The 288,358-nt window shown below is 38.2% G+C and overlaps 2 protein-coding genes and 1 pseudogene across 4 annotated transcripts; 1 reads left to right on the forward strand and 2 right to left on the reverse strand.

Annotated features, from left to right (window-relative positions):
* Positions 1 to 9,002: 9,002 nt before the first annotated feature.
* LOC307057332 (induced myeloid leukemia cell differentiation protein Mcl-1 homolog) lies at positions 9,003 to 10,989 on the reverse strand (annotated as a pseudogene). The gene is made up of 2 exons: positions 10,902 to 10,989; positions 9,003 to 10,110 (listed from the first exon to the last, which is right to left on the reverse strand). The product of its transcript is annotated as an induced myeloid leukemia cell differentiation protein Mcl-1 homolog (transcript).
* Positions 10,990 to 13,617: 2,628 nt separating this feature from the next.
* On the forward strand, positions 13,618 to 187,391 carry WDFY3 (WD repeat and FYVE domain containing 3; the record flags this gene model as incomplete). 2 transcript variants are annotated; one of them, XM_079701144.1, is made up of 65 exons in its annotated part: positions 13,618 to 13,812; positions 25,165 to 25,288; positions 36,153 to 36,262; positions 40,070 to 40,231; positions 44,723 to 44,915; positions 46,236 to 46,422; positions 48,144 to 48,310; positions 56,686 to 57,153; positions 58,056 to 58,157; positions 61,355 to 61,548; positions 65,007 to 65,464; positions 67,316 to 67,399; positions 71,874 to 72,051; positions 72,857 to 73,071; positions 75,140 to 75,252; positions 77,543 to 77,774; positions 79,197 to 79,297; positions 79,446 to 79,664; positions 83,302 to 83,483; positions 85,337 to 85,568; positions 87,235 to 87,395; positions 89,318 to 89,429; positions 91,701 to 91,891; positions 92,981 to 93,133; positions 97,200 to 97,273; positions 97,357 to 97,518; positions 98,887 to 98,981; positions 101,945 to 102,065; positions 102,279 to 102,496; positions 106,262 to 106,497; positions 107,899 to 108,033; positions 110,268 to 110,447; positions 111,886 to 112,119; positions 120,117 to 120,216; positions 121,809 to 121,969; positions 122,991 to 123,220; positions 124,324 to 124,433; positions 125,819 to 126,001; positions 126,893 to 127,050; positions 128,382 to 128,459; positions 130,194 to 130,421; positions 136,473 to 136,526; positions 138,766 to 138,934; positions 141,326 to 141,489; positions 144,021 to 144,169; positions 145,670 to 145,790; positions 146,311 to 146,396; positions 147,916 to 147,996; positions 155,922 to 155,976; positions 156,235 to 156,354; positions 158,206 to 158,323; positions 159,378 to 159,484; positions 161,019 to 161,172; positions 166,627 to 166,718; positions 166,943 to 167,155; positions 169,561 to 169,708; positions 171,421 to 171,575; positions 172,504 to 172,662; positions 175,199 to 175,378; positions 178,176 to 178,358; positions 179,527 to 179,623; positions 181,887 to 182,210; positions 182,826 to 182,937; positions 183,389 to 183,586; positions 187,268 to 187,391. In XM_079701144.1, 65 exons carry the CDS (start codon positions 13,633 to 13,635, stop codon positions 187,389 to 187,391), a joined length of 10,584 nt encoding a protein of 3,527 aa, XP_079557270.1. The 2 variants fall into 2 exon arrangements, with proteins under 2 accessions (XP_079557270.1, XP_079557271.1); XM_079701145.1 differs by lacking the exon at positions 136,473 to 136,526 and having other exon boundaries at positions 13,633 to 13,812.
* A 19,223-nt stretch (positions 187,392 to 206,614) lies between these two features.
* Positions 206,615 to 275,822, reverse strand: CDS1 (CDP-diacylglycerol synthase 1; the record flags this gene model as incomplete). The annotated part of the gene is made up of 13 exons (XM_079714981.1): positions 206,615 to 206,861; positions 214,164 to 214,267; positions 216,327 to 216,446; positions 218,026 to 218,178; positions 220,950 to 221,018; positions 223,633 to 223,720; positions 225,726 to 225,808; positions 227,528 to 227,586; positions 237,338 to 237,477; positions 240,145 to 240,242; positions 245,445 to 245,541; positions 250,886 to 251,013; positions 275,706 to 275,822. The coding sequence occupies 13 exons, from the start codon at positions 275,820 to 275,822 to the stop codon at positions 206,732 to 206,734; spliced, it is 1,386 nt and encodes a 461-aa protein (XP_079571107.1). The 3' UTR covers positions 206,615 to 206,731.
* Positions 275,823 to 288,358: the final 12,536 nt, after the last annotated feature.

Below are 288,358 nucleotides of genomic sequence, written 5' to 3' on the forward strand. Positions count from 1 at the left end.
CTAGTTGCGGCGAGTGGGGGTTACTCTTCATTGCGGTGCGCGGGCTTCTCATTGCGGTGGCTTCTCTTGTCGCGGAGCATGGGCTTTAGGCATGCGGGCTTCAGTAGTTGTGGCTCATGGGTTCTAGAGCGCAGGCTCAGTAGTTGTGGCGCATGGGCTTAGTTGCTCCACTGCATGTGGGATCTTCCCGGGCCAGGGATGGAACCCGTGTACCCTGCATTGGCAGGCAGAATCTTAACCACTATGCCACCAGGGAAGTCCCTGTGATCTGTCTTGGTGAATGTTCCATGTGAGTTTGAGAAGAATGTGAGTTCTGCTGTTGTTGGATGGAGTGTTCTGAAAATATCAACTATAGTTCTAGTTGGTTGATAGTACTGTTCAGTAAACTGTATTGATTTCCTGCATGCTTGATCTATCCATTATTGTATGAGGGCTGTTGAAGTCCCCAACTCCGAAGTGGATTTTTTTTTTTCTTCCTTCAGTTCTATCAGTGCTTGCCACATGTGGGATTTTCATGTTAGGCTTATACATGTTAAGGATTGTTAAGTCTTCTTAGAGAATTGACCCTTTTGTCAGTATGTAATACCTCTAACTATCCCTGATAGTTTTCCTTGTTGTAAAGACTGTTGTCTAAAACTAATATAGTTACTCCAGCTTTCTTTTGACTGGAGTTAGCATGGTTTACCTTTCTCCATCTCTTTACTTTCAGTCTACCTGATTATTTATATTTAAAGCGGCTTTCTTATAGACACCATATAGTTGAGATGTGATTTTTAATTCACTTTGACCTTCTGTCTTTTTTGTGTGTGTGTGTGGTACGCGGGCCTCTCACTGTTGTGACCTCTCCTGTTGTGGAGCACAGGCTCTGGATGCGCAGGCTCAGCGGCCATGGCTCATGGGCCCAGCCGCTCCACGGCATGTGGGAGCCTCCCAGACCATGGCACGAACCTGTGTCCCCTGCATCGACAGGCGGACTCTCAACCACTGCACCACCAGGGAAGCCCTGACCTTCTGTCTTTTAATTGGTGCATTTAGTCCAGTCACATTTAAAGTGAGTTTTGATATAGTTGGATTAATATCTGTCTTGTTTAAAACTTTCGTATTTGTTGCATTTGTTTTTTGGTTCCCCCTACTCCCCTTTTGTGTTCTCTGGTTTTAACTGAGCATTTTACATGTTTTCCGTTTATCTCCTCTCTCTGTGTATCAGTTAAACTTTTAAAAACAAATTTTAGTGGTTGCCCTAAAGTGAACATTCTTTTTTGCAAGACCTTCTAAGCTCTAGTTTTATTTTATTTATTTATTTATTTTTACATCTTTATTGGAGTATAATTGCTTTACAATGGTGTGTTAGTTTCTGCTTTATAACAAAGTGAATCAGCTATACATATACATATGTTCCCATGTCTCTTCCCTCTTGTGTCTCCCTCCCTCCCACCCTCCCTATCCCACCCCTCCAGGTGGTCACAAAGCGCCCAGCTGATCTCCCTGTGCTATGCGTCTGCTTCCCACTAGCTATCTACCTTACGTTTGGTAGTGTATATATGTCTATGCCTCTCTCTCGCTTTGTCACAGCTTACCCTTCCCCCTCCCCATATCCTCAAGTCCATTCTCTAGTGGGTCTGTGTCTTTATTCATGTCTTACTGCTAGGTTCTTCATGACATTTTTTTCCTTAAATTCCATATATATGTGTTAGCATACGATATTTGTCTTTCTGACTAACTTCACTCTGTATGACTCTAGGTCTATCCACCTCATTACAAATAGCTCAATTTCGTTTCTTTTTACGGCTGAATAATATTCCATTGTATATATGGGCCACATCTTCTTTATCCATTCATCCGATGATGGACACTTAGGTTGTTTCCATCTCCGGGCTATTGTAAATAGAGCTGCAATGAACATTTTGGTACATGACTCTTTTTGAATTATGGTTTTCTCAGGGTATATGCCCAGTAGTGGGATTGCTGGGTCATATGGTAGTTCTATTTGTAGTTTTTTAAGGAACCTCCATACTGTTCTCCATAGTGGCTGTACCAATTCACATTCCCACCAGCAGTGCAAGAGTGTTCCCTTTTCTCCACACCCTCTCCAGCATTTATTGTTTCTAGATTTCTTGATGATGGCCATTCTGACTGGTGTGAGATGATATCTCATTGTAGTTCTGATTTGCATTTCTCTAATGATTAATGATGTTGAGCATTCTTTCATGTGTTTGTTGGCAGTCTGTGTATCTTCTTTGGAGAAATGTCTATTTGGGTCTTCTGCCCATTTTTGGATTGGGTTGTTTGGTTTTTTGTTATTGAGCTGCATGAGCTGCTTGTAAATTTTGGAGATTAATCCTTTGTCAGTTACTTCATTTGCAAATATCTTCTCCCATTCTGAGGGTTGTCTTTTGGTCTTGTTTATGGTTTCCTTTGCTGTGCAAAAGCTTTTAAGTTTCATTAGGTCCCATGTGTTTATTTTTGTTTTTATTTCCATTTCTCTAGGAGGTGGGTCAAAAAGGATCTTGCTGTGATTTATGTCATAGAGTGTTCTGCCTATGTTTTCCTCTAAGAGTTTGATAGTTTCTGGCCTTACATTTCGGTCTTTAATCCGTTTTGAGCTTATTTTTGTGTATGGTGTTAGGGAGTGTGCTAATCTCATACTTTTACATGTCCCTGTCCAGTTCTCCCAGCACCACTTATTGAAGAGGCTGTCCTTTCTCCACTGTACATTCCTGCCTCCTTTATCAAAGATAAGGTGACCATATGTGCATGGGTTTATCTCTGGGCTTTCTGTCCTGTTCCATTGATCTATCTTTCTGTTTTTGTGCCAGTACCATACTGTCTTGATTACTGTAGCTTTGTAGTATAGTCTGAAGTCAGGGAGCCTGATTCCTCCAGCTCCGTTTTTCGTTCTCAAGATTGCTTTGGCTATTCGGGGTCTTTTGTGTTTCCATACAAATTGTGAAATTTTTTGTAGAGTGAACATTTGTTTTACTAATATTCATCTACCTTCAAATAACACTTTATTACTGAGGTATAGTATGGGTATCTTATAAAAGTATTCCCAGTTCCTTATGACATTGCTGTTATTCATCTTCCTAATTCAGAAACTTTAAGCACACAATCAATGGATTATCACTATTATTACTTAAAAAACAATCTTTTAGATCAGTTAGGGATAATAAAACAATTTTATTTTACCTTCATTTATTCCTTCTTTGACACCCTTCTCTTTATTATGTAAATAGAGACATACCCTGGAGATATTCCAGACCACCTCAGTAAAGCAAGTCCCACTAATTTTTTGGTTCCCCAATGCATATAATAGTTATGTTTACACTATACTGTAATCTATTGAGTGTGCGATAACATTATGTCTAAAAAAGTATATATACCTTAATTTAAAAATACTTTACTCCTAAAAGACCATCATCTGACAACACAGGGTTGCCACAAACCTTCAATTGGTAAAAACAAAACAAAACAAAGAAAAAACAAACCTCAATTTGTGAAGCGTAATAAAACACGGTATGCCTGTACAATTTTCTGACCTATATCATTTTTTCTCCCCAAACAGCTATTAATATTTCTGGTATGGCATGTCACCTCACAATACTTCCACATTTTTTGAGTGTCTGAGAAACTCTTCATTCTTTCTTCACCTTTTTTTTTTTTTTTTAAGATTTATGTATTATTTATTTATTTATTTAAGGCTGCATCAAGTCTTAGTTGTGGCACGTGGGATCTTTGTTGTGGCACGTGGGATCTTTGTTGTGGCACGCGGGGTCTTTGTTGAGGCATGCGGGATCTTTCGTTGCGGCACACAGCCTTCTCTCTAGTTGTGGCACACAGGCTCCAGGGCATGTGGGCTCACTAGTGGAGGTGTGTGAGCTCAGCAGTTGTGGCGTGCAGGCTGAGGTTGCCCCGTGGCACGTGGGATCCCAGTTCCCCAACAAGGGATCAAACCAGCATCCCCTACATTGTAAGGCATATGTTTTTTTACCACTGGACCACCAGGGAGGTCCCTCTTCCTTCACTTTTGAAGGATAATTTCATTGGATATAGAATTCTAGGCTGGCAGATATTTCTTCCAACATTTTAAATATTCAATATTTCCTTTCATTCTCTTCTTGCTTGAACGTTTTGGATGAGAAGTCCACTATAATATTGGTCCTCGTCCTTTTATAGGTAAGGTTTTCCTCCTCCTCCCACCCCCTCACCCCACTCCCTTTCAAGAGTCTCTCTTTATCTTTGACCTTCTATAGTCTGAATATGATATGCCTAAATGTAGTCCTTTAGGTATTTAATCTTGATATTCTCTGAGCTTTCTGTATCAGTGGTTTGGTATCTGTCATTAATTTTGCAGAGTACTTAGACATTATTACTTCAAATATGCCACTCCTCCCTTTTCTCTTCTCCTTCTGGAAGCTTCTACTGATTTATCTTCAGGCTCACTGATTCTTTCCTTGGCCATATCCAGTCTACTACTGAGCTCATCAAAGCATTCTTCATAATTGTTACAGTGTTTTTGATTTCTTGCATTTCCTTTTGATTGTTTCTTAGAGCACAGTTGGTGGTTGTAAAGTGTGGAAGAGGGGAACTGTTTTATAATCCTGTGATTAAATCTCATGGTTTTAGTGGGCCTGTAACTCTTGGACTGTGACCTTCACAAGTATTTCTCCAGGGCTGTTTCTTCCCTCAGCCCCTGTAGGTGAGACTGGAAGGTTGGTGGGGGAGGGGGGGAGGAAGAGGTGGGGTGAGAGAGATGCCCTTCCCTCAGGTGAGACAAGGCTAAGATAGTCTTTTACCCTGGAAAGTTGGCCTTTGTTATAGAGTATCCTCTGGGAACATTTCAAAGTGATTGTGCTTCCCTTTCCTCTTGCCAGAGCCAGGAGGAGGGGGTCTTTCCCACATCTCTGTGAGAAAGAATCTGGTGGGGTTCCTAGAAGTGCAACCCAGGAAAGTTGTGGTGAGAGCCTGAAGACTGTGGCCCCCAGGAGTTTCTCCCTCTCATGCTAGCCCACTGTTAACCTCTAGCAGTTCTTCATACTCATCATTTAAGTGTTCCCACCAGTTAATGGCTCCAGGGATTTCTGTTCTAGATAAGCATATTTCATCTGAATTTCTGGATTTGCTTGTCTCTCCAGATTTCAGGGATTAGTTTGCCCTGCAACCTCAGTTCTCTGAGGGTTCCAGAAAAATCCTTGGTTTCCAGTTTATTCAGCTGTTTTTTGTGTAAGTACAGGAGTGATGACTTCTAAGCTCCTTACATTTTGGTGCTGAAATCCTGATTTTTAAAAAATTAACTTCTTTTTTCCTCCTAACTTTTTAGAATTGTACTATTCCATAATGCAGGTGTACCATGAGTTGCCTATTCATCTATTAAAGGACTAGGCTATTTCTGATTTTTTGTTATTATAAACAATTATAATAACATATAATGCAGTAAACTGTCTTGTATTGTGAGTATTGCTCTAGGACAGCTTCCTGGAAGAGGTATCACTAGATGAAAGAGTAGGTATGTTGATACTATGAGATTGCCCTAAAAAAGGCTGCTAATTCAACAAGGTGTGTACATTTCAATTTTTTCTATTCTTACTATGTATATATTTTGTAAATCCTATCAATGTTTTGCCAAACTGAGCAAATAGTTGTACTAGTTTTTATTTGCACTTCTCTGATTATTAGAGATTTTTAAGTGCCTTTTTATAATATGTGCATTGTGTTGCATTTCATATGTATAGTATTTTTACGGGGGATAGTCTCTTTCTGTTCAATTCTTATTTTGTTATCGTGTTGTTGATTTTAAGAGTTCCATGGATAATCTCGTTATTAATGCTTTGTTGTAAGGTTTCTATTATTTTTGTGTTTTTTTGTTGCTTGTCTTTTAACTTTGTGGTATTTTTAGCTACAAATCTGTCTTTTTTTCCTTTTAAGGAGAATTTACCCTAAATTATAAGTATTTCCTTTTATATTTGCTTCCAATGTTTTACTGTTTGTTTACATTTAGATCTTAATCCATTTGGAATTATTAGTTTTTATGAAAATAATAATTTTAGAAAAATCAAAATTTATGTTGTAAGCAGTCTGCAGAATTGTAGAATTTTCTCCACAGTATCCACCAACCCAAAATTAGACATGGAGAAATTGTGTGGTTGAATTCATCCAGGCATGGGTACTAGTTGGAAATCTGTATAGGCAGGAGTACAGGAGAACTGAAGGTACAGTTGTTAATGTCTTGAAGAGATTGAACATCATCTGAGGAGTAGAACTAGGAAAAGTTAAGAGGAATAAGCGATTTCAGTGAAGACCACAGATTTAGGGAGTGGGAGAGGCAGGTGGATTGAAAGTTAAGATCTCAGAGTAAGATTTCAAAACTTGAAATTTCAGAAATAGAGAAATTCCTAGTGCTGATAGGTCTAGGATATGGCCCTGAAAGTTCTAGGCCTACTTATATGCACTTCACTCCTGAGGTTAGTCTCCCTGCTCTGTGCCATCCATCCACTGGGGATACTGATACATTCACAGAGCTGAATGACTTGAGCTAGAGGTTAGTGGAGATACTGGTATAATGCAAAATGTGTCAGTAGTAAGCAGTCACAACTTACAGAAGCATCGTGCTACAAAAATTCTTTTACAGGTCTTTCATACAAAATTTTGAACACGTTTTCTTATAAAGATACACTTTCAGAGAATGCTGGAGAATCTCTGGTCAGCCTACAAAAGTTTATCCCATAATATAATTTAATTGTACTATTTTAATCATATCAAATAACTGTCATGTAACTATTGGGGTAAATGTGCCTTTGGGGCTCCCAAAACAGCAGCAAGGGCCCTAGAAGGAGGGGTTTGAGAAAGGTGTCAGGGAGATGTCAGTAGTGGCTACTCATGCTTGGAAATCATATCTAAATGAAGTGTCCTTAAATGGAAGCAAGTTGCTTTTGGATTTGGAATATCCTTTCATCTGTGAGGAGAGAAAATTAAGCACACTGAAAAAGATGTTTTGAGAAATTGTCCAGTTCAGTATATGTGTAGGATGATGAGTTCACCGATGGGGTCAGAAGGGTGAAGGATGTTGGGAATAGGTCTTAAGTAATTGTATTTTGCCATAGAAATGAGATGGCTGATTTTGTCATATCTCATAGGTGGGGCTAAAGTCTGATAGGACTGTTCTTGAAAGGCAAAAACAATGTTTCAGCAGGTAGAAATTTTAAATTCTAATTCAGGACTGTATTAGTAGTTCTTTTTCAATGTATGGGTTAGATTGCTGGGTTATATACACAGTTTTTTGGGAGCCTCTCAGAGTTCTGCCATCATTCTTCAAAAGTGTAAAGTTTTGCCTTTGCTCTTCACAATGTAAGAAAATAAATAGGATCTTTTTCCTAAGAAAAAATTAAAAACCTGAGGAATTACTTATAATTATTTGATGAAACTATAAGATTTTCCTTAAGTCCTGTGAGCTATTTATTTCTCTTCGTGGAATTAAGGAGTTACTTAGAAAAGCTATTTTAAGTTTTTTTTTTTTGAAATAAGTATTCGTTTTATTAACTCACTAGGCTTAGACCTGTGTTTAACAAGCAAGCCTAGTAATAGCACCATGGTTAGACTATAGCCTGCTTTTCCAAGCCATCATTGTACAATTTATTAAGCAAACAAGGGATCAAATGTCTCTCATCCACCCAATGTGATCTTTTTATACATACTCCTAATAAGTCCCATTTGGAACAGCTGAAAATCTTTTAGCAAAAGTTTTGAAGATGAGCTCATGAACTCAGTTAAAATTTCACCAGTTAAATTAAGACAAATGGAAGGAACCCAAATGAGTAGTTGCCCAATCAGAGCCGGTTATTTCTAAGTCATCAGCCCATGTGCCCCGCCCTCCCAATAAATCCTTAAAACCTTGACTTAATTATTGAAAACCCATATGTAACAAAGTGAAAGGATTAATTTCCATTCCTCAATTTCTCAGCCCCAGGTTTAAAAAAAACAAAAAACAAAACCCAAACAGGTATTTAAGAAATACTTACCAAAATCAGATAGGAAAATTAAAGCCTGCATAGTTATGAATAAGAATTGTTGTACTACAACCAGGTTGCATACAATTACATCAGTTAGTTCTGTATACAATCTAGAACTGACTAGCACAAAATTTAGAATAGAAAAAGCTATAAGAAACAGGTTTCTAACTACAGAAGTTGTAAATTTCAAAAGGGTATGAAAAAACTAATGTAATTTCAGACTTTTCTCCCTTTACATTTCAAACAGATGTTCTGTAAAAATATATACAATTTTTACAGACGATTACAAGTTTTTGTCTTAAAAACAGAATATTCCAGATTTGTAATTGAGCCTTAAGTCAAGTATTCTTGGCCATGACACTAGGCTAATAAACTAGGAATCACTCAAACCAGGCCAAAGGAGAACAGGTATAAACATCCTGAGCATTGGACTTTCTATTCAAGAAGCACATCTAGGAAAGCTAATTATAGAGGATAAAGCTTCCCTTCACACTCTGTTGTACAGTGTTGAGGCTTCTAGTCATAGGTTCTATTACTTGTAGCTTAAAATCCATTTTACACATAACGCTGGCGTTGTTAGTGCTTCTATTTTAACACTATAGAAGTTAATGGATTCAGTGGGCATATTTAATGAACTCTATGACTAGCCTGGCTACTGGCCACTTTCCTGTTCTAGGCAAGGTAATTAAAGTCTCTCCACGCTACCGTCTTCACTAAATCTAAAAGTCCTCCTCCGTGGCCTCCCAAAGTTTGCCTGTTGCTGAAACTGAATTCCACTTCTTTCAGACTCTTCAAGAGGGATTACTTTTCCCATGTATTTATTCCTGTTAGCCATAAGCCCCCTGCCGCTTGCTTTTCTACGTTGCTAGAGTAGAAATCCTGGAGGTTATGGCCTGCACAGCTTGAAGTCCAACTTCATAAATACATCCGATTTCACAGCAGGCGTATGTGGTTTTGGTGGCTGGAGTTGGTTAAGAGTCAATTATTGCACTTAAAAGGCTATCTTATTAGGTACGCCAAACAAGCTCCTACTCCGGCAACACCTGCAAAAGCCAAGAGCACATTTCTGATGCCACCTTCTAGGTCCTCTACATGGAAGAAGTCCACAAACCCATCCCAGCCTCTTTGTTTGACTAGCCAGTCTCGTTTTGTCCTTACGAGAACATCTGTGATGCTTTCTGCTAATGGTTCGATGCAACTTTCTTGGTTTATACTCTTCAAGTGTTTGGCCACAAAGGCACCAAAAGAAATGAGAGTCACAATCCTGCCCCAGTTTGTTACTCCGTCACTGAAAACATGGACCATCACTCGAGACAAAGATTTGATATCGTCTTCGTTTTTGATGTCCAGTTTCCGAAGCATGCCTTGGAAGGCCGTCTCGTGGTTCCGTTGCACACCGTCCCCGACCCGTCGCAGGGTCTCTAACGCCTTCCGGCTGGCGGCCCCAGACCCACCCAGTGGCTTCGCGTCCTTGGTGCCGGTTGCCTGCTCCCGGAGGTATCGAGAGATAATCTCCAGGGACTGCCGGTACAACTCGTCCTCCTCCTCCTCTGCTGGGGGCGGCGTCGAGGGGAGTGAGCCGTCCTTGCCCGAGCTGTTACTGGCCTCGCCGACCAACTCCAGCAAAGGCAGGACGGCCGGCCGCTTCCCTAGAGGCTCCGGCTCGCACCCGTCCAGCTCCTCTTCGGGCGACATGATGGCGTCGGTGGCCGAGGATTCCATCTCTTCGGGCAGCGAGGCGCGGCGGGTGGGCGCGAAGAACAGCAGCCTGGCGGGGGTCGCGGTGACGTCGGGGCCCTTGGCGCCAATGGGCGAGGGCCGCGCGACCCTCCGGGCGTCGGGCGCGAGAGTGGCCGGGGGGCCCGGGCCGGCGCTTCCACCAATCACCTCGCCGGCTTCCCCTCCCCCTACCTCTCGCCCGGCGTGGCCTCCTTTCCCGCAGCCAAAAGCCGCCTCCCCGGAGCGGAGGCGCCGCTGCCGCTACCTGGTCCGAATCCGGTCCCCCCACAGTAGAGGTTGAGTCCGATTACTGCGTTTCTCTTGAGGCCGAACGTCTCAAACCGCCGCCGCCGCCGCCTACTGAGAAAAATGGGGGAGGCCCCAACTCCTATCTTGAAGAGATAGGAAGTAACGAGTCTATTTTAAGTTTTTAGCTGAGCTACTCAAAGGCCATTAGTTACTTGGCAAATATATTTTTACAAATTTAGGCTATTTCCTTGTTCTATAATTTAAATAATGGCAGACTGTTTAAAGGACTTAAACAGTTTTTCAAGCATTTCCAGAGGATTTCTAAGCTTTAACACAAGAGATTAGAATAAGAACTACTGTCTGGGCTCATTGCAATAATTATCTCATTGCTATTTAAATAACCCCCTGTTGGCAGTACAAACACTTTCCTCTTGTGAAACAAAAGAGAGTTTGCATTAGAAAACTAGTTTTTATGCACAATAATCTTTGTAAATATTTTGAAAATCCCTGATAACATTCCCCCCCAAAATAATCCTTCTATGATTTGTCCTCAGTATTATTAAATTTTGCCTATCTCTTCTGTATTGCTTTAGAAACCTCTTATTGAGCATCTAACTAAGAAATAAATTTTCCCTTAATTTTTTATTTATCATTTTGTAAGTCTTTAAAACATAGTACTGTAAGGACCCACACTCATTCCTTTGCCTTACTTGCTTAAATAACGAAAAATGTAAATGAAAAGAAATTGAATGTTTCATGATCAAGCTGAAGGAAGAAATTTAAAAACTGTTGAACATAATTAATGTGTTTGGCACTTTATAGAAATGATGTTATTTTATGTATGCATTACAAAAAGCCTATGAGGAAAAATTTTACGGGTGAGAAAAACCCAAGATTCAAGGGAATTAAGAGCCTTTCACCTGAAGTTACCTATCTTATATGGACGTGTTGGTACAGATTTCACCAAGAAGTACCCATTCTTTTCTGCTCTTTCACTGCTGAAGGGTACTTTAAACATGATAGTTCTTGGTCTGAATTATACTTTAAGTTACAAACATTGAAGTGCAGACAAAGCAATGAGTCAGCAATCTGATATGCTTAAGTGTTTCTTGGTAAATTAGGAGAAAAGGAGGAATCTGAATTTTTTTCCCCATTACTGAGATTATCTGAGTAATTGAGAAATACCAGTAAATCCGTTTAGTTGATTGATATATTGGGTTGGCCAAAAAGTTCGTTCAGGTTTTTCCATACCGTCTTACGGAAAAACCCGAACGAACTTTTTGGCGAACCCAATATATCCCTTTGTGTCTGACAAATATAAAATAATGGTGGTACGATAGCTTGATTTACATCTAGCGAATGTCTTTGTGTGATTATGTGTGTGTGTTTACTGATAATTGATTAGTGTATCTTCAGAAAAGTCAAACAGATTTCTTTTGCATTCTAACTGCAACTTGATGCTAGATAAATGTTCTAGAGTCACAGGTGCCAAAAATTTTGTAATTTAAAATAGGCACATGAACATAAGTAAGTAGGAAGGGCTGAACCAGGAGGGTGGGAGTCCTCGATTCTCATTCAGTTCTTTTTCATTATGAGATTTTGAGCAAATTGTTCTTGTCTTGAGGCCTCAAAAAGGTAGAATTAATCCCCTCCTCAGTCCCATTGCTTAAGTTGGAATGAGGACCAAAGGAAATGGTCTGAAAGTGCTTTGACGTTCTATAAATAAGGATTGATGCTTGGCTTTTTAATGACAATAGACCCCTTTGAAAGCTGGAGATCTCTTTAAAATGTTTTTTGAAGTGTTAGAGGATCATGAATCCTGTAAATCCTATCCACACGCTTTAGATTATGAACTGAAGCTATGGGTTAAGGAAAAAGAGCAGATCTATGTATAATCTAGAGTGTTAGCTAATTTATGCAAGTTTTTTAGTTAACTTCAAATTTTATATTTGTCCTGGGGATTTCCAGGACGAAAAATACCAGCATATAGTAGGCTGTTTGAATGTATTTGTTGAAATCTTTATAATTTATACTTGGAGAACTTACACATTTTTCCGAGAATGAAATATGTTGAACAAGTTTGAACCGGACTGACTTTCACTTGTCATTTTGTAGTTCAGAGGGTCTCCTCAGCCCTGTGCCTGTGGTCTGAGCACTCTTCCCCACTACTGGACACCTTAGCAGTATTGAGTGCTCCTTGCACAGAGGTCCCTTGGCGCAGACCAGCCTTCGGCAGGGTGTTTTCCTGCTTCTCACCTGTGACTCATCACAGGTGGCCTCCTGTTGCAGTCAAGCTAGAATGCATAAACATGCGCCCGCAGGCAATCACGGAATCCACTCAAAATTCTCAAGGACAAGCATATTTAAGATGCTAGTTCTTCTTAATGGTTTTAAAAAATCAATAGATGTTTAGTAAATAAACCTCTAACTTTGCAGTGGTCTCTCATTTCTTAAGAAATGCCATGCTGGCTTATGTGGCAAAATTAAAAATTAATCTTCAGATTATTCCTGCTTTTCTACAGATTAGAAAGCAAAATTGCCTTTTACTCAAGTTCAGTATATCCATAGTGTCCTCCCAGCCTTCCTGGTTCTTTTTGTAAGATATCCTGTTTTTGTGTCTGAAATTAGCTAATTGCTGGCAGGCACAGTTCATGGTGGTTGAAAAGGGCTGATGATGCTTTCTGAAAGCTTAGCGTTATTGATTCTGGTGTATGGTCTAACCCAGTGATTGGTTTACTTATTTCTTAACTGCAGTTCTAGCCAGGGATACATACATTTTACATTGTGATTCAATACACATGAATACACCCTTACCTAAAATAAGTTTCATGAAATAATAATTACCCTTACTACATGTATTCCAATATCTTCTATTTCATTAAAAATATTTTTATTGAGGTATAGTTGATTTACAATATTATATTTTACTTCTTTTTTTTTAATTGCTTGTCATGATCTATTAAATGAATTAACATGACCTACCAAAGGGTTTCAAACTACAGTTTGAAAAAATAGTCTTAAGTTATATGACAATTTTCACTTTTTTTCTTATGATTTATAATATATTTGAGGGTATCATTTCATTTAATTTGCATGTTTCAAACTACAAGTCTTCAGTGAGGACTATCCCAAGTGTAATCCTTCATCTGCAAAAAAAGTTAAATAATTAAAAACAGAACACTTTGTGGGGATTTTTGTTGTTTTTTTCAGTTGTTTGGATGTTTTGAAGTGAGGATGAATTTTCTGTTCTTTTATTCTTTTTCCATATAGTCAACTATTAAACAACATATTAATTATAAGATTTATGATCCCTTTATTTGTTGAACTTGTTATGACTAACTTGGAAATGTTTGTTGCTCGTCCAGCAACAATTAATGTTTTACATTTAATGTTTTACATTTTATACAAATTGTGGTAAAGCCGGTAAGGAACACTGAATGGCATAATTCATAACTTGTCATTTAGGGAGATTTATCAAAATTAGCTTTGCCTCTCTACCTTTTCTGTTCAAAAAAGTAGAAAAAATATTTTAGGCAGAATTTTTTTGTTTTTCTGGCTTTTAATGAGCTCCGTGCGTGCTTGACCTGGTCAAGACGATGACATTTTGACTGTATGAACATCTTCCTACAGAATTAGAAGTGTTTATCACCAACCAGCCAAGATGAATATGGTGAAGAGGATCATGGGGCGGCCGAGGCAGGAGGAGTGCAGCCCGCAAGACAACGCCTTAGGACTGATGCACCTCCGCCGACTCTTCACGGAGTTGTGCCATCCTCCCCGGCACATGACTCAGAAGGAACAAGAAGAGAAACTGTACATGATGCTGCCAGTGTTTAACAGGGTGAGTCCAGGTTGCCAAGCACATGCCTTCTGTGATGGGGTGGTACTGCAGGAATCTTGAGGTTATAATAAGTCACAGACTGGAAAAAAAAAAAAAGATAGAATGAAGGAATTTTTAAGAAGCTGATTCCTTCCTTTCAATTTGCTATAAGGTGATTTGATGTGAGATCTGGTCAGAATGAACTCCTCTTAGTTCTAGCAGATAAAAGGAAGATTGCGAGCATTTTGTAAAATGTTCCTCTAGCAGTTGATACTTGGAAGAGGGATAGGTTGTAGATTACCACTTATGTTATTTCCATTATCTTTTGAAGTGATGATTTATGGCATCAAATGGAGTAGTCACCCAAGTGCTTTTTACACTTTGAACAATCATCTCAGTTTATGTTGTTGTTTGGTGGATTTTCTATAAAAGAACTTGCAAGAGGATAGTTATAGGCTCTAGAGAGTCAAAATAGAGCTAATGTTTTAATGCATTTTGTCAAGTTGATCACATGTAGCAATCTTAGTGGGGATTTTTAAAATAATTTAAACATATTTATCACAGATGTATATGTACATAGTTTAAAAAGTCAAGTACTTCCACAGGCTCATAGGGCCCTGCTGCTCTCCACTGCTAATTGTTGCTGCCACTTTTAGCTCTTTCAGCTTTTACATAACATACAATACTTTTACTGCTGTCGTGATGATTCAGTTTTAATTGACTTCTTACTGAGAAATAGGAGAATTAGCTTTTTTTTTAAACTCCCCATCCCTCCAAAGCATGCACACTCATACATGCTACCCTCCTCTTATCCTTTCCATACAATAATGCCATTTGTTTAAATAAGATTCAGTGCTTACAGTCTCCTGACCCTGCTGTAAATATTATTCATAGATGAACCTCATAGCAAACCACCACTATTTTGCCACTCTTATAGAACTTGTTTTCCCCAGACTTTGTAACATAACTGTCTCAATTTCTGTCTTTCGTCATGTCTCTTTCTTTTTCTCCCCCATCTCTCTTTTTCTCTCCTTAGACCTATCTCTGTGCTTCCCCTATCTTTCTCTCCTTCCCTTCCTGTTTCTGTCTCTTTCTCCCCATCTCTGCCTGTCACTCCCTGTGTCTCTCTTCCCCATCTCTCTCTCCTCTCTCTCTCTGTTCCCCTCTCTTGGTCGCTGTCTCTCCCCACCCCCACCCCCGCCCAGTTCTCTTTCCTTGTTTCTCCCCTCCCATGTCTTTCTCTTTCCCCTGCATCTGTGACTCATTGTCTCCCTCCCAAAGTCTCACTTGATCTCTTTATTGTTTGTTCTCTGTGTCTGTTAGTCTTTCTGTCTGAAATTTCCTAGGTTCTTTTTCTCATTATTTTGAAATTTTATTAAGGCTTCATGATGAACCTTCTTAATCTGCAAACTTGTACTTTTCAATTCTGGGAAAATATTTCTTTGTTAATATTCTTCCCTTTGTTTTCTATGTTCCCTTTTTCTGCAGCTCTATCAATCAAATATTAACTCTTCTGGATTAACCTTATGCTATCATATTTTTAACGTCCTTGAATTCTTCTTTATTAATTTAAAATTCTGCAATATCTCCTCATCCCTCTGAAAATATTAAAGCTTTTTCAAATTTTCTTACGCTTCTTTCATTGTTATTTGCTCCAAATTACTGTTTTTTCTCTGTTTATATAATTTTCTTTCATATTAGTCTCCAGATGTCTGGTGATAATTGTCTATACACTGATATTTAGGAATGAGGTATTGAAACACTAATTGGAAAGTACGTGTGCAGGGGTTAGACTTTTCCAGTGGTAAGATGACCTGGCTGGATAAAATGCCGAGATTCGTTAACGTAGGATATGTTGATATTCCAGGAAGGGGTGTTTTCCAGTCTCCTGCCTGGAGCATATATACTTGCTAGTGTTTTCTTAAAGCTAAGCTGAGGAAGAAGACTGATGTTTCATATTCAGTAGATAGACTTTCACTTAATCTCCAATTTACACCTATCAGTGTTCCTGGTTGTTCCTCTCTAGGGGTTAGACCTCCAGGTGTGTACTGCACTTGGGAGGAGCAGTCACCTTCAGTTTCTGGGCTGTTAAATAAGAATATCTACTTGTGGGGTTGGTATGAAGATTAAGTAAGATAATGTACTTAAAGCACTTAACAAATGCTTGTCCTAGGGAACTTGTGTCTATTATTATTACTGTTGTTATGGCATTAAAAATAAAGACATTACAAGGTGAAGCAAAGATTATAAACTATTTATGCTGAAATAATTTCATATTGAATATATGCTGAAATACATCTAGTTTATGTATTACTCACACCAAGCCAAAGGCTAATTTGACAACAGAGAGGAAGGATAGACTCTACATATTCTATGTTTATTTGTTTGCTTGTCTCTTCATTTATTCTGTTATTGTGTATTACTGATTTCATTCAGTAAATATGTGTCAAACAAATAGACATTGTGCTATACATTGGAGTTCTGAGATAAGATACAGTCCAGTTTTATAAATCAGAAGTGTCACAAGGAAGATAAACATGTATTTCTGTTGGAGAAGAGATAAACACATAAACAGATAATGGAATAACAAAGAAATGTAATATTAGAGACACAGCAGAGTATCACGGCACCCCTGAGAAGAAAGTTATCGGAAAGTCTGTGGGGATCAGGGAAGGGGAGTCTCCCTTGAGAATGTGATGTGATTCTTGAGTTCTTAAAAGATATGCATTAGCCAGCTTGGAACTAACTGGGCTAAATTAACCAAGAAGGTAATTAGAGTAAGAAGTTAAACCATGAATCAAGGTAAAGGCTACAAACATTTTGATGTGTGCTAGCATCTATAAGTGGTCCAAGAAGTTGACATTATGTCAAGGAAGGGTAAAAAAATGAAAGACTGTCAAGTTTGATAGGCACATCATGACAGGTTTTATATCATATTAAGTGCTAATACTTTTTCTCCGAGGTGTGCAGAGCCAATGAAGTATTCTAAGCAATAGAATAAGAAAGGAGAAGGGACCAAAGCAAGGCTGTCTCTTAGGTTTCTAATTTGGGAAGCTGGGTGGATATTTTTCCTAGTAGCTGAGAAGGAGAGGTATAGGGGACAGATTCAGTTTGGGACATTGAGTCCAAACTGTTGATATTTGTGAACTTCCCAAGTGGAGGTATTCAGTAGGCAATTAGAAGCTCAGGTGAGGGACTGTGGGGACTACTGCAGAGATGTGGTAGTTGGAACCCTGGAAGGGGATAAGACATTACTCGTGCCTCCTACTGCCCCATGGGTAGTATGCTAAGGATGAACCGTGGAGAATATGAATGTTTAGTGAAAGAAGGGGAACCCATAAAGGATACAGAACAGGAATGGGTCAGTAGCAGTACAAAAAGAATCAGGAGAGGCTGGTTATGGAACTCAAGAGATAAAAGTTGCAAGAAGGAGGAGAGCAGTCAACACCGTCCTATACGTTAGAGAGACCCAGAAAGATGGAGACTGAAAAATGTGCATGAGATTTGCCAGTTTGAAAGTTACTAGAATGGCAGCACGAGAAAGCAGTGAGTTGAGCAGTGAATGGGAGATGAGAAGAGACAGTATGGACTCAGCTTGTAGAAATATGAAAGAAGAGAGGACAAAAGAGATTGATGGAGGTGAATTTGGCAATAGGGGGTTTGTGTTTGTATATTTCTGGTGTTTTGCTTTGTTTTTAAAAATGGGAGAGATCCAGGCATGCTCATGAAGAGAAGGAAAGAAACCAGCAGAGGGGGAAATTGGGAATTTTTAAGACTGAAATTGAACATAGAGTCAAATTACAGGTGGGTGAGTGAGCCTTGAACAAGAGACACCACACGCTTCAGGAGAGCATGTCTTGTTGGGTGTGAGCACAGATTTGTAGTGAAGGTAGTGGAAAGTTGAATAAGATCTTGCTTGATGACCTCAGTTTCTTATAGTTATCAACAGAAGATGTGGTCTGTTAAGAGTCTGGAGTAAGTAGGTGGAGTAGGAGACTTTAGGGAATGGTGATGGTTTGGAATATTAATGAAAGGGAATCAAGAAGGATAGTTGAAAGGGACAATAAAAGACTTAAAGAGTATTGAGGGCTCAGTGAAGGTTGGAGATAGTAAATTTGTACTGGATCTTATCCATGCAGGCGTGTGATTTTTCTCATTCAGTTACAAAGCAGCGTGTGTGTAGAAGTAGAAAAGACGGATAGATGCGATATATTGGGACTGAGGTTTTGCCGGGCTGGTAAAGCAAGAAGGGCAGGAGTAGAGGGACAGAGCATAGTTAGAGAGACTAATTCACATATCACTCGTGGAATTGGGTGGGATACCATAGGAACAGAGCAGAGGATGTTCATTTTTTAATCTATGAGATAAAAGGCTGAGAGTGAGGGAGGGGAGGGGATGATAGAGTACGAATATGAGGAGAGGTAGGGAAAGGTTTAAGACAGCTGTTTTGAAATTGGGAGAGAACTGATTATGGACAAGCTATTTTTTCAAGCCCTGTTGAGGTGACAGTCATTAATTTTTGTTACAACCAGTCCTAGGAAATTTTTTTTTTTTCTTTTTAATTTTAATGTTTTTGTTTTACTTCAATGTCACAATGTACTATTGGCTATTAAGTAGTTTGAGATAATTTCCTTCTCTCAGATTCATGAACACTGACAAGGTGATGATAATGTTAAGAGTCGTTAGGACAATTGTTATTCTCAGCTATTAATATAGATTAATAATTAATATCCTGCATATGTATCCCATGTATTTCATCAGTTAAGCTTCCACAGTCAATTCAAGTGAGTCTTAGACTAGAAGAATCAAACAAATACTTGAGGTTTTTGGGGTTTTTTTTTGTTTAGAAGATTTGAGTTGCTTTAGTGATTATTCTCTATTGCTTAGACTGTTTGCCTTAGTTCTGTTGTGTTCTGTGTTGCCATGAGTCTCTATTCTTTCAAGTCAGAAGTTTTTAGTTGGCTGATTAAAAGCATATACATATGCATTGCCTTAAACCTCTAATACAATGAGTGATTTAAATATCATAAAGGTTCATTCAACTTTTTTTTTTCTGTTTTATTGTGCTTCACTTTATTGCAGTTTTTACAAATTAAAGGTTTGTGGCAACCCTGCATTGTCAGATGATGGTTAGAGGTTTTTTTAAATTAATTAATTTTTTTATTGAAGTATAGTTGATTTACAATGTTGTGTTAGTTTCAGGTGTACAGCAAAGTGATTCAGTTATATATATATTCTTTTTATACATATATACATATATATATTCTTTTTCAGGTTCTTTTCCTTTATCAACTTTTAACTAATGAAAAGAAAGTTATTTCTGTACTATTGTGACCAATTTAAAAAATATATAAATTATATTCATTGGCCTATCATTAACAAACTAAAATTGTCCTTAGATAGGACATCACATCCATTAAGTTTTGAAATAGATAACCATATTTATTTAATGTTTGACAATTTATACTTGAACATTCTCCACTAGTAAGAAATAGCTTGGATGAATGAATAGCTCAGTATGGCTCCAGACTTCCTGCCACGATTGCCAAAAATGAACTGTACTGTTGATTTTTGAGACTTTGTTTGATTCATGCCAAATGGCAAATAAACCATATTACAGTTAGACATGGATATCCATCTACAGAATCGTTTTTAAAGTGTGCTTCATACTGTTATTTCAGTGTGTGATTTTGGCCTTTAAGAGACACGAGGTTGAGAAATGGCATGTGTTGAGCCCCTTTTCTGGGCCAGGACTCATGCTGGGTTCTTCAGCTGCCTCCTGTGCTCTTCATCACAGTCCTACAAGGGCACTGCTGGTATCCTCCTTCTCACCAATTCTCTCAAACTGAAAGATTATGGTGAGGTCTGAGAATAGCTGGATAATATTTAATCAGCATTCTTAAAAATAATTAACCTTTAGTCCCAAGAACAAAAGCTTACAGAAAAATATACTTCATTTAAACGTATTAAAAAATGAATAACATTTTAGTCATCTAAAAGTTAACTGCCATTGTTAATTACCTTGGTATATGTTATCATACTAAATTGTGTATGTTAAAATATAATCTTTACTAACTGGATCTTCTTTTAGAGACTCCTCTTGTTTTTGAATTTGCTTCTAATTTACATTCAAGAAACATCTAAGTTGAATCCAATGTCTCTCTCTTTTTTTTTTTTTCTTGCGGCACGCGGGCCTCTCAGTGTTGTGGCCTCTCCTGTTGCGGAGCACAGGCTCCGGACGTGCAGGCTCAGCGGCCATGGCTCACAGGCCCAGCTGCTCCGCGGCATGTGGGATCTTCCCAGACCGGGGCACGAACCCATGTCCCCTGCATCGGCAGGTGGACTCTCAACCACTGTGCCACCAGGGAAGCTCCCAATGTCTCTTCTTTTATCCCTCACAAGTAACCTTTACTTTTTAAATTGTTGGCTTTAGAGGAAGGATACTCAAGTTCAGAACCAAATGCGAGATAGATCAAGAGTCAGACAGATGAACTATTTGCATATATGAGGCTTATGTTTACAAATATACAGCTTTGTTACTTATTGCATAGTACCAATATTGGAGAATGGAGCTTAGGTCTGTGCAACAAAGGACTTCCTAGTTTCACCCTTGATATGGTTAAGCTTACTTTCCCAGTCATTGGCAAAAGTGGGCAAGCCACACTCAGAGCAGATGAGAGTACATGTTCTCTTGAGGCAGGCGTACCCTAGAAGGAGAGAGAGGGACTGAGATACACCTTCTCATTTTCTTCTCCTGCAAGTTCGTGGTCCTTAGGAACAAGAAGACTGTAAGTGTTAATGTAATGATTTTTATTAATTGGTAAATGCAATTACATCTTCACTGTCAATTTTCAAAATCTGTTAGATGTATCAAATTATTCATATACTCTGTAACTTAATTTTAGATATTACGTATATTTAGGGGATAAAAGACACCATTTTAGAAAACTTTGTAAAAATTCCTACCTCTCTTTTACTAATATTTACTAAAATTTTACTGAATAGCTTCGTTCGGTAACAAATATATATTGAGCCGCTGCTTCCTGCATGCCATTATACAACACCATTCATTTGTTCCCCCTGAGTATACCAAAAATATTTTAGTTGAGGAGCAGCCAGGAAATTTTCTGAAATTTATTTAGGTGGATATTTAAAATGACCCTTCTAAAAACAAGTCGAGGGCTTCCCTGGTGGCGCAGTGGTTGAGAGTCCGCCTGCCGATGCAGGGGACGCCGGTTCGTGCCCCGGTCTGGGAGGATCCCGCGTGCCGCGGAGCGGCTGGGCCCGTGAGCCGTGGCCGCTGGGCCTGCGCGTCCGGAGCCTGTGCTCCGCAACGGGAGAGGCCGCAGCGGTGAGAGGCCCGCGTACCGCAAAAAAAAAAAAAAAAAAAAAAAAAAAACAAACAAACAAAAAAAAAAACAAGTCGAGCTGTGCTAATTCCCTGGCAAGGTGAACACTGTACAAAGGTATAGTGATAGGGTTCCTGCACAGTTTAATTCAGACAGTATATTACTGGGTGACTAAGAGCACAGCTTGGAATCAGACAGACCTAGTTTTGAATTCTGTCTCCACCACCTCCTGGGATCTACTTTCTCTAACCCTTAATTTCTTTTTCTGTAAAATGGGAGTAATGAGCAGGATTTCATGAGATTTGAATGACATTACATGTCAAGTATTTGAATAGTGCTAGGCACACTGCAAAGGCTCATGATATGATAATTATTGTTATTTTTATTAAGTTTGCTAAAAGGCTTTTTGTTCCTCAGCACTGTTTTTTTCACGTGGGTAATGAATGTCACATGTCTATCATAGAATCATCCCTCTGAGTTGAGTGTATTACCGACCAGTTCTCTTGCTCAGCTCTCCCCTTTAACAGATGAGGGAACTAAGAACCAGAAAATTTTGACCAGAGTCCCTGTGGGTGGGAAGGTGAATCCCAGCTCTGTGCTCCATCCTCTGTGGTCCACATTTACATGCATGATTGAAGCACTGTCTATTTCCCACTATTTGTGGAAGGTGGTGAATACATACCTAATATTTTTAGATTTAATTGTTGAAGTCAGTCACCAAAAAATCTCTTTTCTTTACTGCCTTACACATTCAGTATTATCTAAAATGCCAGATACATGTTTTAGTCCCTGTACTTCTCCAGCCTTTTCTTGCCGCATTTCCCCTCTCATTGGAAACACTCCAGCTTCACCCCCGCCTTTTGCTCTCTCAAGCTCCCAATCTCTTGCCCACGGTCTTAGCACAGTTCTTCTCACTGCCCGGAACCCTCGTTCCTTGGCTCTTTGAATTGTGACCTTTTTTCATTATTCAGTATCATCCTTCCGGGTCAGTGTCATCTCAGAGAGCGTTTCTGATAACCTTTTCTCACTCCAGGCATTCCCTTTCTTTATAACACATCCCTATCCAACATAATTTTCATTTTTAAAATAGTTTAACTTTTGTCTCCTGTGCTAAAATGTACATTCTGTGAAAACTGGAATCATATTTGCTTTATTTGCCTTTGTATTCACAATTCTTCATTTACTTTTGTATTCAAGGTTCCAAATATTGCCTGGCATATATAGTAGACCAGTAAATATTTATGAGTGAATAAATGAAAGAGTGAATCAATCAGTAGTGTTGGATCACTAGATTAAAGATTGTTTATGTTAAAGAAGCAGTAGTTGTTCATTTCAGATTAGCAAGTAGGACATGGTTCTTTTTCTGTAACATTGGGCTTGGTCAATTCAAGCAACACAGCTTTTGAAAAAAATTTCCTTATGAAAATAAAGCTGTAAATATCAGGATTTGTATGAAAAGTTAGTCGTATTTTTAACAGTGTATTATCCACCCAGCGTGAAGACTGCTTGAATAACCATATGTTTATGCTAAGAAAAGAGCTATTTATTTTATGAAGTTGTCTTACTCTTAGGAATAACATAGTGCTTAATAATTCTTAGGAGCAAAATATACATCAGCATATTCTAAATAATAGGAATACTTATCTACTTTAAATCAGTTGTCAAAAGGCTTAATAATTGCCTGAGCAAAATATACAGTTGCTTTGTAAACACCTTCATTAGGCAGTTACATACGCATCTCTGGGTGGAAGTAGAATGGCTATTCAAGCATGTGTCGTTCCTCACTGGAAACCAAATGGTGTAGATATTTTATTTGGTAAAGATAATTGATAGTTTATTTTAAAAGATGCACTTTGAGTTGCAATGTGTTATTTTTATATGGGCCAAAAAAGAAAAAAAGGAGGAAAGAAAGGAATGAATAAACTTTGTCGTAATCAACTGTGAACTTCAAGCCAGGTTGATTTTAGTAACCAAATTGCTTTGATTTGATATTAATGTAGTCTTACAGGGCTGTGCTTACTGGGCATACTTTTTAAGTCTGTGAGATAATTTTGGTTCAATAAATTGGCCATTCTTTTTATTTTTCTAAGACACAGAAATGTATTTAATAAAAGCTTCAAGAGAGACGGGTAGAATCTCTCCTCCTCGAAAGTATGCTCAAATTTAAAATAGAGGCTTCTCAATTTCTAATCTATCTCCAATTTGTTTGTTAAAGACTATGGGTATTTAGCAGGTGACATAGGTTAACTGTAAGCACATAACATTTATCAAAATCTCAGCAGAAAAACAATTTATTGAGGAGTTCCTGAAAAGAACAGTTTGTTTGTTCTTTGAGATAATTTAAAATTGTGTGTCAAGTTAAAGAGCAGACTACCTGGCTAAAAGTATAACCTGTAGAACTGATTTATCATTTGTTTGGTACTTTCAGCTCAATTTGAGGGTGATTGTAAGAAACATGGTATCTATTGTAAGAATGTAAGAAACATTCCTATTACGAGGATATTATAAGTTGTATCCTTTTAATAGGATCCTTGGAAGAAAATCTTTACATTATGGTATGAAGAATAGAGGTACTTCGCTAAATATATGTTTTCCTTACCTAAGGACATTGTGAACCATGTAATTCATGAGGTTTTCTCTCCTGTATGTTTGAGCCAAAATTCGTGACTAAAATATGGCAAATATAGACTTTTTTTTTCCCAGTCTACCTCCCTAGCCTTGGTTTTATTATTTGATTGGTTTTGGGTTTTTTCTTACTTTTTGTTTATATTCTCATATTATAATTTGTGTCCTTGCATGCTACCTAAACATTTTCTAGAATTTGGTTGTGGGGGCAGGCAGCATACAAACAAACAGCCATATTCAGGGAACATCCCTGTAAAAGGCAGGGTGCTAGCTTGGCAAGGAACACAATGACGGGTAGGATACATTTCCTCCCTTTGCAGTGACATTTGAACAGATAATAAGAGTACAAAATATTGTTTAGTTAATATTACAATAGAGGGCTATCATAATAGTTTTAGGAGACACAGAATTCTCTTCTAGCTATAAAGAACATTTAAAAAATTTATTTATTTGGTTGCGCTGGGTCTTAGTTGCAGCAGTTGGGGTCCTTAGTTGCAGCTCGCCGGCTCCTTAGTTGTGGCAGGCAGACTCCTTAAGTGCAGCTTGCTGGCTCCTTAGTTGCCCCATGTGAACTGTTAGTTGCGGCATGTATGTGGGATCTAGTTCCCTGACCAGGGATCGAGCCCAGGCCACCTGCATTGTAAACATGGAGTCTTATCCACTGTGCCACCAGGGATGTCCCACTATAAAAAACATTTTTTAAAACAATATTCCAGGATGCATCCAGTTATATAGCTATTATACTATTTCTTTTCCTATGACAGTCTGTCCAGGTTTTATTTTTTTCATTCTCTTTGCTGAACCTATGCCAGTTTAAGAATGATTTTGATTTATTCTAAAGTTCATCTAGTGTAGAGTTTTGGAAAGACAAGTGTATGTATGACCCTCTCATTCATTTTTATTCTAGTCTTTTCGTTAACAGTCTTGTTTTGGGAATTATTATGGTTAGAATTCAGAAATTCTGAGGTATAAGATGAGTTTAGTAAATTCTGTATTCAGCCCAGGACTTAACATTAGATAAGTCCCTGCTTTTACCATCTGATATGTCTTTTCGCCATCAAAGGAACTTACCACTTTTCTCTAAATTATTAATTGATTTCTTCAGAGGAACATTATATTTTCTAAAGTTTATTAGTAAGATTGATTTAAATTTTATAGATAACTGGTCTTTGGCTTTTAGATTTTGTTTATTTAATCATTCATTCAACCAATTATTTTACATGTATAAGAAAATGTGGGATATATTGAAAGAGTTGTGTTTTAAACTTATTCAGATCGAAGTAACTATGCAAGCATACTTTCTTTTATTTGATTTTCAAGTCATACCACACTTTGAAAAGCACATAATAAAAGAAAAAAGTTGACAATGCTGTATTAAAATTGTTTTTCTCATCCACAGGTTTTTGGAAATGCTCCGCCAAATACAATGACAGAAAAATTTTCTGATCTTCTGCAGTTCACAACACAAGTCTCACGACTGATGGTGACAGAAATTCGAAGGAGAGCATCAAACAAATCCACAGGTATTTTTACAGAAACCAGCAAAAACTAATTTATTTGAATGGACAGTTTGGTAAAAGTGTTGTCGAAATCTAACAGAAAATTGACCTGATTTTAAGCACATGGATTTCAGTACCAGTCCCCATTCCCATTCTTACTGTCATATTCTTACTGTCAGCACCTTTTACTCTCAAGTGGAGTAGTTCTACCCAAGGCTACTTTCCTTGGACCACTACCACCCCTGCCCTAACCCTTTTAACAGCACTCTGTTTCCTTCTGAACAAAATCCAAATTCCTAGCATGACATTCAACACAAACTCAGGACCTGGAAATACATATATATACCCACCATTTTTGCATACCCTTTTTTTATTTGTTGTTTCCTTTTTCTATATTTCAACCAAATCACGAGTTACTTATAGTCCCAAACATTTCTGTGCTCTTTTTTCTATCCTTGTGATGCTTCATTCAGGAAGGAACATCTCCCCTCATCATCTTAGTACATATAAATCTTCTCAGCTTGGATTAAGTCACATTTCCTAGATAGAATGTTTCTTGATTCCCTTAATCAAAGGAAAAGTTTTCTCTTCTTAACTACTCAGCTTCACAAGTGGTGTTTATGTATGTATCTTTATCTTTCTATTAGACCATGAACTATTTACGAGTCTTTATATAACCTACAGTCTTTACCATAGTGCTTTACACAGTAGGCCTTTTAAAAATGCTGCCTGAATAACTATTCTTATTCATAATTAGGTAATTTTAAACTTCCTAAAGTATCATCCCATTTAATCAAGATTAAAATAAGACTTTTTGATTTTAATTACCATTACTCATTTTCTAAATTAGCAATATGTTTGAAGGATTTTATCTTAATTTTTATCTTGTTACTTTGGTTTTTAGTGGTTGTTTGAGTGATAGCTTTCCTACTGAAGCATTAGACCAAGAAATCAATAATTTAAGTTTTGTTTCTATTGTCTCTTTGAAAAATCACTTATCATTTTCCCCATTGAATTATTATCTTTCCAATTGTAACAGTAATGCCTTTGTTATATAATCCTTTTTTTTTTTTTTTGCACGGTACGCGGGCCTCTCACTGTTGTGGCCTCTCCCATCACGGAGCACAGGCCTAGCCGCCCCACGGCATGTGGGATCTTCCCGGACCGGGGCACGAACCCATGTCTCCTGCATCGGCAGGCGGACTCTCAACCACTGCGCCACCAGGGAAGCCCTATAATCCTATTTTTTAATTTAGTTTTTACTTTTAGTTTTAAAAGTATATAGGTGCATGGTTTTAAGGGTCAAATAGTTTATAGGTTTATTAAAAACAGTATCTCCCTTCCATCATCCTGGTTCATCCTCATTTTGCACTCCTAAGATACACTGAGTTTTTACGTCTCTTAACTTTTTTTGATATTTACCTCTGTGTCTCTAACTAATGTGCTTATACTGTGTGCCTTGATTTTTCATATTTAGATACCATCTCCAGGCTTACCACAAGAGAAGTAAGACTTTTAAGCTCACCATTATCCCACAGATTCTTACTTCTGTATCCGCATATCATTCTATCATAATTTGATTAGATCAGTATTCATTATATTATTGTGACTGAAAACATTATACAAAGATGAGCCATATGGTATACTCTGATTACTGTTCCTTTCTTGAAAACTTCTCCACCTCTATCAGAGTTAATAATTGCCTTTTTTTAAAAAACTAGTTTTCTACATTTTCATTATGCATTCTTCCCCTACTCCTCTGTTTTTCTGAATTTCCCCCCAATATCATTGAAGACATCAGATATTCTGTCAGTTTCATCTTCTTGCAAATACCTCTTCCAGAACCTTCTGGTCTGGTTTAATCTGTAGTAGTTGCTCTCTAGGCCAGCTGGACAGCTGTCACTTTTTCATCTTCACCCACTTCATCCTGGGATGTTTTTCCACTTCTTTGGGATAGAGCCTCTGTTTCCAGAATCTCACGTCATCTCTTTTCTCAAATTAACTTCCTCATTTTTGGTAAAATATTTTTTCCAGCAGCCTCCTGAAAAAGGATGCAGGGCAGTTATTATTTTGGTTTTTGTTTTTAGAAATCTGTGAGTGAAAATTCTTTTGACTCTTGCTATATAAAATGAGTTCCTGAGCTTCCCTGGTGGCGCAGTGGTTGAGAGTCCGCCTGCCGATGCAGGGGACACGGGTTCGTGCCCCAGTCCGGGAAAATCCCACATGCCACGGAGCGGATAGGCCCGTGAGCCATGGCCGCTGAGCCTGCGGGTCCAGAGCCTGTGCTCCGCAGCGGGAGAGGCCACAACAGTGAGAGGCCCGCGCACCGCAAAAAAAAAAAAAAAAAAAAAAAAACGAGTTCCCTCCCCTTAACCAAGGAAGGTGACAAGCTTTCAGGTACAGGGCTTAGAACAAACTTTATCACATCGTACAAGATGGCTTTATTGCAGAAAGGGGAACTTGTAGAACCAGGCTTCAACAAGAGAATAGAAGGCACAGATCTATCACCCTCATTATCTCACAGAAGTGTGCTTGGGATATTCCCCACCCAGAGCATGAATGCAATCTTAATGGTGAAGAAACACCATTTGTGATCTAAGCTGTTTGAGTACTGAATCTGAGTTCTTATTGGATGTTTCTAGGAGTTGTTTGAGAATGCTAGCTGTTTAGTTCCAGGAGACTTGGGGGTCCAGGGGAAGCTACAGGCCCTCCCATAGGGAGTGGAAGCTACGAGTGTCATAGAAAATTGAGCTTGGGTGCAGCATCTCTGGGAACATGGTCAGTGGGTCCTTCTCCAGGCAGCCTAGGTTGAACTCTCAAGGTTATTTTGGAAACTCTCGCAGCTCGCATTACATTTATCCTCCTTTTGGTGGATATAAGGTTCTAGATTGGAAATCATTTTATCTCAGAATATAAAAATAATTTCTCCATCATATTTTAGATTCCTGTACTCCTAGTGAGAAATCTGAAGCTACCTGAATTCTCCATTCTTTCTCTGTGGCATGTATTTTGTGTGTGTGTGTGTGTGTGTGTGTGTGTGTGTGTGTGTGTGTGTGTGTGTGTGTTTTATAAAAGCATTTAGAATCCTCTCGTTGGCCCTCCTCTTCTAAAATTTCATGATAACATGCCTTGGAGTGGACCTATTTTTATACATTATGCTGAGTACTCACTGGACCCGTTTAGTCTGGAAATTCATATCCTTTAATTTTGAGAAAGGTTTGTGAATTGTTTATATAATAATATCCTCCCCTCTGTTTTCTCTTTCTTATCACGTGTACCCCTAAGACTGTCCCTCTCATTTTCTTATCTTTCCTCTCTTATTTTCTGTCTTTGCTTTTTTACTCTCTTTGCTAGGAGAGCTTTTCGGGGATCTGGGGGTCTAGCTGCTCTTACACAGACTTCACCAGTCCTTCTGTGTACAGTCCCACATTTACTTCTGCTTCTAAAGGTGGGGGTCTAGCTGCTCTTACACAGACTTCACCAGTCCTTCTGTGTACAGTCCCACATTTACTTCTGCTTCTAAAGGTACTTAGTGCCACCAATTCCTGAGCCTCTTGGAGGTTGTGTTGAGGTTAGCTGCTTTTGTATTTTCCTTGTACTTGCTTTAAGTTAAGATTCTAGAGTCTGCTAAATCAGTTCCCACTAATTTCTCCTCTGTTTTAGTATCCAAAACGTTGTTGTTTTCACCTTTCCTATTTTCTTTGTTCTTATGGGTTTATGCTTTTTTAAAAAATCCTTAAACAACAATTTTAGTGGGCATATTAGTCTGCTTGGACTGCCATAACAAAATATCATAGACCAGTATAAAACAGGAATTTTTTTTCACAATTCTAGAGTCTGAAAGTCTAGGAGCATGGTGCCAGCATGATTGGTTTCTGGTGAGATCTCTCTTCCTGGCTTGCAGATGACACCTTCTCAATGTGGCCTCACCTCCAGGAGAGAGAGCTCTCTGGTGTCTCTTCTTTTAAGGGCATTAATCCCATCATGAGGGCCACACCCTCATGACCTCATCTAAACCCCATTACCTCCCAAAGGCTCCATCTCCAAATACCATCACATTAGGAACTAAGCCTTCAAATATGAATTCTGGGGGGGCACAATTCCGTTTATAGCAGTGAGGTTTCAGGACAGAGAAGAGATACATGCATGTGCTCAACCTTCCATCTTTAACGGGGGGCCCATTATGGAGTCTTTGGAGCAACAGCCATTAAAGTATTTTTAGATTGAGGACAAAATCTCTTAATCAGAAGCTGTACATTATATGAATTGATGTATGGATTTTAAAGTGAGGCAGTTTTAATTATATTTGTAGTCCTTGAAGCAAGTCTGGTGAGAGGTGGTCAAGATAGTTTAAGGTAAACTTCCTGTCTTTTCCCTTCTCCACCAGAATGGGATTGCATCCTTTTTTTATCTTTATTGATTTCAGTTGTTCCTATACAAGTGAAAAGTTTGTCTTAAATACAAGATTTCTGTGTTTTATGCCTTTTAAGCTATTTTAAATAGGTAGTATGAAGGGAAATTTCTTTGTCACATGTTGACTCCTGTCATTGCATTTTCTTTTTTGAGTGACATCCCTAGATTAGAAAAAAAAAATCCAAAGTTTATTTATATTCTGTTTGCTGTTGCTGTCTTTATGAATACCTAATCTGCATGTTTGTAGAAAAACATTTTTCTACATTGGAGATTTGTTTTCCTAAATCTCTTTACAGTTTTATGTCCGTAGGGAAATAATGAAGAGTATCTTAAATGGAGGAGATGTCTCATTGTTAATTACAGTAATAGTTACATAAGTGTTTTTTATTTTTTTTTTTGGCCGTACATGGGCCTCTCACTGTTGTGACCTCTCCCGTTGAGGAGCACAGGCCCCGGACGCGCAGGCCCAGCGGCCATGGCTCATGGGCCCAGCCACTCCGCAGCATGTGGGATCTTCCTGGACCGGGGCACGAACCCGTGTTCCCTGCATCGGCAGGCAGACTCTCAACCACTGCGCCACCAGTGAAGCCCCGAGTTATTATTTTTTTTAATTTTCTATTTTGAAATAATTATGGACTCACAGGAAGTTACAAACATAGAGCCCCTTGTACCCTTCCTTTCTCTGTTGGTGATATATTGTTTGCCAGATATTTTAAGATACATTTTTTCATATCATGTAATTCCATGTAAGTTTTAGTTTTAAACTTTTGAAATTCGTTAACTTCAGAATCCAGTGAAATTCAATTCAATTTTGTGTAAGTTTTACCTCCACAAGAGAAACTTTTCCAAATCACCCTATCTCATATAGATCTTTTATCCTCTATCTCCACACCAGTGAGTACTTATTCAGTCACCTTAAATACTTCCTTTAGAGGTTTGGTGTCATCTGAAAGTACCTTGTTTATTTACTTATTTAATGTTATTGTCTCTTGTGTTCACCCCTGTATCGCCTAAAAGAATGCTTGTCACAGATTAGGTGCTCAAAAAATTTTTACTGATTTTGACATAGGATTTCTCTGTGCTCCCCCCGACCCCATTATGCTTTAAGAGTTAGAAGAGTGTTAGAAAAGCCAGCTTACTGATGTTTAAGAGAGAAAAGCATAGTTTTGGAGTGTCTCGTCTGTCAGCCTTGAAGGACTCTGGCTTTTGGAATCCTTGTTCTCTTCTTTCATTTTTAGTTTTGAACATTGGAAGTTTCTTTTGATCACTGCTGTTATCAAAAGTACTTTCATGGAGATTTTTTGATAATTTGATTTTTCTAGTAAAAAATTCTAGATTTTGAGGATCTAGGTACATCCTGAATCATTTTTCTTCTTGCATATCCCATTCTGGTTTTCTGATTGATCAATTGATTTCTGTTGTGGTAAAAACACTAACATGAGACTGCCCTCTTAACAAACTTTTACATGTACAGTACAGTAAATTGTAAGTACAATGTTGTACAGCAGATCTCTAGAACTTTTTCATATTACACAACTGTAACTTTATACACATTTATCAACAACTTTCCATTTCTTCCTCCTCTCAGCCTTTGGCAACCACCCTTCCACTTTCTGCTTCTATGAGTTTGGCTGTTTTCAATACCTCACATAACCTTTTATTTTATAGGAAGTTATCATTGAAAGTAATTTTTGTTATGATTTACATGCACATAATTTTTCTCCAAAAAGAAGCAGATGGAATGAGTTCTCTATTATTCTTTTGAAAATTGGCTCTATCTGTTGTGCATCAGAGAAAGATTATTTTCCCAGGACTCCTCTGAATTTGGTGTGAAATACTTGTTATTTTGTTTGTTACGTAATCGCCATTCACATATCAAGTCTTTTCACCAGATCACTCTAACATTCATTGTAGATATCTCAGTAGGAACCATGCTTATTGGCAATTCTGTTGTTTAAATCTATCCATCAGAAGTTAGTAAAAAATGGAAAATTTTAGGTAAGTCAATGTGCAAAGTGGGTACATGGGCTGATTTGTAATACAGTAGTTCTCTTCTCTCTGTCTCTCTTAATCCTCTTGGTTATAGCCTCCCTGTGGTTTTGTTAAAAATATATAGTGACTTTCAACTAATTTGAAAAAATATATAATTTTGTAGCCATATTGTGTACAGGACATGGCTTAAGACTTTTCCCTATCTCTTCTAGTTATTTGTTAAGTTCAGCCATGCAGTCTGCTTAATTCTAAGGTCAGTCACGTGGTCGATTTTACATCATTGAAAGAGAAACTTCCCACCTGTGTAAAAATAGTATCTTCAGTTTATTGTTAATGACTTTGCTGCATGCTAGGTGCCACTGTTAAGCCCAGTGCTGTAATCCCCACTGGGCAGCAGCCCAGTGATAGAGAAGCCAAATGATGCCGACCACGGTTGGCATCTGGTGCAGCATCTTGTGGTGGAATTAGTATAATGTAGTGAATCCCCAATTAGACAACCCAGCCTTTTTTTTTAAACAGAAAAACACTGTGCCCCGCTGTCCTCCAAGGATTTCAAAGCCACAACACCTTCAGGTAATTTCATTCCCAAGGTGTGATGATGTATTATCAAATTGAAAGAAGCATGGAAGCTATGAGTCCTAATACTACTTTTCTCACTAACGTGGAAGTGGTTTTCTTTGGAAGGGAGGGGTGGGAATGGGCGTTTAGGGCTTGGTTTCTTCATTAATGACAAAAGTGTAATAGTACTATTGATGTGTCTCACATTATCATCCTGAAGCATAAGTTTGAAAATGACTATGCTTTAAATGGACTTTGCAAAAGGAAAAATTATTGTATTACACTTATTATTAACACGTTTTGTGTTCTGGTTGTTCTGAGTGCAGTCTAATTGAATTTACTTATACTGTCTCAGTGTAGACTGGGGACTTAACATTTCCTTTAAAACTGTCTACATTCTATTCTTATTTAATCTAATAATGAGCTCTACTAACTTCATTTCTGTATTTTTTTGGCCTAACTATGTGTACTGAAATGCAGCATGAAAGCTAAAGCTTAAATCAAAATGATTGGCAACTCTCAAGATGGGCTGATATTAATATGTTCTTTTCATTATAATCTTAAGGTAAATCAGTGTTTAAATTTGTATTTGTTAAAAATTAGTGAAAATAAAAGATCATAACGCAATATTTTTTGACTAGGAGCGTTTTTCAAAGTTTTAAGAAATTCTGTGGTTTATGGAGGTTTAATATGTTGTCTATATAATTTTTTAAAGATAGCACTAAATGTTACATACTTTTACAATGAGCTTCTTGATTTATTTAAAATGAAAACTCGGAGATCCCATCAAGTTGTTTTGCATGGCAACCTACTGAAATTAGTAGGAGAAAGTAAGATAGTTCTTCTGAATATGTTTGTTATGTAAAGATAGTCTGTTTTATCAATGAGAGTTTCCAGTCTCACCCGTATCATTCAGCCACAACTATTGTCAAGACTTCTTTGTATGCACCTGTAATTCAAAGCCAGATAATGTAATTATACATTATTGCTGATGTAACTGAAGTCTCTATCTTCTTCTCAAAAAGAGCAGTTGTTATTATTAAGCTGGTAAAATTGTTAAAGGGACGCCATTAATAATTATACTGTCTTGATCCTTTTCAAGGTTTATTTTCATAAGTATTATCTCATTTAATCTGCTCAGCAATCTACTGAACTGTTGTAATGTTTAATAACAAATAGGACACTTTTGAAAATACCTTGTCTTTTCTTATCTTGAGGAATATCTTAATGTTCATTGTCAACCAAAACGAAAGAAACCACACACTTTTTTGTAAATGCCATTGATCAGATAGATATATGGAACTGTTTCAAACCAAGAGTACATTTTTGGTGTTTTGGTTCTCAAAATAACCATTGGCATTCATTGTTCATAATTGGCAACTTGTTGAATAGCAGTGAAAAAACATATTTGTCCAAACTTCTTTTAATGTTAATAGTGTTAAGTACTATGGGTGGAATCTGGAGTCACTCAAAATGTGTCTCATCTGTAGGTTTCTAGATTCTGTACCAGGGAGATAAATTTGTTTATCTTTTAAAGTAGGCTTAGTTCTTCAAAATATTTTTTTCCCTCTGTGAGAGACATAGGTGGTATTGATCAGTTGATTTACCAATCAATGTTTATTTTTTTAATGAAATAGAATTTTATTACATTGGTTTAATTGTAAAATAAGCAATTTGAAGACTGCAGGTATTTTTTTTTTTTTAAGATGTTGAGTTACGAAATTGGAAATGCACAATTTAAAACCAAAGTCGCCTGGGTTACGAAGAAGCCTAGGAAATGAAAGCATAGCATGTCAGCCTTTGATTAAGAATTTTAGGGAACTGGTAAGGAGCTGTTTTCCTTACATGAGCATTTAATTCCTATCAAGGAAAGACTGCTCGTGTTATATAACAAATGGCTGGGGTCCATTGTAGGCTTGCAGGAAAAGTTTGCAGGTTAGTTTTTACCAATGATCTTAAACCATGATTGCTAAAGATGGTTTCTCAATGGTATTCTTTTATCTGTTTTCTTCTTTCTCTATTTAATCAGCCTTGAACATTGCTTTCTTTGTATTACTCCCCTTTCAAACCTTTCAGGAATCTCTGTTACCCGTAATAAATGCAAACCTCCTGATGTTCTTGAGAAGTTGAATTCAATGTGTCCTTCTTTGATCTCCCTGGGTTGATTTATTCACTCATTTAACAGGTGTTTATTGAGTGCCCACTTAGTGCCAGTGATGTGCTCCATACTGGGGATCAGCTCTGAACAAGGCTGACAAAGTCTGCTCCCATGGTGTTTGTTTTCTAGAGAGGGGCAAGAGACTATAAAATCAGTGAGCATGAATACAGTAATTTCAACATTTACCAGATACTGAATACCAGAAGTAAGCCAGGGTTCTGTTGACTTCTCTTTTCCAGTAAAATTTTTTTATCACTATCTTTATCTTTTAAAGGCTAAGCAGCCTGGATTTGAATATAAGTTCTGTCCCTGACTCCAGGCAAATTACTTATCCTCTCCCATTTCTCAATTTATAATAAGAGGTCTAAGAATAGAAAATAACTTACAGGGTTCTACATAAAGATTAAATGAGTTGAATCTGCAAGCACTTAAAACAGTGCTTGTTGGGCTTCCCTGGTGGCGCAGTGGTTGAGAGTCCGCCTGCCGATGCAGGGGACACGGGTTCGTGCCCCGGTCCGGGAAGATCCCACATGCCGCGGAGCGGCTGGGCCCGTGAGCCATGGACGCTGAGCCTGTGCATCTGGAGCCTGTGCTCCGCAACAGGGGAGGCCACAACAGTGAGAGGCCCGCGTACAGCAAAAACAAAACAAACAAAAAAAAGCAGTGCTTGTTGTACAGTTAAGACTCAGTAAAAATAAGGTATCTTAAAAAATTTTCCTTTAACATGTTCTTTCAAATGGAAGTATATAAAGATGAAATATGCCCAGCACAGTATCATGTGTAAGTTTTGTATCATTCAGTTATTGAATAAAACACTTTTATCTTGATTGTCTTAAATGTCTTAAAGGAAAGAATACCTCTAAGGTAATCTAAATTCTATTCTACATCCTGTATCTTTATGACATGTGGTAAGTATACGTTAGTAACCTAATATGTTGGTTTACAGTGAACAGATTGGACTTATTTTCTGACTTTAATTCATCTCCTATTCCAATGTAAAAATTGATGAACTCTGTGCTGATAAAATTAAATGCATGGTTAAGGATTTATCCATTTTCTCTTATCCTTAAAAACATAATCAACTAAGTTGACTTTCAAAGATTCTTCCAACACTACAGTTCTATGAATGACTCCCTCACTGTTTATCTCTTCCTAATGTCAGCTGTTCAGGTCACCCCCTGTGTGTGTCACTGAGCCAACCTCCTAATTTGTTTCCCCCATCAATCTCTTTGCCCTTGCAGTTTGTCATACACATCACTCTAAATTAATAGTCTTAAAATAATCCTTTAATCATCTAATTTGCTCAAGAAACTACATTTGCTCTTTCTTGCCCAAAGAGTCAAATACAGACAGCCCTTAGCTTACCTTCCCTCGTAAGTAGGCATTTTCTGTCACTACTATTGATATTAGACTCTAATTCTCAACATATGCTCTTCTAGAATGTGAATCCTATGTTATTACAGTTGTTCCTCTTGATCATTCCTCTAGCCACACTTTTGTTTTAATACAGTGTGCCTAATCTGTTTCCATCCCTCCCTCCCAGTTTCTAGAGAGACTTGTTTTCCAGGCAGGTTTAACTCAGATTTCCCCTATTCCATGACTCCTTTTGACTAGTTTGTGACGCACCTTTTCCTAAAATATATAGGTTGACTTTTACATTTCTGTATTGATATGATGACATCTACATATGCCATTAAAACATTGCTCTCTTTAACATATTTTGTATGTGATTTCTCTCCACCTAATGACTTTCCTTTGGTTTTATAGAGGCTGCAAGTCGGGCCATAGTCCAATTCTTGGAAATCAATCAGAGTGAAGAAGCCAGTAGAGGTTGGATGCTTCTGACAACAATTAATTTGTTAGCATCCTCTGGTCAGGTAAGTTCTTGGCTTTCGTGTTTGAAACATCTTTTTATCCTCTTGGGATTTTGTGAAATTAAATCATCATATCCAAATAAGATTTTATGATAATCTGTGTATTCTTCTAATTCTTCTTAACACATTATTTCATGCTTCTCACAACATCTCTATAAAGAGGTTAATGTTTCCATTTTACACATGAGGAAATGCTTAAATTAGAACAGTGTTTTCCATCTTTGTCACATCATAGCACACATAGAGCATGGTACCATTTGTACAGCACACTGGGCAAAAAGATGGGCTACCTGTGGCTGGAGGGAAGTAGCCCAGGAACTGCATTTCTGTAACCCATCTTAGGGAAACTTTGACTTGGAAGAGTCATCTAAGATTCATCTAAGGTCACTTAGCTAATAAGGAATAAGTGACATGGAAAATACTTTAAAATTTTTCTAACTTTTATGCAAAATAAGGAAATATTGTCATTTTCAGGATAATACATATATCCTTCCTACTTGATTTTCTTCTGGAGATTGCTTTTTTTCCCTTTAAATCAACTTTAAGCATCTGTCATGATACATATGGCATGTAGTCATTTATGTGCTGTTTGAATACCCGATTTGTGACCTGTGATGTTTTGGGGATGAAGGAAGTTTATTCAGCCTTCTAAAATCCAGAGTATAGTTACCTTCAAAGTCCACACCAATCTTGAGAATGACTATTGTCTAAATTACAATGGGCTTTCAAATACCTCATGGAATTTACAAAAGTAAATGTGACACCGATCATACTACCGTGACAGGCCAGAGGAGAAACAGTGCACATTTCTTAGTAACCATATCCTGAAACCAGTTACTAGCCTAAAGTAAGCAGCACTTGAATTTTTTTTCTTTGGAATGGCCTGTTTCCTTTTTCATTTGCTGGGTTTTTGTTTTGTTTTTTATTTATTTTATTATTTTATTTTATTTAAAATTTTTATTTTATATTGGAGTATAGTTGATTTACAATATTGTGTTATGTTTTGTTTTTTAAATCAGAAAACGAATAAGACCAACTTGTACTGATTTACCTGGGACTATCTGAGTTTTGGCATAGAAGGCCCACATCCCAGGAAACCCCTCCGTCCTGGGCAAATGGAGATGTTTATTCACCCTAAGTACTAAGTAACCTTCAGATAGTCCTAAAGTAGACCATTGTTTTCATGTATCTATGGCCATATCAAGTGACTATCAAAATACCAATTCTACTTGCTATCGATGGTAACTATAAATGCCTCTATGTTGCTGTACCAAAGTTTGGTTTGGCTTAGAATAATACATAAAATAATAGTGTTTAATTGGAATATTTCTAAGTTTTATTCATATTTTCTGTAGATGCACTGTTTTTCTCTCTCTCTTGTGAGCATAGACTGTGTCATACCATAACACCTAGAACATGGTAGAAAATCAGTAAATGTGTATTAACTTAAATGTGCACAAATGGATAGACCAATTTAAAAGCGTAAGAAAAGAATCAGGAGAAAAGAATCACTTAAAAAAATTACAAATGTTGCCGATTACCAGTTTGTATACCCAGTTGTACTTTTATCTATCCGTTATAAGATGAAAATGAAAAGTCATATCATTTTGCTTAATATGAAGGGATAGCTAGTAATAATCTAACTGGAAAAAGACATTTTAAAAAGAAAATTCAGTGTTATGTTTTGAGCTGACTTTCTTGTTTGCATGCTATCTTCTGTTGGCAGCAGTGAGATACAGATGGCAAAAACATGGTCCTGAATCAACATGTAGATGACAGAGATGAACTGGATGAAGATAATACCATAAAATGCAGTAATGGGCTATATGTAGTACTATGAACATAGAAATGGAGTTGTAAATTTTGTAGGTGAGGGTAGGAAGAAAGATGAGGAATTAAAGAAAGTTTCAGGCATGAACAGACGTTTAAATTGAGAGTCAGGTGGAGACATGGGGTGTCTAGAAACAATAAATGGTAGATGAGAACTGCAGAGAGCTTTTGAGTATTAGAGGAGGGAAATGATAGTGGATATGTAGAAAGGGGCCGGATCTTGTAAAGGATTGTTCCTTAGGCTCTGTCTCCTCCCCGTCACCTGGCTACTGCATTAGTTCAGGCCCGGCCGTTCTTAACGGTTTTCGGTACTAGTTTCCTAATTGCTCTCGCCTTCCTGCTCTTTAATCTATGGTCTATACTATCACCAGCTAATTTTCTAAAATCTGATTCTATAACTCCTTTGGAACACTTCATTGGGTCTCCAATCCCAGCAAATTAAAAGTAAAACTAAAATGGGAGACCACACGCATAGGTCATTGAGCATGTACAAACCGTGGGCCACTTAACCCGCTCTCTAACCCCAGACAGGGTATATAAGTGATGAGCCTCAATTGCTCCCTTTGTAAAGTAAGGAGCATATAGTAATAAAATCTACCTTATCTACCTTGTAGGGATGACTTGAGAAATAGGTGAGAGCATGTATTTAAAGTGCTTAGCTTTATGCCTGTTATATAATAAACACTCATTAAAGATTAGACATTATTATTGTGGCTTTTCAGGAGTCAGCAGTTTTGGACTCAGGTTCCTGAAACATTCTGTACCATATGGCCTAAGCTCCTGTGTATCTTCCAGGTGATCTTTCCCCTCTTGTTTTAATTCCGACACTTTTCCATTCTACTCCTGCCAGTGGTGATCATTCCCTTTTATATTAGCCTGAATGTACTACCACTGTTACACATAAGAGATTAAATCATAGTTATTAACAAACCTGCTTCTGCTCTAGACTACAGTCTTCTGAAGGGCAGGGATCCTTCATCATTGCATACTGAGCTCCCAACACACTGACTGACATACCCTAGGCATTCAGGAAATGTGTAATGTCAAAATTAATAAACAGATCAACAGATGATGCTAACCTGTTGATCTCCAGCATGGAAAAACTTTCTATTCCAAACTGTACCATGGAAAGTTTTTTATAATTATTATAGCATATTTCTTAACAGTGCTGAAATATTCACCATAAGAATGTCTATAATTTCTTCCTTTAGTAATCTTTGAAAATAATGGAGAAATTTTTTTTGCGTCAGTGATGGCTATATCCTCCAAGTGCCCTTCCAACCCTAAGAATCTACAATAAAAATAAAAGTGATAGTAAAGCAAGTTTAGTACTCAATGTATCTTTGCATTTGTTATATAACCCTCATATTAACCCTAAGCGATATGTACTATTATATCCATTTTATAGGAGAGAAAGGTGAGGTCTAACAAAATTAGTTTGCCTAATAAGTTCATGGTTAAAATCTTTTCTAAATCCTAAAGTTTATGTTCTTTGAAACATGCTGCCTCTTAATAGTCAACCTAATAAATACCTTACTAAATAACAAACTTCTCAATATTTGGTTACAGCAAATTTGTCCAAATAGGAAATATGTATTTGTCAGCGTGGAGTCATTTTAATTTTTTTTCAGGCATTTAAAAAGTTATTTTGATATAGGGCTTCCCTGGTGGCGCAGTGGTTGAGAGTCTGCCTGCCGATGCAGGGGACACGGGTTCGTGCCCTGGTCTGGGAAGATCCCACATGCCGCGGAGCGGCTGGGCCCGTGAGCCATGGCCGCTGAGCCTGCACGTCCAGAGCCTGTGCTCCGCAACGGGAGAGGCCACAACAGTGAGAGGCCTGCGTACCGCAAAAAAAAAAAAAAAAAGTTATTTTGATATATAATTTTCTGGCTTAAAATTTGAGCTTACTTAGCTATACCAAGTACAGTTATGTCTATCTGTCTATCTGTCTATTCACTTATTTATCGGTTTGTTTTCCAGAAAACCGTGGACTGCATGACAACGATGTCAGTGCCTTCCACCCTGGTTAAATGTTTATATCTGTTTTTTGACCTTCCACATGTGCCTGAGGCAGTTGGAGGTGCACAGAATGAGCTACCTCTAGCAGAACGTCGTGGACTACTCCAGAAAGTTTTTGTACAGGTATGGAAGGTGCTATTTGCCTGGCCATCTATACCACTCTATTTAAAGTGTAACAGGTACACTCCTTAAATAGATGTCCTGCCTATTCCATTTTCTATGGTATTTCATCCTGTTTATTATAAGTTCACTTTATCTCATCTGTCACATTTCTTGAATCTGCACATTTCTTTTGAAAAATATTGGATGAGGGATTAACAAGTTTGTTTCTCTGAACAGAGGTTACCTTTGATATAGCAAAAACATCTCTAAAATGAACTAAACAACTTTTATTGACAATATAATTAAGTTTTGCATAATATTTCTTCTTATGTCAAGAAATTCTGTTTTGTTGCTGTCTATATATAGGAAGTCCTTATCCTATAAATATTTAGCTTAGAAAAGACAGTTTATTTTAGTGGCTGCTGCCACCTCCTCTGCTCCCTGCCTATAAAGCCCTTCTTTCCCACTGTTGCCACTCTTCTTTTTTTTTTTTTTTTTTTTGCCGTACAGGGGCCTCTCACTGTCGTGGCCTCTCCCGTTGCGGAGCACAGGCTCCGGATGCGCAGGCTCAGCGCCCATGGCTCACGGGCCCAGCCGCTCCACGGCATGTGGGATCCTGCCGGATGGGGGCACGAACCCGCGTCCCCCACATCGGCAGGCGGACTCTCAACCACTGTGCCACCAGGGAAGCCCCGCCACTCTTCTTTTAATAGCATTAGCAGATTAAGTATACCTTTGTTAGCTAGCCTGGAAATATTGTCATCATTTTGATATCCTTTCTTGCGAGAAAATTTTCAAAACAAGCAAACTACAAACATTTAGAATATAATCTGTCCATGTAAAAATACATGTTTGACACAAGACGATAAATACTGCATGGTTCCATTTATAAGTAAAGTGGTCAAACTTTTAAAAGTAGAGTGTTGGTTACCAGGGGCTGGGAGGTGGGGAAAAGAAAGTTGTTGGTCAGTGTTACAGAGATTCAGTTTTGCAAGAGGAAAATGTTCTGGAGATTTGTTGCACAACCATGTGCATGTAGTTAACACTACTGTACCCTATATTTGCATATGATTTAAGATGGTTAAATTTTGTTATGTGTTTTTATGCCTCAATTTAAAATACCAACACCTGTTTGAGTCCCGTTTTCTGAAATAAGATGCCAAGGATTTGGGGAAAGATTAAATGAATAATAACCAAAGCTATGGTTCTCTGCTTCAGACATAGTAGACATGAAATAAAAATATTTATTTTTTAATAAATAATTGTGATTCCTGCTGTTGCCACCACCGGCTCCATAATCTGTGAGAGTAGGAAGAGAGAACAGAGAGGACAGTGGATCTGCAGTAGGTGCAGTAGAGTTGGGGACCCATGTTGATGACACCTGTTGTAACAGGGGTCGTTGCTCCAGGAATGCTCCAGGCTTTGTTGAGGTCTAGCAATGAAGATTGGGAAGAGGGAGACCAAGACGGTTTAGAAAGGAGAAGACAAGATTATCAATAAAATACTAATTCAAAAAATATTTATTAGAACCTAGGGGTAAAACGGGAATAAAGACACAGACCTACTTGAGAATGGACTTGAGGATATGGGGAAGGGGAAGGGTAAGCTGTGACAAAGGGAAAGAGAGGCATGGACATATATACACTACCAAACGTAAGGTAGATAGATAGTGGGAAGCAGCCGCAGAGCACAGGGAGATCAGCTGGGTGCTTTGTGACCGCCTGGAGGGGTGGGATGGGGAGGGTGGGAGGGAGGGAGATGCATGAGGGAGGGGATGTGGGAACAGATGTATATGTATGACTGATTCACTTTGTTATAAAGCAGAAACTAATAAAAAAATAAATAAATAAAAAATAAAAAAATAAAAATAAAAAAATAAAAAATAAAAATATTTATTGAACACTTGATTTATTAGATACTTTTGTGCTGGTGTTTAGCATCCCTTATCTCGTGTTAATTTACAAGACAATCCATGACTTCAGAGCTTCTGTTTTTCTCAAAAATGATGATGTGAGTGAATGGCAGAAATGGGGTTAGACCTAAGGTTTATCTAACCCCTCAATTAGATTGGATAAGAAGAGCAGTGGGAATAAATAAGAGAGTAAATCACATAGGAATTAAAGCTATTTTAAGACATTGATGAATGGAGTGGGTTAGTCTTTGCTAATCAGACTAGAGCCCTGTTTCAATAAAGCCCTTCTGTAGAACTAATTAATACCTTAGGCAATCAATGGAAGCTGAATTTTTGTTTTCTTCCACTTTTATTGAACTATAATTGATTTACACTTTATTGAACTATAATTACTTACTGTTGAAGTTTAAGGTGTGCAGCATGGTGATTAGACTTACGTACATCATGAAATAAGGACCACAGTGTTTAGTGAACATCCATCATCTCACTTAGACACAACATGAGGAAGCTGAATTTTATATATTTAACACTAAATAAGTAGCAGAGATTTTTTTCCCTAAAACTTAATTTTTTCTATATCTGAAAACACTGGGTGCTGACTTTGAACTAAATGTGAGATTCATTTTAGCATATTGGAATCATTGAATGTTAAAGGCCAAAAGGAACTCAAAAGAAAATTTAAATGAAATGCTTCATTTACAGTTATGGAAACCGATCCACAGCAGGTGCATGGCAGTGATTACAGCCCAGCTCTCCCACCACCTAGTCTGGTACTCCTTTAGTGCCTCACTTACCTTTTTTAGTTCCTCATTGCAGGCTGGACATTGTTTTCATCATTTTGTCTAGAAAAACAGTGGACACAACTTATTAAATGTTTTCAGAACACATAGTGTTTATGATAGATGAAATCCCTATGTTTATACTTTGTGACAGATGGTTTCCTGGGACCTTAGCAGTTGGTACTGCTTCATGTAGGGTTTTTTTTTTTTTTGCATTTGCATTTGCATTTGCATTGATGTGGCCAATTACTGCTGTGCCACAGTTGGCTGGACTTTATAACAGAGTCCCTACAAATAGAAGTGGTTAGTGTAGGGGCCAAAAAGGAATGAGTAGACTCTTCAGTTTTCTCTTCTGTAAACTGAAAGGATTATACTAGATTATTTTAAGAATCCTTTTGCCTTTGAAGATTAAGAACTAGTTATCTTAAGAGTCAACATCAAGGAATTAAATCTAGCTTATTTTTGAGAACAAAGATTTGATTTGGAAAAAAGTATTTTATTTTCAGGTTTGTTTTTATGTTACAGATTAGAGAAATGACATCTGTCCCTCTAATCACATAAGGATAATGTGAAAACCAACAAAAAGTATAATCAACAATACACTCTTCTGAGCTTTTTTTTTTTTTTTGCTGCAATTGATTATCTTTTTTTCATATATCTTTTTTGTTGCATTTAACACATATGGAAAAAGATACACGTTACATGTATGAATGGAAATTTGGTATCCAACTGTGTCTCCAAACATTTTTTTGGTGGGGGGGATTGCCTATACTTACAGATTTTATAAATATTTTGTTGTTTCTCTGAATTCTTAATTTTTTCCCCTGATATTTGGCAGCTATGAATTAGAAATTCTTGTATTTAAGTAAAATTTTGCATTGAAGGAAATAGGAGAAGGAAGACCTAGCTTTCTCGGACAAAACATGATACTTCAAATACTTTTTTCTGTTTAATAGTTTCCCCACAAATATTAAAATACTCCAATTTTATTTTATTTATTTTATAAAGTTTAAAAAATATTTAGATGAGAAACTTTAGCACAGAGAAGGAAAATTAACTTTTTCTGACACCAAATCAAGATTAGAAGAAAAAGGTCCATTGAGGGCAGAAACCATAGCTGCATTCCCCAAGTAGCAGGCCCTTAGGGCTGTAAACACTTGTGCAGTGTGTATTTTGCAAACCATAGGTAAGGAATAAGTTCTCATTCCAGGGTTTAATAAGTGTTGAATCATGCTTTAGAAGATTTTTGGCTACTAGACGTAACTGATACTTCTGAATTAAGATGATTTTTTAGTTCTAATATCCCCTTCTACTTGTATAGAAGTTGGAACTATTTGAGAATACTTTTACTTTTAAAAAACCTATTTTTACTTTCTTGTCTCCCTAAAACTGTTCCTTTTAGAGAAGAAAATTACATTTCACCTATGACAAACTAAGAATTAAGGAACCAAATTATCAATAGAAAACTAGCATGCTGATCTTGAAAGTTAACCTTTGATTAATTCCGTTTCATGATAGGGTGAAACAATGCAAAAAAAAAATACCATGGTAAAGAGAGGATGGTAAACATAGAACATTTTTTTTTAAATAAGCTGATAAAAGTAGAGGTGATTAACTGTCTTACCATAACACACTTCTAAATTGTAGGTGTCTTTTTTAATGTTGCCTAAGTTAGAGCACTCACCATTGTGGCTTTAATGATATCACTCAGTATTAACCCTGAACTTTCAGAGTTTTTAATAATCAGATCTAGTCCTTTTCTAGCTCCTCCCTTTCGCCAAGCATTCATTTATTTATGTACATATTTTGTTTGTTCTTTAGATCTTAGTGAAACTCTGCAGTTTTGTTTCTCCGGCCGAGGAGCTGGCTCAAAAAGACGATCTCCAGCTTTTATTCAGTGCAATAACCTCTTGGTGCCCTCCCTATAACCTGCCTTGGAGGAAGAGTGCCGGAGAAGTCCTTATGACCATATCCCGTCATGGTCTCAGTGTCAATGTGGTGAAGTATATTCACGGTGAATATCTCGTAATGTATTCATTTTAGGTGCTCTGAATTTCCTCCACTTTTCTCTCCTCATATGATGGGAAATTTGTTTTTATCTCTCAATTCTCCGAAGATTCTATTTTAAATTAAAAGTATGTCAGGAGAAAAAAATTTATTTTTTATTTGTGAGGCATTTCAAATATAAGAAATTCTCATGTTCCAAATGATGGATATCTACAAGAGTTAAAATAACTGCTTTGTTATGTAAATGGTCGATTGTAATATAATGTAAGTTCTATGTCATAGCCTGTTCTTCCCTCCTTTTTTGCTGAATAAAAAGAGTTTTTTTGAGAAGCTATAGTTAAAGTCTTTCTGAAGATATTTCATAAGTAGACAATCTGTCCAATGCAGCATAAATAAAATTAGGTAGATTCTTTATCAGCACTGAGGAGAAATTGTCCATTCTGTTTAACTCATATATAAATATGTGTCAACTATCCCTTAAAATGTCTAATTAGGAGAAATAGGAGACAGTTGTAGCATCTCAAATAGTCCATTTACGTATATATATATATAGATGTGTATATATATCTATATATAGATAGATAGATACAGATATAGATACACATAAACTGAAAAATCTTTCAACATAATTTTTAGTACAACTATTCACTTACCTGAGGTCAGTGAGTCATTCAGTGTTTCTTGCCTGCGTTCTTATGTTAAATCTTGTTAGTTTTTGTTACGTGACACTGGGTCTCTTAAGGCAAATAAATTTCATTAAAGGTAAGAGAGAGAATGTCTTCTTTGAAACACCTCCAATCCCAAAAGTCATTATGGGGTATAACTGTGTTTTAAACTAGTAAATATATACTACAAACATAACTTTTAAAACTTTATTTCCTTAAGTATTTCTGTATGTCAGTAGTCTATATTCACTCTCATTTGAACTTTTAACTAATTAGTAGATTTTTCTTCTTAAACTTACAAGATAGTTTTTTTATTTTTTCCACTTTTTACTATATTCATGAAGATCAAAAGTATCATATGGCAGCAGGCAGTCATTTTGTTGAATAGTAAAACATCTAAATATGATGTAAAAACTGTAATAAATGTAACTAATTTTTAACACCTCCTGTATTACCCTTTGTTTACTACTTAGAGGCAGAGCTTCCTCAATCAATTTGAATCTTACATTTGCTTTTAGAATGTGTAACATTTATCTTACAATATTTTATAGATACACTAAAATTTAATGTTTTATTAAACACCAGTTAAGAATGGAGAAAATTTTCTTAAGCAGTTGACAAATTATACATATATATACTTATTCAGTTCTTTATTTTTACAGAAAAAGAATGTTTATCTACGTGTGTTCAGAATATGCAGCAATCAGATGACCTGTCTCCCCTAGAAATTGTTGAAATGTTTGCTGGGCTTTCTTGTTTCCTCAAAGATTCCAGTGATGTTTCCCAAACTCTTTTGGATGATTTTCGGATATGGCAAGGATACAGTTTCCTTTGTGATCTCTTGCTTAGGTAAAACCCCATAATTTAAGAATATATTTTAAATTTCTACTCAGTCTTTTCATCGAAGGAAACAATGTAGTTTGGTCTTATAGGGAAGAAGAAATAAACCAATCACTTATTTAATGTATACTTTATCCTCTTATCTTTAATCACTTCTTTTTATTCCTGTTCTGTCAAGAGAGTTCAAAGTATGAATTTAGAGTTAATTTGGAAAATGTAGGCTGCAAACGTGGAGTCAGTGGTCAGATGTGAAGAAGAAATCTGCTCTTCTTTAGTAGCTGAGGGAGAAGAGTTTGAATGAACTAATTAACATCTTCCTGAAGTGTAAACTCTTCTTGCTTAATTATATTTTTGATTTTCCTTATCAGTAACTCCAGTGTTATTATTAATGTAGTTAATAATGAGTAATTTTGTAGATTGAATGAGACATTACAAATGTATATATAAAACAAATGTCAGTCTAAAAATGTTTCACTAGCCTTCTTTTTCATCCCAAATGTTCCATGTATATACTGGGAAAATGGCTGGTTACAAGTTTATTAGGAAGAAGATACTCCTGTCTTGCTAGTTGTTCCTGGGCCATTAATTATTTTTAAATCATTTGATTTACTGTAAACCAGCACTATTTTGTAAACTTTTTATTTCTAACACCAGTTTGACCTCATTGCCATTACTTAATACTAGGCAACCCCCAAGAATATAATCTTGCATATATATCCTAATTTCCAAACGAGGACATATGAAAGTTTATGAAATAACTAATTCACATTACTAATTGATGCAGTCCTTTGAGAATTCAAGAGCCTTAAAAATGTTGACACTCTGTGACAAAATAATTTCACTTATGTTTATTGATCCTAAAGATATAATTCTAAGGCACACAAAGTTTTTTGCATGTTAGCGCTCCTGAATTCTGGTATCTACTAGCTGTCCCACCCTCCACTCCCCAAATCTGTGGTTGGCTCTCTATAGCCATTAACAGCATATCTATTGCGAGTTTATAGTAACACGGAGAGGCATGTGCATAACACTAGTTAATGAAAAAAACAGGTTACAACATTCTGTGTATGGTATGAAAATATTATTAAAACAAAACTTTTCACATTAAAAAAACAACTTTAAAGGAAATAAGACTTTTCAGAAATTGTTAGAGACTCAGAAGTTTATTTAAATGTACTCTAATGTGAGTATTTTAATTAATTAGTGAAATACAGATAAAGTCTTACAAATCTTCCCAAGGAATTCACTTTTTAAAATTAACAGAGAAAAGCAATTATACTCCAGTAAAGATGTTAAAAAAAAAATTAACAGAGAAAATTTCTTAGGAAAGAAATGGTTGATAAGGTTTTTGGTTACAAACAGTGAAACTTTTATAACCTTAGAGCCTTAAGGAACGTAAGAGATATTTAATCTAATCCTTTTATATTATAGAGACTTTCTATACCAAAGATTAGTGATTTACCTAAAATAATACTGTTAGTGGCAAAATCAGCATTTATCAGGTGTCCTGACTACTGGTATAATTTCTTTCAAATGCAACATCATATCTTATAATAAAATTTGTAGATTTATAAAAATAGTATGTTTTCATATAGGAAAAAATGTAAAGAAACTTCTTGTAGTACTCTATACATTTATGTATTGCATATAAAATTGAAATTTTCTTTCTGTATTAAATTTGAAAATACAACACAAGAGAAAACATATTTGCTAAATCATACTTTTCCTAGATTGGAACAAGCAAAAGAGGCAGAATCCAAAGATGCCTTGAAAGATCTGGTTAATCTGATAACTTCCCTAACAACATATGGTGTCAGTGAACTAAAACCAGCTGGTATTACCACAGGGGCACCCTTTTTATTGCCTGGATTTGCAGTACCTCAGCCTGCAGGCAAAGGTGAGTCTTTTTTTTTCCCCCCCATTCTGAGCCACTTAAAGAAATAGAGAAAGAATGAATTAGTCAGATTTTGATTGCTCTTCATTTTTGTTATTTATAGAAAGGTAATATGCTGTTTTTCATTAAAGTTGGTGCTTTCTATGGTATAATTTCTTGAGTGACAGTCTTTAGCAGATCAAATACTTGAAAATAATATGAAAATATTTTAAAAAGCAGTAAGATTTATATTTTAGTATTTCATTTTAATGTTCAAACAGTTTAATAATCCAAACATGCCTCTGTCGAATGTTGACACTCCACACATTTCCAATTTATGTGGATGGAACTTGATTCACACTCTGATCTCTATATCTGTCTCTATATAGGAGGTATATAGAAAACACAGGTGTACATGCTTATATTTTATTTAAGCAAACCTAGGTACAGAGAAGTTACATTACATATTTTCGGATCAGAGAATAAATTTTATAGTTCAGATTTCCTAACTTTGGTTCTTCATCTAGTGATCTTTTACTAAGAAAATGTATTGTATAATTAATAACATTTAATTATGTAAGAGTGCAAGCTAGGTTTATTATTTATTTTCATTTTTTAAATGCATAATAACCATTCTGAAAGAATCTGAGCCCACAGGCCTCTAATAGTTCCTTTCACATTATTGTTACATACTAAGTATTCAATACAATTATGATATTTGCATGTAAAATTTAACTAGCCAAAAAATATCAGTATGTCTGGTTATTTAAATTTCACAGTACATTATCTATGTATTTTATGACATAGAAGCTAGCAGTTATAAATTTTTAAGTCAGTGAGAATAAATAGATATACTAGAATATCCTAAATTTAATTTACTGGAGAAAATTATATTGAAAAGTCACAACTTAGATTGAAGTTGTCAAACTTACTTCCATAAGATGTACCCTCAGTGTATAGGTTATACAGAACTTTTTAAATAAGCAAAATCTAGGAATATCTTACTGAGCAGTTCAAGGCTTCATTTTATTTAATATTAAGGAACAATATCAAATTAACTCTTCTAATTCATAGACTCTAGTTTGAGTATTCTACAATTAACTCTTTCTATGAGTTCAAACTAAAAATAGCTCAGCAATATACATCCTATTTTAGATTTCATTGTTTCATTTGGTTACTCAATCTGCTTGTAACACTGACATAATATTTAGTTACAGAAGTATAATTTTGTAATTACACTACTATAATGAGCTAATTAATGCATCTAAATTAACCTTCCTCATATGTCTGCCTGATTTTGTCTCATCCGTGACAGGGATGATACGTACATAACCTAGCACCTCTGGGGGTTATTTTGAGAATTCAGTGACATGTTTATAAAAACAAGGTTAGCTAGAAAGGACGTTGCCCTAAGAGTCAGAATTCAGGTAACCATGAGTGACCTAACCTTTCTAGATATCAGTTTCTTCTTCAGAAACATTGATGTAATATTCTATAAAATGAATGGGTCAAGCTAGATCATTTTGAGTTTCATTTATAACTTAAAATTATCTCTTTCCCATGACCTACTTTGTAGAGTTATTATACAGGCTAAAGTAGATAGTTCTATTCCACATAAAGGGAATATGGAATCTGTTTTATTTTTTGTCAGCAGTATTGAGGTATAATTTGTATATGTTAAAATGTATCCATTTTAAGTGTTGAGTTTGATGAGTTTCGGTAAATACATGTGGTTGTGCTGTCACCACCATAATCATGATATGGAATATTCCCATCCTTCTAAAAGTTTCCTTGTTCCTTTTTGTATTCAGTGTCCCCCTCATTATCCCCTTCCCCGATATGCTTTGGTTTTGCCCTTTCTAGAATTTCATAAACTAGACTCATAAATTATGTAGTTTCTTGTATCTGGCTTTGTTCATTTACAACATTTATCCATGTTATTGCATATTTCTGAAGTTCCATTTTAATTCTGGATAGTATTTCATTGTTTAGATATCTTGCAATTTGTTTATCCATTCAGCAGTTGATGGTGTTTATTTAACTGTCATGAATAAATGTACCAGAAAGTTTCGTATAAAACATGTCTTTGTGTTTTATGTTTTCATTTCTTTGGGGTGATACCAAGCAGTGGAATTACTGATTCATATGGTAGATCTATGTTTAACTTTATGAGAAACTGCCAAACTATTTTCTAAAGTGGCTGTCCCGTTTTGCATTCACATCAGCTATGTATGAAAGTTTGCTTTACATCCTCAGAAACACTTGGTGTTATTAGTCTTAATTTTAGATATTCAAGTATGTAATAGTATCTTTTTTTTTATAATTTACCTTTTTCTAAAATATTTCAAGCATCTTTTCATGTTCTTATTTGCTGTCTGTGTCTCTACTTTGGTTCAGATCTCTGTGTCTAATGTTTGATAGGATTGTTTCTTTCATTGGAATTTTAAGAGTTCTTCAGATATTCTGGATAAGTCCTTTATAAGATACATACATTTTGTAAGTATGTTCTCTTAGTCTTGATGTGCCTTTTCTTGGTAGTATCTTTGAAGATCACAAGTTTTTATTTTTTTTATTTTTTTATATTTTTTTGTGGTACACGGGCCTCTCACTGTTGTGGCCTCTCCATTGCAGAGCACAGGCTCTGGACGCGCAGGCTCAGCGGCCATGGCTCATGGGCCCAGCCGCTCTGCATCATGTGGGATCCTCCCGGACTGGGGCACGAACCCATGTCCCCTGCATTGGCAGGCGGACTCTCAACCACTGCTCCACCAGGGAAGCCCACAAGTTTTTAATTTTGATGAAGTCTAGTTTATCACTTTTAAAATATTTTGTGGGTTTTGCCTCATACTGAAGAAATCTTAACCCAAATTCACTACGATCTCCTGATTTCTTCTAGGAGTTTCGTATTTTAACTCTTACACTAAGGTCTATGATACCTTTCAAGTTAATTTTTGTATATGGTAGGAAGTAAGTTTTGTTTGTTTTCCCGATATGGATACGCACATGTGCTAGGACTCTATTGAAAAAGATTATATAATGGTACATTTGGAACTCTTTCTCAGTTCTGCTCCATTGATGTGTCTGTCCTTAAGCCAATACTATATGGCCTTGATTGCTATATCTTTAAAGTCTTGAAATAGAGTCATTTAAGTTGTCCAATTTTGTTCTTCCTTTTCCAAATTATTCTGGCTATTTTAGGTCCTTTGAACTTCCATATGAATTTAATAATTTGTTAATTATTGAAAAAAAAAGCCTGCTGAGATATTCATTGGGAGTACATTGAATCTGTAGATCAGTTTGGAGAGACTTGACAACTTAACAGTATTGAGTCCTTCAATTCATGAGTGTACAACTATCCCTTATTTGGGCACTAGTATTTTCTCTCAGCAATGTTTTATAGTGTCCATTGTATAGAACTTTCAATTCTTTTGTTAAATTTATTCTTAAATATTTTATTCTTTTTTATACTGTTGTGAATAAAATTGTTTTTGTAATTTCATTTTGGATGCTTGTTGTAGTTTATAGGAGAGATAATGGACTATTGCACAGGAATGGAGATGAGGAAATCCAGCTGTGATGAGGCCATGTTTATTAAACATTGATAGAATGAGGCAGTGATAGTCCTTTACAGATTTTAACTCTTTGGTCTGGATTATTTATAAGTTGGAACTGTGTATATTCTGATATATTTGACACTATCATACTTTTTGTCAGTTATTTCTTAGGGGTACTTCGGGGAATACTTTCTTTGACTTCACTGGTTTCCCTTTCATTATCTATGAAAAGAAAATTCCTGTTACCAAGGAATTTTTACCCATTCATTGATAATTACATTTAAATGAGAAAACATGAATATATCTGCCTTATATTGCTCTATACATAGATACAGTTTACCTACCTTATTTTTACTGCTGATTTTAGGTCAAGTGAAACAGTGTAGAAATATAAAATTTAAAAGAAAAAGTAGACTGAGTTATTAGTGAAGCTGGTAAATGTATTTGTGTGTGTATGTTAAAGCTTGAAAATGACTCCTGTTTCTATATTATATAGCAAATGCTTTCTATAAAACTTTGTATCTTCACCAGCAGATAGATTTTTCGAAAGAAGGAAATTAAAGAAAAATGTAGCAGTTCTTCTGTTTAATAACAACTCCATGGTGGTTTTTTACCTTAACTATGCTAGAAACATCTTTACAAGGTTGTACTCTGTAATTCATAGCTCTCCATAGCTTCCAAATTTGTTCCCTAAACACAGCGAGTGCTTTTAATACATGTTTAATAGAGAATATATCTCTTCATAAAAAAAGACCATAACTGTCTTTTTCAGAACTCTTCTGTGGCTTCACCTTTACAAGCATTGTCTTGTAACACATTAATTCTCATAACACATTAACCAATATAAAAGGATAATGTATTTTTTCCTTTCTCGTATTTTTGTTCACGCTAGTAACCAAAGTGCCTTGCATTATTCATCATGGGTTTACTTTTGAGAGCTTTTTATCTATTCTGGTTCACTTTATATTGGATGCAAATGTGGCCAGGGCTCATGTTCAGCTGGCTTGCGGGAGTATAACCCTGAGGATTGTCTATAGCCAGCTGTCTGTCATTCTGATTGGTCACTCACATGTGTAATTCATTCGTTACTTTCTGTCTTATACTTCCTAAACATTTATTAATTTCCTCCCTTCTGGTAACAGCCCTACTGCCACTACCTTAGTTGAGGCTGTGCAGATCACTCACCTGGATTTCCATAGGTGTCTTTGTAACTGTTCACCTTTCTATTCATCTCTACTCCTCAGAGCAGTCCTCTGTGGTGTTGCATGGAATCTAACTCCGGTGACTTGGAATCTGCAAAATAATATTCAGTGTCTGTTTTCTGAATGAACACTTGCATTTCTTTATTTAGACCTTTATTCTTACTTCATTTTACATTTTGCTTATGCTTGTGTCATATAGGCTCTTTTTTCAATCGTTCACTTTTACATTAGATTCTGAAATAGGAAAGCTCTATTCTTTGTTGTATATACACTTGTTCTTCTAAACCTTAGAATAATGAGTTTCTTTTGTTTCTGCTTATATAGACTTGAGAGTAATGAGATGGTGATTGTCATCTGTTAGAATGATTTCCTTACTTTACTCTTATTTTAGTTATTTGTGTGCTAAACAGATTTTAGTCAGTTAATGCAAATTTTGAAACTTATACAGGATACATCTGTTTAGTTAAAATAGTAGAGCATTTATGTGTCAATATTTAGGAGATATTCCTGTCTCATATAGAGCAATCTTTTAATTTTCTTTTAGATTTAATTATGCTCCCTTCCCAATTAAATATTGTAGGAATTTAATGGCTATGACAGTCCTGAATAATTACTCCTGATACCATCAACACTTCAAATGTGTATGCCACTGATTTTGGAATTAGAGTTCTGACATTCCTTTAGATCGTTTTTCCTGATAGAAAGCCAAATTATTAGATTCTGTTTAGTTTCATTGTATATAAGGTGTACTAAATTTGGAAATAATATTACAAAATCTTTTTCTGGATTAGTCACAGGAATGATTGAATTTTACATGTTAGTATAAGACTGATTGGTTATTCCATTGGTTAAAATGCTCTGCTCTTGAATCTGGTCTTGGAGACCAGTTAGTCTTGATGTTCCTTGGTCATTTACTCTGATCAACCTACTTTAACGACTTGCTAATGGCCCCTAGATGAATTGGATAACAAGGGGGATTAAGGAGTAAGTAATGAATCAGAGCAGATTCATTACTGTAAGTAAAAAGAAATTACAAAGAGCCAAAATTCCTCTGGTCACTGCATTTCTACTGTTATCTTTATATGCGAGGATTACCACATTTTACATTTGAGTTTTTTTTTTTTTTTTTTTTTTTGCCATATGCGGGCCTCCCACTGCTGTGGCCTCTCCCATTGCGGAGCACAGGCTCCGGACGCACAGGCCCAACGGCCATGGCTCACGGGCCCAGCCACTCCGCGGCATGCGGGATCCTCCCGGACCGGGGCACGAACCCATGTCCCCTGCATCGGCAGGCGGACTCTCAACCACTGCGCCACCAGGGAAGCCCCTACATTTGACTTTTAATTGTGTGTATTTTTACACATTATGTCCAGTTCAGCTCTTTGGGGTTGGTGGTTAATATGCCTTATCTTTTGTCAGTGACATCACTTAAAACCAGATCATGAAAATTAAACTCGGAAAAATCTAAATTTTGCCACATTACCCTAAGTTCAGCTCTTTCTAACTCCTTTCTTTATGGTGAGAATTGATATTGTCATATAGCCCAACGATGCAAAATATTGATTAGAGTTATTCTTTAACCTTATTAGTCACATGTAGTCAGACTTGTACATTTGTATGTTCATCAGTCTATCAGAGCTTGGTTTTTGACTACCTGCAGGTAATAAAAAGTAAAGATGTACTCAAAAAGAGCAAGTATCACATTAGTGAGGAACTAGAAGGAAGGATTTGACATTTGGCACACATGGAATAAGTTTGTATGTTATAAACAAATAGAAAGTTAAAGTCACATATAGACTGAAGATTTTTTTTAAATCTTTGCATTTTTCAGATAATGTCCAAACCAGAATTTCTGAGCAGTCTTTCTAACCCATTTTATATTTTTCCTCATTCTGTGTTTATCCTCTTTCTAAAATGCAGCTGATTCTGTAAGGCTCTGTGTTAACTGTTTGGTCACTCTTGCAAATGCTCTATATTCCTAATGGTTGTGAACCTGGGGACAGTTTTTATAGACAAACGCTTGTTTTCATTTGCCTCACATATTTCCTATGTTAATTTCTTTATAATGATTGTCACTAATTTGCCTCACAAGAGCTATTATATACAGATTTTTGTTTTTTCCAGTTGGTGTGTTTGAAAATCAGATATTTATAAATATAGCTAGTAGCTGGCCATAAATTGCTTTAACAAATGTGTATGTAAACAAATTGCACTTCCAGCTTGAAAACAAAATAAATTTCCAAATTAAAATTTCATGAAAGTTCTAATGTTGTAATTAAAAATGTAAAACTGGAACTTAGAGAATTTTTTTCCCCTCCTGTTTTCCTGCTGCCATTTTTGCTGTTCTCATGCCTGTTACCTCTTCAGCCTGAAAGTCTTTTCACATTGAGAGGTAACTGTTCTTATAGTCAAGGTCAATCTTACAGATAATAAAAAGACACTCCTGCACATTTCCAAACTCTGAAGCCTAGACCTGTATAATTTGCTTTATTTTTTCTAAAATAGTCTGATGTTTCAATATATACTATTCTGGAATCAGAATATTCATAATGCTGCATTAAAAAATTAATTAGTGTTTTTTGGGTTTTTTGGGGGTTTTTTTGTTGTTTTTTTTGCGGTACGCGGGCCTCTCACTGTTGTGGCCTCTCCCGTTGCGGAGCACAGGCTCCGGATGCGCAGGCTCAGCGGCCATGGCTCACGGGGCCCAGCCGCTCCGCGGCATGTAGGATCTTCCTGGACCAGGGCACGAACCCGTGTCCCCCTGCATCGGCAGGCAGACTCTCAACCACTGTGCCACCAGGGAAGCCCAGTGTTAATTTATTTTTAATTAAATGACTGAAGCTGTTGAAGACAAAGAAGACCTTTGGTGAAAACAGGATGTATTCTTAGTAAATACTTGATAGATGTTACAATTCATAATCTGTTTAAATAGACTTGTTTTGGGACTTTCCTAGTGGCACAGTGAGTGGTTAAGAATCTGCCTGCCAGGGAGATCAGCTCCTTGCTTTGTGACCACCTAGAGCAGTGGGATAGGGAGGGTAGGAGGGAGGGAGATGCAAGAGGGAAGAGATATGGGGACATATGTATATGTATAACTGATTCACGTTGTTGTAAAACAGAAACTAACACACCATTGTAAAGCTATTATACTCCAATAAAGATGTTAAAAAATTAAATTAAAAAAAATAAAGATATTATTTTGCTTACCAAAAAAAAAAAAAAAGAATCTCCTGCCAATGCAGGGGACAGGGGTTCAAGCCCTGGTCCAGGAAGATCCCACATGCCACAGAGCAACTAAGCCCATGCACCACAACTACTGAGCCTGCGCTCTAGAGCCCCCGAGCCACAACTGCTGAGCCCGTGTGCCACAGCTACTGAAGCCTGTGTGCCTAGAGCCCATGCTCCACAACAAGAGAAGCCACCGCAATGAGAAGCCAGCACACCACAATGAAGAGTAGCCCCCAATCGCCGCAGTTAGAGAAAGCCTGCATGTAGCAACAAAGACCCAACGCAGCCAAAAATAAATAAATAAAAATAAATAAATTTATTAAATTCCATATTTTAAAAATAAATAAATAAATAGACTTGTTTGCCACGATGAAAATATCACATCTGAGTTTTATGTTCTTGTTTTCTATTTTAGGTCACAGTGTGAGAAACGTCCAGGCCTTTGCAGTTCTTCAGAATGCATTTTTAAAAGCAAAAACCAACTTCCTTGCCCACATCATTCTTGATGCCATCACAAATATTTACATGGCTGACAATGCCAATTATTTCATCCTAGAGTCACAGCACACACTGTCACAGTTTGCAGAAAAGATTTCTAAACTCCCAGAAGTACAAAACAAATACTTCGAGATGCTGGAGTTTGTCGTTTTTAGCTTAAATTATATCCCTTGTAAAGAACTTATTAGTGTTAGCATCCTCTTAAAATCTAGCTCTTCTTACCACTGTAGCATTATTGCAATGAAAACACTTCTTAAGTTTACACGACACGACTACATATTTAAAGACGTGTTCAGGGAGGTGGGCCTTCTGGAGGTCATGGTAAACCTTTTGCACAAATATGCTGCCCTCTTGAAGGATCCAACTCAGGCACTAAATGAACAAGGTAAAGCACTTTCCATAATTTTATTTTTATTTGACAAAGGGCTTTGAGCAGGGTGTTTTGTTCATGTTTTGCCTGTCATTTTGTTATTGATTTGAATTACTTAATAATGTGCATTATTATGAGATCCTTGTGAATGTTTCCCACAAGTTAACTTGTTCATTCAGCCTCTGTTAGGGAATTGGGGAAAGGCAGGGGGTTGGGGGGTACAGAAGTATGTCGTGGTAGAAGAGAATTTAAGGTAAAAACTGAGAACATTTATGATCCATGTGACCAATGTCTACTACTTTGTTTCTAAGAGGGAATAAAAAAAGCTTCTAGGAACAGTTGGGATGTTTAGGTGCCTTGAAATGTTTTTATTAATTATAGAGAGCAAATAAATATATCTTTTTAGTGATATTATGTATACACATATGTATTATAATTAGGTACCTTAAATTTGATGGTTTTCGTCCTTTCTGATAAATCTGTTTAAAGCATAGTAGTATCTGGCACTTAGTATTAAGTGTGTTGAATGAATTAATGCAAGTTGAATAGACAGCGCTATTCATAAACCCTTCATTCTCTTTGGTGCATTAAAATCTAGCATTCTTCTGTTGACCTCCTTGATTAGGAAAGCACCTGTGAGAAGGATACATTTTACTTTGATTGGCATTTTCCTTTTTAATATTTGTTAGGTAGCTGTAGCTTTCTAGCCACACCAAAATGAAATCTGTGAACATTGATTGTGACTTCACTTTTGGTAGCTGGTAGACATGTGTATCATTTTTAAAGGCTGTATTATGTAAGTTATGTTGATGGTAAAAGTGCTAGGAATTATTTTTTAAATTATTTAAAAAATCCTAAATCCAGATAAAAAAAGGTTATAACTTCTGTGATTTGGACCTTTAATTCTTTTTTCCTAGGGGACTCAAGAAATAATAGTTCATTTGAAGACCAAAAACACCTGGCTTTGTTGGTCATGGAGACCTTGACAGTGCTTCTTCAAGGATCAAACACAAATGCAGGTAATTAGAAAATTTTCTAGCAAATGCTTTGGGGGAGGATATTACCTCTGGTTTGTCTTCTGTAATGATTCTTGCTTCTGAAATGCTCCTGTCACTTAGAGGAAAAACTATTGATTCAGTGAGGGCACCATCATATCTCTAGAAATGCAATACTTTTGACCTTCCTAAGTTTATGAATGACAAAATATATAACATTATTATTACTTCAAAATATATTCTTATATTTTATTGTATGCCTTGTGTTTGAAGTATTCTTTTTCTGTTTTTTTACTTATATAGTGCAGACTCTTCATCAAATAACTTTGCTTATTTAAATATTTTCCAAAACATGGTGATTCTCTTAATTATTTAGTAATTCAAGTCAGAGTATTATAATGTTACCACCTTAGGGAAATACTGAAAAGAATAAAACTTGCCTCTCCCAGGTAAAAATGGATTCAGTAAATCTTTTGTTTATCTTTAATCTCAACTTTTCTTCAGTCTTTTTCTACCTGTCATTAATAAACAGTCCAACTGTATTTATAAAATATCACACTTGCTTTTGAAAAAGTTTACTTAAAATTTTAGCCGATGTCAAAAACCTCCCAGGCACCAATGTCAATACAACTTGAAAGGAATAAGTGATGAGGAGGTGAGTTCAGATGAGTAGGCTGAGCCCAGATCATGTAGAGCTTTTTTAGGCCATGCTGAGGAACTTGAATTGTATTTTAAGTGTTATGGTAAGCTAGAAATGAATGAGTTAATGAACAAATAAATGAACTAGCAAACACACAAATGCATGCCTATTTGCCTGAATGCGGAGGAGCCCAATATGCAACATATTTAAAATATATCATGTGTCCTAGACACCATACTAGGCGTTCAAAATGCAGAGATAATTCTTGGACTTACCTGGTGGTACAGTGGTTAAGAATCCGCCTGCCAATGCAGGGGACACGGGTTCGATCCCTGGTCCGGGAAGATCCCACATGCCACGGAGCAACTAAGCCTGCGCGCCACAACTACTGAGCCTGTGTTCTAGAGCCTGCACACTGCAACTACTGAGCCCACCCACCACAACTACTGAAGCCTGTGCGCTCTAGGGCCTGCATTCTGCAACTACTGAAGCCCATGCACCTAGAGCCCATGTTCCATAACAAGATAAGCCACTGCAATGAGAAGCCCACGCACCACAACGAAGAGTAGCCCCCACTCACCGCAACTAGAGAAAGCCTGCGCACAGCAACGAAGACCCAACGCAGCCCCCCAAAAAAGGATAATTCTTGCCTCAAAGGAATTACAACCTGATGAAGAAAGATGTAAACATAATTGTATAAGTAATTATTTAAGTACAGTTTTGGTAAATGCCAGTGCAGAGTTGAATGAATTTAGAAGGTAATACAAACAATAAGTATGATAAAATTTAATGGGTATGATACTAACATTTTGTCTGTGGTATCATAATCTCCTTATTTCCACTAACTAAATTTAGTTAGCTGAAATAGAAATGTAACGAGGATGTACTAACAATTTATTTCGCAAATTAGCTTTCTATGACATGATCTAGAGTTACATAAGAAGAGACTGAACAATTCCACTGAAGAGTTGACCCTATAAGACCAAATGTCACTTAATCCATCTCCCAGCGTGCCAGATATTTTCACAAAGTTCTTTTCTTATTGACTGTCTTTTCCTTGTTAAGAAAGATGTTATTAGCTGTGTGATCTCAGGCACTTAAAATAGTATTTTACTCATAGTAAGTATTCAAAAAATTATTAGCCATTATGATTGTCTAATGGGCACTACCTGACAGCCAGGAAGTAAGTAAACCTGGCCTTCCATGTGCTAAATCTCAGGCACTTGACTTAAACTCACTTTAAGGTTATAGAATTCTTATGAAGTTAGCAAATAGAAAGTCACTAAATAGAGAGAACAGTGGCCACTTCCACAAAATATACTTGACATTTATTCCTTCAGGAAACATTTTTTGAAACACAGGCCAGAAGGAAATCAAATTCTAATAGGGGACCAAATATATAAGCAAATAATACTAAGACGGTTTGATACAAACTATTACAATAGTGGCATATACAAGGTACTCTGAAAGCATAAAGAATAGAACAGTTACTTTGGAGGAAATACTAATTGATGATTTAGATCACTTGGTCCATTTTTTTTAATGTACTCAAAAAATGGTATTTGACATAAGAATAGTATCATTCATGGTCAAAAGCACAGGCTATAGAACGCGCCTATATAGGCATAAATCCTGCTGGTTGCTTGCTAGCTGTATGGCTGACCTTGGCCACTCAACTTCTGAGTGTCTCATATGTTCGTCTGTGTAGTAGGGGGTGAGGATTAAATAAATCTACATAAATCCTTTGGGACAGTGCAGTGCCTAATGCTTTCTGTTGTAGCGTTTGTCTTCTTTTTGTTTGTGTGCTCTACTAACTAAAAAAGTTTGGTTCCTTGTAATTTTTCTCATTGCAGAATAACTTATTCCATTGTTTTCTTGCTACTGTTTTAGAAGCCTTCTTCAGTTTAAACCTTATTTATTTGGGATATTGTTCCTCTAAAAGCCTTTTACTAAACTGATTTCAAGTATTGTTCAGTAAAGCCTCTACATAAAAATATTGGCCTCTTTGGTATCTACCTTTGAAATTTCCGAATAGTCTAGATTTGGAGAAGTTGGACATGTTGACCATACCAGGACGTGCTTTTTTTCTTTTTTTCCTTTTTTTACAGTTGCTCCCTCTCCTTTCTTTTTTTTCAAATTTATTTATTTTATTTATTGCTGCATTGGGTCTTCGTTGCTGCGCTCTGGCTTTTCTCTGGTTGCAGTGAGCGGGGGCTACTCTTCGTTGAGGTGTGTGGGCTTCTCTTGTTGCAGAGCACAGGCTCTAGGCACACGGGCGCATGGGCTTAGTTGCAGATTCTTAACCACTGCGCTACCAGGGAAGCCCCAGGGCATTCTTGCATAAAGGAAATCTACAGAAAATTTGTATATGCCTTTGCTGACAACCCACAGTTTTGTATTGTATTGTAATTGTAAATTTAAAAGGAGATTTTTTTATTGTAATTTAAAAAGTGAAATAGCTGGGTGGGTTTTATGTGCATTCTTTTGAGTTATTCTTTCTACAAAAACATCAGGTTTTAATTCATTTGGCTTAGAATGTTTTAAGTTAGCCCATATTGTTCTTTTTTCTCCTTCCTCCAAGGAATTTTTCGAGAATTTGGAGGCGCAAGATGTGCGCATAATATAGTAAGGTACCCACAATGTCGGCAGCATGCCCTGATGATGATCCAGCAGTTGGTGCTTTCTCCAAATGGGGATGATGACATGGGCACGCTCCTGGGATTGATGCACTCAGCCCCACCAACAGAACTGCAGCTGAAGACTGACATCCTAAGAGTAAGTTTGATAAGTGTGTTGCTATGATTTTTACTACTAAAATCTGTGGCTGTTTTTAAATGACTTAAAACTATTATGAACTATTCTTGCAATTTTTCGTCAAGTCTAAAATTATGTGAAAATAATAACTGAAGAAAAACCAGTGTCTCTAACCTGACCTCCAAGGCCCCTGGGGATGACAGCTGTCTCTTTTCCCTCTGACTTCCTCTCCTGGGACCCTCACCCTGTTCCTGGCACAGACATGACAGGAAGTATAGCTCCCTTCTAGAATCATGTATTTCTTTTATTAAACTTTTGCTTTATTCAGTTAATTTCTCATCAATAATGAGAAATTTGTGTGGTTTTCTTTATGCTGTTGTATGTTTCATCCTGTTTTGAGCATAATGCCAATTTTTTTTTTTTTTTTTTTTTTTGGCCTGGCTGCATGGCTTGTGGAATCTTAGTTCCCCAACCAGGGATTGAACCCAGGCCCTGGCAGTGAAAGCACAGAGTCCTAACCACTGGACCCCCAGGGAATTCCCATAATGACAATTTTGAGTGTGCATTTTAACTTAAAAGCAAGAATAATCTGACCACAATTTATCTCTTAGACAAGGAAGACATCTACATGCATATCAATATTGAGGAACATTTGTATATTTGAGGGGATTGTTGGGGTAAAAACAAGTGCCTTCAAAAGTCGTTAAGGTTGCCAACTTTTTAAACATACATTTTCCTCCTTTCTTGGTACCTTTGTAATTGGATTTGTAAAATATTGGTAGATAAAGCCAACAAGAGGCAATTAACTGACCCGTAATTTTAAAACGGTGTTGTTCTGGTAAATGGTGATAACTGACTGAGACAGGAGGAAGACAGGAGGGGATCCTGATATTGCTGCATTTACTGATTTCCATGGTGTCAGTACTCCCACTGTGACCTGTTTTCAGGCAACTAATGTGTTACTGAATGTGGCTTGGGAAGAGGTGTACAGTAGCACCCCATTGTATAATATCTCAAGGGCACAAATAATAATAAAATATAGAAAATAACTAAGAAGTACAGAGTTTTGAGTATTTACTACTTTTGTTTTTGCAATAATTAATTTAGTTTTAAATTTATAGGACTTAATTTTTAATTATGGTTATGTTTTTAACAACTGGTATGCAGAATTCCAAAAATAAAACTTGGCTCTCCTGACCTGTATGAGCTGGCTCCAGCATTCCACTGCTTTGAGGGCATGAAGTAGTGTTGGAAGGCAGCGAGGAGGATTTGGGATTCCAGTTTCAGTTTCCATTTTTGCTTCATTCAGAATTGCTTCTCACTGTCTCCATTCAATTGAGACAACCGCAGACCTATGTAGTTTAATTTGTAATAGGTAGTATTTTATAATTCTGCCAATGTACAAATTTGAATTGTAAGCATTAGATTTATGCAAATGGAGTGAATATGTAGCTGATGATTTTGCCTAATTAACCACCTCGCATCTACATCTCCTTGTAACTTTGACATTTGTTACATTATCATTAATTATTGATTTAAGCAGGATATTAAGTTATTCATGGTATTTGAAATTTTCAGATACTGAGATTATGCTGTGATAATGTCACAGTGCCAACAGAGTAACCAGTTTTGAGGCAGTAGGAGGTGAACCTATCCAGAAGCACACAACATAGAGTACTTTTGGACTAAGGATTAATAAGCACTGTTTTTCTGACCCCTATTATAATTCTGACCAGCGATACGATTTTGTACATATTACTTTGACTCTTAACTCGTGCTTCCTCATATATAAAATAATACAAGTCCAGTTTTTCCCCAGTGTGTTTTTGAAGATGATGATGGTTATGGGTTTTTATGCCAGGCACTTTGCTAAGGGTTTTACATGTATTTCCTGTAAAGTAAGTTCTTATTATTGTCTAGATTTTACATAAGAGGAAACTCTGGCACAGAAAGGTTAAGTAACTAACCGTAGTGAAATGCTTTTTAATGTTGGGGTCAAAATTTCCACCCAAGCGTTCTAACTCTAGCCCTTGCATTTAACCTTCAGGCTAGGTTATAAGATGCTTAAAAATAACAAAAAGTTATGAAGTCTTGTTGTAAATAGGAGTTGATATTACAAGTACAGTTTATTAAATTTGAGAAGATACGGAAACAAAATGGAAACTAACTGCTTGGAGAATAATGGAAGAAATACACTGTATTTCTAAATTTTATTTACATATACAGATTGTACATTTTCTGTCTTTTAAAATAATAAGGTATAGGTATGTACAGTGGAATCTCATAATTTCTAAAGTATCAATAGTATATTTGTAAAAGGTAATTACATATATTATTTAGCTTTTCCCTTTTGCAAATACTATTAGAAATGTATGAGATATTTTAATAAAATGGCCTTTTCAAATGTAATGACTGGGAAGATTGTAAATTGTGTCTTAAGCAAAATTAGGTTCTCATGGTGTTTCAGTTGCTGAAACAGGGAAAAGGAGCCTGTGTATCTGCAAACAGATTTCGAATTGCTCTTTGGGGCAGTATAGCTTCATGGTTAAGTGCATGAGTAGGGGAATCAGACTGCCTGGGTTTAAATCCTATCTTTGACATTGTATAAGCCTTTGGCAAATTATTTAACCACGTGGGGCCTCAATTTTTCATCTCTAAAGTGCGGATAGTAATAGTTCCGCTGCATAGGATTATTGAGAGAATTAAATAAGCTAAATGTATTAAAGTACTTAAAGAAGTACCTAATACATAGTAAGTGCCCCATAAAATGTTAAGTAATTTTATAATGTGTTATTTTTAATAATAAACTGTGTTAAAAGTATGATAGTTCAGAAAATAACTGATAGTTATAAAAGATTGTTTTACCTGTTTGGCCTTAACAGCTATTCTGGGAAAGAGCATGCTTTCAGCCCTCAGGTCGCAGTTCACTTTGCAAGAGAGAATGTCTAATAACTCCTCTGAAGTGACTGCTCTTTCCAAAGCATCGGGATATGGTCATTTTATATGAATCGGAATACTTCAGCTCTTGGCTTCCCTGATCATCTCTCTAATCCTTTCTAGAATAAATCATTTTGTATACACACAGTCATAAGTTTTCATGATTGTGTAAAATTATACTCGAATATGTATTTTACTTGTTTAATAAAATTACTTTGTAAAAATCACTGAATTCATTGATGTCATTATTCATCAAATATATAGGAAAGGCTTTTCAGCCAGGATTTGGATATATTCATTATTCTGTCAAAAGCAATAGACTATAGTGTTTTCTAAAACGATCTTCTGCTTTTAATATGGCACTTTTTAGTTAGCAAAATATTTGGCATGCTTCATAAGACTGCTTAGTCAGTAAATGACAAAAATACTCATATCAGATGTTCACAGAATGGCATTCCCCTTTGACATTCATGTACAGTTATTTTTCTTTAATTTGAATTATAAGTTTGTTTTTGTTTGTATTGTTTCTTTGTCCCCTGTAGGCCCTCCTGTCAGTCCTTCGAGAAAGCCATCGTTCAAGAACAGTTTTTAGGAAAGTTGGAGGATTTGTGTACATTACGTCCTTGCTTGTTGCTATGGAAAGATCTTTGAGCTCACCACCCAAGAATGGCTGGGAGAAAGTGAACCAGAATCAAGTGTTTGAACTTCTCCACACTGTGTTCTGCACATTGACTGCAGCAATGCGCTATGAGCCGGCCAACTCTCATTTCTTCAAAACAGAGATTCAGTATGAGAAGTTGGCAGATGCCGTTCGATTTCTTGGCTGTTTCTCAGACTTAAGAAAAATAAGCCCCATGAATGTCTTCCCCTCAAATACACAGCCATTTCAAAGACTTTTAGAGGAAGACGTAATCTTGATGGATTCAGTGTCACCCACTCTACGGCACTGCAGTAAACTCTTTATTTATCTCTACAAAGTAGCCACAGATTCTTTTGACAGGTATGGCTCTGCTCTGTGCTCTGAATTAAAGGGTATACTATGTATGACTTCAACATTAAGGCTTAAGTTATAATTTAACCTGAAAGAAAATGAAAACAAATGAATCTTCTCTCTCATTTACTTATCACTTTATCTGTGAATATTACTATTGCTCTGATGTTAAGCTTTTCAGCATGGACATCTGTGTATTATTTGTAAAACCAGGTAAGAGTTAAGCTCTCAATGCACTTAGCAGAGCATTTTCAATGAAGGTTACTTTTTTTTTTTCCCCCATGTTGGGTCTCAGTTGCTACGTGTGGGCTTTCTCTAGTTGCGGCGAGCAGGGGCTACTCTTGGTTGCGGTGTGTGGGCTTCTCATTGTGGTGGCTTCTCTTCTTGTGAAGCACCGGCTCTAGGCACACAGGCTTCAGTAGTTGCAGCACGCAGGCTCAGTAGTTGGGGCACGCGGGCTCTAGGATGCGCGGGCTTCGTAGTTGTGGCGCGTGGGCTCTAGAGCACAGGCTCACTAGTTGTGGCGCATGGGCTTAGTTGTTCCACAGCGTATGGGATCTTCCCAGACCAGGGCTCAAACCCATGTCCCCTGCATTGGCAGGCAGATTCTTAACCACTGTGCCACCAGGGAAGTCCCTGAAGTTTACTTTTTATGGTGGTGTTTCCTATGTTTTCTTTTTCCTCTTTATTCTCAAGAACGTTAGGTACATCCAGACTTATTGATATTAGTTATCAATAGAACATAGTTATGATTACATGTATTTTCAGACAGATGACATAGTCTCAACGTTCATAATCATTCCTAACATTTTATAATCCTCAAAAAATGATATATCTCCCTGGGAGACATTGATAGTTCAGGAGTCCATCAGATTAATTTACTCATTCCTTCGTTAAACAAGTACTTAGCAAACACCTATCGCATCCCAAGTCATCGTGCTAGGCATTAAGGGTGCAACTCAGCACAAGGCTACTTTGGTTATATCCATCCTTTACCTTAAATCCAAACACATAAATAAACGATAACATATTGTGATAAAATCTATGATGTGGAAAATCCAGGGTTCTAAGATCGTAAGTCTGCTTTACCTAAATCACTTATTTTCAGTTCTTAAAGTGTGTTTTCAATTAAGCTCTCACTTTGAAAATAATGTGAGAGTGATCATGCTGATCATGCTGCTAATTTGCCCCAAACATTATCACTTTTAACCATTACCATAGTTTTACTTCATAAAACAAGTGAATTGTTTCTATAATGGCCCCATAAATAAAGCAAGTAACTCTATTGGGTAGAGCTAAAAGCTTTTATATCCTTAACTGTAAAATTATCTACTTTGAAATACCTACTGAGATGTTTCTTGTTTCTTAATATTTCTTTGGCCTTAGTATTTAGATAGAAAACACAGGTAATGTAAAAAAGGTTTTCAAATTTTCCCTGCCTTGAAAATAAAAATGCATATATATTGTTAACTTATAGAAACCATGGGAGAGTGTAGTGTTGAGGGAATAAGGTGTTTTTTAAAATTAAAATTTGTGTATTTAGATTCAACCTCTTTTCCCTTGTTTTCTAACTTATCCTAGTTAGTATACCTTATTTTTAGTTTGCTTCCTCAAAAAACAAGGCCTATAGTACTCTGTTTAACAGATATGTTACATGTTAACATTAATGAATAAGCATCTGCCTAAAGCATGCTTTTCTGTTTCCCTCAGTGCATGTGTTGTAGTCTTGTTCCTTGTTCCCGCTGAGTATGGAGGATGTTCACTATTAAACTTTTACTGGTATTTCTTGTGAAACTAACCAACTGCCAACCTGGTGTCCTGTTCTAACCTTTCTAAACCACCCTGTTTTGTTGTCTGTAGTCGTGCAGAACAGATCCCTCCTTGCCTGACAAGTGAGTCTTCTCTCCCCTCTCCTTGGGGTACACCAGCTTTGTCCAGGAAAAGGTACTGATCTAATAACAGAAGTCAGTCTTTACTTGTATGGGTTTTTTTCTTCTGTGCTCAGTTATATATTAATGTGGATTTTGTGCTTTGTAACTTTAATTATTTTCTTTCTATTTGATACCCTTGTTTTTGTTTTTAAAACTGTCAGCTTCTGCTGAGTATATTTATGAGAGTAAAATGTGTTGATGCTATGAAGATATGAAGGACATGTAGCATTTTGTCATCCAACTCTATTATTTGGACTAAAATATGCATTTTAGAGCCAGCATGTATTTTATTAAAATTAATTTAGAAATGAGGATGTAATGCCTCTACTCTTTAACTAGAATATTTTTCCCCTTTTTCTTTTCACTTTAAATGTGCTTGGGATCATTCTTTGGTTTTTAGTATTACTTCAAAATGAACATCCCAGCACTGGCTGAGGAAATGTGTATTTTCTCAATCGGGTTCAACCAGTTGAAATGTGATGCTGTTAGGAAGACTCAGCAGGCTAACCTTTGAAAAAGTGAATTAAAAAAACTCCCCTAGCTCCTGTTTTCATCAGTTGTGTGTAAATCTCTTTCTAAACTGATGTAGTCTACCTCATATATAAAGCTTATGACTATAAAGAACCAGCAGTTGATTGACAAGAATACAATTAAGATCCATTTGAGATTCCATTTGTGACCTTTACTTAAAATGATCATAGTCTGTGCACTTGGCACCAAATACTCTTCCTGCCTCTGTTTTCCTCATAAGCAAGTGCTTAAGGACTTCTTAAGTCTTGTATTAATTCTCTTCCACTGTGGCTTTTTAAAAATGAATCCTGAGGTTCTGCTCTGTTGTTGTTTAATTTTATTTCTGTTGTTCAGATTTTGAAACTTGAACACAGTTGTGGTTAATTTAGTACTAAATTTGAAGTATTTGTTATAAATTTGGTATTTCAGTATATTTTAAGAGTAATATTCATTAGGTATATGGGCTTATATTTTCCTTTTTCTTTTAAATTTACACTGGGGCTTACAGCTCATTTTCTTCTAGTAAATCATGGCATAGTTAAATGAATTTAGTATTGTTCAATGTATTTGTATTTAAAAACTACTACCTCCTTTTTGTGTTTGTAAGAGCAGTTCTTGATTCAAGATATTATGAAATCAATTTGAGTTGACCTAGTGTATTTTTCTGTTGCTAAAATGAATAAGGTAAAAGGTATACTTTGTGTTGCAAGATTCATGTGTGCTTACTATCCCAGAGAACTACTGGATGTTAGAAAAATAGTTTCAATTACTAAATAGTTTTAATCATTAAAATAAATCGTATTTTTGATTCTGTCATACATGGTAAAGGCTTAAAAATTGCTGTGTTTAAATTCATTAAGTATTAACCAAAAATTACAGAATACTTTCAATAGGGATTCACAGATTAAGGGGACAAATATTTAAAAATCTATTAGAACCTACTATTTATTTAAATAGTAGTTTGACAAAGGGAAAACAGCATTTTATTCCATATCATAGTTATTCAAGGCCTTCAATCAAAAACATTTTTTCATCTTTTGCAACACAGCTACGTATAAGGATGTCCTGTCTTTGACCTAAGGGGAAACTGTCACTGAATCAGCAGTTGTAGTTGAGCGTATTTTATCCATGGGAATTCTAATTAGGCTTACAAGTTATGTTACCCCAAGGAAGCTCCCAGTGCTGTTCTTGCTAATAATAAGGTCAGTGTAGCTTGCCATTCTGGTCAGGTTACATACATTTTGCTCAGTGATAAGAATCATAAGCTAATAAAACTTTTTTACTTCACAGTATAGTAATTTTTGAAGTTAGAATATCTCCAGAACATCTCAAATTACATCAGCTTATGGGCATCTTTTTTCTTGTGGCAAAACATGTTTTGTTTTGTTTGCAAAAGGAAAAACCAACATTGTGTTAGTTTTATGGCTTGTGGAGATTAAGGTACTAAGGAAATTTCAACTTGTGATACTTGTCTGGCAAGTAAAATCTTGGAGATTCTTCTCTATTTGAAGAATTGGAGGAAAACGAACTAGGAAACCTTATTTTGGAAAACTAAAACTCGTAATTTTTTTTTCATTATTCAGAAGAAATAATGGAACAGAATTATGCTGAACAATATTCAATCACAGAGGAGGTGAAAACAAAATACAAAATAGTAATCAAGACTCTCAGAATATATCTGCAATCGCAAAAACAGTGGCGAGTACTAGTTATCGTTTGAACACGGTGTCCATTACTTAGTGCCTATACACACTTGATAATTAAGGCAAAACAAATTCAGAATTTAAATATTTAAGCATATATTCCCAAAAGAGGTAGATAAGTCTTAAGTATATATGAGAATTTAGATTGAAATATTAAGTAGCAATTTATTTAAGCTTTAAAATTAACTGCAACATAAAAATTAACTAAATTTTGCAATGTCATTTTATCCTATCTTTGCAAATGGTTAGGTCTTGGTTGGTATTTACCAATGTAATAAGCTTACCACAGTCTCTAAATGTAAAAAATGGTAATACCTGTGGCAATACCTAAGTGACTTAGTAAGAATTAATGTTATATAATGGCTGTTAAAATAGACCTAATTTTACTTAATAAATACCATGTTTTAGATTTCTATGATGTTTGCAGTATTTTTCTAGTTTGAGAAGAATAATGTAATTCCTACATTAGATATTTTTCTATATAAGTTTTAAAAGTTTACTACTATAATAGTTACATATTAGTAGAGTTCAGTTTCCAAAGACATAAAGGACTTCTTCCTAGCTATACGTATCAATAATTTAAGTTCAAATTTATATTAAATCAGGCAACTAAGAAATAATTTTGGAAGGCCTGTAACTAGAATATACAATTAGAATTGATGTTTTTTCTCAAAATTGTGTTAGTTTTTATGTGTAATGAAAACAATTTTTATGAAATTTCTTAATGGTTTGGAGTTCCTATTACACAATAGAGGAATTAGGAATCTTTTTTTTTCTAGTTAGGTCAAAATATTTTAAAGAATAAAGGGAGAAACATGGGAGGAGGATACCTGTTGTTAATAAACATTTAGAAGACTATTCTAGTAAGTTTAGAAATTAAATTTCTGAACAAAAACAAAAAAAACAGGGAGTGAAAAAAATGAGTAGGTGGAGGATATGCTGACTTTAAACAGTAGCACACATGTGTTTTTTTCTTTTTTTTAAGTGAAGCTGAATACTTTCCTAGAATCTCTGTTAAAAAGAGAATGTACTTAAAAAAAAAAAAAAAAAAAAAAGGCAGTGCCAATTCTTTGCTACTAAATCAGTGACTTAAAGCATCTGTTTCCCAAGCTGCGCTTGTGCCAGAGAGCTGAAACTGCACTGCTCTCAGTGACAGAGCTCAGCATTAGACAAATTATGCTGAAACCAATTCATTGGAACAAAGAGCTCCCATAGGCTGAAGCCACAAGCATCTGTTTCCTTGTGCCAAGATGCAAAATGTGCAAAACTCATGAATTGCAGAAGAAGAGTATGAAATAGACGGTGGAGATCATTGATGAGAAGAAATGTTGTGCATTCAGGGCATGGCTAGGCTTTCTAACTCACGGAAGCTTGTTACGTAAAATATCCCAAGTTTTTAAAAATTGCGAATATTCTCAGTGGTAGGGAGGATAATGCAAAAGAGCGTGAATGTAGTTCCAAATAAGCTAAAGGAGAACTCCCTTGATTCTTAATATGACATGTGGCCAGGATTCTGAGCCAACTCTGACTCAGTTGAACCAGTTATAGAGTAGGCCACTTTGATCTTGTTTGTTCTTGATTATATTACCCATGGTTTAAGGAAAGGTTAAAAACACATAGGAAATTTCAAAGAAAACACTCACTGAGGCACTTAATATAACTTATACTCTCATCACAAATTATCAGAACTATCATCTTTCTTAGAGCTTTGACTCACTGTAATTTCACCTATTCTTTATATCTTCTGTCATGTATGTTATTCTTTTTGTTTTTCTTTTTTTCAGTTTTACTGAGGTATAATTGATATACTGCACTGTATAACGTTTAAGGTGTACATCGTAATGACTTGTCTTACATGTGTTGCAAAATGATTACCACAGTAGGTTTAGTTAACATTCATCATCTTACATAGATTCAAGGAAAAAATGGTTTTTTCCTTGTGATGAGAACTTTTAGGATCTACTCTTAGCAACTTTCAAATACACCATAGAGTAATGTTAACTAGTCATCATATGCCATTCTTTAATAAAACAATCCAAATAGTAAGTGGTAAAAACATATAAGAGCCTAAAAGACTTAATAAGTTGTCTATATGTGACTCAAGAATTGAAAATATATTGTTTTTTAATTTCCCAACGTTAAGGTGTTTTGTAACCCAACCCTTAATTATAAGGCTTTTTTTTACTCAGTGGAGAAAGGTAGTAGAAGATGAAGAAAATGAACAGAGAATGTGATTGAAATTAAATACCCAATTACCCTTCTTTCTTTTCATAGGCATGCATATCATTCTGTTTCAACTCCCCCTGTCTACCCTCCTAAAAATGTTGCTGACCTGAAAGTACATGTGGCAACTTCATCTCTCCAGAGTTCTGATGCTGTCATCATCCATCCTGGAGCCATGCTTTCTATGCTGGACCTCCTGGCCTCTGTTGGGTCAGTGACACAGCCAGAAGTAAGCTTGGATAGATTGGTTCCTTCCCGTCTTTAATGAGTGGAAGGTGTGACTGCATGAGCAAGGGAGTGGGACCAAGAAGGTGACATGGAACCTTTCTGTGTCACGTACTGAAGTAGGTAAAGGAAAAAAACAGGATTTTCGTGTTTGAGTCTTAACTTTCCTAATGAGTAGTAGATACGTATGTTTTAGAATACAACTCATTTGTTAAAATGCAGTTACTTCTGGTACTAAAATAATTCTCTTTCTCCTTGTAAATCCTGATCAGCAGTGGAAATTGTTAATAAATAATACAGGAAGAAAAATGACTGAAGGTACCATTTTGAGGCTATTTATGTATTTTCATTTGTAACACTCAAGAGTTTGGGTGAACTGGAGTTTGGATGACTAGTTTTGTTTAAAATGTATGGTTTCAAAGGCCTAAAGTGTCACAAATGTTAACAATAGGTCATTCTTTAAACTGGTTATTTACTTACCATGAAAAATATTTACTTTATACCCACTATTTCTATAAAAATAAAACTATTATTAGTTACATATAGTCATGTAATACGAAAGACTTGAAAGAAAATGGAGTCAAGCTAGGTATGCTTCTAGCAGAATGAAGACCAGAAATATTTCCCTAGCCCTGTCCTGGAGTTGCTGTGTCCCTCTAAGTCAGCTACTTAATTCATCTGAATGTAATTTGAAGCATGTAGAGACCTCATATTAAAATAAAAGGTGTACTTCAACTCTTAAAAGGAGAGAACTATCACCTATCTTATTAAGAATGCCCTGGTGGCATGAATTTCTTTGTTAACTTCAGCATGCCTTGGACCTTCAACTTGCCGTGGCAAATATTTTACAATCACTGGTGCACACAGAAAGAAACCAGCAAGTCATGTGTGAAGCTGGTCTCCATGCGCGACTGCTGCAGCGGTGCAGTGCTGCACTGGCTGATGAGGACCACTCACTGCACCCGCCCCTCCAGCGGATGTTTGAACGATTAGCCTCTCAGGCTCTGGAGCCCATGGTGCTGAGGTCAGTATGTTCTCTTCTTCACATTCAAATAAGCCACCATTAGTAATGGCCGTTTCTAGAGTCTTTATAGTCAAGAGTCTTGCTTTAATAAATATATATTCAGTTATCTGTGGGCAAAACCAAAACACCACAAAAATGGGCAAAATGCCCAAAATATCGTGCTTAGAAACAGATCAATCTAGTTACTAGTAAACAGGATGTTTTTGTCCGTTGGTCATTTCTTTTGCTTGAATCCAGCAAACTCTTACTTCCCTTTAAAAATGAAGTCATGTTATATTTGTATGACTTGCATCTACTTTATAGATAAGAACATTTTACGTGGACGAACTCTTTTAAGAAACACTTTTTAAATTTTAAAATAAGATTCAGAGGAAGTTGTAAAGGTAGATCAGAGAGATTCTGTGTCCCCATCATCCAGTTTCCCCCAGTGGTTACATCTTATGTAACTACAGGACAGTATCAAGGCCAAGAAATGGACATTGGTACAATGTATCCACGTATGCTACAGTTCCCCTGTTATTTATCACTTGTGTCAGATTGATGTAACCATCTCACAATTAAGATGTCACAAAGATCTCCCCAGTGCTCCCTCTTTCTTATCATAGCCACTTCCCTAACCCCCACCATCTCTAACCCCTAGAAACAACTCTGTTCTCCATCTCCGTAATTTTGTCACTTTGAAAATGTTATGTAAATTGAATCATACAGTATATGACCTTTTGTGATTAGCTTTTTTTAGTTGTTGTAGTGCCTTTGAGATGCATCTAGATTGTTATGTATCAAGAGTTTGTTTCTTTCTATTGCTGAGTTGTATTCCATGGTGTGGATATACCTTGCACAGTTTAACCATTCGAGAAATAGGTATATTTGAATAACCTTTTTTAATATAAGAGAAACAGTGCTCTGTGTTTTAGGGATAAAACAACATTAAAAAAAAAATACTTTCCTTGAAATAACCTAGCCAAACAGATTTAATGTTTAAATCATCCTGTCCCTCCTTAAAAAAATACTCTCATATATCTTGTCACTTTCAGCCACAACTAAGGAGCCTGCCTACTGCAACTAAGGCCCAGTGTAAATAAATAAATACATATATTTTTTAATATATTTTTATAAATAAAATAATTCTTTTCTGCTGTTAAAGTACTCCTTTTTCATAAAACTTTTGGAACTTTCTTAAAAATGGTTGGACTCTATTTGTAATTTATATTTTTTAACTGACTCCAAGCTAAGAAAAACCTCTGTGGTTAACATTTGTTAAACAGTACTGTACAGGGCAGTGTGCCAGGCCTTAGTAATACCAAGATGAATGACACAATCTCTACTCACTTTGTCACGTTATGAATATATTCAGAGACCTAAAGTTTTGAAAACAGCATGGAGATTTTCCCATGATCCTTTTTGATGATCTGCTACTTTAAAAGTAGAGAGACTGAATGAGAAAAAGAGACTATCTCATACCTAATACTTGTATTTTACTAAATAACTTGTACCGCCTACTTAGATAAACAGAGGAAGCAATGGAAACCAACCATTTGGACATGCTCAGTTTTCACAGTGAATGAATTAGGTGAATGCAAAGGTCACATGATGGTACAGGCACCTAGCTGCTTACAAGCCATAGATTATGAGCTAATTGTGTATCACACTCTATGTGAAAAACTGGCAAAGGGTACCTGACCTTTAAATATTTGTTTTTTCTGCTGTAGGGAATTGAAAATTTAGAGTATTCTTTTTTTAAATTTTTTTCCTTTTACATGATGCTGTAAATGACTGGATATAAAGGGCTTCTATTTTTGTAACCCCTTGACAATTCACTATATTTCTGCCCATCACATTCCAGGAGAACATGCTCCTCAGGCCTCCTTTGTAACTTTTCACAATACTTGGTGCTCTTTTCACTGCTTGGTGAATTAAAACATAAAATTAGCATTGTATATTATAGTAACTGTTCAGATTGCTTTAGTATTTTTAATTAGTCTGTTATAATTCATTAAGTCACATTTTTTGTGTGTGAATTATATAATGTTCCCAATCAAGGAATAACTTCGCTTTGTCTCTTCTTTAGGGAGTTTTTACGTTTGGCAAGTCCATTAAATTGTGGTGCCTGGGACAAAAAACTGCTAAAACAATATAGGGTCCACAAACCAAGTTCACTGAGTTATGAGCCAGAGATGAGAAGTAAGTTGACCTTCGAAGTTCCCTTTTTTGGTTTATCTTATAAATGAAAATCATGTAGGGGAAGAAAATTATTTCAAGAAGTTCGACTGTAAAAGAAAAGAAAGGGAAGGGTTTGTTGTTGTTTTTCATTTGTTATTTAAATAGAAAAACATAAGATCTCATTGTTTGACTGGAGAAGCGGGCAGATGGGGGTGGCAAAGGAATCAGTGATACAAGCAAGATCCAGAGGAGGTGAGAACTATGTGCAGAATAACCCTTGGCTTGGAAGGGGGAATACCTCTTTCTCAGAAGATCCTTAATTTCTTTACCGTTCTCACTGTAGCCTTTGCTGCCTGAACTAGAGTGGTTGACTGGACTCTTCACAGGCTGTGGCTTTGCAGGACAGCTGGTGCAGGAGGACATGGAGGACAGGAAATTTAAAATACTAATAAAAGTAGTCAAAGAGAAACACCAAGGAGTATAGGATAGATAGGGGAAGAAGTAAAGTCAAGCAGCTAGTGATAGGCTGGGAGAAAAGGGGTAGATCACTGGGCTGGAGAAGAATGGCTAGGCTACAAAGCAAATGTAGTGAGAGAAAAAGAATGGGTGAACTGGAGGAATGAGGTAGGTAATGACAATCAAAATTGGAGTGGTGAGACAAGCAAAGAAAAGGACTGTGCCCAAAATGTGGCTCTGGAGTAAAGTAGAGGTAAAGCTCATTGGGGGAAAGGTGATCATAGAAGGGAGGTGTTAGATAGGTTGTTCATGTGGACCTTGAGATCCCCCAGTGCACTGGCAAGAATTATTACAGGGAAGAGGTGAGAATGAAATGCCAGCAATAGTAGGTGGCAGTTTCATAGAGAGGTGTGTGATAGGATGGCTGATGCAGAACCTCCAAGGAAGAGAAGTTTTTGCATTAGGCTGATGCAAGGATGATGGAGAGGGGGGTGTTAGAATGTAGGCACTGCCTACCCATCCGGCATAGACCATGGAGGAGCGCCAGATTCCATCCACTCAAGAGCTGTGGGGAAAGAGTACTCTCAATAGAGAGCTCAGATGCCCTGGATTTCCTCCCAGTGTTAATTCTATAGTTTGGTGGGTTTTAACTTTACAATTTATTTTGTCTTGTTGTTAGCCATAGTTAAGGCATTTGTGTTAATGGATTGAAATAACCATTACTAGCGAAGCAGGAAAGAATGGAACCTAGAAAAGTAGAATGCCTGTTCTTCAAGCATATACTAATCATTTAGTTCAGCCCTTTTTTTTTTCAGGTGAGAATCAGAGATTAAACAACCTTCAACCATTATTTCAACCTTAATATTTCCTCCTACAATTTATTATCAGTGATTAGTGAATACTGTGTTTTGGAAACCCTAAGACCCTTTTGAGTTCCAATGCAGTTTTATTGGAAAACAGTATTTCAATTTTTCTTATCAATAATATACATCCCCTGCATGTATATATTTTTGTTGTTGTTGTTTTTGTACTTTACACAGTTCCTTAGAATTGACAAAAAATAGTTCCTTTCTCTAAGAAGATTGAAATGTTTTTATGGTTGCCTGACTGCTTAGTACACTTAAGAGGGAAATAATTAAATTCATGTGGTTTATCTTGAGAGGGAATATTTTCTCCATTACATTTATAATGTATTCCTGAAAGAATAGAACAGCTTGTTTAAATTTTATTTTTTTGTTCTTAAAATTGTTACCATTTGCATGCATATAGGAATTTTAAAATTCAAGTGTTTTTGTGATCACGTGTCTAATTTTCATAGCTATAAGGGAAGAATTAAAAATGGGGAGAAAATGGGAGAAGCAAGTTTCTGCTATTTATCTCCTATTTTTTTTTAATAAGAAAGATGACCTGTTTCTTTCCATTATAATACTTCTCAAATATTTTGTTTTCTTCTCAAAGAGAAATAATAAATTACTTTGTGAAATAAAAGTATGATCTGGTTTTTATAAACATCATTAAGTGTAGCTTATAATTAAATTTTACTGTAGCAGTGGCTTGGATAGTGGTCATTGGTGATTTTCTTTTTCTATCTGATCTTTACTTGTACTCTGTAGTTTCCAACATTTCTGCAATGTGCTTATTACTTTAGTAGTAAATATAAGTAAAAACATGCTATTTAAGTTTTCAAGTGAACATAAATTACATTAAAACTGGATAATAGCTTTGGAGTTCAAAAATAAAATTATTGTATATATTGAAACTGAAGAGTAGTATTTAAAATTAATCAGCCTTGTTAAAGTCACTATTTTAGAAATCTATATGATATTTTTCTCAAGAGATTTTCTTTGGCTTATAGGTAGTATGATCACATCTATGGAAGGTCTGGGTTCTGATAGTGTCTTCAGCTTACATGAAGATAACCATTACCGCATAAGCAAGAGCCTAGTGAAATCTGCAGAAGGAAGTACTGTACCCCTGACCAGGGTGAAGTGCCTGGTCTCCATGACAACTCCACATGACATCAGACTTCATGGGTCATCAGTTACTCCGACTTTTGTTGAATTTGACACATCCCTTGAAGGGTTTGGGTAAGAAATTTGCCAGGTAGCCAAGCTATTATATTTCATGCCTCAGTCTTGCCTTTGAGAAATAGATTTTTGGTTTTAAATCTACTTGATTAAAATTTAGTATATGCTATATATTTTCAAATGATTGAGTTCCTTGAGCATGTTAAGATTTTTGGATTTAATTGTTCTTAATTATTTTGCTAAATAAGTTGATATGGTATAGGAGTCAGCAGTCTAAGGTGCACGGTCCAAATCTGTTTTTGTAAATTCTCTTTTTTTCTTTTTTTGTAAATAAAGTTTCATGGTAACACAGCCACATTCATTTATGTATATGTATTATCTATGGCTGCTTTCATGCTAGACTGCAAAGTCATGATGGAGGCTATCTGGTCTGCAAACCATAAAATATTTATGCTCTGGCCTGCCCTGGAAAATGTTTGTCAACCTCTGATTTAGTACAATAAAGTTACAGATAATATGCAAATTAAAATTAGATTAAAAGCTCTTTGGCTAGGTTTTGTCCTTTTTTCTCTCAAACTACCTAACTTAGTATGTTATACATTATAAGTATTAGTATTTTATACATTATAAGTATTCAGTTACTATCACATTAAATGAATAAATACTTTGAAGTGGCAGAAAACAGTTTAATAGCAGAAGTAACAAATAAAGAATCTGGGCAGTTCCCTAGTGGCCTAGTGGTTAAGATTCCGGGCTTTCACTGCCTTCGCCCGGGTTCAATCCGTGGTTGGGGAACTGAGATCCCATAAGCCTCATGGCGAAAAACAAAAAGAGAGAGAGATTCTCCTCTGCTTATAAAAAATAAGTTAAAAAAAGTTCTATAATAAAGTGTATTAATCATTTAAAAAAAAGAATCTATAGCAAATCTAGAAGAGTATATTTATAAAGTCTGTCAGCCTCGAAATGGACATAAACGCTAAGAGAAAAGACCTATGTCTGTACTGGTTGTTTGTGGGATTCTTCTACATTGATCTAAAACTATAAGTTGTATTTTAAGAACATTGTCGTGGGTTAGTATCGAACAATGAATTAAAACATATTTGGGACTGGGCAAAACTAATCAGGACAGTGTAACAGAGGAGAGTGACTCACTAGAAAGGGGCACAGGGGAATTTTTCTGTGGTGATGAAAAATTTCCAATGTCTTGAACAGGTTGTACTTTGGTGCATTTTACCATCTGCAAATTATACTATGATTTTTTTTAATTTAAATTTTTAAAAATGGAGATTTTTTAAATATATCTTTTGGTACTCACATAATTGAAAGAAGGGAAGGACTTTGTTAGGCATCCAGACGTATTCCATGATCTCTTATCTCTGGTTACCCTTAAATAATGGTAGTTTATTCCACTGTACTAAGTACATAGTAATAAGAGAAGAAAACAGTTGCTCTCTAATATGTACGTTTTCTTTTCTTTCACAGCTGCCTGTTCCTGCCCAGTTTGGCCCCTCATAATGCCCCTACAAACAATGCCGTCACAACAGGTCTTACCGATGGGGCCGTGGTCAGTGGCATTGGTTCCGGTAAATATTACTTTCTCTGCTTATGAGATTTTTTTTTTCCAGTAGATTATATTTTATTTAGAGATTTTGCTTTTCTTGGCATCTTTTTAAAATATAAATATGAGTCAACACAAACTCTTTCATTGTTATTTTTCTATTTTCACTTTAGGTGAAAGATTCTTCCCTCCTCCATCTGGCTTAAGCTACTCCAGCTGGTTTTGCATTGAACATTTCAGTTCTCCTCCAAATAACCACCCTGTCAGACTTCTTACTATTGTTCGCCGAGCGAATTCTTCTGAGCAGCATTATGTGTGCCTTGCCATAGTTCTATCAGCAAAAGACCGATCGCTGATTGTCTCCACCAAAGAGGAACTACTCCAAAACTATGGTCAGAATCTATCTTTTTCTTTTTGCTTCTTGTGACTGTTAAAAGTAGCAAACTTCATTTTAATGGTCGGTTTTAAGGTCCAGCTGGTAATTCTTTTCTAATTTAAATTATTACAGAATAGAACAGGTTATATAAAATCTTGAATATTGTTTACCAGTGAAATTTTAAGGCACCTTCACTTTCAAAAGAGACTTAGATAGAAAACAGTGGAGAGAGTTCCTAAAATAAGGATTCATCTCTACTTGCCAAGAAATCACAGCTTTTGCTAGGAGTGCAGGATGCTTGTTTAATATATTTTAGTAGGGATTTTCATTGGCTGTGAGTTCTGCTTAACTAATGAATATTCATTGAGCACCTGCCTACCATATGTGCCACTCTGTGCTAGACACAATAACATTTTAATTACTTTATTCATCACTTACCTTCAAGACTTAATACAGTCCATTTAATAATCCTAATTCGCTAATTCCCTCCAATATGCCATAATGTTACGTTACTGTGCAATAGAACTTCAAACTCAAGGCATTCATGAATATCTTCCTAAATGATATGCGTAACATAAAATAGAAATCTCAGTTCACTGAATTTTCTTTGCTCTGAATATAAGCATTTGTGTATGTATATTTATATGTACCTCTTTTTTATCATCTGATTTTGTCTTTTAACTGACTAAATAAAATAATAGCACATATTGCTTCCCCTGTGTTTGGTAGTCACATGTTAATTGAATATGAATGTTAGCTCCTCAGTTTGATTGTAAGGCTTTTTGTCTTATTAAGATTCTTCATCATGATCAGCACAGAGTTAGGCATCAATACAGTAAGTGCTTTAAAATCCTAGTGGATACTTTATTTGCCCCTTTTGTTGCATTTGATCCTATTGATGTTTTCTTCCTAATTAAAACTATCTGCAGTCTTCAATTTGAGATACCCATTCCTTGTTCTTTCACTATTTCTCTGACCTCTCTTGCAATTTCTTTCAACAGCTTTATCTTCCATCTTCCCATCTTCCCCTTAAAATTAGTATTCTTCAAGCTCTTATGTTTAGTCTTTGTACTCAACCTGTTCTTCATGAGAAAACATCAATTTCTTTTAGCATTAGGTCTTTTTACCCTCAGGGGCTCTGAAGTTAAAAAATTTTAATATGTCTGTGTCCCAGGCTTTGTCCTCATATTTTCAACTGCATATTAGATATCTTAATATGACTAGTCCTCCTGAAAAACTTCAAACTGTAATATTTGTTCTTAAAATCTGTATCTCCTTCTATTTTCCTGTCTTGGTAAATGACACCCTCACTAGCAGTTATCCCATCTAGAAACCTCAAGTCATCCTTGAAAATGCCACCCCTTCTACTAAGTCTTACTATATTATGCATCCTTAACATTTCTTGAATCTTCCTTTCCTCCCTATGTCCACTGTCATAGCCTTTGTTTAATATTCTTTATCACTTATCTGGATTTCATAGATTTTAATTCTTTGTTTTGTTTTTGTCTGTCTACCTTACTAGAACTCTCAAGTTCCCACACACAATGTTATTATCTTTGTAATCTAGGCCCTGCCACCGAAAATAGTGCCTAGCATATATTAGGCCCACAAATATTATATAAAAGAATAAATGAATGAATGAGAAGAAGGAAAAATAAAGGAAGAAAAACACAGATGACTTGAAAGGGAAATACTGAGAAAAGTGAATAATAATGGAGAATTTGGAAAGAAGATAGAATTTAATGGAAAAGTTAGGATTAGATCTAGGGATATGTCAATAAAAAATGTTTTCTAACTATATCATTTTCACTAAATGTACTTTTCAAGACTACGATGGTCTATATATAACTAGAAATTATAGTAACATATACCTTAGTAACACAAACGATGCTACTATTACAAGCATCCGTCCTCTGAACAGCTATAGTCCATTAAGATGCCTAGGTAACTAAAAGCTGTCAGAAACCAGTTGGCTTACCAAATATCCTGACACACCACTGAACGCTGGGTATATCTTAGTTTAAGCTTGAGTCAGAATGTGAAGCTCTCAGAAAAACTTTATGAGTAATATCTTCTACAGTTCTCAAGAAGATTAAGTCTAATAACCAGGGAAGGGAGAGGGAACAGTTCTTGGTTTCACCCATAACCTTTTATCTTTTCATTCTCATCCCTTGGTCCATAACACTAGACCTTTCAAAGCTATTTGACCCTGCTTTTTGCCTAGTTTATTCAAGTCTCTTCCTACTTAGGTCACCTATGGATAAGATGCTGTCTTTGTAGTGGTCTTAACTCATCATTAGATGTATCTTCTGAATTGTCATTTAAAAATATAATCTTGGGGGACTTCCCTGGTGGCACAGTGGTTAAGAATCCACCTGCCAGTTCAGGGGACATGGGTTCGATCCCTGATCCAGGAAGATCCCACATGCCGCGGAGCAACTAAGCCCATGCGCCACAACTACTGAGCCTGTGCTCTAGAGCCCATGAGCCACAACTACTGAGCCCGTGTGCCACAACTACTGAAGCCCACGCGCCTAGAGCCCATGCTTTGCAACAAGAGAAGCCACTGCAATGAGAAGCCCACGCACTGCAACCAAGAGTAGCCCCCACTCACCACTACTAGAGGAAGCCCGAGCACAGCAACGAAGACCCAATGCAGCCAAAAATTAATTAATTAATTAATTAAAAAATAATAATAATCTTGACATTTTAGTATATGCAAATATTTTAAGATTCCAGAAGTAAAATATTTTATTTGTGATTCTTTCTTCAAATAATTTAAACTTTTAATTTTCAGTATATTATATGTGTTTGTACTGAAAACCGGTGGGTCTGCTTTAAGATACATGGTTAAGATTAGCTCTTTTTAGAAAGTTTTTCTTGGGGTGGGGGAAGGAATGAATTTTTAACATCTGGATTTCTGCTGCTGTCCCACCCTCTCTTGAATTCTTATTAAAGATAAATTAATTTTTAACTATCTTAACATTAAGTTAATACTTAACCCATTATTTCCTGGCATGATTTGGCAACATACAGGGTAGCAGAGACAAGCCAGATTAGAGTCAAGAGTGATTGCAAATGTTAGCAAATCACCAGAGTTGTCAGGTAAAGCAGGAAACTTGCACCAAAAAAATACCTTTCCACTCCATAAATCGCCTCCTTACTACCAGCTGTTGTTAGACAAGGGTCAGGGTGGTACAACCACAAACTAAAAACAGATAGTTGCCCCCTTGTATCATTGAGAGCATAAAGCAAGAATAAAATTTTTAATTTTCTTGGTTGTTTGTCTAACCAGTGCTATAATCAAATGCATCTCAAACTAGGATTTTAAAAGACCTTTTATAACAGACCATGACAGGTAATAATCAACTAATCTCTTGTTGTTGTTGTCTATTGTAACTTTATTTGACTGTCTATTTTATTTATTTTTTATTTCCTTAGTTATTAAACTTTATTTGATTATAACTGTATGTATCTTGAACAGAACAAAGCACAATATATCCCAGGTTTTAGGTAAAGTTATTGAATGAATGGGGTATTTTCATTTACATCATCATCATATTACTTTAACATAGAGTCAAAGTCTAGATGTGAATAATTGTTAGAATGAGGATGATGTTAAGTTTTTAATTTCTTTCCCCTCTTCATTTTAGTTGATGATTTTAGTGAAGAATCCTCTTTTTATGAGATTCTGCCATGCTGCGCTCGCTTCCGCTGTGGAGAACTGATCATTGAGGGACAGTGGCATCATCTGGTTCTGGTGATGAGCAAAGGGATGCTGAAGAACAGCACTGCAGCCCTCTACATTGATGGACAGCTTGTCAGCACCGTGAAGGTGAGCGTACTTGTGCTTATAAATCTCAACCTGCTTTTATAAGATAGTTTAGGGGTGGGTGTGTTTGCCTGTATGTGTGTTTGCAGGGGTATTGTTTTAAATTGCTGTCTTAATTTTAACTTGACCTTCAGTACCCATTTAAACAATAGGTGAGAGTCATGTGGCTGGTTAATTCAAGTCACTTGATTAGAAAAGACTCGAAAGGAGGGGTTACAGGGTACTAAAGATGTTAGTGAATATGTCAGTGCTTGAGCCAGATTGTTAAGTGCTTTTTCACCAGAGAGAAACCAGTTGGATGGTTGGAAACCAGATGGATGCCTAAATTAAATAAATGATGAACACAGTATTTTGTCACTTCTTTGTTACTACTGTATGCAGTCCAGTAGATTCTGTGCTCCTTTAGAGCTGGAACTGTTTTTATTCATCCTTGTTTTCAGATCACCCAGATTAGTCCCTGATAATAATAGTAATAAGGTGTTCCCTTATTGTTTGTTGAATAAATGAATGTATAAATATTACTCTAGATAGCTGTACTACAGTATTCAGAGGAGATGCAAGAGAATTAAAGCAACCAGTAAAGAATCAGAAGTTCCTTTTGTGAATCAGGATGAATGCTACTCGTTACTTTCTACCGAATTGAGCTAGCAAGCTCTTAAAATTCTTTAACTTCTAAAAGATGGTATCCATTTTTATAGTGATATCACTTAAAAGAAGCAGCAAAGGTCTACCTTTTGTGTGAATTGAAGTTTAAAAAGCAGTGAAATGGGCAGCCTTTTTGAATACATTTCCTTCCTTAATGATATTTTATTGTGACATCGTGTTTCAGTATGATAAACCCTAAAATGAACTCTGGGAATAGTCATTTATTTTCTCTGTATACAGGATTGCGTTTGAAATGGGCTTGTAGATTCTTTAGTAGGTTGCTCCTTCATTATTTTTAGTATCATTGAAAATAAAAATGTCCTCAACTTCCAGAATTGAGAGGTAGGAGATTTATTATTAATGTATTTACATCATCACCATTACTGTGCCTGTGAGAAGTCACAGTCCTGTGAAACCAACTTTAGGTTGAATGTTGGTCTTCATACTCATACTATTAACATCACAAGGAGTTGTTCTTTAATATATGGAATCATAGATATGATCTGAAGCTAGGACAGTGTTATGACAAAACAGTCTATGGGAATGTTACTCATTCTGTCAAGTGATGAAGGCTGCCTGTATCACAAGAAGCAACTTGATTTCCTAACCTCTTACACTCTAATTATATATTTATTGTAATGAATTGAATGATAATTTAAGCATCTTGTCAGTGTCATTTCAAATCTGAGAATATATTTTTCACTGAGATTAAACCGTGTATGTATAAATTATAACATAAGACTATTTTTCTAATACTTTTATAGCCCTTTACCCATTATAAAACACTTTGCATGAATAATTTTATTTAACAGACTCATACTGAAGGTATCATAACTAATTTCAAGACTGCCTGAATATCATAGTTGGAAAGCAGTTTTTATATCAACCTGAAAATTTCATAGCAGCATCGTTAATTTGGTATGCAAACCAACCAGATAGTAACAGAATCCCTATATTTGACTGTTGCCCTTTCTAGCGTTAGATAGTTTATCTGTATTAATCTGTATTACAGAGTTGGATTACAAATTTCCAACTTGCTGATCAGGTTCTAGAATCCTGGCCTGCCCTTATGTTTCTCTGCTCAACAGCTTTTGTACATTCATAAAGTTGTATGGCCTTGGGATAATGAAAATATACACAAAAAGTGGTTATTTTCCCGGTGAAAGTGTTTTGGGTTGAATTTCACACATTTGCTTTCATTTTCTTTACAGCTGCATTATGTTCACAGTACTCCCGGGGGCTCAGGCTCTGCCAATCCACCGGTGGTTAGCACAGTCTATGCATACATTGGTACTCCGCCCGCCCAACGCCAAATCGCTTCGTTGGTTTGGCGCTTGGGACCCACGCACTTTCTAGAAGAAGTTTTACCTCCTTCAAATGTTACTACCATTTATGAACTAGGACCAAATTATGTTGGAAGCTTTCAGGCCGTATGTATGCCATGTGAGTAACATATTCTTTGTTCATATAGTTGTATAAAACTTACCTCCTGTGGTATAGATGCATGAATAAGTGCATATGTGTAGATTAGGTTATACATTACATTTATGCGAAAAAAGGGGCCTTCTCCTCCACTTTTCTCCAGCATGATACTATTGACCACTCACTCCTATTCAAAATGCTCTCCTCCACTGGTCATCCTATGCTTTCTTGTTTCTTGTCTTCATGCCTAGTCACTAGTTTTCCAGTTTCTCTTGTTGGCTCCAAGATGTGGGTATACACTTCCTAACATTATAACGCCAGGCTTCTTCTCTCTGTCATTTCTCCTATTACATGAAGCAGTTTAAAGTATATCTACTCTGGTTAAAGGAAAGAAAGATGGGTCTAGAAGACACACACATGTATTCTTTAGGTTAGACCAGTTAACATCAATTTTCCTCGTCTCTTTATTCCTGCAGTCCACTCCTGTTATCCGTTCTCCCAAAAGGAATTTAGAATCAGAGAGTTGATGTTAAGCTGCAGTTCCTTTGTAGTACTCTTTCCAAATGATGTCTTCCATTCCCTTGTTCTCATTCTGCCAAAGTTCTCAGAAGAGTTGGGACAAATATGTTGTAAATGGTAATAATCTTATGGCTAAGTAATTTCTCTTTCACTCAGGTTCTTGATTCAGATAGTGTCTGATAATAGCTAACACTGACTGAGCACTTAATGTGTGCTGAATAAGTTAATATGCATGAAGGACATAGCTACTCTGAGCCCTTCACAAGTATTTTTGTTTTTTAATTATTTATTTATTTATGGCTGTGTTGGGTCTTTGTTTCTGTGCGAGGGCTTTCTCTAGTTGTGGCAAGCGGGGGCCACTCTTCATTGCGGTGCGCGGGCCTCTCACTATTGCGGCCTCTCTTGTTGCGGAGCACAGGCTCCAGACGCGCAGGCTCAGTAATTGTGGCTCACGGGCCTAGTTGCTCCGCGGCATGTGGGATCTTCCCAGACCAGGGCTCGAACCCGTGTCCCCTGAATTGGCAGGCAGATTCTTAACCACTGCGCCACCAGGGAAGCCCCCTTCACAAGTATTTATTCATCACCTCAAAACACTGGGACGTAGGGGCCGTTGTTTTCATCTCCATTTTACAGATGAGGAAACTGAGGTGCAGCGATGTACAGGTCACACAGCTTTTAAGCAATAAAGCAGAGGTTCAAACTTAAACCATCTTGCTTTAAAACTACTTTGCCATGTTGTCTGGAAGAATAAAGAGAGGCATATGTGAGGGCTCTCACTGGGAAGGAGACCTAGTGCTACAAAGCTCATAGACATTCCACTCATTTTCATTCCCTTGTTCCTTGGAACCAAGGGGAAGTGTTTTGTGATTTGTTTGGTAACAGTTAAAACTCTTCCTCTTCCTTTACATTATGCTGTATATTAAGTATATTTTAAGAGTAAAACTTAGGATGTAAAGCTTTATGACTGGATGCTTTTCCTTATTTTCTAATTAAAGAAATAAATAAAGAGCTGGAAATTAAATAAAACAGTTTTTAAATTTAGCTCCCTTGTTCCACTTCAAAAGATTTTCAAGGCTACCCATTTAAAAATGATAATAAGAATTAAAAAGTTGTGTTAGGGTCAGGAGAATAACTGACGATTTTGAAAAGGATTATTCTTCTTTTGAAGGTAAAGATGCAAAATCCGAAGGTGTGGTCCCATCTCCTGTGTCGTTAGTACCGGAGGAAAAGGTGTCATTTGGCCTTTATGCACTGTCTGTGTCCGCCCTAACAGTGGCAAGAATCCGGAAAGTGTACAACAAGTTGGACAGCAAAGCCATCGCTAAACAGGTAAGCAGATTGATTCCCCAGTGGGCTGCCGCTGGTTCTCACTGGAAAGATGTTCCAGAGCTTCCTTCTGGGCACCACACAAGTATGAGTGGTTGCTAAAAACAGTGCCTTTCATACATTGTTTTGGTTTATTTACCTTTGAATTTAAGCCAAAACATAATTAGATATATAGTTTAATTTGGAAGAGTGAGAATTCAAGTGCATAGTTTATATTAATTCTTATATTTTTATTGGCAATTAAGAAATCGAACTTTAGGCAACTAAAGGAAGCAATTGCTATTTTTAAGGCTGTAGTTATTTTCTGGATAACCTACTAAATGCCGGGCACCATTTTGTTCATGACATAGCAGTAGATACAGAGAAAATCCCTGCCTTTATTAAGGTTCTTACATTCCAGTGGAAGAGGCATACAATAATAACTAAAGAAATAACCTGATCATAGAGTATGTTAGAAGATGAAGAGTGCTATGTGGAAACATAAAGCAGGAAACGTGAGAGAAAGAAGCTTATAGTTTTAAGTAGGATGGTCAGAGGAGGCCTCACTGAGAAGGTGAAATTGGAGCAGCCTTTTGAAACAGATGAGGCAGCAAAGCATGAGAATATGGAGAATAAGATGCATGTATAGGCAGGTGGGGTTTGCATTCCAGAAATACAAGTGCTAAGGCCCTGAGGAAAGTGCATGCCTGCCACAGAGGCAGGTGTGGCTAAACAAAACCAGAGAAGGCCTGCGGGGTAGGTGAGGCAAAAGTAGAGTCACTTTTTCTGATATGGAGAAAACTATAAGAAGAGTAGTTGGGGGGTGGGGGAGGGACTGAGAATTAAGTTTTGCAAAAGTTTGAGAAACATATTAGACATCTTAGGGGGGGACATCATTGGAAATATGAATCTGAGTTCAGGGGAGAGGTTCGAATGCCACGGGTGTTCATAGGTGGTGTTAAGGCCACAAGACTAGGTACACTTACCAAAGAGGAGATGGAGATGGAGATGAGGAAAGGTTTACAGATGGAGACCAGGGACATTCCAGTGTGACAGCGTTGGGAAGATGATGAAGAATGAGCAGAAAAGACTACGGAGCCAGCAAGAATGGAGAAAAGCTAGGAGAATCTGGTGTTGTAGAAGTCTTATTCACTGTGGCAGATGTGTTAGAGCAGTCAGAAAGATGAAGGCTGGCCATCGGGTTTAGGAAGGTGGAAGTCATCAGTGAGCTTGACAAGACGTTTTGGCTGATTAGAGGAGGCAAAGCTAAGGGGAAGGAAATCGAGGCTGGAAGGGAAAGGATTTGGGAACAGTAAGTATTGACAAGCTCTTGTGCAGAGGTTTGCCTGTGAATATATATATATATATATATATATATATATATATATATATATATATATATAAAATCTTCTAAGGAATATTAACTACATAAATTTATTCTACCGGTAACAACAGAATTAAGTCTATGCCTTATATTTGCTTTAAAAGCACATTGTGTACGTATGTGCAAAATTTAACATTTATTTTGTGTATAGGGCATGTTTTATCCATAAACTTTTGGATAATCTATGTGACATTTACTTGGCTATGGAGTAAAGCAAGTATTATATTCACTAATCAGAAATACTGTGTGGCAGCGAGTGACAAGAACCTTTAAACCACAACAGAGTCTCATTCAGAAGGACCCCTGAGGCTGTTTCCCAAGACCCCCTCACCGTCTTTCTCTCAGCAGACTGTATTTAACTGAGTCTACTCAGGTACCTCTGAGTTTCCACACCTTTGGAAGTATTTGCACATTTAAAAAAAAAAATGAATACTCATGTTTTTAGTATTCTGTTATGGAGAGAGAGAAAAGATATGTTCCTCATCATGTTCTTTTTTCTTTTCCAGTCAAAATGTTCAGACTGTTCCTGTTTAGTTACATTTTTCCCTTTCCTATTCTTCAGTTAGGCATTTCCTCCCATGAGAATGCCACTCCTGTGAAGTTGATACACAACTCAGCAGGGCATCTTAATGGACCAGCACGGACAGTTGGGGCTACTCTGATTGGATACTTGGGTGAGTCAAATTGCCTTTGTCTTTCAGACTTCTTTATTTGCCTTCAAATCCGCGTTCACTTTCTTCACTGAGTGTGGTGTTTAAGTTCATATTCGATAGTGCTGACCTGTAATGTTCTTACAATATTTAGAGATTAATGTCAATCCCAAACTCCAGTCAGCTTTAAAAATTATAATCTTTTATAAAATTCCATTAACTTTTCCCCTCTTTTGTCAACACTGATGAGCACTGACTGTATACTTCTACATAATTTCAAGGTAAAGGTCACACTACATTCAGTAAAGACTTGGAAATACTGATGATTGCTATTGTTACATGGTTTGGTGCTGCAGTGGTGACACTCATGGTGCTTTTTATTTGGAAATGAGCTAGAAATAAGAGCTTCAGAGTATGAGCACTGTGGATCCAACTATAATAAAAGTTAGAGCTGCAGAGCCTCTTACCCAATGTCTACTTAGAAAGAATTGATTGTTTTGGTTAGATAGAATTTTGAGATATAACCCAGTCAGGCCATCTAAAATTCAGAACTGGCAATTATGTATTTCAATGTGCAAATCAGTACAGAATATTGGTTCCTTTTAAAATAAAAAGTGTTGTGCTGGTCAGCGTCCTACATGTTTATCAGGCGATTATTATTGTCCCCGCAATGTGCACATCTCTTTGTTTTTCTTTTTTGGCTATAGTGCACTGATAAAAGTTTCCTTTATGCTAAGGCACATGGTAATTTTTCTTTTTTCGATTCAACAAATATTTACTGAGCACTGCTCTATGTCCTTTGCAAAAATACAGCAGCACTGTGGTATAGTAGAAAGAGCAGTGAATGAAGAGTTCAGAGATTTAGGTTCTCACCCCTGTTCTGTCACTGTGTGGATTTAAGCCAGACATTGAGCTCCATGGATGTCAATTTTCTTATCTACAAACTAGTAATACTGGCCCTAATTACCTTAGAAGCTAGCTTTCAAAATCCAGTGCCATAATGTATGAAAGTATTGTGGATACTACAGAGCACACAGAAATATAAAATGCATATTAGCTTTATTTTTTAAAAACTCAATCTTGATTGGTAGGCAAATGACATTTAAACAACGTCTTTTTTAAAAAACAAGGTTAGGGGGGCTTCCCTGGTGGCTCAGTGGTTGGGAGTCTGCCTGCCGATGCAGGGGACACGGGTTCATGCCCCGGTCCGGGAGGATTCCACATGCCCCGGAGCGGCTGGGCCCGTGAGCCATGGCTGCTGAGCCTGCGCTTCCGGAGCCTGTGCTCCGTAATGGGAGAGGCCACAACAGTGAGGGGCCCGTGTACCCAAAAAAAAAACACAAAAAACCAAGGTTAGGAATGTAGATGTGAATTTTTTTTTTTTTTTAATTGACAAAGTTAGTTCCAGTACTGTGTTTCCACATACTTACGCTCTTCAGGGTCACTGATGTACTGTTACTCAGATTACATAACTAAGAGAAGCTTTGAGCAGTGGTCAGGAATGTGCTCTGTTTGGCTTTTCTGTAGGGAATACTTCATCCTTGCCAGGGTGGCTTCTCCATCCCATTCCCCAATTCACAGAGATGAAGTGCTTTTGCTCTCCCCAAGTTTATTCTTCAGCAGTACCTAGTAAGGCATTCTCCCTTACTTCAGAAATATATTCCCAAGGCCTCTGTACTTCTGAGTCTTTACATTGCCCGAAACTATAGAGTAGAAACACTTGTGCTTCCTCTCAAACCTGCTCTTCTCTACTCCCTCCTTTACTCCCAACTCTTCTCTGAAAGTATATCAGCATTTATTGCCTTCTCCCAAATTCTACCTTGAATTTTTTTTTTTTAGAATATTTTTTTTGATGTTGGGGGTAGGAGTTTATTAATTAATTTATTTATTTGGCTGTGTTGGGTCTTTGTTTCTGTGCAAGGGCTTTCTCTAGTTGTGGCAGGCGGGGGCCACTCTTCATCACGGTGCACGGGCCTCTCACTGTCGCGACCTCTCTTGTTGCAGAGCACAGGCTCCAGACGTGCAGGCTCAGTAGTTCTGGCTCACGGGCCTAGTTGCTCCACGGCATGTGGGATCCTCCCAGACCAGGGCTCGAACCCGTGTCCCCTGCATTAGCAGGCAGACTCTCAACCACTGCGCCACCAGGGAAGCCCTAGAATTTTTATTTTAGGATAGAAGGGTTTTTTGTTTTTAGGCATAATTTATAATTAATTAAATATTTCTTAAGATGATTTATTCAGTTCTTGTTTACAGTGGGGAATTTATTTTAATTATTTTTCACTGTCTTTTAATCAGGAGTAAGAACATTTGTTCCTAAGCCTGTTGCCACTACTTTGCAGTACATTGGTGGAGCTGCAGCCATCCTGGGCCTGGTGGCCATGGCTTCTGATGTGGAAGGGCTATATGCAGCAGTCAAGGCCCTGGTTTGTGTGGTCAAGAGTAACCCACTAGCCAGCAAAGAGATGGAAAGAATCAAGGGCTACCAGGTTTGTAACCATAAAGCTTGGTCTTCACTTTACTTTGCACTAAAAATCTTCTAATTTTCATTGTAGTTCATGTAGTTTCAAACTCTGGAAGAATAGTATTGTCCAAGTAAACTTTAGAAGTTGGTAGCTTTTATTAAAACTAACATATTTTGAGTGAGAATATAAGTTGTTAGTTTGGGGTTATTTTTTTCTGTGGAAACAGGAATTAAATGAAATAGGGTCATATTACCACCTGCTCTAGAGACTGCCAAGTTGGTAATAGATCCAGAGTTCTCCTCATTAACCTCGTCTCTCCCCTCCACACCCAGTCATCTTGTACTCCCCCGCCCCCTTACTTACCTAGGGCATGTGAGAGCCACTGTGTGCCATTACTAGTCCTGAAAATGCATGTGGGATTAAAAAATATGTTGTGTTCATGTATTTACAATCTCTACTAGGTTTAGGCAGAAAGTTACTTACGAGAAGAGGAACAAGTATTTGGAGCAAGATTAAGTTCCTCTAATGTAGATGAAGTACAAATGCCTTCTTCTCTAACTTTAGCCAATATTCACTGGTAGTAGATAAGCTGTTTACTGTAGTGTTTTCTGTAGATTTAATTATCTAATTTTATGTTCTGTTTTGCAAAACTTTCAAAATGATAATTGCAGCATTGTTTATCATGAAAAAATAGGAATAATCTAAAGGTTCCAGTAGTATCAGAATGACTAATAATACTATAACCATCTCACATATCATTCAACCTTTTAAAATTATAATTATGGAAACTAGGTTGCAAAAGAAAAAAAATCCTTTGGATAAAATGTTATGTAGAGAACAGGAGTAGAAAATTGTATACACATGATGGCAACAATTTAAATATTTCTGTGTGAATAGAGTTTATGTAAAAGTGGATATTTTAATAAGAGGATGATGGGATTACCCTGCTTTTCAGATTTTCTCTGATGTTGCATTGTCATAGTAAAAATTTAGAAACCAGCATAGAAGTCTCAGGAATTGCTCTACTTAGTGTTCTCCAGTGTGTTTGTGTGTGTATGTGTGTGTACATATATTATGATTGACCAACAGGCATTTGGTATTGATTTCTTTTAGTTGCTGGCAATGCTGCTTAAGAAGAAACGTTCCCTTCTTAACAGCCACATTCTCCATCTAACTTTTTCCTTGGTGGGAACTGTTGACAGTGGACACGAGACCTCCATTATTCCAAATTCAACTGCTTTCCAGGATCTACTTTGTGATTTTGAAGTATGTATATAAACACTAACTGGTAATATATAATCAAGGAACTGATTTCTTATTCTGTATATTGATAGAGTTAACTAATGAACAGTTTTGTCTCTAAGGTGTGTTTATGTTCTAAAATTTTATGATGCTCATGTTAATGTCATTAGTAAAATATACAGAATAAGGTAGTGATTGGGTTCCTTCTTCCCAAAGATATTGCATTTTACAAGTAGTATAGAAATGAAATGGTGCAATGCATGTGCCTAACGATAGCCAGTTTGCTGTTGCCACTGGCATTACAAGAGGCAAACATTTTCATCAAAAATTTTTGATAGTAACTTTTCCTCAGTAAGTAGGAGCTAGACCTGAAATTTGGGTTACTAGTAGCTGTATAGGAAAATATTCTTTTCACCAAAATAGCAAAATTTTTATTTCTACTGTCTTATTACCATAACAGCTTCCACTCTGTCCTCTCAAGGCACCACTTAATCTTGCATATCCTTTCTCCATTTCATTTCTTGTTCACAGCACTTTGCATACTCATCACTGTATAAAATCTCCCCCTGTGAGGCTGAAGGTTTTATGAATGCAGAGATCATGTCTATCTTCATTTTTGTATCCCTACCACCCAGAATGGTGCCTAGCACTTGGTGTTTGCTGTGATGTCTGGCCTTCACTCTTCTTCTTTGTAACTCTAATAAGCTCAGTCTTGTCAGTTATTTTAAATCCCCAACAAACAGACTGTGTGCCCAAATTGCTTTTCTGAAACTTTATTTGAAAGCTTATTAACAGCCCTCTTCTAAATAAAAATCCATGGCTTCTACTCAGTTCTTGGTACCCCTAGCTCTCAGCAGCATCTGATGCAGTCCATTTCCCTCTTCTTGCATCTCCTAGTTCTTTTACTAGCTTTTAGGCATCACTCTCCTGGTTCATATATCTTGCTCACTACTTTCCCCATAATTTTCTGGTTATAGAATTTTCATTACTTTGTATAAACGTGTCCACCTTTACTTCTTTATCCTTTCCTTTATTTGTTGTTTTCTTTCCTTTAGATTCTCACCCAGTCCCACAGCCTCATTTCTGCAGAGGTGACTCACAAACCTAAATCTTTAGCTTGATATCTGAACTCCAGGCTTATTTCTAACTTCTTCCTCAACATTTCCATTTTTATATCCCAGCAACACCTACGCTGAACTTAACATCCTTCCCCAAGTTAGAGCTTCCTTTTAACTTCTGTTTCTATTAATAGCACCACCATTCCCCCATTCACTGAGGCTTGAAATTGAAAAATCAGCTTCCTCCTTCCTCACTGTTTATAAACAACCCATATTAAGTCATATAGATTCTGCTTCCACATTTCATGTAGTCTGTGTTTTCTCTTTCTCCTGCTACATCCTAATCCAAGCCCTAATCAATTCTATTCTTACTAAAATAATGATCAGTTCTTTCTCCCTTTCCTCAATCTATCCTATATATTTTTTAATCTCATTCTTTCTAAGATATAATCATATAACTTATTAAAAAACTTTCAGTGCTTTTTCTTTCCTACACAATAAAATACACATTTCTCAGCCTGATATACAAAGTTCTGATACAGAGACCTCTCATTCTGTTAGAAAATAATTATTGAATATGTTTGAGCCAAGCACTGTATTAGGTGCTAAGGATGTGAAAATAAAAGATAGAGTCCATGCCTCAAGGCATTTAGTGCATTAGAAGAGAAAAGCAAATAGACAATAAAAATTTTGTGAAAGCACAGAGGTAAAGGTATGCAGAGAGGATTATGAGAGTACTAAGGAGACCTAGCTTTGTATACATCTGGTAATTGACACATTATCTTTAGTTTCAGATTTCTGACTGAAATTCAGTATATAAACATCAGAAATTTAGTTGCTTGACAAATTTTGGCTTCATTTTATAGGACTCTGCTCCCTTTGTGGCTTCACATGGCATTCCTAATAACCCCAAACGGCAGTGGTCAATAAATACTTAATTTACCCTATTTTTAGAACAGCTATTTGACAATATAAGCAAAATAATTATAATAGCATCCAAGCATTTTCTTTTTTAATGGTTGTTCTAGAATTTGCAATATACATGTGTAACAGTTCAGTCTGTCTTCAAAGTACATTGTACCACTTCACCTATAGTGTAAAAACCTTGTGATGGTGCCCTTCCATTTCTCCCTTCCTGTCCTTTGTGCCGTTGTTGTCATACATTTTACTTCTGTATGTTTATAATCCCCACAATATTTGTATTATTTTTGCTTTAAATAGTCGATTATCTTTCAAAGGCATTAAAAAATTTTTATAGTCACCCACATAGTATATGCAGCAAATAGTATTTATGGCATTCTTTATTCCTTTGTGTAGATCCAGATTTCTATCTTGTAGTGGAATGATATGTCTGCCTGAAGAACTTGCTGTAACATTTCTTGTAGTGCAGGTTTACTGGTGATAAATTGTCCCATCTGAATAAGTATTTTTCCTTCTTTTTTGAAGGATATTTTTGCATAGAATAGAATTCTAGTTGATGATTTTTATTCTTTTCATACTTTAAAATTGTCAGTTATTCCCTTGTCTTTATGTTTCTTCTGCTTGGGGTTTGTTGACTTTTTTAAGTTGGTGAGTTTGTCATTTTTATCAAATGGGAAATTTTTTAGCCATCATTTCTTCAGCTGTTTTCCCTGGTCAACACCTGCACCCCTCCAGCGCCACCACTCACACACACTTTTTTTGGACTGCAGTTACCCGTATCTTAGGTTCCTGGCTGTTGTCCCACAAGTCACTAATACTCTGTCTAGTCATTTATTTTCAGTATTTTTTTCTCATGCTTCATTTTGAATAGTTTCTGTTGTTATGTCTTTAAGTTTACCGAACATTTTTCCTGCAGTGTCTAATCCTCTATTATTCCCATCCAGTATGTTTTTCTTTTTTTTTTTTTTTTTTTTTTGGTGGTACGTGGACCTCTCACTGTTGTGGCCTCTCCCATTGCGGAGCACAGGCTCCGGACACGCAGGCTCAGTGGCCATGGCTCACGGGCCCAGCCGCTCTGCTGCATGTGGGATCTTCCCGGACCGGGGAATGAACCCGTGTCCCCTGCATCGGCAGGCAGACTCTCAACCACTGCGCCACCAGGGAAGCCCCTGGTTTTCATTTTGAATATTTTATTTCTCATCTGTAGAAGTTCATTTTGGATCTTGGTTATCTTCTATTTCTCTCCTCATCATTTTCATATTTTTTGTTACATTCTTTATCTTATGGAGCATATTTAATAGCTTTTTAAAGGTCTCAATAACTCTATCATCTCTGTCATTTCTGGGCCTATTTATAATGATTGGGTTTTTTCTCCTACTCATGGCTCATATTTTCCCTTTTTTTTTTTTTTTGTATTCTTGGGAACTTGATTGGATGCTAAATTTTACATTGTTGAATGATAAATTTTGTTTTATTCTTTTAAAGAGTATTAAACTTTGCTCTAGTATTGCAGTTATCTTGATTCTTTTGAGGCATGCTTTTAAGCTTTGTTAGGGTGGACTTGGATTAATCTTTAGTGGTAATTTAGGCCCCCCCTACTAAGGTATTACACTTCTGAGACCTCTACCCAACCTCCCCATGTATTATGAAGTCTCTATACTGGTTGGTGGGAGTGCAAAGTAGTTTCAGCCCTTTGTGAGTTTTAGGCATTGTTTGCTGTGCCAGTTTGCAGTGGTTATTTCTAGTTTTGGACCCACACAAGATTCCTGTCATTCAGTTTTTGTATTCCGTATTCATTCTATTCAGTATATTGTATGCAGTATTCACTAATAGTATTCAGTCATTGATTCCAGAGAAATTTTCTATAGATCTTGCCTTTCTAGTTGTTTACTCTAGGAGGGTAATTTCCACAGCAATTATCTCTTTATGAACAGAACCAGAAGTCCTGTATACAGACAGTTTTAAAGGGCTACCATAAATAAAAACTAATAAGGTGGTTATATTCAATTAATTAAGTGAAATAAGTTATATGTGCTGCATTTGCGCTTATTGGATTGGGTCTTGGGGTATTTTTAACCCTAAATGTACCACTGCTCTTTATTTTATTATAGGTCTGGCTCCATGCACCATATGAACTTCATCTTTCCTTATTTGAACACTTCATTGAATTGCTCACAGAGTCCAGGTATTAGTTGATACCTAAATTGTTAGCTGTTCAGTTATAGAAGAGATACTAGTACAGTGTATAAAATCTTCTTTCTCTTATAGTGAAGCTTCAAAGAATGCTAAGTTAATGAGGGAATTCCAGCTAATCCCAAAGCTACTCCTGACTCTTCGAGATATGTCTTTATCCCAGCCTACCATTGCTGCTATTAGTAATGTGCTGAGCTTCTTACTGCAAGGTTTTCCCAACAGCAATGATCTGCTCAGGTAGTGAAAACTTCTGTATTTGTTTGTTTGTTTGTTAACTAAAAGTACCAACGAGGTTAAGACGATTGAGATGAACGTAATTGGTTCCTATGCCTAGGTAACACCTGTAAAATTAATACTATTCTAGATATTTGTAAGGCATGGAAAACATGAATGTATCTTGCAAAGCCAGTTGTTGCCACTAGCGAATCGTAGAATTCTGGTGAGAAAAGTTGTTAAAATTAGCCCAGTGAGGCTGATTGTCCTGGACATAAAAATGTTCAGTGTAGGAATTCTTGGTCCACAGCCCTCTTCCCCAAGCCTTGCTACTTCTCCAGTGTACGTGCAGAAGCACATATGCACACGCACGTACACCCAAAGCGGACATGCCATGTCTTTTGTATTTGTTCTCTATCACCCAAACTGATGGTGGTATTTTATTGTTGTATATTCAGACCTTTTATATGAGTATTATTTTGCTGCCAATGTGAAATATGGCTTAAGACATATTTATGGAGTGTATGTAGAACTGTTCTAATAGGCCCATGATAATTCTCATCTTGACTGAAAATGGAAGGAAAAAAACTACCTAAGATATTTTCCAAGTAGAGAACTGCTTAAATTAGACTTAATCACTGCTTGTCATGTAATTGCTCAGGTATTACAGGTGAAATCACACATTATTGCTAGAGTATTCCCACTAAACTAATCTCTAATTGGTGTAGCACATAAATCACTCATTTTATACACAGTTATCTTGAAAGCATTTTTTTTTAACTTGGTGACAAATTTAAAACTGGAGTTTAAAAATTATTTTGGAGCTCGTCATTATTATTAACAATGTTTATTTAGGTCTTATCCTGGTGTTATGATGATCACTTTGCTGAAATTATCACTGAACCCTATCAAGGCTTTTATTTTTCTCTACATTACAAATTAAGAAATTAAAGCCCAGAGAGGTTAAGCTACTTGCCCCAAGTAACATGATTAAAAACTGATAGAGCTAGGATTTTAATCTTACCTGTGTTTCCAAAACCCAGGTACTTAACTACTAGGCTACAGTAGATCCATATAGATAATGTTAGGACATTTTAATCTGGATCATACCTTTTGGTTTTTGAAATTTAGATTAGTGCATTAAAGGACTCATATTTCTGATGAAGTATATTTTTCCCTATAGTATTTTAAAACATTATAGCATATATAATGTTAATTGCAATAGTTTGAGGGGAAGCAAATGAAATACAATCATGTGAGGTCTGTAAAAGATTAGTTAAAATAAGAAGTACTATTTTGGTTTCCATTTCTTTGCTTTTTGTTTCTTAGTGTTGTTTGTTTCGGAGAGAGGAAAAAATAAAATCTATAACCTCTTTTTTCTTGTATTTAAAGGTTTGGCCAGTTTATTTCTTCTACTTTACCAACCTTTGCAGTTTGTGAGAAATTTGTAGTTATGGAAATAAACCATGAAGAGAAGCCTGACACTGGTGAGTCAATTCTGGAGCTTGGAACCTAATTACTATACCCTGTTTTCTTCTGACACAAGTTAGACCTAAATTATATGTGACGCTGTTGTATTACTTTTCTCCTTACATTACTTTCTTTGGTCTTTCACAGACGTATTTGTCTTAGACCAAGCCTCTACGATATGCAGAAGTACAGAATAACCTACAAATTGAATAGGGTGTGAATTTACTTTAAAAATAAAATCTTTCTTATTTTTACAGGATTTATAGCAATGTTCCTTTAAATAATAAACTCTTCCAGTTAATTTTTGAACATTATTTTTTTTAGTTTATGTAAAACTCTTCAGAAACATCGATTCTTGCTAAAGTGAATTGTATCTATATTGCGGTTATTTTTATTTCCCTGTTAAATATTTAATAGTCATTGAGGGAAAGAACGTTTTACTAGAATCACTCTATGTAAGTGTAGAATAAAATTTTCTTAAGTTGTAGTTCCTGGGCCCATGACAACCATTTTTTTTTTAAAAAAAAAACTTTCCTCCCTTGAAGCATATTTTTCTCTTGTTAGAATGTATTTTTCCAGTTGTGTATTCTAGAGCAGGAGATTTGCTTGGAAAACATCAAAAGGACCTTTAGATTAACCTGTAATTAAATTCACAATATTTTATATTTGTTCAGCATTATTTACATTATTATCCTGTTACATTATTCCCAAATTATGTCACATAAATGATTTCCTTTAAAACTCTTATGACCCTATCCATCTGGGAGTTCTCTTCCATGTTGGCTGTATCAGTCAGAGCACAGCCTCTCTGGTGCTTCATGAATAAGAAGAGAAAGTGGTGTAATTATGTTTTTCAAAGGTGAAACTGAGAGATTTGAGAGGCTGACTTCTACAAATCACAGAGCAGAATATAAGGCCAGTAACCACTTACTTCCTACCATTTGGAAGAATGTTGATATTTCTTTGGTGAAGCAAATTAGCAGTGGGTGAGAAGCATATAGATCAAATCAATGGATAACACTTATTTAGTGCTTAATATTTGCCAGGCACTGTTAAGTGCTCTATATAATCTTATAACAGTCCTATGAAATTGGTCCTGTTGTTATCACAGTTTTACAAAAAGTGAGGACACTGAGGCCCAGAAAGTTTAAGAGAAACTTACCTGAGATCATACCACTGCATTTGAACTCAGGTAGTCCAAACCAGCATTCTAAGCTTTTAACCACCGCACTATTCTACCATATACAAAGATTATTTCTAAGTTCTGAATTAATATAAGCCAAGTAAATAGGAATTAAAAAGGGAAGTCCTGGGACTTCCCTAGCAGTCCAGTGGTTAAGACTCCACACTTCCACTGCAGGGGGATCGAGTTCGATCCCCGGTCGGGGAACTAAGATCCTACATGCCGTGCCATGCGGCCAAAAAAAAAAAGGAAAGTCTTTAAAATCTTTGGAACTGTATAACATGTTTATTTCAAGTATAAAAAAAAAGATATGGGAAAAATATTTCTCTAGTCTCCATATTTCTTGCTGGCCATTGAATTCAATAACTACAACTAGTGCTGTAAACTTTTTTTGACAAGAGCAGAGTAGCAGGGATGTATAAATTTGGAAAATTTTCTCTTGATCTGCCAAGTTGATTAGAGTAGTCTTCTCCTCATCAATTTATTGCCATTTGAAAGAATAGAGAAAATCAGAAGCATATTGCTGTTCTTGTTAGTATATGACCTTGATTGTTTAATTGTGTGGACTGGACTGTCTTAAGTATAACAGGATGTTCCAAAAAATTAAAACCATAGTTTTTTCTTTCATGTAGCTTACATAGTATTCAGGATACACCTGCCCAAAAAATGGCTGAACGGTGATATAATAATTAATGCAAAATAAAATAAATTGCATGAAAGGACAGTGCAATGTGGAGTAAAGCATCAGTTCGAATGGAAAGAAGTTAACCTGGAAATTTCTTTCAGAGTTAATTGTTTTAAACTGTATTTGAAAATTAGCGGGACATAACTGTCAGTGAAAAAAATAGGCATAAAAACTAAGGAGAATTCTTAGTTTCTATGTGGATTGTCATTTTATAGAAAGGAAGTAATTGGTTTGTCAATTTAGGTTGTCCATTCCATTTGTCAACAAGGCAATTTGTAAATTACCAGTGCTTTGCCTATTAGCCGGGAGGGAATCTTGAGTTCCCCTTGGTAAGCTTAAAGCACCCTTCCCAATGATTAAGGCACTAAGTTAGCATTTTAAAAGATACTATTTAAAAGTAAAAATAGTCCCTTGCCCAAACAAGTAAAAGCATATAGCCATGGTCATTAAACTTTAGCCTGAGCTTCAATTATAGAATAAAGGAAAGAAAGCATGTGGACTGTGACTTATTAACCCCGAGCTCTTAGTGGCAGAGCTGGGCCTGCAACACTAGGCCATTGATCCCAGTCCCTTGTTCTTCCAGTACTGTCCATTGAGAACCGTAAGCTTTCTGTCTTCCTTCCTTTCTTCCCCAAGTTCTCCTGTGCATTTGTGTGCCTTTCCCTCTTGTCTTTGCTATTTATTTCTCACGTTACTTTATGTATTATAATTATTGAATAATTTATGCTTCCCCTTTTCATTTTTAAATCTGGAAATTTTAACCATTTAAGTCCTTCAAAAAGACTAGAAATCAAGGGTTTGCATTGTTATTTTTGTTCGTGTGATCCTCGTTTGATTACTTTACCCCTGTTGGTAGGAGAAGGGAATATTAATATAAAAAAGGGTTACAGTCTTTATTATCACTTGTTTAGATAATGTCTTAAGTAAATGAACAGTTTTCAGGATTCTAAAGAGAAATGTTGGACCCTTTTTCTTGTTCACTTGAGTGGAAAGTACTCCTAGAGAAAATGTTTTCTGACAGATGTGTTTCAGTGAGATTTCCTAGAACAGTGTTGGATATTTTATCCTAGTTTATCAGCTAGGGCAATTTAATGTATTTATTTTCATTGTAGGAACTGAAGAAGAGTTTGGAGGTCTTGTGTCTGCCAACCTTATACTTTTGAGGAACAGACTTCTAGATATCTTACTAAAACTGGTTTACACATCTAAAGAAAAGACAAGCATTAATTTGCAGTAAGTAATCTTTTGAGCATTGATGGTAATAGTTGCTACTACTAGTTAATTCATGGTAGACAAAAGAAAGATTTGCCGCTGAATTTTAGTAGATTTTTTTTAAACCCTGAAATTTATCGTATCTCAAGAATGAAACTAGTCTTTTTTTTTAATTTGAAATCATAATCCTTTAAATTAACGTTTGTTTTGTTTAATCCATCTATCTTTGAATAGAGCTTGCGAAGAGCTGGTCAGGACGCTGGGTTTTGACTGGATTATGATGTTTATGGAAGAACACTTGCATTCCACCACAGTTACGGCAGCCATGAGGATTCTTGTCGTCCTACTGAGTAATCAGTCTATTCTCATCAAGTTCAAGGAAGGACTCAGTGGTGGAGGGTGGCTGGAACAGACAGATTCCGTCTTAACCAATAAGATCGGGACTGTATTAGGTATGGGACTTTTACAGTCGGCTGCTTTGAAATAAGCTGTTGTGTTTTGTTTTTAAATCTTATGTAAGCTTATACTCTTCAGTTTGTCTAACAACCACTGAGTCATGAATTTTAATTAATGATAGAGCAAAAAGCATAAAAAGTTTAAAATTTGGCTTTTTTAATTGCAAATCAAACTGAAGTCAGAGACAGGATATTAAGATGTGAAAACTCAAGTAAATTTCTTATGATTTCTTTTTGTTGTATAGTCCCCTTTCTGATGTATAAACAATTTGCAAATTATCAGAACTGAATTAATAATAATATTTTGAGCGTTAATTCTGTACCAGTTACAAACACTTTTCAGTTTCACAATAACTTATTTCATTTTCACAGTAACACTATGATATATAAATACCCATTTTACAGATGAGAAAGTCAAGGCATAGGGGTGAAGTCACTTGTCAGGTAAGAAGTGTCAAAATCTGAATCCAGGTCACTCAATCCAAAACCCATGCTTTTAATAGTTATGTTATATTGCCACACAAAGATTTAAGCTCATTGAAGTTTCAGCCAAAACTCCTTATTCTCTGCTCACTGGTTCTATGCTGTTTTCAACACGGAACTGAGCATTTAAACAATATTAGAAAATTACAGTTTCCTATGTTAGATTTATTTGAACTGGTATATATTTTCTGTTCATATTAATGATCTTATTTTGGAAAATATATATTTAAGATAATGTTTTTATTGAAAATTATAGTCATTCAGTTCTTAAAGTATTTAAAAAATATATTTGTCTTTATAACATTACAGTTTAAAATCATATAATTGTATTCTGCAATAAGCATTAAGAATAGCTATTTACCCTGTCAGGTGGAAAAATTAGGGATCAGAATTTAATATGTAATTTATCTGTTAAAAAAAATGTTCAAGTATCAATACCTAGGTGCAACCTGCACTACTTTGTCAAATGTTAAAGCAAATGGTAGGAAGATAGAGCTTACACCATAGGATTATTTTATTGTTATTTCACATGTGAAAAACGTCTCAAGGAACTTTGTGATGAAGAAAGAAATTCACTGTGAAATGATTTCTCAAGAAAATTGTCTGCTTTAAAATATGCATTTAAAATTATTATCATTATAGAGACTTTTATGATCTGAAAAATAGATTGCTGTTTTGCATTGACTCTGGGAGAAAGATATAGCCAACAAGTGTCATAAACAGTTTCGTAGCAAGAAATTTAGCTTTTTGACCTTAATAGTAGCTAGTAGCTACTAAGAGAATAAACAGTGAAAGGCACAATTCAGTGTGAGTTCGGAGAATGTAAGAGTTTTAAATGCTAACTGACAGCACCGCTTCTCACTGAAGGCCAAAATAACACCTGAGTTTCACGGAGGACTTTGCAGTTTGCAAAATTATTTAACAGATGTCATCTCACTTGCCTTCAGGATTCCAGACACGGGTGTATGTATTTTATGGTATATAAGTTATATATTATAGGAAATAAACCTAATGAGTATACATTAAGAATTAATTTCTCTCTAATTAGGAAAATAATACTGTTAAATACATAAGGTTCCTGCGTCAGACAGTAATATGTCTGAGTATCTGTCTTCTGACGGTCAGTTCTGTCCTTTTTTCTGTCCTACATCACTCGGTAATATCAGGAAAAGGTGCTTTTAATTTATCTGACCTACTTGACTTCATGTCTTAGAATTTATTTGTGCTTCATTGATACCTGCTTGTACATTGCATATGCTGCTTTAGTTCTAAGAGAGAAATCTAGGTATTTAAGTTTAATTTAAATTTGATTCAATTTAATGTAATTTTTCCTGAATATCTATCTGATACATACATACTTGTGTATATATACGGATGTATATCTATATCTACATATATATAGATATATCATCTCATTTGATTCTGTTTCTCTTTGATCTGATGAACAACCTAAAGTTTTTGAATGTTTTATTCATATTTCTTAGTTTTTTGTCAGATTTTTCTTTATAAAAATACCTTCCATGTAGCTGTAACTTGAATCTAAATTAATGCTTAATTGCTAATAACATATTAGATATTCCTTAAGATCAATTATGGGGTGGAAATAGAGTGTGAAAATTTGGAAAGGAAAATAAATGCTAGTATTGGTTTTCATTTAGGACATATAATTTGATCAAAATTTCTTTTCCTACTTAATGTATAAAATACCACTTTATGTTTTTTGATTTCTTAAGTCTCAGACTTTTTTATATTCATGATTTCATTTAGAATTTACTACAAACAGAAATCACCCAGCATCCTAATGCAGCCAGTTTTTCAGAAATGTGGCAATGTCACTGAGAAAGCCAGTGGAGACAGTATAGCTTTACAGGCTCCAAGTCCTGGTGCCACCACTCATTAACTTTATGACTTTGAACAAATCGCATATTTTCTACATTATAAAAAGGATAATAACAGTTTCTTACATGCCCATTGTCTAAGAAATGAGATGATACATGAAAGAGGTTGGTAATTTGCTGTCCAATTTTTTGTTAATTAGAAGAGCACGCTTTAGAAGATTAATTCATATCACACTGAGCAATTGATTTGGATGAACTATTTAAAAAGCCACCTAGATACAAATTTCTCTTTCATTATTTTAAGTAGTAACAAGTATGTGCTTACTTCATCTTAGAAAAAAGAACTTGGAAAAAAATGTGAATATTCATTTGAAATAAAAATTGTTTCAGAGTAAAAGTCAATCTTTCATCTTGCTGTTTGCAGAAGTTTTCCATTGAATCTCTAGCCAACATTTCTTCTGTACTGAGCACTGTACTAGGTTTGGGGTGGCAAAAGAACTAGATGTTTGAGGGCTTCCCTGGTGGCGCAGTGGTTGAGAGTCCGCCTGCCGATGCAGGGGACACGGGTTCGTGCCCCGGTCTGGGAAGATCCCACATGCCGCGGAGCGGCTGGGCCCGTGAGCCATGGCCGCTGAGCCTGCGCGTCCGGAGCCTGTGCTCCGCAATGGGAGAGGCCACAACAGTGAGAGGCCCGCGTACCGCAAAAAAAAAAAAAAAAAAAAAAAGAACTAGATGTTTGAGTTGTTTCCCAAAGTTAGTTATATAACAGAGGAAACAGGATTGATAGAAAGGCTGGTGCTGTAAGCCACATTAATAAGCAGCGATCAACTCCTGGTAGAGCTGTGGTTCTAGAACGGACTTTGGATGTTCAGATAATCACAGTGACCGTGGGTTCAGACTTGCTATCCCACTGCCAGACAGCTTTCCAGCAGAGTTACAGATCCTGTTGTGAGGAAAGATTATTTTGCATATTCATTTTGTCTTGTCTCTTGATTCATAGATCATTTAAGGTAATTAGTTTATCATGATTTTAGGACAAATGAAATATATTAACTATATTTTGGTGCATTTTTAAGTTACCTTTTTTTGTAGCATCCTAAATTCTGGCTGTTTTGAGTATTACTTTCTTCTTAGGGAAATGTTAGAGCTCTTTGGAGGTCTTTCTTTTAATGAGTAGAATTTATACTACGTCTAGTATCTGACTGCCTCAGCTATGTTTTGAGACCTATATCCTAATAGACAGGCTTACCAAAGTCAAAGAGATAGTAAAGTAAAACTTTTGACTGAAGGATTAATTCGACAGTTGAGTAATTAATTACTTATATTAATGTGAATGTTCTGGATGGAAATGTCACATATGCTGAACTACTCCTTTCTGTGTTAATGTAGCATGGTAATCGATTATTAATTTTGTCCTCATCGTTATTTCCTCTTCTCTTAGGATTCAACGTGGGCAGGAGTGCTGGTGGGAGATCGACTGTCAGGGAGATTAACCGGGATGCTTGTCATTTTCCTGGTTTTCCAGTTCTTCAGTCATTCCTTCCTAAACACACTAATGTCCCTGCCCTCTATTTTCTCCTCATGGCATTGTTTCTGCAGCAGCCAGTTAGTGAGCTGCCTGAGAACCTGCAGGTCAGTGTGCCTGTCATCAGCAGCCGATGTAAGCAGGGTTGCCAGGTAGGAATTATCTAGTAGGGTGTAAGTGTAATTACATTTGTCAGAAAGTCACCGCAGGGTGATGGGTTAATCACACTAAAATCAACTGGTTCCATCCCTTTCTCACGTTTGGGATTTGATTTGGAATATAAAAATCGGAAAGTACCATAGAAAATTTTCCCAAAAAGAAGTCCTTTGTACCTATTTGGCCTTTTTCTCTTTATGGTTACTCTATATGATTATATATGTGTGAAGACTTTGGATGATATTTTAATGGTGATCAAAAGAATTCTTTTGAGTAACATGATTTTATCTAGAAATATAATTTCTGTAGAATTAAAAATGGAGTAGTGGGCTTCCCTGGTGTCGCAGTGGTTGGGAGTCCGCTTGCCAATGCAGGGGACACGGGTTCGTGCCCCGGTCCGGGAAGATCCCACATGCTGCGGAGCGGCTGGGCCCGTGAGCCATGGCCGCTGAGCCTGCGCATCCAGAGCCTGTGCTCCGCAATGGGAGAGGCCACAATAGTGAGAGGCCCGCGTACTGGGGGAAAAAAAAAAATGGAGTAGTGTACATACCATAAATTGGGTGGGTATGAAAGGATTCTTAGTACAAGTCTGATTAGAAAAATGTTTTTAAGTTCTTAATGACAGATAATGTCCACGTTAGGAAAACAGTAAGGCTTTACCTAATTTCTAATCTGAGACTATCATGGATATCTTTATGTAGTTCATGTTTGTGGCACTGCAAAGACATAGGAATTTAGTTTTAAACTCAGTTATACTTCCATAATAATGCCAAAATGCTATTCACATCAACTCTAGTCATTGACAAAACCTTTTAAATGAAAACGCTGAGTCTGTACCCTTACATTAAGTCACAGTACAGATTCATGCTTAGCAGTTTGGTTGGTTATGTAATTTTCAAAATAAGCATGACACCATAGTCATAAAGTGTTATATAAAACTACTATGAATAAATCTCCTCAAACTGATTTTTATTTCATCAAACCTTCATCTGTATGTAACCTAAAAGTGAATTAGAACATTGCTGAGAGTGGGGGAAAGAGTAAGTTCAATGTGCTTTTTAAAAAGATCCTGCTTAAAACCATCAGTTCTTTAATTTCATTGCCTAGCTAATTAGCAAGTGTTTTATTTTTGTTTGTTTTCCTTAGGAAAAAAAAAGAAAATGATGTTTTTAACATAGATACTTAAGGCAGGATGATACATAATATTCACTTTGTCTTGTAAATGTAAAAATGAGTTTTAAAATATAGGAGGGAGGAGTGCTAGGTCTCTATCTCTTTGTCATTGCTCACTTTGGAAAAAACTAATTTCAAAGAACTTTTAGAATATTAGAACTTTTGAGGGTCTCTACTGAAAAAAATTGGCAATGGCTAATCTTTATTCACTTTCACCTCTGCAGTTTGATTTAGATTCCATCTGGACATTTATCTTTGGAGTGCCTGCCTCCAGTGGAACTGTGGTCTCTTCTATCCATAACGTATACACAGAAGCTGCTTTTTTATTATTGGGGATGCTCCGCAGCATGCTGAATTCAGTAAGTTCCCTGAGATACTGATACCTGTTGGTAGTTCCTCCTGCCTGTAATATTTTTTAAAATTGAAGAATCCTTTGCTGTCATAACTCTTTATTTACTACGTGGTCTTTGGAACCTCAGCCTCTGTGTTTTGTTATCTTTAGTGTAAGGAAAGACCATGCAGTTGTTAAGATCCTGAGCTCGGGAGCTGGGTTCAAAATCCCAACTCTGGTACTTCAGACATACTAACTGCATGTGCATCAGTTTCCTTATGTATAAAATGCTGGTGATAATAGAATTTATCTCTTAGGACTGTTGTGAGGATGTATGAGTTAGTATATACACAAAGCACTTACAAGAGTGCCTGGTGTAGAGTAAGCACTTCATAAGTGTTAACTGATGCTGTTAGCGCTATAAAATACATATTTCAATGTATAAGTGTATATAACAAATATATATTGTACTGTATGTCATTGCGATATGTTGTTTGAACTTTTAAAATCACTCTCATTTAGAGATTTAAAATGTTATCAGTGCAAGTTTTATTTTGTATTTGTTTTTATGTTTTCTATTCTAATTATTTCTAACTTAGATATGAAAAATAGAAAGAGTAAATGACAAAATGTATGTTCCTACCTTTCTTACAGGAATACCGTGAATAATGATTTAATTTGTTTACACGATTTAGGACCACATTGTAAGAGGAATTATTAACTAGACTCTTTGGATTACAAGTACCTGATAAATCTGATTTTAGTCAAAATTATTCTTATGCCATCTAAGAAAAGAATGTTACTATTAACTGTGTTAATTTAGACTGCTTTGGGGTTCTTGTTTTGGTTTTTATTCATAAACAATTATAAAAATCTAAGCTGAAAAAGAAGCTACTCTCTGGGCAAGTATCAGAAGATAAGCATTGTTGAAATGTATTCTTTTTTTGTTACTCTTTTATCATCATCATCATCACTGTTATTGTTGTAAGGCTTTTAAGGAAAAACAACTCCTGTGTGTCTACTTTATTCAGTATTCTACTACAACGCTACTTTACGTCTGACACTTCTGGTCACCAAGTATGTGGAAGGTTTCACCACACTAGCTGGGTGTTCGACAGTTCAATTCAGGTCTGACACTATCTACTGGGAGGTAGCATTGGGTACCACAGGTTAAGGGCTCAGTCTCACAAGATACCCCTCCCCTGCACCAACCCTGCCCCACTTCAAATGCCAGTCACAAGTCCAGGTTGTTACCTGTGTTTCTGACTCACCAGTTATAAATTGCAGGTTCCCGTGACTGAGGAAAACACTTTACCTCCTAGATTACCAGTTTATTATAAAAGGACGTATCTCAGGAACAACCAGATGGAAGAGGTGCATAGGGCAAGGTGGGAAGGGACACGGAGCTTCCACGCCCTCTCCGTCCTGCTACTCTCCCAGCACCTCCACATGTTCATCAGTCCAGAAGCTTTCTGAACCCTGTGTTTTTTATTTTTATGGCACCTTCATTACACAGGCATGATTAATTAAATCATTGGTCACTGGTGATTGAACCTGGTCTCCAGCCCCTCTTCGTCCCTGGAGACTGTGGGAACAGGTTCGGTTAACTTCCAGCCCTCTAGTGCCATCCATGGTTGGTTCCCCTGGCAAGACAGCCCATCAACATAAACTCAAGTGTGGTGGAAAGCAGCTTGTTATGATTAACAAAAAAAGACACATTTATGGCTCTTTTATCACTTAGGAAATGCCAAGGGTTTTAGGATCTCTGTGCCTGAAATGGGACAAAGACTAAATATATATTTCTTATTATGAATCACAATATCACAGTTGCATAATGGTTAAGAGCACTGTTCTCATTTTTTATATGACAGTAGGAGGCTCAGAAAGGTCAAGTAACTTCCCCATTTTTATCTTAATCCTAACTCTCTGGTGTGATGGAGGATGGGGCACCTTTGATGGGAAGGAATAGAGCCACTACTGGCTCCAGCCATACTCATGTTGATAACGATGAATAATCAAAACCATTGACCCCAGTTACTGAGCTGTGAGTCCTCAAATGAATAGAAAAACATCCTGTCAGTTTCTAGGGGTATCACCTTTGTTTTAGCTTATTTCTAGATTTGTCGGCCTGTGTGTTTGCTTCTGTGTGTGGTTTACAAGAGTTCTGGACCATCAATTTATCCGGTTTTAGAAGAGTAGTGAGTAACTTTTAGTAGTGTCAGTTTTTCTAACATGTTATTTCCTCTCTTGTCCCCATGACAGCCTTGGCAGTCAGAAGAAGAGGGATCTTGGCTCCGGGAATATCCTGTGACCCTGATGCAGTTCTTTAGATACTTGTATCACAACGTCCCAGACCTGGCCTCCATGTGGATGAGCCCTGACTTCCTGTGTGCATTAGCAGCCACGGTCTTCCCCTTCAACATTCGCCCTTACTCAGAGATGGTAGGAAAGGGGGAGGAAAATATCAAAACTGGAATTAGTCTGCTCCAATGGTTAGCAGATTTTTTTGGCCAATCTTTTAAGCTTCTCACCAAGTTACAGTTTCATAACTTTCTGCTTCATCTCTTACATCATTATCTGGTATCTGGCTCCCCACATGCTCCTTCTGCTTTCCCCTGAAATAACAGTGAATTCTACTTCCTGTTTTCATTTACCATATCCTTGTAAGTCCCTCATTAGTGAATTCCCTCTTCGTGTAGTTGTTGATCCATTTCTTCTTATATTTAATGATAGCTGTATAGTTGTGAAATCAGGTTACAGAACTCTAGTCAGACCAAATTTATTTCCACTTCATTTATCTCAGGAATTAGGCATCTCCTGTATTTAGTCTTTACAAATTAATTACAGGATTGATTGTCTTTATAAGAAATGACATGTCTTTACAAATTAATTACAGGATTGATTGTCTGTAAGAAATGACATGTATGTTTGTCCTTTCTATTCAACTTTTTCTATTTTGTTCAACGGTTATTTTTCATATTTTACATTAACTTAAGAGAAAGTTATTAGACTGTAATCATATGTAGTATAAATACTTCTTTTGTCCCAAACGAACCCAAAAGACAGCTATTCTTCCATTGAACTTCAGAATTTCATGATGTTTTGTCTTCTACCACTTACTTGAGAGCCTAGAATAGGGTATCTTCTTCATACTAATTTTTCTTCACGTATAATGGTGAAATACTCGTTCTAAAATTATGGCAATTTTTAGGAGAAAGGCAAGTATAGCACGTGACCTTAACACCATGGCTTGTTTATAATTTTAGAATCCACATTTCTGGTAAAAAAAAAGGATTATAGTCATATTTCGATGTTTTTTCCTTGTTGGCATCTTGTAATCTGTCTTCTAATCCTTCTTTCTTTTTCTGTTGGCTCAAACTTGGTACTAGTTTTGTTGTTGTTTTGTATTATTTACTTATTTGGGTTTTGTTTTGTTTTGTTTTTTACCTACAAAAATGGGTCAGCCCTTGGGTGCAATCATTATGCCAGATCTTTATCTGAAAGTCTATAACACTTGACTTCTCAGTAGGTATGTTTTAAATAAGCAAATATGGTCGTTCTCATTTTATTATTTCATTCATTTCAAGTTCAGTTATCCACAATAGAGATAAAATTCAACATAAAGCAGTTATATGGTTAGTGGCCAGTGAGTAGTTTAATATTAGAAAGAGCATGTGTTGAGTAATCCTGACATATGGTGCCTGATTACCACCCTGAAAAGAGAAAATAAGTAAAGCAAAGTGAACATTGTAATGCACTGAATAGCTTAATAGGAGGTAAACACTGAACAAAAATACTGTTGCTTCTACAATTTGGTGGAAGTAAAAATATCAAATGAAATCAAATGTGACTAGGATATATTTCCACTTGATTTTATTAGGTGACTGATCTTGATGATGAAGTTGGATCTCCAGCGGAAGAGTTTAAAGCCTTTGCAGCAGACACAGGGATGAACAGAAGCCAATCAGAGTACTGCAACGTGGGCGTCAAGACCTACCTGACCAATCACCCAGCTAAAAAGTTCGTTTTTGACTTCATGCGGGTCTTAATAATAGACAACCTCTGTCTTACCCCTGCCAGCAAGCAGACTCCACTAATTGATCTTTTGTTGGAGGTAAAGACAAAGAAATGCATTTACATCTCTTTCAAATTGTTTTTATAATGAGAGCGTTAATAACCAAGCAAGTTTTATGCCACATACCTTTCAGATTTCTAATTCTTTTGGGTTGTAAAGGCAGAACATATGGGCTATGGGAATTTTTTATCACAAATGTGCTAATATACACCCTATCGATTTGTTTCTCTTCTTTCTTTTCCTCTTGGCATGTCCTTAATTTAGTCCTTTATCACCCTTCCCCTGGATAGACCAGGAATTGACTAACTTTTTCTGTAAAGGGCCAAATAGTAAATATTTTCAGCTTTGTGGGCTGTACAGTCTCTCACAACTACTACACTCTGCCGTTGCAATGAGAAAGCAGCCACAGACAATACATCAACGAGTGAGTGTGGCCGTGTTCCAGTACAACTTTATGTACAGTAACAACTATAGGCTGAATTTGGCCCATGGACCTTAGTGTTCCAGCTCCTTCCCTAGTCATTTACAGTAGCATTGTCTCCTTAGCTTATAACTCCCTACTTCAGTCCCTCTTATTTATCACTTCTGGTATTATTGCTTTTAGTGTCCTGTGGGGCTTAAGGCATGGTGCATTGCACATAATAGGTGCTCAATATGCACTTACTGAATTTTCCCCAAGGCAGCAAACTTGTAGGTTGCTTGGTATCTGAGCTCAGGCTCCTATAACAAAATACCATAGACTGGGTGGCCTCAGTAGCAGACAGTCATTTCTCACAGTTCTGGAGACTGAGAAGCCTGACATCAGGATGCCAGCTTGGTCAGGTTGTGATGAGGGCCCTCTTCCTGGCTTGCAGATGGCTGCCTTGCTCTCACATGGCAGAGAAAGAGCTCAGGTGGTTATTCCTCTTCTTATAAGGGCAGGAATCCCCTCATGTGGACTCCCCATGACCTCATCTAAACCTAATTACCTCCAGAAAGCTCCACCTCTCTAATATCATCACATTGAGGCTTAGGGCTTAATTTATTAATTTTGCGGGGGGACACAAACATTTAGACCATTGCACTTGCTAATTCTCCTGATAAGTGATAAGAACTAGCTGATGCATCAGAAAACAAACCCTAAAGTGGTCACACTGCTGGCTCTAGAAATTGACCATCCCTGAAAACCAAATGTTCACCTAGAAAAATCTCAAGAAAAAATGGGGCTTCCCTGGTGGCGCAGTGGTTGAGAGTCCGGCTGCCGATGCAGGGGACACCGGTTCGTGCCCCGGTCCGGGAAGATCCCACGTGCCGCGGAGCGGCTGGGCCCGTGAGCCATGGCCACTGAGCCTGCGCGTCTGGAGCCTGTGCTCCGCAATGGTAGAGGCCACAACAGTGAGGCCCGCGTACCGCAAAAAAAATAATAATAATAAAAAATAAAAGATCATTAAAGGGGATCTAAAATATAATTAGTTGCCTATACATTCAGTCTTTTGGCCAATTCATATAAATAGGGTCAAGCAGTACATGCCAGAGCTCTGAAAATAATGTTTTATGAAAGATTCAGTCAGTGTAAAAGACTAACTGCTTCTCTCTGTGAGGAGCTTCCCACATGCCACCCTCAGCAGTTTGACAACTGAACCTGCACTTTCTCTGCTCCCTCTAGTGGCAAAAACATTTAACTTTTTATTTGAAACCTTAAAATCCCAGCAAATGTTTTATCTTATTCATGTGAAAATATCTCACTTTGGTCAATTAAAAGAAATCAGTGTAATTTAGGTACCAGTCATGCTAAGCATTTCAAAGCATTTTTTAATTTATTTATTATTTATTTATATATTTTTGGCTGTGTTGGGTCTTCGTTGCTGCACGCAGGCTTTCTCTAGTTGCAGCGAGCGGGAGCTACTCTTCGTTGTGGTGAGCGGGCTTCTCGTTGCGGTGGCTTCTCTTGCTGCAGAGCACGGGCTCTAGGCGCATGGGCTTCAGTAGTTGTAGCACTCAGGCTCAGTAGTTGTGGCTCACGGGCTCTAGCGCGCAGGCTCAGTAGTTGTGGCGCACAGGCTTAGCTGCTCCACGGCATGTGGGATCTTCCCGGACCAGGGCTCGAACCTGTGTCCCCTGCATCGGCAGGCGGATTCTTAACCACTGCGCCACCAGGGAAGTCCTATGCAAAGCATGTTAACCGGGACCACAGTGTTCAGTATTGGCAGAAAAATAATTGATTTCATCAAGAATTCATCTGGTAGAATTTAAAAGCCTACGTGGTGGAGCTTGTCCTCTTTGGAAACTTTAAGAAGAGAGATGGCTAGTATTTTAGTGCATGGGGTAAGAATTTGAAGCATTCTATGCAAAATAAAATGGTTTCCAGAAAATAACAGGATAAAGTTAAGAATATGTGTGTGAGAAAGCATAACTGAGCCAAAAAATAAAATACACATATGTAGAGGAAATGGAGTGGGTGTATGTATTCAGTAATAACAGTCTTGTAGGAATCCTAATAGCTAATTAACTAGCAATGGGTAAGTTGTATAATTGTCTTTTATTTTGGTTTTCTGTATTTTTCAGTAAGGAAAGTTTGATATGACATGTATTAACCTTGAGATAACGTTCTCATTATTGTGGACACTAATTTGCCCTGAAGTGGAATTGTATCTGATTGCATGAGGGAGTCAGGGGTGGTGGTATTTTAGGAATAACCAGGGAGTGTCAAGATTGAATTTCCCTAATAGATTATCAACTCTTTAAAGTTAGGGACCAACTTTCATGTGTCCTTTTGTCTCTCACAAAGTTAGCTCAGTGCCTTGGTGTGTTCTTTAAGTTTTTTTTTGAATTATTTAACTATAAGTACATGCCTGGAAGTTCCCAAACAGGAAGATATGATACCATCTAATAAGAGAGAGATAAATTTGCTTTTAAAAATCAGTGCTTTGATTTTTCAAATCTAATACACAAACACAGAATACACATACAAAAAATATCTAGTGGAAATTCTGTTGCATTCCATGTCTTCCCATGGTGTAAAATAATAAATTACAAGCATATCATTCTGAATGTTACAATTATGAAGTCTATCTCTGAAGAAAGTCAACAAAAGAACTATCCTATATATCTACCATTTACCTACGTGAAGGAAGGTGTTTGAACCAACTGATTTTCGGGCTGATATGCTCAAGCCAGGCCATTTTCAGTCTTATGATTGTTGGGATGTCATCGTAAGAGTGTCTACTTACTTGATTGTATCTATAAAAGAATGTGGGAAGTTATCTTTATTAGCAGTCTATAAAAATAAAAGCTTCCCATTCATATAGACTGGCTTGAGTGTAAGTCAGGCCAAATACAAGGGAAGCAGTGTGGTGTCATAGAAGGACCTGCTTTGAATTCTGGCCCTGTGGTTTATTATGTAAACATTTTAATCTCACTGAACTAAATTCATCCTCTAGAGAATGATATTATATACTATCTCCCCTGCATGATTGTTGTGAGAGTTATATATATATAAATCACCCAGCAAAACTATTTTGAGAAATTAAACATGTGCTGCTTATAGCTGTGTAGCCTTGGCCCAGCTCAGTTCTCTTCACCCCTTACAGTTTGCCCATCTTTAAGATAGCATAAAAATAGAACCTGTCTCTGAGAACTGTTGTGAGAATTAAGTAAGATAATACATATAAGATTCATAACACAGTGCCTGGCACGTAAGACCTGCTCAAAAATCAAGTGGCCTGTGGTGGCTTATACAATCACCAGCGTCCTCTGCTGTCACCACCAGGCATCTCATGAAAGGCCAAATGAATTTGCTGCACGTGGCCACAGAAGGAAAGTACCTGAGAACAGATCAAAAAGTACTCGTATGTACCTGAAGGAAAGAAATATGATGAAACGAAGGGGGCTGATTTGGAGTGTGTGCCTGTCTGATACCATTTTTCTGTAGTCTGAGGAGTTCGCTGCTTTCTGCTCCCGCCGTCTTCTAAAAGACCTCCCCATTCCCATCAGAGTGCAGCGCCCCCTGCAGAGCAATAAACAAACCCAAAAAAGTGGCAAAAGTGGGCAAAGAGAGTGCTATGAAATAACTGAGAGAGGAGAAGCCAGTCAGGAGGAATACTGCAGTCAGAAGGACAGAGCGCAAACCCCTCTTCCTTGAAGGCTTTGCCTGTTACGGAGCACTAAAGGCCTCCCCCGCAAAGCCAGAGTGCTCTCAGCCACGGGCAGCACACGCGCCCACGATGACTCTGCATGGTGTTCCCAGGCCTCGAAAAGGACGCTTTGAGTCTATGAAGACTCGTGTTGTTGACTGGCTTCACTGTCTTCTCTGGGAAGACAGATCTCACAGGCAGAGCAGAGCATAGGGCTCACCCTCTCTTCCTTCGGCCCTGAACTCATCCTGGTTGTCTGGTGGGCCAACCAGGTTTATCTAAAAAAATGATGGGGAGATTGTGGCTGAATTGCTCTTGCTGTGCATTTGTTAACTTCAGTATGGAGATTTTTAGTAGGGCTGGAAGAGTATGGAATGGCAGGTGAAGTGCTGAACTTTGGCGTCAAAGAAACTGACGTTTGAAACCTAGTTGTGACTTGACCAAGTGACTTGACCTCTCAAAGCCTCAATTACCTTATCTCTAAAGTGGAGATGATAGTATCTACTTCAAAAGGATATTGTACAGAATGAGATAAGGTACATAAAACTAAGCACTGTGTAGTTATTACATAATTGTAGTCCAGTGAATTGTTTAAAAAAAAAGAAAACAACACCCAAGAAAACTACGCATGCACTCATAAAGTCTTAAGTCCGTTAAAAGTTAGGCTACTATGAGTCTCAGCAAGAAAATTTGAACTTGGCAGTTAGAGCCAATAACAGAGTTAATTCTGGGTCATGATCATTCATGAAACAGCTTCAGTGAGAGGAATCAGAGGATTAAATATGCCTGTTGGTGACTGAGCCAGCCTTAAATCCTTATAGAATACAAAAGAATACTTTCTAATTAAGTAAAAATAAATATTGTTGACAGATCAGGCTACCTCTCTATGTTCTATGTTCCCTGTTTTACATACTCCAAAACTTTGTCTAATTAAGGTCTTGTTATCCTACTCATTGTTACTTATCCCATTAGCCACATTGAGTTGATTATAATCCTGAATGAGTATTGCCATCCTGAGGGGTATTTAAATCCTCCTGTGAGTGGAGAGCCTTACTCCTTAGTAAATTTTGATCACTCAAGCTGTTTGAAAATGGTCTCTGATCTGATTGCAGGGTAGTCCTCATAGACCTATCAATCTGTCACTTAACCACTTGAAGGTCCTCGCTTTCCTTCCGTTAACAGGGGTGGGGTCTTGATGTACTGTCAGCATGAGGAATAGGCAGGCCTTGGCTCCAACTCTTCTGCTGACCATTGTATTAGTCTGGTTATCTACACAGGAAAATATATTAAGATTATAAACAGGGACTTCCCTGGTGGCGCAGTTGTTAAGAATCCGTCTGCCAATGGAGGGGACATGGGTTCGAGCCCTGGCCCGGGAAGATCCCACATGCCGCGGAGCAACTAAGCCCATGCACCACAGCTACTGAGCCTGCACTCTAGAGCCTGCTAGCCACAACTACTGAGCCTGTGCTCTAGGGCCCACGAGCCACAACTACTGAGCCTGCACTCTAGAGCCCACAAGCCACAACTACTGAGCCTGTGTGCCACAACTACTGAGCCTGTGTGCCACAACTACTGAAGCGTGCATGCCTAGAGCCCTTGCTCCACAACAAGAGAAGCCACTACAATTAGAAGCCCGCACACCATAACTAGATAAAACCCGCGCGCAGCAATGAAGACCCAATGCAGTCAAAAATAAATCAATAAAATTTTCTAAAAAAAAGATTATAAACAACGTGTCGTGACCTTCCCTTTTTCCCAAATTATACTAATGCCAAACCAAACTCCTGCGCTTCCCTGGTGGCGCAGTGGTTGAGAGTCCGCCTGCCAATGCAGGGGACACGGGTTCGTGCCCCGTGTGGGAAGATCCCACATGCCGTGGAGTGGCTGGGCCTGTGAGCCATGGCTGCTGAGCCTGCGCGTCCGGAGCCTGTGCTCTGCAACGGGAGAGGCCACAGCAGTGAGAGGCCCGCATACCGCAAAAAAAAAAAAAAAAAAAAAAAGCCCCAAACTCCTAAGAACTAATATTCTTTTAACTGTTACTAGGCCCATGTTTTTCATTTTAAAACAAAATAACTATGTTTTATCAGAAAAACAGAGAAACGTTCATTACAACTTTGGTTGGTTTTTGAATCCTTAGAATAATATCTTTGATCTGAACATAGGATTCCAATTTTAACTGCTTTTTTAAAATCTTCACCAGCACCACTTTGAAAATCAGAATAGAAAGAACTGGGTTTTTCCCCAGTGGAACAGATTTTAACTTTGAATGCATAAAGCAGAACAGTGTTCTATAGCCCACTTTTGCGGCTGGTCATAAACATAGTCCTGGACCTGTCTGTGCGAGAAGAAATAGATGCTTTAACTTCACTTGCAAATCATCAGTACTCTGCTTGTAACTACAGCATCCAGATCTCTCTTTTTTTTTTTTTTAATTAATTTATTTTTGGCTGCGTTGGGTCTTCGTTGCTGCACGTGAGTTTTCTCTAGCTGCGGCGAGCAGGGGCTACTCTTCGTTGCCATGCGCAGGCTTCTCATTACAGTGGCTTCTCTTGTTGCAGAGCACGGGTTCTAGGCACACGGGCTTCAGTAGTTGCAGCACGCGAGCTCTAGAGCACAGGATCAGTAGTTGTGGCGCACGGGCTTAGTTGCCCCGCAGCATGTGGGATCTTCCTGGACCAGGGCTCGAACCCGTGTCCCCTGCATTGGCAGGTGGATTCTTAACCACTGCACCACCAGGGAAGCCCCCCAGATCTCTTTTTTTTTTTTTTTTTTTTTTTTTTTTTTCTGTACGTGGGCCTCTCACTGCTGTGGCCTCTCCCGTTGCGGAGCACAGGCTCCGGACACACACAGGCTCCGCGGCCATGGCTCGCGGGCCCAGCCGCTCCGCGGCATGTGGGATCTTCCGGGATCGGGGCACGAACCCGTGTCCCCTGCATCGGCAGGCGGACTCTCAACCACTGCGCCACCAGGGAAGCCCCCCCCAGATCTCTTTTTAAGAAACAACTTTATGGAAGTTTATTGAATCGTTCAATATCCAGCTCCTATCCAAAGCCAGCTAACAGGACTGGCATTTAAGAAGAATGACAAAAGGATCTTTTGTCATTTTAAAACCTACCTTTCATCCCTGTGTTCCCAGTGCTTTGCCACCTCTCAGGCTAGAGACTTGAAAGTTATGCACCTGGATCATACCACCCTAATTACCAAAAGAAATGCCATCAGAGAACTATAGTTCAACTTTGTGCCCTAATCTTTTATTCAAGATAATTTTAAAAATCGTCCTTGTACTGTATAAAACCATTATCAAAGGTACAACCTATAGGGCTGTTCATTGTCCTCTTTATAAAAACCTACAGGGAACATTCTTCTCAGAACAATCTTAGGAAAACATCCTTGCTGACTACATAGTATGCTTCCTTTTTTATAGATAATTAAAGGTTTGTAAATCATATTATTTTTTTTCTCCTTGACCCTAGGAAGCTCAAAGCAAAATTGTGTGCTTAATTGATTTTTTTGATATAAATACTTGCCTCCCCATTGACTTTACCTTCTTGGTTACTAGACTCCTGAGCTTTTGTGTTTGTTTAAATGGCTTTATGATTTATTTTATCTGTATCTCATTAGAAACTGCCAGATCTCTTTTGGAAGTGAGGTAGATAATTAATAGATATCAAATATTTATTAAATACTTAAAATGTTTAGAATACTGCTTTTGGAGGAATGGATTCAAAAGAAGGTATTGTTTCACCTTTGCTTCAATTTGTTTTTTAATCTATGGTCAGAAAAATAAGAGAGTATAAGCATACATACCATCTCTCGTGACATATTCTACTACTTACCAGTAGTTTTTTTTTAATGTAACTATGGTTGAGCCTTACCTTTGTTTACTGGGTTCTGTTTCTAATTCTAAATTTTATTGATTAGGCTTCCCCTGAAAGATCGACAAGAACTCAGCAAAAAGAATTTCAGACTTATATTTTGGATAGTGTGATGGACCATTTGCTTGCAGCTGATGTTTTATTAGGTAATATCATGTTTTATTTTCACTCTGTTAAAAGTACCTATAATCACTTCCCTTCTCCATTTAAACCCCAAGTATACCACTTTTTTAACTTCATCTTTTTCCTTCTTTTCTGTGCATTTTCCCCTCTTATTGGTATTTTCCTATAATGAGGAAAAGGCCCATCCAGCTCCTTCCTTTGAAACTGGGACAAAGGATCAACAACAGGGAGTACTTAAGCTGCTTGTCCACGTTCATATGCTCAGAGGTGGCAGGAAGAGGACAAGGAAAGAGAAAAAATGTTTTTAAAACCATATTATGTGAACAGTATATTTTTATGAATTATCTAATACTTTAAAAAATTACTGTAATATACTTACAAATAAATTACAAATGTAGCACTCTGTGAATTACCACCCAGGCAACATGCCTGTGTAAGAGCACTCAGATAGAAATGCATTACCAGCACCCTCAGAAACTATACCTATTAGTGGAATTATTCAGTTATAGGTATCTATGTTATTCTTTAGAATGGCTTTCAGGATGTAAATTCAAAGCACATTAAAATGTTTTTCCTGTATGTCTCTAGTTACAATAAAACTACAAAACTTGATACATTTACAGTGGAGCTAACATTTATATGTAAAACAATGACAAAATTTAAAGGAGAAGGAAAAGTAATGATTTAGCATATTTGCTACTTGAATTTCTGGTAATTATATAAATCATAGAACCTCCATGCTCTTACATTATCATTTTTTTTTAACAAAGTAAGTTTGCCAAGAAAATCTTTAGTGTTGTCATAACATGCAACTCTCAAAGCGTGGTGTCAAGTCAGACTTTTGTATTTGTTCTTACCACTTGAGAATCTTAAGTAATATCAGTCTTACTACATAAAGACACAAAACGAAGAGTTTTGCATTGTGTAGTGATTTAGAGTTAGGTGGGAATAATAATTACAGTCAGTTAAGGCTCCTAATTTCTAGAAAGGAGGGAGGGGCTTAAAGGGGGCATTCTGTTGGAGGAGGAGCCAGGAGGATTAGTGTTGAGGCAGTATGTACACAGCGAGCACACTGAAGCCACCGGGGCAGCTTGTAGAAGAGAAACAGTGCTGATGGGAATCATGGAAGGGGCGAGAGGTACCCCATGGCACCACCACCACTGATGGTACTCTGTGTTTTACAGTTCTTCTGGACCTCTCTTCTGCCTCCATTACTTCGTTGTGCTTAAAGTTTTGTTTGATGATTTGTTTTGCCCTTTATTAGTTAGAATCAATTTACAACTAAGAAACTGACTTAATTTTTCTCTCAAAGGGAGGCTATGTGTCACTGACAGTTGAAGAACTGTTTGCTTACCACAGACTGTCTTAAGGCAGTAAGAAACTTCACAGTCTCCATCCATAACACTTTTATCCTGCAGAAATTATTTCTTCCAACATTTATCATGGCTTCTGGCCATGAACATCATTTTGCTTAAAGTAGTACATAAGAGCTAATGGTCTTATTTCTAACGGTAGTAGATGTACTCATCTTGCCTTAGCCTGATTTGTTGGAGGGTCTGGTCTTAGGCTGGTGGATATCAATTTTCTTAGACATTTTTTTCCTGCTGTAATTTAGGGGAAGATGCATCTCTGCCTATTACCAGTGGAGGGAGCTACCAAGTATTGGTGAACAATGTGTTTTATTTCACACAACGTGTGGTGGACAAGCTTTGGCAAGGCATGTTCAACAAAGAATCTAAACTTCTTATAGATTTTATAATTCAACTAATTGCACAGGTAATCCATTGTCACATTAGTTGTAGAGTACATGTTTTCCTATTGAAACACTTTGCCTCGGGTGTTAAAATTGTTGGAAATAAGTGTAACCAGTAAGATAATGAATGTTGACATTTGAATGTAAAGCTCAGCTTATTAAAAGTGAATAAAACGTAGGTCTGTAACCATTCCCCCCCACCCTTACCCGTGGCCCGGTGCCAGTGTGTCCAGTATGTAAAGCTTCCTCATTCTCTCAGGCTGTGGGCTCCCACTGCCTTCCCCACTGGCATTGCTCTTTGCTAACCACATAGCTGCACAGCTTCCTGTTGGTTTAAAGACCTTAAGTTAATACGATCTGATAGATTTTCATAGTATGATGCATCAGTGTGTCAAGATTTACAGAGCATGAAGACTTGATATTAGAGGAGTATTCTCTTCTTGTAATTGAATCTTTACAAAGTTCACTGTAGTCCTTGTTCCTTTGAAGATGTCGTATTAGTGTGTGTTTGTGGTACCTTTTCTGGTTTGGCACAAGTGATAAATCTTATTCAACACACGATGTAGAAAGTAGGAAATACTGTTGTCATGTTATTAGACACACACATGTCACCCAAGAATTTTTTAAGAATAAATTTATATTTAAGCCAAAGAGAAAAGTTCTCATGTGAGATGAAACAAGAATGTCAGAAGTAAGTTCTTTACTAACATTTTAGGTAATTTTTTTTTTTTTTAGTAATTTGAGTAGCGATTGATCACCCCTACAAAACTTGTGGGGTAGGAGTCTCTACCCAGATGGCACTTCCCCGTGTTCTCAGGGAGGCTGCTCTGCACACAGATGTATATACACACAGCACTCATCTCATTGTATTTATGTGTCTCTTGGGTTCTGAACCTCACAATAGCAAGAGCTTTGTATATTTTATCTTAGCACCCCAGTACTTAGCATGGTGTCTGATACATAATAAACCTAATCAATGTCCATCTGTGAATGATAAGCAGACTTTTTTTGTCCATTTTACTAAAGTATCTCTCATATCTTTAGTCAAAAAGAAGATCCCAGGGATTGTCACTGGATGCCGTTTATCACTGCCTCAATAGGACCATATTGTACCAGTTCTCCCGGGCACACAAAACTGTCCCGCAGCAAGTAGCTCTCCTTGATTCACTCAGGGTCCTGACTGTAAACAGGAACTTGATCCTGGGCCCTGGGAACCATGACCAAGAATTCATTAGCTGTCTGGCTCACTGCCTCATTAACCTGCATGTTGGAAGGTAACTCTTTTAGGTTCAGTTTGAATTTGTCTTTGATATTTTTCTACCAGAACTCTTTGTTCTACTTTTTTGATTATAACATTTCTTTTTTCTTTAATCTCGGTTTTACTTAAAACTTCATGAGAAGGTAAAAGACAAGGGTTGAATTTCTGCAGTGAAATACGAGTATATTTTTGCTTTAATTTTCTGTATCTTTAATTTTTTTGTTAATCACTTGTCACATATATAATTTTTAAATAAGAGTTTGCTTTTCAAGTAAATTAGATACACACTGTTGGAGGTTAAGAGGGGTAGAAATACAAGAATGCACTAAATAAATGCAATATATGTTAAATGGGTAAAATTAGGATTTTGCCACTGATTGCTTTGCAAGATACTTCTCTGGTGTCTGCTGGGGGCCAGGCATTGAATTAGGGACTGGGATGAAATGTGAATGAGACAGACCCTGTGGCAGGTCTTGGAGCCTGCAGTCTAGGAGGGAGGATCCATAACTAAGCAATGTGCTCTGCTAGAAGCACGGTGCTTTGGGAGCACATAGAAGGTGCCCCTAGCCTGGGAGAGACATCTGAGTTACAGCTTGAACCTGGTTGAGGAGGAAGTTAATCCTCCAAAGAGAATGGGGAAGAGTGATGTGGGAAGAAAGAGCCATCTATGCAGTTGCCCAGAGGGCAAAAAGAATATGGCACATGTAGGAAACTGCAGGTATTTCACTGCTGCTGGAGCAAAGAGTGGTGAGATAAGATATGGGAGAGGGGGCATAGTCATAGGAGGAGAATGTTCTTAAATGAACTTTTCGTAATATTTAGGTAAAAATGTTAATAGTGATCAAAAAGCATCTTAAATAGTAAGATGCTCCTCTTAATGCTGTAATTTAGTTTAATTACATTTAGTTGAGTGGATTTGTGACATCATCGCTTGAAAATGGCATTCTCATGATAAACTATAAGTTCTGTTCTGTGCATCTGCCAAATGTCTGTCTGCCACTTATGGAGCTCTGTGACAGAGCCAGCGTTTACTTGTGTCTGCAGAGTAGTACTTAGTCATCACAGTTTCCAGCTGCAGTAATTTCCTTCATATAGTTTAAACTGACTGGAATTTTTCAGCAATGTGGATGGGTTTGGACTGGAAGCAGAAGCCCGCATGACTACATGGCACATTATGATACCCTCGGACATTGAACCAGATGGTGGTTACAGCCAAGATATTAGTGAAGGTAGTTATCTCAATTTTTTCCCCCTTTTCTCTCCACTCATTTCTAAGATATAACCAAAAAAACCGACTTCAGAAACCGCCAACACTGACAACCAATCTCTCCATAGGGCGTACCTGAACATATACCAATATGCCCGCCAGCATGTACCAACGTGCTAGCTGTACATCTCCTTATGCCAGGATGAGTAAACCCCTGATATTGCTCACCCTCCACATTTCATAGTAACACCAGGAAACTTGGTGATACTTACATTTGCACAAGCAGTAGTGCAAATATGATACTAACTTGGCGCTTACTATTAAGAGAGCTGGCTATTGATAGTATTAGGCCAATCACAGTAGAGGCAAATATTGCTTGAGACAGATTGTCAGTACTACCATTTTTACTCTTTCTCCCTTTTTAATATCTAGTTTTCCCACTGATTTTGTAATTATCGTGCATATGAGAGTCTTTGGGTGGATTGATTTCTAATTTCCAACGTTGTTCAGTTGAAAAGATTAGATAATTACAGAAGTGTTTGTCTCTCCAGCAATATTTAGTGTGGTAGTTTTGCATATGATTTTATCCTTTATAGGTCCAGCACTCATTCTTTCATTCATTTAAGCATTAATTTGTTCTCTATTCTTTCACTAAAATTTCTTGAACCCCAGACACTAAGGACACAGTGATTCTTTTCACCCCCCAAGGAACTAACAGTCTAGAACACTGGTTCTCAAAGTGAGGTGCTCAGACTAGTAACATTGGCATCATTTGGGAACTAGTTAGAAAAGCAGATTTTCTGGCCCCATTCAGATCTACTGAGTACTCAGTACTCAGATACTCTGGGGAATGAAGACCAGCAATCTGTTTGAACAACCTCCCAGGTGATTCTGATGCTTGCTAAAGACTGACTGGCCTAGAGCAGGAGTCGGACAAATTAGCAAGGAGTCCAAAGCAAGATGGAATTTAATAGTAAAAACTCTTAAAAATATTTGTTTACTATTTCTTTCCTTTTGTAAAATTGTCAAGAACAATTAACTCATTTGTGAATATACCTTAAATATTTAGATCTAAAATTTACTTTTAAGTGGAGAATAAGTTCTTTTCTTTTATAGAAGAAGCTAGACAATGAAATATATATATGTAATTTCCAGTTTTATAAATAAATGTGTAGTCTTTTTGCTTGATATGAAGTTTTTTTTTTTTTTTTTTAAGTTTTCCAGGTAGCCAACTGCATTTTTGGTTATCTGAATAATCCTTTTTTACTGAGCTGGCTATGATGTGAAGCATTTTTTGGACAATTAAGTACTATACATCTAAGTTGAAATTCTTAGATAAAAAAGAAGAAAAAAAATACTAACTCCCTTTATATTCTTTTTGATCAGTTGCTGTTTTTCATTTCCTAGGGCGTCAGCTTCTCATAAAAGCTGTCAACAGAGTTTGGACTGAATTGATTCATAGTAAGAAACAAACATTGGAGGAGCTTTTCAAAGTCACTCTACCTGTGAATGAAAGAGGCCATGTGGACATAGCTATAGCAAAGCCGCTCATTGAAGAAGCTGGTTTGAAATGTTGGCAGAATCATCTGGGTAAGAAAGTTTACAGATATCATGTGACCAAGGGACTTACATACAACTATCATATATGGGTGCACGTTGGATATGAAATTAAAACTTTCCCCAAAAGATATTATGATGACAGTAGAAATGAAAATCAATACAATATAGCCCATTCTAGGATGATTATGCTGAGATTAGGTTTTTCTTCTTAGATTTTTTTTTTAATTAAAAAAAAAATTTTTTTAAAATGTGTTATACATCAGGCATCTATGAGCTTGGTAAATAAGACATTGCTCACAACTTTAGTATGGTCACCATCTTGGTTATGAGTCTACATCCCTTATCTATAATTCTGAAATTCAAAAAGCCCTGAAAACCCAAGGTGTTATTATTAATTTGATGCCAGTACTCACTTGGTAGCAAAACCTAACCTATCTTTGTTTATCCTACTAGGCATTAATATTAATACATTTTGCTGCAGAAATATTAATTATTATATTATTAATTATTGTTTATTACCCTAGACCTTCTGGTGGTCTAGGGTGATACAGTACATATAATATACAATATATGTACCTTCTTAAAATTCTAAATTCCAAAGTATACGCGACACCAAAGATTTTAGGTAGGGGACTGTGAATTGTTATTAACATAGAAAGTGATTACAGTTAAAATAAATTTGCATATTATTGCAGAGCTATGAGGTTTCAACCAAATGTGAGTTCAACTAGTACAATAATTGTCAAGCAGCTATCCTTATACAAGTTAAGTAAATGTAATATCTGAGAGTGTCTGCATCTGTAACATAAGCTGCTTTTCATAACTACAGAATTGTGGTTTGTAACCGTTATGCAACGTATTAAAAGTAAGCCTAATAAATACATGGAGAAACTGTAAAATACTCTAATTTTAATTTTGTAGCCCATGAAAAGAAATGCATAAGTCGAGGAGAAGCTTTAGTGCCCACCACACAATCCAAATTGTCCCGTGTCAGCAGTGGTTTTGGTCTTTCCAAGTTAACAGGATCGAGAAGGAATCGAAAGGAAAGTGGGCTTCATAAACACAGTCTTTCCACCCAGGTAAATTGTTTAGTTTTATTAATGATATGATTAGAAATTTGTAATTCAAGGTTTAGTTGTAGTTTTTGGTTTTTGGTTTTTTTTTTTTGTGGTACACGGGCCTCCACTGTTGTGGCCTCTCCCGTTGTGGAGCACAGGCTCCAGACGCGCAGGCTCAGCGGCCATGGCTCACGGGCCCAGCCGCTCTGCGGCATGTGGAATCTTCCCGGACCAGGGCACGAACCCGCGTCCCCTGCATCGGCAGGCGGACTCTCAACCACTGCGCCACCAGGGAAGCCCTAGTTGTAGTATTTTATATAATACACTTAATACATGCAAGCATATGATTTGAAATGGAACTTTTCTGTGTTTTTGCTTTAGACAAGAGAGAGAAATAACTCAGGTTGTGGAGCCTTCTCCCATTTTATTATGATAAAATTGCACTATGAATGTTGTGTATTTACATCCATTTCATAATTGGACATAAGATGGGATTCAGATATTGATATATGATAGACTATGGATACTTTCTTCTCAGCTTTTCCAAACCTTCAATAATTTTATTAATAGTTATATAAATTTTAAAGCAACAGCAGATAAAATAGCTTTTTATTTTTTATAATTTTGTTGTACACGCCTGAGATTGATTTTTTTTTTTTTAACTCATCTACCTCCAGCATTAATTTCTTCCTCATCATACTGTCTTTGCCATCCCAGAATCTTAGTGGCAGCTGTGAAAAGGGCCTGGGAGAAACCATGTGTATGAGTCATTCCACGTGTCAGGTTGGGTTCACCAGGAAGCACACTCTGAGAGGGGGTTTAGTGTGCAGGATGTTTATTAGGGGTGCCCTTGATATTTGTGGATGGGAGAAGAAGGAAGCAGGATTGGTCACAGGGAAATGTCAGGCTACAGTGCAGGTCTGGCGACAGACCCAGCTGTGACCCAGGTGGAGCTTTGGTACCAAAATGACCTGTCAGAGTTGACCTTTACTGAGCTGAAATGGCTGAGCCTGCTTGCCTCCAAATCAGCCCGTGATTGTGGGGTGCCCACAGCTCTCTGCAGCTGAGGTGATCCCTGAAGTACTGACAGCACTCCCAGAAGTTGTGGCAGTGAGCCCTTTCTTGAAAGGGGCACTGGGGGATGGGGGGTATATGGATCTGTGTCCATACCATAAGCCTCCATCAGATTCATTATATAATTAATCTTTCAGAGTTTTCTCTGGGGTTTTTTGGGTGTTGTTGTGATGCCTTTAATAGAATTTTAACTAACTTGGGGGCATTATTTCAAGGCTAGTTAACATTTTTTTCCAGGAAATCCATGAAATATTAAGACTTTTTCCACTCATTGTTAGGAGATTTCTCAGTGGATGTTTACACACATCGCCGTTGTTCGTGACTTAGTAGACACGCAATATAAGGAATATCAGGAGGTAAGAATCATAACCATAATAATGGTTTGTTTTGCATTCCTTGAGTGAGAAAAGACTGTTTCCCTTGATATCTTCCTCCTGCTTTTAAGAATAAGTTGCTGAACTGAATTTATCATCAGATAATGTTTTTGATTATCCCTGCCAGCAGCTACTTTGGCCATTGGTTTTAACATAGAAAGACTGGAACTTCCTACAGGCAAACTGCATTAAAAAGTGACAGACTGGAGATCAGCACAGCTGAATCCTAATGACATTCACTACTAACATATTGCATGTGTTTGTTCCTAATAAAAATTAAAATATTGGAAAGATCCCTTTCTTTCATACTTAACAAGGAGACCATGAAAATGTGCATCAAAATCTCTGAGAAGTCTCTTAAAATTCTAAAAAATTAAAAGATAAAGTTATTTTTTATTACAAGTGCTTGGTGATTTTGTCAGTAAGAAATATTTTCAGTGAAATCCTCTTGATGAATTCATAGTTACTCAACAACTTATTCAAAATATTTTATTTCCATGGCAGCTGAGTTATATGTTATTAAAGATTTCTGAATGATAAGCTGCTAATATTTTATGGGCATGATACTAGATACTTAGTTATTACAGGGGATCTCCTCCTGCCAGGACCACATAAGTACTATGATGGTATCATTATAATATCAAGATTACTCCTTCAATAATCATTAGTGTTAGTTGTACAGTATAAAGGGATCTTTATTCTTAAATTGTATACGTATATTCCATGAATTATTAGATAAGCATCTAATCATTAGGTGCTTAGTTTTAAGCATCTGCTGTTGAAATGTTACACATTTTTTTTTTTCTTTTTTTTTTTTTTTTGCGGTACGCGGGCCTCTCACTGCTGTGGCCTCTCCCGTTGCGGAGCACAGGCTCCGGACGCGCAAGCCCAGCGGCCATGGCCCACGGGCCCAGCCGCTCCGCGGCACGCGGGATCCTCCCGGACCGGGGCACGAACCCGCGTCCCCCGCATCGGCAGGCGGACCCTCAACCACTGTGCCACGAGGGAAGCCCCCCCTGAAATGTTACACATTTTGACACTTGACAAATAGAAAGAAGTTATTCCAAGTCATAAATTTCCATTTAAGTAAGGTGGTTTGGATCTATACCAGGGCCAAGTAAAAATGGTTTTCCTTTAATTTTTATATGAATGTTAAGTTCCCTATGAGAGATGCATGTGTATAATCTTTACCTAAAATTATTGGAAATGTTATGGTGATTACCAGGAATCTAGCGTGTTGGCAATATTTTTTGTTGTGGCTTTCTAGATTTTCTTTTCATGTTCTAGTAACTGTTTTACAGTTGGGAGTGGGGAAGGGGATTCATCCTTAAATTACTGTCTTTATTAACTCACACTGGACAAACCATTTCCATGTATTTTCATAAGTAATATTACCATCTTCCCTGTGCCCGAGCTACAAGTTCCTTCAACACTCTGGTCAGGCATACTGCACACGCTACCCTGTAGGGATCTTCCATGTATTGTATACTTGGTGCTAAAATAATCGCCTTGGGCCATCACTAAAACCCCACCTTCTCACAAGATCGGCAGCTTACTTTAACCATAAATAAATGTAACTTTACTTTTATAATATTGCCTGAAATGACCTGGATTGTTTTCTGTTTCCAAAGAATAACTTGGTTTCAAGGTACTTTTAGACTGTTCATTGTTGCTCGTGCTTTTGCTTGAAAACCAACCTGGACTCCCTCTTGTTAGCGTCAGCAAAATGCCCTGAAGTACGTGACGGAGGAGTGGTGCCAAATCGAGTACGAGCTGCTGCGGGAGCGGGGGCTCTGGGGCCCCCCCATCGGTTCCCATCTCGACAAATGGATGTTGGAGATGACGGAAGGGCCCTGCAGAATGAGGAAAAAAATGGTGCGGAATGATATGTTTTACACCCATTACCCTTACGTGCCGGAAACGGAACAAGAGACAAACGTGGCGGTGAGTGTGCAGAATTCAGCGTTTGTAGTGACGCTTCCAAGTCTTCCTTCTTTTTTGTAAGCGTTTTCCCTTATTAGGTCAATTATGAAAAACACCTAATTTAGAAGATTTGATGAACTATAGTAAGTTGGTAATGCCAGGGTGCTGGCAGTGGAATGAAAAGGTGCAGCAGGGAGGCTTCACAGTGAAGTGGTTTGGATCTTAGACCCTGGAGCCAGCTGCCGGGTTTGAAACCTGCTGCTGCCCCTTCACTAGCTGGTGACCTCGTACCAGCCACGTTAACCTCTTCAGCTTCTGCTTTCTTTATGCCTAAAATGGAGAAAATAACAGGTCCATCTTAGAAGCTATTGGGAGGATTAAATTAATTAAAATTAGTAAAGTACTTAGAATAGTGTCTGGCACAGAGTGAGCACTATCTAAGTGAGTGTTAATAAAATAAACATTGCCACTAAGCAATATTCTTTGAAGAAATACAGAGCACAGTTAAAGAATAATAATAGCCTGAGTGTATAGATCTTCCCATTTATATTGCGAAGCTTCATCACTGGCTCCACGGGTATAAAACGAACAACGTTTGCCCCTCAAGTTCCTTTTTATTCAGACAGGTTGCCCTTCCTAAAGACTTCATTCAGATTTTTGCACTGACCATAAAAATTTTGTCTAAAATGATCATGATCCAGGAATCATGCTTTTGCGTTCGGGAAAATACAGTCTTCCCCAATAAAGTCACAGCAAATTTGGAAGAGAAACCCTTCATGGTTTAAGTACTTTCACATACCTGACTTTAATATGATTCTGTCAACAACTGAAGAAACTAAGATTTATAAAGAAGACTTGGCACATGTGTCTTCTAGTAAGTAGTTCAGATCATATAACATGAGACAACTTGCATTGTTCCAGTGTCTCTTTTTTTCCCAACCAAAACCCTGGCTCCATTTATCTTGTGCTAATTGACTACACATTTGTCCTCATGCTACTTAAAATATAGGCCTTAGACCTGCTAATATATAGTTATTTAAGTTTTTTTTTTTTTAAGATAGCTCCCTAAAGTTTACTTTTCTCAAAGCTATTCCTTTCTGTCAAGAATGCCATACTTGGGGGACTTCCCTGGTTAAGACTTCGCTTTCCAATGCAGGGGGTGTGGGTTGGCTCCCTGGTCAGAGAGCTAAGATCCCACATGCCTTGTGGCCAAAAAAACAAAATATATTGGGACTTCCCTGGTGGCACAGTGGTTAAGAATCTGCCTGCCAATGCAGGGGACGTGTTCAATCCCAGGTCCAGGAAGATACCACATGCAGCGGAACAGCTAAGCCCGTGTGCCACAACTACTGAGCCTGGGCCCTAGAGCTAGTGAGCCACAACTACTGAAGCCCACGTGCCTAGAGCCCGTGCTCCTCAACAAGAGAAGCCACCGCAATGAGAAGCCCACACACCGCAACGAAGAGTAGCCCCTGCCCGCCACAACTAGAGAAAGCCCAGGCACAGCAACAAAGACCCAATGCAACCAAAAATAAATAAATAAAAAATAAATTAAAAAAAAAACATAAAACAGAAGAATAAATTCAATAAAGACTTTTAAAAAATAATAAAAATAAAATAAAAAAAGAATGCCATTAAATTTTAATTTAAAGCACTGTAATTTCTAATACTAGCACACTATGTAGAAAAAAAAATCCACCTGTATTTTTGCAGCCTTTTAATAGCACCTACGTTTGTCAGATCACAGTAGCAATATAATCTCTATTCTTCATCCATTTTCCCCAAATAAATAATTGAATAAGAATTTAAGCCTGTAGCAATTTGATAAAATATTTCTTACTGAGTCAACGGTCATTCAAATTGAATCCATTCAGGGCTAGGAAAATAGAAGATGAATGTGCTCTCCTAAATATGTGACCATTCACTATCTATATAACTGAGGCATATACTTTTTGAATTACATAACCATAGTATTTTTTTTATTGTGTCTGTGCCTTTCCTTCTTTATAACAGTGTCATTTGTTTTACAAAAGTATATTTGAAGTTCTGTATCAGATAAAAACAAAATAACCTATTCAGAGTCCGCACTTACAACCTTAATATCATTAACATTTTACCTAAGCCAAGGAGTTCACCAGTCTGTGAAATCTAAACAGACAGTCTCAGAAATAAGTATGAACCATACAGAACTTTTTTTTTTTTAAACCAGATAGGTTACATATTGGGAAATACAAGGCAGTCAAATGTTAGAGATACATTTGCAAAAAAGAAAAAGCAGGTGGGAAGGGGAGATGATTACAGATTGTAGAATTCACGCTGCTGCTTAAGTTCATGCACAAGTCAAGGTTAATCTGCTCTGATGAAGTTTTCTGAATGAATAATGATTTTGGTGTTGCTAGTTCAAAATCTTTTGTAAATTTGAAACCCCATTAAATGTCCACTTTGTTTTCTTATGGAATATGCAGTCTGGCAATATCAACAGCAAAGAAAATTCCAAAAAGTAGAGCAGCTGCTATCCCACTAACTTCTGTTGTGAAATCAAAAAAGGAGAGCAGATACTTAACGAAGCACAGTGAGCTTGATGCTCTGCAGAGTGGTCACTTGCAGTTTCCTGTATGTCTCATGACAGCCCTCTGAAGTGTAGTTATATTATTATCCCAATTTCACCGATGATAAATAGAAGCCTAGAAAATTAAGGAACACCTTCTAGGTCATGCTAAGTATTGGAGCAAGATATAATGACTATAGATTGACAGTTCCTCTGAAGTTCCTCACTCTTGAAAAAGGATTCCAATCTTTGGTGGTTTTGAGAAGTTGTCAGTGGACAGTGAATTTCTTCCAGACAGAACCACACATTGGGTTGGCCAAGAAGCTCGTGCGGGTTTTTCTGTAATGTCTTATGGAAAAACGTAGACGAACTTTTTGGCCAACCCAATACTAGGTTTTGTCTCTCTAATGCTAAAGAATATCTAGAACTTAATAAATGTTGAGTGAATGGACTTACCAGAACTCTTTCTTCCTAAGTTAGAGTTTATCCATTGCTTCCCATTCAGCATTCTTATAGAATTTTCCTAATTATTTTTCCACTAAAAAGGGCTAGAGTCAAATTTTATGGGGTGTGAAGTTTATATAACTTGGGGAGGCACTATAAGAAAAAGAGTACAAAATTATATACTAGGGCCCCACTTCCAGGACTTTGAAAGGAGCCCATGGGAAGTGACGGCTGTTGAGGTATATGCTTCATTAATTTCACCATAAATCCTCCTGTGGTCTGAGCTGTATTAAATATTGCCTCCCAGAGTTAGAGATCAGTCACGTCTTCCCTTTCAGCTCCCATAAACGTGTTGCCCTCCTTGCACCCATGTTTATAAAATATAGGCAGTACTTTTTGCGACATTACAGGTATTTCAGGTATAACAGGTACAAACTGAAAATTGCTTTTAAGGCCTCTTGATAGGTAAAACAGGCTTTGCCTGGAGTAAGGACAAATGATTTGATCTTTGCCTTATTTATTAAGAACAATTATTGTTTTAAGTAACATTTAAATCTTTAGGCCTCTTAATTGAACTGAAGAAATACAGTGATGATTTAAAAGTTATTTCTTGTTTTAAAATCTTTGATGTGTTAGAAATGAATCAAGTGATTATTTCTTTAGTCATTAAAGTTTTATTCCTTAAACCTGGATAATGCTACATACTGTATTAAAAAAGCTTACCTTTTATTATAAGTTTTGAATTTTATTTTTAAATTAGTTGTTTATTTGTAGAATGTAGAACATGTGAGTGTTTCATTTGCCGCCGACTTAAAAGCTTTGAAAGTTTATCAAATAAAATTGTTTTAATGGGAACAACAATAATTTTTTTGTCCTGAGAAAAGTTATGTACATGTGGAAAATTCTCTGATCTCACATAAAAATAATTTATCCCCTTTGCACAGGGACTTTCCTTAGGGGACCATTTTCAAAACTAAAATAGCTATACTGAATTTCACTGTAATTCTGTATTTTAAGTGGTAATATTAGTTATAAATATTAAGATGTGAGCCTGGGATATGATGAAAATACAAAATATGGTTGTTTTTAAGCAGTTGTCTAATTACTCTGAATCCTAAGGAATGAGAATAAAATTCCATATCTTGCCATTTAAGAAGTTATATTTAAGTACTAAAACCAGGTTTTAATTCTGTAATCCCCTTATTTTCACAGAATAATAATCTCAAACAAATTTACATTCTTTGCAAATATCATTGGGGCAAAGGCTTCACCGTTTCCTATTAATGTTGGGCTGCTTGGGGCAGAAGGTAAACGACTTACCTGAAGTTCCTTTTCTAATTAAGGGAGTCTCATGTGGGTGCCTCCACATATATTTTTATATAATATATAGATATCACAGGATTCATAGGAACTAAGCAACTCATTCAAGAAATTCCATTGCCAGCAATATAGAAAAATTGGAAGTAAAGGGAGTATAAAATTATTTTCTACAAATTCTGACTTTGAAAAATTTAGGTTTCTATATAAACATAATTATAATAATAATTTAGTTATAAAAGTTTAAAGAGTGCTATGATAATGCTAAAATTATTAGTATAACATATATCTTCGCTAATGAATGCTGTACCTTTTAGTAAAATAGGATCCTCAATCAGTAAGTGGTTCAGTGGGCAAATATGTATTAAACCAGCACTGTGCCGTATGCTGCAGGGAAAATACAATTGTGTACATGTCAGACCCTGCCCACATTCTGGTTGGGGATATATAGTGGACATCAGAATTGGGTTTGCCAACAGTAATTGGTCATTTTGCTATATTGGTTTATCACATATCTATCCAGTGATCTACCTTGTTTTTTTATTAATTTCAAAATGAGTTGCAGAGTCAGTACCCTTCACCCCTAAATACTTCCCCATGCATATAAATAGAGTTCAACATTTGTTCATAATTCTTTTTTATTGACATAAATTTTGCATATACTGAAATATATAAATCCTAAGTGTACTGTTCAGTGAGTTTTAACAAATGTGTAGTAATACTCGTGTAACCCAAATCTTTACCAAGATTGAGAACATAGATGTATATTTTCAAGATTATACTTCAACATAAGGTATGCTTTTAAAAGTTTGCTTTTAAGGAGAGAGGTTTATTAAAACCATATTAAGTATTTGAAAGTATGCCCAGTAGTTCAATGTTTGTTTTGCCAAGGGAAGCAAACATCTGTAAAAGCATTTTGCTTGCTCATATCTACTCTAGGGAAAGGTACTAGAAGTCATCTCCAGGTACAAACTGTGAAAAGGAAGAAAAATTGGAATGATTTTTGGATGTGTTACTGTCTGTCTGTAGCTGTCTGTGTGTTTACACGCACAAGTCACACACTCCAGTTCAACAGATACTGCCTTCTTGTTAGTCTAGATTTTATTGAGAATAAAATATAGAGTAACTACCTAATTCTTTAGAAAGTAATTTTTACAAAAACTTTTGGTTTGGAGGCTGATGATCCAGGCTCCCTTCTGCTTTCAGCCTTTCTGAGGTCATAGCTGTGAAGGTAGCAAAGGAAATAAGTCCTTGAGCTTTTAAGGGAAGGTGTTTTTTCACTAACAAGCGCTTAGTGATTTCTGTGGTATGGGATATTGTAGATAATAGTTTAAACCAGTTGCTTCTGTTACAAAACAGATCTAGGGATAAACACAGTAAAAGGTAGGTGGAAGGTGATAGCTAGCACTAGGTTCTGTTATCTGGTTTTCTGTTTTTTCCTTTGAAGCCGTATAAAGACTTGCCTGTAAATCATCCATGACACTCGCAGCCTGTGGTGAAGTTTTGTCTGTAAGGTTTTTAAGTTTGTCCTGTTCAGTAGCCTTGAGAATTTTAGTGTAGTTTCTTTTACTTTAAAACTACTTTGGATAATTGAGAAAATAATCACAAGATGCTAAGTGATCATTTCAAGCAACTTAGGATATCATATTAATTTTGTGTGAGTACATCTTCCATATTCCATACAGTCCTCAAGAATATTTTATTTTTGTGTTGTTCTTTGTTATTTTTTTCTGATGTGTCTATACTTAATACCCTGTTTTCAGTCTGAGATCCCAAGTAAACAGCCTGAGACACCCGATGATATCATTCCTCAAAAGGTAAAACACAAAATACCATAAAAGAATGCAAAATACTTGCAGTTTTGTTTCTTTTTCCTTTGTGTTATTTTGTTTTTGTTTTCTTTTATTTTGTTTTATTTTAGTGCATGGTAGACTAGACTAACCTAAAGGGTTGACTTTCAATTTGTTGTTTCTGTAAGTTCCTTAGAGTTGAAAAGTGAATTTCATTCATGCTGAGAGATGTCCTCGTCTCTCTCGCTTTGTTCTGATTAGCTTTGTAGGGTCTGTATGCTGCTCACTAACAGGCTGAGTATTCACTGCTCTCACCGTGAAATGTGTACTGCTTCACACTTAAACTAACAAGTTCCAAGGCATGTTAGTAATGGGCAGCCTGACACTACCAACTTTTTGTTTTAATTACTCATTTAATTCTTCTAGATATTAAACAGTATATATTTTGAGGATGCAAGTGTATTCTCTTTTAAAATTACTTTTTCAATCAGAAGGAACTAAATGGAAACTAAGCATATATGACCACTTTTTAAAATACAATTTTAATTTATTTTAATTAATTTAAATTTATATAATTGTTTTCTTTTTCCAGAAGGATTCAGTACATAATTCAGTAAAAAAAAAAAAAAAAAAAAAAAAATGCAGTTCAGAAATGTCACAGAAATATACCTCAAAATATTTAAGGGAAATTGCTTATAGTTCCAAGTGTAAGTCAGGTATGAAGTCAGTAACCAAGATGTTGTCCCACATCTGTTAATTCATTGTCTTGCCCATCACTAACTATGCTTTCATCTTTTTAAAACTGAACAGTTATGAGTTGAAGATAATTGTTAGATCTCATGTAGAGAATTGTTATAGTACAAAATTTACTACCCTGCTTTCATTTCAAAAATATTGCAGTATTATTAGTTGGTTCATCAGATCCTTCCTTCCATAACTGTAATATTTTTTTTACATCATTTCAATACTTTCCTATGTTATGTATTTCAGTTTCCATTTGCTGCATATCATTCATCAGTTAGCTTGCAGCTCTCTTCATTCTCTAACTTTATACCTGAAGTTAAAAGAAGGGTAATGGTGGCTTGAGTTAGGCATCTTTTCATCTCAAAATTGGTTCAGTATTTTAGTCTAAATATTCCTGTTGGACACTTGTTTTCTACTTTAGTTGAAAATCATTTTTTTTAAAAAGGTCTTGCTTAAAATAAGCATTATTGTAGACAGTACATATAACTACCTGAGTCGAAGAGTTAGGCTGATAGAATACTTTCAATTAGACATTCATAGGAAAAGAAAGGTAAGATAATGTTTAGAAAGGGAAGGTCTTTAAGCATGTTTCAAACCCTGTCTTTTTCTTAATTGTTAATTTAAAGTCTGGGTCTTATTATGATCAACCTGTATACATATAAATTTTTCCCTATGGTTTTACATTTTTGTAGGAAATTTTAGACCTTAATTTTTCATTATCTATTGTTTTAAGAAAAAAAGTTTGGGTCAATCAGAGAACCTGCTTTTAGGATAAATATTAATTATTCTGAAAAGGAAATGCTCTTGTATCATACACCAAAAAGATAAATCTTTTCTAATGTTTCTACATAATTAATTTCTTCTTCAAAATGGACTTATATGTTCTTGATATACTCATTTAGTTAGTAAGTTTATGGATCACATTCTTTTACACAACAAACAACAGGATGTTCTAGCAAATTAGACATACCAGCTTGGAGTAGCAGGCCAACCAAACAGTGTCATCTGACCTGAAGCCGGTCGATTCCATATTGGGTCAGGACTCTGAAGGTTTGGGCCATTTCCAGAGTTCCAGAGAGACATGGGAATATGAGAACAGGGCAGTTCTGGATCCCTACCTCCAAATATCTGAAGTAAACACTCACACAGGTAATTCCAACTGAATGGATGGCCCTTTAGGCTTATTTACTTGGGGTGGAAGCAAGGTTTCAGGCTCCTCAGAAACTAGACATCCCCTTGCAACTTGATGCTCTCCAACACTGGGCATTCTCTCTACTGTACTGATGCATCAGTGAGGCTGTACTATACTAACATGGAAACATTTGGCTAAAGATGATGTGTTTCTTTTTTCGGGAGGAACAAAACTGCTAATATTGTTGTTTTATATATGTTTTTTTTAAATCAGTGCAATTTAAAAATAGAGAAACTTAATCCAAAAGGCTGTGGATTTACCCTTTATAAATACAGTCTATTAAGTCTTGAAGATAAATTATCTGAGTCCTTTCCTTTTGTTGTTTCTTAGAAACCTGCTCGATACAGAAGAGCTGTAAGTTATGACAGTAAAGAATACTACATGCGACTAGCCTCTGGCAACCCAGCCATTGTCCAAGATGCCATCGTAGAGAGTTCGGAAGGTGAAGCTACTCAACAAGAACCAGAGCATGGTGAAGACACTATTGCTAAAGTCAAAGGTCAGCCTTCCTCTCTGATTTTAATTAAAAACCATTTGGGAGCATTCCTTTTACTTGAGTCTATATGAAAATACTAGCAACTGTAAACAGTAGGGCCAACCTAAAAGTATCCGTACATATTTTACTATCACATCCTTCTTAAAGATTGATTTCTATATCAGAACTAAAGAGACTGGCTCTTCTTTATTGCCTACAGATGAATGTAATATGCCTGTTAGCTTGATAATTTTTTTTCACTGTATCTGGCAGAATTCTCAGTGGTAGCTGATATTTTAAGTTAAGGCCCTGAAAACTAAATAAATATATATAAAACTAAAACAACCACTAAATGTGTCATTAATGCATGTTGGCTAACAGTAAGAAATAATGGTCTTTCTTCCAATGAGCTAAGACAGATTATTCCAAAGCTATACTTTATGAGCCTAGAAACACATGCATATGATGATGAATTGGACTAAAATGGCCATGGACTTTTTGATTCTGTACTTCTGCATATGTGTGCCCTCTGCCCTCTTGCTACAGCTTCTCTGTGATCTGGACTTACCCAGTCTTGAAGATACTGGTCAAACTCTCTTCCTCTGAAGGCTTTTCCCAATTCCGCTGTCCTCCAGTAGCACTTTGTTCATATCTTTTATAGCAATTTCAGTGATTTCTTTCACTGATTTATGTTTTCCTAAATTATAAGTTTCTCAGAGGCAGAGGTTATTTCTCCTCTCACTTTATAGATTTTGGCACATGCCTAGCACAAAATGGGAATTCAGTCAATACTGAATAAGTAAATCAGTCCATTGTTTTAATTTTTTAAGCCTCTGATTTATCATAAATTCAAAAGTCTTGGTGTAGTCTATAGATAACGCCCTAGAATATAAATTAAGAACTCTAAATTAAAAATTATTTTCAGATCTCATTGATAAAAAACTAACAGTATATGACCATGTCAACAAAAAAATTTATCTGCAATTGTGATCGGTTTCTCCTATTACATTATACCTGTTCTCTCGTGATAATTATGAATTACTAAAGATTTCCTAATCCAGCTAACATTTTCATAGAATCGATGAAACTTTTATTAGTTGAACAAAGTTTTCAGCCTTATCATTTCTTGACACTGCATCAGCAAAGTTATTGAGATGGGTCCAAAGTTGTATTTCCTGGCTATAAACAAGGTGTATAATTCACAGAGTTTGTGATGTCTTGTGTTTGGGTCATTGGCATTTAACTTCTCTTGGCCTCATTTTCCTAATGTCTAATTGAGCTAAAACCACAAATATTGGTGTCACTACTATGATATGCAAGATGCTATGCTAGACATAGAGTTGGAGGTTTTGATTCGTCAAACTAAAAATAAAGCAGCTGGAAGCTTTTCCCCTTGTGGATATTCTCAGCAAGACTTGATCTTTCTTGTTTATTTATTATACTCTTTCACATGTGAAAATGAGGTTCTTCCCAAGGCAGAGCAGAACCTCTGATAACTTGTGTTCAAAGGATAGGATTCTAACAGGCTGATTTATGTTTTTCCAAAATTCTTAATGTAACTATCATTGGTAAATACAACATTACTTTTTTTGGTACAGAACTAAAGAATATTAAATTAAATGTGAGATTTAGAGTTTATTTTGAGTGTTTCCCATACTCTGGGTTATCAGTGGTTACTTTCATCAGCTGATTTTAATTTCATCTCCTGTGATTATCAATAAAATTATCAAAATGTAGGCAGTAAAATGATAACTTATGTGGCACATTAAATTGTCTGGCCCTATATTTTTAAAAGAATTGTGTTCTTATTCTTTATGACCTGATGATTTAATCAAATTCATTCATGTATGAATGACCATACTGCCACTTGTAATATGAGTCTTGAAGTAGTCCTCATGGGCCCTCCAAGTAGGTGGAATCTCTTATAATCATGTTTATAACTTGCTGTCCTTATTTTTGTTTCTGATAGTGACTGATCATTTATTGAGGGTATCCCCTCAATGACACCTGCCCATTAGCACCACCACTTTTACCATTAATTATTCTAAGCCCTCTGTTTATCATCATCATCTGATACTTACTGAGAATTTACTATTTATTATGCATGATACTAAACACTTTACATGAATTACCTCATTTAGTCCTCCAACAATCCTCCTGGTATCCATGATAGATAGTATTCTTGTCCCGGTTTTATAGATGAGAAACTGAGGTTCAGAGGGGACAAATAATACCCCAAGGTCATGCAGCTGTTTAACTCCAGAGCCTGTGCTGTTGACCACTGAACTGTGCTGCCTCCCCATACCTTCCAGAACTCTCTCAAATTGGAAATGTAGAAGAGGGACCACGTGAAACTAAACGGCTCCCAAATGACCCCAACAAGACCACATGACCCTCTTGGCTCTTACCCTGCAGGACTGGTCAAGCCGCCTCTAAAACGGTCTCGATCTGCACCTGATGGAGGAGATGAGGAGACCCAGGAGCAGCTACAAGACCAGATTGCTGAGGGTAGCTCTATAGAAGAGGAGGAGAAGACGGACAACGCCACCCTGCTGCGCCTATTAGAAGAGGGAGAAAAGGTGCCTTACTTCTGAAAAGGAGGGATTGTATTAAGTGGTTTGTTTCCATTTTACAAGACTAGTTGAAGGGTATTTATCTGGCAACCAAAGGTAAATATTTTAGCCTCTGCAGTGAAATCAGTATTAGGCGCCCTTTTAGGTTCAACACTCTGCATCTTTCATCTGTAGGGTTTTCTGACTTCTCTGAACACACTGAACAGCAAGAAGTTGCATCAGATATAGTATTAACAGTTGACACCTAGTTCACTGTCTTCCTCTAGACCCTTTATTAGGCTGCAACTCTTGTCGTAATTCTCATTTCAAACCCATGTACACAACCCATTCGGTAATTTGGCCCTGTATTTTTTCCTATACCTCTGTAATTCCAGTAACCACAACTTCAACTAGCAACTTCAACTAGCCCATCATCCCCAGCCTTGTACTTCACCCCTGCTGTGCTTCATTCACAAAAGACTACTTTGCCTTCCTGTTTCTCTCAGCCTCTTATACCCTGCGACCCCTCCAGGCTCACTTTACTGACTCTGCCATGTAGCCTGAGCCCCCTGCATTTCGTCCCTTGCAGTTCAGTACATCCATGATATTTCTTTACTCTGCACTTTACTCATTGTGTTCTCTGCCTAAATGCCCCTCTCTCCATCACTTGCATAACCTCTATCCTAGTAACTCCCATTTGATGCAACATCATTTATCTGGATGTCTTTAATGCTCACACAGAGGAAGCTTTCCTTCACTGTCTTGCCAGCTCAGGCTTAATTAGACACCCTCCTCTATGCTTTGATAGCGCCTTATATATATCACTCATTTTATCATGTTATTATTGTTTGTTCCTGTGTCTGTCTCTTCACCTAGATAGTGAGCTCTTTTGAGGCAGGCACTGTTTCTTATTTCTGTCCCAGTGCCTTACACAGTTTCACTCACCTGATAGAAACTCAGTAAACCTTGAATGAAGGAGTGATTGGTTGAATTAATAAAGGGATAAATGAGTAAAGTAATGAATGAATTGAATGTGTAGTGAGTATCACCTTTTTAAAGGTTGTTTTGCTTATTATATTAGATCTTGGTATAACACTTGAAATCTTATCCACTAAGAAATAGTACCTAAAAATTAGGGTTTATTTTTTTTAATTCTGTTCAAATATATGGCCTGATTAATCTTAAATGAAAACATAAAAAGAAAAAAGTATGTAACTATAAAAGTACATTAGATCTGAAGGAAGCACAAGAGGCTTCTAGGGTCTTGGGAATGTTCTGTTTCTTGATCTGGATGCTGGTTGCATCATATTTTAAGCATTTGAAAATTCATCAAGCTATGCACTTAAGAAATAAACATTTTTTTCTGTGTTTATATTATACTTACAATAGAGTTATTTTAAAAGTATGTCAGTTTTTCTCCTGTAACATTCTAAGTTTTTATTATTGAAGTAGTTCAGATGTGGTGATGAAAATTAACTTATATTTGCATATTTTAGAAAATCTATTTTCTGATGCTGTCATTTTTTAAACTTTTTAAACTCATGAGTACAGTTTTTGCTGTAATTGCTTTAAGTTTGAATAGTGCAGGAGGTGTATTTAGACTGACATTTATTTGACTCTGATTTAATTGCTGATTTTTTTTTCCTTGATTCATGTTGAACTGAGTGTAAGCAAGAAAGAATTTTTACTAAGGACTAGATCCTGCCTGTTGGAAAGAAAACACTGCTAACATTGAGAGATTTAGCAAGTCCTTCCTTCTATGAGGAAAATGCAACTCCTGCCAAGTTTGGCTTTTTACAATGGCACAACAGGCTGCCAGGCAGGCAGATTCCAGTGGAGAGCAAATAGAGACAAATTCCACAACTCCAGTTCCAGGGGTTGTTATGGAAAAGGAGGAAAGTAAGCTATGTGGAAGAGAAGACAGCCAACAATTCCTAACATGGTTATGTACATTGTCTCACTAACTCTCATGACAAGCCAATGAAGTATATTTGAAACTTATATGAAGACACAGAAGCCCAGAAACATTAAGAAATTTGACCAAATCTATAGTTAAACAACAGAACTGGGAATTCACTTAGGATTGTCAGGCTCTGCATACCTTTTTCACTCTTTATCATCCTGCCTGGCCCAGGGCACAATCCTAATCTCCTCGCATGCATGCCTCAATTCCCTTTCCTGCAAAGTTTGTGTCTGTCTTCTTCCTTTTCTAACTTGTTCATTGACTGTAGAGCCTAGTACACATGTGCCTGGCATGGAGTTAGTACTCAGTGAATATTAGGATAAGTGGATTGGGTGGATGGATATGAGTAATGGTTGCTTCCTTTTACTGAAGTCAACTGTAACTCAGACTGCAATCTTAGCTATTATCTTTAATATGCTTAAACTCTGGTTAATGTACTTAGCTCAGGGGATGCCATCACAGAGTGACATCTTCATAAAATCTTGTTTGCCCATTAAATCCATGTTTAAAGACATTTTGCTTCATTTATATCAAAAAAAGAAATCACCTGATTTTTTAAAACTATATTAATGAATGTTTATGGTTTTCTTTATAGATCCAACACATGTACCGCTGTGCTCGAGTCCAGGGCCTAGATACCAGTGAAGGGCTACTTCTTTTTGGTAAAGAGCATTTTTATGTGATTGATGGATTTACAATGACAGCAACCAGGGAAATAAGAGATATTGAAACCTTACCTCCAAAGTAAGTAAATGAATGAAGAGACACAAAGTACAGCTATCTTTAGAAAGCAATATATCTACATGGGTTTGTTTGGTTTTTCTCTTTTTTTTTTTTTTTGGCTGCGTTGGGTCTTCATTGCTGCGCGCAGGCTTTCTCTAGTTGCAGTGAGCGGGGGCTACTCTTTGTTGTGGTGTGCAGGCTTCTCACTGCCGTGGCTTCTCTTGTTGCGGAGCACAGGCTCTAGGTGCGCAGGCTTCAGTAGTTGTGGCACGCAGGCTCAGTAGTTGTGGCTTGCAGGCTCTAGAGCGCAGGCTCAGTAGTTGTGGCGCACGAGCTTAGTTGCTCTGCAGCATGTGGTATCTTCCCAGACCAGGGCTCGAACCTGCGTCCCCTGCTTGGCACATGGATTCTTAACCACTGTGCCACCAGGGAAGTCCTACATAGTTTTTTTTAATGCAAAAATTGTGCTTCAAGTTATGTTATCTCAGTTTTTGTGCATCCATCATTAAATATTCACCAGAGTAATAGTTATTTCAAGGCTATAAGAGACAAATTTGCCTTATTTATCAAAACGAAAACTAAATAAAATTTATTGCTATGCATTAATAGCACTAGGTATAATACAAGTTCCTTGTATTATAATCTATATGTTTATAAAGTTATTCTGAATTTGTAAATTGTTCTTTTTTTCAAATTTCAGTGCAAAAACAGTTGTAGAGAAAATACAGGCAGCTGTATAATACTCTAACAAATGTAAGAGCATCCATGTCCTCTGAGTACCCTAGAAGCAGTGTGACTGAAGCACAGGCAGGAATTAACTGACTGAATTTATCCATCTTCCTTTTCTTCTGCCAGCCCTATGATGGACGTGATAGTGGGTAATGGAAAACCCAGAGACAGACAAAGCCCAAAGGAAGATGAAAAAGCTTAAGGCTTAGAAAATCAACACGCTCTTCTCTTCCTTTAACATTCTGAACACCTGACATGCACTGTGAATGTGGACATGGTCATCTTCATTGCTAGGAGATATTTCAAATAATTACTTTCAGTAGCAATCAGGGCCACATTTTGACTTTTACGGGCCTCTTCCTACATATAAAGATACCTAAAATGATGTTTTTCTGACTGTGTTGGTTTAAAGATGAATATATTCATATTATATATTAAAACATTTTCTTCTACCTAAAAGTTCAGTTTTTTCTTTTGATTTTAAAACAAATTAAAACATTTTCTTGGACCCCCTAAAAGAATATAGGCCTTGGCACTTGCCAGCTGTGCCTGAAAAATAAGCCCTGACAGCATGAATAGGATTTTTTTTAAGTTATATTCATCAAAAGGGGTTTCTGGTATACTGAATAGCTACCAAATTATTCTCTTAAAGGTATGTCTTTTTTGAACTAAATATACAGATATATCAATTCCTGCTTCTCTTCACATGTTGAAAATAACACACTCTTTATTGAACAGTGAATTTATCTCTTGCTGTGTTTTTATTATCTCCTTTCTCTGGGCTGCCTATAGTATGCATGAGCCAATTATCCCTAGAGGAGCCAGGCAAGGCCCCAGTCAACTCAAGAGAACATGCAGCATTTTTGCCTATGAAGATATCAAGGAAGTTCATAAAAGGAGGTATCTCCTGCAGGTGGGTTGATTTAGTAGCAATAAATGTTTTGTCAGGTTCCTTTACTTAGAGGATGTATACATGATAGGATCCACATGATTCCTTAGAGTATTAGATTTGGTTGTATGATAGACAAGCTCATGTCACATGGGTGCATAACTTTATAATACATTCCCCTTCTTAAAAAAAAAAAAAAAACCTAAAACTTCGAGTGATATTTCGTTATCCATCTTTCCCTATAGCTATCCAAATTTATATTATAATTTTCTTTTTATATAAAAATTGCATTCTCACTATAAATTTACAAAATCATAATTTTTTAAATATTTTTCCATTATTCTGTTAAAGATTTTAGAAAAATTGAGCAGAACAAACTGGCACTGTTTATTGTGTAATTTAATCTGCTGGAAATTCATGACTCTAAAAATGTTCTTCAGTCACCAAGTTAATTTCTTCAACATTATAGAAATTCATAGTGGAAAAGTTAATATATAACCCTACTTGTGTTTTTACTTAATGTTTTTCTCTCTGATCATTTCAGCCTATTGCTGTGGAAGTTTTCTCTGGAGATGGACGGAATTACCTCCTTGCTTTTCAAAAAGGAATTAGAAACAAAGTCTATCAAAGGTATTGTTTATTAGGAATACTTCATAATGCAGTCATGGGAAGAAATGGGAGGTAAAGCATTGCCAGTTCAGCTAGTTTTTTAAAAATCCGTTAAATCCATGAATTAACTTCTTTGAAGAAAATGTTTGTTTCATTTTTGCCAGCCTCTTGAAATGTTATTCTTCTGATGCTATTCTATTTTGAAATCACATTTTTCCTTCTGGTAACTTGTAGTAGATATCATCAAAAGCCACCTTAGTGATAAAGTCCCATGTCTCTCAGTGTAAAAGGATGATGAAACTGGAGCTTAAAAAAATAATACTTCAGATTCAAAATAGGCTTCTTTCATATTTACCAAAAAGAAGACAGTGTCATACCTTGCTATTGAATGCAGAGCCTGAGTTTCCTTAGAATTTGTATTCATATGAGACTTTTCTGACTTTGGAAGAGAAGTTGGATACCTTCATCCCTGAAAAAGTAGCATAGCCAAGTAAAGCAGTTGATGTAATCTAACCACATTTCATTTTTTGTAAGCTGTGTTTAAATTTTATCTTTTAAAAGAAAAGTAGTATATTTCCATGTGCTTCAAAATACTTCTGTTGGGCATGTGAATAGTAAGGCTTTTATGAACTTATCATAATATAATATGAGAGCCCTCTTATTCTTTGAAGAGTGGTGTAGATCTGGCAGTCCCTCTATTAGGGAAGTTTTGTATTTCACGTGAGGAATGACTAATACCAAGCAACATTGCTTATCATTGCAGTACAGTAATACTACCTGTGAGCACGAGGGAAATGAGGGAGTTTCTTCAAATAAAGTGCCTGTGGATGTTGATTGGGAAGAGCTAAGTAAATGACTGAAATTTTAGTTACCTATCTTATGAATTTCTAAAGGTGATATTGCTTTCAGTGTTAGTAAATTATCTGCTCTTCCCAACTAGAAGCTGTGGCAAGGAGATGAGATTGTCTTTATCTGAGAAATGTCTGTGTATACGCCAAGTTCAAGGTCCACATTCATTCCAAGAATTTTCCCACAATTCTTTTTTACCCTTAAAAAATGTATGTTGACATTATGAGCAACTCTGGAAATAATTATAATAGTGTCACATAAAGGTTCTTACCATGTATATATTTTCATTTGTTAGAGATGTCTCTGTCCTATCATTTGTTTAGCTGTTAGCACTACTGACTGTCATGTGAATATTTAGCTTTTAATCACTCTTTAGGACATCATTAAGTTGACTTAATTACTGTGATTCAGTGTGTCAGGCTTTTTCTTCAAGTAATGTGGCAGCATATGTAAAAATCCAAAATGACAGATTTTGCTATGGATCTTTATATTTGGCTTTGGAAGCCATCATCCTACCCTTTTTTGTTACAGAATGTTCTAATTATTGTATATTCCCTTTGCCTGCCATTTACTGAGTAGTGGAGGGGTAAATGCAGCAATTAAGATCTAAATGAATCATGCTTTTGTAAGTTCCCATTAGATCCTGACTGAAACGTCATTTCCAATTTTATACTGTTTTTAAATTTTCCAGGTTTTTGGCTGTAGTGCCATCTCTAACTGACAGTTCAGAGTCTGTGTCTGGGCAACGACCAAACACAAGCGTGGAGCAGGGGTAGGTTGCTTGCTTCTTGCACATTATAGTTTAATACTGCAGTTGGATCATTTCTATTTGGACAGTATTATTTAATATTTTTAATGAGTGTTCTGCCACCCCACCCCAACCCCCAGGGGTTTGCAAAAAAAATTTTAACTACTGAAAACCAGAAAAAAGAAAAAAAAGAAAATGTATGCATGATCGCTCATGTCAGATCAGTATCAAATTGATCACATTTTGATCAATTCCCTTTAATCTTTTAAGCATGCATATATTCCTATGTGCACAATTGAGTCCATACTAAAAACACAGATTTTTATTCTGCGTCTTCTATTCAGTCTTATATGTAAATATTTCCTCCTGGCTTTAAAAAATTCTTTAGAAACTTTGGCTTTATTTACTAGCCCTTCATCATATGTATAAAGCATTCTCTTGTTTTTGGATATTTCATTGTTATCAGGTTTCCCTGTTATAATAATGCAAATGTGATACCTCATTATTTTTTAGGATAAAATTCCCATAGTAAAATGGTATGAATTTTAAGACTCTTAATATGCAAAACCAACTAGATTTCTATAAAAATTATACACATCTGTATTCCACCGATACTGGATAAGTTTGCTTATCTCAATAGATATCAGCTTTTTATATTTACTTTTCCATTTTTACCTATTTTTAAAGATGCTTTGTTTTTAAATGTGCATTTCTTCTCATATTAGAAATCTTGAGCTCTGTATATATTTGTTAGCCATTTAAAATTATCATTTATGAGTTATCTGTAACTTTTGCCCATTTTTTTCCACGGATTTCTTTATTGGTGATGGTGGTTTGGGTTTTTTTGTAGTTTTTTTTTTTTTTCAGTTATAATTGACATTACATTAGTTTTAGGTGAACAATATAATAATTCAATTTTGTATATACTGTGAAATGACCACCTCAGTAAGTCTAGTTAACATCTCCTCTGAGTCCTTATTATCAATATGTACAAGATTTTTCGGTAATAGCATATTATTCCCTTTGCTTGTCATATTTGTTGCAAATTGCCAAGTTTTTCTATTAATTTTTTTTCTTACATTTAAATATAAACTTCTGTTTTTGTGTGTTCAAACCTATCAGTGGTTCCTTTGTGCTCTTTTCAGCTGCTTTTAATCTTAGGAAGTCTTTTGGATGATAAAGCCATTTCAAGAATCTGTATACCCAGCTTCATTTTCAGGTACTCAGGAACTGGTAGCCCTTTATAATCCATTAGAAAAGAAGCAGTAGACAGCAGAAGCAAGAAGAACTACAATCCTGCAGCCTGTGGAAAGAAAACCACATTCACAGAAAGATAGACAAAATGAAAAGGCAGAGGACTATGTACCACATGAAGGAACAAGATAAAACCCCAGAAAAACAACTAAATGAAGTGGACTTAGGCAACATTCCAGAAAAAGAATTCAGAATAATGATAGTGAAGATGATCCAGGACCTCGGAAAAAAAATGGCAGCAAAGATCGAGAAGATGCAAGAAATGTTTAACAAAGACTTAGAAGAACTGAAGAACAAACACCTAAAAGAATTAAAGAACGGACAAACAGAGATGAACAATACAATAACTGAAATGAAAAGTACACTAGAAAGAATCAATAGCAGAATAACTGAGGCAGAAGAATGGGTAAGTGATCTGGAAGACAGAATGGTGGAATTCACTTCCACGGAACAGAATAAAGGGAGAAGAATGAAAAGAAATGAAGACAGCCTAAGAGACCTCTGGGACAACATTAAACACACCAACATTTGCATTATAGGTGTCCCAGAAGGAGAAGAGACAGAGAAAGGAACCAAGAAAATGTTTGAAGATATTATAGTCAAAAACTTCCCAAACTTGGGCAAGAAAAGAGCCACCCAAATCTAGGAAGCGCAGAGTCCCAGGCAGGATAAACCCAAGGAGAAACACACCAAGACACATAGTAATCAAACTGACAAAAATTAAAGACAAAGAAAAATTATTAAAAGCAACAAGGGAAAAATGACAAATAACATACAAGGGAACTCCCATAAGGTTAACAGCTGATTTCTCAGCAGAAACTCTACAAGCCACAAGGGACTGGCACAATATATTTAAAGTGATGAAAGGAAAGAATCTACAACCAAGATTACTCTACCCAGCAATGATCTCATTCTGATTCGATGGAGAGATCAAAAGCTTTACAGACAAGCAAAACCTAAGAGAATTCAGCACCACCAAACCAGCTCTACAACAAATGCTAAAGGGACTTCTCTAAGTGGGAAAAACAAGAGAAGAAAAGGACCTACAAAAACAAACCCCAAACAATTAAGAAAATGATAATAGGAACATACATATCGATAATAACCTTAAGTGTGAATGGATTAAATGCTCCAACCAAAAGACACAGGCTCGCTGAATGGATACAAAAGCAAGACCCATATATATGCTGTGTACAAGAGACCCACTTCAGACCTAGGGACACATACAGACTGAAAGTGAGGGGATGGAAAAAGATATTCCATGCAAATGGAAATCAAAAGAAAGCTGGAGTAGCAATACTCATATCAGATAAAATAGACTTTAAAATAATGTTATAAGAGACAAGGAAGGATACTACATAATGATCAAGGGATCAATCCAAGAAGAAGATGTAACAGTTATAAATATATGTGCACCCAACATAGGAGTACCTCAATACATAAGGCAACTGCTAACAGCTATAAAAGAGGAAATTGACAGTAACACAATAATAGTGGGGGACTTTAACATCTCACTTACACCAATGGACAGATCATCCAGACGGAAAATAAATAAGGAAACACAAGCTTTAAAAGACACAAGAGACCAGATGGATTTAATTGATATTTATAAGACATTCCATCCGAAAACAGCAGATTACACTTTCTTCTCAAGTGTACACAGAACATTCTCCAGGATAGATCACATCTTGGGTCACAAATCAAGCCTTGGTAAATTTAAGAAAATTGAAATCATATCAAGCATTTTTTCCAACCACAACGCTATGAGATTAGAAATAAATTACAGGGAAAAAAACATAACACAAACACATGGAGGCTAAGCAATGCATTACTAAATAACCAAGAGATCACTGAAGAAATCAAAGAGGAAATCAAAAAATACCTGGAGTCCACTGACAACAAAAACATGGTGATCCAAAATCTATGGGATGCAGCAAAAGCAGTTCTAAGAAGTTTATAGCAATACAGTCCTACCTCAAGAAACAAGAAATATCTCAAACAATCTAACCTTACACCTAAAGGAACTAGAGAAAGAAGAACAAATGAAACCCAAAGTTAGGAGAAGGAAAGAAATCATAAAGATCAGAGCAGAAATAAATGAAATAGAAACAAAGAAAACAGTAGCAAAGATCAATAAAACTAAAAGCTGGTTCTTTGAGAAGATAAACAAAATTGATAAACCTTTAGCCAGACTCATCAGGAAAAAGAGGGAGAGGACTCAAATCAATAAACTTAGAAATGAAAAAGGAAAAGTTAAAATGGACACTGCAGAAATACAGAGCATCATAAGAGACTACTGCAAGCAGCTCTGTGCCCATAAAATGGACCACCTGGAAGAAATGGACAAATTCTTAGAAAAGCACAACCTTCTGAGACTGAACCAGGAAGAAACAGAAAATATAAAGAGACCAAACATAAGTGCTGAAATTGAGACTGTGATTAAAAATCTTCCAACAAAAAAAAGTCCAGGACTAGATGGCTTCACAGGTGAATTCTGTCAAATATTTAGAGAAGAGCTAACACCCATCCTTCTTAAACTCTTCAGAAAAATTGCGGAGAAAGGAACACTCCCAAACTCGTTCTACAAGACCACCATCACCAAAACCAGACAAAGATACTACAAGAAAAAAAAAATTATAGACCAATATCCCTGATGAATATAGATGCAAAAATCCTTAACAAAATACTAGCAAACAGAATCCAACAGCACATTAAAAGGATCATACACCATGATCAAGTGGGATTTATCCCAGGGATGCGAGAATTCTTCAATATATGCAAATCAATCAATGTGATACACTGTATTAACAAATTGAAGAATAAAAACCATATAATCATCTCAATAGACACAGAAAAAGCTTTTGACAAAATTCAACACCCATTTATGATAAAAACTCTCCAGAAAGTGGGCATAGAGGGAACCTACCTCAACCTAATAAAGGCCATATATGACAAACCCACAGCAAACATCATTCTCAGTGGTGAAAAACTGAAAGCATTTCCTCTAAGATCAGGCATAAGACAAGGAAGTCCACTCTCGCCACTGTTATTCAACATCGTTTTGGAAGTCCTAGCCATGGCAATCAGAGAACAAAAAGAAATTAAAGGAATACAAATTGGAAAAGAAGAAGTCAAACTGTCACTGTTTGCAGATGACATGAGAATACATACATACATAGAGAATGCTAAAGATGCCACCAGAAAACTACTAGAGCTAATCAATGAATTTGGTAAAAGTTGCAGGATACAAAATTAATGCACAGAAATCTCTTGCATTCCTATACACTTAACAACAAAAGATCAGAAAGGGAAATTAAGGAAACAATCCCATTCACCACTGCGATAAAAAGAATAAGATACCTAGGAATAAACCTACCTAAGGAGGTAAAAGACCTGTACTCAGAAAACTGTAAGACACTGATGAAAGAAATCAAAGATGACACCAACAGATGGAGAGATATACCATGTTCTTGGATTGGAAGAATCAGCATTGTGAAAATAACTATACTACCCAAAGCAATCTGCATATTCAATGCAATCCCTATCAAGCTACCAATAGCATTTTTCACAGAACTAGAACAAAACAATTCACAATGTGTATGGAAACACAAAAGACCCCGAATAGCCAAAGCAATCTTGAGAAAGCAAAACGGAGCTGGAGGAATCAGGCTTCCTGACCTCAGAGTATACTACAAAGCCACAATAATCAAGACAGTATGGTACTGGCACAAAAACAGAAATATAGATCAATGGAACAGGATAGAAAGCCCAGAGATAAGCCCATACACATACAGTCACCTTATCTTTGATAAAAGAGGCAAGAATATATAATGGAGAAAAGACAGCCTCTTCAATAAGTGGTGCTGGGGAAATTGAACAGCTACATGTAAAAGAATGAAAGTAGAACACTCCCTATCACCATACACAAAAATAAACTCAAAATGGATTAAAGACCTAAATGTAAGACCAGACACTATTAAACTCATAGAGGAAAGCATAGGCATAACAACACTCTTTGACATAAATCACAGCAAGATCTTTTTTGACCCACCTCCTAGAGTAATGGAAATAAAAATAAAAATAAACAAATGGGACCTAATGAAACTTAAAAGCTTTTGTACAGCAATAGAAACTGTAAACAAGATGAAAAGACAACGCTTAGAATGGGAGAAAATAATTGCAAACAATTCAGCAGACAAAGGATTAATCTCCAAAATATATAAGCCGCTCATGCAGCTCAATATTAAAAAAACAAACAACCCAATCAAAAAATTGGGCAGAAGACCTAAATAGACATTTCTCCAAGGAAGACATACATATGGCTAACAGACAAATGAAAAGCTGCTCAACATCACTAATTATTAGAGAAATGCAAATCAAAACTACAATGAGGTATCACCTCACACCGGTTAGAATGGGCATCATCAGAAAATCTACAAACAAGAAAAGCTGCAGGGCTTCCCTGGTGGCGCAGTGGTTGAGAGTCCGCCTGCCGATGCAGGGGACACGAGTTCGAGCCCTGGTCTGGGAGGATCCCACATGCCACGGAGCAACTGGGCCCGTGAGCCACAACTACTGAGCCTGCGTGTCTGGAGCCTGTGCTCCGCAACAAGAGAGGCCGCGATAGTGAGAGGCCCGCGCACCGTGATGAAGAGTGGCCCCCGCTCGCCGCAACTAGAGAAAGCCCTCGCACAGAAACGAAGACCCAACACAGCCAAAAATAAATAAATAAAAATTAAAAAAAAAAAAAAAAAAAGAAAAGCTGCAGAGGGTGTGGAGAAAAGGTAACCCTTTTGCACTGTTGGTGGGAATGTAAATTGATACAGCCACTATGGAGAACAGTATGGAGATTCCTGAAAATAGAACTACCATGTGACCCAGCAGTCCCACTATTGGGCATATACCCAGAGAAAACCTTAATTCAAAAAGACACATGCACCCAGTGTTCATTGCCACACTATTTTCAATAGCCAAGACATGGAAGCAACCTAAATGCCCATCGACAGACGAATGGATAAAGAAAATGTGGTACGTATATACAATGGATATTACTCAGCCATAAAAAGAAATGAAATTGAGCTACTTGTAGAGACGTGGATGGACCTAGAGACTGTCATACAGAGTGAAGTAAGTCAGAAAGAGAAAAACAAATATTGTATATTAACGCACATATGTGGAATCTAGAAAAATGGTACAGATGAACCAGTTTGCAAAGCAGAAATAGAGACACAGATGTAGAGAACAAACGTATGGACACCAAGAGGGCAGAGCAGGGGTGGGGGGGCTGTGAATTGGGAGATTGGGATGGACATGTATACACTAATATGTATAAAATAGATAACTAATAAGAACCTGCTGTATAAAAAAATAAATAAAATTCAAAAAAAAAGAAGCAGTGCTTTGGGGCTACAAATTAATTATTACAACATGCAGGAAAATAACTTAAAACTTCTGGGGATTCTGTAATTTGTAAATAAAATTTTATTTCAATGTGTATGTGTCTAAATATATTTGTTTATTTCTCTTTAACTTACTGCTTTTATTTTTCTTTAGCTGAGATTTATAAATGCTGCTTATATGCTTTTGTTAACCTCAGAAACATGTTCTATTCCTAATCATTTGTGTTGGTGTTAAGATAAATATAGGAAGTGAAAGGCTCCCTTAAAGCATACTAAGCCTTTTTTCTACTTGTGAGCAAATTGCTAGTGCTTCTGCTTGCCTAGATAATCTTCAGCTTGCTATTTCATTGTTCTTACTACTGTCTGTGCTGAGTTCGCAGTTCTTGAAGAACTGTTGAAAACTCAAAGGCAAGAAGCAGAAATTCATTCCCAACTTTAATCTTCTTTTCAATTGTTCCCTTTCCTACAGTGTTAAGGAATGATCATAGCTCTTTTTCCAGGGAGAGTACCCTATATATTCAATTTGCCTGAAGGGAAGAATTTTTCTGGAAGTGAAAAGTGGTATCTGTACCTTTGACCTAGATATGTTTATGAACTAAGGTTTACAAATCTCTTAATTTCCTTTCAGCAATAAAATATATAGTTAAGTGCTTTCCTCCTGGTTCAGTGATCAACTCACAGTCTTCAGATTAATAATTATCAATATTATAACCTTAAGGTTTTATAGCATTCTAGAAAATCTGCTATAGAAAAAGTTCTATAATTTTCTGAACAGCAATGACTTTCCTGTCATAAAATCTTTATATTTTCATTCACTTTTTCAACATCTCTTTTAGGAATTGTACTGTGCACCTACTATGTACAAAACATTGTATACTCTTTATCAGTTATTCCAATTTAATGTCTTTAGATCCGTTTATATAGAAATTATTGTAAAGGTTAGAAAGTTGAACTACATCAGTGTTTTTCAAACTCATTTTCTATAACCCATGGTAAAAAATACTACATTGCATCCCAACTCACACAAACTCAGTTACATACAATAAAATTCACAGAAAATATTTTTCCTTCCTATATGTAGTGCCTTCCAATGTTCTCTATTTTCTTCAATTTGATTATGTTATTTCATAATTCAAAATGCTGTTCACAACCCCCTAAACTGATTTCATGACCCACTAATAAGTTGTCCTCCATAGTTTGAAAAATTCGTGGACCATTGACTTAAAATTTTCACCTTTGTAATTACACAGATTTTTAAAGTTATGTTGCCTACAAATTATTATTTATCATTTTTAGATCTGGGTTGCTTAGCACTCTGGTTGGAGAGAAGTCTGTGACTCAGAGATGGGAGGTAAGTTCAGTGAAAATGTAAGCTTCCTTCGTAATTTGTAGCTAGAAGGTATAAGTCATACACTTAAAAGTACTTTAATAATTTATAAAATGTATACCATAGAAAAAAAGTTTTGTTTTTGTTTTTAGGGGGAAAAAATGCTTTATTCTGAAATCTGCAAGAAACTGTCCTTTACCTCATTTTGCATATAAATTTTTAAAATTGAATGTAGCGGAAATAATTGATTGCTTTAAAATGAATCTATTTATCTTTCCCAAGAGAGGTGAAATCAGCAACTTTCAGTATTTGATGCACTTGAACACTTTGGCTGGCAGATCATATAATGACCTCATGCAGTATCCTGTCTTCCCCTGGATCCTTGCAGATTACGACTCAGAGGTAAATTTCAAATCATTTTGTGAAAGTGGAACACATTCTCGAAAGTAATTAAAAGATACTGCAGTGGCTCAAATGATTTATATGCTTTATAGTTTAAGTTCTCAACGGGCACTTACTCCCAAGAAGATGAGAAGAGCTTTAGCTTAGACTTGTACAAAGTTTGGATACTTGATGAACTTCTTGGATTCATGATATCTATTGAATTTCCTAAAGTGCTAATAAATTTGTATCCACTGGAGGATGTCCCTGTCCTCTACACTGCAGCCAGCAGGAACAAATCTAATTGAGTCATTCCTCAGTTTTAAATTATTGCATACATCATCATCACAATTTGGAGAGAATTTTTAAACCTCAGTATAGCACCCTTCACAAAGTAGCTGATACGTAGATATCCCTCCTGTGCTTCGAGGACCGCTGTCCTGGGCTACCCCGTTCTCTCTCCGCAGCTCTGCCTGTGCTCCTCTCCCCGCCTGCACTTCTCCCCATGCCCATGCACATCTTCTCTCCCGCTGACAGGTTCCTCTGGCTAGCTGTATTTCATCCTGCAGGACACGCTCCAGTATACCTCCGGGGAGCCTCCTGTCCTCCTCTTCCTTCTTCCTCTGTTCCCACACTGCCTTGTAGCTGTATCATGCTGCTTTCTTTTACAGCATGTTGTAGTCATGATTTTTGTCTGACCGTGCTCAACTGTGAGGTCCTTAAAAACAAAGACTATCTTACGTAGCTCTTAAGTCCCAACCTCTAGAGCAGGGGTCCCCAACCCCCAGGATCTGATGCCTGATGATCTGAGGTGGAGCTGATGTAATAATAATAGAAGTAAAGTGCACAATAAATGTAATGTGCTTGAATCATCCCAAAACCATCCCCCCCCCCCCCGCCCTGGACCTTGGAAAAATTGTCTTCCATGAAAATGGTCCCTGGTGCCAAAAAGGTTGGGGACCGCTGCTCTAGAGCAATGCCCGGTACTTAGTAAATACTTTAATCTTTGTTGAAATAACCAAAAAAAGTATAAATGAGGTATTTTGCATGTAGATTTTCAGAGGGCAAATACTAACTTGACTTATATTGGTAAATGTGGATCAGTTTCTCCTGTTCAAGACTTTTAAAATATAAGTTGGCAAAATTGGTGGGCCATGATGCCCTAAAAAAGGACACAAATTACGTATCCCATGGGTATGTACTTCAAATTTCTACTTTTAAAACCCTCAGGAGGTAAATTTTGGTTTCCTTTTAAATACATGAATTAGGTCAGCTAGAAATGAGCTTTTAAAATAATCTCTGGTAGACTGAAAGAATCCATCTCATTTGGAAGTCACTTGATCTGGTATGATGTCTTCTGGAGGTGAACAAATTACTGAGTGCTCTAGTTTATTTCACTGCCCTTTCACCTCTAGGAAGAAAATGCTCAGAAGTGAAGTTGGAGTGAAATGGGGGAGAGGGGAAGAGAACAAAAAGGAGATTTGATCCTCCAGTTATGTGGGTGGCAGAGGATAAAGATGAATTGGAGCTTTTGTGTCCACAGTCTCCTGCTGTGCCCTTGCCAAGACTGGGAAGGGTTTTCCCTCTTATTCCTCATCTCCAAACCTGGATCCTGAGTGCCTTCCTCTGTGATCACTTAATTTCCAAAACAGTTGTCTTCAAGCCGAACCAATTAACAAACTGCCATATGCCTGTCTGTAAAATATGGATAGCCAGTAGGTGCATGGCATTGTCTTGGAGTCCAGTTCTGCTGGTGTGACCCCACGGATAATAGCACATTTACAGATCATCATTGCTATAGCCATTGTGTCTACATTGGTGAGAATAGAGGATGTATAGTAATTTGGAATTGGGTTTCGTTTTGTATTTTAGGAGGTAGATCTTACTAATCCCAAGACATTTAGAAACCTGGCTAAGCCAATGGGAGCACAGACAGATGAACGATTAGCTCAGTATAAGAAGCGATATAAAGACTGGGAAGATCCTAATGGTAAGTAACTTTTCTTGTCATGGGACTTTGTACCCAAGTTTCAAAAGTAAGCCATTATTTAGTGGTCTGACATCCTTCCATCTTTCCCCAGATTGCTTATATATCATTATATCTATATATGTTGCATATGCACACTTATACACAACTATCAGAGTAGAAGAATGAGGTTTTGCATGCCAACTGATGGCCATGCTTAGAAGGCATTTTTTAGGTAGCTTGTCAGGTACTGGCAGAAAGCAAAGTATGTCTGCTTTGACTAGGGTAGAAATTCACCATCATAACATGCCATTATCTCTAATCGTGTTTAGGCCAGAAACTAAACTTTCCTTTATTGACTCTTTTAATTTTTTTAATTGAAGTATAGTTGATTTACAGTGTTTCAGGTGTACAGCAAAGTGATTCAGTCATTCAGTTTTTTCAGATTGTTTTCCATTATAGGTTGCTTTAATTTTATTGAGGCACTTTTTAGAACCCTTTTGCATTAAAAAATTATAGTTGACTACCTTCTAAAATACTACAGTTTACCTACTTATGTTTTTTTATGTTTAATGTTTATCATGTGTCCCCTTCAAACAGGCAAACAAAAGAGAAAAAAACTAAGCCTAACTATATTCCCTGTGTGGAATCCTTTCTTTTTCCTGCAAGGAGAATATGTAATAAAAATTGCGTAATATTCGAAGACAACGGTTTAGAGAAATTTATACTGTTGAAAAGCCAGAACCTAATAAAAAGTCGCTATATGTCAATATCTTGCTTTAGTCAAAGATGATTTGCTATTAAGGATTACCTGTTACAGTTAGCCTCAAAACATGAATTGCTAGATGTGCTCAGTTTGGGGGAAAGGCACAGAATTATATTAAACTGGATAACTGCCAAATATATAAGTGAGAGGTTGCAGTGTCATCATAAAGTTTTCATGCTGCAAATGCCAGTGCTAATTGCACTTAGTGTCACAGTTATCACATACGTTAGCATTTTCAAGTCTATTGATGAATGCCAATTTTATTTTTCATATTACTTTCATTTTCAATTATGCTTTAATTTTCTTGGCAAGGCGAAACTCCAGCCTACCACTACGGGACCCACTATTCATCTGCAATGATTGTGGCTTCGTACCTAGTAAGGATGGAGCCCTTCACACAGATATTCCTAAGGCTACAGGTAAAACTCTTAAGTTTAGAATTTTTGCATTTTATTCAAGCCTTTTATTTAAGATTGTTGCTTTTTTCTTTAATGTTGTTATCTTGCCTGACAAGAAGCCCTGTGAAGTTTTTAGTCACAAAAGTAGTCAAAACATAGTGAAAGTGGAATTTCACTGAACCAAACTTGATAAATAAACTGGAATTTGTTTACACTATACAAGTGCCAGGGTCCTTTAGTCAAATAAGCAAGTAGCATATGCTTTCCAGCCAGGTGTATGGAATTCAGCCTTAACTGGTTGAATTCAACAAATATTTAAAAAAGAGTAATACTGTCTAGCTCATTTGCTGTCTTCCGTATTGTAATTGCCTTTCTCCACATTCTCTTTCATTTATTCAGCAAATATTTATTGAATAGTTACCGTATTCCAGGCACTGGTCTAGGTGCTTAGAGATATCAGTGAATAAAGACAAAAGTCCTGCCTTATGGAATTTATATATTTTAGTTGAGGGAGACAGACAAACATAATAAGTATATCGTAAAATGTTTTAGAATGTGATAAGTGCTATCAGAAAAATGTAGATCAGGGAAACGGAATGGGAAGTACGGGAATGGGAGGTGGAGGAGGACATGATGGTCAGAGTAGGTCTCCTTGAAAAGGTGATATCTGAACAGAAACTTGAAGGACGTGAGGGAGTTACTGGTGCAGATATCTGGAGAAAGTATGTTCCAGGCAGAGAGAATGGCCTGTGAGGGACCCTGAGTCAGGCATATCCCTGAGATGCTTGAGGAACAACAGCAAGGAAGCCAGTATGTCTGGAGGAGAGTGACTGCAGGGGAAAGCAATAGGGGATGAGGTCAAAGAGCTAGCAGGGGCCAGATGGTGGTAGGCCTTGGTGGCCATTGTATGGACTTCAGCATTTTCACACAGTGAACTTCATTGTAAAGACAAACACACTGTGTCCCCTCAAACACAGCATAGGGAGTTTGATTGAGGAAGGGAGTGGTGTTATCTGTGAGGCTGTGTAAGCAAAAGAAATCCCTTTTCTATTTAAATTTGTTTTATCAATCTATAACTTTTTGATCACCTTCCAAGTTCTCCACTTAATTCTCATTGGTGTGAGAACCTGAATGTCATGTTAATTTATCAAATTAGTCAAATACATATATAAACTGAATATTTCCAACTGTAGATGGCTACATTAGAATCTTTTTTTTTTAGGAGAGCATTATCAAACAATGGAGGAACTCCTCGATTTCCTTATAGTCTTGCCCTCTCTAAAAACTGATCTTTTTTTTAAATGACTTTTTAAAGTCTTTGTACTTGGATTTCACTTTGATACAGAGCAAGAGCACCCTTGGTAAGGAGTACCCCGAAAAGAATTAGATTAATTTTCTTTCTGTGATTATTTAAAATTTTGTGTATTTAACGTAGGATGATGGGAAATTGAATTGTCACCAAACATATTTACTTGGGTTTCAAGCCCTTGAGCTTGGAAGCTGTGAGGTGGGAGTGGTTCTCTAACAGAAAGGTGCCTTCTCGTTCTGCCCACAGGGAGGCCACTTTGACCTGGCTGACCGGATGTTTCACAGTGTACGCGAGGCCTGGTATTCAGCATCAAAGCACAACATGGCAGATGTAAAGGAACTTATCCCAGAATTTTTTTACTTACCAGAATTCCTGTTCAATTCCAACAACTTTGATCTAGGTATGTAGCACTATGGCACTATCTTAGGATCGTTAGCCAGGAAAAGACCAACAGAAATAAGTCAGTTTTCTGACGACTGTCTGTAGTACACACTGACAAGAAAAGATTTTGTTTCCAGACCAAACTTGGATCCACTCACCCAACATGCAGCAAAGCCAATCTACTGACACTGGGTCGGTCATGGTGAAGGGAAAGGACAGCACTTATTGCAGGGCCAAGCAAGGAGAATGGGCAGTTCATGCCGAAAAGGCCTGAACTCCCCAGTGATGGCTTTCAGAGGAGGGTTTTTAAAGAGTGTGAGGGAGAGGGTCACACGATATGCATTCAGCTTGTGCACAAGTCTACGATTGGTTGACAGTGAGGGTAACAGGGTGATGTTTTGGGAATATCAGTCATCAACCTTCTGGTTCCAGCTGGTCTGGGGTCTGTGTGCTGGTGGTCAGCATGTAGTTAACTTTGTCCACCTGGTGGGGGTTTTAGTATCTGCAAAACAGCTCAAGGACATGGCTCAGGATATTGTCTGTAGCCCTCGAGGAGGAACTAAAGGTCCTTGACTTTGCTCTATGGCTAAACTAATATTATTTTGTCTTGCTTGAGTGTTTTCCTTTGTTTCTGCATTTTCTTACTCCTCTGATTAAATTTACTCTTTGGAACTTGGGGTAGGCCTAGGAGGCTAAACCTTTTCTGCAAACAAGAGGCAGGGGACATGTTGGGGGGCAGGGGAGTATTGTTCTTGAGAAGGCCTTGCAGGTTCCTGCTTGGTTTCTATTTCCTTGTGAGTTTAGCTGCTGCTAATTACAACTGGGTGTATGAGAGTAAATATAACAAAGGAAAATAGATTTATGCCCCCAAATAAGCTGTTTCAAACCTATAGTTTTGGGAAAAATTAAGAATTAACAGATGACATCTAATGGTCAGAATATCATCATTTATTTCAGTGAAAACAAAGGTGAGGTGAAATTTTGTTTGAAAATTAATATGATTGAAACTCACAGCCAAGAGTGGCATATACATATTTTTCATGTATTGTTTAAATCTTTTGTATTTCCTGAGGCATTCTCAGCTTACATGCTAATAAAATTTAAAGTTAGAATTTCAGAATAACTTTAGGTAAATCCCTTTCTTCATCCTGTTAGAGTACTATTTTCTAGAAAAACAGAACCAAAACAACACTTATAAAAAGGAGAGAAATTTCCTTGGTACTCTTCTCTCTTTATATTGTCCAGCAGTTTCAGGAAGTAGATTTCACCTTGGCTACAGTTTCTTGGAACACAGTTTGCTGATCTATGTTTCTGAATATTTATTTTTACGACATATCAAAATTCTGTTGTTTCACTTTAGAATATTAGTGCCAGATATTGTTCTGTTTTCATACTTTCTTCATGCCCTGTATCATACTGTATTTAAGAGTTCAACATATTAACCATTACTAGGGCTTCCCTGGTGGCGCAGTGGTTGAGAGTCCGCCTGCCGATGCAGGGGACGCGGGTTCATGCCCTGGTCCGGGAAGCTCCCACATGCCGCGGAGCAGCTGGGCCCGTGAGCCATGGCTGCTGAGCCTGCACGTCTGGAGTCTGTGCTCCGCAACGGGAGAGGCCACAGCAGTGAGAAACCCGCATACCGGAAAAAAAAAAAAAATTACTATACTACCTCATAAAATTCATTAATGGAAAATTCAGGGAATATTCATATCCAATATATTTTGAGTGTTTTTTCTTTGTAATATAATTTTTATTTATTTAATTGTTCATCAGCAGCTTGAACCTTGTGAAATTGTAGCTCTAGGTGCAATAGGAAAGGCAGTAAGACTCTCAATAGCCCCAGCAAAAGGCCTGAAATTGAGTCTCATTACCTCTGATTGGGCCTGGAGCTCACCCTTGAGCAGCTAAAGACATCAAGTTCTAACACTTAGAGTCGGAGGGAGTGGCAGTTCCTCAAAGAAATAAAGTAGATGGTGAACAGGGAAAAACAACAAATGTGTGCACAGCATTTGAATATGAATGCACTTTAGTGTTTTATTATGTTCACTTATAATTCACCTTTGGAGAATGCTACTTTCTTCCCTAGGGACACCACTTTCAAAGAGACAGATAACGGAGAGGTGCAGAAAGAAAGAGATACCCCAATATTCCAGAAACACTCAGTCCGTTATAATAATCTATGTCACAGAAATGTTCTAGCCAGACTACCTAAAAACCCAACCGAATCATCTATTTTTAAATAAGTAAATAAAAGAAAGGTCATGTATGTTTGTCATGCTCACCTTCGTAACAAATCATCTTCCCTCTTTGAAATCACACACGTTAAAAAACGCTATTTGCATGTAAGAGCTAAAGCTATAAAACTCTTAAAACGTAGGGGTAAATCCTCATGATCTTGGGTTTGGATCAACAGCATAAGCAAAAGCAACAAAAAAAGATAAATTGGACTTTATCAAAATTTAAAACTTCTGCATCCAAGGGCATTATGAAGAAAACCTACAGAATGGGAGAAAATATTTGCAAATGATGTATCTTATAAGGGTCTAGTATTCAGAATATAAAGAACTCTTACAACTTAACAGCAATAGGATAAACAACCCAGTTAAAGGGGCAAAAGACCTGAATAGACATTTCTCCAAAGAAGTTATACAGATGGCCAATAAGCATACGAAAAGATCATTAGTCATTAAGGAAATGCAAGTCAAACCCACAGTGAGGTACGACTTCACGTTCACTAGGGTGCTGTGATTAAAAAAAGCACACAAACAGAAGATGACAAGGGCTAGTGAGGATGGAGAAAGTAGAACCTTTGTATGTTTCTGATCAGAATGTAAAATGGTTCGGCACTGTGGGAAGCAGTTTGGTAGGAAATGTTGAATTGCCATATGACCAAGCAATTCCACTCCAAGAACTGTCCAAAAGAACTGAAAACAGGGACTTAAACAAAGACCTGTACATGCACATTCATTGCAGCCTTATTCACAATAGCCAGATGGTAGAAACAGCCCACATACCTATCAATGGATAAACAAATTGTGGAATATACATATAATGGAATATTATTCAGCCATAAAGTGGTATGAAATAATGATAAATGCGACAACATGGATGAAGCTCAAAAACATTGCACCAAGTAAAAGAAGCCAGACACAAAAGGTCACATAATGTATGATTTCCACTTACATGGAATGTCCAGAATAGGTAAATCTAGAGAGACAGAACACAGATTGGTGGTTACCAGGGGATGGGAGTAGGAGTGGGGAGGAATGGGAAACAACTGTTTGATTCATTTAAGATTTCTTTTTGAGGTGATGAAAATGTTTTAGGACTAGATAGAAGTGGTAGTTGCACAATATTGTGAACGTACGAAATGCCACTGAATTGTTCACTTTAAAATGGTTGATTTTATGTTATGTGAATTTTACCTCAGTATAAAAAAAATCAAACAAAACACTGTTGGTCTCTCTACCCAGAAAAGATGGTAAATGATATAAAAGAAAGAGCACTTAGGTTTTTTCCCCTGGCTCTGGAGCAATTAGGTTTTTTTGTCTGGTCTTCTTATCTTTGTAGCCTTGTATATACATGGAGGGGAACTGCAGAGTAGCAGAATCAGACCAAGACTTTTCTACAGACTGTTCCCTTTAAATGACATTTTAAAATTATAGATAGTGCTGGTAAAATAAAATTATATCACACAGTATTTAGGGATTATAAGCCAATTTTTTTTTTTTTTTCGGTATGCGGGCTTCTCACTGTTGTGGCCTCTCCCGTTGCGGAGCACAGGCTCCGGACGCGCAGACTCATCGGCCATGGCTCACGGGCCCAGCCACTCCGCGGCACGTGGAATCCTCCCAGACACGAACCCGTGTCCCCTGCATCGGCAGGCAGACTCTCAACCACTGCGCCACCAGGGAAGCCCTATGAGCAGAATTTTGAAAAGTAGTTTATATCTCAAGTAGCCTGGGGATTATTACGTGCTTCTTTTTATCAAAAAAATTATTACTTCTTATTCTTATTAGGCCTAGAGGGCATTTCAAGGAAGGTGAGGTAAGGGCCTGAGAGAGGGGGGAGGGGCTGTAATAACTTGATTGTTTTATTTTTTTCTTAAGTTATATGGTAATTTTTCCAACTAAGTCAAGACATTCCTTTAAACAATAAACTGATTTTTGTATCTCTCACTTACATCACATTGTGAAGAAGCCATCAAATTGCAATGATGAAAACAAGATTATTTCTAAAGGAAATATTTTTAAAGGCCCTTACTTGGAAACTGCCTTTTGTGTTCTAAAATGTGAACAATTATACTTCCCTATGAAAATTTATAATTCAGCTTTTATCTAACCAACTGCCATTAAGCTAATGAGTCAACATTATTTAGAGTCATTTTTTACAGTGACCATCTGATTTGTGCCTAGGAGAACTCTATAAGCTAAAGTTAACTTTTTGATGTTATTTCGAAAAGAAGAAAAAAACCTGTTTCCTCAGTTGCCAGTCCCATTTAATGTGTTTTGTTGTCAATACATTTCATAGCAAACGGTTTCTTTAATATTTTAGAGATTATCTGGCTATGACTTAAAATAACAGTTTACATGGAATAAATATTACTTTGTTATAAATTATTTAAACTTCCCCCCGCCCCCGTAGCCACATAATCTTCCCCAAATTTTTTTTCTGTTAAATGATATAACAGCCAAAAGTTATATTGTTTCAGATTTTATTTTATTTTTTTAATGAGAATCCTTACAGCAAAATACATGTGGGTTCTACAGAGCTCTCTCAAGAATTTAAGAATCAGAAAGATGAGTGAACACATGTATTGCAAATATTTCTAGGAGACTGTGGTACTTTTATTTTCTCTTAAGCCAAGAGAGCATTCAGACTGAAAATGGCTGAGGAGTTAGATACCCTTTCCATAACCTCTTCCATGTGAATGGCAGACCAGACAAGAAATTCAGTACTAGGTAACTGCTATTGACTCACCAAGCTTAAAGCATTCTGGAAAAGCCTAAATGAACAGTTTTTGAGAAATTGCTAATGGTCTTACAAATGAGTGGTCTTAAGGGGCTTAAATTGATTTGAGCAGTTTTTCCAAACTCAAAACAGTAGACCCATAAAATGTTTCATTCCTGTCGTCAGTTAAGTTTCAGAAATGTTGTATCTAATGTCCTTCCTAGAGAAGAGCAGTGCCTCCAAGGAGTCTTGCAGGAAAGACACGTGTTTAAGCTTGCATAACTCAGCATTTCCTGAAGTCATTTGCCAGCGGGAGCCCCTCAGTTTTGTTAACACTCAGTAAATTTCTCCGAGGGAGTGCTCGGAGGAGTCACCTTGGGGAAATACCAGAGTAGATATCTCTGAGGGTCCTTTCTGTGGTAAAATTTTATAGTCCTGGTAATGAAACTAACCCACTATTTCTCTGTTACTTTACTATTTTTCTCATTCTTTTATTTTCTTTTTAATGTATCCAATTACACAGGTTGTAAACAAAATGGCACCAAGCTTGGAGATGTTATCCTTCCACCCTGGGCAAAAGGGGACCCACGAGAATTCATCCGAGTGCACCGTGAGGTAATGGCTGTACGCTCTGCAGTTGAACTGAGATCTCACTGGGTCACTGACCACAGTACAAAGAGAGGACCTTGAGCAATGTATCCCCCACGTGTTTAAGTTACTAATGTTGTTCACATGAATTTTAGTTATTCTGGTTCCTATAGACCACTGGCGAATTCTTTTACTTTCTTAGGAAGTAATAAAAGCCAGCCAGCGACTGAACCTGTGTTTTGAAATTACAGGCTTTGGAATGTGACTATGTGAGTGCCCATCTGCATGAGTGGATTGACTTAATCTTCGGCTATAAACAGCAAGGTCCTGCTGCAGTAGAAGCTGTAAATGTCTTCCATCATCTTTTTTATGAGGGGCAAGTGGATATCTACAACATAAATGACCCACTAAAGGAGACAGCCACCATAGGGTTCATTAATAACTTTGGTCAGATCCCTAAACAGGTATGGATGTTTTTTCCTTATCATTGATATTTTCTGTTACATTTTTTTAAGCTCTGTAATATTTCTATAGATGGTAGATGACCATATAATAATTAAGTTTAGACAGTTTTTAATTAAGAACCATAAATATCACCCAGTAGTTTCAGTAGGTCCCTAGATTATTACTTTCTCCTCCCTTTTACAGTCCAGATAAACAGAAACTTTACTGGTCAAAGAGCATTTTTCCTCGCAGGCTAGTGCTTTCCTGTACCCACACAGTTCCTGGCAGGAAGACGGGAAGAGCATGGTCAGGGAAGCAGATGTGGCCTTGGAGGCCACAGGTTACACAGAGATGGGGTTTCATCCCACGGCCAGTAAAAAACCAATGCTGACTTTAAGCATTGTCATATAAAGTCGTATTTAGACTTTAAAGATCCCTCTGGTCACAATCTTACACATGCACATACTGTAGGGGAGCCAGATGAGGAGGAGGAAGCTCTCACAGTGGTTCAGGGAACAGACAGATAGCGGCGGTTTGGATTCGATTATTGGTGTAGGTCTGACAAGTGCTGGGGTGTGAGAGTGCACACCATGGTAATTCCTAGGCCCAGCCCTGCCACCAGCTGCTCCAACCACTATCTGGAACCTGGCGAGGAAGACCCAGACCCTCTCAGCACCCAGATGCTGTAGATCTCTCACCTTGGGCAGTGAGCGAACCTCTGTTAAGGGAGTTTGTCCCTTCCTCCATCTTTATTGTCTCAGGCACACCAGGAGGGCAGGGTGCACCAGAAGAAACTGCAGCACAGTGGAGAAGGCTAGCTCTGCCGCCCGTGCAGACCACCACCTTTTGCCTAGTGCCCTGGCCTCTGCATTCTGGCCCTGGCTCTCCTTCTTTGTTCCTGCTTCAGACATCTCTCCTGGAATCCCTCTTCTTAGGTTAACCAACTTTGAGGTTTCCAGGGTTGACAGTTGGGAACACAGAACAATGGCAAGTCTTAGTTCATGGAAAAGCCGTGATAGACAGCGGGACACCCTGTAACTGCGCCACTTACAGGGTAATCTGACTCCCCAATGCAGGAACCATGTGTACTTTTAAAGTGAAATGCTTGTTGATAAACTCTAATCATAGCAGAAGAACCTTAGCCATGTTTTTGAGGGTTACAAGTGCGGGAACCGTGTTTCATACCTTCTGGGAAACAAATACTCTGAACAAAAAAATCTAGACACGTGCACTGTTGCAGGATTTTTGTTCCACTTTTGAGTTTAACAGGCAGATCGTCTGGGAGATAGAAGAGTTTGGATACTAACATATTTCTAGGACATTGCAGGAACTAATAGAGAGTACTTCCAAGTGTAACCATCCTAGAAACAGCTAAGCTTTGTGATCACCATATTGATATATCCTTATATACGCTGGCCTGGCCTGCTCTGTCCTCAGGTCCTTGTAAAGTTCTTCAGTAAATGTTCTTTCATGAACATGCTTTAAAGTATGTGGGTCTTTTTATAGAACTTCAGAGTCTTATCTCATTATTAACATTTATGAGAAATAACAGAACCCTGATCCTAAGCCTTGTATGTAGATAAAATGAGAATTATATGTTTAAAGTTTTGGGAGCCTAAAATCTATATCTTTCTCTATACAAAGCATTTTTTCTATTTTTTCTCCTGGAAATCCAGCATGTCAAATTCACAGAGTGTGATGGTGTTGTAGTCATCTTAAATCTCATTTCATCTAAGGTTTTACAGATATCTTCTTCAAATATCAATTGTCCATCAAAAAAGAGTCTGCCTATTTTGATGATCTATGGTATTTTAAGAACAGTCATCTTAAATGTATATTAAGACTTTTCAATTCTTTAGAAATACTGAACAGAAATGCCAAAGATCTTCTTTTCTTTTTTTCCTTTACAACATTGAAAAGTAAAAAGAAGACAACAATGCTCACACTGTCAGCAAATTAGTAGCACCTAAATGATACGGAAATGATGTCACATACAGAAAGCCCATGTTGGAGCCAGAAGTAACCCAGTTAGAGAGTATGGCTGCCTGCCCTCAGTGGCACAGAATGGTATCGTGCTCTAAGAAATTGGTTAATTTTTAAACATCGCTGGAAAATAGTTGTCAACCTACTGTCATTTGAGGAGATTAATTTCCTGTTGAAAAATTCTCATGAGCTCAGTGTAGCATAGAGCATGCTGGTAACCCAAGCTTTTGTGTAGGAGTCCTGTCCCCACTGACTGCGGCATGAGGTCTCTGGCAACCTTCTGAGCCTTTTTAAATTTCTTTCCTCAAGTGTCAAATGTGATAATGTGATACCTAATGGTTGTTGTGAAGCTTAAGTGAAATAACAACAAAATACCTGGCATATAAAAGGGCTTAATAATTGTTAGCTTCAGTATAAAATGTGTCATCTTCTCTCATACCAGTTATTTAAAAAACCTCATCCACCGAAGCGAGTCAGGAGTCGACTCAACGGAGACAATGCAGGGATCTTGGTCCCACCAGGATCTACCAGTGACAAGATCTTTTTTCATCATCTAGACAACTTGAGGCCTTCTCTAACACCTGTAAAAGGTAAAATGGCAGGAAATAAGCTTTTGATTCATGAGTCTGTGGGATTATTTAATAATCCTAGTTTAGCAATAATAAATTTGCTTCTCAACAATAGCGTAATTTGTAATAAGTGGTAAATCACCAAATACTTGTTAGATTCTCCTTTTCCTTTTCTGTTTTCTTCTTTGGACCTATTGGATTTTGCATCAAAAAGAACCCAACAAGTTTCTCCTCTCTGCTAGGATAATGAAATCTCTAATATACCAAACCTTATAGTTCAACTTTATATTCTACATGTAGAAAAACTTCTGTCATCTTCATTTACACACGTTCCACCAATTTAGAGCAGTAAGAAGACTGCGCTTTTAATATGCCAACTAAAAGCCTCTGTCTTTTATCTAATGTTATCTTCAGTTATCTTAAATTACTTTTCCAAGTAGATTTTTTTAACCTTGTGTAACCAAAAGTGGGGTCCAGCTGCTTGCCTCTCAAAAGCCAATAAAGAGGCAAGGTTGGCGGAAAGGGAAGTTTACTTTATTTTGGATGCCAGCAACTGCGGGGACCTGGGGGGGACTCCTTTCCAAAGGCAACCCCCCAACCCCGGCACTGACAACCAGTGGGCAAGAGCTTTTGTAGATGGAGGGAGGGGGCTACATGCAGAAACAGCACAGTCAACTCTAACAGTTATCTTGAAATTGCTCGTGCCGTGGTCTGACCAGCATCATCTTGATTGTTTTAAGTACAATTAATCAGTTCAGTTCCAGGGTTGGTTTGTTCCCGTTTCCTTGGGGCCAGTTCTCAGAATTTTGGCAGCTTATGTCATGGCTACAGTCTGGTCATCGTGTAGTTAACTTCTTCCACCGGGTGTGGGTTTCAGTATCTACAAGACAGCTCACAGGACACGGCTCAGAACATTATCTAGAGCCCTTGAGGAGGAACTAAAGGTCCTTGACTTTGCTTAATGACTGGACTTTTATTATTTGGTTTCCTTTGACTGTTTTCCTCTGTTTCTGCATTTTCTCACTTCTCTGCTTAAACTTATTCTTTGGCTAAAGTTTTTCCACAGACAAAAGGCAGGCGGAGGACATGGGGGGCAAGGACCACAGGGTTCTGCTCCATTTCGCTTAGAATGAAAAACTGGTTTACAGAGTCTTGAAGTTGTCACTTAAGTCCAAAACTTGGGGCATCAAAGTCTGGTTAATTGGATTGGCTACCAGCTATCTGCCATTTGTCTCATTCCACAGACTCTGCCCCATGCCAGCTCCAGCCACTGCCCAGAGATGGTTGTGGAGCACTGGTGTGGTCGGTCGGCAGAGTCCTCGGGCAGAGCCGGGCTTCTCGGGGAACGTCACGGCCTTCCTTCAAGAAGCCTCAGGCTGGGAGGTCCTGAAGGCCTAGGTTGGTTGACGGTCTGTACAGCATTCTGGGGAGCATCCCACATCACTCTGGCAGTCCTGGAGATCCAGAAGGCGGGCCTGATGGCTGGGAACCAAACCCAAGCAAGTGTCCAGAAACAGGCAGGCTGGAGACAACAGTCAGGGTCGATGACCGCCCAGCAGGTCTGCGGAAGACTCAAAAGCCAAGCCCTACTTACTTCTAAGGTCATTTTTTCTTAATGTAGGTGTCAAGATGCTTAATTTGTATGAATATTTGAGATCCCTTTACCATCCCCTATGGGATAATGAAGTTAGTTTTCCCTGTCCTTGTTCTAATGTGTTGACTGTTTTTTATAGAACTCAAAGAGCCTGTGGGACAAATCGTCTGCACAGACAAAGGCATTCTTGCAGTAGAACAGAATAAGGTTCTCATCCCACCAACCTGGAACAAAACTTTTGCATGGGGCTACGCAGACCTCAGCTGCAGGCTGGGAACCTATGAGTCAGACAAGGTTTGCATTGTTTCTTGGCTCGCTCATTTAATGTTGCTCTTCCGTGGTCTGGATATCCTGCTTAATGGGGATGGGGAGAGCTCAGGCCAAGGGCTTCTCGGCTGTTCCTCCACAGCCCAGACGAAAGGAGAGCTTCACGGCATCAGATCAGGATAAAGGAGCTAGTGGACAAGTCATGTTTCCTGCAGAAAAGCCTCTCTTGGAAGGTTGTGTACTCGGGGCTAGCAGTTTCCCCCCACTCAAAGAATTCCTCCAGGAGGTCCTAGCCAACCAGGTATTTAATATTTCTGCCAACCAGAAGAGCTTCCTTTTGAGTCACCATCCTGCCCGCTAATCATTTCACTACTCTTAAATGGCTGGCAGAATACCTGTCCCCCTTCCCCCAAGAAGCAGCAGCTACTGTTTTGAGTCCCATAAGCATCTCTTGGAGAGGCAGCATGTAGTGGTCCTTTGGTGCCCTCTGTTTGCCCTTGACAGTCCTCTCCTGAACGCACGAGGGGCACAGTCTGTGCAAGTCAGTAACAGTTCTGTTTAGTCACGCTCTCATGAACAGCAGCACTCATGCTTTCCTTGTACATTCTACCTGGCTCCAGCAGACGCATCCTTTCACCAGATCACCCCCTGCATCTCACAGAGCATCATACAATCTGAACGTCATTTTCCCAGACTGGAGTAACTGGAGACCCCCATTATGAACAAAGTTCTTATTATGGTTTTTAACAGCAACTACAGTTAGGAGGCTGTAGGGAGGAGTTCAGAGTAGAGTTTCAGTAAAGTGTTGCTAAACTGAAGCCAGCCCAGCACATGAGCAGCTATTTGCCTGGGGGGGACCTGCATAGAGATTCTCCTTCGCTCGGTGTGCTCATTGTGTCCCAGGAGTTTGTAGTGCTTGATGGCATGCGTGTCTCACATCTGTTCTATTTCACAGGTAGTGACAGTTTATGAATGTTTGTCAGAATGGGCCCAGATTCTCTGTGCAATCTGCCCCAACCCCAAGCTGGTCATCACAGGTGGAACAAGCACGGTCGTGTGTGTGTGGGAGATGGGTGCCTCGAAAGAAAAGGCTAAGACCCTCACTCTCAAACAGGTAACAGTCCATCCCAGCTGCCCACACTCTAGAGAAACTGAAAACTGTCCTTAATTCCAAGGTGATTTAGACATAAATGGACAAAACCAAACAGTGTATGTTCTTTTGCTAGAAGTGGGTCTTAAAAAAAGGAAATGGGGCTTCCCTGGTGGCGCAGTGGTTGAGAGTATGCCTGCCAATGCAGGGGACGCGGGTTCGTGCCCCGGTCCAGGAGGATCCCACATGCCGCGGAGTGGCTAGGCCCATGAGCCATGGCCGCTGAGCCTGTGCGTCCGGAGCCTGTGCTCCGCAACGGGAGAGGCCACAACGGTGAGAGGCCCGCGTACCACAAAAAAAATAAAATAAAATAAAAAATAAATTAAAAAAGGAAATGAAATCAGAAGATACTATTTCTGAAAATGATCCAAGCTATCCTTTTTTAAAATCTGAAGTAAGTTGTCTTTAGGTAATACATTTTTTTAATATATTTAAGTAATATAAATGTTTCTCAGAAGTTATATGTAGGTTAAATTTTTGCAAACCAAGTTATATTTGCTATTGATTCATAATAACTTCTTTCCGGATGATTTTCATTCATCTAGACCATTCAATCTTTGATTCTTTTGTTTTTCTCTTTCTTCATTTATCATAATGCTTAAGAACCTGACAAACTCATGAATGTATTCAGAAGAAACACCGATGGTATTATTAACAAGTATTTTTGATCACTTGTTATGTACTGACTATTATAAACTTTTAATCAAAGCAGGAATCCTTTTATAATTAAGCCATCATCTTTTAATATTTGATATGTGAATTTACCATAAAGGTTTCTATTTATGTATGTATGTATGTATATATGTATATATGTATGTATGTATGTATGGCTGCATTGGGTCTTTGCCACTGCACTCAGGCTTTCTCTAGTTGCATTGAGCGGGGGCTACTCTTTGTTGCGGTGCGTGGGCCTTTCACTGCGGTGGCCTCTCTTGTTGTGTAGCACGGGCCCTAGGTGTGCGGGCCTCAGTAGTTGTGGTGCAAGGGCTCAGTAGTTGTGGCACATGGGCTCTAGAGCGCAGGCTCAGTAGTTGTGGCGCATGGGCTTAGCTGCTCTGCGGCATGTGGGATCTTCCCGGACCAGGGCCGGAACCCATGTCCCCTGCATTGACAGGTGGATTCCCAACCATTGTGCCACCAGGGAAGCCCCAAGCTTTCTTTTTAATGGAGTTTACATCTAGGTGTTTTTTATGATACGCAATTTGAAAAGTAGTGTAACAATGTCTGCCATTCATTGAGCACCTGCCGTGTTCAGGGCACTGTACTAGGGGTTTAAAAAACGTAAAAACTCCAATCCTGAAATTCTCCAAGGTCGTTATTAGCTCTATTTACACCTGAAAAAAACGCAGCTTACAGTGGTTAAGACACATGTCCACGTCACACTTTGTGGTATAGCCAGGATATAAATGCAGTTCTTCCTGACTCCAAAGCTATTTTAAAGCCAGGTTCAAACAAACAGTGGTGTTTTAAGTATCTCTGGAAAGAACTGAGCCCCTCGTACTTATACCAACGACCGTCTCTGTAGTCCAGAAGCTTCACTGGTTGCTGGGTCTAAAGGGGAGCCCATAAGAGACACGGTCTCGACGTGAACAGGTAAAAGGCTGACAGTGCTGTTTGCTGACCCAGACGCTCCTGCTTCGAGTGTTTTCAGTTTAGGAAATGGACTTTGAAGCTAGTATGCCTGTAACCCCTCAGTAGAAAGTACTTCTTACTTAAAACAGCCTTCTGGCGTTTGCTAAGTATACAATAAGGGTGTCTGCATCACCAAAATTTTAAGCCAGCTCATTAAGTAAATAGTAAATACTCAGGAATTCGTAACAGTAATCTGAATCTTTTCCTTCAAAATGTTTATTTTCCCACATTGCCATTTCCCTGGATCCTGTTTCTCTTCATATTCCAGCAAAAGAGAGAAGTTTTTATTCTAGTTTGAAGAAGGGGTCCCTCTCAGTCACAGGAGATGTCCAGGTGTCTCCAGTTCAGTAACAGACGCTCAGCAGACACATCAGGACTGCATTTTCCTGTATCTTTCTGGGACCACGTACTACACCCATGCACTAGGATTTTTAAAAATCCATCCAGTTGTAGTTCCTTAGAATGGACTTAGAGGAGTTGATGGCACAAAAGAATAGATTCCGAGTTTAAATTCTGAATTTGGGGGCCATAATCGATACATCTCCACGTGGAAAAGGTATGAAGAAACCCCAGCTGGGTTGCAGTTGCCATTCTCCTTTCCTTCTAAGGTACTGGCCCGAGTCCAGGAGAGAAGTAATATAAAAATGGAGATTAGAGCCTCCAGAGTCCTCCAGACTTCTCTCTTCCCCCTGGTGGGATGAGGCAGGGACAGTGGCAAGAAGAGAACGAAGACCTTCCAGATACTGCTGTGCAAGGCACCCCCTCCCAGCACGTGCGCCTGTCAGCTCCCAGCAAGTCCGGCTCTCCTGGAATCCCATGGGGAGCACTGCCACTGTGGTCAGCCTGGTTTTGTCTGTTCTCCTTTTAGGCCTTACTTGGCCACACTGATACTGTCACCTGTGCCACTGCATCATTAGCCTATCACATCATCGTCAGCGGGTCCCGTGACCGAACCTGCATCATTTGGGATCTGAACAAACTGTCGTTCCTAACCCAGCTCCGAGGCCATCGGGCTCCCGTTTCTGCTCTCTGTATCAATGAATTAACAGTAAGTAGTGAATTGGCCACTTGGTTTATATGTAGGAAGACAAATAGGTCTGGCCTACATAAATAAAAAATAACTCTGTTTTCTAAGTTGATCGGCATGCATTTTATAAAAGCCCCTTGTTTTAGATGTTGTTTGCAAAAGCGAATGGATATTAAAGTTTGTAAGCCAGAGAGCAATTTTGTCTTAAAATCCAGTCACTGCAGCATACTTTAAAGAGCAAGATTTCGTTCAAAATAAAACATTCTAGAATACGCTTTTCTTAAAGGCAAGGAATTTGTGGGATTTGTCAAAATTGTTGAAGTTTTATGAAGTATACTCAAAGTATTTATTATATAAAGTGAAAAGAGTAACATTTGGGTACCCAAACAAGAGAAACATTCTTGTAAAACTGTTTTCTAAACAGATTCCAAAGTTATCAAAGAAATTATCTTTTCTCAAAAATACAATGAATCAGAAGAAAATAAATGCACTGGCGTAGAAGCCCCCCATGCAGACTGAGCAGGGAGGGGAGGATAGTCATTGCAAGTCGTATTGGTAAACGGGACGCTAACGGTAGGTTTTGAGAGACTGAGGTCTCTGTGTCCAAGGGACAGATGATCACATAGGCAGGTCAGTCTTTGCAAATCAACCAGCTCCCCCGCAGCCTCATCACTTCTTAGCTCTAAATATCCATTCCCACTCTTCCCCTTAGCCCTGCCCGGGATCATCCTACATGGCGCAGAGTAGTTCTAGCCATGTCGTATCATCACCCACAGGCAGCTTTCCTTTTGAGGGAGGCTACATCTTTCATTTCTACCAGAAGATGCTAAGTACTGTGCTTTTAGTCAGATACCTTGTAGTCACTCAAAGGAAAAGGGAAGTTACTCAGTTCTAGTTAATGGCACTTGGAATGTCTCATAATAATAGGAGTAATCAGAGTTGGGAATGAGTAGGAGCGTGTGGGAATAAAAGAGTAAAATTTGCTTTTGGTATATTTGAAAGGCTTAAAATGTCTTTAGAACAGCACCTTGGGTTGGTCCTACAAGTGCATGTAAGAGGTTTATGGCAATGTCAGCGCAACAGAACCACTCTGATCACCGCTGTGTTGCTCTGAGTCAAATGCTTAATTGCACTATTTCAAGCACTCTGTTTTGGGGTTGTTCTTAACTCAAATGCTGACAATTTTATTTATCATTAGTTGTTATTTGAGCCAGCATACACCCATTGGATTGCAGTAGTTGCTGCGGACACTACGGATGTGTTTGATTTTTCCCTTTTAAGATGCTTTTGTAATCTCTTCATAACTCATGAAAAGATTTCTGTTTGTTATATTTTTTCAGCCATTGTCAATCCTACTTTACTTCATTCTACACTTTGGGCGTAAGCTACTTGCAGCTGCCCTTGATTCTTCTTCTTACTCTCAGCCCTCATAAGCACAGGGTTTGCTCTAATGGAGGCACCCTGGAGTAATTGCAGAAGGTCTTGCATAGCACAGCGTGGAGTGGCTCTCTCCCGTCTCCTGCAGAGACTGAGGCCATTAATTAAAACTCAGCTGCTGACACGCATTGTCAGAGGTGGTTCAGGGCTGATACAGAGGTAGACACAGCAGTGCTTTGCTAAGTATTATTTTTGTTTGGGTTTTGGTTTGCTTCTTGCCACCTTGGTAGACTAAGGGCAGAGGGAGGAGGGGGGTGGGGCGGGGGCGGGGGGAGAAAACAGTAGCAAGACCAGCCCAGACAGTGGTTTGGAAAAGCCCCAGGCCGCCTTATCATGCCACCCCTGCCTCCCCTTTACCTTCTTTCTTGCGTTAGCACTGCTGTTCAGTTTCTAACTTCCCTCTGCTTTTGATGACCATCTGCCAATTTCTGTAGGTTCTCATGTGCCTACTGCCTGTACTGAAACTCACCGAATCATTTCTGAAGTCACTACCTAGCATCAGGCCAGTCAGGCTGTCTCAGGGGTAAGGGAGGCCGCATGAGATGGTGAATAAGCTTTGGGGTGTCTAAAGGGTCCACCACACTAACTGACACAGAGTAGATGCTTCAGGAAGTGTCTTATTTCCTTTAACAGTAGTGGATTGTATTCTCACCAGGTTGTATTCCCCCCAACCTGGTAGAATTTGAAGGAAAAGGTTAGTTTTTTCCCATCTTTAGAACTCATGAAAACCTGAGCTATCAGCTCAGAGAGTCTTAGGGTTTATTCAGTTTGCCAAGAAATGACCTATATACTAGTTTTCTTCTTTTTTTCCTCATTCCCCCACTATTATTGTGAATAACAAATTTTTAAATAGGGTGTTAACAGTGTTACCAGGATTTCATCTTTGCACTCATTGGAGAGAGTTAGAGCTGTACGTGGACTGACAGATTTCTCTTCTACCCCATGATTTTGGTGATTTGGCTCATTTGATAAAACTAAGTGGATTCCTACCTCTCAGTGGAAGGTATAAATAAATTTTGTAAATACCGGGAGGAAAAAAAGCAGTTCATCACCCCTCAGATTCCAGATAGCTTTGACTTGGAATGCAGCGGGGCTCAGCACTGCGTGGGGGCATAGGCTGGGGGCGTGGAAGGGCTCCTGCACCGTCTCCACGCGAGATCACCTCGGCCGCAGCCTCTACGCGACCTCAGATGCTTAAAGAGGCTTCTGTTTGGGGTACTTTTTTTAAGTCAGCAAGCACTGGATTCCAGGCTACCTCAGAAATTCCCCAGTCACTAGTCAGAGGACTGAGAGTGTTCCAAAGAGCGAAGCCAAGGATTCAGTTTGCTTCTGAAATCAGGATGTAACCTGGAGTGAGTGAAGTTTCTCTTCACCTTCTCAGGGGGACATTGTGTCCTGCGCTGGCACGTACATCCATGTGTGGAGCATCAATGGGAACCCTGTCGTGAGTGTGAACACATTCACAGGCAGGAGCCAGCAGATCATCTGCTGCTGCGTGTCGGAGATGAACGAGTGGGACACACAGAATGTCATAGTCACAGGACACTCAGACGGTGTGGTCCGGGTAAGTCGGCTGTGAGGAAACACATTAGGGTATTTGCTGCCGTGGTTCACCTGAAACTTCTGAAGCTGTCCACAGTTGAAGGACACCTGGAGGTTGTCGTATTGTTCGGCAAACTCTCACTCAGATGCAAACAAACCTTGGCCATTGGGTTATCAGACGCGGAGAACGTCAGTGACTCAGCTTCTCTTCTTCCCATTAAGTAGATCTATCAGTGCCGCTAACCACTTGACAGCTTGACACCAGCAGATCACTTAAACACGATTTCCGTGTCACCTCGGGATTGCTAAAAATGTCACTTGCATAAGTATTGGCTTTTCAGCTTGTCAAACGGCTTCTTAGGCAAAATGGGGACTGTGTCTCCTCTACAGAGAATCACTGAGCTAGAAAATGCTTCCAGGGGCCTCAGGTCATCCATTCATTCCCTGTCTAGGATCCTGTATGATTTCACCTGAATCCTAGATACTTTATCCTTCTCTTAGTTTTCATGCCTTGGGCCTCTACCGAAAATGAAACCCACAGAGTATTTACCTTTGTAGTCTGTTCTAATATTGGGGTTTTTCTCTCGGGAGATTTTTCTTTGTGTCTTTCTTCATTAATTCACTCTATAAAAGCAGAGAGCAGCTGGCTGCTGCCCTTGTAATCACAGTCACATGCTGAGCAATGATGAGGCCATCAGCCAATCCCACGCCACACCCTGCACCTCAGACAGCAGGCACACCCTAAAGTCTGCAGAGCAGCATTCCACATTACCGCATCTGTGGGGCATCGTGAAGAGCTCCGTAGCCAAATATGTCTGGGGATCCTGCTTCCTGTATGCCTTATTGCAGATCTAGAGTATATGTTAGTATATGCAAGGTTCTCGGGGGGGTTTGTAAGAACCAAAGACGTGTACCTAGTTGAACTATGTTTTTGAAATCTCTTTGACCCCAGTCCTTTTCTGTCGACCATGAAACACCCACTCCTATCTCATGGAACACGGTTTGGGGAGAACTGTTTATTTGTAAGCAGTCCCTGCCACATTTTTCAAGATACAGGGAAATTAACTATACACAATAATAGGAATTAAGTTATCTGTTTAACCCTGCGAACCAGTCTTCATCCAGTAACTGCTAAATTGTTTCTGTAACCAGTTCAACTGTTTTTCATTTCCATACTTACTTAAATTCAGTTTTGGAGAATGGAATTTTTGCAAGTTCCTGAAACACCAGCTCCTGAGACTGTTGAAGTCCTAGAAATGCAGGAAGACTGTCCAGAAGCACAACTAGGTATTTAATACTTTCTAAAAAGTTTTTTCAATAGTTTTCATGTTTCTTTTTTTTTAAGTCATTATGCGTAAACTTACATCAACCAAGATAAGCAAGAGCCTGAGGCTGGGCGTTGCTGTCAGAAGCAGGATCACTGCCTAGTGTGTAAGGCAGCTGAGCAGGCATGCGAAGTTCTGTCTGGTTCACCAGGCAGCACCCCTTGTTGTAGTGTCTTTGTGGTCGGCTTCCACATCCCATAATAAATACAGTTACAAGCTTCCTGGAATACCAGAGGCTTGGGCTTTCAGTTCTGAAGAATACAAAGCAGATCCAGAGGGCGCAGTGTTGGATGGGTCAGAGGGCCACACCTCAGTCCCACGTCTGTCTCACCCTTCACTTGAACAGCTCCCTGTGAGTGACAGGGCAGTATCGTGTTTGTAAACTATTCACAGAGGCAGACCAGAGTCCATGCCCTGGACCTGCTCAAGAAGAACATTCATCAGACAGAAGCTTGGTGATCTGTATTCTGCTATCTGCTATTTGTGAAGCACTTTAAAATTTTCCAGTGAAATATAGAGATAGATTATATTTATGCAGAATATTTGGGAACAATGCCAGAGAATCAGGCTAAGATGTGCTTTGGGTTACTGAATTCCAGAGAAGTTACCCCTCATCAATTTAGAACAGTTGGTGCAAGACACTTCATAGAAAGGAACAGGGTTTTTTAAGTTCAACCTCTAAATCGTCTCTCCATGGTTAATTTTTATACACTGAGAATTCAGCGTGAGTTTGACGATGTGAGGGAGTTGTTAAGGAAAAAGGCTTATCAGAGAGACACAAATCCACTGCCCTTGTAAGTTGAGAGCAGTCTTTACTTTCTTTGCCAGAACAGGTGGACAGAACATTTTAAAGCTTGTATTCCTTTAATGCATGTAAATTGCCATAGTCAAATGTAGCTCCACTGAGAAAGTCATCTGGGCATTTGGGGACCTAAAAATTAAGTTCAATTCAGTTAGTATTTGGGGGTTAATAACTATTGTGTGTCGGACATTGGATTGTGTGGTCCAGTGAGAAGTGGGTCCCTTCCCTTCCTTTTAACAAAGCGTGTTAAGTGGATAACAGCGAAAGGTGAAGAAGAGAGATAGAAGAAGGGGTTGGATTTGGGGAGGAGAGACATTTGTATGTCTTCGTCTTCCTTATGTTTCATACTGTGGACAAAGTTTGGCAGAAGCGGCAGAGGGGAGAGCAGCCCACAGGAACGATTGACTTGGGACGGTGTCGAAGTGGTGGGACTTGAGGACAGTGGCCTGGGTGAAAGGGAGGATAAGCTAGTGGTTCTCTGGAAATCAAAGCTGCTTCAGAGACTGCTGTTTGAAGACTTTCATGATCATAAGCCAAATTAAGTATTTGTCTTGCTAAAAAATATTTGTAGTGGGCTGGTGCTTGCTCGCTTGTTCTTGCTCTCCTTTTTTCCAGTTACATATATTTATTTCCCATAAATTTTCCCTGCAGTAGACTTTATTGCAAGGGAGTTGAGATGAAGAAATGCACAGTAACAGTGGAAAGAGGAGGAAGAACAAAACTCTGAATTAAAGCTCTCATCCACAGTTGGTTCATCTATGTTGTCCTTTATATTAACTGCTGTATGGAAGGCACTGTGCTTGGGACCCCCTTCTCTCCAGCTGACCACTGTGTTGTAGAAAGAATGACAGAAAGTAATAGTTTGGGGTGAAAATTTTAATATGTGCGAGCCATACAGCTGTTAAAGGAGTCCAGAAGAGAGAGTTACTTTCTGTTGCAGGAACCAGGTAAGATTTTAGAGAAAGAAGCATTTAAGCTGTGCTTTGGAAGATAGGTAACATCGGAACACACAGAGATTGGGAAGGTGAGTCTAGGTGGGGCCAACCCGAGTGTGCAAAATTAGCTCTACGGAGGAGCAGCCAGGCTGCATGGAGAACAGAGTTGGCACCATCCAGCTGAACTGTGGTAGGAATGGGAGGCAGGTAGTGAGAATCCGCAAAGGCAGGTTTGGGCCAGATTGTGAAAGAATGAATGCCAAGCTAAGGATTTTGGCCAAAAGCATTCTGTGAACTCCGAAATTCTACCGTTTTGATATCTGTACCTAGCTGGAAATTCTGGCAATTTATTTTCTCTTACTGTAATATTGAGCTTAAAATAGCATGTCTCTTGTTTCTTAACTAGTAGAGGAAAAATACCAGCGGGACAAAGCTGGGTCTAACTCTAATGTGTGTGTGTTCTCTAATTCTCCCACTGCAATACCCAGGGCCAGAAGCCCAGGAAGAGGACAGCAGCGACTCGGAAGCGGATGAGCAGAGCATCAGCCAGGACCCCGGGGACACTCCCAGCCAGCCCAGCAGCACCAGCCACAGGCCCCGGGCGGCCTCCTGCCGAGCCACAGCCACCTGGTGTAATGACAGTGGCTCCGATGACTCCAGGCGCTGGTCCGACCAGCTCAGCCTTGATGAGAAAGACGGCTTCGTATTTGTGAACTACTCAGAGGGCCAGACCAGACCTCACCTGCAGGCTCCCCTTAATCACCCCCACCCCAATCCCGCTGAAGCGCGGAATTTCAGCAGATTGAAGCCTGGTAACTTGAAGCCTGGTGTCTGTTTCTTGCCTCTTGTGGGTGGCGCGAGGGCTGGTGGACGGAGGCAGTGGGCTGTAGCTCTCCCTTGCCCCATCCCTGTGACCAAGACCCCCCACAAAGAGGGCCTCAAGTTTCTTCTTGTGTAAGGCAGACTTAAAGGCCCTTGGGCATTCTCTCCTACCATGGTATTTGCGATACGTTGGGCATTTTTTAAAGAATAACACCTCAAACCAAAACTTCATTCATTCACAGATTATGAAAGCCTTTGAAAATGGGCAAGCTGTTGATTACAGATACATAGATAAAATTGTATTCACGGGTAACTTTGCCTATGATAGAGTTGGGGCAGGGTCCTCAACCGGAGAAATTGTGTCTTCTTGTACTGAGGATTTCCCCTTCTCCGTGTGTGTCTTTGTGAAGGCCTGACCTGGTCCATGGTCAGTGTCAGGCCAGACTGCTGTGCCTCTAACTGAGGCAGCAGCTGCCGAGAACAGAGAGGCTGCCGGAGCTGTGTGTTGCAGCACCCTGACGTTTGAGGGCAGCGGGTTAGGGTGCACCTACCAGACGCTGGCTCCCCTCATTTTGTCAGTCACACGTCGCACTTTTCCACCCCAGGGTACCGGTGGGAGCGGCAGCTGGTGTTCAGGAGTAAGCTGACTATGCACACGGCCTTTGACCGGAAGGACAATGCACACCCGGCCGAGATCACTGCCCTGGGCGTCTCCAAGTAAGTGTCCAAGCTCTTCCGGCCACTCTTCCCCACGGGGCCGTTTGCTCATACTGGGCGCACACACTCAGGCCGTCTCTGGGAGCACAGGTTTCATCTGCATCATCATGTGTGGCTCCAACAGACGAATCAGAAGAAGAAACCTGCCGGTGTATGGATTTCACTTCCGAATGTCAAAAACCAAAAAGCTTTGCCTTCAAAAAAAAAAGTAAAACAAAAACGAAAACTTCACCTTCTGTGTTCTTCAAAGGTACGGCACGGTTCGATTCCAGGGGAGCTGATACGGAAGTGTACATTAGGGCTCAGTCCCATTTTTGTCCCTTTGCACGCACGACCCCCTCCCCAGCGCACACGCCCCCTGGGAACCGGCGTCACCGGAAGCTCTCCGGCCGCATGGCGGTGCCGGGGCCGGGGCCTTCCATGCGGTGACTCTGCGTCGTGTCTCCTGCAGGGACCACAGTAGGATCCTCGTGGGCGATAGTCGAGGCCGGGTTTTCAGCTGGTCTGTGAGTGACCAGCCGGGCCGCTCCGCCGCTGACCACTGGGTGAAGGACGAAGGAGGGGACAGCTGTTCGGGCTGCTCCGTGCGGTTTTCTCTCACGGAAAGACGGCACCATTGCAGGAACTGCGGTCAGCTCTTCTGCCAGAAGTAAGATGAGATACAAGCTTCCTGAGTGTCTGTGGGTTAAGCTCTGAGGATGTGCATTATGCCCGTGCACTGTGTCTGTCTAAACCAGCCTTCACTTCCTCCTTGTTCTTTTTTATTGCCATTGTGAAATATTTGTCACATTGGAAAATACAGAGGTAATCATCACAAACACATGGCCACCCGTGACTCAGGCTGGGAAGGTGCTAACATTTGCTCACATTTGCATATAAAACAGCACCGATTCATTTCAAGTCCTCTCTTCACCCTCACCCGTCACACCCTCTTCTCCATGTGTTTTTACTTTGAGTGCATACATTGTGTTCATAGATAACACTATATTATTGTCTATTGTGTTTTCAGTTTTACATAAATATAGCATAATGTCTGTACCCCTCCGTAACTTTTTTTTTTACTCAACATTGTTTTTGAAATTCATTCACATAAATAACTATTATTCTAATAATTTCATCTGAACTGCTGTCATATTTTTTGTATGAATATATCAGTATTTATCTCCTTCCCTTTTGATGGACTGTTAAGGGATTTTCTTTCATTTTATCCGTACTACAAACAATGCTGCAATGCACACCCGTATAAATGCCCTCTTAATACACAAGCTAGAGTTTCTCTAGAGGAGATACCTCAGAACGGACTTGAGGATGGTAGACATACTCGTGAGCTTAACTAGATATTCAGAATACTCTCCAGAACAGTAGTACTAGTTTACTCCACTGCCAGCAGGATATGCAAGTTCTCCTTGTTCTTATTCACACCTGGTATTGCCAAACTTTTCCGCTTTTGCCAATCTGATAGCCAGTAGTGCTTTGTTGTTTTAACTTGCAGTGCTTCTGAGGTTGAACGTCTTTTCATATGCTTATTGCCAGTTTGAGTTTCCTCTTGGGTAACTTGGCCCAGTTTCCTTTTGTATTTGCTCTTCGAGTTTTTTCCCCCTACTTGAGGAGTTGTTTTATGTATTCTGGGCTCTAATCCTTTGTCTTTCATATGTCTTGCAGATATCTTCTGCCACTCTGTGGCTTGTGTTTTAACTTTATGTATGTTTTTTCTGTCACACAAGTTTTTAATTTTGATGTAGTAGCATGTATTGCTTTTTATGACTTTTGCTGTTTTTTGGTCTTAAAAAATCTTTCCCTGTCCTGTGGTCATAAAGATAGCCTTATTTATTTTCTTTTAAAAGTTTCAAAGTTTCGTTTTTCTTTTCTTTTCTTTTTGCTAATATGTGCAAAGCACCTGGTATTTATTTTTATTATTATTTTTTTAATCTATTCTTGGCTGCATTGGGTCTTCGTTGCTATGCACAGGCTTTCTGTAGTTGTGGCGAGCTGGGGCTACTCTTCGTTGCGGTTCACGGGCTTCTAATTGCGGTGGCTTCTTTTGTTGCGGAGCACCGGCTCTAGGCATGCGGGCTTCAGTAGTTGTGGCACACGGGCTGCTCAGTAGTTGTGACTCGCGGGCTCTAGAGCACAGGCTCAGTAGTTGTGGTGCACTGGCTTAGTTGCCCTACAGCATGTGGGATCTTCCCAGACCAGGGCTCGAACCCGTGTCCCCTGCATTGGCAGGCAGATTCTTAACCACTGCGCCACCAGGGAAGTCCTCAAAGTTTTGTTTTTCATGTTGAGGTCTTTAGGTCCAAATCCATTTGGAATTTATTTGAGAGTACGACATGGGGTGGGGATCACTTATATTTCCCCAGTATGAAGAGTCAGCTGTCCCATCACCATTGATCTGGATGCCATCTCTGTTATACCCTGGGGTCCCACATATGCATGTACAGTCCTTTCCATGGCAGACAACAGAAAAGATCCCATGGGCAGTACCCTCTAATGCTTATATTGCCTTACTAAAGAGATGCTTTCACAGAAAATGCAAATTATATAACTGCTTCTGAGTTAGTTATTGAGGGGCATTGGCTTATTGGAAAGGGGGGTGGCCTTGGGTTTACACTGACAAATGCTCCCTGGGCTGCTGTCCATTGTGCCGTCTCAGGCACGTTACTAACCCCTCTGAGCTTCAGTTTCTTCATCTGTAAAATGCAGATAATTACACATGCCCAATAGAGGTGTTGAGAGAATTAAATGAAATCGTGTATGAGTTTTGTAAAGCACCAGGTGCAAAGTCTGGTAACATAGGTGTTCAGTAAGAAGTGTTATTATAATTATTAATTTTTTTCAGACTAATGTCTTCCTTTTCTCCTGGGAAGTCTTATTCAAGATGAAGCAGCATAATGTTGCTGCCAGCCGTTTCTTATAGGAATTTCTATGAGGCTGGCAGAGGATTCTGTCTTGCGGTTCTGTGCTTTGAGACACCCACTCTGTAAAGCCTAGTGATCTTATAATTTTTTTTAATGTTTATTTATTTAGTTCTTTGATTGCGCCAGGTCTTAATTGTGGCAGGCAGGCAGGCTCCTTAGTTGCAGCATGTGGGCTCCTTAGTTGCAGCATGTGGGCTCCTTAGTTGTGGCATGCAAGCTCTTAGTTGCAGCATGCATACGGGATCTAGTTCCCTTACCAGGGATTGAACCGGGGCCCCCTGCTTTGGGAGCACAGAGTCTTAACCACTGTGCCACCAGGGAAGTCCCCAATCTAATAATTTCTGATAGTCGGCACCTCCATTTGTATGCTGGCACACATCTGTTCTTTATAGAGTTTAATTTTGAAAGTACTGTTTAAATGTAGGTAATTCTTTAAATTAGCTATTGCTCTCAGATGTGGGAGGGAGGCTTTATTTGAAAAACAAACCAAACAAGTGATTGATTATGACAGAGCAGGCACAGAAGGAATGCTGTCCAGGAGGGCGTAGCTCTACTGTGATCTTTGTGCCCTTCTGTTGCTGAGGGAGCTTGCCAGCCTTCATTCCTGAGGGTCTCCTCAAAGTCCAGTTCTTTAAACCCCCTTCTGGGCACTTCTACTGGTCTAATGGAAGAAATAAAACTCTGTTTCAGTCTTGTGAAGAGCCAAGGTCAAAGTGATGAAGTACCACACCCAAGGTCATACCCTGCCTTAGGCCAGGAATAGGAATGCTTTCTATGAAGGACTCGGACACATCGCTAAGTATAGTCCACTTCAGGGAATTCTGTCACGATAAACAGAAAATGAGAAAATTTGGACCAGACAGAAAAGCCAAACTACCTGTTTAAGAAATGACTGAGGAGTGAACCAAAGTGTTTAAAAGCCCAAAGGAACTTGATAGTGACCAAAGTGTCTTTTAAAATGGGTGGTAAGTCCTCTCTTGCCAAGAGAAAAAAGTCAGGCTCCTAGTAAAGACATTGGCATGCTGCCCAAGTTTATAGGGCATGAGGAAGAATGCATTTCCATCCTGCACAGGAAGAGTAGCCTCATAGATGTTCACTTCCTTGGTCTCATCCTGTAGGAAAATCTTTTTTTCTTTTTTTTTTTTTTTTTAATTCTCTGCAGTCAAATAAATGGCTTGCCTTGGTTTAATGTTACTTTTTTTCATAGAATGACACAAGTAATACAGCACTGATTTTGGTCCTTGGTCAAACCACATGACCCAAACCAGTATGGCTTTGGGCATTCTTCTGGCCCCGTACGGTCTTGGGCGTTAAACCACAAGCTGTCCATTCAGATTTTAAATTCGTGTTTCTGAGCCCAGTGATCAAACATGGAGAAGACCCATAACTACCTCATTTTGCCTTTCCTTTAGGTGCAGCCGATTTCAGTCAGAAATCAAACGCTTGAAAATCTCATCCCCGGTACGTGTTTGTCAGAACTGTTATTACAATTTACAGCATGAGAGGGGTTCAGAAGATGGGCCTCGAAATTGTTGAAGATTCAACAAGCCGATTGGAGACCACGGTCTGTAGACCCCCTTCCCTATTCCCCTGTCACAACTCGCAGCTCGGAAGGCATCAAAACAGTCTCCGTTTACACATCTCTTCATACCGTGTGTTTGAAGTGTGGGATTCAAAGGGAACATTGAATAAACGGGTGTAGAGTACAGTCATGGGGCAGACACTATTCAGGTGAACAGCACAAGAAGAATACAAGGTGGTTCCTAGGAGCAACATTTCAATATCCGATTCTCCCTTAACAATAGCTGTCTCCAAGAGAAAATCCTCACGTATTAACTGTCCTTTTCTTGCGTCTCATTTTTGTAGAGCTCCTCATCCTTATTTGGAAAAATCAACGACTACAAAAAAAAAAAAAAAAAGGCTTTTAGAAAATAGTTGTAAATCTGACTTCTTTGCAAGTAACTGTGTATATTGTAAATAGGTACAAAGGCCTTTTTTCTAAATAAGGACTTAACTGCCTGTAACATGAGACTTCAAACTAAACCACTAACTCAATGAAATACTTATGGTTTGTCTGACATTGCTCACCAATTAATTATAAATATGTTTTATTTTTTAATCCTCAAAGACGTTATCTGTGGTCTTTCCCCCCTCCCTTTCAAACCCAGCCCATGTGCCTGATGTCATTTCTTTCAAGTTGCCCGCAGTATCTCCACTTAACCTAAGCTAGTAACCAAAACAGTGTCATGTGGACCTTCTTTAGGAAACAGTGTGGGAGAATAAGAGTCTGTTCATGAGATACCCTGGAAATCTTTGGGCGTGTCATACGTGGCTACATCTCACACGTGGCTACACACCACCTCAGTGTTGTTCTAATGTCATAAGGCCCCTTGTAAACTTCTCTTTGGACTGCCCTTTGGTCATAGCGTCCCCTCTTAGCACTGCATAGCGGTGGTCGGGCAATCGACGCAGTGCAGGAAACAGCCCTGCCTCAGCTAATGGAAACATATTTGCATGTAACCCACTTTAGCTTCTCCTGCATAGAACATAAGAAGTATGTGTCTTTGGTGACACTGATGTTCTACTATAGCTTATTTTCAAAAAAGGGTTAAAAAAAGAAAAAAGTGTACAGAATTAACATATAAACCTTGTTGTAAAACTGGATCATGTCAGAACTGCTTAAAATTAACCTTTACCATTTAATGCCATCTACCTGAAAACAGTGAGATTTATACTGTATCAATGTCTATTTTTTTGTTTTTGCTATGAATATAATTACAGTATTTTAATATTTAGTTATTTAATTTGTTCTACTAGTTGGATACAGAACACACAAATCCAGGGAGACTAAAGCTGGTGGGGGCTAAGAGATAAGTTTAGTTTACAGAAAAAAGGCTTTGGTGGTGGGATTTTTTTAAATGTGTGTTATGTACATATATAAATATATATATAAAACAAATGAAACAATTAATCTAGATTTTAACATTTTCAGATATTTAGTGATAATATTATGAACAATTCTAAAAGCCCTGTGATTTGAAAAATGTAGAAGCATTTATGGCCCAAGAAAGGAAGGAGAGGCCTTCACACCTCATGGAGTTATCATACGAAGGACAGCGGCTTTGGCTTTCCCGATTTTTCATCTTTAGGCCCTGGTGACAGGCACACTTATGCACTAAAATGCACATATATGCACATGCATTCAAAAATAGGCATTGGTACAATAGTAATCTTGTACCTAATGGGCTGAAACCAGCTTAAGAACAAATTTGTTCTTCCTGATAACTAGGTCTCCAAGAGAAAATATAAAGGCTGCTTTAGTGCCTTATGCTTACTAAATTTAAACCTTTATTTACCTAGGTTTGAGCCTACAGTCTATTTATGATTACATATCAAAATTGATTAAAACACTTCCATTTCTAAAAGTTCAAATATACTTGTTAATAAAAGGATTATTGGCATTAATACTTTAACTTGAAGAAAAGTTGTGTTCTGTTTTCCTTCCTGTGTCTCACTCCTCCCCACCTTCCTCTTCCCCCCTCACCTTCTTTCTTCAATTCTAATAAATAATGCTGGATGTTCAACAGTTGCAGGACTTGTGCTGTCACGTAATCATGGGCTTTGCCCCTGTCCGGCCCTAGAGATGAGTTGTAGCAGTGTTATTCTACACTTTTTAAAAGAGGCGTCCTCCTTGTGTCCACAAACCATGTTTACCCCAAACCCAATGGCAGAGATGTTCTTTAAAGACTTGAATATATGAATGTCTGTATGTAGCTACTTAAAGGTTATTCCTCTATGTAATATGAAGTTATATGGGATGAACACTTTTAAACTTTCCGACACAACTTCCATAACTAGAAGGTGGAAACCAAAACCCTCATGATAGTATTTCCTCTGGCAGCTGGTGCTGTGGGCAACTGTTTTGTTCAGTGGGTTTCTTTTCCTTTTGCTTTTAATGTAGAAATCACAAATCACTCACACATACAAGTACACTCACGTAAACTAATCGTTCCTCTGAATGTCCTTCTGTGTTCCATGTAAATTTGTTTACCAACATATATTCTCAGCATGTACATCCACCTTTGTGTGGTCCGTATTCTTTCTCTGAGAGTACCTCACAGGGCTTCTGCCTGATCTCTGTAGTAGTTTGTCCATCCACCCCCCCACCCCCCCCATCCATCCATCCATCCATCCATCCATCCATCCATCCATCCATCTATCCATCCATGTCTTCTAACATTCGTGTGTAGTGTGCAACTGTAATGTCATGCTTTTGAAGAGAAGAATAGCTGCCCCTAGCAGCCATCCATCTGAATAATAGCAAAACACTCTAGATAAGTTATTTTGCACTTTCTTATGTATAAAGTTGGTAGAAACTTATTTTTCCTTTGTATCATTTAAAAACATTTTGTTTTGGTAAATGAACTGTGTATAAAATATTTATGCCATTAAAACTGTTTTTAGAAAGTATTTTTAATTTCAGCAAGTTTGGTTACTTGTTGCATGACTATTAACACAGCTGACTTTTTGTGTCAGTGCAATGTATATTTTTTTGTCCTGTTATTAACTTGTAAGCCCTAGTAATGGCCAATTATTTGTACAGCAACAGAAGTAAAGTGAAGATACTGGCTAAGACTGGATTGATTGTGGACTTTTGTACTATATTGCAGAATCCAATATCTGTTCTTTGGTGGTTATGTAAAAGGCCTGAAGAATTACTATCTAGTGTGCAATCTGTGATAACTGAATGTTCATTGTATATCTGTCTCTGATGCAAAAAGGTAGAGTAACACAATTACAATACATGATTAAATGCAATAGTCCAGATACTTTTTTTTTCGTTTCAAATAAATACCTACTATCTACCACTGCCCCTTCTCACCTCCCCCCCAAAAAAAAGAAAAGAAAGAAGAAAGTTTTTAAGCCAGCTCTTCAAGAGAGGAAAAACTAACAAAACTGAGGTCTAATAAAACTTTGTGTAGTTCTTTTCTAGTTGTGAATATATCTTTCAGAAGTGCCTGCTTAAAGTCTCTGCTTGCAGAGTTGTTGGCTGCTAGGGTCTGGTTCCAGTTCTAGTGCGATCCATCTTTAAAAACCAGGCTTTCTGCATCCAGAGCACCCCAGTTGTGCTGGACTCCTGGGGCTATGTGCACAGCCACAGGGAGAGGCAAGTGGCTTCTGGGAGACACGACCCTCAGACTTGAATGGACCTGTGGAAAAGGACTGCATCGCATGGTTTGGGCTCCTTTTGCCTGAGCCTGTTCTCTACCCATCATATTGTGGAAAGTAAGCAGTAATAAATTATACATCTATCTGTCTATTTCCTGCCCCTGCCGTATTCACATCAGGAATACTCTGGTGTCCTGCCCCCCATTTCTGGAAGCACAGCGCCCACTGTCATTAGCTAGATAACTTGCCATTTCAGTCTTTGAGAGTGTTAGCAACTTACATCCGTTTTTATAGTTACTCGCTTATTTGGTTTGAAAGCTGACTTTCCAGAACAGGACAATGTAGAAAACACTTTTTAAGTTTATTTAGGGTGCTTTAGTGACTTTTCTTCTTTCTAAAGATACTAACAAAATTCCCAGTTCATTTTAAGTATGATCAGCAGAGTTCCACATTTGAGGATATTGTGCTTATTACAAATTCCACCCCAGTGCAACTCCACTTTAGAGGCAGAAGATAGGGAATGCTAACAACTTCTACGACAGTAGGTATTTCTTCAAAAATAAGAAGTCAGTGGTAAGAGAGAAAACCTAGGGCAGTTCTCATTGTTTTAATGAAATACTACTCATAATTCTAATGACTTCAAGAAGAGTTGGTATCAAATACGGGCTTGCAAAAATTCTTTTCAGGGTTTAAATGTGCAAATGATCTTCAGTGAGTCCCTTTTCTGCCATTTGCTTCTCATCTTTAATAAAATTTCCTCTTCAGCCCTCATTTTGGCCCTTTTGGACTGTTGAAGAAGCAGTCCAATGGAATTGGCTTAGCACTAGCTTAGTCTTTTTTGCCTTATCAATATTCTCATTTTCTCCCACCCATTGCAAAGCTCCTTTTTATTTATTTATTGTTCCTGTTGACTTTTGCTAGAAATGGCACCAAACCAAGCTACCACACTCAGAGATAGCATGGTGTTGGGAGAGCCCTGGCACAGGAATTCAGAGATGGAGCCTCCAGCTCTCCCCAGCTTGTAGACTTCTGAAGCCCCTCATGTAATCCCTCTTGGTGCACCAGGTTTCCTGTGTCAACACTGACCCTGAGAATGGGATGACACTAAAGTAATGCTTTTTCAACTTTCTGGTCTTAAGACCTTTTGATCCTTAAAAACTTGAGTACTCCAACCACTTTTGTTTATAGGGGCTGTATCTATTAGTAGTCATTGTATTAGAAATCAAAACTGAGATTTTAAAAATATATTAATTTATTTAGAAGTAGCAATGATGAAACTCTTATGTAATAACATCGATTACATGTTTATATGAAAAAAAAACTTTTCCAAACAAAAAATATTAGTGAAGAGAGTGGAATGGTTTTATGATTTTGCAAATCTCTTTTATGTCTGGCTTAATTGAACACAGGTGGATTCTCACATCTGCTCCTACATTCAGTCTCTTGTGATTCTTCGTTTTGGTTGAAGCATATGAGGAAAATCCAGTCTCACACAGGTATGTGGTTAAAAGGGGGAGGGGAGAAGGATATTTTAATACCTTATGCAGGTCGTTTCTGAATAGCTTTCAGTTTCTTAAAGATTGATTACTATGTGGCATTTGAAACTATATCAGTGAACTTTTTATACTCTACTACTTTAAACTCCATTAGTCTACTATGTTGAATCTATCTTTTACCAATATGTAATTTTATAGCACCCATTGGCCATTTAGCACTACATCACTACTACTACAGTGTGTGTAGATCTTCCAAGATGTTTTATTCTGTAATACATCAAAAAAATCACATCATACATAATATCAAAATATCTCCAGCAGTCTCAGAAAATTCTAAGTCAAACTGGTGGATATCACAAGTTTTTCAAAATCAGAATTTTGGCTTAAAACCTAACATTTTTTCATTGGCACCAGTCACTGTTTCCTGTTTTCTTTGAAGCAATAGGCTCACTCTGTTAATTTCAAGAATATTTCTGTCAAAGAACCGTGGTTTGTCAGCTGTTCTTTCAGGGTGAAAAGATGTGCCGTGAGAAAAGCAGCAGGCCAGCCGCAACTCAGTTGCACAAGTACTTCGAGACAAACATTGTACTTAAGGATGCAGACGCCTTGTGGGTACCTCTCATTTTGTGTCACATAACTTAAGGTTCAAGGTTTAATAAAAGTAGTAATTTTACTGCTTCTCCGAGGACATCCTTAAGTGAAACAGAGCCTTCTTTCTACTGGGAGTGCTTGATAATGACTAGTAGTAGTTCGGTGCCACTGCCTGATTTCATGCTTGGATTCCAGCAGTTTTACTGTTGCTGTTGCATCTGAGTTCTATACAAATATCAATGCAGTGAAAAAGGCAAACAACATTTCAGTATTATTATGAAAATAGTCTTCATCTTGTAGACCCCTTGAAAGGGTCTTCAGGACTCCCAGGGGTCTGGGACTCCCAGACTTTGAGAAGCAGTGGTCCAAGGAGAAGATACAGGAGATGATCCCTAAATTGTAAAGCAGCAGGTCTGAATCTCATCTGGGAGCAGTGTTCCTAACCATAGACCCAGGGCTTTCAGCGGGGCTCCTGTTGAAACCTGCCAAGTGCAAGACCAGGCCCTGCCTCGCTGGGCTCACCACTGGGACCATGGGCATCTGCTGGAATACTGCCTCCCCAGCCCAAAGCACACAGGGACCAAGCGTGCATCTCTGAAGTGCTGGAGTTTCTAAGAAGGTCTTTTTATGGTAACATTCTTCTAGTCAAGACTACAAATTTTTGATAATGTAAAAAAAAAAAACTGTAATCCTTTGATATTGGGTACTGTTCTACCTAATATGGTGCACTCATCGGGAGATTGATGACCAAGAGTCAGTCTGGGGTTTAAGTTCTCATTCTACCACTTACTGTGTGATATTAGGCCACTTCTCCACATCTGAGCTTCCTCATAAGTAAATTTTGTATTATGATACCTGCCCCCAGACAATTGTTACAAAGATTAAATCGGGTAATATATGTAGGACATGTAGTGCTTGACCAGATGTTCTCAGTATATTGTAGCATTAATTTAGAAATATGAACATAAAAGAAGTGGTGCACTAAAACATTTCCTAAAGCCTAAATATTTAAATCCACTGATGGGGAGTTTGTCTTCAGTCAGATACACAGCAGGCAGAATGTTAGCCTGGAAAGAGCCCTGGGAAATCATGCCGCCCAAACCCTCATTTAGCACAAGAGGAAAGGGACTCAGAGAGATGTTTGACATTCCCAAAGCCCTGTTGCTTGTTAAGTTTAACTCCCTGCTCTACCCCTAAACTTCCGACTCTCAGGCCAATGATCTTTAGAAACAGCTTCCAGGTCCCATTTTCCTTTTTTTTTTTTGGTAGGAGTGGGGACTACAATGAAAATGTACTTAGGATATCATTTCCCTACCATCCTGCCCTGCTTTATCATGAAGATAAAGGGTTGGAACTTCAACCTTGGCCTTCAACTACAGTATTACACTTCCTGCTCAACAAAAACAAAGGAAAGTTGCAAGCTGCATTCCAGAGCAGAGGACCATTAGAGGAAAACAAATCCTTCTTGATCTTGCTCTCAAGCACTGCTGTCCATTTCAAACAAAAGTTATACCCTAAAAACACTTTCTGTTCATAAAAGCCAACCACTCCTTTGCAAACTGATTTAGACAGAAATAAACCAGGGAGCAAAGGTCAACCTAAGGAGCCTGGCTGTAAACTTAAGGATCATTACAGTCTGGCCCTGCGGGCTGATTCTACCCAGAGGAAGGAACACAGACCTACTCCAGCAATGTTATCGAGTATGCTTGCGGCTCAAGTTTGGATCCACCCACGTAGATTTATTTTCCCTTCTCTTAAGGTAGCAATTTACATGTCCGTGATGATACATATTACACTGAGCCTTGAGGATAATATAAAAATGACATAACTACCCTCTTCAAGAACTTTCTAGCCTATAAACCAGGGGCTTGCCTTCATGTAGGTATAGTATCTGTAACTGAATTTTCAGCAAGTCTATTACACTTCTCACCGTGTCTAATTCAGTAAGGACACTGTCATCACAACTGGTTTTCTTAGCTCTGTGATCTTCATTTTCATATCATTGTATTTTTGTATCATCTCATCTTTGATTCTTTATTGAATTCATATATGTTTTCAGTAAGTTACATAATACAAAGGCTTCCCAGAAAATTCTCTTCTTTTAGGGTTGTTTTTCCCCCCAGACTGGGTTCTTGGTCATGTGTGAATACTTTCCTGCCTTCTTGCCTGCCTGCCTTTGTTTTGTGTTGGTGTCATAGCATTAATTTGCATCTTCCTCCTTTTAAATGTGGGTGCTCCAACCCAGACTTTGCATTTGCTGACATACAGTGTGAGTGAATTCATCCTTAGTTTGGGGCTGGCTGTGGGCTTCTTTTTTTAATTAGTCTTTATTGGAGTATAGTTGATTGACAATGTTATGTTAGTTTCTGCTGTACAGCAAAGTGAATATTTTCCTACCTCTGCCTTTGCCGCCATGGTCCATTCTCAACTCAGCAGCCAGGCAAGCCCACTAAGATACCTGATCCTGTCAGTCCCTGCTTAAAACCCTGCAGGTCTCCTCACCTCCTCCCCTCTTTCATTCTGCTCATCTGCTCGAAAACTTGCCACGCCTGCGCCCGCACCCCGCCTGCGCCCGCACCCCGCCCCCCACCCCCCCCAGACCGTAACCTCTGCCTTGTGGCTCCTAACCCAGCTCTGCTCTGCTCTCCCCACCCCACCCGTTTCAGTCGTGTCTCAATGGTCACCTTCTAAAGGAAGCCTTCCCTGACCACCCTGCAGTATTGAGCCACCCACCCCTCAGCGCTGCCCATCAGATAGCAAGGATGGGAGACTGAACAAGCTGTGGGGTCCCCAGTGGCGGAGTCAACTGGCAGCCCTTTCCCGCCCCTCCCCAGACCCGGAACACCTTCCTCTGTAGATCCTACCATTACAGATTCTCTAGTCAGATTTTTAAACAACTTTATTGAGATATAATTAACATACTGTAAAATTCATCAAAGTATGCAACTTAATGGGTTTAATATGTTTAGAGTTGTGCAACTATCACCATCGTCTAATTTTAGAACATTTTCATCACACCAAAAGAAACCACACCGTTAGCCATCACTCCCCATTCTCCTCCCTGTCCCCACCCCCTGGCAGCCACTAATCTACCCTCTGTCTATAGATTTGCCTATTCTGGACATTTTGTATAATGGAATTGTGTAATATGTGGTCTTTAGGAACTATCTCATTTCAGTGAACATAGTATTTTGGAGATTCATTCATATTGTAGCATGTATCAGAACTTACTTCCTTTGTATTGCCAAGTACTTTAGTCCATTGTGTGGCTATACCACATTTTATTTATCTATTTCCCACTTGATGGACATTTAGTTTGCTTCTACTTTCTTACTATTGTAGGTAATGCTGTTGTAAACATTCATGTACAGGTTTTTGTGTGGATGGGCATTTTCATTTCTCTTGGGTATATACCAAAGACTGGAATTGCTGGATCATATGGTAAATCTTCAGCATGTTGAGGAACTGTCAAACTGTTTTACATTCACTCCAGCAATGCGTCCAACTGGTTTTTATTCTCAGGGAACAGCACCAACCAACCCTCACTCCCTTCTCTGTCACCTACAAGCCCTCTTTAAAATGTTTCTTTGCTTTAGAGACAGGCCACTTTTGAATATACTCTCAAGAAGGTATCTGTTAAGAAAGTAGCTGACAGCAACAGCCTGCACTAGCACCCTGGAAATGATGAGATAGAACTTCAAGGAGAAACAGATGGATACACTATCATAGTTGGAGACCTCAACACCTCACTATCAGAAATGGACAGATGCAGCGGACAGAAATTCAGTACAGACATAGTTGAACTCAACAGCACCGTCAATCAACTGGATAAAATTGACACCCATATACACCCAACAACAGCAGAATACACATTCCTCTCAAGCTCCCATGCAATTCACCAAAATAGACCATATTCTGGGCCATAAACTACATCTTAATTTAAAAGGAATGAAATCATATAATGTCTGCTCTCAGACCACAAAGGAATTAAACTAGAAATCCCCAAATATATGGAGATTAAACACCACACTTCTAAATAACACATCAGCCAAAGAAGAAATCTTGAAAGAAATTTTAAAATATTTTGAGCTAAATGAAAACGCAACTTACCAAAATTTGTAAGTGAAAGTAGTGCTTAGAGGGAGATTTATACCATTGAATGCATACATTAGAAAAGACAAAAGATCAAAAATCAGTAACCTAAGGTTTCACCTTAGGAAACCAGGAAAAGAAGAGCAAATTAAATCCAAAGTAAGCAGAAGAAGAGAAATGATATGAATTAGAGCAGAAATTAGTGAACTTGAAAATAGGAAATCAATACCAAAAAATCAGTGAAACCAAAATCTGGTTCTTTGAAAATATCAATAAAAATCAGTAAGCCTCTAGCCAGTCTACCTTAAAAGAAAAAGGGAAGACACCAATTACTGATATTAGAAAAGAAATAGAGGCCATCACTGCAGATCCTGTGAAATTAAAAGGATAATAAAGCAACACTGTGAACAACTCTGCCCACAAATTTGATAACCTAGATGAAATGGACCAATTCCTTGAAAGGCACAATTTGCCAAAGCTCACACAAGAAGAAATTGTCTGAATAGGCCTATATCTATCAAAGAAATAATAACCTTCTAAAACAGAAAACAACAGGACCAGGTGGGTTCACTGGTGAATTCTACCAAATGGAGAAATTATACCAATTCTCTACAATCTTATTCAGAGGACAGAAGCAGAGGGAATACTTCCTAACTCATTCTATGAGGCTAGCATTACCCTAATACCAAAAGCAGACAAAGACATTATAAGAAAAGAAAACTACAGACCAATCTCTCATGAACATAGGTGCAAAATCCTCAACAAAATATTAGCAAATCAAATCCAACAATGTATGAAAAGAATTATGTACCATAACCAAGTGAGATTGATTTCAAGTGTTGAAGGCTGGTTCACCATTTGAAAATCAATTAATGTAATCCATCACATCATTTAGCTGAAAAAGAAAAATCACATGATAATATCATATGCAAAAATAAAAAAAGCATTTGACAAAATCCAACTCATTCATGATAAAAAAAAAAACTCTCAGTAAAATAGGAATAGAAGGGGAACCACCTCAACCTGATAAAGTCTGTCTTTAAAAATCCTACAGCTAACATTGTACTCAATGGTGAGAAACTCAAAGCTTTATCACTAAAATCAGCTACAGGGGCTTCCCTGGTGGCTCAGTGGTTGAGAGTCCGCCTGCTGATGCAGGGGACATGGGTTCGTGCCCTGGTCTGGGAAGATCCCACATGCCACGGAGCGGCTAGGCCCATGAGCCATGGCCGCTGAGCCTGTGCATCCAGAGCCTGTGCTCCGCAACAGGAGAGGCCACAACAGTGAGAGGCCCGCGTACCACAAAAAAAAAAAAAAAAAAAAAAAAAATCAGCTAAAAAGCAAGGATGTCTCCTTTCACCGCTCCTCAACATCATACTGGAAGTTCTACCTAATGCAATAAGACACAAAAAAGAAGTAAGTATACAGCAGGGAAGAAAGACATAAAACTTTTTGTTGGCAGATGACAGGATCATATGTAGAAAACCCCCCAAAAATTTGACCAAAAACTCCTAGAACTAATAAGCAGTTATAGGAAGTTTGCAGATTATAAGGGTAGTATAAAAAAGTCAATCACTGGGGGCTTCCCTGGTGGCGCAGCGGTTGAGGGTCCGCCTGCCGATGCAGGGGATGCGGGTTCGTGCCCCGGTCCGGGAGGATCCCACATGCTGCGGAGTGGCTGGGCCCGTGGGCCATGGCCGCTGGGCCTGTGCGTCCGGAGCCTGTGCTCCGCAACGGGAGAGGCCGCAGCAGTGAGAGGCCCGTGTACCGCAAAAAAAAAAAAAAAAAAAAAAAAAAAATCCCTTTCCTATATACCAGCAATGAACAAGTGAAATTTGAAATTAAAAACACAATTCCATTTACATTAGCAACCCCCAAAATAAAATACTTAGGTTTAGGGACTTCCCTGGCAGTCCAGTGGTTAAGACTGCACTTCCACCACGGGGGGTGCGGGTTTGATCCCTGTTTGGGGAACTAAGATCCTGCATGCCGTGTGGCCAAAAGAAAATTAGTTTATTGCTAAAAATGCTAACCATCACCTGAGCCTTCAGTGAGCTGCAATCTTTTTGCTGCTGGAGGATCTTGCCTCAGTGTTGATGCTGCTGACTGATCAGGGTGGTGGTTGCTGAGGTTGGGGTGGCTGAGGCAATTTCTTAAAACAATGATGAATTTTGCCCCATCGATTGACTTCCTTTCATAAACAATTTCTCTGTAGCATGCAATGCTGTTTCATAGCACTTTACCCTTAGTAGAACTTCTTTCAAAAGTAGAGTCAGTCCTCTCAAACCCTGCTGCTGCTTTATGAATTGCTTTATGTAACATTCTAAATCCTTTGTGTCATTTCAACAATCTTCACATCTTCACCAGTAGTAGATTCTATCTCAAGGAACCACTTTCGTTTGCTCATCCATTAGTTTTATATTTATAACAAATATAATAATGAAGAAGTTTAAAATATCATGAGAATTACCAATTTGTGATACAGAGACTCCAAGTGAACAAATGCTGTTGGAAAAATAGCTCCAATAGCTCCAACTCTTGCTCAATGCAGGGCTGTCACTAAACCTAAATCTGTAAAAAAAACACAAAATCTGCAAAGTGCAATAAAGTGCAATAAAACGAGGTGTGTCTGTATGTGAAATCAAAGAATAAATAAATGGAGAGAGATATTCCATGTTCATGGATAGGAAAACTCAATATTGTCAAGATATCACTTCTTCCCTACTTGATCTGTAGATTCAATGCAATCCCAATCAAAATCCCAAGTTACTTTATGGCTATCAGTGAACTGATTCTAAAGTTCATATGGAGAGGCAAAAGACCTAGAATACCAGGACAATACTGTAGGAAAACCAACTTGGAGGACCGACACTACCTGACCTCAAGACTTACCATAAAGGTACAATCATCAAGACAGTGTGGTATTGGTGAAAGAACAGAGAAAAAGATCGATGGAACAGAATACAGAGCCCAGAAATGGAAGCATATAAATACAGTCAACTGATCTTTGACAAAGGAACAAAGCCTATACAATGGAGCAAAGATATAGTCTTTTAACAAATGGTACTGGAACAGCTGGTCATCCACATGCAAAAAAATGAATCTAGTCACAGACCTTACACCTTTTAGAAAAATTAACTCAAGATGGTTCATAAACCTAAATGTAAAATGCAAAACTATAAAACTAGAATTTAACATAGAAAACCTAGATAACCTTGGGTATGGCAATGATTTACAACATTAAAGTTGTTACATCATGGTTACAACATCAAAGGCACAATCCATGAAAGAAAGAATTGGTAAAGCAGACTTCATTAAAATTAAAAACTTTTGTCCTGCAAAAGATAATGTCAAGAGAAGGAGAAGACAAGCCACAGATTAGTAGAAAATATTTGCAAAAGACAAATGTGATGAAGGACTGTTATCTAAAATATACAATGAACACTTAAAACTCAGCAGTAAGAAAATAACCTGATTTTAAAATGGGCCGAAGACATTAACAGACACCTCACCAAAGAAGATATATGGATAGCAAATAAGCATATGAAAAGATGCTCCACACCATATGTCATCAGGGAAATGCAAATTAAAACATTACATATCTATAAAATGACCAAAATCCAGAACACTGACAGAACCAAATGCTGACAAGGGTGTGGAACAATAGGAACCCTCATTCATTGATGGTGAAAATGCAAAATGGTACAGCCACTTTGGAAGACAGTTTGGTGGTTTCTGACAAAACTGAACATATTCTTACCATGTGATCAAGCAACCACAATTCTTGGTATTTACCCAAAGGAGTTGAAAAATTATGTCCATCAAAAACCTGCACACTGATGTTGACAGCAGCTTTATTCATTTTTGCCAAAACTTGGAAGCAAGCAAGATTCCTTCAGTAGGTGAATGGGTAAATAACTATGGTACATCCAGACAATGGAATATCATTCATCACTAAAAAGAAATGAGTTAAAGCCATGAAAAGACATGGAAGAATCTTAAATGCATATTACTAAGTGAAAGAAGCCAATCTGAAAAGGCTGCATACTGTATGATTCTAACTGTATGACATTCTGGAAAAGGCAAAACAATGGAGACAGTAAAAAGATCAGGGGTTGGGGGTGTGTAGGAGGAATGAATAGGGGAAGCACAGAGGATTTTTAGGGCAGTGAAAATCCTCTGTATGGAACCATAATGATGGGTACATGTCATACATTTCTCCAAATCCAAAGAATGTACACTACCAGGAATGAGCCATAATGTGAACTACACACTTTGGGTGACTTGGATGTGTCACTGTAGGTTTATCAGTTGTAACAAACGTACCATTCTGGTTGGGGATACTGACAGTGGGAGAGGCTCTGCATGTGGTAGGCAAGGCTGGAGGGTGGGGCAGAGCAGAGGGCATATAGGCAATCTCTGTGCCTTCCCCCCACTTTCCCCATGAACCTTGAACTGCTCTAAATTGTCTTAAGAATGAAGGGGAAAAAAAAAAGCCACAGCCTTGGAGAAAATATTTGTTAAGTCATGTATCTGATAAGGGATTTATATCCAGGATATATAACAATGTCTTACAACTTAAGAAAAAACATCACATGTAAAAATGTGCAAAGATATGAACAGACATTTTATCAAAGAAGGTATACAAATGGCACATGAAAAGATGCTCAACACCAATAGCCATTGGGGAAATGCAAACTAAAACCACCTTGGACACCAGCTAGAAAGGCTATCTTTAAAAAGACAAAGCTGAGTTTTGGTGAGGATGTAGGGAAACTGGAACCTTGTACACTGCAGTAGGAATGTAAAATTGTATAGCCACTTTGGACAGTTTGGCCATTTCTTTAAAAGTTAAACATAAATTTACTATACAACCCAGGAATTCCACCCTACAAATCTGACAGAAATGCAGACATGCCCACACAACATGTCCACAAATATTTATAGCAGCATTTCTCATAAGAGCCAAAAATTGGAAATAACCCAAATAATCAACAGGTAAATGGGTCAGCAAAATACGGTATTAATAAAAAAGAACAAAGTACTGATACATGCAAAAATATTATGCCAGACACAGAACACTACATAGTGTATGATTCTATTTACACGCAATGTCCAGAAAAGGCAAATTTATAGAGACAGAAAGCAAATCAGTGGTTGCCTAAAGCTGGGGGTTGGAGTGACGATTAACTGCAAATGGACATCAGGGAATTTTTTTGGAGTGATGGAAATATTCTCAAATCAGAGGTACATAAACTATATCTCAATAAAGAGGTATGGTACATAAACTATATCTCAATAAAGCTATTGTAAAAAAAAAAAAAAAGGAATTGCTAATGATTCAAATGTGTCTACCTTACCTGTACTAGCTGAAGCCTCTGGTTCCTTCACAAAGTTTTGAGATTTATTACAACTGATCAAAAATATACTTAATAGATTACTCAAGAATGTTCTCCAAACTTATCACTTTTCTAGGTCCTGTCTGAAGTTTGACAATGAACCTTCTTGAATAGAAAACCACCTGGATCCATTAAACTCAAGCTGGACACACAGTGGAAAAGGAGGGTATAAGAGCTTAAACCCCAAATCCATAACCTGTCGTCCTGTAAGCTTGACAGAGCAGTTTGACATTTCATTCTCTCCCCAAGAGGACACCTTTGGGCAGGCTGTCCCTCAATGATTTTCTCTCTCTGGGCAACAAGGCTGCTTTACCACCCATGTCCGTTGTACACATTAGAGGACCAGACTGTATTCTCTCAGCTCATTTTGGAAACTCTATTTGCCATCAACAGAGAACATTCCGTTTATCAGCCCTTACTAAATGACTCTTCTTGTTAATCTGATGATTCAAAAACGTTCTCCCCTTCTGTGCAGGAAAAGGAAGACAATGGAATTAAGGTAGGACAGGCTTTTGATTTTGGTTAAATTGTCTAGATCTGCTTTTATTTGCAGCCACTACACACAGATTCCCAAATAGAGCCCCCCGCACAAGGAGTGAATTTTAAACTCTTAAGTTTCAGGAGCCAGTGGCAAGATCTGGCTGTGAACTTTCTGCAGGACAGACAGCTTCTCCATGGAGGTCAGAATGATGGTGTCCATTCAAGGAACACTTACATTAACACTACCTAAATCAGATGTGACCAGAGACGTGGTTACCTTTCTGTTCGGTCCTATCAAACTGTCTCTTCCCAGTGGAGACTGACAACAGGAGAGGAGCAGATAGGAAGAAGGAAGGAACTCAGGATCAACTCCTCTATGTTGAACACAAAGGCACATTCATAGGAGTTTTCACTTAACCCTTAAAACAACCCTAGGAACTAAGAATAATGAAGCCCGTCTTAGAACCACACAAAATTGAAAACGGGGATGAGTGTGGAGGGGCTGTCCAAGAGACACAAATGAGAATGTGCACAGTTGGGTCTTCAGACCCCAAACCTTTCATTTGTTCAGAAGCTTGAGGGCCTAGGGAGTTGCCGGCATTGAGCCAGACACTGGGGACACAGTGGCCATCAAAACAGACGCCACTCACTGTCCAAGTAGCTTAAACGTCTAGTGGTGACTGGATCAAAGATTCACAAAAATAAATAATTATAAACTAAGAAGTACCCTAGAAATTCGGTGCTCTTTCAATTAAGAGGACATCACCTCTCGACAAACACACATGTTCAGTGATCACCAGAACTTATTTATTCCCAGCCCTGAAGATGTCACTGTAGGTATCGGTGATGAAATATACACAGTATACAGTATTTCTGTATTTGTCATTTTGTAAACACTAGTTGAATGAATGTTTCCTCTCCAAAGAGAAAAATGGCACAACAGAGTCAAAATGTGATTTGTTTCAGTTTTATTTTCCTATCTCAGTTTCAGTAAAAGGTTCAGAGAACTGATTGACACATATCAAAAGCTATCTCCCACTCATATACAGTATATACACTGTTTCCACTTTTTCTTTTCCCCTGAACAAGGTGATACTATCTTTGTTCAAACCAAATTACAAATGAAGAGATACTATAAAATGAGAATAAAATGGTGGTGTGTGTGTGCGTGTCGTCTTTTTACTCTCAGACAGTAAAATGTATACCCACCACCACAAGGGGAAAAGCACTGAGGAAACATTTGTACTAAGCAGTTAGTACCATTAGAGTACCTCTCCAAATAGCAAATTTGGAACAATTAGCCATTACTGTAAAGGAAGTTCCTAGTCTTTCATTTTTCTGCCATCACATTGCTACACTGGAATTTAAACCCTCTTCAGAGTGCAAATATAAAAATGATCAAAAGTCAGGGTTTTATGGCAATCTTTGCTAAAGTATATTCTTGATAAAATATATTCTATTTTAATATACATGCTATAAAAGTACACTAAAAATGTCAACCTTTAGAGTGCTGTTAAAATTAAGAATTTACTTTTTTACATATAGAATAATATACACCCAACTCTAAATGTATTAGAGGATAGCTATTACTGTGACCCCAAATATTTCTAGCTTCATATTTTGTTTACCATAATATTGATTTTATAATATGTATTCAGTAATGTGCTCATAATTCTGTTTTGCAGTGCCTCACTCATCACTTTAAAGAAAAATGCAGAGGGAACTGCATATCTCCAAGTTCTTACAGTGCAATTCACCATGTTTTCAACATAAGTTCCTATTACAAAATTTTATTTTTTTAAATTTTGGTAAGTAAATTCTTTTATGATCTACATTTGGAGCTTTTAATGCAGCAAGTAAAAATGAGCAATGTTGAAAATTAACTTGAGGGTAACCTGATTTTAAAAATGATCACTTCCTTCTGTGATAATACCTCCAATGCCAATTCTAAATTTTTATGGAATAGTGTGAAATAATGCTGACTGCACACATCCAGTGGCAATGAATTGACTGAGTGCATGCCAAGACAAGAAATGAGACTCTTGGGACTGACTTTAACTATATCCACCATAATCATGGAGTACACATGATGAGGCTGCTAGTTATAGATGACATCTGTGGAACCCAGGCATATCTGCGATTTTTTTTTTTTTGAGTAGTAGAACAGAAATATAAAAGAATTGAAATTTGTTTCTGATTTAAACAAAAATATTTACTCTTTTCATTAGCAAAACATTCTTAAAATATATCTATTTTTCCTCTGAACATTTAGCCAAGGAGCACTAGGCAATTTTTGAAGGTTTCAGTGCTGACTGTTCAATACAATAAATACAGCTGTAGAGAGCACACAGCAACAATAGCTTATTTACATCCACTGAGAAGAAAGTTATTCTCATCTGGGTACAGTGTCCAGTCCCCCAAAGGAAAGGTTTGGCATTCGTGTGCTTTTTGTTCTTGGTGGGAATCACTTCTGCTTGATTTTCATTGTTGAAAGAAAAAAAAAAATCAGCTGATGGCCTCAGATTTTCTGACATGATGTGAAAGAAGAATGCGAAAAAAATTAGCTGCTACCATGGAGTTAGTCTGGGATTGGGTTTCCAGGCAGATCTTGCTTCTTCCCAGGTGAGTGTCCAGTGGGCTCCACGGGAACTAAGAGGTAGGTGCCCAGGACCCAGGCGTGCTGAGCTGCATCCGGGGACGGGTCACTCTCGCTCAGCTGAGCACCCCCTGCTCTGCCTCATTCACCACCCCTACTCACCACCCTATGTACTGATGCTCGTGGCTACAGAACGTATGGAAACCAGTTCACAGGGAAACAAAAGCGGAGAACTCAACCAAGAGGTGGGCTATGCATGTGTCATCGTCCAGTGCTGCCTCCTGAGCTACTGTCTGTTGTGATCATGGGTGGAGGATGGGAACATATGTTCTTCATAGCAGAATTCTCCTGTGTTTCTCCTGAAAGTTTTTGAAAAGGTTATGTTTTTCCAAACAATTCGATCAAAGTAGAGTCTGATGTCTACTCTTTCTGGCAAACCAATAATGGTAGAAATTTCAGCCTCTCTCTTTTGAATTTCAAACTTACCTAAAAGTGGAATGTTTTTCCCTGGCAAATGATTACTTACTTCTTTGAAAAGTGGACAGTCTTTCTTTTTTGGATCCAACTCAGCCCTTCAGAAAATACTTCAGACTGAAAGAGGAGGAAGTAGAGGAGAACTAACTTCCTATTGTGCCTTACATAAAACATTTTGCTGAAATGAAGAGCAGCTCCGACTACAAAAGTAAATATTTGTGCAAAGGGCACACTGCCAGATGCAATCTCAAGACATCCTCAATTTACTCATAGTGTTGTGACTCTTTGAAACACAAGTCTTTTAAGTGATGAAACCTAGCAAGTAATGGGAAGGAAGTTAACATCAGAAAATACACTTAGAAAAAGTACAGGATATTTTGCCTGGCATTTGCTACTTATTTCATAACTTAGATCAAATAAGTGTTAAATATTCACAGTAATTTCAGAGAAGAAACATTCATGTCTGTAAAACTTCAATCTATTGCATTTTCAACATTTTTCTGTACAATTACAAAATGTCATTTTTTGGTGCTTTCCTGTAGAATTCTTTACTATCAGTCCTTCCCTCTCCAGATCCAGTTATACCTTCAAGGTGGGCTGTAGGATTCCCTTCTCAATGAGATGAGTCTTCAGCGTTTTGTATACATTTAACTGCTGTTCTGGTTGAAGCACCAACAACTGCTGTAGCACTTTGCTGGGATTTGGACCCCTGATAACAGAGCAGAAAAGACAAAGTTCACACTATTATTCTAAGAGAGCTAAAGGAAGCATATACTTGTAATTTAAAATAAACCATGCATTTAAGTGCAGAGGATCAATCTTTACAGAATTGAAACAGCTCTTGATCAGAGCCCACTTTAATGCCCAACGTCAGTGTCAAAGGGAGAAAAAAAAAAAACCCTAGAACTATCTGCATTGAGAGGCATACAGTCTAGATGTGGGAAGAATGCACAAACACAGAAGACAGGAACAACACAAGGCAATTTAGGGAGTGCAGATCTAAGTTCCACAAAAATCCACAAAAAGGCAAATCCTGAGATTGGACAAGACACAGAAACCATTCTGTAAAAAAAAGGACCATTCCTGGTAGATGAGGATAAACCAAAAGAGAACATGAAAACATAATTTAAGTCTTTAGCTTCAAAGAAACGTCAGACAGGGAAGGTACCCTGTTGAAGAAATACCGTCGGGGAACTCTTCCTGAGCCCAGCCCTGAAGCCCCCACCTGGGATCTACAATGGGAACAACAGCCTTTTTTCAAAGAAGGTCTTAGGTAAACCCCAATATAGGAAACAAAATAAAAGCGGATCTGCTTTAGCAGGTGGAGAGCCCTGCCCATCTTCCCCAGCAGCCCCAATGGGGAGGAAATGAGCCCAGGTAGTGTTAAGTAAAGTATCCACTGGGCAGTGACACTGCTCTCCAACAGGTATCATACCAGCCTATGCAGGGGCCTCTCCCTGGGCAGCTCCTTCTGGGGAAGCTCCTCCAACATCCCTGTGCCAGCCCTTCTCTCTGCACCCTCTGATGGTGCACTCTGGGTCAGAAAAGACCCCAACCAGGATTTCCACCCTCCAGAGACACCATGACAGTCAGGGGATTGCAATTTCCTACCTTTTGCACCCTAGAACTCAACCCATTTATAAGCTGGAGATCACTTGTGTTTTTGCACTTACACTGCTAAAGTGCTATTTTGTTAAATTCAGAATGAACCTAATTCAGACTGTGATGTAGATGTATTGTTCTCTGCAATTTCTACAATCCACTTGAAAAGGAAAACCAGAGTGAGCTTACTTTTTGTGGAGAGGGATTAGGGAAATCCAATGAGAAAAAGCAAGATGGAGAATGGCACAGAATTGTGAGAAAGACATTTACATGGGTAATTAAATTTATGACTTATTGCACAATAGCATGGATTAGCCGTCCCATGGGTCACCTTTGTACACGTGGCTCAACTCATTTGCCAAAAACCTGAAGCCATATGTCTCTCACAGCTACAGTCTACTCAAGTCAGGACACAGCTTGCCTTAAATTTCTTCAAAAGATTCAGCAACTTCCTAACATAAACCCAGAGTAGGGCCCACAGAGGAAAGGAAGGCTATTCTAGCAAGTTCAGCTAAATGCAAAATTGTCAGCAGGGGCTCCCAGCTAGTTGCACACTGGCTCTAGCACTGTATTTCTAATCGTCTAAATGTGTACTTTCAAATGGAGGACAACATGGCTCAGCATGACTTTTCCCTTCTGAGAGAACAGCAGATAAAAAAAAAAGTATGAGTTAATGCTCTAAAAGCTGCCATCTTCTGCAAATAAAGAGTTCTAAGGATTTAAAGCCACTAATTACTAATACTCAAATATATCAGTAAATAAATCATATGCAAATGGATTAAATACTCCAATTAAAAAGACAAAGATAGCTGGGTTATAAAAAAAGAAAATCCTTGTGAGAAAAGTGAAACACACTTTAAATATAAGGAAAAAGGCACACAAAAAATAAAAGGATAGACAAAGAAATATTATGCAAACACTAATAAGAAGAAGGCTGATGTAGCTATACTTATATTCAACAAAATAAGCTTTAAACAAGTAGTATATAAAGATGGACATTATAGAATGATACTAAGAGTGATTCCACAGTGAGACACGAGTTCTAAATGTGTGGACACCTAATACAACCTCAATGTATATAAAGCAAAAACTGGGAGATTCTGACAAAGCTCTCTTCGTAACTGATACAGAACAAGCAGATGGAAAAACAAACCAAAAAACCAGTACAGAAGATTTAGCTGAACTTCACCCAGTTGACTTACAACACTAATCCTGAAACTGCACAATGTATATTTGATTCATGTGCACATACAATGTATATCTGAGTAGACAATATGCCTGGGCACAAAACAAGTCATGACAAATATTAATACTGAAGTAATAAAGACACTGCTGACCACAGTGGAATTAAAGCAAAAATCAATAAAGGAAGGAGAATGAGAAAATCTCCATTTCTTTGGAAGCAAATCAATATACTTCTAAATAATCCCATGTCAAAGAAGATATAGAACTGGAAATCAGTAAATATTTGTATTTGAATAATGAAACTACATATATAACGTGGGATGAGAATACTTGAAAGTACTTTAAAAGAGCACTCAAAAAGCAGTAGTTAAGAGGAAATATATAATGTTAGATAAATATATTAGACAAGAAAGCTGAAAATCAGTAATCTAAGCTTTATCTCAAGAAGCTTGAAAAGGAACAGAAAATTGAACCTAAAGAAAGATAAAGGATGCAAAAACAGAAATATAGATCAATGGAACAGCACAGAAAGCCCAGAAGTAAACCCACACACCTATGGTCAATTAATCTATGACAAAGGAGGCAAGAATATATAAGGGAGAAAAGACAGTCTCTTCAATAAGTGGTGCTGGGAAAACTGGACAGCTACATGTAAAAGAATGAAATTAGAACATTCTCTAACACTATACATACACAAAAATAAACTCAAAATGGATCAAAGACCTAAATATAAGGCTGAACACTATAAAACTCTGAGAGGAAAACATAGGGAGAACACTCTTTGACATAAGTTGCAGCAATATCTTTTGGGATCCACCTCCTAGAGTAATGAAAATAAAAACAAAAATATTCCGTAATCATTAAAATAGTAACTTCTCAGTTTTCCTTCTGCCCACCCTCCACCCAGTCCCTGGCTATCATCATCCTACGTTCTGTCTCCTTGAATTTGACTTCCTTAAGTACCTCATAAATAGAATCATACATTATTTATTTGTTTGTTTATTTTTGCATTACGCGGGCCTCTCACTGTTGTGGCCTCTCCCGTTGCGGAGCACAGGCTCTGGACGCGCAGGCTCAGCGGCCATGGCTCACGGGCCCAGCCTCTCCGCGGCACGTGGGATCCTCCCGGACTGGGGAACAAACCCGTGTCCCCTGCATCGGCAGGCGGACTCTCAACCACTGCGCCACCAGGGAAGCCCTATCTGTTTATTTTGACTGGCTTATTTCACTTGGCTTAATGTCTTAATGTTGAAGCATGTGTCAGAATTTCCTTCCATTTTAAGGCTGAATGATATTCTACTGTAGGTATATACCAGATTTTGTTTATCTGTTGATGGACACTTGGGTTGCTTCCACATTTTGGCTATTGTGAATAATGCTGCTCTGAACATGGGTGTACAAATGTCTCTTCCAGTCCCTTTCAATCCTTGTAGGTATATACCCAGAACTGGGATTGCTGGGCATACAGTAATTCTATTTTAATCTGTTGAGGCAGCACCACATTGTTTCTATAGCAGCACACCATTTTAACATTGCCATCAGCAGTGCAAGGGTTCCAATTTCTCCACATCTTGCCAACGCTTTTTAAAAAAATAATAATCATTTTAGTGGGTGTAAAGTGATATTTCATTGTGGTTTTAATTTGCCTTTCCCTAATGGTTAATGATGTTGAACATCTATGTCTTTGGAGAAAAGTCTATTTAAGTCCTTTGCCCATTTTTGAATTGGGTTTTTATGGTAAATTTTAGGAGTTCTCTATATAGTTTAGATATTAATCCCTTACCAGATATGCAATTTGCAAATGTTTTCTCCCATTCTGTGGGTTGCCTTTACACTCTGTTGGTAGTGTCTTTTGATGCACAAAAGTTTTAAATGTTGATGAACTCAATTTTGTCCATTTTTTCTTTTGTTACCTGTGCCTTATAGTAAGTTGAATCAGGAAGTGTGTATTTTCCAATTTTGTTCTTCCTTTTCAGGACTGCTTTTGGCTATTTGGGATTCCATATGAATTTCGGGTGGATTTTTCTAGTTTTGCAAAAAATGAATTTTGATAGGGATTGCATTGAAACTGGATATTGCTTTGGGCAGATTATTTCTTCCCATTTTTTAAAATGTTTTTAATTTCCTTCAGCAGTGTTTTATAGTTTTCAGTGACATAGTTTCAGTTAAACTCTGTTTATTTCTGAGTGATTATTTTTGATGCTATTGTAAATTTAATTGTTTTCCTAATTTCCTTTTTAGATTGCTCATTGCAGTGTATAGAAACACAATGGATTTTTGTGTCTTGAATTTGTATCCTGCTACTTTGCTTAATTTGTTTATTAGTTTTAACAGGTCTGTGAGTCTGTGTATGTTTTAACAGGTCTGTGAGTCTGTGTATGTAATCTTTAGGATTTTCTACATGTGAGTGTATCATCTGGGAACAGAGACAGTTTTACTTCTTTTCCAGTTTGGATGCCTTGTACTTGTTTTTCTTGCCTAGTTGCTCTGGCTAGAACTTCCAATGCAATGTGAATAGAAGTTGTGGAGGCAGGCATTCTTGTCTTTTTTCTGATCTTAGAGGAAAAGCATTCAGTCTTTCACCACTGAGTGTGATGTTAGCAGTGGGTTTTTCATAAATGTCCTTTATCATGTTGGAAATTTCTTTCCAAAAAAAAACAAAAACAAAAATAAATAAACAAATGGGACCTAATTAAACTTAAAAGCTTTTCCACAGCAAAGGAAACTACAAACAAAACGAAAAGACATCCCACAGAATGGGAGAAAATACTTGCAAATGAAGTGACTAACAAGAGATTAATCTCCAAAATATACAAAACAACTCATGCAGCTCTATGTCAAAAAAAAACACAACCCAGTCAAAAAATGGGCAGAAGATCTAAATAGACATTTCTCCAAAGAAGACACACAGATGGCCAAGAAGCACATGGAAAGATGCTCAACATCATTAATTATCAGACAAATGCAAATCAAAACTACAATGAGGTACAGCCAGAAAAAGGAACAAAACTGGGTCATTTGTAGAGATGTGGATGGATCTAGAGACTGTCATACAGAGTGAAGTAAGTCAGAAAGAGAAAAGCAAATACCGTATATTAACACATATATGTGGAACCTAGAAAAATGGTATAGATGAACCAGTTTGCAGGGCAGAAATAGAGACACAGATGTAGAGAACAAAAGTATGGACACCAAGGGGGGAAAGTGGTGGGGGGGGGTGATGGTGGTGGTGGTGTGATGAATGGGGAGATTGGGATTGACATGTATACACTAATATGTATGAAATGGATAACTAGTAAGGACCTACTGTATAAAAAAAAAATTTAAAAATCAAAAAAAAAAAAAACCTACAATGAGGTATCACCTCACACCAGTCAGAATGCCCATCATCAAAAAGTCCACAAACAATAAATGCTAAAGAGGGTGTGGAGAAAAGGGAACCCTCCTACACTGTTGGTGGGGATATAAATTGGTAAACCCACTGTGGAGAACAGTACAGAGGTTCCTTAAAAAATTAAAAATAGAACTACCATATGATCCAGCAATCTAACTCCTGGGCATATATTCAGAGAAAACCATAATTCATAAAGATATATGCAACCCCAATATTCACTGCAGCACTATGGTACAATAGCCAAGACATGGAAGTAACCTAAATGTTCATTGACAGAGGAGTAAAGAAGATGTGGTACATATATACAATGGAATATTACTCAGCCATAAAAAAGAGCAAAATAATGCCATTTTCAGCAACACGGATGGACCTAGAGATTATCATACTAAGTAAAGTAAGTGAAGTAAGTCAGACAAGGACAAATACCATATGATATCACTCATATGTGGAATCTAATTTTTACAAATGAACTTATTTACAAAACAGAAACAGACTCACAGATTTCGAAAACAAACGTATGGTTACCAAAGGCGAAACATGGAGGAGGGGGGGCCGATAAACTAGGAGCTTGTGATTAACACACACACACTACTATATATAAAATAGATAACCAACAAGGACCTACTGTATAGCAAAGGGAACTCTACTCAGTATTCTATAATAACCTATATGGGTAAAGAGTCTGAAAAAGAATGAATATTTGTATAACTGAATCACTTCGCTGTACACCTGAAACTAGCACAGCATTGTAAATCAACTATACGGCAATACAGTTTTTAAAAAAGATAAAGGAATAAAAGATGAGAGTAGACATCAATGAAATAGGAAACAAATACACAGCAGAGAAAGGTAAAGTCAGAATGTGATTCTTTGAAAAGATTAATGAAATAGATAAACTAACAAGACGGCTCAAGGAAAATAAAAGTTAATACAGAAATGCTCACACTACTATGGGTATATACTTAAAATGCATATTTAGGGACCTATAAATATGAGTTTCAATCCACATAACTCTAAAGGAAATACAGGTTTTCTAGGCTCAGACACCAGTAGAGACCGTGGCATATAAAGTTAACATGTGGTTGATGTGATTAGCTTTCACACCTCAAACTGGCATTTCAGGGCAGATCCAAAACATTAAAGTTTAGTAATGAGAATAAAGCACCCCATATAAAACAGCAACACCCTCCAACTACCCCTCCCCGCCTCTCCACTCCCCACCTGCACCCCATACACACCCATAATCCCTCGGCCTGCTCTGCTTTTCTCCGTGGCTCTTATAACCACCAAACAAGCTACATTTGTTTGTTCTCCACTTCTGCCCCTTCTCCCTCCCACTCCCCAGGAAGAAAATAAGCCCTAAGGACAGGAACTTGGTTTGTTTTGTTCTCTGCTATATCTGTGCCCAGAACATTCCCCAACACATAGCAGGCACTCAAGCAATAACTGGTGGACTGGATGAATCATTATGTCCTCCTCCTTTAAAAGTAACTCTTAGGGTTCACTGTCACCACAATGTCCACAGTTGAGAAATTAAATCTCCTGCTGTTCCAAATCTAGTACCATTCACCCACTCTAAATGAATCTTAACTCAGCCCTATAAGACTATGACATATACTATTTTTTAACTTGTTCTAATGTAAGGGAAATAATTATAATTTAATCATACTGCCCAAGGCTACAGTGTGACACAGTTCCAGGAGCCACCATTCCCTTTGCTGTTATAGATTACCAATGACAAAAAAAAGTAACTAATTCAAACTAATGCCTATCGAAATGAGAACTCCAAGAAATCATCTAATAAAACATTTTTTAAAAATCTAGAAGTACCTTATAAAACTTGTGATGTATACATGCACAAAAGTTGCCATCAAATACTGACAATCAAATCTGTCCATTATCCCGCCATGTCCAGGAATGGTGTTTGCAAAATCCTTCAGAAAAAAACAAACATATTAGTAACTTTTCAAAAAAAATCACCTGCTGTAAAACTCCTATCTGTAAATGTCTCCTTAACATCACGGACTTGAAGGAAAATACTTTACTATTGGATTTTCCCACTAAATACAAACTTATTAGAACATGTCCAACAGATTAAAACTGCATCTTTGGAATATGTGCCCATGTTAGAATGACTACTGAATTGACCCACAGCTTTCAAATAACACTAATTAAATATTAATTAAATCTAGCACTAACTTTTTTTAGTTAATAAAACTTTTTCTAAATCAAAAATGCTATCGGCTATTACTAATCTAATCTTATAGCTGGGTCTTCCGTTTAATCAGAAACTATTTGGGGAGCTATTTTAGCATTGTTGACAGATATACAACTGGTTCTAGCTCATGTTTATCCTAATGGTTCTTACTCTGAAATAAATATTTTACTACTGTGATAAATATTTCTTTTTTTTATGTGTTGGGGTAAAAAGGAAATCAAAATAGATAGTTCATTTGGGACATGTTAGTCCATTAAATGGCCAAATTAAGGGAATGGTTAGTAAGCCTCTGCAGATTGACCCTGTATAGATCCATCCACACGTGTCAGGGCCCAGGAAATGGAAATGACTAATTGTCCTTCTCGTTTACTCAAGCAGCCTAAAAACCTCTAAAATGCAACAGCGATTATACCTTCATTTCAGACATGAAAAGAAACCTCACCATTCACCAAGAAACCTTGGATTGGAGACCATTCTAAACATAACATTTCTCTGTTTAAAACAACTATTGAAAAACTCTTTGGTTAATTTTTGCCAACACATTTCCTTCCTTCTCTTCCCTACTAACCCAAGCACAATAGAGCCGTGGTAACCCCATCCCGCTTTGCTGTTTGCAGCCTTTACAGGCCTCTCGTCTTGCATAGCTATTGCTACGGTTCTTTGTGGATGTGTATTATCTCCCCTAGTAGGTGGTGAGCATCATGAGAACAGGGACAACATCTTGTACACTTTTGCGTATTGCATTCCACCTAATCTAGTATCTTCCCCACTGCAAGTGCTCGCTGAGTTCGCGTATTTATTTCCCTGACCTCTGGGATCTGGCCACCACTCTGTAGTCTAACCGCCTACTCCCTACCATGGCCACAGTGTTCCTCTTCCCCTTCCAGCGGCTGATCTCCTCTACTCCTTTGCACTTGCTGGAACTCCCTTCCTTCGATTTCTCTGCAGGACTCATTCTCTTCCCTTCCTGATATCCCTGCTCAAATGCCACCTCCTCAGAGAAGCCCGCCCTGACCACCCCACCTTCAGTAGCCACTCTCTAACTCCCAATGGCAAACATTCAGTCTTAACTTAGTGAAGCCATGTGAGGAGAGTTAAGATAACAGGCCAAATATATCTCACTTTATGAGAATTTAAGTTAAACAAAACATAGGGCTAATTTTAAGTATCTGGAACAGGGTCAGCAAAATATGTCCCACAGACCAATTCCAGCCCACTACCTGTTTCTTGTAAGTACAGTTTTATTAGAACCCAGCCACACCCATTCATTGATGTATTGTCCACGGGGCTCTCACACTACAGTGGAAGACTTCAGAACTGAGCAGTTTGCAATATTGCTGCTATTAGCATATGATTTGGCCCTTTACAGAAAGAGTTTGCTGACCCTTGGTTCAGCAGAATGGACAGTTACATATCCAAAGGCTCTCTTGCACTTCCCTTCACTTGAGACTGTAACAGGACACTAAACTTAGACAATTCATAGCTGGATTCTTGGATGAACACTTGAAGGACCAAGATTCTGTGCCTGTCCCAGCATTAAGTGACACATGCCATTTCTAGAAAAGAGGGTGATATAACACTTTAAAATGTATTAACACGGCATGACCAAAACCTAACAAGAAAGAATATATACTCTGTGAGGCTGACACAAATAGGGTGGAAAGGTTTTTGCCCACGGGCTTAATGCGGGAGACCAAAAGAGAACCAAATTCCAACTATATTACATTCTCTAATTATATTCTGTAACACTGTAGCAAAGAATCTAAAACACACACCTTGATTTTGAAAGCTCTTTTGAATCCGCTGGCAAAGAATCCTCCAAATGGGCCAATCAAAGATGCAAATGTGGAAAGAGCAATGCTGTGTATCTGGAAAGGATACAAGCTTACTGTTTCCTAAAGAGGGAAAAAAACGGAGAGGGGTTGGGGCTAACTGCATGAAAAATGTATTCAAGCACGCCACCTAAACTCAGAGCCATTATATATAAACACTAAGTCAAAGCACATGCCATATTTTTGTTAATTTCACAAACTTTCAAGATCATAGGAAATAATAAATGTGTAAGCTCTCGTTACCACTCTGCTTATTCAGCCTGCACTCCCTATTCCCTCTGTAAGCGTACTGAAAGCGCCTGGTGTGCTAAAATCTGATAGGCTACTTTTCTAATTTGTCTAGAAACTTCTACATCACTTGGGTCATAGGCTTACCAAGAATCAGTTAATTTCTGACATTGTTTTTTACCAGTAGCACTCTGTTTTTGTAATTATATAATGTATTTTGTATTTGTATTTTATTTCACTTTAATGTTATATGACAAATGAGGGAAAAGTTGGTCTTTCTCTTAAAATTAAGTTAAATGCTGTGGAAACACCTGAAAATAAAATGCTTAAAAAGACTACCAAAATTAGCATCAGCAAGACAATTATAAAAGATTTGGGGAGGAAACCACAAAAATTGAGAATTCTGCAGTCAAATTACTTGTAAATTCTTAGTTCTTACTCCACTTTAAATAAACTGAAACTACAAATTGTAGAGAGTGCATAATGGGTGTGGTTTAAGAAAGATCACTAAGAACTCCAATCTTTGGACCTGTTCGCAAAGGAAAGGCCTTGCCCCAATCAAAGATTAGCAGTATCAAAGAGTTTTACAGCAGATAATAGATGGCTTGGACACTGAAAAAATTCTTGGAATCAATGTATTGAGCCCTCAAGTAGAGAAATAATTTGTTGGTTAACCTTCTTCTCAAAAATTAACTTTAGTTAAAAGTTAAATATTTCAGGGAATTCCCTGGAGGTCCAGTGATTAGGAGTTGGCGCTTTCACTGCCAGAGCCCAGGGTTCAATTCCTGGTCAGGGAACTAAGATCCCGCAAGCTGTGTAGCACGGCCAAATAAATAATAAACGTTTCAGATGCATTCATGTGTACACACACACACACACACAATTATTTGATTCCCCACTTTAACCAACCACCCACTAGTCCTAGTAGCATAGACAGCATGTCAACATCCTTCAAGGTTGCCTTTAAATGGCAGCAGTGTGCTTTTGGAAGGGAAACTGATTTTTAGAAACAGCAGCTTTCTGTAATAGTAAAAGTCTCCTAAAAATCAAGGAATTTTTGAGCTGGTGAATTTTAATTAAGTTTTAAATTGAGTCAATTTATACCAGTTACACGTGAAACTCATTATAACGTTTGATTTGTAGAAATCTAAGAGACATTTTAAAATGTTTTCAAGATAAATTACCACCAGTATTCAAACCATTAGGCAAGTAAGTTTCTAACAGACAACTGGTTTGTGATAGTAATATTAACTTTATATACAAAAAAGGGAAATCACAAGGGGATAGAATATATGATTGATGCCAAGCAGACAGTGATCTGTATTACAGACTTAAAAATTCTGCAGAAATCGATCTCTTGCAATAAATGAAGCTTAATCTTTGGGAGGGAGGATCCCCACCATGTTTATCTTACCTGTCTCAACAATGCCTTCAAAAAGGGAGGAAGTGAATAACTCTGAAGCTGGAAAAGTTCTGAGGGTTCACATTCTGTAACGAAGGAGTTTACATCACTTCGGTATTCCACTGGGCAGACAAAGTACTGGTATTTGGATAACACATAAGCGGCCTAAATAACAAAGCAAGCGTTCGTAAAACATTGAATGAAAATATCTGTATGTATGTATGTGTGCGTGTGTGTGCGTGCGCGTGTGTGTATATATATAAAATTTTTAAAATATATATATGTTATGTGTCAGAAAGGCCAGAAACAGAATGCCAAATTTTCCTCGCATTCACATCCTGCCATGTATTTTCAAAGTTAAATGACCATAACCGATGGAATAAAAGACTTTAAAAAGCCATTAGAAAACAAAAGTTTTTGGAAATCAGTATGATTATAATCTCAGTATAACCACAATAAAAAAGAGGGAAGGGGAAAGTGAGAAAAAGAAGCCGATTTGAACATTTAGACAAGCATTATAGCAAGGTTTTACTTTTTTTAAGAACACATTTAATGTCAGCAGAAGCTAACAATTATAAAGGTATGGGAGAGTACAGGACTAAAGTTTCTTGCATAAAGGTTATATTAATTTCATCAATTAAAAAATAAACCGTGATTCAAAATTACTAAGAAAACAGCACAGGTGAAAAACACCATTGTTCTTAACCAACCCAGACAATGTTGACTAAATTATTCTTTCCCTGGACACATCACTGCAATTTTTAAAACTAGCTGTCCTCAGCCATGGAAGAAGATACATAAAAACAAAATATCTTATTATAAATTTAAATTGCTAGACAATAGTTCATTTTCTTTCTTTTACAGACATTCACACCATTATACTGCTCAAAAATGGTTAATAGAAGTACAAATATGACACTAGAAATGGATATAAATTGATTTTGCTTCCAAACAACCAGTTACCTCAAAATTACTTATTAAAAAAAATATAAGCTCCCTCCTCCTTATTTCGTCATGCATTACATTCTTATAGGATAGCTCTTTATTTTCTTCCAATGATATGGCTGTTCTTGTAGTATTTCTAAATTGTCTTTAATGATACCAGATTCTTGTAGTAGTATTTAACTTAATAATCCCTTCTTCATAATGTATAATCATTGGACAGGACCAGATCCCTTTTCATTATTCTGTTCATCAGTTATTACCTCATTGATATTCTAACAAATAAACAATGGAATAATTTTTTTAATTCTATTGCAATTTTCATTGAGAATGAACTATACTGATAAACAGGAATTATGGTGGTTTTCCCCTCCAGCCTGGCCCATTTCCATTTATTTGTATATTTGCTCCCTCTCAAAGCTCTATGTTGTTATTAGTCACTCTATATTTGGCTATAGAATATATTCTAGAACTGTTAGGGACAAGATTCTTAAAAAATTAAACTTCCTGACAGTAATTTTTTTTGGTATATTTATCTTATATCCAGCCATTTTTCTGTACCTTTTTTGATTTCTCACAAGACACCTTTGAGTAAAAACCTAAATTCCATAATTGTACACTAATTTTTAAAACATTAACAATATCCATTATTCATAGCTAAAAGTAAACATCAATTATTTTTAACAAACTTTTTCTGTAAACTGGACTCACAGCAGTAAGCACCCACTAGCCCAAGCAGCTGGCATGTGTTAAAGAGACAGAACTCTTCAATATCATTTGCATTCTCTACTTTTATTCAAAGCCACCACCCCTCCCAGCACCTGTGCACCCACAAGGCAGAACAGCTGTTAGAAACTAGCAAAACACAACAGCCTAGCTTTATATGAGAATCAGCTGAGGGAGTTAATTGACCTGGGAGAGGGCTAGGACATAGGTGTTGTGTAAGCTCCCCAGGTGGTTCTAATATGAGGTTAGGATGAGAGTTACTGGGCTATAGAATACAGGCATACCTCGTTTTATTGCACGCACTTTATTGTGCTTCACAGGTACTGTGTTTTTCACAAATTGAAGGTCTATGGCAACCCTGCCTCAAACAAGTCTAATGGTACCATTTTTCCAACTGCAAGACTTCAGTGGAGGAAGTAACTACAGATGTGGTAAAATAGTAAGAGAATTAGAAGTGGAGCCTGAAGAGGGGAATGAATTGCTGCAATCTCATTATAAAATGTTCACGGCTGAGGAATTACTTCTTATGAATGAGTAAACAAAGTGGTTTCTTGAGATGAACTGTATTCCTGGTGAAGATGCTGTGAAGACTGTTGAAATGACAACAAAGGATTTAGAATATTACATAAACGTAGTTGGTAAAGCAGCTGCAGAGTTTGAGAGGGTTGACTCCAATTCTGAAAGAAGTTCTACTGAGCAGGGTAAAGTGCTATCAAACAGCCTTGCATGCTACAGAGAAATCCTTCATGAAAGAAGAGACGATCGATGTGGCAGACCTCCTTGCTGTCTTATTCAAGAGACTGCCTCAGCCACCCACCTTCAGCAACCACCACCCTGATCAGTCAGCAGCATCAACATCTGGGCAAGACCCCCGCTGGCAAAAAGATTATGACTCAGCGAAGGCTCAGATGAGGCTTAGCATTTTTTAGCCATAAAGTATTTAAAATTAAGGTATGTACACTGGTTTTTTTTAGACTTAATCTAGTACACACTTAATAGACTACAGTATAATGTAACTGTAACTTTTATATTCACTGGGAAACCAAAACATTCACGTGACTTGCATTATAGCAATACTCTCTTTATTGTGGTGGCCTGGAACTGAAGCTGCAATATCTCTGAGGTATGCCTGTGGATTCTGTCTAGTGGGCTTCAGTTAATACATTATTAGCATTTTCTGTTTTAATTCTTTTAGGTTCAGAATAGACTAATAAACTTGCTACCACTTTTCAAAATATAAATAAAATAAAAATCCTAGTGAAACTCACAATGAATCCAAAGATGACTGTGGAAAAGAAACCGCCAATGAATCCTTCCCAAGTCTTCTTAGGAGACAACTGAAAAAGGCCAAATAGAATTAGAAAGAGTTACTGCACTCACAAAACACACAGATACATATGTTCAATAAATTCCCATAATACTTTGTACCTCTCTCCTTCTTTTTTTCGTATTGGAAAGGCTTTGCAACCCTTTTTCCTTCAGTCCATGATGGTGATTTATTTGTGCAAATCTCTCTAGTAGAGTCGAACACATATTAGGCCTTCAGACATCCTACATAGTGTGAATATGTTTGTTTCTGTAAATAGCCTCAATTTGCTTTTTTCACTCAAAGGACTATAAACTCTATGCTAAAATAAATGTCCCGTGATGTTCATGCTTATATAAACCCCCAGGATAATGTAATAAGGATGAGATATATTCATTCATTCTAAGTATACATGGTCTGTGTTGACCTACTACTGATCAAAAATAGAATGAGTATAACAAAACATGGATTCTGCAGCACCCCAGATTTTCATATATTCCCAAATGCCAAGCTTACAACAGTCCTCTTTCTGAAATGGCAAAAAAGCTCCGTAGCCCTAGGTACAGTATTTGCATCACAAGTATGCACATATCCTCCCTCCTTTAGTCACTATATATGTCTTTCTCCATGAAGAAACATATTGGGCTTCTGAGAATACCGTTTGTTTCAGATTCCGGCTATTGTTTATTAGTCCATGGAGCATTCAGGGAGAGAAATCTGGAAGAAAGTCTAGAACTTGGTGAAGCAGGGGCAGGAGAAAAAGATTTAGGAGTAGACAGTGCTAACTGGCTGAGGCTCTCCGTAAGATAAGGACTCAGTACAGGGCTATGATCGTCAGGAGATCACTGACGGCCTCTGTGATATTCCTTTCAGTGGATCAATGGGAACAGAAGCCAAATAAATATCGGAGGGAAGTTTCTGAGATAGAAATGGGTGATATGCTAAACTACATGAGCTCTTGTCCTGAAGTTTATAAAGCACCAAGGCTTTCTTGACCAATCTGACAATTCCGCCATAGAGAAGTGACTGATATACACTGTCTCCTAGGATAGTTCAGTATTATTGTCATGAAGTAGGAGTTGACTCAAATTCAGAAGTGCCTGCTGATTATTTTAAAGGTAGCTTATCGAATTAAATTGACCCATATCATATTGATTTAGGGGTTAACTTGCTTAATTACATCTGCATATATTATACAACTAATCCAGCCTGGTAATTCACTAGAAATTGATGTTCAAAATCAGACAGTGAGATTCTTCTACAGCCTCTGAGGGCTCCTAAGCCAAAAACTTCTCAGCTGGTATAAAAGCCTTGACTACTTCACCACTTGCTCTTGTGCTGAAATAAGCTTTAGAAACTTTAGAAATGTATATAGCTTGCTGGCCAGTATCCCCACAGCTCAGCTTAATGCTGTGTGCTGGACTCCTATGTGGGCTTCCCCACATAGGATTCATTGGCGGTTTCTTTTCCACATTTAAGGAAGGTGTTTTTGAAGGACAGGCAGGCTGTCCATGCACTCCTCTAGGAATGATAAACTATCCTTACATCACTCTGAACAAAACAGGTTTTCTATCTGAACAATTGTCTCAGTCCCTCCATAAATGCCTTCATGTGATAACATCAAAATAGCCAATTAATGCATTTGTCAGAAAGTTATAAAAGACTTTGCCCAATATCTGAACTGAGTGAATCCTCTATGTAGCCCCAACGTGAAAGCTTTTTTATTTTTATTTTTAAAAGAAATCAGTTCTAGAAAAAGGTCTGTTTTTCCATGAGGAGTTGGTTTCTTTCTTTCTTTCCCAAGATGGGAACTGTATAAATTACTTCGTTTTCTTCTTTGCCTCCATTGACTGTAAACAGAACCAAATCTAAGGCAAAACCACATGGTCTCCTCGTGTACTTTCCTGTCACTTATCTTCACTTTTCCTTCTCACTTGCATCATTCATCAGTGTTTTATTGTAGTACCTCAAATTTTTTCTTAAAACAAATTTGGGTATAAAAGTCTTTCAGGGCTTCCCTGGTGGCACAGTGGTTGAGAGTCCACCTGCCGATGCAGGGGACACGGGTTCGTGCCCCGGTCCGGGAAGATCCCACATGCCGCGGAGCGGCTGGGCCCGTGAGCCATGGCCGCTGAGCCTGCACGTCCAGAGCCTGTGCTCTGCAACGGGAGAGGCCACAACAGTGAGAGGCCCGCGTACCACAAAAAAAAAAAGTCTTTCAAATGGACATGAGTATGTGACGATGGTATAATATACACTCTCAAACAATCTGGTGAAGGAGGAGATAAATGAGATGGCTTGAGAGGAAAGCAGAGTCAAGGACAGGCCTGTTTAGAGGGTTGCTGGGAAGCAGAATAAAGAACCGCAAGACAGCCAAGGGAAAGAAACCAGCAAAAAGATGACATGAGCCTTCACGGGAGAGGGGAAATGATCAAGGAGCCAAGAGACTATCTGATGAAGAACCAGACGGAATCACTGGGAAATACAGATCACTGCCTCTGCACTGTGGCTGCTGAGGGCAACTAAGGAAAATCAAAGCACCTCGGAAATCAAAAATGTGCAACAGCACCAAATGGTTGGGAATTTCTCCAGTGGCTAATCTTTTAGGTTATGGTCAGGGTTTGCTTGTGGTATTTTTCCATTACCTTAATTAATGGAGTTCTTCCAAAAAAAAATCCAAAAAGGTAAGCAGTTATGTCATTGCAAATAACACTTGATATTGGAACAAGGAACCTTAAAAAAAAAAAAAAAAAGAAAAAAGTCCATATGATTAAGTGGCAACTATTTCTACAGGTTATGACTCATAATGAACCAATGCAATAACCCTTTGGATTACATTGCAGCCTAGCCCAGAACATAGCACGTACTAAAAGATTAATTAACAGACACAATAAATACCAACCAAATTTGCCCATTTAGCAATTAAGCAGAGCAAAATCTATAAACATACGAGAAGAATACTGCTAATGAAAATATTAAATAATCAACTTAACTTTAAAATTAAACAATCAATTTCTATAGCTATGGACTTTCAAATTTCAGTTTTATGAGGAATGCCAACTAAAAACTCTCACCCGCCATCTGGCTCTACAAGGATTAGGTCACCGGCCACTGCAGTAGCTGACCTCCAACACACCCTGAAAGGAGTTCAGCAGGGAGATCAGGAATGCGGCACTGTGTGCTCTGGGAAACACTGGCAGAACAGGCCTTCAGAGAGTTAGATATTTTTTAGGAGAAGATTTTATGAGCCCCATTTCTTACCTCTTCTCATATCTAGAAAAGCACTAAAATCATTAACGGAGGCGTCTGCGTCTGCTCCCTGTGACCAGCAGCGACCTTCTGCCAAAATGTGTGCTTGATGCACGTGCCGACTTCACTAAAACCATGTATTACCGACCTCCCCTCCGACCTCTTGCAGCAGTTCCTCAGAGCTATCTGAGAGGCTGTTCTCCCAGGCTATAGTCCTCATTTGGCTCCAAATAAAACTTAACTCACGGGCCTCCCTGGTGGCGCAGTGGTTGAGAGTCCGCCTGCTGATGCAGGGGATACGGGTTCGTGCCCCGGTCTGGGAGGATCCCATATGCCGCGGAGCGGCTGGGCCCGTGAGCCATGGCCGCTGAGCCTGCGCATCCAGAGCCTGTGCTCCGCAACGGGAGAGGCCACAACAGTGAGAGGCCCGCGTACCGCAAAAAAAAAAAAAAAAAAAAAAACTTAACTCACAACGCTCACGTTGTGCATTTTTTTCAGTTGACAGGAACAAGTTACAATGGTATAGAGAATTTTTTAAAAACAGCCTTTCAAAAGAGAAACGAGTCATTTGTTCAGACAGTATAATCTGATAAACTTACACCAAGCTCTTAATACAAACTCTTTCAGGAAAAATTATCAGTTTTAATACTATCTTAGCCTGAAGTGGCATTAAAACCCTACTAACTGTACAGAACCTACTAATTTCAGTAACTGCCTCCCATCAACTAAAAGTCTGTATATGGAAGACTATCTTAAAATGATTCCAATTGTTTACACGCACATACATATCTTGGTTAAAAAAACACAAACCTGTCAAGGGAACAAATTTATCTTGAATAAACCCATCAATTATAGAAGATTTTAATTACTGTATTTTAAAAGAATGTGGAGAAAATATAGTCAGATTTCTTAAAATCTTAAGTTTTTCTCCACTCTTATTTTTAATTTATAATAATTGTTATAATTTAAGCTAATTTTTAACTGATAAAAATGCTTTCTGAATCTGCAACCCACTGCTTATATAGCAAGTCCAAATACCCGAAATCTGGACACCAACTCCTATTATAAAGGCAGAGTAGAACTTACCCAACTTTCACATTGTTTGCCGAAAAGCAAACTTTCCCTTTTTTCTTTTTTTTTTTTTGCATCCCACATAAACAATACACTCTTTTTAAATGCAATTCTTTGTTTTTTTAAAAAAAGTCATATTAAGGTGTAGTAACACCTGAAAATGTAATTAATTGTTTGGTGCTTTTATGAGGACTTCCTGCATTTTATTTGAAACCTGAATAAGGAAGTTTTCCAGTTGTTAACAAAGCATTTGTCTTCAGTTGTCAAACAGTAAGCAAAACTCAGTAAGCTATTTTAATGGAATAGAGCAAAAACAAATAGTACATTTTAGTAGAAATCTGTAAGATATTGTCCAATGTAAAAGAGCTTTAAAAGTGCTATGACTTAAATATAAAGCAGCATAATACTGTCCCCTTACCATATCATGCCTTCAAACAGATTTTGGATGACAAGATGTGACTGAGTAACTGTTATCAGTAAAGTGACATGAGTCCATGCGAACTGTTAACAGCACAACAATACAACAATTAGTGAACACAACGGATCAGTGCAGCCCATGAAGCAATTTTGAAACACAAATTTCTAGCATGACTGTTGGTCACATTTCATAAGATAAGGTCATATAAAATAAATGCCATTAGTAAATTACATTAATTTTAGTACCTACTGAGATGTGAAAACCATGAACACATTTAACAAAGTAACCTTAATTTATACACAAATGGAATGCTAATAATACTGAGATACACTACTAAGTTTAAAAAAGACATATTAAAAAATAAACCATAATCTTGAATCATGAGATTAAAATGATAATGAGAAGTTTATGGTGTTGCTGTGGCATTCAGATAGGAGCTAAAACTTTACTCTGGCTGCATTCTCTAGTTATTAGAAATGCTAAAAATGATTTTTCTCTGAGTTCACTATGGTACCATTTTCCCATAAAGAGTTATTTCTAACTTCAAATGATTCAAACCAGCAGGGATCAATTGCCCTTAAACTCAATCTTTTCATACTTGAAAGTTGATCTTCACAGCTCTGTGCAATGACAGTACTCCATTTCAAATTCTCAAAGTCCTCTGTGTTTCATCAATTCCATCTAGCCTGAGAGATGGCCACTTTAACTACTTTTAGCATCATTAGTATGAGCAAATTGTGAACAAAAAGCGCTAACATTTCTATGTACTAGTCTCATAATTTTTATTGGAAGTTATGACTTTTCAAAAATTCCTAGGATTTTGATTTATTCAAAATAAACCTATTTTCCATTTCAGCAAAAAATATATTATATTGGTTGGGTTTTTTTTTAAATTTTCATCTGCTTAAACAATCCAATTCTCTTCTACCCTGACTGCTTCCAAATGCATAAATGATTTTTTTCCAATAGGAACCATTTATATTTTCATAGCAGATTCTAGTATTTCTAATTTGTCTTGATGGTTTCTAGATTTTCACTGAGAATTTTACTCTTTCCTCTCAGGACCCCCAGAAATTAGAAATGTAAGAAATACTACAATTTCCCAGCTATGGTGCTCAGCAGGATGTCTTAATGGGAAAAAGCACAGCATGAAAAATAGGAAATATACCCCAAATCCAAAACAAGCCTTACTAATACATGAATTCACAGATCTAAATACTATATTTTGCATTTTACAGTCTTATAATTAGCTACCTTTTAAGGAAATAAGAGAAGGTTATCATGTACAATGATAAACTTCATAAAACACTGAACACTGTTCAATGATACACTGAATGAAATATCTTTGGCCACAAAGAATCATGTGACTGTATAACTAACCACAGCTGCAAAGAAAATGTAAGCTCTGTTCCCCTTATGCCCAGGCTAAGAGCAAGTAAACATAGCTACTTTCCATACAAAAAGATGGTAGATGTTTCCAAGACTTACTAACTGTTCAGGAGACTGTGGAAACACTTCAAATTTCTACAAATTTAGGGAGCCCAAATACTTGAATTTAATTTTATAGCCTTTGAAAATATTCAAAGAAAAAGTTTTTAGGAAAACTTTGGAAACAGTTAAAATTTTTAAATCCTCAAAAAATTTTCAACTTCAACTTTTTATATATAATAGTAATCCAAAATTCAAATATCCCTCACATTTAGGCAACTAGCAGATTAGATTATATCTTCTCACTACAGAAAAAAATAAAGGTGAAGGTTTTTATTACATATAGTGACTACAGAATAATGGTTAATACACACCATATAAAACTGCAGACGATAATGTTTCTTCACCAAGCTCAGCACAAACATGCAGAAACCTGTTCAAGAACAAAAAACATGGCTTGTTGTATATAATTTGTTACAAAGTTTAAGATTCACTGAGCTCATATAAGCCAAATTTCTATACCACACCTAGCTATAATTTAGCTACTCACTCATACACTCTCTCTCCTGCTCTTCTATTAAGCATTTTAAGTAAAAGTTTCTTGAGGGAAATGATCCTGTATTCTCCAAAATTCCTAATATAGTCCAGGCATAAATTCAATAAACATCTCCTGCATTAATTAAGTGAATTAATCCCTTGCTAATGTGTGGACATGGAAAAACAGATCCTGAATTTCAGTTCACTAAAATTTATTTGCTAGTCAATCCATCAAATGTCTGTGTAAAATGTTTCAATCTCTATATAATATAAAAATTAATAATAATTATTATGGCAGCTGACATCTACTGAACACTTACTATTTTCCAGGCTCTTGTCTAAGCATTTGATAAGCATTAACTCATTTAACCCTTCCAACCTTCCTATGATGTAGGTACCTATTATCATCTCCAATTTACAGATGAAGAAAAATACACAAAGGACTTCATTAATTTACTGGGGATCACGGGGCTAGAAAAGAGTTAAACCCTTAGATCCTAATAACTCTCAAGAGTCTCGTGGTTCCATAAACTATCATCAGCAAGATTCAGGTTAAGAGTGATTTGAAATTTCTCAGACCCATGTTATAATAATTACAGTAAAACATAATACTCTTAATAATTTCATGATGTACAAACAGTATTTGTGTTTCTGTTTATATCCTACAAATTTATTACCATAAAATTTTACTAAATAAAAATTCTACCTAATGAAATGAAATCTAATAATTATATACTAAATAATGGGAGGCAATATGAAGCACTTTTTGCCCAATATATCAGTAAAGTTCTAAATTATTTTTTTACAGAAGTAGATACTGGAAATGCATAAGCCAAGTTTAATTTCAGCTAAACAGCTACCCATGCATTCTATTCTGCAATATCTTTAGAGAGTTCTCTAAGATAGAAAACGAACTGTCCCCTAATCTATCCCATATGAAATAAGTACTAGACTTTGTATATCTAAGTTATACTTACCAAGGCAATTCTACCCACTAGAGTAAGCAAGGTTGATACTACTCTGACCAGAGCGAAGAATCAAACAGCAGCTGCTGGCAGCTATTTTTTGATGACCGATTTGTAATGTCAGTGTAAAGGATGATGATAAAGGAAGAGAATGCACACTGGCTCCCAGATCCTACCTCACCTCCTATTTGTCACCTATAGAATCTAACTGATTGAACTGCAAAAGAAATATGGAAACATTCTCTGAGTAGAGGCAAACTGACAGCCATATGTCACTTTCTTGAGAAAAAGAAAGGAAGCAAGGTGGGGCAGGGGGAGATTAAAACATGGAATTCATGGCACTGAAATCACCAGTAGCATAAAAGACCTTTTTAAAAATCATTGCTTTTAAATTTCTCTTCAACAGCAGGTAGATTTATTTTTTGGCTTAAGGAATAATGAAATTTCTATGCTGCTTTATGCCATTGGTCCATGGTTAAAGGTGAATGTAGATTGGACTTGGTTCAAAGGCTAATGGGGTAAAAGCAAAGCAGAGGCAAGACAGATGCCTCTGGAACCTCCCCTTCTGTCCAAACGGACCTCTCTGGCTCTCCCAGCACAGCCTCGGGAACCTCTCAACATCATTAACTATGAATTACCTCTTCACAAATACTAGTACAACACGTTTGGTTTGTCTCTTTCTTGAAATTATATAATACCATTCACCCTTAAGCACTTCTTCAAATAAAATTACCAGCAGACTTATTCAATACTTTCCTAATGATGATTTTTATCCAGGACAGTCTTGGGAACTCACTTTTACCTGATCCAATTTCACTGTTAAATCAACCAGTAGCAATGCAGCTGTTTAGGGTGCTCTAATAAAGGATATAATTATCTGACTCCTAGAAACATTAAAATAATACAATTCTCTGAATGTGGAAGAAGAGGATGTAAAGTGTTTTCCTAGCATATCTAAGGTTAAGTATTATTTTCAAAGAAAAAGAATCCAAAAAAGAAACATAAGTTTACTTTTTCATTCACAACCATCTAGCTATGTGTATATTTTGTTTAACCGTGTAAAAATACATACATGCTATATTTCAATAAACCTCTGGAAAGGATAACTTTATATACATTTAGATCCGTAGTTTTACTTTTTCCCCAATTAACAAAGAACATTTGTACGGTTATATTTCTAATTAAAATCATAGGATTTGTTACAGTATTGTAAACAAAAGTATTCATTGAAAAAGTTTCCTAACATACAGTTCTTGATATATAATTATGTTTAGTTACGCTTAGTGATCACCATTTATATAAACAGCACTGTGCTGTCCATGCAATGATGTGTATATCCTGTTGCCCAGTATCAAGGAGTTCCCAGGTGGTTAGGGAGAGCCAGTTACCCAATAGATTACAGACAATTATATTCAAAAAGAACAAAAAAGAATGAGATGAGATTTCTAAAGCTGTCAGGAGAAGTGAAGGGAAAAAAAAGGCATTGAAAAGTCCAAAAGATAGGATAGAGGAAATTTCCGAAAAAAATGGACAATCAAAAAATATTTATGGAGCACTTCAGATGCACCAGACACAAGATACAAAAAAATGGATAAGACATTCATTCCACTCAAGGAGCTCATAATCTAGTTGAAGAGACAGGAAAATATAAAGAAATAATCAAGTTATTTTAAAAATTTCTTATTGGTGATTAACCAATTCAGTAAACACATGCATTCCTTAACTCAAAAAACAAACTAAGATGGACCCAGGATTAAATACTGGAGCTTACTGACTCATCCTTTACTCTTTCACATGGCTGTATTTTTCATTACACTTCCCTAACTAATCAAACTCCAAAACATTTCAAACATCATGTTCAACAAATTCAGAAGCACACTGCATTATGTGTGCCCATATTCAGCCACTAGAATACAACTGAGTTGTTTTAAAAAAGTTTGAACATGCACTGTAGAAATTCACACAAACCAACCATTATATTAGCTAAAATAGAGAAAAGTTTTCTCTTAATCTGCATGGTGAGTTTAAGGTATAGAACAAGACTGACGTGTATAGATTCTAATCATCTTAATTTAAAAACTGTAAGTGGTTCTGAAGATACAGTCCTTTATGAACAGTTGTTTGTGACATCTTTCAAAGATTTCATCAACATACTTTGAGATAAAAGATATTCAGGATATTTGGAAAAAAATTCTTAATCATGCATTAATTTTAGCTATAATTTCATCTTATATGTCCATTGATTTTTCTTGAATTCAAAGTATTATATTCAAGTCATAACTTACCCTTAAGGGTTTTTAAAAAGAAGTCAAAACAGTTAGCCATGCACAAATACAAGCAAAAACAAAACAAAACAAAACACAAACCACTAAACTTAATACGCCTTTAATATGCCTATCACTGGTTGGATAAAGAGATCTTAAGGTGATGATATTAAGGGTCCAACATCTTAAGCTTATTCACCCCATCATTACTAGACATGTAATCACATAGTTGCTCTGGTTTCTAAAGAGCCCCAAATCCAAGGCACCAAGATCTTTTTAAAATATATCCAGACTCTAGAGAAAATGTTGTTCCTATAATTTTCTTTTTGCTATCACTCAAATTCATTTTACAACAAAATTATCTAAGTGTCAGAATGACTTCCAGGTCCTAGTCAGTGAGTCATCTGGTATAATATTAAACAAGTCATTTAATGTGGTGGGCCTTGGTGAGTGGGTCAGACCTGGATATATATACATTTTATTTTAATAAAATTCAACTTCAATGAAAGAGCTTGTGTTGTCTCTGCTTTTTAAATCTGCTAAGACCTATAAAAGTGATTTGACCACTGCAGAACTAAAATTTGGACAGGACCCTTGGAATGCTGTTTAACGAGAAGAATTCCAGAGATTTTTATCAGCATAATTTGAGAGAAAGGTACAAATATCTCAACAGAGCACACTTTCTATTTCCTCACTCCTGTTTTAAAGTCTACCTTCATTTGCTAGACTAAGCTCATGAACGTTGCTAATCACTTCAAGAATCACCAGTAAGGCCTCAAGACCCAGCAACCAAAACACTGATGCTGAAAAAAAATCTCTCTAAAAAGCACTGTGTGTGGACGTGCATGTTCTCAGCCTCTTGATCATTCATCTAGTAAATGTGTATTGGGAACCTAAATGCCAGACCCTGTGCTAGGCACTGGAAATTAAAAAAACAAGAGAAACACAAAGTGAGTGCTTATGGTCGTTTAACAGGACCATATTTAGGACACGTGTAAAATGATAACAGATATAGAATACTATGAATAATTTATATTGGAAGTTTCATCTCTTATCCCAGCAGCTCCTAGCTTACTACAAAGTTGTGTTTTACAGAAACAGACTCACAGACATAAAAAACAAACTTACAGTTACCAAAGGGGAAAAGGGGTGGGGAAGGGATAAATTAGGATTTGGGGGTTAGCAGATGCAATCTATAAAATATATATAAAATAGATAAACAACAAGGGCCAACTGTATAACACAGGAACTATATTCAATACTCTGTAACAAACCAAAATGGAAAAGAACATGAAAAAGAATTTATATATGAATCACTTTGATGTACACCAGAAACTAACACAACACTGTAAATCAACTATACTTTAAAAAAAAAAAAAAAGTTTTGCTTTAAAAATACATTCGTAAGGGGCTTCCCTGGTGGCGCAGTGGTTGAGAGTCTGCCTGCCGATGCAGGGGACGCGGTTAATGCCCCGCTCCGGGAAGATCCCACATGCCACGGAGAGGCTGGGCCCGTGAGCCATGGCCGCTGAGCCTGCGTGTCTGGAGCCTGTGCTCCGCAACGGAGAGGCCACAGCAGTGAGAGGCCCGTGTACCGCAAAAAAGGAAAAAAAAAAAAAAAAAATTTGTAAGACTGTAATAATGTCAATATCCTGGTGTTATCTTACACTGTAATTTTTCAAAATATTACCATTGGTGGAAACTAGGCAAAGTGCATAAGGGATTCTCTATTATTTCTTAAAACTACATGGAAATACATAATTATCTCAACAAAAAGTACATTTCAAGCCAATAATTTGGGATACAAAAGCAATTTTTCATAGACTATCATAAATAGCAGTTGGTTTCTAAGTTCAGCCCACAGTATTTTAATTTTTTTTTTTTTAATTTTTTGGCGGTGCCATGCAGCATGTGGGATCTTAGTTCCCCAACCAGGGATTGAACACCCGCGCCCTGCAGTGGGAGCTTGGAGTCTTAACCACTGGACCACCAGGGAAGTCCCATAATTTTTTAAAATTTATAACCTACTTAGTGTTAAATATAAACCTCAGGCCAAGCCTACATTATATTTAGTATGAATTAGAGCAACAGGTTCCTATCTTGTCACCCTATTAAAGCTACCCAACTCATCCTTCATTTAATTACAGATCTGGTTATATCATCTCTTAGCTTAAAATCCTCCAGTGATTTTCCTGGAATAAAGCCCAAACTCTTCCCACAATACACAAAGCTTCTCAAGACGGGGCTCCTGCTTACCTCTGCAACCTTCACTGACTCTCACTGGTCCCGAACATGCCACCCTCTTTCGTTCTCAAGACTGTACAGCTGTTCCCTCCTCCTGGAATGCCCTTTCCTTCTGTCCACCTGGCAAACACCTGATTGTTCTTTGCTTCTCACGACACCTGTCATCTCTTCTTCAAGGTGTTCTATGGCCTTCCCACCCCAGCAAAGCAAGGCCCTCCTTCCCCTTCTTTATGCTCTTAGAGGTCCTTGTTCACATTCCAGCAATGAACTAGGGGACATGTGTCTCAGCAGTTGCAAGACCCTGGAAGGCATGCTACCAGCCTATTTCCCTTTGTATCCTCAACACCATGTACAGTACTGGCACTTGGAAAGCACTCAAATGTTTGTTGAAGGAACAACACTGATGAATTTCAATAAGCTTCCATGATTCTATAAAAAAGCAAGTGGTAAGCTATGTCCATGGTGGAAATCAGTTAGAAAAAAGAAGAAATACTGATTTTGCTTTATAAAAGTAGAGTCAGAAATTTTAGGGAATGAAGAAACAATGACTGAAAAGGGTTGGTTGGGAGGCTATCATGTATACAATGTTATAAAAAGAAACAAGAAAGAAAATAAATTACATTGTCTTTACCCCCTCAATTGAGAAGTTATTTTCAAGTATAAGTTAGAGCAAATGCAAAGCAAGGAAATAGTAGTTGCCTTATTTTCTGACATGCTACCCATCAGATTTTGCTGTATGCACATCAGCTGTAACTGCAGATATGGAAAAAGTGAGATAAGTTTAGATGTGCCAATATAAAACCACAAATAAGCTATATTAAGTGGGAAAAACAGGTGCAGGATGGTCTGCTCTCATTTGTGTACAAAAATGAGGGAAGGAGGATATAAACATATAAGCTTGAATACTCAAATAATGTCTGAATAGTGGTAGGAAGCCCCTGGAAAGAGTAAGTAAGGATCTGAGCGGGGAGGGAGATATCACGGAATACTCCTTTTCAGCCCGAATTTTTACTGTGGGAACGTATTATGTTTTCATTTTTAAAAACTAGTTTTAAAAAACCAACCTAGGTAAGGACTCTTGAGATGCTTGGCTTTTAGCACCCTCCCTATTCAGAACTCAGGCATGGTGCTGAGAGAGCCAAGCTCCATGGAGAGCCCACACTCGGGTGCCCGGGTCACCAGCCAGCACTAACCGTGCCCGTGAGAGTGAGCCACCATGGACGTCTAGCCCACTTAGGACACATATGACCAGCACTATCGCCATCTAACTGCAACTGGAGGGGAGGCCCTAAGTTAGAACTGCCCAGTGAAGCCCAGTCAATCCACAGGACCAGGAGAAAAAAATTAGCTGTTGTTTTAAGCCAAGGGAACAATAAAATACTAATCAAGGATTTCTGTTTTTAAATTGTTCATGTATTACATTTCTTTCTCTTCCGTCCTGGTAGCCCACTAAATTATGTTAGAAGAGATTAAGGCAAAAACCTACAGAGCAAAGAGAATTGAAGAAATGTCAAGGAAAAAAAGAAGAAAAATGGCTACAAAATTTGGAAGCTGGTAAACCAACTGGATGACTTTCAGCAGATCTGAGAAATCAGGGACAAGTAGAAGTATTTTCTAGAGAAAACTGAACAGGAAAGCTCACTGGAAGGCTAGGTTAAGGCTTGGGCTTCTAAACTAGAGGACTAAGTACCAGTCTACTACTAGTAAGTGGAACCCTAGCCAAAGCAGTCAATTGTGAGAACAGAACAAAGATATTATTAGAAATGTATGAACATAAAACATTTACCTTCTAAGCACATTTCATAGGAAACTATTAGAGGCTATGCTGCAGCAGAATGAGGGTGTTATCCTAGAAATTGGAAGACACAGGAAAAGCCAAATCATGAGGGGACAGCTGACAGCAGGCCTACAAGCAGCCAGTCCAAACAGGAACAGGAGCCCAGACATCCCTGGGATAAAGGTCACCAGGAAAAACGGGAACTAATCAACTCTCTGATTTCTGTGAACATCTGAAAAAATGACCAACAGACATGGGACAGACTCAAAAGGAAAATTAAGGATTCCTACACAGAAATTTATGAAGGTGGAAAAGAAAAGGTAAAGAGCAGCTATTAAGGGCAGGAAAAACAAAAAGTTGTAAAAGAATGGAAATGTAATCAAAGATACTATTTGGCTCTATAGGAAGTGATACTTTAGGTACCTATTTAATAATATAAATAATGACAATAAAAAACTGAGTATGGAAAAGGGAGAGGTTATTACAGGAAGTCAATAGATAATGCCTAAATAAATTAAGAAATAGGCATATTACTTAGAAAAATGAAAACAATCTGCAAGTGTTGGGGTGCAGGGTTATTGTTTACATTAACAATAACATTAGCAGATTCTTTTGACATTATCAGATTTTTTAACTAATGGACATATGTTAATGATTTATATTTTAATTAATCACAACTTTACTATTAAGTAATTATAAGAATAATTATATACGAAATAAAGTTATTGTTATTACAGACAGTTTTCTTGCTAATAAGAAGTCTTGCCAGTAAAAATATAGACTAAGAAGGTACAGTATGCTTCTCTCCTGTAATAGTAAAGAATCCATCCCAGAATTTACTTTACATTTAACAAAATGAATCAAACGTGTTTGTTTGATAAGAGAAACTATGCAAAATTTCTTTCTACCATGAAAAAAAAGTCACAGATGAGGTTTAATGAACATAAAATCAGAGTCAAGCATATTATTCTCCAAAATTTTAGCTGTTAGCAGTCATAATTAATCTCTCTAATAATCATGATTCTTCTAAACTGATGAGAATTTAAAATGAAATAACTACCTTAGAATGAATAACTTCTTTTGCCCTTGAAAGAACAAATACTTTTCAATATGTATTTCCAAAAATGGAGATATCTACATTCAATATCTATTTCCAAGAATGTATTTTAGACATATCATTTATAATTTAAAAAAATTAAGTAATGGACTGAGAAAACTGGACTTAACAAAAAACCTGAAAGTAAAATAGGAAATTTCTTTGGAAAATGTAGGTTCCCCTGCCCCAAAAATGATTCTCTGAAAATTACCAGTATCATTTCAGATTGTATTTCATTCTCTGGCTTCCTAGAATCAGAAATAAAATAGAGACCAAGACCTGCAGGGGTGTTTATTAAAATTGAACACCATGAAAAAGATCATAATTACTGAATATAAATGACATACTTTTAAAGGACTGGACATTCTTCCCCACATACTCTGTATATTTTTTTGTTTAATGAGAAATGGAAGTCATCCATATTGTATTCAGTTTCCAAAATTGTATTAACTGGAGAAGAATTTATTTATGAGAAACTCCTAACAGCTAAAACAGTGACTATTAAAAGCTAAAGTGAAAACTCACAAATAAATTTCATTTCCTCCTTTAAAAGTGGAAATAATGATAATGATAAATACTTAAATAGTACCAGGTACTGTTCTAAGTGCTTGACAAAGAAACTGAGGCACAGGTAAATTAATTAAATTTCCCAAGGTTTATTCAGCTAGTAAATGGTGGAACCAGGATTCATACTGGCAATCTGATTTTTAAACAGTACATATCTAAATCAATTTCTTAGAAATTTCTTTTATGATTGGTAAACTTTATTGGAAAAAAATCTATTAATTCTAATGTTATCCTAAATATCTGATTCTTAATCTAAAATCATAAAAACATGTGGCATAGCCTAATATAAACAAATATGTATATTATATATATATATATATATAAATGAATATATAATAAACCATGTCTGGAAAACTAAGTACCCTGAATAATTCTACCTGAAAACTCTATTTCCTAGGAACAAATAAAGCAATACATATGTGAATGTTTCTTTATAAATTATACTTGATAAATAACCCATATATTTAAAAGTGCCTTTAATATAATTTGTGAAGAAAATTTTCAAATATATGGAGTGACTATTAAGCAAGTACTTTTTTTTAAACCACCATTACAGAGTGACTAGTGCTTAAGACTGTGATGAAAGAAATAGCTTTACATATGAGACATTTTACAAAGAGAAGCTGGATTAAAATGTAACAAATAAAGGATGTTATAAATTTAAATAACAAATAAATATAAGCATGTAACATATATTGGCTACATATCAATAAAGACTTTTTTCCTTAACTTACCTGCCAGATAGAGGGCAAATGATATAAATCTGTGGTAGCGAATGAGGAACTGAAGTTGCTCTTCTCTTTGAACAAATGTAGCAAAATAATCAGCTACAGTCTCTCCATAGAAAAAGTAGTTTACACATAGTAGAAAGTACCTATAATATTAAAACAATTAGCTTCTTTAGATTTGAAATTTTTTTCCCCTCAAACTCAACAAAACTATTTTCTACAGTTTGATGATGACACAAAGTTCAAAACCAAGTCGAGAAGACCAGTTCATGATATATTCCACCAAAATGCTTTTTTTTCCTGTTTTAAACTTAATTTCAAACTTATCAGTCAACAAAAATTTACTGAATAGTTCATGCCTTTATTTAGCTCAATATCTAAATGCCAGAGACAGATAATTAGGAAACAATGTAGAAAATACTAGACATACACTCACTCTCTCTCATACACTCTCAGACACACACACACACAGCATTAAGTTTATAATGAAAATTCACTCCCAGCTACTCACAGGTCTAATGTTTTGTAAAGATCCTAAGCCAAATTCCCACCTGCCCTAGGGAAGATCAACAGGAAAAGAAAGTAGAGGTAATTTGACCTCTAACCTCCACCCTCCTGCCCTGCACACACTGGGGTCTTGCCCCCTCTTCTCAATGCTCCAGATGCACTCTAGTTGAACAGTGACTCAAAAAGGGTAGCTGTGGGGAACGGAGCTAGCAGCAGGCAAAAATCTCTGGGAAAAACTTTAAAAACTTGATAAATGGCCTGTCCTTTCTCCCAGTTCTGGTATATCTTTGTCCTCAGGGAGAAGCTGAACCCATGAGATTTTGCTGATGGGAGCATGTGTGAGCCAGAACAAAAGGCTGAGAAACACTGCCTTAGGGTTCCTCCTGGACTCCTCCTTAGAAGGGCAGAGTCCTAGGCAACCAGGAGGGCAGCAGAAGACGAAAGGGGTGGTTTCCCTCTGGTTCTCATGAATGGAATTACACCCCACTGCTCCCAAAGGGAAGTATTTTAATTTTTATCAGCTGTATTACCATTTTTCTCTCTCCTACAATGGAAACTGTGTCGCCTCTGTAAGGCTGTCACAGCCTACTCCAGCCACCAATCCAACTTTTTGGCCACTACTCCCTAATAAATATACACCTTCTGCTCAGGAGGGCCAGGAAGATCTCACCATCTGTGGCACATGCCTCTTCTGTCCCACATCTGAAACCTGATGGGTGATGCTTCCCCAACCCAGAACACTCTTCTCTAGCCAAAGCCTGTCTTTATTTCAAGTAACAGTTTCTCTCTCACCTTCTCCAAGAAGCCTCTACAATCACTGGAGCCCATCTTGACCTACCTTTTTCTTCCCCCTACACTTAAAATCAATCCTGCACGGTTTAGCTTTTAATTACTCTCCGACTACTTAATCTACCTAACACTCCCTGTACACACTGCCACTCATGAAGAAACTTTCCAGAAGGAAAAATTAAGTGTTAACAAAACCAAGAAACTGTTTTCAACTACCATAAACCCAAAAAGTGATTCGTTTGTTATAAGATACTGGCCCCTCTGGCTGATACTAATCAAACAACTATATTCAAAGACATGGCCTGTTAGGTTAATTATGAACTATCATATTATCATGTTTCATGTTCAAGGTCCTGATAACTAAGAAACCTAGAAAGTTTTAAAAATATATAAAGCTTTAAATATTAAAATTATTTGGTGATTTTTATGCAGTAATTTTACATGCATTTGTACATATACAATATTTCAGAGGCTGGTAACTGCCTTGAAATATTTAGCAGGGTGTCTTACGCACTGACCCCAGAGTCTTCCTCTTCCCTCTGACTACCCTCCTTGTTGCATGTCACAGGGCCCAGGGCCTGGAGGAGACCAAACCAGAAGCAGCAAAGGTGAGGTCATCCCTCCTCTCACTGCCCTGCCCCCTGCCCCCTGCCGGCATCCTGGGGCCTATGGGGGCTTTGGAGAAGGTGGGCCAGCCTGCAGGGGTGGGGATGGGAGGGGAGGAGGGAGACAGACATTCAGCTTGGGCTTTCCTGTCCTGAATAAACCACTGATCACTCAAAAAAAAAAAAGACCAAAACAGACAAAACAAAACAAAAAAACCCATAACTATTTTCATATCTCATCTTCAAGTCTTTGTAGAAATATCAAATTTTGTGTGTGGTCTCATATCAACTGAGGGGAAATAAGGCAAAAGATTACACATATTCATAACATTTTACAAAATGAAACTTTCTGTTAAAATTGTAATTATAGGGCTTCCCTGGTGGCGCAGTGGTTGAGAGTCCGCCCGCCGATGCGGGGGACGTGGGTTCGTGCCCCGGTCCGGGAGGATCCCACGTGCCGCGGAGCGGCTGGGCCCGTGAGCCTTGGCCGCTGAGCCTGCGCCTCCGGAGCCTGTGCTCCGCAACGGGAGAGGCCACAGCAGTGAGAGGCCCGCGTACCGCAAAAAAAAAAAAAAAAAAAAAAAAAAAAAAATTGTAATTATAAAGGATATAAAAATGTGTCGAATATAATGCTGAGGTTTTTAAAAAGAGCACAAGAATAGTGTTTATATTCAATTTAAATCAGGTATCTCTACAAAGAGTGAAAGATGAGATATGAAAATAGTTGTGTTGAAATGGGAGAGTTAAGGGTAATTTCCTTCTCTCAAAATTCAATTTCATTCTTTTAATTTATATTTCTTTAAAATCAATCTATAAGGTCAACCGTGTAGATACTGATTGATCAGGATACTTCCTTACAAACTTTAGAAAAGAATCAGATTTTCATATCTGAAACAGTTTTAAGTCACTTACCAGCTTAGTGTTCTAAACCAAGGTAGGTCATAAGAATGATAGACTCTGTAACCTATAGTGATAATTTCATGGAAGCATTTCACTTGGATGCCTAGAACCTGAAACCAAGAGAAAACATTAACATACATTTCTCAATATTTACATTTATGGTTAGTTATTTAATAAGTAGCTTGTTGTCACATGTATTTTAAAAATCTCCAGCCTACCCACTTTTAGTTAGTCTAAATATCAGCAGCAAGAATTCAATATTCAACTTCTCTATAATCAAGTGATATCCCAAAGAGGAAAGCAAAACAATGTTTTAGTCAAAAAGTTTGAGAGATCCTTCCCAGGGTAGGAGGTGGCATTGTAGTTTAGAGTTTGAGGGGTATAGTCTGATTGGGAACACAGCTGACTAGGCTTTATCCCTCATTACTGCTTCATTTCTTGTGGTTGTCCATCTCAAGATGGATGGTCTTTCTGTCCATTTGTTTCTTGAGTCATCCTAGGAAAATGATCATAAGTGAAAGTTTGCTTGTATATATTTTTAACCATACAACCTGGTAGTCTTGCGAAGGATAAAGATACTATCAGGACAAATAGCTAAAATATCTTTACCCAGTCACCCAGGGGTTTGGGCATGAGCTTTTCATTCTTCCCTCCATGCCAACTCTCCCATAGCCAGCTACACACATCTCTGATCAACCCAAGCAGTGCTTCCTTGACAAATTATAAGCAGCCTTCTACATCTGCAGCCCCGCTGGCCAGTCAAGTGAGTCCATGCAGTTCTGTCTGCATAGTGTCCAATACACATGCCTAGTAAATCGGTTTATATTCAAGAATCCCTTTTTGATGGTCTATGTAGCTGTCCTTCAAACTGCTAAATCCACCAATCTGGGTGAAGGTAATTTCTGAGACTGCAGCATCATATCCAATGTTTGGCTTAAGACAATTCCAAGACTCAAAGAGCAAATGGCAAGCTGATCACTCATCACCATAAACTAAGAGATTCAAACCTTTGTGAATATAGCAGACTAACTTTTTCAACCTCTAGAGAATATACCCAAGGGCTTGTTTTTGTACAACCCTGGAGTTAAGAATGGATTTTATATTTTTAAAGAGTTAAAAATAAAAAACAAAGATTATATGACAGACACATATGTGGCTCCTTAAAGCCTAAAATACAACAATATGGTCCTTTACAGAAAGAGCTAACCAAAGTCTGCCAAAGAATATACTTTGGGATTTCTTTTTGAGATCGCCACAAATCAGCTTTCCCAAACCTACTGCCCAGGATATTCTTAAGCTATTTTTCCCCACTATACCTAGTACATGTCCAATGACATACTTAAAAGAAGTAGTTGTGTCCCCTCAGCCATACAGTAAGAAAATATTATGCCAAACTATTACAAATAGTTCTTTTAAGAAAAACTCATAAATGTGTTATATTATAAACACAAGAGGAAATTTAAATACTGTCCTTCAAATAGCCTTTGTGTATAACATCAAGTCATTTTTTTAACAATAATAATCCAAGAATGGGGACAATGCTAGATGTTAAGATAAAATGGCAAAGTCATGCTATTTATAGAACCAAGGGCTTTTAGAATATCAAATGAACTGATGCTACTTCTATGAATACATTTGTTCAAGAGCAACCATTAGCACTATATATGGTGTTTCACTGAAAGAAGAAAAAAAGAATTTTTAATATCACACACATACATGTATATGGTTGTCACTTATAGCTTACCAGTAGAATATGGAACTGCTGGGAAAATAGAAAACAGGGAACTCAAAATAATAGACTAAGAACTGGGTGATCACACAGAAACTGATACGCCATGCCATCAATACTGGCAGCAATTCATTGGTAGGACACTGTTGGCCCGATTAATGTGTTATGAGCATTAAAAACAACAATCGATATGTAAATACCTACTCTGCTAGTTACTGAAGATTCAGAGAAATAATACAGGGTTTTTGTTCTCAAAGAGGCATAGTCTTTCAGGGAGAACACACACAACTACAATACCATGTGGAAACAGCCACATGGATATAAGCACAGGCAGACAAAAAACCTGTGGTAAGGGTGGGGATGGGCCCAGTTGGGGTGAAGGAGAAGGATGTACAGAGTCATGTACACAGGAGAGGAGGAGGACGTTAAGGGAACTACAAGTAGTCCAGAGCTGCTGGAACACAAAGCTGGGGTGAGAAGTAGAGAGAGATGAGTCTGGTCACAGCGCCACAGGAAACAGCATGAAAGGCTGCACAGAGGAGTTGGTGCCGATCATGAAAGGACATGATCAGACGTGAATGTCTGGGGATAACAGAGGTAGAAAGAACTGACTGGAGAAGCAGCAAGAGAAGAGACAGTAAGGCAGGCAAGATACCACCATCCAGATGAGTATGGATAAGTGCCAGAAGACGGTGGAGTATAAGGAATGAGAGACATCAAGGAGGTAGAACTGACTGGATTTGGTGCTTGAGGAAACTGGGGAGCTAAGGGAGAGAGGGGAACGCAGAACACCACCAGGGAAGGCTTGGAAAAGTAGATAGAGTTATGCAGAATGGCTGGCGATAGAACAGAAGTTCAGATTTAGATATGTTGAGCTGGAACTATGTGTTATCCAAATAAAAGTGCCTATTTTCACTCTGGGAATCTATTTGAAGAAAATAATCCTGCATATGAAAAAGCTTTATATTCTAATATGTTTAGGATAATTTTATTCACAATAAAGAAAAACCAGACTATAACCTGAACGTCTAAAAATAACACACTGCTCTAAATAACTTATGATGTACTACATTTCACTGAGTAGATGAAGGTATTAAAGCTGATGGCTATAAAGACCATGGAGCAACACAAAACATTCAATATTTAGTTTAAAAAGGATACAAAATTTTAGTCACACTATAATTACAATCATGGTTTTTAAAAGAAAAAAGATGAAAGGAAATACATCAAATGGCAGTATTAATTGAGTTGTGGTGGTTGATGATAGGGTTGGAATGATTTTTTTTAAATTATCTATTTTCCAAAGTAATTTCAATATACTTTTATGACTCTCACAATGGGAAAAAAAACTAATGCACTATTTAAAAATAAGTTAAATAGGGCTTCCCTGGTGGCGCAGTGGTTGAGAGTCTGCCTGCCAATGCAGGGGACACGGGTTCATGCCCCGGTCCGGGAAGATCCCACATGCCGCGGAGTGGCTGGGCCCGTGAGCCATGGCCGCTGAGCCTGCGCGTCCAGAGCCTGTGCTCCGCAACAGGAGAGGCCACAACAGTGAGAGGCCTGCGTACCGCAAAAAAAAATTAATAATAATAAAAAATAAAAATAAGTTAAATAATGTGAATTAAAACAGTTATTATAGGAGTTCCAGGAAGGGGTGGGGGAACCTCTTATATCTTTTATATGTTCACATCTACCTTTAAATCAAAATATGCTTTAGCAACTCCATCACTTAGAAAGTGTGATTCCAAGCTGTGACTGCAACAATTAAAGCACTATAAATAGAAGGTTGGAGGAAAAAAACTCCTTTTATTTTAAGGAATATGAGTATGAGTTCCATCTTAAAATAGTAACTATCATTTGCTAGAAGTAAGTTTTTAATAAAACTCTCTTGAATTCGTCAGGTTTTTTTTTTGTTTTGTTTTGTTTTGTTTTGCGGTACGTGGGTCTCTCACTGTCGTGGCCTCTCCCATTGCGGAGCACAGGCTCCGGATGCGCAGGCTCAGCGGCCATGGCTCACAGGCCCAGCCACTCCGTGGCATGTGGGATCCTCCTGGACCTGGGCACGAACCCAGGTCCCCTGCATTGGGAGGCGGACTCTCAACCACTGCGCCACCAGGGAAGCCCGAATTCGTCATTTTTGAGTGCTGATATTATAAGGCAAACGCAAACTAGGTACAATGTGTACTTCTCAAAATATAAATATAAATGACCTAGTCAGGGTTGTGAATGTAAATAATACCTTAAAACACATAAAGGTAGTATCAATTGAGTACCAAGTGTGTGTATATCCATCCATGTTCCCTTAACATAAACATCATAAATACAACTGAGATGGATGAAGACAAATAATAAAAAGGAGGGACACTGTACATATCCCCAAGAGCAGGCCCTCGCTGTTCACTGCTAAACCATGTTCAGCACCCAGGAAATGTGTGATGTTCGTCACCAATGTATTTCTCCTTCTTACTTCTATCACTTTGGGCTTCAAGTGTTTCATACTTCTTTAGATATAAAGGCTTTTATACACAGGGAATCCTTTGCTGTGAAAATCCTTCCTCCAAGGTCTCCCCTTCATCCCAGTGTATCCTACTCAACTTTCAAGATCGCAGTGCAGATGCTGGGCACTGGATAAAGTCTGGAAAGTCTCCTGGCTTCCCCCTTTGCTCTCATAGCATCCAATTCTTTTTTTCAAATGCTTACTGCAGTTTATGATTACATATCTGATCAGTTATTTAATATGTAGACAGTAAGCTCCATGAGGGCAGACACAGGTGCATTTTTCTCAGCATGACTGCATCATTCCCCAGAACTGCCTGGCATGTAGCAGGCATCCTGAAGCATGTGTTAAATGAATGAATTAAAAGCTGAAAAAATGTGTCTGACTTCATAACTTGTTGGGCTTCCCATATACAACAAAATCCCAAACTCCCAGAATGGCTTTTGCTTGCCTCTCTAGTCTCATCCCTAGACACTCTCCACATGTATAACTCACAAACCCCCCAACGGACCACAATCTCTCCTTACTACACCCCTGCCCCTGATATCCCCAACTTGGAATGCCCTCCCCCATCCAGTGCTTCTTTATGACTCAGCTTTCACATCACCTCCTCTGGAAGTCTTCCCTCATCTCTCTCTCAGACTGGATGAGGTCATTTTTTTACTGTGCTCTTCCAACAAGATCTATCATGGGGTTTATTCCACTCATTTACCACACCGTTTATTCATATGGTTACTTACATGTCTCTGCCATTAGAATGAGTCCCCTGAAGTCAGGGATCTAGCTAATAGTCATATATGTTGAAGTCGTGTGTGGTGTGTGTGTTTCTGTTCTACCTAATGCTTGGTGCAATGTCTGACACAAAGTTGTGTATCTACTGAATATCACGTATACTTGATACACACTGAAAGGCCAATTTGCAAATGGAAAAGATCAGTCCAGGTCATTTCATGAACCAGAAGATGCTTAAAGGAACTAAATTTGCTCTGTCAAGTCTTGAACCACCTTCTTTTTCATGACATGATCAAACTTACTTCAATATCAATGCTGAAAAACAACGCAAGAGACACTTGGGCAAACACTTACAAGAAGCATCAGCATAAAGGATCCCATATAGATGATCAGGAAAAACAATGAAATCATAGTTAGAGTAAGAATTCCACGAATCCACCAGTTTTTCCACCTAAAAAGGAAATATTTGTAGAGTTAGCATTAACGTGTTCTTAAATTTTTGTGTGTCGTTTCAGTAATGAGTTGCCAGACTTACAGGTTTCCCTTAACTATATTTTAGGAATCCCCGATACTTTACCTAATACAATAACAACAACGCAAACCAACCAAACAAACCAATAGCATTCACTCACTCACTGAGAGCTAAAGGAAATGTAAAAATTCTGTTAGCCGAAGAAAAAAACTAGTTTTTGCTCCATGTGAACGAGGATGAATCGCGAGGCTGGGAGGTGAGCTGGCCAACGCAGGTGTGCGCACGTTCCGCCCGGGGCCACTCAGGTGGGAAGGAGGAGCCAGGTGCACAGCCCTCCCAAAGGGCGTCTGTCCTTCCGTGTGGTGGATAAAAAGAGTATGGATTTTAAGGTGGTGTAGAACAGAGAGCATGGCCTTGCAGTGAGAAAAAGTAAAGAAAGGACAATGCGGAACTGTAACTGGAGAGCACCGCAATTTCAGGGAAATGAGGAAGGTGTGGGGAGGTCCGTCATTGAGGGCAAGGCCAGACGGAAGGTCAGTTCTTTCTGTTGCTCAGCGTGTGCTGCCTGCTTTCCTGCGGGACAGAGCCTTTCGTAGAAAAGTATTCTCTTCCCTTGGGCCTCTGCTGGTGCTTAGAGCACAGATTCCCTGAGGCACACCTGGCTGGTCCCCGGTAGACTGAGACTTGACCTCCTCGACCCTCTGCTGTCAGTAGGGGCCTGGGGAGCCCATCTGCCTGCCCCCCATCACCGCAGGAGCCTCACACTTCACCCCCAGTGTACCTTACAAATATTTTCACTCTTTATGTGGCTACGTCATAAGAAATGTCAGCAGCCACTGTATGAAACACCTCAGATCGTTCTAACAACACCTATAGAAGCATGATGCTTTCTGAATCTAAAACTGCTGCCCTCTGAGTTTATTCATTCTACACTCATTTTACTCACAGTAAAGTTTTTAAATAATTTTCTGATTTCTATTAATTCAAATGCTAACATTTAAAATATATCACAAGAGATTTTGACCCAACGTATAGTAACATATATGCACTGTATTCTAAGCACAAGCCCTCGTTCTCCTCTCTGTAACAGAAATATTAGCTGATTTCATCCATTTATCGAATACTGATTACACTCCCTGCTTTCAATCACTCTCCTATATAGCCTAGATACCCCTAACTACTCTTCCTCAAATATCCCTTTGATCATGTCCTTTCTGCACACAAGACCTAAAATGCCAACATTAAGTCCAAACTCTTTTATATAGTTTCCAAGGTTTTTCACAAGGTGGTCAAATTGTACTTACCCAACTTTCTTTCCCTCTACTGTTTAGTTAAGTATGTAGACTCATACATTTTTCATGAGACGGTAAGCTTTGGGGCTGAACTGAAATGAATGCAGAATCAAAAATGCTCCAGCTGAAAGGTTCTATTTGACTTAATAGAACGATCTCTTTGAGGATGAATGAATGGATTAGGAAACTGGGCTAGGTCGCACAGCTAGTCAGAGGTACATAAAGGACCATAAGCCAGCCTCCTGGTAATAATCCTGTCTTCCTTGCACGAACCTCAGAAATGTACTTAGCCCTCCTTCATAACTGATTCTCAGATTCAGAATTACTGAGAACCTCTTCTAGAGAAGAGGACACTACCCAAGTGTCAGAAATCAGTCCTTGGTGGGAGTTGAAAGGTCCAAGTGTACCTCTAATGTTAAAGGGCTGGCTCTGAACGGCAGGCAGAGAACGGTAGCTTCTGAGAACCAGAGATTTAAACAAAGACCTACTCTCTTTTATTATACAGATGTCACTCCAGCCAGAAAAATTCCCCTCCCCAACAAGATCAAAGACTTAATTGCCTTATTTTAATTTAAATGACTCCCCAAATCTCCCAAGAATACTTAACACAAAGTTAAGCACATAAAAGCACATACTTAAACTTAATATATATATCCATTGATACAGTAACCCAATGTTATCTCTCAGGGGAGAAGCACTGAATTCAAAACAGAGCATTGATAGGCAAAAAAATATGTACCATTGTTACTAAAATCCAGAGGAAAGTCTGGTTCCGAATTCAAAATTCTTGATTTCCTTTACCATGCCACCATGATCACATTAGAGAAAGCCTTAATTTTGAGTCCAAGTCATCACCTCACAGATTGTTTTAGGTAAAGGAACTCAGAATCAGTAGAGAAATCCATTCAAGTCTCATGTTTCCAGGACCTATATGAGCTAGAAATGAAATTTCTAAAAAGTATATAATTAAGCAGTGTCCTTTAAAGTGATTATCTAAAGTGGTTACACATTTATTGCTCAAATCAGTTATGTGATGCACAATGTCTTACTGTTACTAAGGGGTTAGTATTCTTAAGGGGTTTTTATTTCAAAAGTAATAAAAATTTATTTTCTTTTTTTTTTCTTTTTGGCCACGCCACACAGCATGTGGGATCCTAGTTCCTCCACCAGGGATCGAACCCATGCCCCTTGCAGTGGAAATGCGGAGTTTTAACCACTGGACCCCTGCGGAAGTCCCAAAAGTAATAAAATTTAAAAAAAAAATTTTCCTAGTGGTACAAGCATAATGAGAAAGACCTAGGTTGACAAGGCAGTTCACCTGAGCCAAGAATTAGGGCACAGAGGCACTCTTCAAGAACAAACAAGAACTTGGTGGGCCATGTAGCAAAGAGCAGGAGTTTTGAGAAAGTCCATCTACCAGCCTTAGAAGGAAGTTGACAGGACGTGTGCAGGTTCCCAGGGAGAAGGAAGATGGCATTATAGAGTACAAGAGCACCAGCAAGACTACGCCTGGGTATTTCCACGGTTTCTCAACCTTCACTAGTAACATTTGAGCCAGATCATTCTTTGTTGTGAAGAGTTGTTCTGTGTACTGTAGGATCTTCCCTGGCCTCTACCTACTAAGTGCCAGCAGCACCATCTCTTATTGCGACAACCTAAAATGTCTCCAGACACTGCCAAATGTTCAGTGGTTGGGGGAAGGTACAAAATCCAAGGCATTGCCCCTTCCAGAGAGAACTACTAAGTTAGACTCATTGCTGAAGAAGCTCTTTACTAAAGGATAGAGCCAGACTTCACTGGCTAATGAATATTCATTTCCACAGACCCATACACGGGTCAAGAAACAGACTGGGACAACTGCCAAGTGACTGAAGACCTTTCACGCTCTTTCCAATTTCAATGGCTTATGCTCTTTTTGGCATTATATATTAGAGCCTTAGAAATAAACATAAATCTTGACCAAGGAATTTCACTTTTAAAATTTTATACTAAGAAAATAATTATTGATGCTAAATAAAAGTTATCTATAAAGAAATATATTTAAAGCAGAGTTGGTTTTAATTGTGAAAATTTAGAAATTGGCTAAATGTCTAGCAATAGCTGTTTAAATTAAGTAAGTTGAACTATAGCTGTACAAAGGAATATATCATACAGCCATTAAAATATTTACACATATTTAAGGATGTTGTTCCTAATACCATGGAATGAAAATGAAAATAGCAAGGCAGAAAACAGTACAATGCTATTTTTACATTACACACACAGGCACACACATGCACACAATGCAAAAAACAAAAAAGTTTCAAAGATAAACATCACAGTATTTTAAATATTAATGTCTTGGTAGGAGGATTATAGGGTTTTCTTCGGCAAACCATGTACATTCCTTATGTAATTAGTATTTTTAATCCTATGCATCTACAATTTCTAAATCTTTGCAAGGCATACTATTTGGGGTATTAAATAAAAAGAGGCTAAAATGTGTAAAATGTAGATTTTAAAACATTTATTTAATCTTTACAGATAAGTTTCTCGAAAAGATTGAAACTAGTCATATATTATCTGCTGTTAAAACCAATTCTTTCATAAACAGAGCACAATGCCTAGGTTCAGAATGTGGCTCTATCACTTGCTAGCTACACGACCCTTGATATAAAACATTTCTGTGCTTCAGTTTCTCCATTTATACAGTTACAGGGTTGCTGTGAGAATAAATTAGTCAACACATATAAAGTGCTTGGAGCAGCACCTAGCAAATATACATGCTCAATAAATACCAGCTACTACTACTTGCCATTGTTGCTTTATGCCAGGAAAAAAAAAATTATTAAGGAAAATCTTGTTATGAATGACACACAGTAATCCAGCATTATTCTTACATAACATCAATATGAAAAAAAATCCAGATCTGAGAAAGACCAGGTGAGATTTTTAAAAAAAAGGTACATCTGTGAACTAGATCATGAAAACAACTGGGAACAAGAACTACTAAAATGATAACCATGCTTTTAATAATGGACAGCAAAAATGTATTCTACTGGCTAAAAAATATGAAAACTCTGTTCTGAACCAATTTATTCTACTATGATCATCCTCTAGGAAATTAAAAATCAGAAAAGCTCACATTACATTTACTAGATATGACTAAATCAGTATTTTTCAAACTCCAATTTATAACCCATGGGTAGTAAAATCAATTTAGTAATCCAGCGTATTTTTGTTCAAAAACATAGAACAGCTATCAAAAATAAAAGAAATCAGAGAGCATCACACATAGCAATGGGAAGAATTGCTTTATAACATTTTTACAGCAGTTAAAATATACATTTGTGTGTCTCTTGGGCATGGTGTAAAATGGACCTCTTACTGTGTGTAACAGTATTTAAAACTTGTAAAAAGAGTGTTCTGTACCAATACTTAAGGTTTCATATGTTAATCTGGATAAAATATTATATTTATTTTGTTTTTATAAATTTTATAATTCATATTACAAAGAATACAATGGAGGGCAATATAAAATTAGCTGAAATTGGGTGGTTATTAAACATTTTAAAGTATAGCACAAATATAAAATGGTAAAGGGTTGTAGAGTTTTGGATTTTAAACTCTGTTAAAAGGGAAAAAAATACCTATATCCATCTGGCATTTGAAAAACAGGGAACAGAGAATATAGAATTTTCTTTTTTAGATGTTCCGATACCAGAAAAGGCAACCTGCTTTGGTAAATGGGTCACTGGCTTCAGAAACCTGGCAGACAAGGGCAGAAATGCCAGGTCCACAACTTGCTAGCTCTGTAACCTTCACCAGTTAAACTCTCAGACTTGGTTTTCCCACACTTAAGATTTTAAGGATGAACGAAAGGATGTACATCAAGCCTCTAATAGTGTGCTCATATATGGTGAAAAAGTGTAAAGCCTCCTCTCATAGCTCTAAAACTCACCAAAAGTGAAATTTATTACATTGGACATGGTCCAGGATAACCTCACAGCTTATCTTGTGTACCCATTAGATTCATCTTCAACCAACCATACCTTGAAGACAAACCAGATAGAGCTTTCTTGAGGATCTCAGGGGTTCTATCTGAGGATGGTGGAATTTCTGGAATATCAGAATCTGTTCTGGAATCCAAATCTCCATATCTGTCATCAATATCTGTTTCCTAAAGTTAAAGAAAAAAGAAAATCACTTTTCAAAATAAAAGGAAGAAAAAGCACATCCTTGCCAATGTATTTATTTATTGCTCAGTGTGCCAACTCTCCTTTATATAACTTAAAACAAAAAAATAACTATTAACTTATCTTGAATATCCAAGCATTGTTGTACATCCTAGTTAGAAAAGTTTGATTATCTTTGCTAAAGTCTATCAATATAAAGGATTAATTTAAACAAAAGACACAAAAAGAAACTCCTATATTATCTAAATCAGAAATTTTCCACAGAATCAAACATTTATTGTTTTTCTACTTAACAGAGAATACAGTGTTAATGCCACATAGATTCTGATCAACTGTACATAGTCTCTTTTTTTATTTGATTACAATCAAAGCATCAACAAGAGGAATGTCTTACACTGGCATAGCATTTTAGATAGATAGATAGATAGATAGAGAAGACGAATCCAGCCTCTGTACCCTGACCCTGTGTTAAATCTCAGAGAGTTTTGGGTGAAGTAGAAAAGAATAGTTCTATTGCTTTGCCAGGCAAAGGGGGCCACAGTGGGCTAATGCCCTCAAAACCCATGTGTCCCAACTTGGAGAGGGTAGTGAGAGGTTTTATAGTAATGGGGTGTGATCAGCTTGTGGACATTCTTCTGATTGGTTGGTTGGTGATGCGGTAAGTAGAAGTCAGCATCATCAACCTTAAGGTTCCAACTGGTCTGGGGTCTACGTGCTTGTGGGAAGCATACCATCATTAATTATTAACTCTTCCCATCTGGAGGGGGTTTCATTATCTGCAAAACAGCTCAAAGATATTGTTGTGTGTATCTGTTGATGGGGAACCAGGACCTTGCCCCAAGGCTGCATTACTGTTTCTCTTGACTGTTTCTCCCTTGTCTCACATCCCCTCTGTTCCCTAATTAACAACTGCTTGAATCTGCCCATTGGAACTCAGAGAAGGTCATGGAGGCTGAATGAAGGCTATTTTCTGCAATCAGAGAAATGGGGGGACACAGAAAGTCTTTGTGCCCAAGAGCCCCACAGGGCCCTGCTTGGTAACAACCCCCCCTTTTCTTTGATACTCCTCAATCTTGAGAACAGATATTGGACAAGGAAGGGAATAACTGTTTTGGATAGAGACATTAATCATAAACTCAGCAGAGGAACTCGGTTTCAGGGGACTTGGTTTTAATCTCCCTTTTTTAACTTTCCCTGAATCTTTTAGGGAATAGGGTGACAACCACTCTGGCTACTTCCAGCTGAAATGGGGCATAGTCCTGCCTCAATTTGGGACACCGAGTTGGAAATATTACTGAGTTCCAAGTCCTGGATCTGAGTTTAGTATGATTAAGGTCTCAATCCCCTGGGAATTTAAGCCTGAAACCCAGTCTGGACCTGGCTCTTTAAGGGAGACTTGTAGCCAGGTAGCCAGTTGTCTAATTTTATCTAACTAGGTTTTAACTTCTGATATGGTATTCAGACATATATAACAGGAGCCATTGGCCATTAAATATGTCTCCTCTTTCGTTGTTAATATCTGATCTAAAGCAATTTTATTGTCTAAAAAGTTTAATAGTTACAAGAGGATACCTTGAAACCATAAGGTTGCAGTTACCAGTGGACACTGTTTTGAGATTGGCTGGTGCCATCCCCTAGGTCTGACACAGCTCAGAAAATTCGAGTTCTCAGCAATACAGGAGCATGTCTGAAATCACATCCATATGTCTGAACCAACAGCTACTCCATTTTGACTTTCAGTTGCATTTCTCTTCTTAATGGCCAAAGCAGATATCACCGTTAATGATTTCAGTGCTTTTCTAGATATGAGAAGATGCCAAGAATTTGGGCTCATAAAATCTTCTGAAAATATCTGACTATCTAAAGCCCTGTTCTGCCAGTTTTTCTCAGAGCAGGGTGCCTCATTCCTGATCTCCACCCTGAATTCCTTTCAGGAGGTGTTGAAGGTCAGTGGCCACAGTGGCCATTGACCTAATTCTTGCAGAGGCAGATGGCAACTTGCAGTTGGCAGAGCCCCTTCAGGATCATAAACTTGACCATGGTTTGGGGGGCATTTCATGACCATTTTGTCCCACTGTGCTAGGAATGCTCATTCCCAGGTCTGGCAAAGATTTCGCTGATAGACCACTCAATGTGCTATTACTTACTGGACTAGGCCTTACTAGTAACCAAAAGTCTCTGGGCCACCTGTCTTACTAGTTTCTTATGGTCCAGGAAACTATTCCCTCTTGTTGCTTCTTCCCATATCTAGAGTTACACTATTACAGTCATTGATCTCATATGGAACTATACATCATCATTTTATCAGAGGCTCAGTCACACATTTGGTAATGCAAGAAACAACAATTTTGCAAAACAGGCAATATAAAAAACAATATAGCTAGCAGATTAGTAAGGTCATAATTCAGAATATAAGTTAAGAACTTCCATTAGGTGCAGCCCAGTATATCCCAGGTCTTCTGACTTAGTCTGTTCTGTACGAATCCTTTTCTTTAAGGGAAATTATATATTGGCATTGTCCATAAGGCACCCAGCCCAGTTTCCTAGTGTTACTAGTCTGGTTATCCCTAGTATGGGTTTAATTGTCCCCAACATAAGTGACCCTTTAAATTTGAATGAACATAACCTGGCGTTAATCTTCTGGTTGTAGATCATGGAGCATCTGATCTTTATCCAAAGACTGATTACAAAGTTAGGCTTCAGAAACAAACTTAGAGTGTTCTTCTAATAATTTAATTAAATTTTGGAACAATATAACAATAACCACAAGGAACTATGTGGGAAGTGAGTCTTGGTAAGCACAGACATTAATTAACAAAACTAGAATTTAATATTCAGTGAAACATAATTTTTTTCTAAAATTGCCCTCATGTTCATCAAGTACAGCCAAGACTAATTTGTTTCTAAAATAAGATTGGTCCATTGACCACATAGGTTTTTCCACATTGACTCTGGTGTAATTCCTCAGAAGAAGTCTCAGACTAAATTTCCAAAAGGCCTCTCAAGGCCAGGAAAGCCACATCAAAGGCCTGCCATCAGATTTTGCCTAGGTGGATTTCTCTCTTTTAGAGGTCCCCAAAATATCAAGATTTCTGCACATGCCAGGAGACAGTTTTTCTCATTCGCCTGATAAGGCTGCTCAGAACCCAAGAGTCTCCAATTTTTGAAGGGAACAGGCAGAGGGAAAAGAAAAATATCTCAATTTTACTCACAGAGGTGTAATTTACCAAATTGTTGCAAATCATAACCAACTTGAGGGGAAGTTTTTTTCCTATATCTGGAAAACACAGATCAAAGCCAGTAACATTTCAGACAAAACTCATAAAAATTATAACCATATTCACCAGTTCATTTAGTAACCAATCCTCTTGTTAACTTTTTATGAAACCGTCAAGTTTTCCCTTAGGATTTTTTTTTTTTAATTTCTTACCCAGTTTCCCAGTACAACCTGAGATTTATCAAAATACAATAATAACTGTCTACAAATCATAGAGACTTAAAAAGTCATGGTTAAATATTTGATCACAATGGGATTGACAAAAGAAACTTAGTTATTGCTGTAACGTGCAACATTTTAAAATAACTAGAATTATGACTGATAACATTTCACAAGGACATACTAGATTTTTAGGAATGCCATGTAATTTAGCATACTAATTAAATATTTCTCTCTGAGATGCCTCGGCCTTCTAAAGCATCTTAACGTTAGCTGGAGGTTGAAAGAACTTTTAGAATCTGTCAAACAATACTTATTTCATTTAACCAAAGTGAAGAGACTTCAAAAGCAAATATAGATCACTTAAAGGCAAAGAAACTCACGGGCTGTTGTCAAAAGCAGTATTCTAAGAAAACTTTGAAGGGAGAAACCGAATTTGAATCTGGTCTTGCCCTAGCCCACTCCCAACAAAATCCATCTACCCAGCTAGATTTAATAATCCAATCTTAGAAAATCCTGACCATGCACAATTCTAAAAACATGTGCTTTCTTACGGAGAATATCCCAGGGTGGCACCAAATACCTTTAGATTCCTAAATACCTTTAGTCTCTCTCTGCCAAGGGAAGCCAACGTTCACTAATTAATGTTTCAGTATCTTAATATTTTATTTGGAAATGACCTACCTATTCAATAAACTTCCATCATTTAACTTAACTCTAAATTTTTAAGCTACCAAGCAGCTGAAAAGATTATTCTTAAGTACACATTCCTAAAACAATTATTCCTAAGGAGTTTTACCCAAAAGCTCTTATCTCACTTGCATTACTTAACATTGATAACTCTAAAGAAATGTCTATGTTAATAAAACCAACAAGCTTAAGCCACCTTCAATAGCAAATATCAGTTCAGTACTGAATATTCCCCAGATCATATGGTCCTAAAATTTTATCTTGGCCATTTTCTACCCATTTAGATTTAATTTGTAAGTGCTTAATTTTAAGTGAATTAAATAGAGCTCATTTACAAGTTAACTTTTACATAAAGACAACCAGAAATCTCAGTTTTTCCGCTTGATTTTAAAAAGGCTTCCCCCTCTGCCCCCCCACCTTTTTTTTTTTTTTTTTCCTAGAGATAGTCTAGATAAGATAAGTATTCGTGAGGGTCTGGGCACAGGGAGAGAAATACCAATTCCCTTTTCATGGGAGCATAGTTGAAGGTCTGGCAGTTTTGTAACAATACCCTGGGGGGCAGGGGGGCCGTTACAAGATGGAACAGAACTCTGGTTATGCATAACAAGGCTTGTCCCAAAGGGAAAAGCCCAACCAGCATTCCGCCACAGGCAAAGCCTGACACAACAGGGAAGGATTCCCTGGTATTGTCTCATGTGAGCCCTGTTATTTAGCAAAGACGTCTCGACTGGTCAATATAAGTACTGACACACATACATACAAACAACAAACACAGTCCCACAAACAAAAGATCAGACAAGGTGTAGCCCAAAGATTCCATTTCTACTCCCAGACTGAGAACTCAAAATGGCTCGCAATGATTGGGTAGAATTTTCCCATCCTGTGCAAGCCTGAGTGGCTTACCCCAAAACAATATCCCCCAAAACACAAACAACAGATAAACTACGGCCACACAGACAGAATATCAGAGGAGGTATAGTTTAAAAATTCCACTTCCACTCCCAGAGAAAGGCTTCCAAATAGACTGGGTCAGTTCTTGAAAGAGAACAAACCCAGAGTTGGCTCTCAGGGAGCCCAGAGTGGCTAGCCCAGATGGAGTGGAGAGAATTCCCAGCCTTTCCATTCCTGTGACAAAACAATTCTACCTGAAGAATAGTATAATAATTTAGGCCACCATGCAAAGGCCACCTCTCCTCACTTTTAAGAATATACTTTGGCCAAACAGAATTACAATAGAACCTTATTCTTTTTAGTCATAGATTCATAGTTATAGGTCGACCAATCTGCCAAAATTTTCCCAGGGGGCTATCAGATGGAATACAAGAAGAAGCGCTTCCCATGTTGAGTCGAATTAAACAGCCGTGCACAAGAAATGGAAAGCAAAACCAGAATCCTCACCAGCCAAACAGAAGCCACACACACACACACAAAAACAAACAGCCCAAGGCTCAAACTGTCTTCCAACTCCCACTAACCCGGTGGCCTTGGATCTTCCTAATGGAAAAATCCCCAAACAGGAACCAGAGGTTCACCAAACAGACCAAACCAAGTGGCCTCAGCATGCAAGCTGAGGGGGCTTACCAAAACACTGGCAGAGGTGTCGCAACATCCCAAACGCTACTTTTCTGCTTCCCCAAAACAATTCCTTGGAGTAGGAAGTCCAGGGCAGTCCAGGGGGGAGGAAGAGAGGAATGTTCTCGAGGCAAAGATGGCCTTGGCAGCTGCTAGGGTGGTCCCTCCTCTGCCCTACTCCCGCCTTGGAGTTCCAGCTGCCAGGATGGCGGACAGGATAGACTGGGGCTTGGCCTTTCCAGGCAAGAGTCCCAGGCAATCTGGCCTCTAAAGGAATTCTCCAACCCTCCACTCTCTTGAAAGAGGCTGGAGTGGAGAAAACCTCGGAGCGTCCGATCAAGCCAAGGGAACCCCCCCACCTGGGACTGTCCCTGAGTAAGCCCCACGCTGCACACCAAAATTGAAGCCAAATCCGGTCTCTGTACCCCGACACCGAGTCAAATCTCGGAGACAGAGTTTTGGGTGAAGTAGAAAAGAATAGCTTTATTGCTTTGCCAGGCAAAGGGGGCCACAGCGGGCTAATGCCCTCAAAACCGTGAGTCCCAACTTGGAGAGGGTGGTGAGAAGTTTTACAGTAATGGGGTGTGATCAGCTTGTGGACATTCTTCTGATTGGTTGGTTGGCGGTGAGCTAAGTAGGAGTCAGCGTCATCAACCTTCCGGTTCCAACTGGTCTGGGGTCTACGTGCTTGTGGGAAGCATACCATCATTACTTGTTAGCTCTTCCCACCTGGAGGGGATTTCAGTATCTGCAGAACAGTTCAAAGGTATGGCTGTGTGTATCAGTTGCTGGGGAACCAGGACCTTGCCCCAAGGCTGCACTACTGTTTCTCTTGACTGTTTCTCTCTTGTCTCGCATCCTCTCCCTTCCCTAATTAACAACTGCTTGAATCTGCCCACTGGAACTCAGGGAAAGTCATGGAGGCTGAATAAAGGCTATTTCCTGTAATCAAAGAAATGGGGGACTCAGAAAGGCTTTGTGCCCAAGAGCTCCACAGGGCCCTGCTCAGTATCAATCGATAGATAGGTATAGATATGTAGATATATAGATATACACAGACATATATATGTATGAATATATATGTATATATATATATACACACATATATAATTTTTTTAAGTGTTTAAACTTCCATCATTTTATTAGATCCTCAAGAGACAATCACGGCCAAGATGGGGGAGTACAAAAACCTTGAGCTCACCTCCTTTCATGGGCACACCAACTTTATAACTATTAACAGAACAACTACTGATGAGAGTGATAGAATCTACCAGAAAAGATCTTCTACAACTAAAGATCCAAAGAAGGAACCACAGGAGATGGGTAGGAGGGGCAGTGTTGTGGTATAGTCAAGAGCCATACCACCAGGTGGGCAACCCACAAACAGAATAATTACAATTGCAGAGGTTCTCCCCTAGGAGTGAGGGGTCTGAGCCCCACACATTAGGTTCCCCAGCCTGGGGGTCTTACACGGGGAAAATGAGCCCTCAGAACATTTGGCTTTGAAGGCCGGGGGACTTACTTTTGGGAGACCCAGAGGCTGTGGGAAATAGAAATTCCATTTTTAAAGAGTGCAAAGAAAACTTCTCACGCTCTGGGACCCAGGGCAGAAGCAGTAATTTGAAAGCAGCTTGGGTCAGATCCATCTGCTGATTTTGGCAAGTCTCCAGTAGAGGCAGGAGACAACTGGAGCTCGCCCCAGGGAAACAGACACTGGTGGCAGCCATCTTGGGGAGCTCCTTCTACCATGTAGAAGTGTCCATCTAGAATTCTGATGCTGTCAAGTGATGCTGGATGCTGGCAAGTGTCCATCTGGAATTCTCCTTCTAGCTTACTAGCTTTGGGACCCAGTCTGCCACCTCACCCCACCGCCACCCACCAGACTACAGGCACGAGTACTGGGATACGTCAAGCCAAGTAACTAGCTGAGCATGTTCCTTGCAGCCCCACCCATCAGAAGGCAGGTTACCTTAAGAACCTCGGAGCCCACAGCCACCCCTGGACACAGCCCTGTCCACCAGAGGGCCCAAGACCTGGCCCCATACACCAGTGCCCAGGCACTAGACTCAGAACTCCCATGGCCCTACAGCCAGAGACCCTGGAACCCAGCTCCACTCACCAGTGAGCAGGCACTGGCCCCCAAATGCCATGGGTTTAGGCCCCGCTCACCAGTGAGCCACCTCTAGCCTCAGGACAAGCCACACCCACCAGCAGGACAATACCAGCTCTGAGACAACCCTCAGCCAGTCACTCCAGGATCTGGCCCCACTAACCAGGGGGCTGACACAAGCTTCTGGACACCCTGGGTTCCACACCAGCTATGTCAGGAACCAGTCCCACCCAATAGCAGTCCGACACCAGTTCTGATGCCTAGGCCCCACAACCACCCACCCCGGAATCTGGCTCTGCTCATCAGTGAGCCAGCACTAGCCCTGGGATCCCCTGGGGTTCTGCACCCAGTGACCTTGCGATCCAGCCCTGCCAAACAGCAGCTGGCAGCCTGTGCACATGGCAGGGTCCAGCAACCAACTGGACAAGGGGCCAGCCACGCCAACCAGACCACCCGCATTAGACAGCCCTCCATGAGAGAAGGTGCCATGCAGTCCACATAGGGGGCATGCTTATAGCATATAGCTCTGATGACCAGAGGGGAGTGTGCTGATAGGACACCTCCTACAAAGAGCCACTTCTCCAAGGTCAAATGTAACCAGTCTACCAGATACATAGAAATAAAAACAGCAAATTAGGCAAAATGAGGTAACAGAGGAACATGTTCCAAATGAAGAAACAAGATAAAACCCTGGAACAAGGCTAAGTGAAGTGGAGATAGGCAATCTACCCAAGAAAGAGTTCAGGGTAACGATCATAAAGACTATCAAAGAACTTGGAAGAAGAATGGATGAGTGAGAAGTTAGAAGTTCATAACAGGAGTTAGAAGATATAAAGGAGAACCAAAAAGAGATGAAGAACACAATAACTGTAATGAAAAATAAACTAGAAGGAATCAACAGTAGATTAAATGATACAAGGGAACAGATAAGTGAACTGGAAGACAGAATAGTGGATATCACTGAAGCTGAACAGAAAAAAGAAAAACAAATAAAAAGAAATGAGTACAGTTTAAGAGAGCTCCACTTCAACATCAGGCATACTAATATTTGCATCACAGAGGTCCCAGAAGGAGAAGAGAAATAGAAAGGGGTAGAGAACATATTGGCAGACATAAGAGCTGAAAAGTTCCCTAACCTGGAATAGGAAGCAAACATACAGGTCCAGGAAGCACAGGGCATCTCATACAGGATCAACCCAAAGAGGAACACACCAAGACACATCATAATTAAAATGGCAAAACTTAAAGATAAATAGAGAATATTAAAAGCAGCAAGGTAAAAATCAATAAGTTATGTAAAAAGGAACTCCCATAAGTTTATCAACTGACTTTTCAGCACAAACTCTGCAGGCCAGAAGGGAGTGGCACAATATACTTAAAGTGTTGAAAGGGGAAAACCTAGCACCAGGAATATTCTACCTGGCAAGGCTTTCATTCAGATTTGATGAAAAAACAAAAAGTTTTGCAGACAAGCAGAAGTTAGAAGAGTTCAACACCACCACATCATCTTTACAAGAAATGTTACAAGGACTTCTCTAAGAGAAAAAGAAAAGGCCACAACTAGAAACATGAAAACTACAAAGGAAAAAGCTCATTGGTAAAGGCAAATATATAGTAAAGGTAGTAAATCAACCACATACAAAGCTAGTAGGAAGGCTAAAAGACAAAACTAGTAAAATTACCTATGTCTGTAATAAGGAGTTAAGGAATACACAAAATAAAAAGATGTAAAATATAATGTTGAAAACAGTCATTGTAAGGGTTGGCGAGAACAAATGCACAGTTGTTAAAATGTATTTGAAATTAAGAAATCCGCATCTTAAGACAATCATGTATGTATAAACCTGATGATAACTATAAACCAAAAATCGACAATAGACACACACACAAAAAAGAGGAAATAATCCAAACATAACACTAAAGATAATCATCAAATCATAACAGACAACAAAAGAAGAAAGGAACAAAAAAGAACTGCAAAAACAATTTAAAAAATGGCACCAAGAACATACATATCAATAACTACTTTCAATGTAAATGGACCAAATGCTCCAATCAAAAGTCACAAAGTGACAGAATGCATATAAAAACAAGGCCTGGGGCTTCCCTGGTGGCGCAGTGGTTGAGAGTCTGCCTGCCGATGCAGGGGACACGGGTTCGTGCCCCGGTCCGGGAAGATCCCACATGCCGCGGAGCGGCTAGGCCTGTGAGCCATGGCCGCTGAGCCTGCACATTCGGAGCCTGTGCTCCGCAATGGGAGAGGCCACAACAGTGAGAGGCCCGCGTACCTCAAAAAAAAAAAAAAAAAAAAAAAACAAGGCCTGTATATATGCTGCCTATAAGAGACTCACTTCAGATCTAAAGACACACACAGACTAAAAGTGAGGAGATGGAAAAAGGTATTCCATGTAAACAGAAATCGAAAAAAAGCCAGGGAAGTAATAATTATATCAGACAAAAGTAGACTTTAAGACAAGGACTGTTATAAGAGACAAAGAATATTACATAATGATATTATCAAGTGATCAATTCAAGAAAAAGATATAACAATTGCAAATACATATGCACCCAACATAGGAACACCTAAATAAATAAAGCAAATATTAACAGACATAAAGGGAGAAATTGACAGTAACACAAAAATAGTAGGGCACCTTAACACCCCACTTATATTAACGGACAGACCATTCAGACAGAAAGTCAATAAGGAAACACTGGCCTTAAATTACACAATAGGCCAATGAATTTAATAGATATATATAGAACATACCATCCAAAAGCAGCAGAATACACATTCTTTTCAAGTGCACATAGAATACATTCTCCAGGATAGATCACAAGCTGCACGTGTTAGGGCACAAAACAAGCCTTGGTAAGTTTAAGGAAACTAAAATCATATCAAGCATCGTTTCTGACTACAACACTATTTCAATTACAAGAAAAAAATGCAAAAATCCACAAACACGTGGCTAAACACAAAAGGGTAAACAATACGCTACTAAACCACCAATGGATCACTGAAGAAATCAATGCAGCCAAAAATAAATAAATAAATAAATTTATTTAAAAAAAAAAAAAAAAACTCCAACAAAAAAGTCCAGGACCAGATGGCTTCACAGGTGAATTCTACCAAACATTTAGGGAAGAGTTGCCATCTATTTATCTCAAACTATTCCAAAAAGTTGCAGAGGAAGGAATGCTTCCAAACTCATTCTATGGTACCAGCATCACCCTGATACCAAATCCAGAGAAAGATATCACAAAAAATGAAAATTACAGGTCAATATCACTGACAAACATAGATGCAGAAATCCTCAACAAAATATTAGCAAACTGAATCCAACAATATATTTAAAAGATCATACACCATGATCAAGTGGGATCTGTCCCAGATGCAAGGATTTTTCAATATCCACAAATCAATCAACATGATACAACAAATTAATAGACTGAATAATAAAAACCCATATGATTGTCTCAATAGATGCAGAAAAAGTTTTTGACAAAAATTTTTATGTAAAACACCCGTTTATGACAAAAACTGTCAACAAAGTAAGTATACAGGGAGCATACCTCAACATAATACAGGCCATATATGATAAGCCCACAGCTAACATCATACATAACAGTGAAAAGCTGAAAGCATTTCCTCTAAGATCAGGAACAGGGTGAGGATGCCCAGTCTTGCCACTGTTATTCAACACAGTATTGGAAGTCCTAGCCACAGCAATCAAACAAGAAAAAGAAATAAAAGGACTCCAAACTGGAAAGGAAGAAGTAAAACTGTCACTGTTTGCAGTTGATATATTATACACAGAAAACCCTAAGGACGCCACTAAAAAACTACTAGGGTTCATCAATGATGATAAACTTGGAGAATACGAAATTAATATACAAAAACCTATTGCATTTCTTACACTAACAGTGAACTACCAGAAAGAGAAATTGAGGAAACTATCCCATTTACAGTCACATCAAAAAGAATAAAATACCTAGGAATAAACTTTCCTAAGGAGATAAAAGACCTGTACTCAGGAAGCTATAAGACACTGATGAAAGAAATTGAAGATGACACAAACAGATGGAAAGATATACCATGTTCATGAATTGGGAGGACTAATATTGTTAAAATGACCATACTACCCAAGGCAATCTACAGATTCAATGCAATCCCTAACAAAATACCAATGGCATTTTTCAAAAAACTAGAACAAATAATTTTAAAATTTGTATGGAATCACAAAAGACCCAAAATAGTCAAAACAATCTTGAGAAAGAAGAGTGGAGATGGAAGCATCACATTCCCTGACTTCATACTATACTACAAAGCCACAGTCATCAAAACAGTATAGTACTGGCACAAGAACAGACACATAGATCAATGGAACAGAATAGAGAGCCCAGAAATAAACCCAGGCACTTATGGTCAATTAATCTATGACAAAGGAGGCAAGAATATACAATGGAGAAAAAACAGTCTCTTCAATAACTGGTGCTGGAAACTGGGCAGCTACATGTGAAAGAATGAAATTATAACATTTTCTCATACCATATACAAAAATAAACTCAAAATGGATTAAAGACCTAAATGTAAGACTGGAAATCATAAAACTAGAAGAAAACACTGGCAGAACACTCTGTGACATAAATTGTAGCAGTATATTTTTGGATCAGTTTATTAAAGCAAGGAAATAAAAGCAAAAATAAATAAATGAGACCTAATTAAACTTAAAGGCTTTTGCACAGCAATGAAAACCATCAACAAAACAAAAAGACAACCTACTGAATGAGAGAAAATATATGCAAATGTCATGACGGATAAGGGATTAATATCCAAAATATATAAACAGCTCATACAACTCAATATCAAAAAAACCAAACAACTCAATCAAAAAATAGGCAGAAGACCTGTATAGACATTTTTCCAAAGAAGAGATAGGAATGGCCAAAAGGCACATGAAAAGGTGCTCAACATTACTAATTATCATAGAAATGCAAATCAAAACCACAATGATATATCATCTCACACCTGTCAGAATGACTATCATCAAAAAGACCACAAATGACAAATGTTGTCGAGGATGTGAAGAAAAAGGAACTCTGTGCACTGTTGGTGGGATTATAAATCGGTGTAGGCACTGTGGAAACAGTATGGAGGTTCCTGAAAAAACTAAAAATAGAACTACCATATGATCCAGCAATTTCATTTCTGGGTATATATCTGAAAAAAATCAAAAACACTAATTAAAAAAGATACATACACCGCAATGTTCAAAGCAGCATTATTTACAATAGTCAACATATGGAAGCAAGCTAGGTGTCCATCAACAAATGAATGGATAAAGAAGATGTGGTGTATATATATATACAATGGAATGCTACTCAACCATAAAAAAGAATAAATTTTGCCATTTGTAACAACGTGGATGGACCTGGAGTGTATTATGCTTAGTGAAATAAGTCAAACAGAGAAAGACAAACAGTACGTCTTATCAATTACTTGCAGACTCTAAAACAAACAAACAAAAACAAACAAACAAACAAAAAATGAAGCTAACGAAACAGAAACAGACTCACAGATATAGAGAACAGACTAATGGTTACCAGGGGGGGAGAGGGAAGGGGAGACAGGCACGATAGGGGTAGGGGATAAAAGGTACCAATTACTGTGTATAAAGTAAATAACTACAAGGATATAAGGTATGAAAAAAAAATATGCTTTTTCAAAAAAAGAGACAATCCTAATGAAACAGGTCAAACAGACACTATCATTGCTGTTTTACTTATAGGTAAACTATGATCAAAAAGCATTTGCTCTGGTGGTGTGATTTTTTATAAAGTTATTTAAAACCCAGACTGACTTCTAAGAGTGCATGGACAAGAACCGCGTGTGTATGCTGGGGCCGTTACACAAAGATGGTCACTGTAGAACCTCCAGGGATAGAGTGGCTAAGGAATTTTAAGAAAAGAGTTGCCTCATGCTCTGTTTTGAAGTTGTTCATTCTGCTGTAAGGAACAGCCTCCACTCCTATGTCCTCCCGTCTCCTATACCCACCCCTAGCAGCAACCTTCATTAAAGAGTGCTACATACACAAATGCTTTGGGAGAGTGGTTTACTGAGGGGGGAATTGTGGGAAGGGGACTGAACTGGGTCAGAGGGAAGGGAATATTCACAAGAGGTGAATACAGGCAGAAGGGGCATTGAGCAGAATCTTGGGCCAGAAGTGATACTAGGAATGCAAGCGCCTAGGGATTCAAAACGTTTAGGAATCTCAAACCAAACTCAGTCTTTATTAGCACCAAAGTTTTGGCAAATTTCATCACCCCTTCTAACTGATTCTTTATCCATAAAATGGAAACATTTAATATAATGCCAAGGACTCAGTTAAGTCAATGAAATTGTAAGCTATTATTACTATCGAATCCAATTCCTCATTAAGTGGCTTAACAAATAAAATGTTAGCCTTGGGGGAGTATTATCTGTTTTCATAAAGCAATAATAAACTTTTGTTTACTAACTACAACTTTCTTACTAAACAATTATGAAATTAAATGTGACATTATACCAAAAATGACAAATGAAACAAATGTCACATTTCCACTGTGACACTGAGAGTCAGTTGGCCCCAGAGCAACTTAAACAAAGAGAGATGTTGACTAGTAAACCACCAGACAGGATATCTCCTGAAAACACCAGGGAACCTGCTGTTAGTCTGATGTGCCAGCAGGTTTTTGACATCTAGAATGATGGAACACATCACATTTTTTTCTTTGCTTTGCTCTCTTTTTTTTCACCTTCAGTAACCCAGAGCGTTGCAGACTTAATGTGAGTGGTAGTCAAGACAGTCACTAATGGAAATGGCTCCATAAGGGCACATCAACAGGTTGCAGGAAGAGCACCAGACTAGGAGTCAGGGAGTTGCAAGTACAGCGATCACTCAGTACCTGGTGGGAGTGGGGGAAGGGCGTGGGGAATAGTTCCTGGACACGCTCAGATACAAAAATCAGAGAATATAACCTACACAATCCTCTCATACACTTTAAAACATCTCTAGATTACTTATAAAACCCAATACAATGTAAATAGTTGTAAGTACAATGTAAACAGTTGTGAGTATGCAGCAAATTCAAGTTTGCTTGTTGGAACCTTCTGGGATTGTTTTTTTTTTTTTTTTTTTTTCAAATATCTTGATCCACAGTTGGTTGAATCCATGGATTTGCAACCCACAGATATGAGGGCTGACGGTACTGATTCCACCTCTAACTAGCACTATGACAAAAGGCAAAACACTTAACCCTAAAGAAACTCAGCCCTTGGTTTCCTTAAAAAATAAAACAATTGGACTTTCAGCACACCACCTCAAAGTCCACTTGGCAATAATGGTGATGTGCCACAACCCACCCCAGTAGTTCATAAGCTTTGTGAGAAGAAGAAATACTATTGGCCTCACTTTTGACTCACAAGAGGCTGGCAGACGACCTTGCGCAGTGGCTGACATTTATTAGGCACCATGTAAATATGTGTTGAATGAACTGAGTCTGTCAGCTCATGCTAACATTGAAGATTAGAATAGTTCTCAACTGTTCTTGCTAGGTGAGTAATCTTGGCCAAGTCACCTTGCTTGGGAGCTCAGTAGCACTTACATAAAATGAGGGCTTCTGACTATGAAAGACTGCTCTTTTCCAAATGTAAAATGATAATGAAAGTATTTCTGGTAAATGATGGACAAAAGTTGAAAAAATTAAATTTTCTTTATTACCCTGTAAATCTAATTCCTACAGTGAAATGTACTTAGAAAATAAGAGCAAAAGTACTTTACAAATATTGATTTATTTATACCTCACATTACCATACAGATAAGAAAATAATCACATCCTTTTCGTAACTGAAAAAATTTAGGCTCAGAAAGGTTGAGTAAAGTGCCCAGTTTACACAGCTCTAAGCAATGTAGCCAGGATGCAAAAAGGAAATTAAAATGACAATTTTCCTCCAAACTGATCTACAAATTCAATGCAATCCCAATCATCTCATTAGGCTTTTTTGTGTGTGTGGAAATGTACAGACTGATTCTAAAATTTATATGAAAATGCAAAGGACCTAGAAGAGCCAAAACCACCTGGGGAAAAGAACTAAAACTGAAGGACTTACACTATCTGTTTTCAAAGTTATTATAAAGTTGTTACTGTGGTACTGGCATAAAAGAAAAAAAATGTCAGTGGAACAGAAGAGAGAGTCCAGAAATAAATCCACACTTCTATGGCCAGCTGACTTCAACAAAGTTGAAAGGTAAATTCAATACATGATGCTGGAATAATTAGATATCCATATGTGAAAGGAAGGAAGGAAGAAGAAAAACTTTGATCTGTACTTCACACCATTTACAAAAATTAATTCAAAACAAATCACAGACATTTACATAATGATATAAAAATTCCATAAAATCTTTGGGACCTAGGGTTAGGCAAAGATTTCTTAAAAATGACAACAAAAGTATGATTCATATAAGAAAAACTGATAAATAAAACTATTTCAAAATTAAAATTTTCTGCTTTTCAAAAGATAGTGTTGGGTTCCCTGGTGGCACAGTGGTTAAGAATCCACCTGCCAATGCGGGGGACACGAGTTCGAGCCCTGGTCCAGGAAGATCCCACATGCTGCAGACCAACTAGGCCCGTGTGCCACAACTACTGAGCCTGTGCTCTAGAGCCCACGAGCCACAACTACTGAAGCCTGCATGCCTAGAGCCCGTGCTCCACAACAAGAGAAGCCACCGCAATGAGAATCCTGTGCACTGCAACAAAGAGTAGCCCCCACTCTCTGCAACTAGAGAAAGCCGGCATGCAGCCATGAAGACCCAACACAGCCAAAAATAAGTAAATAAAATAAATAAAATTTTAAAAATAAATAAATAGTACATCCTAAAAGATTTCCAAAATCATCATTAAAAAAAAAAAAAGAGAGTGTTAAGAGAATGAAAAAACAGCTATAGACTGGGAAAAGATATTTGCAAATCACATGTCAAATAAAGGTCTTGCGTCCAGAACACATAAAGAATTCTCAAAATTCAATAAGGAAACAATCAACTCAATTAAAATACATGGGCAAAATATTTGAACAGACATCTCACCAAAGGCAATACACAGATGGCAAATTAGCATATGAAGAAATGTTCAACATCTTAGTTACTAGGGAAATGCAAATTAAAACCGCAGTAAGATACTATGACACATCTTCTAGCATAGCTAAAACTTAAAACTGAACATACCAAGTCTCAGAGAAGATGTGTTGAAACTAGACCTCTCACACACTGCTGGTGGAAATATGAAATGGTGCAACCATTTTGGAAAGCAGTTTGGCAGTTTCTTAAAAAGTTAAGTAATACATCCACCCTATGACATTTCATTCCTAGGTATCTGCCCCAAAGAAATGAAAGTATATATCCACACAAAGACTGTACACAATGTTCATGGCAGCTATATTTGTAATAGCTCCAAACTGGAAACAACTCAAATGTTGAAAAAAACAAATCGGGCTACATCCATACAGTGGAATACTACTAGGCAACAAAAATGAACTATTGAAGTATGCAACAATATGGATGAATTTCAAAATTATGCTCAGTAAAAAGAAGCCAGACATGGACTTACCTGGTGGGGCAGTGGTTAAGAATCCGCCTGCCAATGCGGGGAACACAGGTTCGAGCCCTGGTCCGGGAAGATCCCACATGCCACAGAGCGGCAAAGCCCGTGCACCACAACTACTGAGCCTGCGCTCTAGAGCCCACGAGCCACAACTACTGAGCCCGCGAGCCACAACTACTGAAGCCCATGCACCTAGAGCTCGTGCTCCACAACAAGAGAAGCCACCTCAATGAGAAGTCCCCGCTCACTGCAACTAGAGAAAGCCTGCGCGCAGCAACGAAGACCCAACGCAGCCAAAAAATAAATTAAAAATAAATAAACAAATAAAAGAAGCCAGACAAAATGTATAGTATGTATATGTGTACATACATATGCATATGTGTATATGCATCCATGTCTGTTTAGAATTCCACTTAAATAAAATTCTAGAAAATACATACTCATCTATAGTGCCAGAAAGCAGATCAGTGGTTATCAAGGTGTAGAAGGGGAATTACAGAAGGGCAGGAGCAGACTTTTAGTGGTGACGGGGTTTGTTCATCATCTTTACTGCAGTGATGAACTCATCGGTGTTGCACATGTCCAACTGCACAGTGTAAGTATGGTCACTTTAGTGTATGTCACTTGTGGCTTATGGTGACTCCTGAAGAATGCGCAGGAGCCGACGGACAGGGAAAGAGGACTGAGGTGCTTCTCAACACTGGACACTGGAAAGCAGGAAGAACAAGGGCATGGGATTCCAGACCATTCAAGATGACGGCTCCAAAGTCTCTGAACTGATGAAGGTGAGCAGCAGTTTAGAATGCAGCAAAGGATAACGTACTACATCAATCACAATTCCCACCCCTTTTACACCTGGTCCCCTAAAAAGTGAGTCAATCAGGGTCAGCTTCTCCACTATAGGTCCCTTGAGGTTCACACTGATCCCTCCCTGTACCTAGTACAGCATTAAAATTGCAAACTAGCAAAAGGAAACCCTCAAATGACACAGAGCTCTATGCCTAAAAGGAGGGGGGCCTTTTAAAAATCTTGAAGCTAAACAGGTCTTACTTGAAAGAATGGTAGGTTATACTACTGATTTCAGCATTTTCTCTCAGTCTCTTCGTTGTTTCCATGTATTTTAAAGATGTGAGAAAGAAACTACATGCCTTCACCCCACAAAGCTTACTGCCTCCATGAACATGACTTTAGAATCCAATTGTCTTCATTACCATAGCTTTACTATTCCCAGATACTTGCTCTGGAGCTAACTGTTCATCACAAGAACTTCTGAAAAACGTCAACCCTTTAATAGGAAGCACCAACGAACAAGTTTCCTCCTAAAACTCTTTGAAGCCTTGCCTCAAGATCCTTGCCTGGCTATTGCCACCAATCCCAAACTGTTACATTGTGATCCTTATCCAGTCCTGACCAAGACCCTGCATTGAAAGACCTGCCTTAAACCAAACTTCCAATTCTCAATAAAATCCAACCTTGCCTTTCCCCCTCCAAGCTCTGCCAAAGCTTAGTATTGAGGTGGTGTTTTTCCTCACCACAGGAAGCAATAACTCAACTTTGTCTTATCAACTGGTGGGTTGGTGATATCTGGGGAGCCAGCATTCAAAAACTGTTGTTAAATGAAATGAATATGCTGCAAATGACAACATGGAAGCTTATTTGGGTGATAACAGTGACTAACAATTGATGAACAATTGGGGAGTACCAACTCATATTTTATTCTGGACATCTAGATCTACATATTCATATTTTATTAATGGCCTATATTTAGATGGAAAAAATATAGAAAATGTTTAGTACACCTTCAAGTGACACCAAGACAACTCACAGTGAAGTGTGCCAAAGTGAAGAATTTATGGAAACACAAGTCCCAAAATTAAAAATTTATTTTTTAAATATTAGAATATTTTTGAAAGAAACTACACCCATCTCAAATGAGGAAGGACAGACGTTAACTGACCTCCAGACTCTTTCACCGTCAACTTCGCAAACCCAAATCTGTACCAGAGTAGCATCCCCACATACGAGTACACGGGGTCTGACAGTGCACTATTCCACCTGTGCTCCCCGTACTGGCCACAGCTTCCCTGGGCACCCCCTTCTCTCCCCCTTCTGGTCCAGTCAATTAGGTCTTAGCTTCACTTCAATTGCTCAGTCTCTCTCAATCCATCCAGGGCTTCAACAGACCTCTTCGAGCTTCCGTCCACTTTCTTGCCTACCGTAACTGTGTTCAATCCTGGTCCCCCTGGCTCACTCCCTCCTCTCTGGCATCCTTGTCCTGGCATTCCCGACCACAATCACTCCCAGTGCCTTTCTTATTCTCAGCTATTAAATGGGAAATATTCCTAACCCATATAGCTGAGGAACAAAAAAAGAAAGATGTGAAATTACTATTTTCTCTAAATCACTCTACAAGCATCAACTATCATGACTACTACTGCTACTGAGTTAAGAACCATGCTAATTCAATACATAACAAATCTGTATTATTTTAGTTCAACTGAAGCTTCACTGAGTTTGATAATTCTGCCAGTTGCCTCTTGGTCATCTGACATCACACTCTCTAAAATGACATTCCAAAGGTGTCCCAGTCAGAGATTAGCTCTAGTTCCAGCTCTGCTACCCGCTTGAGGTCATTTCGGGCAATAACAAACACAGTCTAGGGCAAGTTTATTATTTAAAAATACACACACACATATATATACACACTCACACACATATATATGTATATATGTATGGTTGAACTAAATTGTTTCTAAGATCTCTTGAAGCTGTGGTTCTCAGACCCTACTTTACTGGGAAAATTTAAAGCATCAAACACTGATCTCTCTTCTTCTGCTTTTCAAAATGTTTCTGTATCTAACCTCGATTCCTTCTTTCCTTTCCTTGAATACTCCAACCACCTGTACTCTCCACCCCATGTCTACTTTCTTTTTCCTAGCGACTGCCCACCCTCATCAGCATCTGCGCTCCCACTTCTTTCCTCCTTCCTTCCTTCCTCCTTTTTTCCTCCCTCTCTCCCTCCCTTCCTCTCTTTCTTTCTCCCTTCCTCCCTCTCTTTCTTTCTTTCTTTATCTTTGACTGTGTTGGGTCTTCGCTGATGCACACGGGCCTTCTCTAGTTGAGGTGCACGAGCTTCTCATTGCGGTAGCTTGCCTTTGTTGTGGGGCACAGGCTCTAGGCACGTGGGCTTCAGTAGTTGCAGCACGCAGGCTCAGTAGTTGTGGCTCGCAGGCTCTAGAGCACAGGCCCAGCAGTTGTGGCACACGGGCTTAGATGCTCTGAGGCATGTGGGTTCTTCCCGGACCAGGGCTTGAACCCGTATCCCCTGCATCAGCAGGCGGATTCTTAACCACTGCACCACCAGAAGTCCACTGACTTCTTTATATAAATACCTAACTTCCCTTCTTTGAAAAAGGAAATTTTCACTTGATCCTCCAAGTCCTCTCTAGCTGCTATCCTGTACTCCCTTCCACAGGCACTTCCTACAATTACTACCAATATTTTACATCTCACATTCCTCTGCCTAAAACGTGGCTTCTCTTAAGATCTTTGCTGGGACTTCCCTGATGGTGCAGTGGTTAAGAATCCGCCTGCCAATGCAGGGGACATGGGTTCGAGCCCTGGTCCGGGAAGACCCCACATGCCACAGAGCAACTAAGCCTGTGTACCACAACTACTGAGCCCGCGTGCTGCAACTACTGAAGCCTGCGGCTCCTAGAGCCCGTGCTCCACAACAAGAGAAGCCACCGCAGTGAGAACCTCGTGCGCCACAACGAAGAGTAGCCCCCACCTGCCGCAACTAGAGAAAGCCCATGAACATCAACGAAGACCCAATGCAGCCATAAATAAAAATAAAGAAAGAAATTGAGAGGGAAATGAAATGAATGAGTATTATAAAAAAATAAAAGATCTTTTGCTAAATTCCATGTTCTCTGCCCCTTCCTCACTTCTAAATACTAGTGATGATATCCTCTAAGCAATTCCTCCTCCTTTAGCTCCCAGGACCTCAGTATCTTGGCGCTTTCTTACATCTCCAACCCAACTCTAAACATGGGCACCTCCCAAGGCTCTGTCTTCAGTTCTCTGCCCTCTCTATCCTATTCAAAAGTCTCCACACCTGACTGTTCATTTCAGTTCCCACCACCACCTTGAACCACTTCTCTGTTTTAGAGAATGCCATTCCTGCCCCACCCAACTCACCATCTCGCTCATAACCTGAAAAACCCTGCAAAACTGCCCAATCATTTTTGCTTCTTTCCTAAGTCTCTTAAGCTGTGCATCAAAATGTGTCTCCCAGCAGGCTCTTCTTTTATTAGTCTTACCCTGATCACCCTTGTCGACGTCCCATCACCACTATCTAATATATGCTTCCTCTCTCTCAACCCTTCCTTACTCCCCAGCTCCTACTCGACTTAGTACATGCCCTCATTATTTCGTATACATAGCATTTGCAATATACTCCTATCTGGTTTCTTTGTGGCAGGTCTCTCCCCATCCCAACACTTTCTCCAGACTGCTGCTAGAATGATAGGCTAATGCCTCTGCAAAAACTTTCCAGTGGCTTCCAGGAGTCCATGGAAGAAAGCCTAACCTCCCTCACAAGACTCTGAAACTCTCAACCCCTCTTCACAAACACATAGAGTTTATGCTCCAGGATTATAAAACTAAACTCAGTTCCCTGTGCCTAGAATGCTGATTCATGAAACAGTTCCACATGCCCTTTGCCTAGAATGCCCTTCCCTAACACTTGTCCACCTGGTGAATCCCCAGGCATCTTTTAATTCCAAGGCTCAAACCCTCACCTCCTCTTTAAAGCCTTTCCTGTTGTCTCTATATAGCATCCAGCTATGCCCTCTTTGCTAACAATAAGCCTTGTTCAGACTTATATTAAATCTATCTCATATATATCTCCTGGGGGGTTCCTTGAAGAAGTGGTCTTGTTATCTTTCAAGTATTACTGCAGCACTTAGCAACTGGAACATTCCCCTGCAGGTAAGAAGCACCTTTTCACTTGTTAATGCTCTGGACCACAGAACTTTCTCTCAGTATGTCTTCAGGTCCTGAACAATGAGAAGGTCATGTTAATAACACCGTTATAAAAAAGACTACAAAATGGCACGGGAGTGTACCATAACAGCAGAATATAACACACTTCCTGCGCTTCTTTCATTAATTACATAAGAGTTTTGCCTTTACTGCAACTTGAATGCAGAAGGCACTTAAAAGAATTTCAATGGACCAAATATTAACCAGCCTCCGATGTGCAAACTGATTTTATAATGGCCCTTGACCTGGAAATACAGGTGCATTCAAATATACACCCTGATAAGAAAGGACATACAGAGGATAGAGTTCAGTGACACAAAGCTTGCCAAGTCAAAAGTTCCTTGCAAGACATACAGAGGCTAGAGTTCAGTGACACAAAGCTTGCCAAGTCAAAAGTTCCTTGCAATAAACTCTGAAAGTATGCAATATTTTAGATATGGTTTAGAAAATGCTCATCCTTGTCTAAGAAATCTTAACAGAACAGGTTACACATGGCAACACCTACTCTCAGAAAACAAAATCCCGCTGGGTATGTATTAATGAAAACCAATAGTGTGGCATTTATAAATAAATAAATAAATATGCAGTGAGGTAACCCATTCACAGATAGCTAGAGACAACACTTCTAATGAGTCAAATCAAACCAGAGAAGTAGTTTCCATTTTAAATATATTAGGGTGTTAAGAAACTAATTCAAAAGTTATTTTATGGATGGCTTCCTTGAACATGTTTTTTCTTATTAAAAGCCTGTTCCAGCTAAGGAAGTGAACATGGGGAAGCTGGTATTTCCTTGATTCTAAACTATATCAGTGCTAAAACAAAACAAATCCCAACCTAATTAATTCTATTTTTGGTCTAGTTTCCAAGGCAGTTTTCACAAAAACTATTCTTTGCCCACTCTTTTTAGCTTTGTAAGATCAACCTTCAGAAGCTAGAAACTGTTACACTTTGTATAATTCCTTGATACATATGTTCTATCACAGACTCATTTTGTTCCACCTGCCTATCAACGGTAGGGGGGGAAAAAAGGATCTGTCATCCCATTGATTCTGAAGTTTCATGCCTAAAATCACTGTTAAATTTATTATTTCATGATGCTGTGGGATACGTTCCTGCCAGAGCTTTATAAGGGGTTACCTCAAGTTCATCAACAGCAAGTTCCAGGCGGAACCTCCCCCAAATCAGAACTTCTGAGTTCTGATGAGTGAGTGAGTCTCAGCAACAGTGCAAACCAGAAAAAAGGGAATCAGGAAACAGTTTCTAGTTCCAAAAGGCCACTGACTTGACCTTGAGCAATCTACTTCACTTCTGTAATTCAAACTGCAATACCTGCTTCCAAAAAAGAATGCTTCTAGGAATAGCTTAAGTGCTTTGAGTTTCTAAGATAAAATGGAATTTTATAAACAGAAGATTTCATAAAACAATCTATTGCCTGGCCCAATTTCCTAAACTTATTACCAAATAAGCTGAACTTTGACTTTCTGCTACCTTTAAAAAGAATAGTGGCATTACATCTACTTATTTTTAAATGTGAAGCGAAGGCAATCTACAGAAATGGGAATTTTAAAAGTCCTCATGAATTAACGTGTCAGGTAAAATGAAATCTACTGCTGCACTGTCGGCCGTGGAGGGTCACAACTGGGTCACGTGTAGGAGCCTCTCAAACCTCCAAAATCTATTATACTGAAAAAGGATAGAGGAAACGAAAGTGCTGATGGGGGAGCGCGAGAAGCCAAGCCTCCAGCGTCAGGATCCAATGACATGTTAGAAGCGAAGGTGCATGACTTAAGTTTAGTCCTTACTAACTGTGTTCCTCTCCCGAGAAGAGGTGTGAGGTGGCAGCTACTAGAAAGCTGCAGCTCTCAGGGTGGCAGGCTCCATCCCGATTCTAGCGTCGGCCCCAGATCCCGGGGAGGGGACTGGAATGGGCAGAAACTAAATTAGAGTCAAGTTGAATCATCCAGCTACCCTGGCAGCGGTCGAGGTCATCCTAGGAAACGCACCGTCGCTGGGGTCCGGGTCCCACTTGAGGAAGAACGAAACAAAGCCAGGCCGGGAGGGCGGCGCAGCCCGCAACTTCACCTGACATTCCGTGGGGCCCCACCCTCCCTCCTAGGTGTCCCGGCCCCAGCCAGGACCCAGCCGGGGCGCGGGTGTGCGCCTCTCGCGGCTCTACTTACTTTGTCACTGGTGCTCTCGGTTTCGTGGTCGCCGACGGCCGCCTCTCCCTCGCGGGGTGGCGGCGCCGCCTCTCCCCCGGGGCCGGGGCAGCCTCCCCGGTGCCTGAGCTCCCACATGTCCCGCTCCCGCGCGGCCGGGGCGCTCTCCTCCAGCGTCCCGAAACCCGAGCTGCACGCGCGGTCTCGCCGGCTGGCCGCCCTGCCGCCCCGCAGCTACACGCCCGACGTCCCGCAAAGCCGCGGCCACTAACACGCCCCCACCGTGGAGGCGCCGCCGCCGCCTCCGCCGCGCCGGGTCACCCCCAAAACGGCATCAACGAGCGAGCGCTCGAGACCGCCCCCTGCGAGCGCGGGGCCGGTAGAGAGGCAAGGGGCGGGCGCCGGGGGCGGGCTCGGAGTGCGGAGCAGGCTCGGGGCGCCCGGCCCAAGCGGAGAAGGTGGGGGCGCAGCGGAGCGCGGCCGCCGGTTGCCAGGTGCGCGTCCCCACGCAGAGGCCCAGGTGGGAGGAGAAGAAAGGACGCGGAGGGAAGGAGGAAGCGTGACCCGCTTTAGCGCTTTACCGGGCGCCAGCCGCCCGGACCCTGCCACTCCCCGCCCCGCCCCCAGACTCAGGAGTCGGCAGGTCCCGGCCCCCCTACACCTTTCTCGGGGTTGCTGCCTCCTGCAGCCAGGTCACGCGCCGCAAGCCCCGCCCCGCCCCGCCCCGCCCCGCCCCTCTGCGCTGCACTGCGGTTCCCACAGCCCCGCCTCCATCGCGGAGGAGTGACGTCATGGGTCCGGACCGAGGCTCCGCCCGGGTCTCTGAGAGCACACAGGTGGCGGCGTTGAGAAAATGGGCGGGCTGGAACAAAGGTGAGGAGCAGGGAGGTGGAGGAGGGATGCGCAGCTTGCTTGGAAGTGAGGCGTGAGAACTTGTGGACTCGTCACGGAGCAACTGGGAGGGCTGAAAGAACTACTGGAAGACGCCTGGTCAATATTGACAGCACTCAGCACTACCTCTGCGAACGGCTCCGCCGCAGCCGCAGCTTGATACACCGCGGAGTGTCGGAGGTTCAGAGGCGACCAGAAGCAGAAACTTGTCTGGCAGGAGGAACTCGACGACTTCGCGGCATTGTGACCCAGTGGCATCGCTTTCAAAATAGGAGATGGGTTTGCCTCACTGGGCGTCCCGGGTTGGCCAGTTTCAGCCACATACCCAAACTCTGTCACCAAGGAACTCGAGTATTGAATCTCTCAAAATTCACTGCCTAGGGCCTGAAGAGAGAACCAGGACCCTGAGGTGCCACGGGATGCAGTTGCCAACCAGCTAATCTCTAAGCAGTCATGGACCTTGGGCTGCTAAAGTTGGAACAGGAAGGGCACAAGATCCGCATTAATTCCGTTCCAAATCCTGTTAGAAGGTGATTAGTTTTCTTGACATGTATGTACCACCTGGTCATTACTGACAGCTGACAAATGGGGAGCAGGGGGAGGAGACAGGCCGTCATACAAACAGGACAACGTTCAGGAAAGCACCCTTATAGAAATAAATCAACAATAGAAATTTCTTCAGGTCATTACTGACACCCTGAAAATAAGTAAGGTTGTTCCGAAAATTGAATAACAAGCAAAAACAGAAAGTCAAAGTAGGACGCATTGAAAGGCAGAGCACAAAGACATTATTTTACTTCATCAAACAAATCTTTAAAGCTCTGAGTTCAGATTAGGTCACCATATTATCAAAGGGATAGAGAGAAAAATCAGTCAGTCTTATGGGAAGAGTAACAAAAATGACAAAAGATATGCAAATAAGTCCTTTGAGTTACAGTCATGGTGTGGTTTTCCTTAAGGAACAGAAGACTATGGGGTGACTAGTTTAATCAATTGTTCTTCATTTCTTTGGAGGACCAGAGATGAAACGCTGCCTGATGGTCAGGAACATAAGGTTGAAGAGACTGCTGAAGGCAGTGGTGGAGTTTCCCACCTGAGTCCTAGTTCCACCAATGCCACTAACTGGGTGTGGCCTTGGATAAGTCATTAAGCCTCAATGTCCCCAACTATGAAGTGGATAGTAAGGAGGATGGCCTCTGTGGTCCCTTCCAGCTTACATATGATTCTGCAACTAAAGCCTCCCTTTATCAGAACCCAGACCTTCCTTTCTCCCATGCCTCAAGAAAAGGGGACCTAACATTGCACCTGAATGGTTTCCTCCTTCCCTTTCCCCTAGTAAACCCAATAGCTCCTTTGACTTTCTCCTCCCTTTGCTGCAGGAGAAAAAATGGTAATGAGAAAAGTGGCAGGAGGGAACAACAGAGGACAGGAATGCACGCCAGGAGAAATAGTATTCCCTGACCCAGGAAATGTGGGACCAGGGCAGAGACTGCCAGACTAGAGTGGTTTACTACTTTATCTCACCCTTCTTTAAGCTCTGTATTTCAGCAGAAATGGTCATTTCTTTCTGCCTTCATTATAGTTATTGCCACTCGTTGAGTGATTACACTGAACCCAGACTGAAGGAACCACTGTTTATTCATCTTCACAGCCCAATCCCTTGCCACAGGGCTGGCCCCCACTCTCATACAGTCAACAGTTTTGTTGAAGAAGTGAACGAAGAAATGAATGAATGGCAGAGGTATAGCATAACCAGGGAAAGATATATAGTATTTGTATTTTTTTAACTAAAAAGGTCTATATTAGTCTTAGAAACGTACTCACGTGTCTTTGTTTTTCACTTTATGTGAAAAGGAGAAAGATTGATTTTAAGATGTATGAAAATGGGGTTATAGTAATGACTGGTGCATTTTACTTAAGGTATATTATGATATAGTCAACCAGAACTGGCCTTACTGAGCCCTATAGTCTCAAACTTTTTTAACATCTTCTTTTCTTTTTCATTTTTATCTTTCACTTTTCTCATTCAGAAAGCTTACATTCTCAAATTTTATTACATTTATGTTCGATGACACAAAATCTGGCACGTAATGGTTTCTAAGGCCTCACCTGTTAGGTTTATAAGAATTTAATCTGCTAAAGGGTACCATGTAAACTCAAAGCACATGCATAGGCTAATCACAGGAGACACTCGGCCAACATTTCTTGGTTGATTTATAGATTTTCTACTTTAGTGATATTGAAATGATTTATAACTCTTAGTGAGGCATTTGCTAAAGAGGAAAGAGAGAGTCCTAACTACTTATATGATTTTTATTAGATTTTTTTTTTACCTCCGCTTTTGCCCAAAGATGGAGGGACCTTGCCCAAAGTAGTAAGCTTATGAGATGGAGAGACCCCTTATCACCCTCTTCCCTGAGTACCCTCAAAATGTTCCCAGAGTGATAAACATTCCCCTCTTGTATGGGGATTTGAGCTGCTTTCCACATCAGAGACTCAAAGGCATTCAGCTGGAATGTCCCCAGCCTGCCAGGGAAAGAAGAAATCTTCCTCAGCCAAGCGTTTCTGGTTGCTTAGACACCCGCATTATAGTTTTTGTCTCTTGACCTATCTTCCTCTGTTGCCCTCCATCAGTTCCATCTGTAAGTCAGAGCTAGAAATTTATGATTTAGGCCAACCAGAGAAACATTTTGTGGTAAATTATTGAAGGACAATTTATGTTTACATTCTTATTTTTAATGAAACTGCACAGGAAAACAACAGTGTACCATCAGTTACATCTATCAGAGGAGCAAGTACAGTGATATAGTAAGAAGCACTGTTTTATATACGGGCGACCCTAGTTTCAAGTCATAGCTCCGCCATCTTCTAGCTGTGACCCAATTAACTTTATGGAACATTTCATCACACACAGCTGAAGGTACATCCTAACTGATGTGCCCAAAGTTTAAGTAATAACTCTTTACGTAACACTTTAAAAAGCATTTTCACATGATTTTATTTATTCTAGTCAACAACCTATGAAGTAGGCAAGACAAATATTATTATTCTTATTTTACATGGAAAAAAATATGAGGTTCAGCGTGTAAACTACCCAGGTTTGCCAAGGAAATTTGGAATTGAAACCTAGTTTTTTTTGTATTTTAAATTCTGTCAGGTTCACTACGTACTGCAAGTAAGTAGTAGCAAAAACAAGTAAATTCTAAGAGAGGGCAACTTGTTATAACAATTAAGCACAAGAATTCATCAGCAAACCTGCCTGAATTCAAGTCCCAGCTCTGCCACCTACTGGCCTGTGTCACCAGTCAGGTAACTTAACCCCTCTGTGCCTCAGTGTCCTCATGTATAAAATGAGGATAAGGGTGATACTATTTTCCTCCCAGAATTCTTATGAAGATTGAATTGGTTAATATAGGTAAAGTACTTAGAACAATGCTTGGTCCTAGTGAAGCACTATACAGGTGTTACTATTATTACCGTTTATCAACATATTATTAAAAGCTGCATGTCTCAAGGAGAGCAATATTCAACTTGTAAACTCACTAAAGCTGCAACACCCCAGAAGACTTTGAAGAAAAAGGGATATGCTGACATTGCTTTGGTAAGGTGCATAGAAATTATGAAATGAGGTAGGGAAACTTTGCAAATAATTGCAAAGGAATCATCAACCTATCAAATTAATTAATTTTTGCTTTATCCTTCAGCAGTAGTAAGAACTAGAATCAATTTACTACCATGTAGTTTGCATATGTATGATGACTGCAGAATTCCTTCCATTTCTAGCTTCTCCACTGAATCATAGTAAATCTGAGCAAATTATACTTTGGTGATTTAATTCCTTTGTAAAATAGGTAGTATATTCCTTATTTATTTATTTATTTTTTTTGGCTGCATTGGGACTTTGTTGCTGCGCGCGGGCTTTCTCTAGTTGCGGTGAGCGGGGGCTACTCTTCGTTGCGGTGTGTGGGCTTCTCATTGCGGTGGCTTCTCTTGTTGCAGCGCACAGTCTCTAGGCATGCAGGCTCAGTAGTTGTGGCTTGTGGGCTCTAGAGCACAGGCTCAGTAGTTGTGGGCTTAGTTGGGCTTAGCTGTTCTGCGGCATGTGGGATCTTCCTGGACCAGGACTTGAACCCGTGTCCCCTGCATTGGCAGGTGGATTCTTAACCACTGCGCCACCAGGGAAGTCCCTATTCCTTCTAGGACTTTGTAAGTTATATTCTAAAAGAATGGGTGTATGTGTGCTTTTGATACTGCATGATTTAACTATTTTTTAAATGTTGAATATGGCTGGATTTATATCTTTTTTGGAGATGGTCATTTAGAGAAGTGGAAGAGATTGGTAACTGTCCTTAGAAGAGCTAAATCACTGATTTGCTTCAAATTATATCAATTATCTCTGTTCAACAAACGGCTGAAATCCAGAAGTATTAGTCAAGGTTCTTAGATGCAAGTCTGGCTGACTTAGGCAAAGAATTTATTGACAGGTTAATAAGAAGCTCACAGAAATCTTTGGAAAGCTGGAGGACCCACCATAGAAAACTGGTAGAAACAAAGGATGCCCAGCAGCAGCAAGGACCATAGTCAAAGCCATACCCATACCAGCCAACTAAGGCCCACATTGCTAGACCCAATGGCACAGACCACCACAGCTTGTACTGTCACTGTGAGTGCACCAGCCACTGGGTGCCACCGTTGCCATAGCTCACCTTTCCCACTTATGTTTTGTTTTAAAATTTTATTGTCTGTTGCCCCTCTTTTCTCACAGTTTGATTTAGAAAAAATACATTTATCATATATTAAGAGATTTAATTGATTTGCTCCCCGAATTAATATTAATATCCTAAATTATTATGGACATTAAATCAATCTCATCCATCCTCTTAACAACAATAATTTGTGCCTTGATCATTTAGTATCTGATGCATTTTCTGCATTTAACTGGTATGGGTTGATGTATGGGAGTGGGAAGGGGCTGTGGCCTTCACTGTGCCCCCCAAGCAGTTGGGAAGAGCCTAAAGTAGGAAATCGATTAGAGTATCTTTGGGTGGATCAGAAGAGGTTGTTAACCTAATATGCTTAAGAAGGACCTAATACTGCAGTGTGTGTTTTTTTCTCAACAAACCTGGCTTCAGCAACATACCACTCATACAGTTAATACTGTACTGCTGTGTTCAGGGAACAAATGCCAAAATGACTTACTAACTGGTTCTGCCAAGTTATTTCCAGTATGTTTGAGGAGGAATTAGTGGTGCAATGAAAACATTTTATTGATTTAAAAATCCAGTCCAAGGACACTGAGATTTTTATAAGGCAAAATTTTCAATTAGCTTACTTGCAGAGCAAATTTAGACAACCTTGCCATTTGGCAATCCAGTCAAGAGAATGCATGAACAGTATCACTCTGCATAAATATAGATTAAAGAAATTACTCAAAACTATGCAATCATTGACATATACTAGAAAAGAGGTTTATAAGTGTTTCAAAACACCAAGAAAATTGTTAATATAGCAATGTCAGGAGAAATTGACAAAGCTTCAGAAATGAGCAAAAAGGTCCCTGGCTGTCCTTGCAGTATGTGTTAGGCATTACCTAGCAGTCCTGCTGAGGATTATCTGATACTAAAGAGGGATGCACCTTTGTTGTCTTAGTCAGATCAGGCCGCCATGACAAAAATACCATAGACCAGGTGACTTATAAACAACAGAAGTTTACTTCTTGCAGTTTTGGAGGCTGGACGTCCAAGATCAGGGTGCCAGCATGGTTGAGTTCTTGTGAGGGCCCTCTTTCATGTTGTAGACTGCTGACTTCTCCTTGTATTCGCACATAATAGAGAGCAGAGAGAGAAAACCAGCTCTCACATGACTCTTGTAATGTCACTAATCCAATTCATAAAGACTCCACCCTCGTGACCTCATCTCATCCTAATTACCTCCCAAAGGCCCCACCTCCTAATACCATCACATTGGAGGTAGGGGTTCAGTATTTGAATTTTTTGGGTGGGGTGGGGGTGGGGGACACAAACATTCAGTCTATAGCAATTGCCTTTGATCCAATTAGGTTATTTTACAACTCTGTAGGGATGAAAGTTAATCTGTGGAAAACTGATAACCATGCATATGGTTCTTGTTCATGGCAATGTAAGTGAATTTTGTCTGATAGAGAAGTCCTACTGTCTATTTGCTGTCTGCAAGCTGGAAGCTTAGGGAAGCTGGGTGATGTAGTTCCAGTACAAACCCAAAGGCGTGAGAACCAGGGAAGCCAATGGTGTAAATCCCCATCTGAGTCTGAAGGCCCAAGTACCAGGAGTGTGGATGTCCAAGGGTAGAAGATGGATGCCCTAGCTCAAGCAAGAGAACAAATTCACTCGTCCTCCACTATTTTTTTCTATTAGGCCTTCAAAAGATTGAAAGATGCTACCCACATTGGTGAGGGCAATCTTTACTCGGTCTACAGACTCAAATGCTAATCTCTTCTGGAAACACCCTCACAGACACACCAAGAAATAATGTTTTACCCAGCTCTCTGGGCATTCCTTATCCCAGTCAAGCTGACACATAAAATTAACCATCACAGTGGTACAGCCGGGACCCAAGCCAGGTCCCACTCTTAATGGAAGAGTTTGTCAGCACTACTTCTGTTTTCTCCTGCGGTTCATCTTCAGCTATGTGCTGCTGAAGTGGTCTCCTTAGCCTTCCCTTGCAGCATCTCTACCTCCCCATCATCACCTTCTTGACCCCCTCATCTCTCCTCCTTTTCATACAGTACAATTTAGCTCTGTCCCAGCTGTCTCAGTTGTCCTTCCTACTCCTACTATTTCAAATATGCAAAAGCCTTTATCCTGAAGATGACAAGCAAAAGATACTCCAATTACCAACCAATATTCATCCTCCTGGGAAGGGTGGTTGGAAGTGTGTGTATGGAGCAGGAGGGTAATTTTAAATAATAACTAATTTTGTTTTCCTATCAGATGCATCTTTGTAAGTTAGTTTTGTTTTTGTTTTTCAAGGATTTTTACTTCTCTTTTCCTGGTATTTGGTAGGTGGCTTAGTGCTTTGGTGATTGACTGGATATGAAGGATGATAGGAATGGGTGTGTCAAGGATGACTACAAGGTCTTGATATTGGGGACGACAAGAGAATGGTCGTGTTCCCCAAAAACAGGGAAATTGGAAAAAGCTGCTACTTCCTCCCTAACCCCAATGGAAATTAGTGGTGGGTGGGAACTGAGAATTTTATTTTGGACATGCACATTTTGAGATGATAGTAATACTCTGAAGTAAAACATTAAGGTAGTAGAAATTGTACATGAATGTGGTATAAGTGGAGGAAGAAAGACTGAAGATAAAAGACTTAGGAATTGACAGCATATAGGTGGGGGCTGGAGCAGAGAGACTGGAAAGACTCCCTCAGAGAATACGGGCAAAACGTTGATTGAGTGAGGCAGGGCAAAGGGAAAGAATCCAAGACAACAACAAGCAAAGAAAGGACGGAGAGGTAAGAAGAGAATCAGAATGTTACAGCAATATGGAAGCCAAACAAGAAAAACATTTAACAAAAACAGTAGCTAACATTTATGAGCTTTTAATAATAGCATGCATTATTTCAGTTGAAATTCTCAATAACTATATGATTGAAGTACTGTTATTATACCTCTTCTCACTAATAAGGAAACTGACTTAGGAAGCTTACATGATTTGTCTGAAGTCATAGAGCTGGTAGTCAAATCAAGACTACTAGGACCCTAAAAATCCAAGTTCCTACACACTACTCTATAGGATGCATTTGAGAATCCAGAGTTTCTGTGCAATTATTTAATCCTCATTGCATACCAGGCTCTGTTATGTGTCTTTTATATACTTACTGAATTTTCCACACTCTGCAGATCTACTATCCCCAAATAAAATATAGAAGAGTGTTATGCAACTCACCCAAAACTACATGGTTAAGTAATGGAACTGAGATTTGAACTCTGTCAGTCTGTTCCACAGTTTATACAAAAAAAGGTTAAGGGGGTGGGGGGAAGCCATTATTCCATTTCAGCAGTTAAGAAACATCAAGCCCTTTCTCACTCTGCAATATATTCCACGGGATGAAACTTTGAAAGCCAATGTCTTAACCTGTGTCAGCTGTCTCCTTACACTGTGTCCACCTTGCAGGCTCAGCCTCTCAGAAAATCCTAACATCTTATCCATTCCATGGTCTCCTGCTGCCTTTTCTCGTTTTTGTTCTTCTCAACCATTGCAGGGAACTTGAAGTTTCTGAAGGGCCCAATAGTCTTCGTTGAGCAGATTTTAGTTAATATTAGAAAACAGCTGACTGTCCTAATGTGGCAAAACTGTTAGTCATGTAGGTATTCTTTACTTTTTTCCTTCTCTATTTCTTTTCTCTCTGCTCAAAGCCAGGACAAATAGTAAATATTTTCCATCACCTCTTAAACTAGTATTCTCTCCTCCCCTCACCCATGAATGGATAGAGGAGCAGTGGTTAAAGGGAAATTTTATGTTTTTATTATGAGCAGAAGGTAGGGTGGCCAGATATAGCAAATAAAAATAAAGGATGCCCATTTGAATTTCAGTTAAAAAATAATTTTTTTTTAGTATAAGTATGTCCCATGCAGTATTTGGAACATACTTATACTAAAAATAAATATTCACTGTTTATCTGAAATTGAAATTTAACTAGGCATCCTGTATTTTATCTGGCAACTATACCAGACTATGAATTCAGATCATTTTTTTTGGACTTGGCAATTCAAATTAACACAGCCCAGTAACTTATGGTACAAAATGAGAAATGGTGCAAAATGTTGCATCTGAGAGGCTGTTCCATTTGAACTCACCTGGAGATATTTATAAACCACATTTCCTGAGTACTCTGATGCTATGTACAAGGTCGCCCACATTCCCCAGGCAAAGGAGCATGGAGATGCAGCTAACATAGAATGAAATTTTATTTGTGCTGTAATTTGAATCTGGGTGACTTGCAGCTGTCTTGTTTCATAGTGAATTTGAGTATTCACTGGCTAAATCTATCTAATTGAAAATTAGGGTCATTTCTGAAATTTTCAAATTTATTTAAATCAAGTAAATAACTATTTGAAGTCCCTCCAGAGCCTTTCCTTTTTAGTTTTAAGCATCTGGTTTAAGTCTTGAGGTAACTTAATTGTCTACTGGGTTATCCACTTTCTCACTTTCTATATACTATACTAGTTTCAGACCCTTTTTCTTATCTATAAAACTATTTAAAAAATCTAATCAGAAAGAAATGTGATTGCAGAGGATCAGCCAAGATGGCAGCATAGAAAGACCTTAAGTGCACCTCTTCTCATGGGCACAGCAAAATTACAACTATTCACAGAACAATCAATGAAAAAGATTGGAACCTGCCAGAAAAGACTATCTACAACTAAAGATATAAAGAAGGAACCCCAAGACAGGAGGGATGGGCAGAGTTGAGGTATAGTCAAGTCCCATACTGCCAGGTGGGTGACCCACAAACAGGAGAATAACCACAACTGCAGAGGTTCTCTCTAAGGAGTGATGGGTCTAACTCCACATCAGGTTACCGAGCCCAATGGTCCTGCACCAAGAAGATGAACCTCAGAACGCTTGGCTTTGAAGGCCAGTGGGGCTTACTTTTGAAAGACCCAGAGGGCTGTGGGACATAGAAACTCCACTCTTAAGGGCACACACAAAATCTCATGTGCTCTGGGACCCAGGGCAGAAGCAGTAATTTGAAAACAGCCTGGGTCAGACCTACCTGCTAATCTTGGTGAGTCTCTAAGAAAAGCAGGAGGCAACTGGAGATTAACCTGGGGACACAGACACTGGCAGAAGCCATTATTGGAAGTTTTTTCTACCACATGGACACTGGGGCTGGCAAGCACCATTCTGGAATCCTCCCTTTAGCATACTGACCTTGGGACCCAGCCCCACTCCCTGCCTACCACCTGTAGGCACCAGTACTGTGGCATCTCATGCCAAGCAACTAACTGGTCAGGCACACAGCCCCACCCACCAGAAGAGAGTCTGCCTTAAAACTCCCTGAGCCCACAACTTCCCCTGGGCACAGCCCTGCCCACCAGAGATCCAGGACCTGGTCCCACACACTAGTGTGCAGGCACTAGACTCTGGACCCCTAGGACCCTGCAGCCAGAGACCCTATGACCAAGCTCCATCCACCAGTGGGCAAGTATCAACCCCCAAATACCAAGCCCCAACCACCATGAAGCCTGTCTAGCCTTGGGACCAGCCTAACCCACCAGCAGGCAGACACCAGCTCCAGGACAACAATAGCCCCACAGCCGGCAGACCCAGCCCACCAATCAGCAGGCCAACACCTACCCCAGGACTGGCTGGGCCCTGAACCCACCTACAAGAAGGCCAAAACAAGCTTCAGGACACCCTGGACCCTACAGCCAGCTGCGTCAGGAACTGGCACCCCCATCAGTGGTCCAACACCAGCTCTGGGACCCCTGGGCCCTGCAGCCAGACCACAGGACCTGGCTCTGCCAGTGGGCTGGCACTAGGCCCAGGTCTGGTTTTACACTCTGGTGGGCAGACACCAGCCCTGGGATCTCCTGGACCCCGAATTGGCACATCAGCCAGCAGCTGGCAGGCTCCACATGAGGCATGCCCTGGCAACCAACCAGACCAGGGGCCAACCAAGCCTACCAAACCAAACACAACTTTCAGTCCACCACAACAGAAGGATCCACACAGCCCAAAGAGGGGGCACCTATAGCATATAACTCTGATGACCAGAGGGGAGTGCACTGCTGGGATGCACAGGACATCTCCTACAAAAGGCCACTACTCCAAGGCAGGACGATGTAACCAACCTACCACATATATATATATATATAAAAAAAAAAACCAGTAAGTTAGACAAAATGAGTCAACAAAGGAATATTCCAAATGAAGGGAATTAAGTGAAGTGGAGATAGGCAATCACCCAAGAAAGAGTTCAGGGTAATGATCAAAAAGATGATCAAAGAACTCCAGAAGATACACAGAGCAAGAAGTTAGAAGTTTTAAACAAATATTGGAAAATATAAAGAAGAGCCAAACAGAGATGAAGAATACAGTAATTGAAATGAAAAATACACTAGAAGCAATAGACAATAGATTAAATGATACAGAGGAATGGATCCGCAAGCTGGAAGACAGTAGTGGAAATCACTGAAGGTGAACAGAAAAACGAAAAAAGAATAAAAACAAATGAGGACAGTTTAAGAGACCTCTGTGACAACGTCAAGCGTACTAGCATTCACATTATAAGAGTCCCAGAAGAAAGAGAGAAAGGGGCAGAGAACATATTAGACATAAGGCCTGAAAACTTCCCAAACCTGGGAAAGGAAACAGATTTCCAAGTTCAGAAAGTACAGAGTCCCATACAGGATCAACCCAAAGAGGAACATGCCAAGACACATTGTAACTAAAATGGCAAAAATTAAAGATAAAGAGAGACTATTAAAAGCAACAAGGAAAAACAGTAAGTTATATAAAAAGGAACTCCCACAAGGCTATTAGCTGACTTTTCAGCAGAAACTCTGAAGTCCAGAAGGGAGTGTCACAATATACATAAAGTGATGGAAGAGAAAAACCTACAACCAAGAATATTCTACACAGCAAGTCTCTTGTTCAGATTTCATGGAGAGATCAACAAACAAAATCTAAAAGAGTTTGGCACCACCAAATGAGTTTATAAGCAATGTTAAAGGGATTTCTCTAAGCAAAAAGTAAAGGCCATGAGAAACATGAAAATTACAAATGAAATGGCTC

Source organism: Hyperoodon ampullatus (genome assembly GCF_949752795.1).
Source record: "Hyperoodon ampullatus genome assembly, chromosome: 1".
NCBI lineage: Eukaryota > Metazoa > Chordata > Mammalia > Artiodactyla > Ziphiidae > Hyperoodon > Hyperoodon ampullatus.